Source organism: Jaculus jaculus, chromosome 18, assembly GCF_020740685.1.
Source record: "Jaculus jaculus isolate mJacJac1 chromosome 18, mJacJac1.mat.Y.cur, whole genome shotgun sequence".
In the NCBI taxonomy this organism is placed as follows: Eukaryota; Metazoa; Chordata; class Mammalia; order Rodentia; family Dipodidae; genus Jaculus; species Jaculus jaculus.
The window spans coordinates 57,567,476-57,792,018 of record NC_059119.1 but is presented as its reverse complement, the minus strand read 5'-3'; the positions used below and the strand labels follow the sequence as shown (position 1 = coordinate 57,792,018).

The following is a 224,543-nucleotide window of genomic DNA, read 5'->3' as shown; positions in this document are numbered from 1 at the left end:
ATATGCATCTGGAGTTCGTTTGCAGCACTACTTTTTAACAATAGAATAATTTACCTTTATTTATTTATGTATTTACTTATTTATTTATTTTTGAGGGAGGGTCTCACTAGCTCAGACTGACCTGGAATTCACTCTGTATTCTCAGACTGGCCTCGAACTCACGGCGATCCTCCTACCTCTGCCTCCCGAGTGCTGGGATTAAAGGTGTGCGTCACCGGCAAGCGGCACTACTCTTTCCTGCTCCCCTCTCCCTCTCCCCCACCCTCTCTCTCTCTCTCTCTCTCTCATAAATAAGAGATAAAATAAACCATCCACTTGCACTGGGAATGTTGGGAAGGAAAGAGGATTAGATGCATAGAAATCCAAAGCCACCTTTGTTATACACAGGTTTAAGGCCTGAGTGGATACGACCTTGAGTCCTCAGTAGGGTCTCATTCCTTTCCCCTGACATTATCTGGGACTCTCAAAAGTGACAGAAAAGACACCCTACCTTTCCTGTATCTTGTCATCTACGGCTTTACCAGATTAATTGTAATCGTGTCCTTTACCAGTCAGGAGCTGTCTTAGATAGGCCTCTTAGCAACTCTTTGAAGATTATAGCTTCAAATCCCATCAGAATACTATATAAGATTATTGTAAAGAAAATTGTTTTCTCAGGAAAGCCCTCACCCATATTTTGGGGTATGTCTTTTTTTTCTAAGCTCCTCTTTTCCTCTTAACCCTCATGCTTAACGTCTATATATTTTTTTTAATATGATTTACTTGTGTGTATGTGGGAGGGGTTTGCAGACACTTGTGCATGCACACACTAGGGTCTCTCATAGGCTTTGCAAGCAAGCACCTTTAAATACTGAGACATCTCTCCAGTCCCTTAAAGTTTGCATTAAACCATCTTTAATCTCAGGACTAGTTAGTATTAAACAGAGTTGAGGTTTTATTACAGTCTATATTAAAACAAAGCCAGATGCAGGAAAGTACTCCAAGCACCTGACGTTCCTTTATAGCATCAGTAGGCTCTAGCGGCTCATTCTCTCCCTCCCTCTGTCTCAAATAAATAAATTAATATTTTTATTTATTTATTTGATAGAGAATGGGTGCCTCAGGGCTTCCAGCCACTGTAGATGAACTCCAGACACGTGCACCCCCTTGTACATCTGACGTGGGTCCTGGAATTGAACCTGGGTCCTTTGGCTTTGCAGGCAAATGGCTGAACCGCAGAGCCATCCCTCCAGCCCTAAATAAAATATTTTTAGGGCTGGAGAGATGGTTTAGTGACTAAGGTACTTGTCTGCAAGCCAAAGGATCCAGGTTCAATTCCCCAGGACTCACATAAGCCAGACGCACATGGTGGCACATGCTTCTGGAGTTCATTTGCAGTGGCTGATGGCCTTGGCATGCCCATTCCTCATTACCCTCTGAAAAATAAAATATTTTTAAACAAACTTCAACTAGGCCAGGCATGGTGGCACACACCTTTAATCCCAGCACTTGGGAGGCAGAGGTAGGAGGATCGCCATGAGTTCGAGGCCATCCTGAGACTACATAACGAATTCCAAGTCAGCCTGGGATAGAGCGAGACCCTACCTTGAAAAAGCAAACCTCTCATGGAAAATGTTAATAAAAATTTAAACATTAAAAAGAAAAAAGCAGACCTCAACTATGCTTATAATACTGGCTAGTCCTGAAATTCATTCTTGCGTGGAAGCTGTGAATTCTGGGTTTGCCTGAGTTGCGATTCATAGAAAGACAAAGGGAGCCTCTGGGGCTGCTGAGGACGGCTGTGGGATTATGTGTCGGCACACCTTGCTGCTTTTCTCTGTGGTACTTGGGGTCAAATCTAGCACCTCTCATGCATGAGTGTTCAGTGCTCTACCATCGAGCTACATCCTGGCATTTGAATTTTTGTTGTTGCTGCCGCTGCTGTTTCCTTTTTAAAATTTATTTATTTATATGAGAGAGAGGACAGGGCCTCCGGCTACTGCAAACAAACTCCAGAGGGATGTGCCACCCTGAGCATCCAGCTTACATGGGTCCTGGGGTGCCGCGGACTGACTCTCGGGGAGATCAGGACCGAGGGAGAACAAGGGCGAAGGCTCAAGGAGAACTCGGGATTCGGAGAGGAAATGACAGACAGACACACTCTAAGTTGAATATGCTGCTGCAATTTACTGAAGGTTTCATGAAGGTTTTATACAGATTGAACAAGGAAACTTAGCAAGCCAACAAGTGATTTCAGGAATCATTAATCTAAACATTTTTAAGTATTGTTTTATTCTAAGCACCCATGTAATACTTATCAGGCAGGAACTGTACCCATTTTTTAAGAAGGACGCCTTGCACCATTGACCACAGCTTTACATGAATAGAAGCTTGGGGTAAGGGATGTAAGGTGAACGATAGGTTATTTATTTTTTATAAACCGAGCAGAGAGTCATCTCTTTCCACTTATTAGATTATTTATATAATCCTCATATTTATTATAAAAGTGTTTTTATCCAAAAGACCACCAATATTTTAAGGCTGGTTTAATGTTTTCCAGGAATTCTTTTCTTTCTTGTCTAGACTATAAGCACCAAGGCTTACGTGTCCTTGCTAAGCATTTCATAAATGGAAGAGAATGCCATAGCCTCCTTTTTCCTTCATAATTCATTCATTTATTACCGAATTCATCATATCCTCCCTCATAGGGGAGTGGATCTAGGTAGTTCCCAGCTCTGGGAGTCTACTAACAGCCCTTGATCAAGTACTGAACATACCCCCCAGGAAGTTTCCTGGTGGGAATGCCTAAGTTTTGTAACTGCTTTTCTGTAGAACTGTCATGCTTCTTATGAACATTACCGATTAACATTTCTACTTTCACTTTCTCAGGATCAGTATTGTTCTAAAACATCATAAGCTGTTTCTACTTTACACCATCTAACAACTGTTCTAGAGTTAATTTTTTATTCCTAGTAGAGTTATACATTTCCTCCATTGCCCTAATCATAGGAGGGGCACATTCAATACTCAAATTGTTTTTGTACTCTGATTGCGTGCATGATTAATAGTAAGCGTAGCGTAGAAACTAGCTGTTCTTTGACAAACAACTAGAAGAAAGCAGAAAAGAAACAGAACGCAGAAAACAGATCATTGGCGCCAGTAATCAGGTCGTCGTGACTTCATGGGCAGCAGGAACCTTTACAGTAACTGACTGCCAAGGGGTCACCGGGGGCATCCCTCCGAAGAGTGCTGGCCCTCTGTCCTCAGCTCTCTTCCAGTACAGAAGCATCTCTGCTTGCTACACAGGCGAGGTCGCCGTGGACGTAGCACTGGGGAATGGAACCTGGGTCCTTCAGCTTTGCAGGCAAGCACCTTAACCGCTAAGCCATCTCTCCAGCCCCCAAAATCAACACATTTAATTTCAGGTTATGGAAGCCAGGAGCAAAGCTCCGCTTGGCCAATAGGCGCACACGTGAGTCCAATGGGTACTGACGGACGCGGAAGGTGTGTTGCCACAAGCGGCCGCCTGAGGGCGCCGTAGGCTGAGTGCGTGCATGCGTGCGTGCGCGCGCGTGCGTGCGAGCGTCCCGGAAGCCCGCCCTCCGCGCGCGCGCACGCAAAAGGTCTCTCTAGCCCGGCGCGCCGCGGACAGCCCGCTACGTCACAGGCGCGCGCCGCGCCCCCAAGCAAGGACCCCTCCCCCTTCGTCCGCTTCCGCTTCCGTCGGCGCCGCACATTCTGGAACGTTCGCGGAGGCGGCGGCGGCAGCAGGCCGTTAGTGCGCCGCTAGCATCCGCGTCCATCCGTCCTCGCCGAGCCCGCGCAGGCTGAAGTCGGGTGTCATCATGCCGGAGAACGCGGCGGCCCGGGGCGGGGCGCCGGCCGGGGCCGCGGGCGGGCGCGCGAAGGGCGCCTACCAGGACCGCGACAAGCCGGCCCAGATCCGCTTCAGCAACATCTCGGCGGCCAAAGGTGTGGCGTCCCCTCCTTCTCCTCCTCCTCCTCCTCCTCGTACTCTCCCCCTCTCCTCACCCCCGGGCCGGCACGCCCGCCTTTGTGGTCCGGGCCGTCCCTGTCACGACGCAGGCCGACGCTCTTGTTAAAACCGCCGAGGCCATGGAGGGATGGCTTAACGGCCAAGGCCTTTGCCTGCAAAGCCAAAGGACCCAGGTTCGATTCCCCTGGACCCTTGTGAGCCAGCTGCACAAGGTGGCGCATGGGTCTGGAGTTCGTTTTCCCCAGGACCCTTATAAAGCCAGATGCACAGGGCGGCTCCTGCGTCTACCCAGTTTGCAGCGCCTGGAGACCCTGGCGCGCCCATTCTCTCTCTCTCGCTGTGCGCGCCTCTTTGTTTAAATAAAGTAGTTAATTAAAAATAAAATGTTTTTTCAAAATAGCGCCGGGAATTGCATGAAGTAAACCTCTGGGGTTTGACACTTAAAAAGCCAGCCTGTCTTGTTGGATCCAGCCGGGGTTTTTTTTTTTGGGGGGGGGGTCTTGCCTTATTCTTAGAAAAATGCAACTTTAAGTGACCTTCGGCGTAGTTATTGGGTACTAATTAGGATTGGGGAGGGACTCATCGTGGAGAGCTAGAACAGTGTGGCGCATGGTGGAAACCTGAGGGTTTTTTATTTTGGGTGGGGGTTCTCTTTAATTTCACGGCCCTGAGCCAAGGTTCCGGCACACGTTTGGGGAGGAGAAAGTCCTTGCTTGTTTTTTTTTTTTTTTCTTTTTTTTTTAAGAAATGTGTGGATTTAGAGAATTCGAACTGAAAGGGAAAGATACGGGAGGACAGAGACTTAGGGATCTTGCATGGGTGTGTCTCCAACTTCGTTTGGTTTGGAGAAGATGTATGAAGGCGTGAGACTGAAAAGATAGGTTGGGAGATGTGGGAAAGAATGGTACAATTGTGGGTCGAGGCCCTGTCTTCAAGGGCCTGGTGTCCTGGGGAACACTGGCTGTATTTCTTCAGGTGCCCTTGTTAACGAGTGAGGTAGAGCAAACTGCAGGGGTGCAGTGAGGAAGAATGAGAACGTGTGTCAAGACACAAAAAGTACACCTGTCACGCGTTCCTTCGGCAGGTCGAGCGCCTGGGAATGTAACGGTGCTGCAAGGCCAAAGACAGCTTCCAGTCTGGCCCTAAACAGTTGGACAAGCCAGATGGGTCGATTTAGGAGGTCATCTGGAAGCTCCTAAGATCATGCCTGGCGCGCGGAAAGTGAGATTGTTGGTGGGATAGCCATAATTGAAACCCCTATTCACTAGGTGGGCCCGTGCCCATACAAATGACAAGATTACAGGTAACTGGAAACAGGACGACGCGCGCATGCCTGTAGGAAAGAAAGGTGGCCGTGTATCCAGCCAGATCCTGAGCGAAAAGAGATCAGAGCAAAGGGGAAAACTAGTGTGGTTTTGTTTTTAGTTTTTATTTTAATCTATTTGAGAGAGAGAAAGAGGCAGGCCATGGCCTCCTACGCTTGTAGAGGAACTCTAGAAACGAACTTTGTGCATCTGGCTTTGCAAGGGTACAGGGGAATCGAACCCAGGCTGTCAGGCGTTACAAGCAAGTGCCTTTGAACCACTGAGCATTCTCTCTAGCCCTTATTTTTATTTCTGAAAACAAAATATTTTTATTAAGCAGAAAGAGGGAGAGAGAATGGGCACACCAAGACCTTTAGCCACTGCGTGAATGAGTTGTAGGTAAGTGCACGCTTTGTGCGTTTGGCTTTACGTGGCTCCTGGGGAATCAGATCTGGCCTGAAAACTGGTTTTTCTAAGCAAGACAAATGAAAAATGAGAAAAGTTCTTGCCAGGTATGTTTTTACATTAATTCTGAGAACCACTTTATTTTGATACTATTCCCATTTGTTAATAGTGAGGGGAACCCCCCCCACACACACACATCCACAAAGGTACTAAACAGCATAAGTAATTAAGAAAGTTGTTTTTTTTTGTTGTTTTTTCGAGGTATGGTTTCACTGTAGCCCAGGCTGACCTGGAATTCACTCTGTACTCTCAGGGTGGCCTCACACTCAACGGTGATCCTCCTACCTCTGCCTCTGGAGTGCTGGGATTACAGGCGTGCGCCACTACGCCTGGCTAACAAAGTATTTTTGTACCTACTCTGTGCATCATGGCAAAAAAAAAAAAATCCAAGATCCTGCCTCTTTAGCTAGTGGATACCATTATAGACTTCATTCATGAAGATGAGGTGGAGTGTTCTTGGAGTCCCTCTTAGAGAATTACCTGAAAATAATTAACAGGCAGTGGACCAAAGTCAAATATGTAAGGTGTATTATTTCTTTGACTATTCACAAATATTATACTTGTGGAATGTAGAGAAATGGTTAGGGCACAGTCCCAGTGTGTATGCAGTGCAATGAAATGTGAGAAAGAATTTAACATTTGCCCTGGGCTTGTGAAAGAAAATTGGATTGAGCACTGCTCATCCATTCCAGTTCCTGACAGATACAAGGAAGGTCTAAAAAGGGAATTGTTACAAGTGAATTGGAGGGATGGCTTAGCCTAATGTGCTCACCTGCAAAGCTGAAGGAGCCAGGTTCATTCCCCAGAACCCACATAGCCAGATGCGCAAGGTGCTCTAAGCGTCAGGAGTTTGTATACAGTGGCTGGAGGCTGTGCACATGTTCTCTCTCCTCCCGCTCCCTTCTTATATTTTTTTAAAGGCCTTTAAAATACGTGAATTAATATAACTAATAAGTAGAATTTAGAAGGGGAAAAGACCTTGTCCTCTCCAATACAAAATAATCAGTTAATATTTTTTTTCCCTTTTTTTTGTATTTATTTTTAAGGTAGGGTTTCACTCTAGCTCAGGATGACCTGGATTTCACTATGCAGTCTCAGGGTGGCCTCTAACTCACAGTGATCCTTCTACATCTGCCTCCCGAGTGCTGGGATTAAACGTGTGTGCCACCACGTCTGGCAGTTAATATTATTTTTGATAATTACTGAGAATATGACTTGGAATAAAAATCTATGACACTAGATATATTGCATAGTGAATTTCGGGTCAGCCTGGACTAGAGCAAGACCTTGCCTCAACCCCCCCCAAAAAAAAAAACTAGATTGGGGTGAGGGACAGTTATGACCTGAGTTTGGCTTTGTTAGTTTCATGACAGTGTATATTGTTATACACTATTTTCAGAGATTATAATTGGCTTGTTCTGTTGATAATGTTACTGTTAGTTTCTCCTGTGAGGAATCTACATACCACCTTAGTGTTATCGAACAGAGTTTGTTCTCAACAGGTTATATTCTTGTGCAGGAGAAGTACATTATCTAGTTTGTTAGAAAGATGTTAGAAGGTTTAGCTTGTCATGCTTGCTGTCCTGCCTCAGGAAGAAAGAAAACAGTGCAGTCCTTAATCAGAACTTACAACTAGGTTTTGCTTTTTTTTTTTTTTTTTTTCTTTCAATGCAGGGAATCTAGTCAAAGCTGACTTGGAATTGAGTCTATAGCCCTAGGCTGGTCTTGAACTCAGGGCAATCCTACCTCAGACTCCCAAGTTCTGGGACTAAATGCATGCTCCACCTTGCCTGGCTTTTATTTATTTGAGAGTGACAGGAAAGAGAGAGAATGGATGCCTCGGGCCTCTGGCCACTGCAAACGAACTCCAGATGCATGCACCCACTTGTGCATCTAGCTTACGTGGGTACTAGGAAATCGAGCCTCAAACCGAGGTCCTTAGGCTTCACAGGCAAGTGCTTAACCGCTAAGCCATCTCTCTAGCCCCCATTTTGATACTTAAAAGGAATCTGCCATAAGCGTCGCCCATGTGAAGCATTTTATGTTTAAAAGGAAAAAAAGTGTTGTAATTTGTGTTTGTGGTGTGTAATTATTAGACATGATTATTCATTAGTGGGCACGTAAATGCTCATATACAATGTACTAATAAAAATAAACTTGAGAGAAGAAATGCTTTTTTAAAAAGTCTTGGTTTATTTTTTTCCCCCGTTTCTTTTTAATAGCGGTTGCTGATGCCATTAGAACAAGCCTTGGACCAAAAGGAATGGATAAAATGGTAAAAAGTGTTCTTTACTTACTGAGTGCCCTGTTAAAATTTCAGTGGTGAGGCCTTGCTTTTCGCGGAGCTTACTGGGGTCCGGCTTCTACTCTGCTGTGGGGCCTCAAGTAGTACATTTGGTACTTGGCTGTAAGCCCAAATATCATCTCCAGCTCGAGGAGCCAGGATGAGCCCCTGGGTGCCTGGACTTCTGTGGCGAGGGGCTCCTGGGCTAGAGTGAAACCCTACCTCAAAAAGGGGGGGAGGCTGGAGAGATGGCTTAGCGGTTAAGTGCTTGCCTGTGAAGCCAAAGGACCCTGGTTCGAGGCTCGATTCCTCAGGACCCATGTTAGCCAGATGCACAAGGGGACGCATGCGTCTGGAGTTCGTTTGCAGTGGCTGGGGGCCCTGGCATACCCATTTTCTGTCTCTCTCTATCTGCCTCTTTCTCTGTCTGTTGCTCTCAAATAAATAAATGAAAATGAACAAAAAAAAATTTTTTTTTAAAAGGTGTAGAGTAGTCACAAAATAAACAGGGTTCCAGGAGCCACTGCTGAGATGCCACATTCCTCCAGCACAGGGCATGATGATCCCCATAAATATACTGGAAAAGCCTTTAAATGATAGACCATGGTTTTAGATATACAAGGGCTACCATGGAGTACACTGCTGGCCTAAAATAAAAATGTTCCCTGGATACTCTGCCCAGCTGAAGGGACAAAATTTAAAAAAACTGTCAGTCACTGGTTAGGATTAAACTATAAAAGTTTGATGTTTGTTGAGTTTACATTGTTCTAGTCTCTCCTTGCTATACCTTATACCAGTTAAAAATGTTTACTCTGTTTGATTTTACAGGACTCACAGCTATAAAAAAAAATCTTAAATCTCCAAAAAGACTTAAAACTTTAGAACTATCTTAAATTGGTCAAAACTGGAGACCTTTCAAATTGGGCTGAATACAATTTACAATATGTGATGGTCCTATATCTTCAGCTAAGTGCATGAGTTACAGATTGAACCTTGCTCAGACTCTGGGCCAGAACGCAGCCAGCCCTTATGCCAGTAGCCCCGTTCTAGCAGAGTCCTCTATAATCTTTTCTTTCCCTTTAGAAAGTTCATAAGCCAAGCTTCCAAAATCAATTTTCTCTGTACTTTGACACTTTTAAACTTTTGTCAGAAAATCCATAAACCTTGTCTTGCTGCTCCAGAAGGCATCTTCATTTGGATGAATTAAGTCAAGACAAAGTTCCAAAAGACCAAAATCTGTGATTGTACTTACCCCACTCCTGGCACCAATTTCTGTCATAGACAGCTTCAGGTTCACTGAGATGAACTTCTAGACCAGACACAGTTAGGGAGGATGGGATTTACTGAAGCCTGTAGACCTGGGAGTTTGTTTATTTTAATTCTATTGGTTTTTCAGGTAGGATCTCGCTGTAGCTCAGGCTGACCTGGAATTCACTATATAGTCTCAGAATGGCCTCAAAATCACAGTGATCCTCTTCCCTCTGCCTCCGGAGTGCTGGGATTAAAGGATTATGCCACCACGCCTGACTCAGAGAAGTTTTATAATGGCAGAAACAGCTGGCCTTCTTTCATAGGTCCAAGTAGAGAAAAATCCGAAAGCAAAACCGCACAGCACACGTAGGGGCTGCAGGTGGAACTAGGTACTTCGTGTATCTTTAGAGTATTAAGTTCATCACTGCACCTTAAGATCTGCCCAGTGGCGCTTCCTCCAGCCAGATGGCTGCAAACCCAAACTGCAAACTAACAAAACAATGAATATATTGGGGGCCATCAATTCAAACTACACACTGTGCCTGTTACTAGTGTGCTTATTCTCTAAGAGAATACTAAGAAACAAATTAACTGTTAATGGTAAGACTTGTTTTCATCATATTACCTGGGGCTGCCTTTGGGGGCATCTGTGGTAGAAGTGTGTTTCTCATTAGTTTGAACCAAAAACAGTAGTGATTCCTTTTTTTTTGTTTTTTGCTTTTCAAAGTAGAGTCTTGCTGTAGCCCAGACTGACCTAGAATTCACTATGTGGTCTCAGAGTGGCCTCAAACTCTCAGTGATCTTCCTCCCTCTACCTCTGAAATACTGGGAATGAAGGCGTGCGCCACCACACCCGGCAGTGATGATTGTGTATGGTATCATGTTTATCTTTTGTGTGTCTGTCAGTTTCATTTTAAATGTTTTTGTCTATTTGAGGCAGAGAGGAAGTGAAAGTATGGGTGCAGTAGAGCCTCATGCCACTGCAGGTGAACTTCAGAGGCGCTCTCCACTTTGTGTGTCTGGCTTTTCATGGGTATTAGGGAATTGAACCTGGGCTGTCAGGCTTTGTAAGCAAGCTCCTGTAACTGCTGAGCCATTTCTCCAGCTCCTGAATATTCTTGAATTATGATACTAATGTAGGGAAAAAATTTGGAACTAAACACTATGCATACATATACTTTATGATGCAGTAGAAAAATTGAGTAGAACTTTTAGAATGTTACTAAAAATTTAAAAAAAAATTATTTCAGATTCAAGATGGAAAAGGTGATGTGACCATTACAAATGATGGTGCCACCATTCTGAAGCAAATGCAAGTGTTACATCCAGCAGCAAGAATGGTGAGTATGATTTAAAAGGTTTTTTGTGGGGGTTAGGACAGAGGCTTGTTATGTACCCCTGGCTGGCCTTGAGCTTGGAACAACTACTTAATGCTGACTTAGAATTTGTTTACTTGTTTACCTGGAGTTGACTATGTTAACATTTAGTGTTTTTTTTAAATATTTGTTTATTTGAGAGAGAGGAAGAGAAAGAATGAGCACAGCAGGGCCTCCAGACGCATGCGCCCCTTGTGCATCTGGTTTATGTGGGTCCTGGGGAATCAAACCGGGGTCCTGAGGCTCTGCAGGCAAATGCCTTAACCACTAAGCCATTTCCCCAGCCCCAAATTTAGTATTTTTAAATGTTTTACTTTGAGGTTGGGTCTCACCCCAGCCCAGACTGCCTCAGACTCATGGTGCTCTACGTAAGCCTCCCAAGCGCTGCAGTTAGAGACATGCCTAACCCATAGAAGAGTTTTTGAGAACTTTTCTTTAAAATCTACAATCTGAACTAGAAATGTTATACATTGTAGAAATCTTGTAGGGAGAAGGTATATAAGTAGAATTTTGTGTGCCACAAACACATTAACTTTCATTTCAAGTGAATCCCGAAGTAGAAAATACACTGAATATATCTTCACATTCTGTGCTTGTTACAGTGAAGAGTAGACTGTGTTGTTTCTGTTCTCACATTCTAATGTGCATGTTCTCCTCACAAAGCTGGTGGAGCTGTCTAAGGCTCAGGATATAGAAGCAGGAGATGGCACTACGTCAGTGGTCATCATGGCCGGCTCTCTCTTAGATTCCTGTACCAAGCTTCTTCAGAAAGGTAAGTAGAACATGCATTTATTGCTAAAGAGAGGCAAAAATGTTTTTTTTTTACAGGGCAGTTATGAAAAATCATTATTTTCAAGTAATATGGGCTTTGATTTTTGAGGGGCCCAGAAAGATGGCTCAACAGTTAAGGTACTTGTTTGCACAGCCTTAAGTCGGCCAGACATACAAAGTGGTGCATGTATCTGGCATTTGCAGTGACAAGTAGCCTTGGCACACCCAATTCTATGAATTCATCTGTCTCAATTGTTTTTATTTATTTATTTATTTATTTATTTATTTGTCAGAGAGAGAGAGTGGGCACGCCAAGGCCTCCACCCGGTGCAAATGAACTCCAGATGCATGTGCCCCCTTGTGCATCTGGCTAATGTGGGTCCTGGGGAATTGAACCTGAGGCCCTTGGCTTTGCAGGCAAATGTCTTAACTGCTAAGCCATCCCTCCAGCCCCAAATAATTGTTTTTTGTTTGTTTGTTTTTGTTTTTTAAGATTTAATTTGAAGTAACCTTTTACCAAGAAATTTTCTGTTTGCTTCTGGGGTTTTGTTTTGTTTTGTTTGTAAAGCTTATTTATTTGTTTGCAAGCAGAGAGATAGAAGAGAGACAGAGGGAATGGGCGCATAGGGTCTCCAGCCACTGCAAATGAATCCCAGATGTTTGTGGCACTGTGCATCTGGCTTTACGTAGGTACTGGAGAATCAAACCTGGGTTGTTAGGCTTTGCAGGCCTAACACCTTCACCACTAAGCCATTTCTCCAGCCCTGCTTTTGATTTTTGATAGGCTACTCTTTATATAAGTACTCAATAGAATATTGCTCTCAAAAATGAAGGTGGTACTAATAATGTAAGACTTTTAAATTTTGCTTAATAATATAAAACTTTAAAAAAAATTTGTTTATATATTTATGAATTCAGAAAGCGTGCCAGGCCTCTTGCCCCAGAAAATGAACTCCAGACACTCCAGGCACATGTATGAGTTTGTGCATCTGGCTTTTCATGGCTACTAGGGAATCAAACTTGGCTGGCAGGCTTTGCAAGCAAGTATTTTTAACCACAGCCATCTCCTTGGCTCCTTAATGTAAAACTCGTGAGAGATGATTTGGGAGAGAAAATAAAGGTTCTTGGTTTAAGTAGTATATAATCCTAGTGACTCTCTGTAGTTACTCCCCAGTTGCTGTACTTAAAATATGGATGTGTGATGTTTTGAAATGTAGAAAGTTGTTTGAATTTTAAATGTTTCATCAATACATAATTAAGCAGCAGTAAATTGTTAGTCATAATTGTTAAAGGTTACTTAAGCCATTATATTTATGATAGAGTGTTTGTAGGCCAGGGATACAGTGGTGGTATAGTTGCACAGACCGTGCTCTCAGACATTTTAGTGAGTAAAACGTTTTTAAAATTGTGACAAATGTAGTTTATCATAATTATTTCATAAATGACAGGGATTCATCCAACTATCATTTCCGAGTCATTCCAGAAAGCTTTGGAAAAGGGTGTTGAAATTTTGACTGACATGTCTCGACCTGTGGAATTGAGTGACAGAGAAACGTTGTTAAATAGCGCAACCACATCACTGAATTCAAAGGTGAGACAAGCCTTAAGAGGGAGTTTACAGCTAAAGGTGTTTGGATGCTGCCATTCCTGGTGCTGCGAAATACTTAGATACTGTTAAAAATGACTGCCTGTCCACGATCCATCTTAATTAACACCTGTCACATTTCTTAATTATGAAACCCAAACAGTGATGATCAGTTATGTTTCTCTTAAACATAACTGATCAATTAAAAATCTAGTAAGTTCAAACAGTAAAATTAATGGTCATCTGGACAGTCCAGATGTTGTATTCATTAAAGCAAACATACATATTTTTATTTATACCTCTGGGGGAACTGAATGGAAAAATTAGATTTATCCCTATGAGGGTGTGGTTTCCTCTGCCCGCAGTATACAAAAATGCTGTAACAAGTTCTTGTGTAACTGTGTCATTTTATTAAAATAGCTTTTCTACTGTGAAGTTAACTTTCTGTTTTCAATCTCTAGGTTGTCTCTCAGTATTCAAGTCTGCTTTCTCCGATAAGTGTAAATGCAGTGATGAAAGTGATTGACCCAGCCACTGCTTCTGGTGTAGATCTTAGAGATATTAAAATAGTTAAGAAGCTTGGGTAAGCATCTCTTAATTACAACTGCAATAAAAACGGGTTACATTAAGGAGCCAGACATAGGAGCTTGATGCCTGAAATCCTAGCACTTGGGAAGCTGAGACAGAAGGATCATTGAGTTTACAGCCAACTTGGGCACCAGAATGAAGCTGGGCATGGTGTTGCACGCCTTTAATCCCAGCACTTGGGAGGCAGAGGTAGGAGGATCACTGTGAGTTCAAGGCCACCCTGAGACTCCATAGTGAATTCCAGGTCAGCCTGGGCTAGAGTGAGACCCTACCTCGAATAACAAAAAAAAAAAAAAATCCAAAAACAGAATAAATAGGCTGGTCACCTTCCTGAGTCCATAGAAGTAACTTAAGTGAAAAGAATTGTGAGGTCTGGGGAAATGGCTTAGTGGCTAAAGGTGCATGTGTCTGAAGTTAATAAAAGTTACTATGAAAACTATAAATTTCCCCTTTTATTGAGGGTCTTAATTAGTACCGGAACCTCGCGATTGTGTTTATATTCTGATGGCAGACTAGAAGGTCGCCCAGCAGGTCTAGGGACGGAGTAATGAAGAGTATGATATACGTAAGCACTTGCCATTGGATTGACGCTTTTCTTTTTAACTTAGTGGCACAATTGATGACTGTGAGTTGGTGGAAGGTCTGGTTCTCACCCAGAAGGTGGCAAATTCTGGCATAACCAGAGTTGAGAAGGCTAAGATTGGGCTTATTCAGTTTTGCTTATCTGCCCCCAAAACAGATGTAAGTAAATTTCAAATAAAACTGATTTTCTGTTTGTTTTTAGTTTTCTAATAATTGAGACATTTGTTCCTTGGGATGGGAAGGTGGTTCAGTGGTTAAAGGCACTTGCTGCAAAGACTGTCCAGCTTTGTTCCCAAGCCACCCACGTAAGCTGGCCACCAAACATGGCACAAGCATGGCATTTGTGTGCAGTGGCAAGAGGCCCTAGCACACCCATACACATGCAGATAAGTGGGACTTCTTAAAATGCAGCTCTCAAAGGGTTTATTAAAACTGAGACAAGTTGCTGCTGCTATGAATAACAAATCAGCCAAAGACACAATTTTAAGGGTGTGTATAAAAGTAATTCAAGCCGGGCATGGTGTTGCATGTCTTTAATCTTGGCACTTGGGAGACAGAGGTAGGAGGATCGCCGTGAGTTCAAGGCTATCCTGAGAATACACAGTGAGTTTCAGGTCAGCCTGGACTAGAGTGAGACCCTACCTCCAAAACAAAACAAATAAAAAATAGGCAATTCCAGTGCACAGAAAGCAGTATTATTGTGAATTCAAGGCCAGCCTGGGCTAAGTAGCCAGCAGGTGTCTTATTTTTTTAACTTTATTGACACCCTTTATACACCACACACAGACAATATAATCATCTTCCTGCCTCACCGTGCTCCTTTCCCCTCCTGAGTCCTTTTCTTGACCCTCTTCTCCCGGACTAGAGCAGCTATCTTAAAAAACACTGCAGCATATACAATTAAAAGTAAAAGACCCAAATGTGGTTTTTTTCTATGCACATCTATAAAATGTTTAATATGATTTTGGTTGAATTAATTCTGTGCCTAATTTCACATAAGTCTTTATACTTAAAAATTGCTTGATGTAAATTATTACTGTTCTTTTTCCAAACAGATGGATAATCAAATAGTAGTTTCTGACTATGCCCAGATGGATCGAGTGCTGCGAGAAGAGAGAGCATATATTTTAAATTTAGTGAAGCAAATTAAAAAAACAGGATGCAATGTGCTTCTCATACAGAAATCTATCCTAAGGTCTGAGAAAATTTGTTACATATTATAATTGAGTTATGGTGCCTCGCGAATTTTTATTTTTTTGAGTCAGTGTCTCACTCAAGTCCAGGCTAAGCAGGAACTCCCTTCATCCAAACTGTCCTCAGGTTTGCTGGGATTTTCCTCTCAGCCTCCCGAATGCTGGGGTTAAAGGCATGAGCCCCTATGCCCAGCTCCCCAGTAGTAATTTTTTTAATTAAGAACTTTGATATATGACCATACAGTAATCTGATTACGTTCCCATCTCGTCGTTTTTTGGCCCTCCCACCCATTCCCTGGGGAGCCTCTTTCCCAGTGGTGCTGCCTTGGTTGTGTTGTCTAGCTCTTCTGTCCCTCACACCCCATGTCAAAATGTTGACGGACTCGGAACCCCGCGGGTCTTGGGGGCATTGGCAGCCACTGTGGGATCATGAAAGCATCAGTTGGTTTGTTTAGGGAGGACTGTATATCACAGCATACCTACCCCTCTTGTGGCTCATAACATTCTTTGCGCTCCTTTCACAATCTTCCCTCAAACTTGGAAGGCATGAAGAAATCTTTAGCTTTCCCCATCCTCTTATTTTCTGCTTTGATAAATTTTGGGTCTTGATTTATTTGAGAGAGAGAATGAGTGTTCCAGGTCCTCTAGCCACTGCAAATGAAGTCGATACATACACATCACCTTGTGCATCTGGCTAATATGGGTCTTGGGGAATCGAAGCAATCAAGCGCCTTAACTGCTAAGCCATCTCTCTAGCTCATCTTGTCATTTTAATGAATCTCTCCAGTATTACCATCTGTAAAAAGATTTTCTAACTAAAATTGAGATTAGTATTACTCAGAGGGATTAAACATACACAGTGAAAACACTTTGATGGTTAGAACCTCTCCATTTAGCCAGAGTACAGTGTACGCTTCCCTCTGCAGTCTATGACCTTCCAAGCCACAGGCTTCTGACTGTTCTCAGTACCAGAGTAGTTGACCACCCCATAACTTAGTTGCCACTGTTGCACCTGTGGACACATCTTGCCTGCCCAGTTGACTCTTTTAGCTTACAAGCTTCACAGCTTATTTGCACGGTAGATGGCCTCCCCCTTCAGCCTGCATAGCACTTTCCAGCACGATAGCAACTAGCTGGCTTTCATCACAGTTTCAGCTTGATTTCTTGGTTTCCAGTGATCGTAGCAGTAACCACACGGGCCGAATTGCCTTTTGTGTTGCACAGTACTGGATTACGCTTTACTCTTGTGACTGCAGAAAGTTTTCCAGTGACATGGGATTGGTCAACATTTTGAGATTTTAAACTTCACATTTAAGGCATTTGCCTTCACAAACACTGTAAACGGATATTTGAAGTGCTGTAAAATTAAAATCATAACTAGGCAGCAAAATGGTTTTTTTTTTCACCTAGTGTAACACTTTATTTTAGAGATGCCCTTAGTGATCTTGCATTACATTTGCTTTACTTTTATTTTAGAGATGCTCTTAGTGATCTTGCATTACATTTTCTGAACAAGATGAAGATTATGGTGATTAAGGACATCGAAAGAGAAGACATTGAGTTCATTTGTAAGGTAAAATGTTAATTATGTAAAAATGTCCGTAAATCAAATATTTTTAATTTTTTGTGATTTACTTATTTGAGAGAAAGAGGCAGATAGGGAGACAGAATGGGCGCGCCAGGGCCTCCAGCCACTGCAAATGAACTCCAGATGCATGCGCTCCCTTGTGCATCTTGCTAACGTGGGTCCTTGGGGGTTCAAGCCTCAAACAGGGTCCTTGGGCTTCACAGGCAAGCTCTTTACCACTAAGCTATCTTTCCAGCCCTTTTTGGTTTTTCAAGGTAGCATCTTATTCTAGTTCAGGCTGACCTGGAATTTTCAGGGCGGCCTCAAACCCACAGCGAACCTCCTACCTCTGCCTCCCAAGTGCTGGGAATAAAGACGTGTACCACCACGTCCGGCTCTCAAATGCATTTTAAATGCCTTGCATGTGCCAGGAAATGCTTCTTCTGCCATTTACTTACATATCCAATCCCTAAATGTCTTAGTTTGTGGATTTGATTATTTTTTCTAGACCATTGGAACCAAACCAGTTGCTCATATTGACCAGTTTACTGCTGACATGCTGGGTTCTGCTGAGTCAGCTGAGGAAGTCAGCTTAAATGGTTCTGGGAAGATGGTCAAGGTAACAGCATTCTAATTAAGCTTTCACTGGCATGGTTTTCATTACATCACTGAAATAGCTAACAAATTTGAAAATTGTTCTCTAAAGATTACAGGCTGCGCAAGCCCTGGAAAGACAGTTACAATTGTGGTACGTGGATCTAACAAACTGGTGATTGAGGAGGCTGAGCGCTCCATCCATGATGCCCTCTGCGTTATTCGCTGCCTAGTGAAGAAGAGGTAACGGGAGCGTTGCATTGCCAACTAACAGCGTTTTGAGCATGGAAGTTTTGAGAGGCTGAATGTAGCTCTGTGGTGGAGTGCTTGCATAGCATGCGTGAGCGCCCCGGCTCGGCCTCCTCACTAGACGGGGAGTGTTGACAGACCCTGTGCTGTGATCACAGCGGCCGGAGTTGAAGGTGGTCATCAGCTACGTGGCAAGTTCCAAGCCCGCCAGGGATACATGAGACCCTGTCTCAAAAAAAAACAAACAAATTATCTGTATTTTAGCTTTTTAACTATAGGAATAAGTTATGAACAACAGCTTTCTATTGGATAAACTAAAACTAAAGATAACGTGTGCTTTTCAGAGCTCTCATTGCAGGAGGCGGTGCTCCAGAGATCGAGTTGGCTCTGCGGCTGACGGAGTACTCGCGCACGCGGAGCGGCATGGAGTCCTACTGCGTGCGCGCTTTCGCAGACGCCATGGAGGTCATTCCATCAACGTTGGCTGAAAACGCCGGCCTGAATCCCATTTCTACAGTGACCGAGCTGAGAAACCGGCACGCCCAAGGAGACAAAACTGCAGGCATCAATGTCCGAAAGGTAGTAACTTAAATATTGCAGAACATACTGCTTACATATTTTTAGAATAAATTTTGTATATGTTGATATAAAGGCTTTATAGTTACAAGTATAATGAGACAGTGTCTTTGAGAATGGTTATTATTGAATGAAGATGATCACTGTATTAACTGCCGTTTACTGACCAACTTTTAGCTGGATAATCTGCTGTTATTTTACAACTAAGGTCTTTTGTGAGGATTTAAATGCATTTCTAAGTAAACACTATGAAATTAGGAACCATTGCTCCTGTTGTGAACATGAGCTAGTGGGGTCATGTAGGAACACAGGAGAGCAATAACCCTACCATTTTTTAGTGTTTTATTGAGGGTGACACATGATGGGCAGCGGCGACTAACGATCAACCTAAATACTACTTCCTCTTAGAGTGGCACAGAACTCCAGATGGTGGCATTGCCTGGTTAAAGGAAGCATTCGTGAAGATACCAGCTTTGACTGAAAGTTGTTTTTTTATGTGTGGTGGGGGGGGGGCTTTCGAGGTAGGGTCTTACTCTAGCCGAGGCTGACCTGGAATTCACTATGTAGTCTCAAGGTAGCCTCGAAATCACAGCGATCCTCCCACCTCTGCCTCCTGAGTGCTGGGATTAAAGGTGTGCGCCACCATGCCCGGCTTTGAATGAAAGTTTCTTAAGGGATAGCAGTGGTTTATTAGTGAAAGGGACCAAAAGGTTATTCCACTGTGTAGAGAAGGTTATAATTTAGTGAAGTAGTAGGTTTGGTTTTAGGTTAGAGGGTTTAATAAAGGCGAGAACAAGAGATCGTAAACACAAGGCTGGAAGACAGGAGACAGATACATGTGCTGTGGCTGACAAAGGAGACTACAGTAATGAAGTAAGACTTGAATTAAAGGTGAGGAGTGTATGAGAGGCGTAAAGGGGAAATAGAACGGACCTGACCTAATTAGAATTAAGACTCAGAATTGATTTTAAGCATTGAAGATATTCTAACATTTTACTTCCATAACCACCTACTTGATTTTTGCCAGTATGTTTAAAAGTCAGTGGTACTTACAAATACTAAAAGCACCCAATACTGATTTTCAGGGTGGTATTTCCAACATTTTGGAAGAAATGGTCGTTCAGCCTCTGTTGGTTTCTGTCAGTGCTTTGACCCTAGCTACTGAGACTGTCAGGAGCATTCTGAAAATTGATGATGTGGTAAGTAAAATAGGTGACAAATTTCCCTGCAAGATCAAGTTTTTGCTTTTTGTTTAAATGTTTGCTATTCATCAAGATGATAACCCTGTTTTGTTCTGCTAGGTAAACACTCGATAATCTGGACAAGGCTGAGCAACAGTAGTGGACCACCAGTACTGTGCTTGAGTGGAAGATGATCGCCTTGGCGTCGTTCCTCCTTGTCTGGAAGAGATTTCCTCTGAAATCCCGGATGTTGTCTTCCAGTAAATTATACTAAAACATTGTAATGAAAAGCTTGAGTATTCGGTTACAAAAGGCAGATTAATTTATCACTCAGCACTCTTGGTTCTGATACTTTAGAATAGAGCCTGTATACAACCTCTTCCCACGACTGTGTATTCTGTTCAGGTGTTTGTCTAGCCCGCTCACGTACATTGATCTTGTTCCCTCAGACAGTCTTCGGTCTGCACTGGCCCGGAATTTCTGATCCTCCTGCCCCCATCTTCCAGGTGCTGAGGCTACAGTCCATGTTTTACTGTGCCCGATTTACTCTGCTGAACGTAGAGCCCAAGGCTTCCGGCGTGCCGGGCACGAGCGCTGCCAGTTAGGCCACGCCCCCAGCCAGGTAGACGCTGGGCGTGTTTACTCTTTCTTTGAGGCAGCGTCTTATGCCCACGCTGGCCTGTAGCTGTCACTGGCCAAGGACAACCTTCAACTCCTGGTTCTCCTGCCTCAGCCTCCAAGTTTAGAAGTTCCAGTTTGTTTATTATTGATAAATACCAGTTGCCAGATTTGGTGCGTGTCTTTAGTCCTAGCACTTGGGTGGCGGAGATTGGAGGATTGCTGTGATTTTGAGGCCAGTGGGGTCCAGATCAACTGAGGCTAAAATGTCACAATTAGATAGGAAGTCACGGAATACGTATAGTAGTGAGCAATTTCAGCACCCACTCAGTAGTTAGGTTATCCCAGGGAAAACCCAGCCTCTGGTTAAATGATGTCATAGAACAAGTGGACCTATAAACTATTAAATGAATAGTAAAGTAAATCAAGAAGGAAATCGAATTTCTAGAATTGGAATGAAAGCAGCATGCCAGGATTGATATGTACGATGACAGCTCTAAGTGCCTTTATTATGAAGCTAGAAACCCAAGTGTTTGTGACTTAAACACCTTTAATCCCAACACAGGAGTTGGAATTGCCATGAATGTGAGGCTAGTTTAGGCTACAGAGTGAAATTCCAGTTCAGCCTAAGCTGGCTTTTGCAAAAATTGTCACAAATGCTGCAGCACCTAAAGGTCTTGGGGAAAGTACCCAGATGAACATAGCTGCCAGAGAATGGAAGATACTGCAGAAATCAACCTTTAGTGAAACTAAATAACAGATAAAAAGGGCACCATTACTACAGATGACAGTGACATTCAAAACACTCCACTAAATTGGAAACAAATGGGTGATTGCTAGACATTTGACCACCGAAATTAAGATAATACAGACCAATAAAAACCAATTGATAAGGAACTGCCAAACACATATGAAACCAGTATTTCCCTAATACCAAGTCAGGTGACAAAAAAAAACAGACCATGATTAAGTGGATATGGAGATACAAAGATGGTTCAACATAGGCAAATCAATAAATGTAATGCATCATATAGAGTCAAGAACAAAAAGCACATCTCAAGAGATGGGGAAAAGGTACTTGAAAAAAATCCAACATCCTTTCATGAGAAAAGTCTTGCAGGAACATAGTCTATATGCAACAGACCTGTAGCCAATAATACTAAACACTAGAAGCGTTTCCACTAAAATCAGGAGCAAGACCAGTGTCCGCTCTCTTCGGTCTTACACAATAGAGTACTGGGAGTCTTAGCTACAGCAATGAGATGAAACAAAAGGGGATATAAATAGGAAAGGAAGTCACTGTTTGCAGATGATAGGATTCTATACACTAAAGACTAGCATAAAATTGTTAGAGCTGATAAATGCTCAGCAGTAGCAGGATACGAAGTTAACATCAAGTCAGCATGTCTGCACCAATAACGTGAGGGTGGCGTCAGGGAAACAATTGCCTCACAAGGATAAAAATACCTTGGAATGGACCCAAGAAGTGAAGGGTCTCCACAGTAAAAAAAAAAAAAACACCGGAGAGAGAAAGGAAATGCCAGGAAATGAAAAGTCCCAAAATTAATTTGACGGGGCAAAAAACTCAATCCTGTGCAACAAAAATAAGGCTGAAGTATCACTATATTTGCTTTTACAAGGAGCCAGGAGTGGTGGTGCACGCAGAGGTAGGAGGATTGTCAGGTGTTCAAGGCCACCCTGAGACTACATAGTGAATCCCAGGTCAGCCTGGACTAGAGTGAGAGACTACCTGGAAAAACTAAACAAAATAAAAAATATTACAGAGCCATAGTAGGAAAAACAGCATGGTATGGCAAAAAAAAGTTTGATAGAACAGATGACCCAGGCAGCTGCGGCCACGGATTTACTAGTGGGATTACGGTATTCACTGCGGGGCTAGTGTGTCAGGGGTTACTGTGCCCGAGGGTATTACTACCCATTCTGTGGCTCTTACAATTTTTCTGCCCCCTCTTCCTGAGCCTTGCAGGCAAGATAGGGACCTGATTTAGTGTTGCTTCCTCTTTATCCTCTGGATCTGTTTTGATGAGGTTTGACCGGCGTCTGTCACCACCAACTCCCTGGAGATGGCTTTCAGGCTAACCATGAGAGCAGTATTTGTGTCACATGAGGTGGAGGTGACCCATCTCTTGGTAGGCAGTCAGCTCTGGATTCTTGATGGATCCTGCTTGTCCCCAGCCGTCTCCACCATTTGTAAGGACAGAGTCTCCAACCAAAGGTGAGAGTGGTTTGAATCAAAGGAGAGAAACCTAGTTACTGGAGAGACTTACTGGTGTGTATGTCCACTCTTCTCAGTTCAAGGGCACTGGAGGTTCTCCCTGGAGCCTATTGTTTCCCTTCTAGGGAATCTGGCTTGGTTCCCGGAGCCAGATGTGAGTCCACCCCTCTGAGCCGGCCTCGGGTCCAATCCGTGAGCAGTTGGTACCTGCCTCCGCTGTGTGCCGCTGTTGCACGAGTGCGCTTCTTGCGCTGCTGGCTGATTGAGTACCTGGCAGGATGTCTGCTTACTCACTGTGCAACCAGTGATTTTTGACAAAAGTGCTAATAATACTCACTGGCGAAAAGACAGCCTCTTAACAAATGGTGCTGGGAAACCTGGATCTCTAGTTGCAGAAGACTGAATCTAGATCCTTATCTCACTCTGAACAAAACTTGACTCCAAATGGATGAAAAGACCTTACCATCAGATATGAAACTTAGAAACTCCTAGAGGAAAACAGGGGGAGACACTTCAATATACAGGCAAAGACTTTCTGAATAGACTCCCAGCCACTCAGAAAAAAAAAAAAAACAAAAACCACTAATCAAAGGGAGCTCATGAAATTAAAAAGCTTTGTAGTGCAAAGAACACAGTTAACTGAGCAAAGAGACAGCCTACAGGATGAGAGAAAGCCTATGTCAACTGTACATCTGACAGAGGATTAACATCTAGGACATACAAGGAACTCAGTGAACTAAATAAAAGTCAAATAAACCCAGTCAAAAAAAAAAAAAAAAAGGAACATACAACTGCATAGAGACTTCTCATGAGAAGAAATTTAAATGTTCAGTAAATATTTAAAGAACCACTCATGACAAGCTGGGTGTAGTGGCTCAGGCCTTTAATCCCAGCACTTGGGAGGCAGAGGTAGGAGGATCGCCATGAGTTGGAGGCCACTGAACTACATAGTGAATTCCAGGTTGGCTTGGGCTTGAGCGAGACCCTACTTTGAAAAACAACAACAAAAAAACAAGGAACCATTCGTGGGTGGAGGAGATGGCTCAGCGGTAAAGTCACCTGTCTGCAAAGCCTGCTAGTCTGTTCAATACTCCAGTAGCCACATAAAGCCAGATGCATAAAATGGTGCATCCCCTGGAGTTCATTTACAGAGGCACGAGACCCACATACCCATATTCATTTTCATTTTCTCTTTTTCTGTCTCTGTAATAAATAAATAACACAATAAGCTGGGCTTGGTGGCACATCCCAGCACTTGGGAGGCAGAGGTAGGAGGATTGCAGGAAGTTTGAGGCCACCCCGAGACTACTTAGTGAATTCCAGGTCAGCCTGGGCTAGAGCAAAACTCTACTTTGGAAGACCAAAACAAAACAAAGAGCCATAATGAAGCCAGGTGTGGTGGCACAAGCCATTAGTCCCAGCACTCGGGAGGCAAAGGTAGGAGGATCACCATGAGTTCAAGGCCACCTTGAGACTACATAGTGAATTCCAGGTCAGCCTGAGCTAGAGCGAGGGCCTACTTCAGAAAAGCCAAAAATCAACAACAAAACCTAGAATGCTATTTTTAAAATAAGAAATAAAAACTGTCCAATATCTATAGTCATCAGATAAAAGCAAATTAAAACTACTTTGATATTCCATTTTAACTGACCATGAATGTTGGGAGAGTGAGGGGAAAGGGGACATAAACTAGTACAGTCATTTTGGAAATCAGTGTGGAGGTTTCTGAGACAGCGAAAACTAGGTCTACTATATGACCCAGCTATACCACTTGGCTATACACCCTGAGGACCATACCCTTTCCTCAAGACATGCTCGCTCATCAATGCTTATTGCTGCTCTAGTCACAATAGCTAGGAAAAGGAACCAGCCTGAATACCCATCAATTCATGAATGGGTAACGAAGGTATGGTAAATATACACAATGGTGTCTTATTCAGCTGTAAAGAAAAATGAAAATTGCCAGAAAATGAATGGATCTGAAAAAGAGTGTCTTAAGTGAGGTGACAACACTTATGAGCATCACACAACCTGGATGGTGTTCTTCAGGGCCAAAGAGTGCACTTTAGAAAACCTAACATGAAGCCGGGCGTGGTGGCGCGCACCTTTAATCCTAGCACTCGGGAGGCAGAGGTAGGAGGATCCCTGTGAGTTCAAGGCCACCCTGAGACTCCATAGTGAATTCCAGGTCAGTCAGCCTGGGCAAGAGCAAGACCCTACCTGGGAAAACAAAACAAAACAAAACTTAAATGACATGCATGGTCCGGGTACCGAAAGCTTGTAATAGCAATTTCTTTTTTTCTTCAGTAAGTTGAAAGACTCTCTTACTTGTTTAACATTGGGGGTTCAGGCTTTTCTCTGCTTGCTTTGTTTCCATGCCTGGGCTGGGCAACCACTCCATCCAGGAACCCATGGTTATGAAAGCAAAGGGAAGACGTGTGACTTGGAAATAGGCAGTGGTGCAATTCAGGCCATACGGGTGTGACTCTGGAGTGGACCGGGGAGAACAGGGTTTGCGTATGTCGTCAAGACAATGAGCTAGGTTCTGCCAGTAAACTTGTCTGTAGTTATTGAGGACCACAAGAGCACCAAGTGACCCCTTTACCGAGGCAAGCATAATGTCATGCTCATGACAAGTTAGCCATATGCATTACTGAGCTTGAAGAAATGACATTTAGACATTTAAACCTGGAGACTTGACTATGGACTTTGTGCCATAGTTGCCTGAGAGTGTCACCACTGGATGGCAGTAAAAATCTTGGATTTCCCTCCATTTTTTGCTTTTTTTTTTTTTTTTTTCTCAAGCTCCTTAACTTGTTCTTTGTGTCCAGTGAAAAAGAGTGCCATGCCTTTAGAGTTAACTTTCATCAAAATACCCTTATGTGAAATGCAGATGATATATTAGGATCAAGTCCACAGCTTTAAGAAAACAAAAGGAGACATGGAGACAATTATGTGTAGTTTGCTCAACACAAAACGAAAGATATCTGGATAGGTTCCAGAGTCAGGCAGTCTCCCCATGAATTAAAAGGAATGGCCATTATGTCATTTCAATATAAAATTAAGTGCAAAGTGATGAGGTATTGATGACCTAACATTTCGTGGGGGCGATAAATTTCTAGTTCCTGGGTAGAATAATGCTCTCAAGGTCACAAAACACAGCCTTTTTTCACTGGTCACCATCAGCACTGAAAGGAAGGTGGGTGATTCAATGCCCAGAGCAGACGGGCACTCCAGACTCCCATCACCAAGAGTGAACTCATTATTTAACTTTCAAGTTCGCCCACTCATTCACTCATCCAGTGAAAGTTTATTGGAACCTTGACTCCGGGCTGCACGCTGGGAACGTGGCCCTGAAAGCTCCCACTGTGTGGAGCTCAGACGAGGATGTTCAACCCGAGTCTGCGAATCGCTCTGCCCCTTCCTCCCTCCCTGTCTTCTGCAGCCAGTATCTCTCAGCAGATCCACATCCTGAGCGCTCCTGGATTCCAGCCACGTCTCATCTCTCTCGTGTCTATCTTATCTCAGCTGGCCTTCCTGTCCAGTTCTTGCCTCTCTGGAATTCGTTTTCCCCTCAGCAGCCAGGGAGGTGTTGCAAACATAGAAACCTGATGAATTTCACCCCTGGGCTCCTGTAGTCTGCCAGATCAATTTCCGTGTCTCCAGCTTTTCGCCTGCACTCCAGGAATATGTCCCATGAATTCCACAGTGGTAGCTCACGCTTTCCTCCTTGGCACTTTCCTAGAACCTTCTACCTGCTTGGGGCATTCCCTTTGTTCTTCCCACCGAAGCTCCATGTGCAAGTGGTCCTTCAGGCGCCTCCCTGTCACTTTCCCAAGGACTTGTTCTTAACTAGGACCAGGCTGTCTTTATATGTTTTCCCTTAGTTCTGTCTACTTGTTTTCTCATAACACTCGTCACATTGCATTGAAATTACTAACTTGTTGAGCTTTCCATGGAACTAATTTTGGGTTTTTTGTTTTGTTTTGTTTTTGAGGTAGGGTCTCACTCTAGCCCAGGCTGATCTGGAATTCACTATGTAGTCTCAAGGTAGCCTCGAACTCAGGGTGATCCTTCTACCTCTGCCTCCCCAGTGCTGGGATGAAAGACATTGCACCACCATGCCCGGCTTCTGATTTTCTTTTATACTTAAAATTTATTTATTTGTTTATTTGAGAGGGAGAGAGAGGCAGATAGAAAGAGAGAAAGAATGGGCATATCAGTGCCTCCAGCCACTGCAAAGAAACCTCAGAGGCATTCGCCACCTTATGCACCTGGCTTACCTGGGTCCTGAGGAATTGAACCTGGGTCCATTGGCTTTGCAGGCAGGTGCCTTAACTGCTAAGCCATTTCTCCACCCCCCCCTTTTTTTAATCACTGGAGAGTTAGTAAGAACACTGGTGCTGGTCCTATACCACATTTTTCATTTTTGTTTGGTCATTTTCCTACTCTGATATAAATTAAAAAAGAAAATTTATAAGAAGGATATAAATGATTCTCCTCTTCCTTTGAGTCAGATTCATTTATTTATATTTTCCTAATTTTAATTTATTTCTCTAGTCCTTCACCTCTCCTGGTATAATTTTCCTGAACCAATAGAAATTCAATCATTTATATTTACTTCAATGTGTGCTTCCTAAGAAAAAGATACTCATTTACATAAAGTGATATAATGCTTAAACCAGGTGTGGTGGTTTAAATCAGATGTTCCCCATAAACTTGTGTTCTGAATTCTTGATCCCCCACTGATGGTAACTGGGAAGGTGGAGGCTTGCTGGATGAGGTATATTGCTGGGAGTGGACTTAGGGGTGTTATAGCCAGCTCCCCCTTGCCATAACTCTCCTGTTGTGTTCTCCATCTGCTATGGCAGAGGTGATGTCCAGCTTCCTCTTGAGACTGTCAGCCAAAATAAAACTTTTCCCCCCATCAGCTGCTTTTGGTCAGGTGCTTTGTCCCAGCAACAAGAAAGTAACTATAACACCGAGATATAATCCTATTATCTAATCAAGAGTTCATTTTCAATTTTTCTTTTTTTTTAATTACTTATTTGCAAATAGAGAGTGGGAGAGACTGAGGAGGAATGGGTACACCAGGGCATCTTGCTACTGCTAACAAACTCTAGATACATTTGCCACTTTGTACATTTTACATGGGTAATGGGGATTTGAACCTGGGCTGTCAGGCTTTTCAAGAAAGCACCTTTAACTACTGAGCCATCTCTCCAGGCTCCTCAGATTTTATTAGGTATCACAATAATGTATTTAAAATTTATTTATTTGAGAGAGAGAAAGAGGCAGAGAGAGAAAACGGGTGCACCAGGGCCTCTAGCCGCTGCAAACAAACTCTAGATTCCTTCCTTCCTTCGTTCCTTCTTTCCTTTTCCTTTTGCTTTCTTTCTTTCCTTTCTTTTTGTTTTCCTTTTGCTTTCTTTCTTTCCTTTCCTTTTATTTTCCTTTCTTTCTCCCTTCCTTCCTTCATTCCTTCCCTTCCTTTCCTTTTTTTTCATTTCACTTGCTTTCCTTTTCTTTTCCTTTCTTCCTCCCTCCCTCCTTTCTTTCTTTCTTTCTCTCCCTTTCCTTTTTTCCTTTCCTTTCCTTTCCTTTCCTTTTTTCCTTTCTTTCCCTTTCCTTTTCTTTCCTTTTTTTCCTTCCCTTCCCTTCCCTTTTCCTTTTTTTTCTCCCTTCCCTCCCCTCCCCTCCCCTCCCCTCCCCTCCCCTCCCCTCCCCTTCCCTTCCCTTCCCGAAGAGAACCAAGTGCCACCACACTGGCTTTGATGTGTGGGGCAGTGAGGCAGGAGTCAAGTTGGAAGCCACATAAGCAAGAAGGAGGACTCTCAGATATCAGAGGCAGCAGCTGTACAGGAAGTAAGTACCAGCCTCCACCCAAGGGAAGGAAGGAGAGAGCCTGGAACCATTACTCTTAGACTTAAGAGTAGGCGTCCTGGAGAGTTGAAAAGTCAAGGTCTGAGCCGGTGGCATTGGCTGATGGGAGCTGGTTTTCAGTACATTCAGCTGCTGTGGGGGGCACAGTGTCCTTGCTCAGGTGGAGAAGCTTCCTGAGGTGACCTCAGAGCATGGGAAATAACCATTTCTCTCTTCCTCTCCAGCCTTACCAGTCTCTAGACACCCCTTAGATAGGATTCAGCAAAGTAGACATGTCTGCAGAGCTTTGGCCCCAGCCGCCACAGCAGAGCGGAGGAGGGAGTTTCGTCTTGAAAGTCACCCACAGAAATGGACAGCCTCACTTACTTTGCCCCACTGTAACCCTGAGCACATGAACAGCGGACCCCTCTCACTGGGCACCAGCGCAGCGAGGCATTCAGATCACTTGCCATCACTGTTCCCAAAGGCTCTGGCTTTCCCCTGGCCTTTGGGAACAGATGGTCTCACTTTCTAAGGTTCTTTTCTTTTCTTTTCTCTCTCTCTCTCTCTCTCTCTCTCTCTCTCTCTCTCTCTCTCTCTTTCTTTCTTTCTTTCTTTCTCCCCGCCCCCCTCTCTTTTGGTTTCTCAAGGTAGGGTCTCACTCTAGCCCAGGCTGACCTGGAATTCACTGTGTCATCTCAGGGTGGCCTCAAACTCACAGCCACCCACCTACCTCTGCCTCCCAAATGCTGGGACTAAAGGCGAGTGCCACTATGCCTGGCTCTTATTTATTTATTTATTTTTGAGATAGGGTCTCACTCTAGTTCAAGCTGACCTGGAATTCACTGTGTAGTCTCAGGGTGGCCTCGAACTCAATAACCCTCCCACCTCTGCCTCCTAAGTGCTAGGATTAAAGGCATGTGCCACCATACCCAACACTTAAAAAAAATATTTCATTTATTTATTTGAGAGGGAGAGAGAGCGAGAGCGAGAGAGTGCACCAGGGCCTCTAGCCACTGCAAACAAACTCCAGATGGCTGCACCACCTTATGCATCTGGCTTACGTGTGTACTGGGGAATTGAACTTGTGTCCTTCGGCTTCTCACACAAGCACCTTAGCTGCTCAGCCATCTCTCCCGCTCTCCTTTTCTGCTTCAGATCCCCTGTGACAGATAAGTACATCGCAGGCTCTGGGACTCATTTCCCCATGGTAAGGAGGGGACAGGCCTTACAGAGATGTCACCTGCTTTAGTAGCGGCAGGGTCTTTTAACGTCCATCTTTTTTTTTCAGAGAGGCGATTTCAAGCCAGGGTCTCGTAGGTTTTCTTGAGCTTGCAATGAGCTCTCAGGAACTGGTCTGGTCGTTGAACGTCGCCCGGCAAACCACCCACAACAGAGGCATGGAGTAGCGAGCATGCATGGTGCCTCTCCTGCTATGAGCTGGCACGGGAGGCTACAGAAGGCGATGGCTAAGGTTACCCTGACCTCAGAAGCTTCTGGAATCTGGGCTTGCAACAGTCGAGATGCTGGGGACAGGAGCACCTGAGGCTTCAGAGCCGTCTCTCCATGTGGTGTCTCGACTGGTCACATGGCTGATGGCCGTTCCCAACATAGTCCTCCTCTGGGGAGCTTTGCCTTATCATCTTCATCGAGGCAGCACAAAGGCCCATTTGGGTTCAAGGGGTGAGGACATGACTCCACCATGAGGAGCGTGTCAAAGAAGCCGCAAACTTTTAGGAGCTGTGTGTGTGTGTGTGTGTGTGTGTGTGTGTGTGTGTGTGTGTGCAGCGTACCTTCCACCTCCCATTTGCAGCAGGCTTTCTCATTCTTCCCTGTTTGATCTGCCAGGCTCATTGACCTTTGAGCATCCAGGAAGCTTTCCCATCTCTGTCTCCCATCTTGAGGTAGGCATGCTGGGATCCAGAAACCTCCCAAATTGCTTCTTTACATTGACTATGCGACAAGTCTGCATTCTTCTGGTTTAGGCTGTCATTAGACCATGACTTGTGGAATTTGGCTTTGGAAGGTATGCTGCTTTGAGGGACGGGATGGACAGAAAGTTAGTTTTTTTTGTTGTTGTTCATTTTTATTTGTTTGAGAGAGAGAGAGAGAGAGAGAGAGAGAGAGAGAGAGAATGGGCATGCCAGGGCTTCCAGCCACTGCAAACGAACTCCAGATGCGTGAGCCTTCTTGTGCATCTCGTTTATGTGAGTCCTGGGAAATTGAGCCTCAAACTGGGGTCCTTAGGCTTCACAGGCAAGCGCTTAACTGCTAAGCCATCTCTCCACTCCTTGTTTTTGTTTTTTTGTGGTAGGGTCTCACTCTAGTCCAGGCTGACCTGGAATTCACTATGGAGTCTTAGAGTGGCCTCAAACTCACAGTGATCCTCCTACCTCTGCCTCCCAAGTGCTGAGATTAAAGGCGTGCGCCACCACACCCAGCTTTGTTAAATATTTGTTTGCTTGCTTTTTTTTCTCTTCCAGTTTAAGCTCAGAGCTTTCGCTTTACTAGAGACTTGCGTGTAGTTGAAAAAATAAGTTAAAAAGATGGTTCACTGGGCTTGCCCAGATAAAGTGCAATTTGTAGCACGCGTTGTTTTTCACTAGTTGTGTGTTGGCACTTGACATTTGGACTAGCTGTGTGAGGAGCTAGGATATGATGGTCCCAACCAAAGCTGTGACTTTAGCATCAGCGTTTTGAATTTTGGGGCCTTAGACGATCTGATCTCATGTAGTCCTGTGGGATGGTTGTACTTGCTTGTCACCTTGATGGGATTTAGAATCACCCAGGAGACCCACCTCTGGGCATGTCTGTGAGGGAGTTTTACATAGTCAAAGTTGGTTATACCAGGCTATGAGCTGGGGAAAGACAACGTCAGCTCTGCACCAGCGTCCTACATCTCTGCTTCCTGACGCGCTGCAAGGTGACCAGCCCTTTTTTTTTTTTAAATTTTTATTAACATTTTCCATGATTATAAAATATATCCCATGGTAATTCCCTCCCTCCCCACCCCCACACTTTCCCATTTGAAATTCCTTTCTCCATCATATTACCTCCCCATTACAATCATTGACCAGCCCTTTTTTAATGTTCCCACCACCGAGCTTTCCTGACAGTATCGACTGTGAGCCAAGATAAACCCTTCCTTCCTAAGTTACTCTCGTCAGATGCTTTGCCACAGCAATGACAAAAGTAATATACCCTACAAGGCATTTCCTTTTTGGACATTTTTAAAACTTTCTCTTTAGGTCCTGAGTGTACATGGAAGATAATCCTCATTTTAGCCTTGTTTCAACTTTTGTTTTAAACTTTGTTATTTTATTTGTTTGAGAGAGAGATGGGGGCAGGTAGAGAGAGAGGGAGGGAGGGAGAGAAGGAGAGAAGGAGAGAGAGAGAATGGGCATGCCAGGGCCTTCAGCCACTGTAAACAAACTCCAGATGCATGCGCCACCTGTGCATCTGGCTTACGTTGGTCCTGGGGAATTGAACCTGGGTCCTTTGGCTTTGTAGGTAAGTGCCTTAACCACTAAGCCATCTCTCTAGCCTTGTTTCAACTTTTTTTTTTTTGTTTTTTGGTTTTTTGAGGTAGGGTCTCGCTCTGGTCCAGGCTGACCTGGAATGTAGTCTCAGGGTGGCCTTGAACTCATGGCGATCCTCCTACCTCTGCCTCCTGAGTGCTGGGATTAAAGGCGTGCGCCACCACGCCCAGCTTCTTGTTTCAACTTTTAATATATTTATTTATTTATGACAGAGAGGAGAGAGAGAGAATGGGGCACCACAGGGCCTTCAGCCACTGCAAATGAACTCCAGATGCATGTGCCACCTTGTGCATGTGACTTACATGGGTTTTGTGTAATCAAACCTGGGTCATTAGGTTTCACAGGCAAGTGCCTTAACCACTAAGCCATCCTCCAGGCCCCCCTTTTTAAAAAAATACTTTTAAAATATTTATTTATCAGAGAAAGAAGGGGAGAGAGAGAGAGAGAGGGAGAGAATGGGTGCACCAGGGCTTCCAGCCACTGTAAACGAACTCCAGATGTTTGCGCTCCTTTAGGCATCTGGCTAACGTGGGTCCTGGGGAATCGAACCTATGTCCTTTGGCTTTGCAGGCAAATGCCTTAACCACTAAGCCACCCCTCCAGCCCCCTTTTTTCAACTTAAAAATATTTAATTTCTTTACTTGAGAGATAGATATGCAGAGAGAGAGAGAGAAAGAGCCAGAGCCTCCAGCGAGTGCAAATGAACTCCAGATATGCACTGGCTTGTGCATCTGGCTGATGCGGGTACTGGGGAATCAAACATGAGTCCTTGGGCTTTGCAGGCAAGCACCTTAACCGCTGAGCCATCTCTCTAGCCCATTGTTTCAAATTTAATCTGTGCACATATTATAGTAGAGACAATTTGCAATGTATTCCATAATGTAGTTTTTCCATGCAAGAATGATTGTGAATATGTGCTTTAAATTCCATATATTTTAGAATTTACATTTTTTTGCCTGAGGGAAAAGTTTATCTACTGAGTTAGCAATTTGGAGTTGCTACTTCTAGATTAAATTCTGAGTTTTATTTGCAAGAGTCACTTAGATTTATGATATCACAAAGATGGGCAGTGATAGCCTACCAGGCTTTATTTAGGAATTGATGAGCTGATTTATTCTTCACGTTCTGAAGGAAATTTGCCCATCAGGGGAGTGATTACCGAGATGAGTGAGACAGCCAGCCGGGTATGGTGGCACATGCCTTTAATCCCAATACTTGGAGGAGGCAGAGGTAGGAGGATCGCCGTGAGTTCGAGATCACCCTGAGACTACATAGTGAATTCCAGGTCAGCCTGATCTGCAGTGAAACCCTACCTCAAAAACAAAACAAAAACAAGAACAAACAAAGACCACGGATGACTGAGGAAGCCTTCACTTGCCCTGTGAGTTTGCACTTCCAGCATAATTTCTTGGTGCTGTCAATATAACTTGGATGTAGTGTAAAATATAATTCGGCCCTTGCAAGGAATAGTTTTTAGTCCAGAATTTGCCTGTGCAAAGTGAAGTAAGTTGCTTATGGCTTCATCTCCACATATTTAAAAGTGACATTCTGCTTGAGGAATACAAACATTCAAAGAGAGAATTAAAGAATTGGATCAGGTAGCTAACATCGCAACAGATTTGGCTTTTCATCTTTCTAAGGGACGAATGCATCACCTACGTAGTGTCTTCCCCGCATTGTTCTAACAGCGATTGTCAAAAATGCTTTGTTTGAACTATAGCCAGCATTCTTGGCATCCCACTGGCAGGCAGCTCCGACACCACAGACCCCCCACACAGAGGCTTTGATGTGAAGGACGTCCCAGTGCATCCCACTGAGGTGGCTGAGATGCCCAGGGGGCACAGTCCTGGATGTCTGACTTGATTCTCTACCAAGACCGTGTCTGCCCCGTGCATTTCAGGAGGAACCATGAAGCGGTTTTGTGTTTTGCCTTTGGGTGGTACTGGCCCCACGTGTCCGTTAGGAACACACCAGGTTTCATGAGTTCTTTTTCTTGTAGATTGTTTACTCAGATGATAGCGTGACAGCTCTTCCCCCCCCCCCTGCCAGTCTCCTTCTTGGTATCCACATCCTTTGACTGGTCACTCCCCTTGAATACCAAGGAACCCACGGCCTGCTTTCCACCCATCAAATAAAGCAGAGATGAAAACGTTCATATGGTGCTGGAGAGATGGCTTAGTGGTTAAACCGTTTGCCTGCAAAGCCAAAGGACCCAGGTTTGATTCCCCAGGACCCACGTAAGCCAGATCCATGAGGGGGGCGCATGCATCTGGAGTTCGTTTGCAGTGGCTAGAGGCCCTGGTGTGCCCATTCTCTCTCTGTCTGTCTCTCTTCTTTCCATATCTCTGTCTCTGCTTGCAAATAAATAAATAAAATAAAAATGTGCATATGATAGTATGTTCATGGTTGACTCACACGAGAACAAAAGCCATCTTTTTTTTAAAAAAAAGTATTGTGTCTATATATTTGCAAGGAGAGAGAAAGAGAAAAAGAGAGAGAGAGAGAGAGAGAAAGAATGGGTATGCAAGGATGTCTAACCACTGCAAGTGAACTCCAGATGCATGTACCACTTTGTGCATCTATCTTTATGTGGGAATACTGGGGGATTGAACTTGAGTCATTAGGCTTTGCAGGCAAGTGCCTTATCCACTGAGATCTCTCTCCAGGCCCCCAAAACCCATCTTAATAGGAGACCCTGCCCTGAACGTGCTTTGTCAGACGAGGATTAGCTGGGTCCTATGCCTCCCATTCTTCAAAGGCTGTGATCAAGGTGCTGTCTGGGGCTGTCGGATCTGCTTGCAAGCTTTGGTTGTCATGAGATCCAATCCCTTGTCAGATTCAGCCCCTCAGTTCCTTGTTGGCTGATGGGTAGAGACACCGTGTGGCCCTCTGCACAGGCAGCTCTCAGCAGGGCAGCTTGCTCCATCAAAGCCAGAAGACTCAGGTTCTTTAACTCACTTCAATGCCAGGGTAAGTTTGTTTCCTGTGACTTGTGCTGTTGCCAGAACTCCAGAGCTTATGGCTGTGTTCACCTTGTCATGCCCAGTACAAACTCAGGTTAAAGTTTTTATATGAACTGTGCAATTTTGGGGTTCAGGGAAATATGTACTATATTGACACTATTATAACTTCCAACAATCTAATGTTTATTTTATTTTATTTTATTTTATTTTATTTTATTTTATTTTATTTTATTTTATTTTATTTATTTATTTGCAAGGTGAGAGAGAAAGGAGACAGAAGGATAGAGAGAGAGGGAGGGAGGGAAATAGGCATGCCAGGGCCTCCAGCCACTGCAACCAAACTCTAGATACATGCGCCACCTTGTGCATCTGGCTTAGTGAATCTTGGGGAATCAAGCCTCAAATCCGGGTCCTTAGGCTTCACAGGCAAGCCCTTCACCGCTAAGTCATCTCTCCATTCCCTATTTATTGTATTTATTAGCAAGAAGAGAAGAGGAGACAGAAGGAAGAGAGAATGGGCATGCCAGGGCCTCCAGCCACTAACTCTAGACACATGGGCCACCTTGTGCCTCTGGCTTACATGGGCTCTTGGGAATCAAGCTTGGGCCCTTTGGCTTTGCAGGCAAGCGCCTTAACTGCTAAGCCATCTTCCCATCCCCAACACATTTCACGTTTAAAGACGAGACTTGTATAAACTATTAAATCAGGAGTCGACCTACCACATGGACACCTATTAGAAGAGACTGCCCAAACAAAGCATTTTGATTATTCAGGGGTTCGCTCGTACGTCCAAATGTGGTCAGAGAGAAGATTGTGCGGAGGCATGGGGTGACAGGGCCCTGGAGTGATTCTTCGCCTACAGACATGCAACCCCCAGGGTCCCTCCTGGGTCCGCCATGTCTCTGCAGGCTTCACTCCCAGTGGGGCTTTGCTGCGTCTTGTCACCTGGGATTACTTTCATAAGCAACCTTATGGCTGAGTCCACAGACTTTTTCCAAGGGAAAATGAAACCAACAGTGTTTCAATCAGGCTCGCATTGCCGGTAGAAATCACCCAACCAAAAGAAGGTCGTGGGAAAAAGGAGGTCTATTTTGGCTTACAGGCTCGAGGGGGAAGCTCCATGATGACAGGGAAAACAATGGAATGAGTGGAGGGTGGACATCACTCCATGGCCAACATAAGGTGGACAATAGCAACAGGAGAGTGTGCCAAACACTGGCATGGGGACACTGGCTATGACACCCATATGCCTGCCCTCAACAACATTCTGCCTCCAAGCGGCGTTAATTCCCAAATCTCCATCAGCTGGGAACCTAGCATTCAAAACACCTGAGTTTATGGGGGACACCTGAGTCAAACCCCCACATTCCACCCCTGGGCCCCCATAGACTGATAACCATCCATGATGTAAAATACGATGCCTTCAGTCCAACTTTAAAAGGTCCCATAGTTTTTATCAATTCTAATGATATTCATACATCCCCATAGCCCAAGGTCTTTTAACTGAGCCATAATTCCAAAAAATCCCCCCCAAACCCACAATGGCACAGAATAAACATTCACACTGCAAAACATGGCATTGGGCATAGCAAAGAAATATTCAGCCAATACAAGATTTAACAAACATCAAACTCTGTAGCTTCAAGTCCAATAACTCTAGTTAGTGACAAATCTCCAAGTCCGATAATTCTAACCAGCAACAAGTTTCTGGCATTCCAATTCCACCCCTCCAGCTAGGCTACTCACAGTCCTTGAAAACTTCATCGGGGCTGGCAGCTCTCCTTAGTAGCCATGTCTTGGTCCTGGCATCTCCACTGGGTCTCCACTGCAAGCCACAGTTCATCCTCATGGCCCCATGGGGTCTCCATGCAGGCACCCAGCAAACCTGCTTCACACTGCCCATGGCCATTTCCAAAACACAAGACCCTGTTGCAAACTCAATGACCCTCTCTTTCCTGCATTTTTTATACTCCACAATACCAGGTAGGGTGCCAGTTTGTTAATCCAGAGGGAATAAAGCAGACTTTGACGAACAGGACACTCCTTGAGCACTCAGGCCCCTTCAAAAGAGTCTACATTCTTCCTGTTGCCCCAGTGCAGGTCAGCTGACCCAATCCAGATGGTTGTAATCTCTCTTTCTATTTTTTTTTTTTTCGAGGTAGGGTCTCACTCTAGTCCAGGCTGACCTGGAATTCACTATGGAGTCTCAGGGTGGCCTTGAACTCACAGCAATCCTCCTACCTCTGCCTCCCGAGTGCTGGGATTAAAGGCGTGCGCCACCACACCTGGCTAAAGGTTGTAATCTCTTAATTGCAGCTGAATGGGCAGCAGTTCACCAAAGATTTTTCTTTCTGTGCCATATCTCTCTGCTCATACCATTTATTTCTATGCAAAGCGACCCTGCACAACTTCTCAGGACACGGGCATAACAGCAAGCTTCCAACAAAAACTGCTAGCCTAGTCCAGGCAAAGCTCTTTCTCACCCTCATAAGCCAAACCTCACAGTCCATAGTTCTTACTGCATTCAGCTCTTTCAACCCTGACCAGAATAGCTCATCAAGCTATACTTACAGCCCTGCAAGGCGTCTGTTAGGCCAAAGTTTCAAATCCTTCCACATTCCTCTTGAAAATCAGCTCCAAAAGGCCAAAGCCGGAGTCAGGTGTCTAGCAACAACCCCACTCCTGGTACCACTTTACTGTTGCAGTCCGGTTCACATTGCTGGTAGAAATCATCCAACCAAGAGCAGCTTGTGGGAAAAAGAGGTTTATTTTGGCTTACAGGCTCGAGGGGAAGCTCCATGGTGGCAGGGAAAACGATGACATGAGCAGAGGGTGGACATCAACCCCTGGCCAACATAAGGTAGATAATAGCAACAGGAGAATGTGGCAAACACTGGCAAAGGGAAACTGGCTATTACATCCCATAAGCCCGCCCCCAACAATACACTCCCTCCAGGAAGCGTTAATTCCCAAATTTCCATCAGCTGGGAACTTAGCATTCAGAACACCTAAGTTTATGGAGGACACCTGAATCAAACCACCACAAGCAGGAAAAGTTAAATGAGGGTTCATGTTTCAGAATTTATTGAAAATTTTTTTGTTGCAACACCAGCTAGAATTTCTTTTAGTTATGACATTAGTTTTTTTTTTTTTTTTTTTTTTTAGCCTGGGCCATCTGTTGAAAGTCTAGGAGTCCATCAGTAGACTCTCAAGATCTTTTTGTTGATCTGGTTGTTACATGAACAACAGTGTTGTTTAATTTTAACTGTGTGTGGCAAAGTGACAGGATATCAATAGAGGCCAAAGCCAAACTCAGAGGAAGCAGCCTGGTTCAGATTTGCCCACTGAAGCTTACCAACGCTGGGCTCCTTTTGGGAGATATTGTGAACTCCTGCAGTTGACCTGGAGTTTTGTAATCTGGTAATGTAACTTTAACTTTATATTTACTGAGAACCTGACTAAAGAAAAATCAACTACTAATGCATATAAATTAATTTTAATTAAGGAGAAAGATATTTCATCCCATCAAGTCTTCTACTGCTTTAAAAAGTTAGGATTTCTTTTTTTTTTTTTTTTTTTTTGAGGTAGGGTCTCACTCTAGCCCAGGATGGCCTGGAACTCACTATGTAGTCTCAGGCTGGCCTTGAACTCATGACAATCCTCCTACTTCTGCCTCCCGAGTGCTGGGATTAAAGGCGTGTGCCGCCACGCCTGGCTGAGTTTTTATATTTTATTCACCAACCATCTCTTCACATTTCTACTAAAATTTAAAGAGCCATCTTTAACCCACATCCTTCTGTACTCATTCCAGCAGTCCTTATTTATTTTCATTAGTATCATACAACAATCAAGTCAAAGGACACACAGTGCACGTCTCACAACTTAGAAACCACCCAGAGCTTCTGGTCTTTGTAGACAAAGACAGGCTACTGCTAAAAATACCTCCAGCTCAAATACATAAGTATTCAGCTCATTTAGCAATAATATGTGGACCTTTTCAGGTTTTTATTTTTATTTATTTATTTTTTAGGAGTGAGGTTTAAGTATCCTCTGTCTTGAATATATTGAAGTTATTTTTAGGTAGCTGTAAACTGTAATCAAAAAGTACTTGGTTCTTAGAAGAACTAAAATAATTGAAGACTGTTGCACATTAGTTTTCCTGACAAGGCTTTTGCCTTAAAAAAAATTTTTTTTTTTAATTTCTTTATTTGAGAGAGAGAGAGGCCAATAGACAGAATGGGTGCTCCAGGGCCTCCAGCCCCTGCAAGCGAACTCCAGACGCATGTGCCCCCTTGTGCATCTGGCCTATGTGGGTTCTGGGGAATTGAACCTGGGTCCTTAGGCTTCACAGGAAAACGCCTTAACCACTAAGCCATTTTCCCCAGCCCGCCCTTGTTTTTGAGGTAGGGTCTCGCTGTAGCCCAGGCTGACCCGGAATTCTCTCTGTATTCTAAGGGTGGCCTTGAACTCACGGTGATCCAACCACCTCTGTCTCCTGAGTGCTGGGATTAAAGGCGTGCGCCACCACGCCCGGTTCCCTTAAGTCATTTGAGAGTGCCTGTTGTTGATTTCAGATGAGGAAAGCGGGGTCTTCCTGTCCCTGTGGATGTTTCGTTTCTAGAGGTGGGCTCTCGAGGGGGCCCTGCGGCTGTTTTGGTTGAGAAGTAAAGCACTTGCTCTGGGGAAAGAAGAGGGATGTTCCCAGAGGACGAAGAAAACCTGGTCAGTGAACTCGGATTCTCCTGGAAGTGCTCAGTCTTCTCACAGGGGAGTTTGGTTTCTTTCTCCAAATAAAGTGCCAGTCACTTCTGTGCCTACTTCAACTCATGGACCTTTCATCTGCTTTAGCACACTGCCCTGTGACATCCGGATCTCCGTCACTTCCTTCTTCCTTTCCCTGTCACAAGCATCTCTCTCTCTTCCCTTTCCCCATCATCTTCCTGGCATGTGGATTCCATGACTTGACTGTCCCCTTACTGAGCTCATAGTTCAACCTACGGATTCTGTTATAAGGACCTTGTGTCAAGACCAAGAGCGGACAAGGAAGGGCTAGCTTAGACAACAATCATCCAAGTGGTTTTCAGTCAGACAGAAATGGAGGATTATTTTTTGTATATTTTTATGAGAGAGAGAGAGAAATAATTGGTGCACCAGGGCCTCCAGCCATTGTAACCAAACTCCAGACACGTGTGTCACCTTGTGCACATGTGACCTTGCACTTGCCTCACCTTTGTGCATCTGGCTTAAGTGGGACCTGGAGAGTCGAACATGGGTCCTTAGGCTTTACAGGCAAGCGCCTAAACCACTAAGTCATCTCTTCAGCCTGAGGATTATTTTTGTTCGCATGAGAAATGTTCGCTGTCTTCGCTGTGAGATTTTGTCTCACTTCAGACAACTCAGAGTTTCAAATATTGACACACTTCTCTTTGAATCCATCTATATTGATCCTAACTGTCCATGACACGCGAGCTCCTTTACCTCGCTTTTAAGTACATTTTGCTCTTTTTTCTCTTGTTTTGCTCTCAGTGACCTTCTTAAATATCTGGAAATCAGTGTGTCTTCTTAACATTATACACAAAAAACTCTTCTGATCTTTGAAACAGCAGTGACCAGTAAAAGAGTGCTCAACATTTTTTCTTGATTCTTTTGCTTATTTGTTTACTTGTGTGCACGTGCCCGAGTCTCTTGCCACCGCAAAAGAAGAATGCCAGGAGGTCTGGAGGGATGGCTTAGTGGTTAAGGCGCTTTCCTACAAAGCCTAAGAACCCAGGTTCAATTCCACAGGACCCACGTAAGCCAGATGCACAAAGTGGTGCATGCTTCTGGAGTTTGTTTGCAGTGGCTCTTGTCCCTGGTGTGCCCATTCTCTCTCTCGGTCTCTCTTCTCTCTCTCTGCCTGGAAAAAAAAAGAGGGAAGAGGAGGAACAGGTCAGATGTTTATGCCTCTTTGATGGCTTTACAATGGAGCTGGGAAATTGAACCCAGGCTGGCCGCTTTTCAAGCAGGTGCCTTTAATCACGGAGCCATCTCCCCAGACCTCTTTCTTGATTCTTCTTCTTTTTTTTTTTTTTTGGTTTTTCGAGGTAGGGTCTCACTCTGGCTCAAGCTGACCTGGAATTCACTATGGAGTCTCAGGGTGGCCTCGAACTCTCGGAGATCCTCCTACCTCTGCCTCCCAAGTGCTGGGATTAAAGGCGTGCGCCACCACGCCCGGTGATTCTTCTTTTTTTAAGATTTATTTTTATTTATTTATTTATTAGAGAGAGTGCATGAGAGAGAATGGGCATGCCAGGACCTCCAGCCACTGCAAATGAACTCCAGATGCTTGTGCCGCCTTGTGCATCTGGCTTATGTGGGACCTGGAGAATTGAACCTGGGTCCTTAGGCTTCGCAGGCAAGCGCCTTGACTGCTAAGCCATCTCTCCAGCCCTCTTTTTCTTGTTTCTTACATTGAAAATATATAAATTCTCTTAGAATCTGAGACAGTAGTAATCAAGCACACAAATTACGTTTATAGGCCAGTGTTTTCTCAATGCTTTGGAGTAGAAGAGTCCCTCCACTCCTGAGACCCATCCCCAGAGGTTCTGACGCAGGTGTTACTAATGCGACTGGTCCTCCACTGCTCTGTGGGTAGCCCTCCCCCGGGCTGCGTATGTCTGTATCACCCTCCGTGCGTTGCTACCATGGGAAGAGCCGCTTGTTAGGTAGGTAAATGGAGAATGATACAGAGATGCATAGAGAATAAGAGAGGATCATGACGACAGATACATGATAGATAATAAATAGGCATCGCAGGGCTGGAGAGATGGCTTAGTGGTTAAGCGCTTGCGTGTGAAGCCTAAGGACCCCGGTTCGAGGCTCGGTTCCCCAGGTCCCACGTTAGCCAGATGCACAAGGGGGCGCACACGTCTGGAGTTCGTCTGCAGTGGCTGGAGGCCCTGGCGCGCCCATTCTCTATCTATCTGTCTCTCTGTTTGTCGCTCTCAAATAAACAAATAAAAATTAAAAATTAAAAAAAAATAAATAGGCATCATGTAGAATTGTATGAAAGAACCTAAACAATACTTCTTTAAATTTCTATCTTTTTCTTTTCTTTTTTACTGTTATTTTTTTAAATTTATTTATTTATTTGAGAGCGACAGACACAGAGAGAAAGACAGATAGAGGGAGAGAGAGAGAATGGGCGCGCCAGGGCTTCCAGCCTCTGCAAACGAACTCCAGACGCGTGCGCCCCCTTGTGCATCTGGCTAACGTGGGACCTGGGGAACCGAGCCTCGAACCGGGGTCCTTAGGCTTCACAGGCAAGCGCTTAACTGCTAAGCCATCTCTCCAGCCCTCTGTTATTTTTTTTGAGGTAGGGTCTCACTCTAGATCAGGCTGACCTGGAATTCACTATGAAGTCTCATGGTGGCCTTGAATTCACGGCAATCCTCCTACCTCTGCCTCCCAAGTGCTGAGATTAAAGGCGTGCGCCACCATGCGGGGCTTTTTTTTTTTTTTAAGAGAGACAGAGAGAGAGAGAGAGAGAGAGAGAGACAGACAATGGGTGTGCCAGGGCCTCCAGCCACTGCAAACAAACTCCAGATGCCTCTTGTGCATCTGGCTTATGTAGGTCCTAGGAAACTGAACCCGGGGTCCTTTTGCTTTGCAGGCAAATGCCTTAGCCGCTAAGACATCTCTCCAGCCCCTCTTTCTTTTTTGCTCTATAAATTTTATTATTAATTCTTGTAACATTCAGTGGTTCATTTTCATCTTTTTTCTTACTAATGGAAAAAATGACACTGTGTCTTAAGTCAAAAGTATAGACAAGTGAGCAAGGAAGTATTGGCTAATGACTTATCATTAAATTTGTTGATGACAATAGCGAAGGAATTAACCCAAGTATAAAATTCTCTTTTCAATTTATTACTTTTTGCTTTTTTTAAAAAATATTTTTGTTCATTTTTTATTTATTTATTTGAGAGTGACAGACACAGGGAGAGAGACAGATAGAGGGAGAGAGAGAGAATGGGCGCGCCAGGGCTTCCAGCCTCTGCAAACGAACTCCAGACGCGTGCGCCCCCTTGTGCATCTGGCTAACGTGGGACCTGGGGAACCGAGCCTCGAATCGGGGTCCTTAGGCTTCACAGGCAAACGCTTAACCGCTAAGCCATCTCTCCAGCCCGACTTTTTGCTTTTTATACTTTTGCAGGGTCACAGATTGAACCCAGGGTCCTGGATGTGCCAGGCACATGCTGTGCCATTAAGATTCAACTCTGGTGCTAAACTTGAGAAAAATCACAAGTATGGCTCACAGTCGTAAGAACGTTCAAAGACTAATATATGTATGCCACAAACTAAACTGCCTTCTCCTCCCCAACCTACACCCCACTCTGAAGAATCAACCAGATTTAATTATCTTTTCAAAATTTTTATATTTATATTCATTGTATTTATTTACTTTTTATTTAAAGATTTTTGTTTATTTTTACTTATTTATTGGAGAGTGACAGAGAGACAGACAGAGAGAGAGAGAGAGAGAGAGAGAGAGAGAGAATGGGTGCACCAAGGTCTCCAGCCACTGCAAATGAACTCCAGATGCATGCATCACCTTGTGCATCTGGCTTACGTGGGTCCTGGGGAATTGAGCCTCAAACTGAGGTCCTTAGGCCTCATAGGCAAGCGCTTAACCAGTAAGCCATCTCTCCAGCCCAATTTTATTTTATTTATTTGAAAGAGAGAGAGATAGAGAGAGGGAGGGAGGGAGAGAATGGGCACGCTAGGGATCCAGCCACTGCAAAGGACGCATCCAGACGCATGTGCCACCTTGTGCATCTGGCTTACACGGGTCCTGGAGAATCAAACTGGGATCCTTTGGCTTTGTAGGCAAACGTCTTAACTGCTAAGCCATCTCTCCAGCCCAGGTTTTTCATTTTTTAAGGTAGGGTCTCACTCTAGCTCATTCTGACCTGGAATTCACTACGTAGTCTCATGGTGGCCTCGAACTCATGGAAATTCTCCTACCTCTGCCTCCCAACCCAAGTGTTGGGATTAAAGGCATGCGCCACCACGCCCGGCTTCTTCCACTCTTTTAAAAAAAATTTTTCTGTTTATTATTTATTTATTTGAGAGCGACAGACAGAGGAAGAGGCATATATACAGAGAGAATGGGTGCTCCAGGGCCTCCAGCCACTGCAAAGGAACTCCAGACGCGTCTTTTTGTGCATCTGGTTAACGTGGGTCCTGGGGAATCGAGCCTCGAACCAGGGTCCTTAGGCTTGACAGGCAAGCGCTTAACCGCTAAGCCATTTCTCCAGCCCTTCTTCCACTTTTTAAATGAAAAGAAACAATCAGCCTGACGTGGTTGGTGGCACACACCTGTAGTCCTGGCACTTGAGAGGCTGAAGCAAGGGGATCATGAGGTCGAGGCTAGCCTGGGCTACATATGGCCTATAAACTGTCCGTTCGAAAAGGAAACAACTCAAGTCTTCCTATAGGCGCAGGGTCACTTCCCCTGGGAATTCTTCCTTTGGGAAATAAAGGATGCAATGTAATGGTACTTGTCCAAACTCAAGCTTTGCTTGTGCTGGACGTGACAACTTCTGGTCCCACAGAGACAGGAGGAAATTACATTTCAACTATGCTGCTCATACCAAAGCTGAATTTTTTGAGGCTAAATTTTCTTTAGCTTGTTTACTGGTGTTCACTTGAAAGAAACACATGCATGCACCTCAGATTGTCCTTTGAAATCAAATCCATTTCCTGCCTCTTCTTCCCTCAGTGCTCTTACAGCCAGCTTATTTATAGCTCAGGGGAGGAAAACACTCCGCTGGAGGCCGGAAGACTAAGTTGGGAAAGAATAGGAGGAAGCGTGTCTGCCATTTAGCCAAACAACCTTTAATTCATTGAGCTCAAAGCTTAGCAGCTTCACAGAGTTGTCAGGAGTAAACAGCTTGCAAATTTCATCCCCCCCCCCCCACTTCACTTTTGAACTGAATTTGGGCAACAGAGATGAAGACCGCATGTAGAGAGAGCAGGAATCTCGGTGATTAGACGCATGGGAAGGAAACTTGCAAGAAGCTGGTGAGTTCGAGAAAGAAAGGCTCAGGAGGGGCGTGAACCCCGAATGACTGCGGGTCCCTAAAAGTAGGTAAGTGTCATTTCCATGTCTGCCTCTCTGTGTGTGTTTGTGCGTTTCACAGGCTTACGGGTCCTGACATAGGCAGCGTTTATGACGTGAGGGCGGATCTTCATGTAACTGTTTAGAGAACTTTGCTTGTATACCTCTGAAGAAATGTAGAAATCAGCCTTAGAATGACATCTTCAGTTTTTAACAGCCAAAACATTTTTAAAATACTTTATTTATGAGACAGAGAGAGAGAGAGAGAGAGAAGGAGAATATATGGGTGTGGCAGGGCCTCTAGCCACTGCAAAGGAACTACAGATGCATGTGCCACCTTTTGTATCTGGCTTTTTACATGGGTACTGGGGAATTGAACCTGGAATCTCTGGCTTGGCTGGCAAATGCCTTAACCACTAAGCCATTTCTCCAGCCCCAGTAAATACATTTTTTTTTTCTTTAAGGTAACTTTCTTTCCTTTCAATATTATTAAATATACTATAATTTTCATTGGTAATCACTTTTGTAAAATATTTTGTTGGCGTTGTGTATGTTGAAGTGCCGACCAATTGTCTGCCTGCTGTTTCTTTGATCAAGACTGGCTTAAATAAATTTAATCAGCATGTCTTCAAGCAAAGCCAAACGATTATAGAAATGTGATTTTGAATTGAAATTTAGTGTAAAATTGTGAAGGTAAAAACTTTTTTTTTTAAAGTACAAAGCTTCCTTTCCTGGCTATCACTTAGACAAAGAACACTTTAGAGGGAACAACCACAGAAACCCAGAGCTGAGCAGTTTCCTGTGATGGAAACTGATCACAGTAATCATTTACGTTTATACTGTGGTTTCTAAACATTCCTAAAGCATATATTTTCTGAGTGCCTGGGAGAATGTCACTGGGTCTGGAAAGTGGAAAGGTCAAAAGGAAATGGAGTAACTCTAAGAACAGTTGTTGCTGCCACAGAAGTTGGAACGCTCCTGTGGCATTCCTTGTCCTTCAGTGAGCAGGACCGAAATGATGCAGCCTGGGTGCGCACCCTTCCGCAGCAGATCGCATCACAGCTGTGTGCAGGAGAGGCTTCGGTGACTGGGGCACTACGAGGGCGCAGAGAACGCTGGCTCTGGCCGTATGCCGTGGCTGTTCTTTGAGGCAGATCCTCCCGGTTTCAGATGGTGGGTTTGTAATCTGCAGCAAGCAGATAGCAGGCTTGGGAAGCAGAGATGTGAGATTAGCATTGCATAGCAAAGAGGCCCGGACTCCGTGGCTCTCGTTGGCCCTTTCTCTTTCCTGGGAGAATTTAAGGACTTTTTTTTTTTTTTTTTTTTCCTGATTAGAACTTTGTAATTCATCTCATGGAAATGATTGGCAAGTACAGTATTTTTGAGTAGAAAGGTGTGATTTCTTGGTTGCGTTCAAATTGTAAGAAGACAGAGGAGAAGAAAATGAATCTAGATAAATGTGACAAGACCTGAGGAAACAACTCTTCACGTCTATTTTCAGAGTCTACCGGTGCTTCAGATTAAACTCCGTTCTGCATCTCTTGTATCCCTCTAACGGAGTGAAGCCTGAGTGGCTTGTCACTGCGCATGGCTCTAGGGATAGAGAGGTAGAGCTTACAATAGCCCTGATTTCCGCTGATGTTGAACTCCTTCCTCTACGCTAACGTAGCATTATGTTCACCTTATAAGAATACAATATTTTATTTTATCTACTTATTTTTGTTTTTTTGAGGTAGGATATCACTCTGGCCCAGGCTGACCTGGAACTCACCATGTGGTCTCGGGCTGGCCTTGTACTTACGGTGATCCTCCTACCTCTGCCTTCCGAGTACTGAGATTACAGGTGTGTGCCGCCACGCCCGGCTAGGAGTGAAATATATTTTTTATTTTTAAAGGTAGGCGCTCTCTGTAACCCAGACTGACTTGGAACTCACTCTGTAGTCTCAGGCTGTCCTTGTTCTCACAGTGACCCTCCTACCTCTGCCTCCCAAGTGCTGGGATTAAAGGTGTGCGCCACCACACCCAGCTGGAGAATAAAATATTTTAACAACATTTACATGTTAAATAGATAAATGTATAAACTGTATGTTTTATTCCAAGAGTAAATTTGTAAAAGGCATATATTGTTCTTCAGTGGTTTCTTAGGGCATATAGATGCTTATGAATGTGTTCGTGAAATATAAAATGCACATATTGGGAATTGCTTCATAGTTTCATAGGTCACTTGAGGTATTTTCCCACTCTGCAGAATATTCTAAGTTAGTCAATTTAGAAAAAAATTGTCATTTTAAAAATATTTTCTAGCTGGGCATGGTAGTGCACGCCTTAAATCCCATCACTCGGGAGGCAGAGGTAGGAGGATTGCCATGAGTTTGAGGCCACCCGGAGACTACATAGTTAATTCCAGGTCAGCTTGGGCCAGAGCGAGACCCTACCTCGAAAAACATATGTATATATATTTTCTATTAATGTATATTAATTAAATAATATTTTAATATTAATGTAATATGTATATATATTTTCTATTAATTAGAATGAAATGTTATCTCACCTCCAGAGTGGCTCTTATATCACTCTGTGTTTACTATTTACATAGCACAGCCGCCCCCGGCCCCCATGTTTAAATATAAGTGAAATCAGGTTACTTAAGAGAGTGTGGGGCTGGGGAGCTAAAGAACTCTGGTTTGACTCCCCAGGACCCATGTAAACCAGATGTACAAGGGGGCGCATGCATCTGGAGTTCGTTTGCAGTGGCTGGCAGACCTGGCGCGCCCATTCTCTCTCTCTCTCCCTTTCACTGTCAAATAAGCAAATAAATAAAAATAAAATATTTTTTAAAAGTTTATTTTGGGGACTGGAGAGATGGCTCAGCAGTTAAGGCGCTTGCCTGCAAAGCTTAATGAATGACATGGGTTCAATTCCTTAGTACCCTTGTAAAGACAGATGCACAAAGTAGCACATGCATCTGGAGTTCACTTGCAGTTGCTAGAGGCCCTGATGTGCCCATACTCACTCTCTCTTTTTCTCTCTCTGCAAAGGGGAAAGTGGGGGAGGGAGGGAATTACCATGAGATATTGTTTACATTTATGGAAGTTGTCAATAAAAAATTAAATTTTAAAAAAGTTTATTTTTTCAGAAATCTAAAGAATCAGATTCAGACAAAAATGTATGTAAATGTATCTGTTTGTAACAGGTGCATTTTTTTATTTGTATTTTATGAGGGAGGGAAGGAGAGAGAGAGAGAGAGAGGGAGGCAGGTATATCGAGACAGTGGGCATGCCAGGGCCTCCAGCCACTGCAAATGAACTCCAAAAACATGCGCCACCTTGTGCATCTGGCTAACGTGGGTCCTGGGGAATCAAACTTGGGTCCTTTGGCTTTGCAGGCAAGTGCCTTAACCACTAAGCCATCTCTTCAGCCCATAACAGGTGCATTTTATAACTGCTCAGAATATACAAAAATTAGGGAATTGTTAAGTATTATTACAGACTTTGGAATTTTATATAGCCATTGACTTACATTAAAATATTTAATGGCATTGGAAAATGGGCATTATGTGTATATATATAATATATGCGTATAGATAGATAGATAGATAGATAGATAGATAGATAGATAGATAGATAGATAGATAGATAGATAGACAGACAGGCAGGCAGGCAGGCAGATAGATAGATAAGGGGCTAAAACTTCATATGCTAAAATGTTAACAGTAGGAACTTCTGGTCTAGTTTGTCTCTAAGACAAATAAATATGTTCTACATTTATAATAAGGAACGAAGACTTGTGTGTGTGTGTGTGTATAACATATATAATATATATATGTTATATATATATATATATATATATATATATTTTTTTTTTTTTTTTTTGAGGTAGAGTCAGACTGACCTGGAATTCACTCTGTAGTCTCAGGGTGGCCTTGAACTCATGGCGATCCTCCTACCTCTGCCTCCCGAGTGCTGGGATTGAAGGTGTGCGTCCTATGCCAGGCTTTTTGTTTACATGAAGAGCAAGTCCCTGCTCCACTTTCTTGCTATCATGGCTGACCACGTATTTGTGCTAACTCAGCATCATGTGTAGCCTCCTCACCCAGTAAAGAGCCATATCCTGTTTATGACAGCATAATTTATTGTAATGGAAAAGGTTATGATGCACTGGCCTGTCTATGACTTCACTGTGTTCATTGGCAACAGGAAACAAAGACACGCACACTTTTTTTCATAATTGTTTTAGTAATAATTGACAATGGGAGGAAATGAATGGCAGAAAACAATGATGGGCAGACAAGATGGTCAGCAAACCCGACCGGGAAATGCACCGGAGCCAGCCTCAGCTTTATTCATATGATCATTCCAGAATATTACAGAGATATTATTGTTTTGTTCTCAGTCTACTCCTGAAGTCACTATTGTCTTTTTTGCCAGCAGTTACAAAGTTCTTTGCTGGAAGCAATGATTTCTAATATGTTTTAAATTCGGTAATCCAGTAATCCCACATTAGGGATTTCTGCTGAGTTTTTGTTTGTTTGTTTGTTTATTACCATTCAGGGTCAGTGTGAACTCATCTTTGCACACACATCCAATAGGGATGCTCACTAGTACTGCAGTGATTCTCTTGCCTCAGACAAGCTGTCTGTTCCCATGCCATTAGGTAGACGCAGTTCATAACTCCTTAGGTGCAAACAAGGAACTTACTATCAACTAAGAGTTAAGTTATTAGGTGTAGTGTTGCAGGGCCACTTATCTCTGAATGGCTTTGTGTCCACAGTCTTCTTGGTACAGTGTTGCTCTTCTCTGCATGGTGGAGCTAAACAGGCATGGACTAGTTAGCATAACCTTTGCTCAAAGTCAGCTGTACTTCTGACCAGCTCAACTGGAAGCTAAATTTGACAGCAGCTCTATTTATTGCAGGGGTTCTAGACCTAGTAGGTATATAAAGTGGGCCACACATGTGGGCTACATGGTCCCTTTTACACTGTCCAATGATCACATTAAGAAACAAAGATCTGGGCTGGAGAGATGGCTTAGCCGTTAAGCGTTTGCCTGTGAAGCCTAAGGACCCTGGTTCAAGGCTCGGTTCCCCAAGTCCCACGTTAGCCAGATGCACAAGGGGGCGCACACGTCTGGAGTTCGTTTGCAGAGGCTGGAAGCCCTGGTGCGCCCATTCTCTCTCTCTTCCTCTATCTGTCTTTCTCTCTGTGTCTGTCGCTCTCAAATAAATAAATAAAAATTAAAAAAAAAAAAAAGAAACAAAGATCAGGCTGGAGGGATGGCTTAGTGGTAAAAGTGTTTGCCTGCAAAGTCAAAGGACCCCGGTTCGATTCCCCAGGACCCATGTTAGCCAAATGCATAAGGGGGTGCACGCGTCCAGAGTTCATTTGCAGTGGCTGGAGAGCCTGGTGCACCCATTCTCTCTCTCTCCCTCTTTCTCTGTCAAATAAATAAATGAATAAAAATAAAATATTAAAGGCATGCACCACCATGCCAGGCTAAGAGACTTTTTTAAAAAAAGAACAAAAATCAATAGGTAAAATGCATTTTAATAATAGTATCTACACATAATATACCTATAGCATTATATGACATTATTTTAACATGTAATCAATATAAATACTATTAATATATATATTAATATAAGTCAATATGTACTATTAATACATATATACTATAAATACTATTATATTTCCTTTTCTTCTATCAAGTCTTTGGAATCCAGTGTATATTTTATGTTTCACACATTTCAATTCAGACTAGCTTCGTTTCAAGCACTCTATAGTCCCCGTGCATGGAGGCTACTGTACCTATGTGACATTTGATATTTGGGCTGTAAAATGGTATTTAGATTTCACCGTCTCCTCTATTCTGATGCAGGGTTACCACAATTCTTACAGGTCCCAACTGAAACTGAAAAGCAAGCAAAAGTTCGGCAGCTTTTGAGATGTGGTCTATTAGAACCCTCCAACTGTTCATTTAGACCAACTAATTGTGGATTTCTCAATTGCAAACAAGAATAAAAGAGGCTCAAAACAATCCCCACAGTTTGAAATGTGGAATATCAACATATTTGTAAGAGAATGATTTTTATCATTAACATGTTTTCAAGTGATGCTAGACAAAGGACTAGGTTCTGTTACGCAGTTAAAACTCAATTAGAGAGGGCTGGAGAGATGCCTTAGCGGTTAAGCACTTGCTTGTGCAGCCTAAGGACTCTAGTTCAAGTTTTGATCCCCCAGGACCCATGTGAGCCAGATGCACAAGGTGGCACACGCATCTGCAGTTCGTTTATAGTGGCTGGAGGCCCTGGCACGCCCATTCTCTCTCTTTGCCTCTTTCTCTCTCTGTTGCTGTCAAATAAATAAATTAATTAATAAAAATAAACAAAAATTAAAAAAAAAACAAGCCTCACTTATAGAGACCATTATATAGGTATGTACTGCATACGACTTAGTGCAAGGAAAAACAGTGTTCACGATGGAAACACACGTTCATTCTAAGGCATGGCTCCTGGCGGCGTTCTTCCTGCACGTCTGTTTCCCTGGAGGATCATCGTGTGCAGCTCCCGTGCCCCGTGGACCTTCGGGTCGGTCAGCTGGGGTGATAAAGATAGCTCAGCGTGCTAAATGTGGAGACACAAAAATAGAACTGGGGGTGGGGGAGAAGACTAGAAGACACCATGGGTCCTCAGGGCTCGGCCAGTGGTAGAATCCTGGAAACCTAAGGACCCCCCCCTACCTCCCCCCAAGTCCTGGTGAGAAGTTGCATCCTACTTGGATGGTCCCATTTGGGGCTTGCTTCTTATGCCATGAGGGTTTGATAATCAAGCTAGCTTTAAGCCAGGTGTAGTGGAGCACGCCTTTAATCCCAGCACTCGGGAGGCAGAGGTAGGAGGATCGCCGTGAGTTCGAGGCCACCCTGAGACTCCATAGTGAATTCCAGGTCAGCCTGAGTGAGAGTGAGACCCTACCTCGAAAAACCAAAAAAAAAATAAAAATAAAAAAAAAAATAAAATAAAATAAGTAAATAAATAAATGAAGATAGCTTTAAAGCAGTCAGAAAGATTCCAGACTCAGAATAAAAGTTAAAGACATTTGAAGTATTAGCAGTGACCATTCCTGGCATGGCTTACACATTGGGAATGGATGCTCCAAAATCTGGAGAATTTTCTCTGAATTCATTTTCCACGTTCTCCACAGACACAAAGCTACGAATAGGGAATAGGTGTGCGCACCCAGAATGCCATCTGTCTAACGTGGAATTATGGCGTGCGTTTGTAATGTATTCCTCCTACATTCGGTTCTTGTTTACTAAATCATAAGTCAGAAATATAAATTGTGGGGAGCTGGAGAGATGACTTAATGGTTAAGGCGTTTGCCTGCAAAGCCAAAGGAGCCAGGTTCAATTCCCCAGGACCCACGTAAGCCAGATGCACAAGGTGGCGCATGCGTCTGGAGTTCATTTGCAGTAGCTGGAGGCCCTGGTGTGCCCATTCTGTCTGCCTTTCTCTCAAATCAATCAATCAATCAATCAATCAATCAATCAATCAATCAATCAATCATAATAAAAGAAATATAAATGATAGGCATTTATTGCACTTACAATGAAATATAATAATGTGGTCATTAACATTAGCACATTAACAATATGAGCAGTACATTTATTACACCCTAATAAATTAAACAAAAGAAGAACATATTATAAATTGCAATCATTTTTTTATGCAAATGGAAGGGAATCCAACAAAGTTCAGGTACCAAACTAAGTTCCAGGACAAGCCTAAGAGATGAATCATACTTATTTTGTCCATTCTGGTTGGTAAGGAAGCATGAGGAAGTAGATGGAATTCTTTAAAAAGTCACTGGTTGGGCTGGAGAGGTGGCTTAGCAGTTAAGGCGCTTGCCTGCAAAGCCAAAGGACCCTGGTTCGATTCCCCAGGACCCATGTTAGCCGGATGCACAAGGGGGTCTGGAGTTGTTTGCAGTGGCTGGAGGCCCTGGTGTGCCCATTTCTCTCTCTCTCTCTCCCTCTTTGTCAAATAAATAAGAAAAATAAGATATTTCCAAAAAAAAAGTCGCTTGTCTATTTAGGGGCAAAGCCCTTTTAGTCTCTTAGGTCTAATTTCGCTCCTACACTTTGGTCTTGCTTTTTCTTTAAGGAAATACCTCTAACACTTAGGAACCCTTTTGATTTCCAAACAGGGCAAGATTTCTGAAGTTACACTTGGTTGAGGAAGAGAAGAGAGCCAAGTTGGGAGAGCAAGGTTAAAATTAAAAGGAGGGGGCTGGAGAGATGGCTTAGCGGTTAATCGCTTGCCTGTGAAGCCTAAGGACCGCGGTTCGAGGCTCGGTTCTCCAGGTCCCACGTTAGCCAGATGCACAAGGGGGCACACGCGTGTGGAGTTCGTTTGCAGAGGCTGGAAGCCCTGGCGCGCCCATTCTCTCTCTCTCCCTCTATCTGTCTTTCTCTCTGTGTCTGTCACTCTCAAATAAAAATAAATTAAAAAAAAATTAAAAGGAGGAAAGAAAAGTGTTCAAAATTGCTCAGGACTCCTGGGGGAGAGGGTGGGTGAGGCTAGGGGTCTGGCCTTTGAGAATGGTCCTCTGCAGCGTCTCGGGTGGGGTCACAGGAGGGAGGAGGTGCCCGCACTTGGCCTTCTGGCTTTATGCGCTGGTGAGTAGCGTCAAGCAGGGGCCCGCGGAGGCTGTCCTTGTGTGTTCTCAGCACTTCCAAGAGAGGACAGAGCGACAGGCATTAACTGGCCTTCAGTCAAGGCTGAGAAATCACGTTGAGTGACACGAGTGGCTGACATCACACAACATGAACATGTACAGACACTGCAAGTAGGTTGGGATTACGCATCCAGCCGCGAGGGAACGAGGACCACCTTCCTACGATTGCTTCTGCCTGTGACCTGGGGGTGTGTCTTCAGTGAGGGGAGCCCCACTGGCAAAGACAAAATGTTGGGTGCTGTGCCCCATGGAGTAGAGAGGCTGCCCCGCTCTGGAGTGGCCACATCTAGCTAAAGCCATCCTCATCCTCATCCCGCCCAAGCAGCGAACTGTGCGTTTCAGCCTTCCCTTGCCGCGTTGTTTCCTTGGCTTCTCTCTTTACCACGAAAATTCACACCCAATCTGCTCACCGGGCACTGTGTCACACCTCGACATCATTTCCCCTTTTCTCTTTCACATTTTAAAGGCCTTTAATCCCAGCACTTGGGAGGCCAGGGTAGAAGGATTGTCTTGAGTTTAAGGCCACCCTGAGACTCCATAGTGAATTCCAGGTCAGCCTGGGCTAGAGTGAGACCTTACCTCGAAAAACAAAAACAAACAAGCAAAAGACCTGTAATGTGGTCTCTATCCTCAGACCTAGTGAAACTATAATGTTAGAAGCTTTCTAAGGAATGGCGTGAGCAATGCCCTTGCAGCTTTTACACCACTTAAGAGCTGAGCCTTTGCTGGGATTGAGCTAGATACTGCAAGGTCCTCACATTCTTCTAAACTTTCTTTCCTTGGAGTTGGGGAGATTGCTCAGTGGGTAGCGCGCTTGTTGCGTAAGCCTGAGGACCCGAGTTTGGATCCTTCGAGCCCATGTAAGTATGGGCACAATGTTCAGAGACACTGACTCAAAGAATAAGCAAGTATCTGGGTACACTGGTGCACCCATACATACACACACATATACACACAATGAAACACTTTTTTCCTCTCTTCACAAAAGCTCTCCTCTCAAATATTGTTTTTCATTTCTAAATCGTTTCTCCCAAAGAACACTTGTTCGTAGTACCAATGTTGAAATAAACCCTGCATTTGCCTTAATCGTACCGAGAGAATTTGAACACACATTCTAGGACCACAGTTGTCCAGTCACTGGCAGCAGCCCTCTGTCTGACATTCCCCCGTCACGTGCGTCCGTGACAGGAGGCCCAAGGGGCTGGAGAGATGGCTCCGCGACTAATGCGCTTGTCTGCAAAGCCCGAGGACCTGGGTTCGATTCCCCAGTACCCATGTAAAGCCAGATGCATGTTAGGTCAGGACAAAATGGAGTCACTGGGGACAGCAGGAGGGCCGCAGATGCCAGGGAGTGGGTCGTCCACAGTCCTCAAGGGACCATCCAGCCATTATTCCTTCCTTGCCTAACAATGCCCCGGGTCTAGGTGTCCTGCCCCTTACCTTTCACGATGCCAGGGTACGGTCCTGGTGTCACACCCTGGCTGTCTTAGATCTCCCCTAAAGAAATCTTTCTTTTATCTCTCCCTTCCTTTCCTTCCCCCAACTGAAGAGCTCTATATAGCCCACTATCTGTAACCCCAAGTTGACTGCTCCGCTCTTGAGAGTCAGTCCTGGCAGGCAGCTCATGTTTTTCCCGAATAAAAGCTTCCATCTCTGCCTCAGAGTGGTCTCCGGGGTCTTGGTCACCCCCGAACCTTACAATGCACAAGGGGGCGCACGCAGCCGGAGTTCATTTGCAGTGGCTAGAGGCCCTGGCACACTCATTCTCTCTCTCTCTGCCTCTTTCTGTCTCTTAAATAAATAAAATATTGAAACAAATACCAGGTGTGGTAGTGCACAGCACTAATCCCAGGCGCAGGTAGGAGGACTGCCATGAGTTCAAAGGCCACCCTGAGACTCCATAGTGAATTCCAGGTCAGCCTGGGCTGAAGTGAGACCCTACCTCAACAAAACAAAACAAAACAAAACAAAAGCCCCGTTCATGCTCCTTTGGTGTCCACTGTGTTCCTGGTGGTCACCAACTCAGTATCACAATCTCACCCTGCTGGGGTCGTATTTCCTCCTTTGGGGTCTTCACTTTCTGCGGACCCTGTCGACCATTCTTCCTTTATCTGTTCCGCCACGGCTCTTTCTGTCCTGGTTCCTTCTTCGCTTGTTCCTGGATCCTCCCAGTAGCCGTCCGGCCCGTGTCCTCCTCCCGCCCCCAGGGACGCCCTCCTCACACAGTCAACTTGCTGCTGTCCCATCCCGAGGGAGCAGTGTGTCTGGCAAGGGCAGGGCGGCAAGCTGCCTGCATTCTCAGACAGATTGCTAGAAACAGAAACGTAGCCAAAGTGACTTTTCTCTGTTGAGCAAGAAAAAGTGGGCCTCATGGTAGTGACAGAAATGATGGGGAGACCTGAGTCCCCCTCCAGAAGCCAGCCAATCAGTGGCAGAGGCCATCTGGTGGGATCTAACGGTCTTTCCTCTCTTCTTCTTTCCTACTCCCCCACTTCTCTCCCACTTTCTTCCTTTTTATTTATTTATTTATTTTTTGGGAGACAATCTCATATAACAGACTAGACTCGAACTTACTGTGTCACCGAGGATGACCTTGAAGTTCATTTTTTAAAAATTCTTATTTATATAGTTATTTATTTGCAAGGGGGGGCGTGGAGGGAGAGTGTGTGTTTCAGGGCCTCCAGCTGCTGCAAAGAAACTCCAGATGCTTGTGCCACTGTATCTGGCTGTTGCGGTCAGGTTCACATTGCTGGCACAAATCACCCGACCAAGAGCAGCTTTTGAGAAAAAAAGGATTAATTTTGGCTTACAGATGTGACGGGAAGCCCCGTGACAGTAGGGGAAAACAATAGCATGAGCAGAGGGTGGACATCACCCCCTGGCCAGCATAAGGTGGACAACAGGAACAGGAAAGTGTGTCCTACGCTGGCAAGAGGAAACTGGCTATAACACCCATAAGCCGGCCCCAACAATACACTGCCTCCAGGAGGTGCTAATTCCCAAATCTCCATCAGCTGGGAACCTAGCATTCAGAACACCTAAGTGTATGGGGGACGCCTGCATCAAAGCACCACACTGGCTTTATGTGGGTACTGGGGAGCATTAGGCTTTGCAGGCCAACGCCTTAACTGCTAAGCCATCTCTCCAGCGTGTCCTTGAACTTGTTATCCTGCTGGAGAAAACTCTCCCTCACGTAGGGAATGGTCTCTGGGGGGAAAGAGGCTCCCACAACGTGATGAGAAGCAAAGTGGGGGGACACCCGGCGAGAAGAAAGCTCTCCGCTCCCATAGGGGCTAAGCCAGCAGGAGAGAGAGAGGGTTCAGGGGATCAGGAGTGCTCAGAAGAGCCAAGAGCTCACACTAGGGTCCAAGAGGCTTACACACGTGATTCAGGCATCCGACTGGAAAGACCCCCGTCACCAGACCCAGACAAGGGGTGCAGGGGAGGGACTGGGTTGGTGGGTATGCTCAAGAGGCCAACCCAGGAAGAGTTGAGGAAGAAACAAGAGGCTGTATTGTTTGTGGTGAAGACCAGGCATGGTTTTAAAAATCCTGCAAACCAGACATTACAAGATTCTTCTCTATCGGGGGCTCAGGGAAGCATCTGGACTCAAAACAAGTGCTGTGCATATGTGATCTGAGATCCTAAGGTCACCTGATCCTGTTTATCTCTTCTGGAGCCAGAGTACATGATACGATGCATGGCACATAGTAACTTTTTTTTTTTTTTTAATCTAATATTTGGTGCACACATGAGTAAAAGTCTTAACAAGGAGTTCTGGGGCTCCACTCTGCTTTCCCCCAGCCAACCTTCCATCACTGAGTTTTTTTTTTTTTTTTCTTTTCTTTTTGGTTTTTCGAGGTAGGGTCTTGTTCTAGCCCAGGCTGACCTGGATTTCACTACGTATTCTCAGGGTGGCCTCGAACTCACGGCGATCCTCCTACCTCTGCCTCTGGAGTGCTGGGATGAAAGGCATGTGCCACCACGCCTGGCTTGAGTTTTCTTTCTTTAGGTCTGGCAGCTCTCACAAGCTAGACTAGGCCACCCACTCTCTACGGGCCATTTAAATAGTCAAGTCATAATAAAAAGCAAACAAAACAACAAAATCCCAAGCACACCCACTGGCAAAATGAACAAAGGAGGACCAATGACCTGCCCCCCAAGTCGATGTTTGGGGCCCTGATGTGAAGCTGGGGTTTAAATACAGGGCCAGAGCTCTGTATCCCTAAGAGCTTCTGGTCAAGGCGTGGCCCCGCCCCCACGCCAACAGAGCCATCTCTCCTGCAAGGTGGTCAGACAAACAGCTGCAGGATCGTGTGAGATCTCCTTCCTGGAGACAAATTCCCCCTTTGGCTGGCACCAGGCTTCAGTCTCTTCCTGTCGCTGTGAGATTCCTGGGGAAACTCCAGTTCCTGGGGGAACCATTGTTTTGATAGCCTGATAACCAAAGGGAGGGACACAGGGTCTGTTGGGAATGTCCTCATTCCTGCCAGGGTGGTAACAGATCAAGTATTCATCCCGTACTTTCCCTTCACCCAGACCTCCCATTCCTCTGCCCACTCCCAGCCTCTGGCACCCACTGTGGAGGTACACACAATGCTTTTTATCTTTACATGCAGGACTTTTTATCTCTATGTGCAATGCTCTCTCTCTTTCTTTCTTTCTTTCTTTCTTTCTTTCTTTCTTTCTTTCTTTCTTTCTTTCTTTCTTTCCTTCCTTCCTTCCTTCCTTCCTTCCCTCCCTCCCTCCCTCCCTCCCTCCCTCCCTCCCTCCCTCCCTCCCTCCCTCCCTCCCTCCTTCCTTCCTTCCTTTCTTTCTTTCTTTTCAAGGTAGGGTCTCACTCTAGCCCAGGCTGACCTGGAATTCACTATGTAGTCTCAGGGTGGCCTCGAACTCACAGTGATCCTCCTACCTCTGCCTCCCAAGTGCTGGGATTAAAGGCGTGCGCCACCACGCTCGGCCTCCCTCTGTATTTTAAGGTACACTTGTCTACATACTGTGTTGTTCAAGTCTGTTATTCCCTTACTGGCTCTCTACCCACTGGTGAAAGTAGAATATCAAAGTTCCCTGTCATTAGATTGATGTCCACTTTCGCCCTCAGTCCTGATCACACTTATATTATCTATGTGCGTGTTTCAATGTTAACTGTTGTGTCATGTGTACTTGTAATTGTTATGAATTTACTCCTTTATTATATAACGACCTTCTGTGTCTTGCTTTACAGTTTGGACTTAACATATGTTTTATTTAATATAAATAAAACTACTTCTGTCCTCTTTTAGTTACCATATAGATGGGATGCTTTCTTGTATCCCTTAACTCTCACATTGTGTGTGTCCTTAAGGCTGGCATGCAGTTCTTTTTTTTTAAATTTTTGTTTATTTTTATTTATTTGAGAATGACCGAGAGAGAGAGAGAGAGAGAGAGAGAAAGAGAAAGAGAGGGAGAGAGGGAGGGAGGGAGGGAGAGAGGGAGGGAATGGGCATACCAGGGCCTCTTGCCACTGCAAACAAACTCAAGATGCATGTGCTACTTTGTTGTTGTTGTTTTTGGTTTTTCGAGGTAGGGTTTCACTCTAGCCCAGGCTGACCTGGAATTCGCTATGTAGTCTCAGGGTGGCCTCGAACTCAGTGATCCTCCTACCTCTGCCTCCCGAGTGCTGGGATTAAAGGCACGCGCCACCGCGCCCGGCTTCCATGTGCCACTTTGTACATCCGAGTTTACATGGGCGCTGGGGAATTGAAGCCTGGTGGGAAGGCTTTGCAAGTAAGTGCCTTTAATCACTGAGCTATCTCTCCAATCCTAGACCTTTTATTTTTATTCAACCATTTGCTTTATGTTTGTTGGTGGGAGAATTTAATTACTAAGTAGTGTAGTTGTTGGTCAGTAAGGATTTACTATTACCAGTTGCTAATTGCTTTTTACTGTTTTGTAATGTTTTTTTGTTGTTTGTTTTGTTTTTTGAGGCAGGGTTTCACTCTAGTTCAGGCTGTCTTAGAATTCACTTTGTAGTCTCAGGACGGCCTCGAACTCACAGTGATCCTCCTATTTCAGCTTCCCGAGTGCTGGGACTAAAGGTGTGTGCCATCATGCCCAGCTTTTATAATTTTTTTTGTTCCATTCTTATTCGCTTGCTTTCTTTTGATTTGACATACTTTTTTAAAAAAAAATTTTTTTTGTTCATTTTTTATTTATTTATTTGAGAGCGACAGACACAGGAAGAAAGACAGAGGGAGAGAGAGAATGGGTGCGCCAGGGCTTCCAGCCACTGCAAACAAACTCCAGACGCGTGTGCCCCCTTGTGCATCTGGCTAACATGGGACCTGGGGAACCGAGCCTTGAACCGGGGTCCTTATGCTTCACAGGCAAGCGCTTAACCTCTAAGCCATCTCTCCAGCCCTGATTTGGCATACTTTTTAGTGGCTTGCTTTGATTACATACCTTTTATCTTTTCTGTATGTACGACAAGTTTTGCTTTGCAGTTATCATGAGACTGTAATGAACACGTGGTATTTTCAACAGTCTTTTTTTTTGTTTTTGAAATTATTATTAACAACCTATTTTGTGTGGACACATCATATGTTGGTACTTTCTTTTCCTTCGTCCCTGCCCCCATTCCACTGGGGACCTTCCTCAGTGGGTTGCAGGTAATCCCTATGGAGTTGTGCATTAGGCATTGTGGGAGCAGCAGCCAGTTATTTTCTTTTTTTGAGGGGGTGGGAATGCCTCTGGCCATGATGTCTCAACCTGTGGCTCTTACAATCTTTCTGTTCCCTCTTACACACACACACACACACACACACACACACACACACGCAAAAATATGGATCACTTCACAAATTTGTGTTTCATCCTTGCACGGGGCCATGCTAATCTTTTCTGTGTCGTTCCGATTTTAGTATATGTGCTGCCAAAGCGAGCAGCAGCAGTCTGTTTTAAGCTGAAAACACTTGTTTACATATGAAATTCTACACTTTAACTGCTCCTTCCTTACATTTTGTTAGTGATATCATCACTTAGATTTTTTAAAAATTATTTTTATTTATTTATTTGAGAGCGACAGACAAAGAGAGAAAGAGGGAGACAGAGACAGAGAATGGGTGCGCCAGGGCTTCCAGCCACTGCAAACGAACTCCAGACGCGTGTGCCCCTTGTGCATCTGGCTAACATGGGTCCTGGAGAATCGAGCCTTGAACTGGGGTCCTCGGGCTTCACAGGCAAGCGCTTAACCATCTCTCCAGCCCACATTTTTTTTAAATGTTGTGTACCCACTAACAGATTAATGCAGTTATAGCTCTGTTATTGCTTTGTCATTTCATTTTTACCAGTTAGCAGTGATTTGTGCATGACCATTACAGTGTTAGTATTGGAATATAGATGGTCCTCTATTCACTGTGGTTCAACTAGTGAAGCTCGTGCTTTGTGATGGTGCAAAACTGACTCCATTCTGTTGGAGCCACACTCCACATTTTGAGGTTTTACTTTTTCCAGTCCAGTGTTGTGCGGAAGTTAGTCTGTGGTGATGATAGGCCGCGGAGGTGAATCACTGCTCTCTGCCGGTCACATGAATAATGAATACAGAATAACCAGCCCATACTCAGCACTTTGCCACTCTGCTAAGCTATGATGAGCGATGGGTTTGGTGAACTAAATGGACTTTTGACTTTCGTTTTTTTTTCACTTTTTTTGTTTTTGTTTTTTCGAGATAGGGTCTCACTCTAGCCCAGGCTGACCTGAAATTCACTATGCAGTCTCAGGGTGGTTTTGAAGTCACGGCAGTCCTCCTGACTCTGCCTCCCGAGTGCTGGGATTAAAGGTGTGCGCCACCATGCCCAGCTTGATGCTTTTCAAAATTCACGCTTTGCCTGACTTTCGAGAAGTTGAATGTATTGTGTGTCAGTGTGAAGCTATAGATTAATTACTTGAGGTTCTTTGGCCTTCATATATTTGGACATTCAATTTCCTGTCCAAATTTTGGAAGCTCTCTCTCCACCCAAATGTAGACTGTGGAATTCTCAGAACACACGGAGAAGGGAAACGGTGCTAAAGACATAGTGATAGATGCCGTATCTTCATGGCATGACATCTGAATTCTTTCAGGATGGGAGATTTGAGAAGCAGGACGAAAGCCACCATGCTTTCTACATGCTCCCTTTGGAAGTTAACATTGACACTTGTCACATACCCTGTGAGTTACACAGGATCAGCCCTGATTCGGTGTGGGCAAATGCCACAGAGTCATGATGATCATGGGAGGCTATCTGCAAGATGGCTCACAAATACATCAAAAAACTATTCAGAAAGTTGTGATTAACGTTTATCTTATATTTTGTCCTTAGGCTTTTCTATAACTAAAAAAAATTGTGGTGTAAATGTGTGATATTTAAGCCTGTGTTTGTTTCAATCAGATGTGCCCCCATAAACTCATATGTTCTGAATGTCTGGTTTCCAGTTGATGGAAATTTGGGCGGTGAAGACTTGATAGAGGAGGTGTTTTGTTGGGGAAGCGTTTGGGATATTATTATTATTTTTTTAAAATATTTTTTATTTATTTATTTGAGAGTAACAGACACAGAGAGAAAGACAGATAGAGGGAGAGAGAGAGAATGGGCGCGCCAGGGCTTCCAGCCTCTGCAAACGAACTCCAGACGCGTGCGCCCCCTTGTGCATCTGGCTAACGTGGGACCTGGGGAACCGAGCCTCGAACCGGGGTCCATAGGCTTCACAGGCAAGCGCTTAACCGCTAAGCCATCTCTCCAGCCCAACGTTTGGGATATTATAAGTCAGCTTCCCCTTGCCACAATTCAGCTCGCTGTCCTGCTGCTGTTTTCCACCCAATGTGGCACATATGTCCAGCCTCTGCTCGTGTGTTGTGTTTTCTCCTGCCATAATGAAGCCTCCCCCAAGACTGTAAGCCAAATTAAGAACCTTTCCTCCTATCCGATGCTTTTTGTTGGGTGTTTTGTCCCAGCCATGCAAAGGTAACTGCAGCAAAGCCAGTGAGAGTTAATTTAAAAAAACGAGACAAAACAAAATAAAACAACAACAACAACAAAACAACTATATTCAAAACCATAGTAACCCAATCCTGACACTTTGACACAAAGTTGCATGCCCCGTGCTGTTTCCTGTTTGTGACAAATCTGTACCCAAGGAAAAAGGAGTTTGTATGGGAAGATAGATAGCTCTAAATAAGAAACACATGGTGGGGAAGCATTAGTCAAGGTAGAAAATGTAGGGTAGGAATGGAAGTCTATGAGAACCAAGGGACAAAGAAGTCAAAATGAGTTGAGACTACTATAAAGGATAATGCTTATGTTATAACGACCTTGACCTTCTAGCTAAAGAAAGGTTAAGCACACAGATTTGCATACTTAAACTTCCTTCTAATATCCTATTAAAGTGAAGACAAAGAATCTTAGCATAAGTGGGAGATCACCTCTCCCATCCTAGAAGAAAGCTGGCTTATTCTCTCAAGAGGTTAATGAGTATTTAGCATAGGGATCCCTGGCTTCTGGGTGAGACTCACCCGAAGGCAGATCTTTCCAAAGCCGAGAAAATCAGAGCAATTTTCTCCATCTCAGCTCTGAGTGCTGGAGATGGGCAGAAGACTGAACTGTTCAGAGTTTGTAGGTTTAGCTTAGAACTAGGTGAGAGAAAAAAGATATTTTGGTACATGTCTGAAAAAGATGGGGAAGGGACTCCTTAGGTCAGGGAATCGTCCACCTGAATCCAGTGTTCACTCTTGGAGCACTCACATGTGGCCAAAGCAAGTGGGGGATCCTGACCGGCCCTTATTGGGTCACATGCCTGTGTCTGGGCCAAGGTATGATGGGCAGATGGGGCTATGGTTAAACAAGGTGATGGGGGAAGAGAGCAGCTCGTCAGGCAGACAGACAGTCACTGTCAACTGTACCTTCTCAGCCTCCTCTCTAGAAGACAACATTATATAAGCAAGGCGTCACAGTCGGGTTTGTATTACTGGTAAAAGTCACCCAACCAAGAGCAGCTTGTGGGGGGAAAAAGGGTTTATTTTGGCTCACAGGCTGAAGGGGAAGTTCCATGATGGCAGGGGCAAACAATGGCATGAGCAGAGGGTGGACATCACCCCCTGGCCCACATAAGGTGGACAACAGGAGCAGGAGAGTGTGCCAAACACTGGCATGGGGACACTGGCTATAACACTCATAAGCCCACCCCCAACAATACACTGCCTCAAGGAGGTGTTAATTCCCAAATCTCTATCAGCTGGGAACCTAGCATTCAGAACACCTAAATTTATGTGGGACACGTGAACCAAACCACCACATTCCGCCCTTGGCCCCCATAAACTAATATTCATAAATGATGTAAAATATGATGCCTTCAGTCCAACTTTAAAAGGCCCCATAGTTTTCATCAACCCCACTGATGTTCATACATCCCCATAGTCCAAGGTCTTTTAACTGAGCTATAATACCAAGAAATCGCCAAAAACCCATAATGGCACAGAATAAACATTCATACTGCAAAAGATGGCATTGGGCATAGCAACGAAATATTCAACCAATACAAGACTTAAAACAACCAGGGCAAACATCAAACTCTGTAGCTTCAAGTCCAACAACTCTAGTCAATGACAAAACTTCAAGTCTGATAATTCTAACCAGCAACAAGTCTCTGGAGTTCCAATTCTGCCCCTCCAGCTAGGCTACTCACAGTTCTGGAAAACTTCATCAGGGCCCGGCAGCTCTCCTCAGCAGCCATCTCATGGTCTCGGCATCTCCACTGGGTCTCCACTGCAATCCACGGTCCATCCTCAGGCATCCAGCAAACCTGCTTCACACTGCCCATGGCCATTTCCAAAACTTAAAACTGTTGCAAACTCAATGACCCTCTCTTTCCTGCATTTCTTATACTCCACAATACCAGGTAGGGTGCCAGTTTGTTAATCCAGGGGGTAAATAAATCAGACTTTGAAGAATAGGACACTCCTTGAGCACTCAGGCCCTTTCAAAAGAGTCTACATTCTTCCTGTTGCCCCAGTGCAGGCCAGCTGGCCCAATCTCAATGGTTGTAATTTCTCAAACAGTTTGCAGGTGAATGGGCAGCAGTTCACTGAAAGATTTCATTTTTTCTGTGCCATATCCCTCTGCTCACACCAGTCCATTTCTACACAAAGCAACCCTGCACAACTTCTCAGGACACGGGCATGACAACAAGCTTCCCGCACAAACTGTTAGCCCAGTCCAAGCAAAGCTTTCTTACCCTCATAGGCCAAACCTCACAGTCCATAGTTCTTACTGCATTCAGGTCTTTCAACTCTGACCAGAATAGTCCATCAAGCTGTACTTACAGCACTGCAAGGCATCTCTTAGGCCAAGGTTTCAAATCCTTCCACATTACTCTTGAAAATCAGCTCAAAAGGCCAAAGCACATAGTCAGGGGTCTAGTAGCAATCCTACTCCTCGGTACCACTTTACTGTTGCAGTCAGGATCACATTGCTGGTAGAAATCACCCAATTAAGAGCAGCTTGTGGGAAAAAGAGGTTTATTTTGGCTTACATGCTCTAAGGGAAGCTCCATGATTCCAGGGAAAACGATGGCATGAGCAGAGGGTGGACATCATCCCCTGGTCAACATCAGGTGGACAACAGCAACAGGAGAGTGTGCCAAACACTGGCAAGAGGACACTGGCTATCACACCCACAAGCCTGCTCCCAACAATACACTCCTCCAGGAAGCGCCAATTCCCAAATCTCCATCAGCTGGGAAGCTAGCATTCCGAACACCTGAGTTTATAGGAGACACCTGAATCAAACCACCACACAAAGGTACGAGGATCTAAAATTACCTTCCAAATACAATAAATGCACACACTTTACATATATACATAAGTGATCTTCTAAGTACTTTCTCTATCCTATTTCCTTTCTTTAAAAAAAAAAGTTCATTAGGGGCTGGAGGGATGGCTTAGCGTTTAAGGCATTTTCCTGCAAAGCCAAAGGACCTAGGTTTGATTCCCCAGGACCCACATTAGCCAGATGCACAAGGGGGCACACACGTCTAGAGTTTGTTTCCAGTGGCTGGAGGCCCTGTCGTGCCCATTCTCTCTCTCTCCCTCTTTGTCAAATAAATTAAAAAAAAAATTTTTTTAAAGTTCGTGAGACAGGGCTGGAGCGATGGCTTAGTGGTTAAGGTATTTGCCTGCAAAGCCAAACGACTCAGGTTTGACTCCCCAGGACCCACGTAAGCCAAATGCATAAGTTGGTACACGCATCTGGAGTTTATTTGCAGTGGCTGCAGGCCCTGGTGTGCCCGTTTTCTGTTAGTCTTTCTTTTCTCTGTCAAATAAATAAATAATAATAAATAATTTTGTTTTTTCAAGGTAGGGTCTCACTGTAGCCCAGGCTGACCTGGAATTCACTACGTAGTCTCAGGCTGGCCTCAATCAAACTCACGGTGATCCTCCTATCTCTGCCTCCCAATTGCTAGGATTAAAGGTGTGTACCATCACGCCCGGAAATATATATATATATATATTTTAATTCAAGAGACAAATATTGTCATTCTCATCCTCTTGACTTACAACTAAGGTGAACTCATAGCAATGATGCAGTAATATACTTGCTACCTGTTAAGTAGATTAAGGTGCAGCCATCTTTTTTGATTCTTAGTGCGGTGAAACCTTGTATCTCAGCGCCTCAGCTATCAGGACAGGATGGGGAATTCCCGGGTAAATGGGAGGAGGAAATTACATTTGCACAGACTCTGTGTTTATAGCATGAGCAGCAGTACTCTCCACGGTCTCACCCATAATCCCCTGCACATTAGCCCCAACATGAGCAAAAGCGGGCTGAGAGAATGCTGCCGATCACAGACAGCCTACGGGAGTCACATGGCCTCTTTTTTTGGAAGAAGACTAAAGAATTAACTTGTGGAAATAATTTTCCATCTGTTTTCCTGATAAGACTGATTAGAGCCATCTATCCAGTTTTGCAGGCTCCATGAGAGAGCAAATGGGTCATCTGGCCTGATTAATTTTTTTTTCTTTTTAGAGGGAGGGAGGGAGAGAGAGAGGGGGGAGGGGGGAGGGGGAGAGAGAGAGAGAGAGAGAGAGAGAGAGAGAGATTGGGTATGTCAGGGCCTCCAGCCACTGCAAATGATCTCCAGACACATGTCCCCCCTTATACATATGGCTAATGTGGGTCCTGGGGAATAGAACTGAGGTCCTTTGGCTTTGCAGGCAAACACCTTAACTGCTAAGCCATCCCTCCAGCCCAGCTGATTAAATTTAGTTCCGACTTGTTACAGGGATTCTAGTTCCAAGGGCAGTGGGGGACTGCACCTTCAGAGGTCCTGAGGAGACGAAGAGCTAGTCAGCCTTCCGTGCATCCGGAGTATTCTGTTACACAGGATGTGTTGGGTGATTTTTAGTTTACCAGCCGGGTACCTGTCAGATAATGCCCATGCCCTCCATCGACGGCCGAGCTGATGCCATGGAAACATTCTTTATCTTCCTTGCACTTCTCCCATCCCTTCCTCTCTCCCCACTGACTCAGTGGCTTTTGTTATTTTTGGCACCATGATTTTAGCTTCAATTTGTTTAAAGGCTTCAGAAAAGCAGTTGAAAGAGTTTGTAGTGAGGAGTGGTATCTCGTGCTTTTATCTTCGCCGATAATAGCCTTGCACCTGTGGGACTGAATGAATCTCAAATACATATTTTTTTTAATTTAATGATAATGCTTATATTTTGTTTTATTTTATTTTGGGGAGTGTGTGCATACATGTTCGTATGCGTGTGGCACATGTGTGTGAAGGTCAGAAGTCAACATTAGGTGTCTCTCCAGTTGCTTTCCACATAATTTCTTATTTTTTTGAAGCAGGGTCTCACTCTAGCCCAGGCTAACACTATGTAGTCTCAGTCTGGCCTCAAACTCACAGCGATCCTCCTACCTCTGCCTCCCAAGTGCTGGGTTTAAAGGTGTGCACCACCATGCCTGGCCCATTATTTCTTAAAACAGTATCTTGCTCACTGAACCCAGAGCTCACTGATTGTTTTTAGAATAGGTAGTCAACAAAATGCTGGTGGGATCCCCTGCTCCACCTCCATGGTGCTGGGATTACAGGAGTGTGCCACCATGCCCAGAACTTTTGTGGGTGCTGGGGATTTGAACTCAGGTCTTCCTGCTTGCTCAGCAAGCACTTAACCCAGTCATCATTTTCCATAGCAACTAGTTTTTTTTTTTTAGCAACTAGTTTTTATATCTTAGTGGTGCATTTAAACAGCCGACACCGTGATTATTAAAATATCACAGGACCTTAATTTTTCATTACCGCTTGTTTTCTTCATTTTTTTTGCTCATTCACCAGTTTATTTTGGATTCAGGTTTCTTGTAGTCACTTGTTTTTTTTTTTTTCCTCTCCATTTGTGGCTTGGAACTTATGTAATTTGTTTCATTCATTTTAGTGGTGATGGTAAAATACATACTTAATTTAACAAAGTTAAGTATTAATATAAATCTAAGCCATATGTGGTGGTGCAAACCTGTAATCCTAGCATTCAGGATGCTAAAGTAAGAGCCTGGAGAGTCTGGGGCCAGCCTCAGCTATAAAGTAAATTGACTTGAGGCTAGCCTGGGCTACCTACCAAGATCCTGTCTCAAAAACAGAAACAGAAGACCACTTAAATGTTGTAGTTACCTTCACATTGCTGGGACAAAACAGCTGCCCAGCAGCAGCTGATGGTAGGAAAGAGTTTATTTAGGCTTACGGTCTTAGGGGAGCCATCACCATGGCATGGAAAGGATGGCAGAGAGAGAGCTGGCATCACAGCAGGTAAAAAATAGCAACAAGAGGGCTGGAGAGATGGCTTAGCGGTTAAGCGCTTGCCTGTGAAGCCTAAGGACCCCGGTTCGAGGCTCGGTTCCCCAGGTCCCACGTTAGCCAGATGCACAAGGGGGCGCACGCGTCTGGAGTTCGTTTGCAGAGGCTGGAAGCCCTGGCGCGTCCATTCTCTCTCTCTCCCTCTACCTGTCTTTCTTTCTGTGTCTGTTACTCTCAAATAAATAAATAAAAAATTAAAAAAAAAATAGCAACAAGAGTAAGCTGAGCTAGTACTGGCAAAGGGAATTAATAACCTTAAAGTGTGCTTCTACTGACACACCTCCTCTCCAGCAAGCCTCCATCTCCCAAATTGCCACCATCTGGGGACCAAATATTCAAGAGATGGGCTTTGGGGGACATTTCACATTAAAACCAACACAAATGTTCTTGTGAATACCTTAGCCCTAGAAACCTTCAATCCTAATCTCATTCTCTTTTATTTCTTATCCTTTATTTTCGTTTTTTTGGGGGGGTCTTTTTGAGGTAGGGTCTCACTCTATGTAGTCTCAGGGTGGCCTTGAACTCACGGCGATCCTCCCACCTCTACCTCCCAAGTGCTGGGATTAAAGGCGTGCGCCACCATGCCCGACATTTTTTTTTCTTCAATCTTTTAGAGGTAGGGTCTCATTCTAATCCAGGCTGACCTGGAACTTCCTGTGTCGACCCAGGCTGGCCTGCAATTTACATTGATTCCCCTACGTCTGCCTTCTGAGTGCTGGGATTAAAGGCGTGTGTCAACATGTGCGGCTTTCCTTTTCCTTTCTTTAATGTTTTCACCATTGAGCATTTTAGTTCTACTTTTAAAAGAAAACATCTTTTCTAAAGTATCATTATCATCAAGTAAATTGCGCTATTTTTGTGCATTACTAAAGTGTATACTTCAATATCAATATAACCATATACCCATGAAACTACCTCCATAAAATTTAAAGTAATAAACATTCATACTTCTAAAACCTCGCTCATACACACAAATATGACTACTTACATGTTATCAAGGTCTGCTAGCTTCCTGAAAACTCTTTTATTTTATTTTTGAGGTAGGTTTCACTCTAGTACAGGCTGACCTGGAATTTACTATGTAGTCTCAGAGTGGCCTCAAACTCATAGTGATCCTCCTACCTCTGCTTCCCAAGTGCTGGGGCTAAAGACATGCGCCACCACCCGTGGCCCTCATTTTGTTTTAATATTTTTATTTACTTATTTGAAAGAGCGGAGAGAGAAGAGGGAGAGAGAAAAAGACAGAGAATGGGCATGCCAGGGCCTCCAGCCACTGCAAATGAACTCCAAATGCATGTACCACCTTGTGCATCTGGCTTACGTGGGTCCTGGGGTATCGAACTGTGGTCCTTTGGCTTTGCAGGCAAGTGCCTTAACCACTAAGCCATTTCACCAGCCCCGGCCCTTATTTAAAAAAAATTATTGACAACTTCTATAATTACAGACAATAAACCATGATATTTCCCTGCCCTCTCCCACTTTCCCCTTCACAGCTCTGCTCTCCATCATATCTCCTCCCTCTCTTCATTAGTCTCTTTTAATTTGATGTCATCATCTTTTTCTCTTATTATGAGGGTCTTGTGTAGGTATTGCGAGGTCTTGGATATCAAGGCCAATTTCTGTCTGGATGTCTGGACATTTGTATGTAAGCAGTGGTACCCTTCCTTTGGCTCTTACATTCTTTCTGCTACCTCTTCTGCTCAGGCATGTGAAGTCTTCAGCATAGGGTCTTACCATCTCTTTCTCACGGGAAACCAAGGCCCGGCCCTCATTTTATTTAAAGTGTTCTACAGAGCCTGGTGTGACAGGTCACATAGGTAGTCCCAGCCCTTGAGAGGCTGAAGCAGGAGAATTGCTGTGAGTTTGAGACTATTCTGGGCTACATAGTGGGACCTGTCTCAAATAATGACACGAAAGTGTTCTGTAGCTTATGTACAGAAGTAAGTCTGATAATCACTAGTCATCGAAGTCCATTCGGCAAGGGCTGTGTTAGCTAGTGCTCAGTTACTATGACAAGTGCCTGGGATCCATTCCATTGGGTATAAGAAGAGAAGAGGAAGGCTGAAAGTCCTACAGTATTAATATGTGGGTATGAACATTAAGTGTAGTGCCTTTAGGGCAGTTTGGTGAGAATAATATATGCAGTTATCCAGACAAGAGCAGCCTTTATACCCCTAAGGCTCATGACCTCCTCTGCCATAGGCTTATGATTAGGTTTTCAGTACCTGGCATGTATTCCCTCCCATAGAGTGGGCCTTCAGTCCAATTAGGGAGCAGTTGGTTTCCCCCAGAGCAGACGTGCCACTGTTGCACCCATTCATTCAGTCATTTGGCCTGTCTGAACAAACTTGAGGTTTCCACTGTCCACTGTCATCACCGCTGATGACTTCTTTCTCCTCTAAGACTGCATACAGTGTAGCTTTTTCCAGCTTTCAGTTGGCTGGTCCACAGGGAGAAGGTTTTCTGCTCACCAGCAGCTTGATTTCTCAGAGAGACTAAGACACAAGCCTTATCCTGGTGTTGGCTGGAGCTAGTAGAAAGATTTCCGATAGGTTTGGGTTCCTCAGGCAAGTACTCTGAGAAGGAGCTACAGTTATCTTGTAGATATGATTATCTTATAGATATCTTAGAGGCCTTGAGCTGCTAGAAAACTGTCTCAGAGTCTGTTTGAGTCTTGATAAGTCAACTTTGAGAAGAGAGCTGTGGATTCTGTCTAACATTTGGTCAATCCCAATGACCCACTTTTGTGAATATTATAAAAACAAACCAACAACTGAAGGTATATGTGCTAAGATGTTTAGTGAAATAGTGTTTGTAGAGGCAAAACTCATCAAGAGAGTGTGTAAGCTATATAACTATGCTGTAAATGATTAAAGATACTAAATTAAATGAGTTTTATTGATTCTGGAGCCAATATATATACATGATCACAATATATTATTAAATAAAAAATATTTGTAGAGTATTGAGTTTTTAAATAGTGAAAAAATGAACTACGTATATAGTATATCTCTGTATCTTTTTGTCTTATATTACATTTTTATATGGAATTCAAGTGATGTATGTTAACTCAGGGCAATAAATATGGGTAGGAAAAGGAACTTAAAAAGTTTTTGTGTATTTTTTACTTATTTGAGAGCGACAGGCAGAGAGAGAAAGAGGCAGAGACAGAGAGAGAACGGGCGTGACAGGGCCTCCAGCCACTGCAAACGAACTCCAGACTCATGTGCCCCCTTGTGCATCTGGCTAACATGGGTCCTGGGGAATCGAGCCTTGAACCGGGATCCTTAGGCTTCACAGGCAAGTGCTTAACTGCTAAGCCACCTCTCCAGCCCGGAATTTTTAACTCTGTGTATATCTCTGTTATTTAGTTTGCTGCGTTGAGCATGTAATGCCTTTAAAGTATTTCATGGAGTAAAGCACACAGGAGCACTGCTTCGTATGTGAATCAGGAGACAAGTTTGTTCTCTCATGCGTTGGCAACTTGTGTTCTGGTTACAGGAATGCAGGTCTAAAGGGAGTTCTGGAATTTAAATTCCTACAAAGCTTCATGGTGTAAGTTTTTTTTTTATTTCTTTTTTTTTTTTTTTTTTCAGCAGGCGTAGCCCAGGCTTTTCTGCATTGGTTTTTCACTACCAAGTACTCCTTCCTGCTAGCTGAGACGCTTTACTGAGCGAGTTTCATCCCATGGCCTATGAAGGAAACAAAACCTACCCCTCCCTTTGGTCCCTCAGTGTGAGAGGAGTCACCCCAGCTTGAGTGATCTACTTGTTTTTCATTAGCAAGAGCGGAAATCACAGAGACGCACCCTGAAATCACTCTTGCTTTAATTGGAACAGTTGGCAAAACTGATCATTTCCCCATCCCATTTCATGTGCTGCTTCAAGGAGTTTACATTCACTGCCGGCCACCATGATCTACAAGTAAGAAAATGTGGCTGTGATGATATCAGGAGTCCATTCCTCAGCAGGCCTCCACTCAGTGGTCGGCTTTGTGTTCTCCCAGGCAGTCCAGGGAGAAGCCTGCCTGATCAAAGGTGTTCTACGCACAGACAGCTGCCCAACTTAATTAATAAATGCTGAGCAAAGCATCTGCTCAAGGGAGTGAGTGAGACTCCAGGAAAGGGATACGGAAATGAGAGGAAATGCCCTGGCCTCACATTCTTACAGCCTGGAGACCTAGTGGCTGGACTAAAACCCCAGCAAACAGTTTGACATTAAGTCTGGAAGTGGCTCTCCTGGATGGCTTGCTGGGTTTAGGATAACGCGGTAATTGACGTGAAAGGCAAAGGCAATCAGCTGGTGCAATGACATTGTTTGGAATTTGTGCAATTTTGAGTCAGTATCAAATCAATATGGCTATTTTATAATCATGTCCATGGTGTAAAAATCCATCCGTCCGTCCGTCCCTCCCTCCCTCCCTCGCTCCCTCCTCCCCTCCCTCTCTCCCTCCACTCATTCACTCATTCACTCATTCATTCATTTCACACGTGTACAGTGAGCACTGTCTTCTAGCCAAGCCCAGGGTCTGTGGTGTGCATCCAGAGCAACTCGGTGTGATATGAAGATGGGAACAGTGAGACAGAGGAAGTTTATGGTTCACAGATCAGGGCACAAAAACAACAACAACAACAAAAATAAAAATAAAACCCTTGAGTTTCTAATTGCACACTAATTTTGAGTCCTTTGAAGCTCAGTCATATTCCCACCTCAGGGATTTAGCTACCATCACTTTGGGGAAAAAATTTACAAAGTTAAATGCTTAATTTGTCTCATTTGTCTCTGGACCAGATTTCTCTTTTCTGCTTTGAAATTCAGCTGTGTTGATGCTTGACTGGAAAGGAAATCATAAACCTGAAAAGTGTCCTTAGCGCAGTCTCTGCACATAAAGAATCTCGGAGCAGTGCACTGAGGCAGTTTGGGGATTTAAGGAAAACATAAGCAGTTCTTTTCAGGAACTAACCGAGTCCTGCAAACAGCAGTGAGGTCCCAAAGGCTGTAGGTTAAGAGCAACTTCACCACAAGTCTGTGGTGGTGTCGGTGAGATCCTGTGACATCAGTGAGAGATACTGTCAAATCGGAGCTCTGCGCCGTGGCGATGGCTCCTGCCTGACTCTTCTCAGACCCCGTGTGTGAAAAGCCAGAAGCTGGGGGTGGGGGGGGGGTGGCAAGATGAGAGCCTCGGCAGCGAACGACAGAGCGAGTTCTCAACAGCACGGGGAGATCCAGAGAGAAAAACCTTGCCTCAGATGAGGTGGGAAGGCAAAGACAGAATGGATCTTGTTCTCTGACCTGCACGCACATGCAGTGGCACATGCTTGTCCCCCCAAAAGAAAACAACTATCAAGAGAAAAGGAAATAAAAATAAAAAGTTTAAAAAAAAAGAGAAAAGGGTACTGTGTAAGCGGTGCTGTGTAGCTAGGTGGCACGCAGGCTCAGTTTCCCTTTTCTTGGAGTTTACTGGGTCCAGCTTCAGCTACAAAGTCAGCCCAGTGTAACTAGCTGACTAGATGGAGGGAACTTTTTAAGAGAAAAAGATTGTCTTAAACGAGTTAAATTTAACATGCAACTATCCTGAGGCAAATCTGTCTTATAGACGTAAATGACGTTTTACAAGGAGGGAGTAGAGATGAGCTAAAAGATAGGACAAAGAAAGAGAACTGAATGGAGAATGGAGAGATGGCTTTGCAATTAAGGCACTTGTCTGCGAAGCCTAAGGCCCCAGGTTCGATTCCTCATTATCCATTTAAGCCAGATGCTCAAGGGGGCGCATGTGTCTGGAGTTCATTAACAGTGGCTAGTGGCCCGGGGAACACACATTCTCTGTCTGTCTCATAAACACATAAATAAAATAGTTTTTAAAAAGAAAGAGAACTGAAAGAGGAAGTTTATTTGCTCAGGACAGGAGCAGTGAAGAAAGGGGGGCCTTGCAAGGCTGGGGTGCAGAGAACTTCTCTTGTCACTCTTGCTTCTATACAGCCTGATTCCTACCCATCGCCTGTGTTCTAAAGGCGCCCACGTAAACCGGCTATTTGGAACGCAAATGTTTCAGGCCCAGAGGATGCATTCATTCATAGGAAGGATGTTATATAAATGCCATTTATTCTACCAGGCCACCTAATCTACTCCACTGTTGTCCCTGGCTAACCACCACACGTTTGCACTTGATGATATTAGCAAGCTGTCGTTGTAACGGCAGTAACCAGACCCCCAGGTGAAATACAGTCGACTAGGCTGTTGCGCCCGGAGGTAAGCAGCTTTCACGGGAAGAGGGTGAACATGTCTGAAGAAAACTTCTGTGGCTCCTGCAACCCTGGGGTGGGGAGTGAACGTGCTGGGTTTGAAGTGGGAATGACAAGCTGACCTCACAGCCACACCCAGTGTCGTCTGCTCATCGTGGGCAGCTGTCGGGAGTAAGAATGACATCTCCTTGGAGTGTCGCCATAAATATTAAATGAGCATTTTTGCACAGGGTTATGGGTTACACATTTTTAATTTTTTTGTTCATTTTTATGATTTATTTTTTTATTTCAGAGAGAGAGAGAGAGAGAGAGAGAGAGAGAGAGAGGGAAAGAGGCAGATAGAGAAAGAGAGAGAATGGGCGCGCCAGGGCTTCCAGCCTCTGCAAACGAACTCCAGACGCGTGCGCCCCCTTGTGCTTCTGGCTAACGTGGGTCCTGGGGAACCGAGCCTCGAACCGGGGTCCTTAGGCTTCACAGGCAAGCGCTTAACTGCTAAGCCATCTCTCCAGCCCATGGGTTGCACATTTTTAATAATGCATTAGCATAACATAATCTATTAGTACGTTATTGTTGCCAGTATTATAACTATACTTATGTATGCCTTTCCATATGCTGCCCTCTCCTCCCAGAGAGATTATTAACTTGGGAGCAGAGATACTTGGATGAATCTTGAACTACAGTGAACATAGGCACTGTATATATATATTTCACTTATTGACATTGGTTTGGGGGCATTTGCATGTAAAAACTCTGCTCTGATTCTTTTAAAAACAATTCTATTTTTTCCTAATAGAATTCTAATACATGCCTTAGGATTAGCTGGCCATGACCGGGTACTTACTCTGTCTCCACACAGTGCAAAGGGAAGAAAAAAGGGGAAGAAAAGGGGGGGGGGGTAAGAGAGAATTCCCCAAGCTACTTAGACAAATGGTGAAAGTACAGAAAGAGCGAAGGTTCGTTCACGGAGCGCGTGGGGTGGGGGAGAGACTGCACGTGGGCGAAGCGTGCCGGCAGAAGGGGCGCTGGTGGTACGCCAAATCCGTGCAAGCGAAGGAAGGTGGCGATGGCCAGACAAGACGTCGGCTCGTGCCACACGCACGGCGCGTCATCTGCTTGGAGCAGCTTGTCCAAGGCAGCCAGGCCTGCCCTGTGTGGCACGTGTGCCCCATTTGGGAATTTCTACCGAAGAAATGCCTTCCATAGGCACAAGAGGCCAGCAGGATGTCTTTGAGAAGCCGAGTCCATGTTGCTCAGGTAAGACCACTGTGCCCTCCTCCTCCTGTATCTGTGGGACCCGCTGGTTCTGCCACCTCCGGAATTTGTCATCGGATGCCAGGTTCCCTTCGAGGATTAACAAGGGACAGAAGCAGATTTAGGACAAAGTGTCTAGCTCTGCTAACGAGCAGGGCTTTCTTTCCTCCCCGTCATTGTCAACACTTTGCTCCTCTGTGTAAATGAACCTACTTCAGCATTTCTTTCTTCCTTCCTTCCTTTCTTTCTTCCTTCCTTCCTTCCTTCCTTCCTTCCTTCCTTCCTTCCTTCCTTCCTTCTTTCCTTTCTTTCTTTCTTTCTTTCTTTCTTTCTTTCTTTCTTTCTTTCTTTCTTTCTTTCTTTCTTTCTTTCTTTCTTTCTTTCTTTCTTTCTTTCTTTTTCAAGGTAGAATCTCACTCTAGCTCAGGCTGACCTGCAATTCACTGTAGAGTTTCAGGCTGGCCTCGAACTCATGGTGATCCTCCTACCTCTGCCTCCCGAGTGCTGGGATTAAAGGCGTGTGCCACCATGCCTGGCTCTACCTCAGTGGTTTAAAAAAAAAACAACTTTATTTATTTATTTGAGAGAGACAGAGAAAGAGAGACAGAAAGATGCAGGCAGAGAGAGGGAGAAGATAGAGGAAAAGAGAATGGGTGGACCAGGGCCTCTAGCCACTGCAAATGAACTCCAGACGCATGCACCATCTTGTGCATCTGGCTCACGTGGGTCCTGGAGAATCAAACCGAGACCCTTTGGCTCTGCAGACAAGCACCTTAACTGCTAAGCCATCTATCCAGCCCTACTTCCAAATTTTGTATACATTGTTTACTCTCTCTTATTTTTTGTTCCTTTGTTTTAGTTTTGGCATAGGGTCTCATGTAGCACAGGCTGCCGTTAAACTCACTACACAGGCAAGGATGAACTTGAACTGGATCCTCCTGCCTCTACCTCCCGATTGCTGGGGTTGTACACCTACCATGCTTGATGTATGTAGCCCTGTGAATAGAACCTTGGCCTTTGCACATGCTAGGCAAGCTCTCTGTTAACTGAGGTACACCAGTAGCCCTAGTTTCTCCTTTCTTGCCCACCTTTAATCCCAGCACTCGGGAGGCAGAGGTAGGAGGATCGCTGTGAGTTCAAGGCCATCCTGAGACTACAGAGTAAATTTCAGGTCAGCCTGGATTAGAGTAAGACCCTACCTTGAAAAAACAAACAAATGAAAAACCAGCTGGGGAGATAGCTAAGTCAGTCAAGGCCTTGTAAGCCTCAGGACCCAAGTTCAATTCCCAGTACCCACACAAATGCTGGGCACGACAGCACACACCTGTATTGCAAGCTCTGGGGAGGTGATAGAGTGTCCTCCTCTGCCTTTGCATCCACACACACAAGGCACACACGTCTACACACGTGTATGTATGTCACTCATGCACGCACGCACACATAACACACATACCACGCCTACATAAAATGAGAAGAAGAAAAGAGGGCTGGGAGACGGCTTAGCTGTTACAGTGCTGGCCTGCAAAGCCAAAGAGCCCAGGTTTGATTCCTCAAGACCCACTTAAGCCAGACGCACAAGGTGGAGCACGCGTCTGGAGTTCATTTGTAGTGACTGGAGGCCCTGGAGCACCCATTCTCTCTCTTTGCCTCTTTCAAACGAACAAATAAATAATAAGAATAAAAAAGGGCTGGGCATGGTGGCGCACGTTTTTAATCCCAGCACTTGGGAGGCAGAGGTAGGAGGATTGCTGTGATTTCAAGGCCACCCTGAGACTACAGAGTTAATTCCAGGTCAGCCTGGACCAGAGTGAGACCCTACCTCGAAAACCCAAAAAAAAAAAAGAACAAAAAAGGAAAAATGGGATTATTTTGAAGGAACTCCCACAATTTGCTTTTCACTTGCTCAGCTCTGATGATTTCCATGTCAGTCACGCCCTGAGCAACATTACTGCACACGACCGCATTGTGTGGCATCCTGTGCGACTGTTATCTTCTGGTCACCTACTTTGGGCACCTAGACTGTTTATGCCTTCAATCAGTAAAAAAAAATGTGGAAGGAAACGTCCACATACTTCTGCGATCCATGTTCTTTTCTTGGCATATATTTTGAGAACAGGAATTGATGTTTGAAAGGGAGCACATGCTTTAAAAAGCTTTTGCTTCATACTGCAAAATTGTTTTCCTCATCTGTGTTCTCACCAGCAGACTGGTGAAGGTGCCATGTTCTTTTTATTATTTTTTAAACATTTTATTTATTATTTGAGAGAGAAAGGGAGAGAGAGGAAGAGGCAGAGAGAGAGAGAAATAGAATGGGCCCACCAGGGCCACTAGTTACTGTAAACAAACTCCAGGTGGAGGCACCACCTTCTGCATCTGGCTTACGTGGGTCCTGGGGAATTGAACCTGGGTCCTTTGGCTTTGCAGGCAAACGCCCTAACCGCTAAGCCATCTCTCCAGGCCCCATGTTCTCTCTCTCTCTCTCTTTTTTTTTTTTTAGTGCCATGTTCTTGATAGCATTGGAAATGATCATCCTTGTCATCTTTGTCAGGTTTACAGATAACTAATGACATTTCATTACATCATTTGTACTCTCTTTGTAGGGAATCTGAAATTTTTTCTCATGTGGATTATTTGCTAATATTCTTTTCCCAGTTATGACTTATAAATGCCATTTATATGTTAAGGCTACTTACCTTTACCCATATATTTTACTGCTAAATCTTATTTTGTTACTTGTGACTTAATTTTGTTTATGGCAGGGTTATTTTATAGACATACAAATTTTATATTATAATATTATTTAAATATTTCACTTCCCCTTATTTATGGCTTGTGATTTTGTGATCACTATTAAAATATTTTCATGATAAAATAATTTAATCATGACTAACATAATTTTAATATTATAGAACCAACCATTTTCTGTGTGGTTTTGTCTTTACACTTAATTCTCTTTATTCATTTTTCAAATTTTATTATTCTCAGATTTTTGTTCTCAAATTAACTTCAGGATTCCTTTTTTTTTTTTTCTTTTCTTTCTTTCTTTCTTTTTTTTTTCAAGGTAGTGTCTCATTCTAGCTCAGGCTGACCTGGAATTCACTATGTAGTCTCAGGGTGGCCTCGAACTCACGGTGATCCTCCTACCTCTGCCTCCTAAGTGCTGGGATTAAAGGTGTGTGCCACCACACCTGCCCAGGATTTCTTTTTTGACATGCTTTTAAAAGCTCTTTGAGATTTTATCCAAAATTTGAGCACCTATATGATATATATGTGATATGTGTCATGCCAGTATTGATTATATAAATTAGATAATGTATTCATACACATATGCATACATAATATATATTAACATACATACCCATGTAGACATATAAAATACATATTTGGGGAGAGTTGATGTCTTTACAACACCAAGTCTCTCAATCTAGAAAAATAATACATATTTTTTATAATTTTATTCTCCAATTCTATTTGTCTATTTATTTATTTATGAGAGAGATTGAAAGAGAACAGCAGCACTGGGGCCTCCAGCCACTTCGAATGAACTCCTGCTCAGGCGCCACCGTGTGCATCTGGCTCATGTGGGTGCTGGGGAATTGCACCTGGGTCCTGTGGCTTTGCAAGCAAGCGCCTTAACTGCTAAACCATCGCTCCAGCCCTAATAATCTATTTTTATTTTCTCAGTAAAGTTTAATTAACCAGTGTGTGTGTGTGTGTGTGTGTGTGTGTGTGTTTAGCTTCTCGCTATTGTAAGGGAATGCCAATCTAACTGGCCCCACAAGCTCTGGATTTTCCTGGCTCTGCCTCTGGGGTGGTTTGAATGGGAATGCATGTCTCCCATAGCCTCATGTATTTAAGCTCTCTGCTTAAGCCTCCAGCAGCCTGTTGGAAGGGGTGTGTCACCGGGGCTGGACCCGACTCCAGCTCGAGGGTGTGAGAGAGCAGCTCTGAGCTCAGGCAGGCTCTGTGCTGCCTGCTGGCTGGTGTTTGGCTTGCTGTGGGTGTTTCTCTGCTCAGAGGGAGGTACGGAAGCAGCCTCTTCCACCACCGATGGAACTCCCCCTGCCTCTGTGAGCTTGAAAGAGAGCCCATTCCTCCCCTGCACTGTGTCTGGTCGGATGTTGGTCCCAGCAGTGTGGAGCTGTCTACAACAACCTCCCGTTGTTGCAGGATCACAGAATGTGTTGCTTGGCATCTAGCTTTGCGTAGGTGCTGGGGAATCAAACTCAGGTGCGAAGAGTAGGCTTTCAAGAAAGTGATGTCTTGGCCGGGCGTGGTGGCGCACCCTTTAATCCCAGCACTTGGGAGGCAGGGATAGGAGGATCGCTTTGAGTTCGAGGCTACCCTGAGACTCCATAGTGAGTTCCAGGTCAGCCTGGGCTAGAGTGAGACCCTACCTCTTAAAAAAAAAGAGAGAGAGAGAGAGAGAGAGAGAGAGAGAGAGTGATGTCTTAACCACTGAGCCATCGCTCCAGCTCCGGGTAGTCCTTTCTTTGCAAGGTTGGAGAAAAGTGTCATTACAGACCCTTCAGTCACATTCCTGGTCCCAGGGAAGAGGGTGTTGATGCTTGCTTCATAAGCACATTCGCAGTCTGCCGTTGCTTGTGAACAGCATTGGTGACAAGTCTCCTTGCTGCTGACACTGTTAGTCATTAGTTTCCAGAAGTTTCTCTTCTCTCTGTCCTTAACTGCTGTGGCTCACAGGGCATTGTATTCATGTGTGTGAATGAGGCCATGCGCATGCCTCAGGACACGTGGACGTCAGAGGGCTGCCGCGGGTGCCCGCCTGCTTTCTACTTTATTGGGAACAGCGTCTCTTCATTGCTGAGCACTGCATGTGACAAGCTAGCTGGCCTGTGAGCAGCAAGATTCTCCGGGTCTCACCTCTCTTCTTGCTGAGGCAACGCCAGGATTCTAGCCACCCTACATGGGTTATAGGGACCCGAACGTAGGCAATTAGGCTTGCATAGCAAGTGTCTTACCTGCCGATTCATGTCCCCAGACCAGCAGTTAGTTTTAAATAAGGTGATGGATAGGGGCCATTAGATCATAGACGGTTCTGTTACTGTAAATACAATTTATACAGCTACATCGTCTTTGGACTGGTGAGCCAGCTTCCTTTTCTGTTTGTGAATGAAGATTGAGTCGCCAACCTGAGCAAGAGTCCCTTGTAACCCAGGAGGCATCACATTTTGCTATCTAGAATTTATTTCTATTACTGTTTCTGAATTCTTAGTGATAGATCTTGATAATTGCAAGGTTGTTTTTTTCCATTTAAACTTTGGGCTCTCACAAGTTAGCAACAAACCCAAAAATATGGCAAGATTAAAGTCCCTCCCTCCTCTGTTATTCTAGATAACATTATCTTAACCATGGAGGGAGAGTTCTGGTTTAATTATCACCACAAATAATCAGACAAAAACCTGGTACAAAAGACTGCCACACATGTCCTATACTGAGTCAGATTACACTTATTAAAAATCAAGGCTGACAGTTGAACAGGCTAATCATAATTCAGAAATCCCCTGGGGAGACTTTAATCTTTTTTTTTTTTTTTTTCCTTTGGTATGTTCACATTCTCAAATAAGCTAGCCCTGTCATATCGCTCCTCTTTCCAGAAGGATGTGCTCTGGCACTCTTTGGGGGAAGTGTCACCCATATTATGCGAAGAAGAGATCGGGTACTGAAGGTCAGGCACCCTCCAAAGTCAGATGCTGCAATGGCACAAAGAAAATCAGCTCAGATGAGAAGTGTGAACCCTGCACATCAAGGTGTGGGATAGCTCGCCCGCTGTGCAAGCCACACAGAAAACAGCAGGCTGTTCCCACTTCCTAGCACGACCAGGTGGGGTTTGGATAGTAAGACCTCTGCGGACTGTGATAACTTCTGTTTCCACTGCCCTCCTTGATAATCTCAGCTGCTCTGACACAATGCAAGAGATAACTTTACGGAAGTGTGTGCTGGAAGCCACCTCCAGTCACTTCCATGGGCTCCTTAGATAAGGCTGAATGCCCGTGGCTGTCTTCCCTCCCCCGTCTGGCCATTCTTAGATGGGGAGTGACCATTGGACCTCCTTTAAGACAGTCCCTGTAAGTTACGTGGCTCTTCCCGGAATCCTGGGAAAAATGAAACCAACCAGAGGGATGCGTTTCAGGGCCACCCAGGACACACAGAGCGGCTCCCACCCCGCGTGAGCTCCTTGTCCCTTTTCCTCGCTGGTGACGAGCCCCAGTGAAAACCTGAACCGGGAGGGCGAGGGACCGCCAGCCTCCAGCCCCCTACACAAACACCATTCACTTTCCACCGCGGCTGACCTGCCCTCCTGTGTGACTGATCAGTGGTTTGGCATCTGTCACTAAAAGAAAACAAACTGTGGAATGTTTCGCTCTGCGTGCCGACGAGGTGGCTGAGCCAACCCGGGGCTTAGGAGAAGGTTGGCGAGAAGAAGGATCTCTAGTGTCTGGCCGCCGGCTCCCCGCGCGGGGCTGGTCAGGAGGCCCATGTGACTGGTTAAGACGCAGAGCCGGCGCTTGAAGGAAACAGCTGCTGCTGGCATGCTCCAGCCCTTGGCAGCTGGGCAGACAGGGCGCTGGTGTGAGGAGTACGGAAAACCACTCAGTAAGTACCCAGAGACTCTGTGTGTGTGTGTATGTGTGTGTGTACGCTTGACAAGATACCAGCAACTTGTAATTTTGTCTTGATCTTGGTTTTCCTCCGACGCAAGACAGGGAAGATATTTTATTTGTCCTTCTCAATTTGTAGTCTTATTGCCCTCTTTAGAAAGTCTGTTATTTATTTTTAAGCAACACTGTCTTCTAACTTGGAGGATGAAAGACTTGATTCTTGTCTATGACAGAGATTTATTTCTAAGTCTCTAGGATCATTAGGGATCCATAAGACTTAGGTTCACAGCCAAGATTCAAATTACAAAGTAGTGAGTATATGGGAGTGAGCTGATGGCTAAGTTTGATTTTAATCCATTTTACCATTGCAATTTGAGAACAATAGCTGTTTAAAACAACCCGTGAGGGCTGGAGAGATGGCTTAGTGGTTAAGCGCTTGCCTGTGAAGCCTAAGGACCCCGGTTCGAGGCTCCATTCCCCAGGACCCACGTTAGCCAGATGCACAAGGGGGCGCACACGTCTGGAGTTCGTTTGCAGTGGCTGGAGGCCCTGGCACCCCCATTCTCTCAATCTTTCTGCCTCTCTTTCTCTCTGTCTGTCCCTCTCAAATAAGTAAATAAAAAAAAAGTAAAAACAAAAAAAAAATAACTCGTGATTTTATAGTATGGCTGACTTGGCCATTCCTAGTTAAGTTTGAAAACCAGAAGCCACGTGACCATGTGTAACAGTCGGCAATGTTGATAACTGTCAAAATAACAAGCGGATTAGGGCTCCTATTTGGGTTTCGTGCATGCTTCCCGGTTTTGTTCCACAAGCTAACTCGCCCTTATTTCTCCAGAGCAGGCCATCCTTTGTCCCCCCCCAGCCTTGCTTGGGTGTTTCGGGGGATGCTCAGGTCTCCTTTATGAGTTGGATTGTGGAAGTGCTTCCGGAAGCCAGATAACCAGCCGCGGGGAGGGGTGGGGGCCGGGATGCAAAGGGCGTGTGGGGGTCATTGTCACCCTTTCCTAAATTCGTCCAGCAAGAGTTTAGCTAGATCTGGAGAGAGCTCAGAAGTTGGCACCATACGGAGACTGAGCGGTCTTCCAGGGACCGTTGTCATTCTGTGGCCTTCCTGAGAAGGCTTAAGAGGAAAGAGAGAAAATGGGAAGCGGGAGCGGTTGATGATGTCACCTGTGGAAGTGGCTGGCCTCTGCCTCTGGGCCGCAGGGGACGATCAGACAGCTTCCTTTTCGGGATTGCACAGGCAGCGCCAATTCGCATTTGAAGTCTTAGGAGGCCATGTTTTGTGTGTGGCGGCGAGTCCAAGATTCTGGGAATCGCAGCTTCCCCAGGGGACAGACAGACGGCTTGTCCTAAAGGTTCCAGTGGTGCACTTTGCTTGCAACCTCTGCTCAAGGGCAGGCGCCCTGAGCTCTCTTCACTCGGCCCAGGCTTTCTGGAGAGGGAATGAACAGGATCCAGGCGGCTTTCCTCCTCGCCCTTGATCCTGAGCCGCTGGTCAGCCGAGGTGCCGGATGGAAGCAGCTTCAAGTGCTCTCTTCCAGGAAGAAAAGAAACCAGCTTGTGTTGCACCAGAAACTCTTCCCCTTTCACCCCCACTTAAAATACAGAAGAATCTGCGGTCACCCGAGGGGCCACAGGCCCCGTGGGCACCAGCTGACTTGAGGACCTCACTTCAGCGGCACAGGGAGGAACAGGAGGGGTGGAACTGTTCTTCCTCCATGCTCACTTTAGGCGCCGAGCTCTAGGGTTCGTTTCTGGCAGAGTTTCACATTTTCCACGCAAATGATCGTGGAAATGAACTGTCCAGAAAAAAATCATGGCTTTACAATAACAGAGGCTCCCACAATAAAATGCAATGTTTACCTTCAGGACTGTTCTCCGTTCAGAACAGTACACCTATGACAGTTTACAGGGAGGGGTGTAGCTCAGCAGCAGAGCACTTGCCCAGCAGGAACGAGGCCATGGGCTCCATTCCCTATACCCCTCACAAAGCCTATCTAGTGAATATATAAAGAGCAGTCGGTGTGGCCTTTACATTATCCAGTTGCTTTATTGTTTTTTATTGGGGGGGGGGGTTGAGGTAGGGTCTTTCTCTAGCCCAGGCTGCCCTGGAGAATTCACTGTGTAGTCTCAGGGTGACCTCAAACTCATGGTGCATCTCCTACCTGAGCCTCCTGAGTGCTGGGATTAAATTGCACCATCACGCCTGGCCACTTGCTGAAGTTTTTAAAGCCCACAGTCTTTTGAACAGTGCAGTAATAGTTTGGCTTTTAAAATGTTAATAGTAAAATAATACAAATAATTACTTTACATGCAAATAATACATCATATAATAAAATATTGGATAGGAATTACAGAATGTTCATTTTGAAGATGAGGAAATTATGGTACACACACACACACATATATGTATACCATAATAAATTCATCTCAATGCGGAGACAGGAAAGAGAGCTGTAGCTTACTGGGTAATATGAAGAATAATGAGGGCTGGCGGGATGGCTTAACCGTTAAGGTGTTTGCCTGCAAAGCCAAAGGACCCAGGTTCGATTCCCCAGGACTCACGTTAGCCAAATGCATAAGGGGGTGCACATGTCTGGAGTTCGTTTGCAGTGGCTAAAGGCCCTGGCATGCCCATTCTTTCTCTCTCTTTCCCTGTCAAATAAATAAATAAATCAAATATTTTAAAAAAAAACAAAAAAATTGACATTTGGGCTGGAGAGATGGCTTAGCAGTTAAGCACTTGCCTGTGAAGCCTAAGGACCCTGGTTCGAGGCTTGATTCCCCAGGACCCACGTTAGCCAGATGCACAAGGGGGCACATGCATCTGGAGTTTGTTTGCAGCAGCTGGAGGTCCTGGGGCATCCATTCTCTCTCTCCCTGCCCCCCTCTCTCTGCCTCATTCTCTCTCTCTGTCTGTCACTCTCAAATAAATATAACAAAAAAAGAAATTAAAAAAAGAATAATGACCTGCATTCTTGTGCACAGTGTGTGCACCTTTATGGTAACTCTGTGTGCTGTGTAGCCTCTGGCGCTCTAGCTTCGCACTTTTTCAACTTTACAGTGGCGTGAAAGTGTCAGGCAGTCTGTGGAAACTGTGCTCTGAACTTCGAACTTGGATCTTTGCCTCATCTGGTAACTTATCGCTCTATCTTTTCTTGCCACGCTGGGCTGCAGCAGAGGCAGCTCCTGGTCAGCTAGGCTACCAGAAGGGTAAACAGTAGGGATTCCACAGAAGGCTGTGCGGATGAGCTTTAGGTGTGGAATCAATTTTCCTTTATTTTATCTGTGTGTGGGAGTGTGGGTATGCGTGTGCCACGTTGTGCATGGGGAAGTCGGAGGAGAACTTCTGTGATTCAACCTGGAAACTTGGGTTGTCTGAGGAAGTTACTCATTTGTTCATGCATAGAAACAGTGCAACCCTTCACTTTGGATATTTTTATTTATTTATTTGAGACAGAGACATATGGAGAGAGGAGAGGAGACAGAGAGGGAGAAAAAGGGGGAGAGAGAGAGAGATAGAGAGAGAGAGAGAGAGAGAGAGAGAGAGAATGGGCATGCCAGAGCCTCTAGCCATCGCAACCAGATTCCAGACGCATGCGCCCCCTTGTGCATCTGATTTACTTGGGTCCTGGGGTATCGAACCTGGGTCCTTTGGCTTTGCACTCGAGTGCCTTAACCACTAAACCATCTCTCTAGTCCACAACCCTTTGCTTTGATCCTTCCAAAGTGTGTGTGTGTGCATGCGTGTGTGTGCAGTGTGGCAGAGGGTAAGCCTCTGAGCAGGGAACCGGCGGAGAGTGGGAAGGAGGAGGAGAGCTGCGCTTTGCTCTGCTGGCTGGGCTGCTGCTCCTGTCAATCACCCTGCGTCACTTCTCCTTCAGCCTGTTACATATCTAGACATCAGCTGTCTCACTTGTGGGGCTGGGAACCTGTGGTTTTTCTGGGTCATCAGACAGAGTCCTCACAGAAACTTACTTCCTGAACCCTTTCAAAAGCTTCTAGCAGCTCACTACATTCCTTCACTTGGTTAACACCAGGCATAATGAGTCAGATCCCCAGAAGTGGGGCCGAAGGAGTTCTTGGGTCAACCAGGGGGAAATTACGTGAGTCGACCTTTGAGAAAATTATCAGTGATTTTCAAGGTCATTGTAGTGTGGTTAGATAGTTTGGAGATCACACTATTTATGCAAAGGATTTTTTCTGGCGTGCGCGCACGTGTGTGTGTGTGTGTGTGTGTGTGTGTGTGTGTGTGTGTGTGTGGCGTGCTCCTGCTAGTGTGCATATGTGGAAACGAGAGAGTAACTCTGGGCGGTGGTCCTGCCTCCCTTCTTGTTTGGGGCCGGGTCCCTCATCTTCATTGTTCGCTGCTGCATTTGCCAGGCTAGCTGGTTCAGAGGCTTTCTAGAAAAACTCCTGATTCCACCTCCCATGTCACTCCAGGTACACTGGGATTTGCAGATGCCCAAACAGCGACCAACTTTTTCTTTTCTTTTTCTTTTTTTTCGAGGTAGGGTCTCACTCTAGCTCAGGCTGACCTGGAATTCACTATGGAGTCTCAGGGTGGCCTCGAACTCACGGCGATCCTCCTACCTCTGCCTCCCGAGTGCTGGGATTAAAGGCGTAGCCACTGCTCCCAGCCTTGTGACCAGCTTTTTGAGTGAGTTCTGGGGATCTGAATTCAATTATACTTGTGCACTGCGAACTTTATCCACTGAGAGTTTTTTTTTTTTAATATTCATTTATTTATTTAGAGAAGGAGAATGGGTGAACCAGGGCCTCCTGCCACTGCAAACAAACTCCAGACAAATGCACCAACTACCTTGTGTACCTGGCTTATGTGGGTACTGGGGAGTCAAACCCAGGCTGTCAGACTTTGCAATCCAGTCCCTTTAATTACTGAACCATCACTCCAGCCCCAAATGAGAAAAAAAAAAAAATTAATCTTTATTTTCACCTACCTAATGCATCTAAAATCAATTCTAGCTCACTAGTAATCATCAATGCCATCTTCTAACTTAACCACTGGGAATTACTTCTACTGAAAATTAGGGTTACCCCTTCATATCATTGCCTGATTGGTTTCAGATCTCCTGAACACCATATCCCTAACACTCAAAGTCCCTTATGTAAAATAGAGTTACATTTGTATTTAACCCACACATATCCTTCTTTGTACTTTAAAACATATGTAGTTTGTTGATAATGTATGACACAAATGCTATATTAACAGTTATGATTCTATATTTAGGGAATAATGATAAGGACAAAAAAAGGTCGTGTATGTTCCATACAGCTGCAGTTGTTTAGGTAGGGTCTCACTCTAGCTCAGGCTGACCTGGAATTCACTGTGTAGTCTCAGGGTGGCCTTGAACTCAAGCCAATCCTATTGCCTCTGTCTCCTGAGTGCTGGGACTAAAGGCATGAGCCTGGCTCTATTTTTATTTTATTTTCTTTATTGGCTTTTCAAGGTAGGGTCATACTCTAGCTCAGGCTGACCTGGAATTCACTATGGAGTCTCAGGGTGGCCTCGAACTCACGGCTATCCTACCTCTGCCTTTTGAGTGCTGGGATTAAAGGCGTGTGCCACCACGCCCGGCGCCGGACGCAATTGTTTGGAAAAGCGTTTTCAGTTCCTAGTTGGTTGAATCCACAGAGGTGGTGCTTGGCAGGGGGGGGGGGGCGGGGAGGACGCATGACACCTCCAATCCTTGCCGGAATTGCTCATGTCCACGGACACTGGCGTAGTCTGGTGAATGTTCTGTGGAGACACATGAACTGGACTTGGAATTTTTACAGAGCCTACATATCAAACTCCACAGATAATATGAAGCAAAATAAAATGCTTAATTAACTTCTGCAGCACCTTCATAATAGGGAACCAGGTCCGGTGCAGCAGACGTTACTTGTTTTGCTTGCTTGTTTTGCCAGATCGTTCCCATAGAGTCAGCTTCTTCTGCCCTCCACCCTTTGCCTTTGTATCACTTATAGCCCTTGAACTTGACTGTGGGAGTGTCATGTTCTTGTTGCTTTATGGGATTTGGAATTGTTGAGATTTATTTTTTTGCCAGTTCGCATGGCCATGTCTTTCCAGAGTCTGTGGTAGATAGCTTTTGATCTGTGAGCCCATCTTTGTTTTGGAGAAGACCAGCCCCGCCATTTGCATGGGAATTTACTGGCACTGGGCACTTTATTACACATTGTCATCATATCCTGAAGAGGAAGGACATCATTATCGTTGTGTACAGAGAGGAAACCTGACAGAGCTCAGCCCACTCTCTGAATCCAAGGCTTTTTCTCTTTGTTTATGCAATTATTCATAGGAAGACCAGTTTCAGCTATATCATAACCAAATGCTTACATAAGGGCCCTCTGTGGTAAAAGGCATCGTAACTTGTCTTAATTTCCGGTAGGCAGAAGAGAAGTGGAGGACGGAGGTGTGATCTGACATCTGTGGCTCGTTGTTGACGGTATTTCCAGAGCCTATGTCCGTTGACTTCAGAGCCGGCTTAGCCTCAGGCACAACTGTACTTGCTTAGAATGATGTTTTTAATGGAACTTGGTGACATTTTACTCTCTAATGTGGCTAAGTTGAACTAATATGAATATGTCATGATCAAACATCCAGATTTGAGGGGATCTGTTTGTTTCTGAGATACACACACACACACACAAATCAGTTTTCTTTTTCTCTGATGTAAACTCTCCTTACCCTACAAAAGCACGTGCATTCTTAGAAATCCCACTGGTTACAATGTCCTTATGTTCCTGGAGAAAGAGCGCACTCCATTGACACTGTCGTTGCAGCACAATTATCTGATCACAGTTGAGGATCTTAGCTTGCTAGAGCGATAAACTCTTTACTATTGGTCAGCTTTCTGCTATGACAAACCAGTCCCCTGAATAATGGCATCACCAGTCGGTAGGCAAGGTCGTAAAGGTGAGAGCACAAGCTGTGTGGTGACCTAAGTGCAGCGATACATTGCAGAGGCCAGGGAAAGCGTGAGTCAATTGCTCTGTGACAATAATAATTATTATAAGAATCTTCTAAAAAGATACTTTTATTTATTACTTACTTTAGGCAGAAGGTAAAGGAGAGAGAGAGAGTGGGGGGTGGGGAGAGAGAGAGAGAGAGAGAGAGAGAGAATGAGTGCATCAGGGCCTCTTGCCTAATGAACTCCAGATGCATGAGCCAGTTTGTGCATCTGGCTTCACATGGGTACCAAGGACTTAAACCTGGGGCATCGGGCTTTTCAAATAAGCGCCTTTAACCACTGAACCGTATCTCTAGCCCCAAGAGTAGTTTTTTTTTTTTTTTAAGCATAGATACTTAAGCTGACCATCTTCGAATTAGAAAAACATTTCTGAAATACATTTCAATTACAACCTGAGCTTCTTTTCTGTTCTGTAGTGACTATTATAACAATCAGAATGTCCTGCACCTTCCAAGAGGATCAAAGGGAAAGTTTTTTTTTTTTTAATTTTTTTTTTTTTTTTTTTTAAGAAAAGGACATGGTAATTTCATAGGCCTTCCTCCCTGGATTATAGCCTAAAAAATCCAAAGTACTGTAAATCGTGATATCCTCACTGCAAGTGACAGGTGTCTAAGTGTCTGTTTCATGAGGTTGGCATTTGATCTGAAGGGTTCTGTGACAAGTGCAGTCCTATCTTTTCACTTAATCAGATGGACCTGTCACTCCATCACACCGACACAAGATGCCATGAGACCTTTGTGCCCATAATTATGCCATTGATTTGGTTTAGTATCATAAATATACCCAGAGTTTCCAACTTCAACACGTTCCTGATGTGATCTGACAGAGAATGTATAACAGGAGGAAAATAACGTGCAGGAAGAATTATGTTCAGTGCACTGGGGCGACGGCTCAGCGGGAACTGGTGCTTGCCATACAAACCTAAGGGCCTGAAAAGACCCTACCTAGTTCAGTCCCCAGCACCCGTGACCAGCCTTCTCCAGGAAACAACAAACTGACCTGTACAAGTGCAGGAACACATGCATCTGCACACACACAGACACACACTCATATATGCACACCACAAACACATACACACACACATTTAAGTTCGTATCTATCCCCAGAACTCCATTTTAGTCATTGCTTTTCTAGTGTCTGTTTCAAAACTCATAGACAAGTAACTGCATTTGATTACTATTTTTATTTATTTATTTGAGAGTGGCAGAGAGAGGAAGAGGCAGATAGAGAGAGAGAATGGGCACGCCAGGGCTTCCAGCCTGTGCAAACGAACTCCAGATGCGTGCGCCCCCTTGTGCATCTGGCTAACGTTGGTCCTGGGGAATCAAGCCTCGAATCAGGGTCCTTAGGCTTCACAGGCAAGCGCTTAACCGCTAAGCCATCTCTGCAGCCCGAGTAACTGCATTTGAATACATGTGACTTCAATCACCTCTGTTTTTCCTGACTGGGGTTAGTTAACTGGCCACAGAAGAATAGTGGACTAGAAATGGACAAGTCATTAACCTATGATAAAAATCCAACCCCATGTTTAAAACGATGGCTTAATCGCTCCTGTATTTGTCTTTAGGAAAGTAAAAGTCATGTCCTTCCCCAACAATTCAAGATAGTTTGAGCCAGATTTCCTAGATATCTTCCACATGCATTAGTTTTGGAAGGCCCTGCAAGGATGTCATTCTTGAAAGTTTACACGTGCAGGTCCCACTCTCGGCCTGTAATCAAGGAGCTAAGAAGAAGTCGTGTTCTGTCCTGACTTTACTGTAACAACCTGCTCTGTGGTCGTCTGGAATGCATCTTCTCATATCTCATATCCTCTCATATTCACACAGATTTCTGGAGCTTACTAACTACTCAAGAATTTTAAACCATTTTCAGTTGCAGAATTGGGATTCAGCTGCATATTTGGTTCTGGGAAGCTCATACCATGAGTTCAGTTTGAATGAACACTGGAATCCGCTCCCCTTTCAGTTCTGGTGTGTGTGTATGTGTGTGTGAAGTGTTTCACTTATGTGTGGAATGTTTGCCATTCAAAATCACATGAGTTAATAGGGTGTCTTAGTTGTCATTATTTTTTACAGCAAGGACGGTGCCCTTCTTGAAGGGTGGTGTAAGATGTCTCTCTATCGTCTACTTCTCTCCCCAGTAATCTTTTTTTTTTTTAAATGTTTATTTGAAAGACAGAAAAAAGCAGAGAGGGGCTGCATGCCAGGACCTCCAGCCACTCCAGATGCATGAACCTCCTTGTGCATCTGGCTTACCTGGGTACTGGGGAACTGAACCTGGGTCCTTAAGCTTCCCAGGCAAGCGCCTTAACTGCTAAGCCATTAAAAATTTAATTTATTTATTTGGTACATGTGTTCGTGTATGTGTGTGTGTGTGTGTGTGTGTGTGTGTGTGTGTGTGTGTGTACCTGGGTACTGGGGAACTGAACCTGGGTCCTTAAGCTTCCCAGGCAAGCGCCTTAACTGCTAAGCCATTAAAAATTTAATTTATTTATTTGGTACATGTGTTCGTGTATGTGTGTGTGTGTGTGTGTGTGTGTGTGTGTACCTGGGTACTGGGGAACTGAACCTGGGTCCTTAAGCTTCCCAGGCAAGCGCCTTAACTGCTAAGCCATTAAAAATTTAATTTATTTATTTGGTACATGTGTTCGTGTATGTGTGTGTGTGTGTGTGTGTGTGTGTGTGTGTGTGTGTTGGCATGCATGTGCCATAGAACATGTGTGGAGATTAGAGTGCAGCTTTCAGGTTGATTTTGCTTTCTATTGTGTTTGAGGCAGTGGGTCTCTCTATTGTTCTTTGGTCCTTTCACAAGTTTCCAAGAAATCCTCCTCTCCCCTCCCCAGCCCTCCTCTCTTCCCCCTTCTTTCTCCTCTCCTCTCCTCTCCTCTCCTCTCCTCTCCTCTCCTCTCCTCTCCTCTCCTCTCCTCTCCTCTCCTCTCCTCTCCTCTCCTCTCCTCTCCTCTCCTCTCCTCTCCTCTCCTCTCCTCTCCTCTCCCTTCCCCTCCCCTCCCCTCCCCTCCCCTCCCCTCCCCTCCCCTCCCCTCCCCTCCCCTCCCCTCCCCTCCCCTCCCCGCCTCTTCTCTTCTTGGCAGGCTCACTTGGATTGCAGATGCCAGCAACAGCTTCTGGCTTACATGGAGCCCAGGGATCCAAATCTAGATACTGGAGTTGGGTGACATCCACTTTATCCACTACCCAGCCCCTCAGTACATATATTACTTTTGAAGCCATTATCTGATATTTAATTATCCCACCTGTAAATAGTTTATTACAAGGCTGAAGAGATGGCGCAGTGGTTAAGGCACTTCTCTGCAAAGCCTAAGGACCCATGTTCGACTCTCCAAATCCCACGGAAGACAGATGCACAAAGGGGAGGCAAGCTCAACGCTGCACATGCCCACTAGGTGGTGGAAGCGTCTGGAGTTCCATTTCTGTGGCTGAGGCCCTGGTGCACCAATTTTCTCTCTCTCTCTGTGTTTCATCAAAAAAAGAAAGTCACAGCATCTAAAGTGTGTAAGAGGACAGAGGACCCACTTGGACAGAGTGACTATTGAGACCTTCTCTATTTACATGTGATTAATATGCATATAATTAGTATTCATAAAATCATAGAGGTTAATGAACATGATGCATCCTCCAAACCTCAAACCATTAGAGATTTGAAAGAGGTGAACTTAGAATAATGAGTTTCTCACCCATGATGTGATGAAAATGATCAAACAAACAAAAAAGTTGAAAGTAGGGCTGGAGAGATGGCTTAGCGGTTAAGCGCTTGCCTGTGAAGCCTAAGGACCCCGGTTCGAGGCTCGGTTCCCCAGGTCCCACGTTAGCCAGATGCACAAGGGGGCGCACGCGTCTGGAGTTCGTTTGCAGAGGCTGGAAGCCCTGGTGCGCCCATTCTCTCTCTCTCCCTCTATCTGTCTTTCTCTCTGTGTCTGTCGCTCTCAAATTAAAAAAAAAAAAAAGTTGAAAGTACTGGACAGCCATCACCCAAGTATTACCAGTTTGGTTCTACATTTCATGTATATGTGTGTGCATATTTATATGTATGTGGGTGTCCGTGTGTGTGTGTGTGTGTGTGTGTGTAGGCCAGAGGACAATATCAGCTGTCTTCCTTAACTGCTCCTCAATTGTTTTCTTTTTTAAATTTACTTATTTACTTTTAATAACCTTTTTATTGACAACTTCCGTACTTATAAACAATATCCCATGATAATTCCCTCCCTCCCCCCACTTTTCCCTTTGAGACTCCACTCGCCATCATATCCCCTCCCCCTCTCAGTCAGTCTCTCTTTTATTTTGATGTCATCATCTGTTCCTCCTATTATGATGGTCTTATGTAGGTAGTGTGAGGCACTGTGAGGCCATGGATATCCAGGCCATTTTGTGTCTGGGGGAAGCATGTTGTAAGGAGTCCTGCCCTTCCTTTCGCCTTAGATTTTGATTAGCCCTCCCTCCACCTTTCCTGGTCATAGTCTCTTACTGAACCTGGAGCTCATCGATTGGTAGATTAGCTAGCCAGCAAGCCTCAGGGATCCTCCTGTCTCCACATCCCAGATGCTGGGATTACAGGCAAGGCCTCCATTGTCAGTTTTTAAGTCAGTTCTGGGGATTCGAACGCAGGTCCTCTTGCTTGCATAGCAAGCCCTGCATCAACTGAGCCATCTCCCCTGCCCCAGAATCTGTTTTACAACAGATTTATCCTTCTCTCTGTGTTGATTGTGTCCACTGCTTAATCTGTTTCCAAAATAAATTACAGACAGCAGCTTTCTTTACTCACAAGCAATTTATCAGGCATATAGTTAGCAAGAGTTCAACATTTGTTTATTTGGAATTCCTTCTTTTAAAAAACTTTTTATTTACTTATTTGCAAGGAGAGAGATAAATAGATGACAGACAGAGAAGGAGAATGCATGTGCCACCACGGCCTCCAACAGCTGTAAATGAACTCCGGATGTGTGCACCACGGTGCATTTGGCTTTTTGTGGGTGCTGGGGAATCAAACCCAGGTCACTGAGCTTTGTAGGCAAGTGTCTTAACCACTGAGCTATCTCTACAGCCAAAATGTGCTTCTATTTTTATTTATTTTGTTTTTCGAGGTAGGGTCTTGCTCTCGCCCAGAATGACCTGGAACACACTATGTACTCTCAGGTTGGCGTGTGCCACGATGCCCGGCTCAAGCGTATAGACATCTTAAAGACATTATACATGAAAGTAAACAGTAATTTGTTAGCCTGATGAGGCATGCTAAATGGTGTAGGAAATCCCAAAATGTGCTTTTGTGCTCAGACAAGTGACAACATTTACCTTGCAATTAGGACCTACCTTTTAAGTGGACTCGAGCCCTCTAGCTCCCTTGTCATCCTCTTATCTAATCCACAGATGCGAACATTCCTAGGGCCTCCTTTACCTTCTCATCTGTGATGTCAGAGGGCCACCCAACAAGTGTGATGCGGGGGGGGGGGGGGTCATGAATGAAACGCCCACAAGCCGAAGCAGATACCACAGAGTGCAGTGGGTTAGAGATTAGAAAGATCCCCCGTTTGGGGAGGTGACACTGAAGAAGATAAGACAGTACTTGACACTGATCTCAGTTTGGGGAGACAGCAGAGGGCATGGGAAGTTAGGGGGACTGGGAAGCACTTGTGCATTAGCTGCAAGCAAATGTTGCCTTGTGGCATGTCCTCTGAAGATCATGAGATCTGATTATCCTGTAAGAATCGAGAAAACTGGAATTTTAAAGTGGAAGATGGGTCTGTGCAATTTTGCAATGAATTAAAAATGTCTAACTCTGCGAAAGCCAGCAGCAACAAAGGAAAATATGGCCATGGCTGTCTCTGTCCAAGAGGCCCACCGTTTATAATCTGTGAGTGCTGAGGGGGGTAGAATATAGAGGCTCATCATCTTCAATTTAGAGAAAAACTAAGCTCCCCCCCTTTTTTTTTTGCATGAAATAAAGTAAGTTTTCTCAGATAAGGAAGGAATGTAAAAACAGAAAGACATTTGAGAACACAATTTACAACTTCGTAGCCAATGTCCTCAGCGTTTATTGCGTGTCATCAGAGCCAGAGCTGGGGGTTACCATGGCAAGCAGCCTGTGTTTGTGGGTCTCAAAGCACACCCGTGTCATGTATGTGGTATTTGCACAGAGGTCTTGCTGTGAATGTAGTACCCAATTGAAAACCCAGTAGATGGGCTGGAGAGATGGCTCAGCAGTTAAAGGCACTTGTTGGCAAAGCCTGATGGCCTGGGTTTGATTTCCCCAGTACCCACATAAAGCCAGATGCACAATGTGGCACATGCATCTGGAGTTTGCATTCAGTGGCAGGAGGCACTAATACACTCATTCTCTCTCTCTCTCTCTTTCTGCCTCTTTATCTCTGTCTCTCTCTTGCAAGTAAATAAATAAGTAAAACTCAGTAGAATGAAAGAGCTGTTGCTATGGCAATGCTAGAGAGCTTCCGATACACGTAGATGTCATGGGAGTTTCCAGATTAAAAAAATAGATGTTGGACCTTTGTAGATAGCATCTTGTTAAAGACTCCCTTATCCAAAAACAAAAGTTGAGTTTTGGTAAAGAAACTGTAACACTTGAAAACAACCCTGCCAGGCATAAGCCCAGCACTGGAGGCAGGAGGTTGAAACAAAATTAACTTTGTCAGTGGAGTTTTACAAAATCTAGACTTTGCTCTCCATTATTTACAATGCATAAAAGCGTTGTGTTGTTGACCATGAGCATTTCTTGACTTTAAATGTGTAGATACACCTCTAGATAATGCAGTATCTTTCTAGTCAGTGATAGTTGATGCTAGCTTTTGTCTATTTATCTAGGGGAAAAACAAAATAGTAACAAGAAAATGAGAGGTTTAAAAATTTTCATTTATATCCTTCTATTTTAAGTACATATATATATATATATATAAAAACTTCTCTTACAAGGAATAGTGAAGAAATCATTTTTTTTTTTTTTACCTGAAGTTTGGTGAATGCTTTTAGGGTCTCTGTGATTAGTAAGATTAAACACACGAGAGTAAGATAAATAAATACATTCTAGTTCCATGCTAGCAATTGAAGCAAATAATTGAAAAGAAACCATGAGCAATGAGATATTATGGTGGCATAAATGTTGGCGAGAATCAGAAATTGTGGGAACCTGAAAATGTGTAAAATCCCCACAAATTACCGCAGAAGCTAGTGAGCTTATTGTTCTAATTTTAGTGCCCAGCTTGGTTTCAATTACTATTTCAACTCAACATCCTTACTGTCAATCTACTAACAAGACTTTTAGAGAAAACTGACTTAGGGATTTTAATGGTGTGATATCATTATTTTCACCCCATAGAAGAATGAATGCAACGTCTAGACATAGATCCCATTTAAGACTTACTGGTGCATGAGTTGGTTTTTGTTATTTCTACAAGTGCCTACTGAAAACTTTTTTTTTTTAAATCTTCTTTTGGTTCAGATATATGTTCTCTGAGTACTTATGTGTTTGGTAAATGTTTCTTCACTAATTAGATTGTAGGGCTGGAGAGATGGCTTAGCCGTTAAGGTGTTTGCCTGAAAAGCCAAAGGACCCAGGTTCAACTCCCCAGGACCCACGTAAGCCAGATGCACAAGGGGTGCATGCATCTGGAGGTCGTTTGCAGTGGCTGGAGGCCCGGAGTGCCCATTCTCTGTCTGCCTCTTTCTCTCTCCCAAAGAAATAAACAAAAATAAAAAAGAATTATATTGTAAATCATCACTAAGTATATAATTGAATGTATTGAGTAATTGTGTTCAGAGATAGCTAGTTTTAGCCGACTACATACATGAATACTATTTAGAAAGAAGCAGGTTCTAGATTTTTATTTAAGAACATATTGAACGATAAAGTTACAGTAAAGTGGAATTAAGACCAGTTTTCAGTTCACAATCCAAATTTCCAGAATATGCTGCCTTTTCTTCCCCCTTTCCCTCCTCCTCCTTCTTTTTTTTTTTTTTTTTTCTGAGGTAGGGTCTCACTCTATCCCAGGCTGACCTGGAATTCACTATGGAGTCTCAGGGTGGCCTTGAACTCACAGTGATCCTCCTACCTCTGCCTCCCGAGTGCTGGGATTAAAGGCGTGCGCCACCATGCCCGGCTTCTCCCTCCTTTTCCTTCTCCCCTTCTTTCCTCCCTTCATTTGTAAAATTGGTCTAAGTAGCTTATATCTATCTGTCTGTCTATCTATCTGTCTATCTATCTATCTATCTATCTATCTATCTATCTATCTATCTATCTATCTATCTATCTATCTTGTAGTTTGAATGTAAACAACCCTCATAACCTCAACTGTTTGTTTTGCTTTTTAAAAAATATTTTTTATATATTTGAGAGAGAGAGAGAGAGAGAAGGAGAGAGAGGGAGAATGGATACACCAGGTCCTCCAGCCACTGTGAACGAACTCCAGATGCATGCTCCCCCTTGTGCATCTGACTTACATGGGTCCTGGAGACTTGAACCTGGATCCTTTGGCTTTGCAGGCAAATGTCTTAACCACTGAGCCATCTCTCCAGCCCTGTTTTGTTTTGTTTTGAGGTAGAGTTTCAGTCTAGCCCAGGCTGACCTGGAATTCACTATGGAGTCTCAGGGTGGCCTCGAACTCACGGTGATCCTCCTACCTCTGCCTCCCGAGTGCTGGGATTAAAGGCGTGCGCCACCATGCCCGGCTTCTCCCTCCTTTTCCTTCTCCCCTTCTTTCCTCCCTTCATTTGTAAAATTGGTCTAAGTAGCTTATATCTATCTGTCTGTCTATCTATCTATCTGTCTGTCTATCTATCTATCTATCTATCTATCTATCTATCTATCTATCTATCTATCTATCTTGTAGTTTGAATGTAAACAACCCTCATAACCTCAACTGTTTGTTTTGCTTTTTAAAAAATATTTTTTATATATTTGAGAGAGAGAGAGAGAGAGAGAGAAGGAAAGAGAGGGAGAATGGATACGCCAGGTCCTCCAGCCACTGTGAACGAACTCCAGATGCATGCTCCCCCTTGTGCATCTGACTTACATGGGTCCTGGAGACTTGAACCTGGATCCTTTGGCTTTGCAGGCAAATGTCTTAACCACTGAGCCATCTCTCCAGCCCTGTTTTGTTTTGTTTTGAGGTAGAGTTTCAGTCTAGCCCAGGCTGACCTGGACTTCACCATGTAGTCTCCAGGGTGGCCTCGAACTCACAGCGAGCCTCCTACTTCTCTCTCCCAAGTACTGGGATTAATGGTGTGCGCCACCACGCCCGGCTCCTCAACTATTTATGATTAAACCGCGTATTTGATCCCCAGCTGGTGAACTGTCAGAAGGTAGAGCCTTGCCGGAGGTGGTGTGCCACTGGGGATGGACCTTGGCATTTATTGTCCCAGCTTGGCAGTGCCAGCTGCCTTTCAGCTGCCAGGGCAACATGCGATGATTGGCCTCTGCCCTGCCCACCGTCACGCAGCTTCTCCTCAAGACTGAGAGGCGAAGCAAAACCTCTCCTCCGTCGTCTGCTTTGGGCTGGGTGTTTCGTCTTGCGGCTTATTAATTTGAAAGAAAGGAAATAAATGTGCAATATTTTAGTCCTTCAGTAGAAGCCTGAAGTCGTATAGGAAAACAGAGTTAGTGGCTAACTCTCTTTGAGCATTTTCTTTGTAAACCAGGCGTGGTGGCTCACGTGACTGAGGAAGGAGGATTATTACAAGTTTGAGTTTTCACTTAAATGGTAATATAGTACAGTTGCAGTTATTGAAGAGAAATAATTCATGTTCTATCCTTAGGTGGGCTATTACCTATGTATATGAAATTAGTGTCAAAATGATGAAAGAAATTTATCTTCTAAATCCGGCCACTGCCAATACCAAGATGATAATGAAATTAGCATTGATGGGCTGGAGAGATGGCTTAGTAGTTAAGGCACTTGCCTGCAAAGCTCAAGGACCTAGGTTAGATTCCCCAGGACCCATGTAAGCCAGATGCACAAGGTAGCACATGCATCTGAAGTTTGTTTGCCATGGCTGGAGCCCCTGGCATGCCCATTCTCTCTGCATCTGCCTCACTCTCTCAAATAAATAAATAAAAAAAAAATTTTTTTTTTTAAAGTATGAGGCCCTGACTTGGGTCTTCAGCACAGAGTGAGATGGGGGAAGGAAAGGAAAGAAGGGAGAAAGAAAAGAATGAAGGGAGAAAGGAAGGAAAGAAGGGAAGAAGGAAGGAAGGAGGGAGGGAGAAAGGAAGACAAGCTCCCAACTCATTTTGCAAGAACTCAGTGTAATTTGGGTAACAATTAAGTACCAAGGTTTTAGCTGCATTTGGCTTGTTGCTGGATGCTGGGGAGGGAGCAGCCTCAGTTGTGCAGTGGATGAAACGCTCAGCGCGGCGACTCTCCAGCGCTCCTCCTCCATCGCCAAACTCACTCTGAAATAAGCGGAACACGCAAGGGAGTGAGGAGAGATGGCGATTTCAGGCCATCTTAGCCCAGGCCCTTCTAGAGCATTAGGGCTGGCAACAGGATTATTTTGAATACAAGACTGGCAGAAGTTTAAAGTTTTCATTTCTTGGATAAAAAAATTCTTAGTTCCTGGTCTTCCTTTGGGATGTCACTGCACAGTCTGAAGGCTGGATTGTCACAGTTAAGTCATAACCCTACAGTGTGGCTGCGTGTGTCTGTCTGGAGACCATCTGCCCGCTTGTGTCTTAAGATGTACACATATTGCTCTTCTTCCAAGCTTACTTCCAGCCAAAGACCAGGAACGCAGCCCTTGGCTGGGCTATGAAATTTCATGGTTTATGACAAGAACTTCCTCAGGACTCTCTCATGCAGCATACGTTAGGTGAGCTTGATTGCTAATACTAAGTGCCAGCTACCAAGGCAAAAGTAAATAAAATGCCACTGAACCTTGTTATTAGATTAGTGCCAAAAAAAACTGCAGCGAGGTCTTGCGTTCTGATCCGTTTCTGTGTGGTACTTGGTACCACTGACTCTCGACTTGCTAAGCTGTCTGTAAGAATGAAGCTTATTCATTTCTGGACAATGGGCCAGTGACAGGCAGTGATGAGCTGAGTCCAGTGACTACTAAGCATGCGTTCTAGACAGGGCCTGGCAATTGATTTAATAGGCCAGCCTTTCTGGGATCAGACTTGACTTTGCAAGTTAGCTAGTAACATGATATTGGGCCTCCTTAGGCCTCAGTATTTTCATCTATGCAATGAAGATATTAATACTGAGCTTTCAGTATTTTAAATATTTATTTATTTATTTAAGACGGGGGCGGGGGTTGGAGAAGGGGTGCTCCAGGGCCTCCAGCCACTGCAAACGAACTCCAGATGCATGTGCCCCCTTGTGCATCTGGCTTACGTGGGTCCTGGAGAATAGAACCTGAACCTTTAGGCTTCGCAGGCAAGTGCCTTAACAACTAAGCCATCTCTCCACCCCGGCTTTCAGTATTTTAGAAGAATAAACATAATGCATGTAACTCCCCCAATACTGTCTTTCAAATTATACCGCCAGCAAAAATGGTATTTTACATGCTATTATTACTTTATCTTTTTAAAAGTGCTTTCTTTTTTTAAATGCTCTTTTTTTTTTTTTGGTTTTTCAAGGTAGGGTCTTAAACTAGTCCAGGCTGACCAGGAATTCAGTATGTGAGTCTCAGGGTGGCCTGAGCTTTAAATTCTCTTTTTAAAATTATTTTTATTTTTACTTCTTTATTTGACAGAGGGAGAGAGGTAGACAGAGAGAGAGAAAGAGAGAGAGAGAGCATTCCAGGGCCTCTAGCCCCTGCAAATGAAATCTAGATGCATGTGCCACCATGTACATCTGGCTTGTGTGGGATCTGGAGAATATAACCTGAGTTCTTAGGTTTTGCAGGCAAGTGCCCTAACCATTAAGCAATCTCTACAGCCCTGGTGTCATTTCTTTTACCAAACTTAAGACTTAAAGCATTTTAATAGCTACTTGCTTGTCTTAACAGAGGATTTAGGCATTCAGAGAAATTGTTTTGTCTTCATATAAAACACAGATATGTGTAAATACATAGTAGTCATTTATATATAAAGATAATATCTACTATAAGAAGAGAGGGTCTTCAAGGATTTTGTTTATTTTTTTCTAGAAATATAAATAATGATATGGACAAGACAATCTTTGGAAGCTCTAAAATGCCAACATAATTTCAAAGCCACTTGCTGGATATAATATTTCATCTTTTTAAAAAAATATTTTGTTTTTATTTATTTATTTGAGAGAGGGAAAGAGCGGGGAGAGCGAGAGAGCGAGAATGGGTGCATCAGGGCTTCCAGCCACTGCAAATGAGCTCCAGATGCATGTGCCACCTTGTGCATCTGGCTTGCATGGGCCCCGGGGAATCAAACCTGGGTCCTTTGGCTTTGCAGGCAAACGCCTTAACTGCTAAGCCATCCCTCCAGCCCAGTATTTCATCTTATAAACCCTGCAATTCTAGAGCCAGCAAACACGTTCGCTGTCATATTGACATGTTTCCTCGACACCATCTAGGTACTTTGTCTGCAACTTGATAGTCTTTACCCACTGTCTTGAGGACTTTGAGAAAATGAAGTTCATTGCTGATGAGAACATCTGCCCACCATGAAATGTTATAGCAAAATATTTTTCCCTTCAAGTGCAAGTCAAAAGACAAGGATGCACATTTACACCTTGTGTGTTTCTGCGCATGCCATGGGGCCATGTATGACGGCCGGGGGGCCACTTTGGGTGTTGGTCCTCATCTTCTACGTTGGTTAAGCCTGGGTCTCTCTATCAGCACTGGGTATGCTAGGCTGACTACCCTTGAGCTTCTGGGGAGTCTCCTGTTTCGACCTCGTGTCTTGACATAGGAACTCTGGGATTGCAGATGCTCGCATGGTGATGTCTGGCATAAGGATCTGAGCTCCGGGCTTCACTCTTGAGAAGCAAGTACTTTACCACCAAGACACCTCCCCATCCCCTAATATATGCCTTTTGTTTTGCTTTGTTTTTCAAGGTAGGGTTTCACTCCTAGTCCAGGCTGATCTGGAATTCACTATGTAGTCTCGGGGTGGTCTTGAACTCATGGCGGTCCTCCTACCTCTGCTTCCCAAGTGCTGGGATTAAAGGTATGCGCCACCATGTCCGACAATTTATGTCTTTTAATGACCACTTGTATGGAATTGCCCCCCTTTTACTGTTTCTGATTTGGGGACATGGTTCTGATGTTCTAAGAAAAAAAATTAATGATAGAGTCTTCACATATTAATGAAAGTCTTTCAGTTATGTGAACATACCATGCCTTTAAAACCATGCTGAACAAAACCCTTCTGTCCCTTTAAAATGAGAACTCTCTTAGAAATAATTTGAACTATGAACACTACAGTAAGTACTATGCCCTTATCATACCAAACAACCCAAGCTAAAATAACATTGACATTCATGCTGAGACAATCTGTACCAACTTAGGGTTAAAGTCTGATCATAACCACAAGAAGCTGCTTTAAGAATTGGCTAATATTCCAAAGTCAATGTTTGTACATTCTTAATTAATAATGACTGTGATACGTGTACTTAACCTGGGCTAGCATTTTATATGGTGTGTTTGAAAATGTAGTTTTAACATGCATGGGTTTTTAATTGGCAGAATTTAAAAAGCACTAGTTAATTAAAATCTTTTAATATGCTTAAATTTTAATTGATTTAATTAATATCTTTTCATTGATTATATATGTGTAAAGTTCAGGAAAAAAACTGAAACATCACATAGACCTCAAGGAATAAATATATTTGCAGATACCTCCACACAATATAGAATCTTTGAGGTTTCTGTTCATTAACTCTGTGGTTGCTTTTCTTCAGTTGTGTTTTTCAGGTTTTCCAAAGCACTTATCATTCAAGTTGAATAAACCAGTTCTACAGTCTACTTCCTCAGTGTACTTCCCAAGATGACCACTGCCCCGGAAATCCATTCAGACCTGGACATCCATCTATATGTGAAAACAGTATGTAAGTACTTAAAGAAGTTTTTATGTTTTTATCTGCAAGTGGAGAGAGGAAATGGGTGTTCCAGGACCTCCTGCCAGTACAAATGCACTCCAGATGCATGTGCCACTTTGCGCGTCTGGCTTTATGTGGGTACTGGGGATATGAACGTGGACTGCCAGGCTCCACAAGCAAGCACATTTAATTGCTGAACCACCTTCCAGCCCTACACTATGTAAGTACTAAAAAAAAAAAAAAACAAAAAAACAAACAAAAAAAACCATTATAGGGCTGGAGAAATGGCTTAGCAGTTAAGGCTGACCTGGAATTCACTATGTAGTGAAAAATAGAATTTTTGCTTACAGGGGAAATAATTTATGTGACAACCGAGGATGACATAACTTTTATCTGCATTTAAACTTTTTTCTATGTACAAGAAGACAAATTATGTTGGTAATATTCTGGAATGCCTTACTACTTAAGAATATGAGAAAAGCTGTCAAAAATTGTTTCAAGACATTTCAGCTGCAGAACGGGGTGGTATTTAACAGGGATCATCTCTGTGGCCCCAGAGCAGCATGTGTAGTGAAGGCAGCTCAGCTGGCATTTTGCTTCCATCACGGCTGGCATCGTTCCGGCTGGGTTGCTGCTCTCCTTATGGAAAAATACAGCCAACGGAAGTGGTTTTACTTTTGCAGGTAGGAAAGCAATACTTTGATGATGCCTGAATCTAGTCGACTAACTTTTTTCTTCTTGCTCATTTAGAGTTTTCTTGAAATACAGCCACGAAGGGAGGCTAGCACTTGGCAAGAAACCCACTGGCTCACTTGGTTATGGAGATGGTGTATTTGCTGCTGAAAATGTGTCCAGTTTTTTGACAACGGCTAACTCGCCATGGGGTCCAGCAGCCTCGGGAAAGCGGCTACGCTGGATGAGCTGCTGAGCACTTGTGTCGAGATGTTTGGTACGAGCCTTTCACACTCTTGTAGGTCTTGGTCCCCAGCCTCCCTCCGTTCAGACGCAGGTGGTCAGGGGACAGAGCTCAGTGTCCGGCTCTTCGTTCTTCCGCATCCCGCCCCAGGCTTTCCCTCCAGCATCACTAGCCTCTGAACTTATGTCTCTTCACTGCCCACAGCCCACTGTCCAGCCAGGGTGTCTACTGATTAATTAGGAAACATGGCTGGCAACTCTCCCCACTTCTGTGACACCATCATACAGCTTTTACTGAAATCCTGCAGGAATAAATTGCCATGTCAGCCATTCATAATATCATTCCAATAACTTACTGAAGGTGTTTGTTATTTCTCCTGCCCTCCTGCTTCCCAGCCTGGGTCCTTTCAGTGTGTAGCGTGTGCTTCTGTGATGGCCGCCTGGCCCTTAGATTCACACGGCTGCGCATCACACAATCTGCTCTGTCTTTTATTCACACACATAGTGCATCTCTTCCTGAAATGTGGCCTTTACAGCTATATGGTTTTGTTGTGGTTGTTGCTTATTTATCTAGAATTAAGAACTGGAGGCCCACAACAGTGCCGTGTTTAATTGATTACAGCTGTAGGAATCAAGGTTAGGCTAGGACAGGTAAAATACAAGACAATCAACGTGTTTAGAGTGTATCTTACATCATGACTGGCACATACTCATACTGAAGTGTTAAATCATTGTTTACTTTAAATTAGTGTGGGCCTCCTGAGTTTATATTTGCTAAGTGTGTGCGTTACAAACACAAGGAAGGGTGATAGCCATCCACCTTGATTGTAAGGAAATACCAGCAGAAGCAGGAGGTAAAAGATAAGTGGACTTATGGAGCTGGAGATATGGCTAAGGAGTTTGCCTGCAAAGCCAAAGGACCCAGGTTTGATTCCCCGGGACCCACGTTAGCACAAGGGGGCGCATGTGTCTGGAGTTCAATTGCAGTGGCTGGAGGCCCTGGTGCACCCATCCTGTCTCTCTATCTCCCTCACTCCCTCTTTCTCTGTCAAAAAAAAAAAAAATTTAAAAATTGATAATTGAATTTATGATAAGTTTTTGGCACTGTATTTTCGATAGTGATCTTCAAAGAGAAGGCTAACCCTGTTATGTCTTCACCCTTATTTTAACAGATGACAATGGAGAACTGAATAATAGTTATTTGCCAAGAATAGTCCTACTGATGCACCGGTGGTATTTATCATCCACTGAACTTGCAGAAAAACTTCTCTGCATATATCCTTTCAACTAGCATCTTTTTATCATTATAAATCTAGTTCTATATTTAGGTAGTATCTATCCAAAGTCAGTAAATTAAGATGAACAAACAGCCGCCAGTCAGTTATCTAGCTGTTTTGAGAATATACAAATGTCTACACAAAACTACTGGATAATGGACCAAATAGTTGACTACTCACTGGATGTTTTGGCTCTGCTTGAAAATAATCATTAAGATGTTAAAAGGAGACCGGAGCTGTAAGCCAGGGGTATCCAACTTGACTTGATTATTTTGACTGTTAGAGCAATGGAAGAATATTTAGCATTGAGCCGCTGCTTAATATTTTCCTCCTGTGATGACCAAACAGAGAACACAGTGGAGACATATGTCAGCCAAAATAACGTACTCTCTTTCAGGCATGAAAATTGACTTGGTTTTGGTACCCGACACATTGAACACTCTAGAAAGTTTAATTTGTTGGTTGGTGCTAATTTTTAGTTTTTTTCTTTTAATGACATAGCAACAACAAATCTACACAGGGATGGAAAGAAGTCCACATAGTTGGAAATCCCATCCTGTAATGAGAGCTTTCGGTAGCAGTCTCCCCCTTTTGTACATAATACAGTCTTGAAAAGTGAGTGAAACACCTTCCAAAGCTTAGGGTCCATTGAGGAAGAGGTAGAAGAAAGAATGTAAGAGCCAAAGGAAGGGTAGGACTCCTTACAACATGCTCCTCCAGACACAAAATGTCCTGGATATCCATGACCTCGCAGTGCCTGACACTACCTACACAAGACCATCATAATAGGAGGAAAAGATGATGACGTCAAAATAAAATAGAGACTGAGATGGGGAGGGGATATGATGGAGAGTGGAGTTTCAAAGGGGAAAGTGAGGGGAGGGAGGGTTTTATCATGGGATTTTTTTTTATAATCATGGAAGTTGTTAATAAAAAAATTTTGAAAAGAAAAAAAATGAGTGAAAGTAAATGATAATGCAAATTGTGTCATGTTTATAAGAAGAATTTATTCTGAAATTGAGGTTTATTATACAGTTTCTATTGTTGCTTCCTATACCTCCGCCTTTTCTTTTCCTTTTCTTTCTTTCTTTCTTTCTTTCTTTCTTTCTTTCTTTCTTTCTTTCTTTCTTTCTTTCTTTCTCTCTTTCTCTCTCTCTCTTTCTTTCTTTCTTTCTTTCTTTCTTTTTTTGAGGTAGGATCTTTCTATAGCCCAGGCTAACCTGGAATTCACTATGTAGTCTCAGGGTACCTCTGCCTTCTTCTATCCAATCCCTTTATGAGTAAGAACCTTACAGGGAAGGGGAGCCTGGAAGGAGAGGGCTCACCTGGTGTAGTCAACTTCACATTGCTAGGATGACCCTCCACACCACACACAGTGTATGAGAGAAAGGGGTTTATTTCAAGCTCACAGGTCCAGGGGGATGTTCCACCAATGGTGTAAGAAGCTGCTTCCATACATCTGAGCAGAGAGACACAGCCAAACAGTGGGCAGAACCCAAAAGCAGCAGTCACAAATAGGCAGGAGGTGGCAAAGGCCCCTCCAGATCTCAGACTGCTCTGCATACCTTTGGGCTAGAAATCAGATCCACCCTCAAACTACACCTTAGGGCTGGACCCCAAGATCCACCCCCAACCCAGTGACACATCCTTCAGTTAGGTGGCGGGAGATCTAAATTACAGGCTTTTATAAAGCACCTGAGTCTATGGGGGACATACATTTTAGCTACATATACTTGGAGATAAGTTTGTAACTATACTTGGTAACTATGGCTTGGCAATTACTAAAGAAAGTATAACTAATTTTATAAGTGATTTGTCCTTCAGACCAAAAAATACATCCCAGAGCATTAACAAATCAAGTTTGAGTACTTCATTTGGAAGTGGTCAAATTTCATTTCTTTCCCATTTGGATATCTATCTGTAGGCTGAGTTCTCTTGTCCACAATGATTTGAACCAGAATGTACATTATATCACGGACTGTTTTAAGTTTTAGAATGTTTGTACATGCATAGTGATCTCTAATAAGGATGGTACTCAAATATAACAATGAAATTTATTTATATTTTGTATGTACCATATGTGTGTTTCCTGGAGATAATTCTAGACAGTATTTTAAATAGATTTGCATCTTCACTGTACCATTACATTACATTAGATATGGAATCTCTTCCTTGCAGTACTCCAAAAGTTTCAGAATTTGGGGCCTTTTGGATTTGAAATGTTTGAATTAGAGGTGCTCAACCTATAACCCCAGAGTTTCCAGTAATAGCCGTCAAGTTAGGAATTCATATAAATTTTTGAAATAGCTGTAGATGTGCACAAAAGGAAGCCGGCACAGGACTTTTCCTTTAACCAGCCCACGTATCGAAATGCCAGTGGAGAAAATTGCAATGAGTTTCGACTAAAGATCTGTTACTTCATGAGGTAAATAAACACACTTACAAATTCAATTTCTTGTCATTGATCATTCTGAAAATGCAGGTAATTTCTTTTTCTCCAAGTAGAGAGTAGTAGAGATTTCCTTCTCACTGACTATTAAAATTGGTCCTCCTCTGCTCCTGGTATGTGGGAATGGGGTGTAATTTATCTTATGGGGTATAGATCAAGAACTACAAGACTATAATTCAGGAATAAAACCATCTCATAAAGAGGAAGAATGCATTTTTTTCTGTTCCCTCACCCCATACATTCCCACGGACTTGCTATGGATTTGGGGAGAATTACCTCTCAGCTGTGGTTCCATAGAGTCTTGAAGATGGTCAGAGTTGATGGACACTGGCCCTAGATCAAAGGACAGAGGGACACTTAGTGTGATGGTTGGGTAGGAGATATGGCTCCTGGGAGGTTTGAATCTGTATTTGGTGTTAAATATAGTTTGTAAAATTGTTCAGTAGTTTTCATAAAGTTCTGACTGGGAAGATTCCAGGTGTCAAAAGTAATTTTTGGGCTGGAGAGATGGCTTAGCTGTTAAGGCACTTGCCTGCAAAGTCTAAGGACCCAAGTTTGATTCTCCAGGACCCACATAGGCCAGATGCACAAGGTGGTGCATGCGTCTGGAGTTCATTTGCAGTGGCTAGAGGCCCTGGTGTACCCATTCTCTCTCTCTCTCCCTCTTTTTCTCTGTCTCTCAAATAAATAAAATGTTTCAAAAGCAACTTTCTGCCTTTCAGGTACTGGATCTTGAAGTTTCCTGCAGAGTTTAATTTGGATCTTGGTTTGATTCGTATGACGGAGGAATTCCGGGAGGTAGCTAGTCAGCTGGGGTATGACGGGCACATCAGCCTCATGGACATATCCAGCGTGTAAGAGCTGCTCCACTCTTTCCTACCTGGTGGGCCCATTGCTTTTGGGAGGGAGTGGTGATGTTCCCACGTGACCTGCATCTATCGTCTTCTGGAAGTGAGGTTGCTTCTCTGGAGACAGTTGTTTTTTTTTTTTTTTTTTGGTTTTTTTGAGGTAGGATCTCACTATAGCCCAGGCTGACCTGGAATTCACTGTGGAGTCTCAGGGTGGCCTCGAACTCACAGCAATCCTCCTACCTCTGCCTCCCGAGTGCTGGGATTAAAGGTGCGTGCCACCACGTCTGGCTCTGGAGATAGTTTTGCAGCAATTGAACACGGTTGTGTTGACCCAACCAGACTCTCCAAGCCACTGTTTATCTCTAGAGGGGAATGGTACCTTTCTCATGCGCTTGTTATAAGCATCTAAAAAGCGCATAAAAGAGCACGGGAAAGCATTTGGCACATTTCCTGGCACTTCACTTCCCGAATCCCAGGCTAGTTAATGTCTTCTGTGGTCTGGCTACTGAGATCAGTAACATGGGCATCTCCTGGGAGCTCATCTTATACAGCTTAGCTCCCTTGGCACAGAGAAAACCCTCTGATAACCTTAGCTGTGACTGTCTACCTTGCAAATATTTACCATATACATATACATATACATATACATATACATATATATATATATATATTTTTTTTTTTTTTTGAGATACCATATCTTAGGATGGCCCTGCAACTCACTATGTAGCACAGACCGTCCTTGAACCTGTGGTGATCCTCCTCCCTCAGGCTCCGGAGTACGAGTGCTGGGGTTACAAGTGTGTGCCAACCATATATCCTCTTACGTCTTAGGCTTTCTCTTTACCTGGAATTCCTCTTCAGGAATGACGAGTAGGAAATGGCTGCGAGAGTCATCAAGTTACAACCCAGGTTCATTTCCTAATAGACCAGGGTCTCCAGCAGGGAGATCTATGCCCCTGTTTTTGTAACAAGTTTTCCAGATAATACATATTATGGTAAGGTGTGAGAACAGTGATTATGGTAGCTTCCAAGTGCCTTACGTCACCATCCACGTGCTTGTAAACTCCTAACTTTGTATACCTAGTCGTGAACTCTCCTTTTTGACCCACACCTTGCTTGGTGACAAGGAAAACCAAGGGAGAGAGAAAGAGAGACTGTGGATGGCTCATAGCAAACCTGCTGGGTCTGGAAGAAGTCTGCAAGCCTGTGTTCTGCTGGCAGTGGGTCAGTGGCTGTCCTCTTCGTGGAGGGCAGGCCTTGTATTTTACACAAGCTCTTGACAGTAGCCACGAGGTGCAGAGTCAGGAGGTTAAGAGCTTCCACACCGCACACTGACCGGGCTCACCGTTCCTTCGCAGTCCTTCCTATGACTGGATGAGAAGAGTCACACAGAGGAAAAGAGTGTCCAAGAAAGGAAAGGCCTGCCTGCTGTTTGACCATCTGGAGCCCATCGAATTGGCCGAGCACCTCACTTTTCTGGAGCATAAGTCTTTTAGAAGGATCTCAGTAAGGAACTTGACATTTAGTCTTCCAACAATAACAACCCCCCCCCCCCCCCCCCCCGCCCCAGGCCACCCTTCCCCAGAACTGCTGCCTTTTCCTTCTGCGGAGCAGCCTGTGGCGCTGCGCGTTGCTGGAAAAGTGCCCTGACCTCGCAGGGACAGTCCCATTTAACCACCCATTAATATTATCTCGTCTCTATTTTATAGCTCAAGAGCTATGTTTCTGTTGCTATTTTTAATGTCTCCATTCATAGGATTGAAGTGTGATTTAAAAAAAAAATACTTAGCGGAGATTTAACCGTTCAATGTTTACTCAGTTCTGGTGACATCTCTCAAGTGAAACGTTTCTCTGGCCTCTTTATCTGTGGGAGAAATGTTTTTAATTTAGTTTGGGATATGTAGAAATGCCTTACTATGAATATTGGTTGAGAATGAAGAATCATGAGCTTTGAGGAGCTAGTTAACATCAGTGTGTCTTTCCCAGAAATGGACATTCTGAGATACTCTTTTCCTTCCAGCTTGTCTTATAAACCTTCTTCCTTCCCTACATCTCTTCTCTTCTGCATTGGTTCACAGCCAGCCAGAGGCTCTGCATTGTCTCTGTGGGAGTCACTCCTTTCCCAAGGTGCCTTAAGGGAATTACATCTCTGATGACAAATAAGATAATTTTGATTAAATGCATGGGATACTCTTCTCTTCCCTTATCTTCTTTTACTTTTTCAATCTTTTTTTTTTTTTTTTTGTGGTATCAAGGAGTGAACCCAGGGCCTCCTCACACATGCTGGGCAAGTGCTGTACCGCTGAACCACACCCACAGCCCAGGAGCAGGAATTAAAGCAGATTCTTTCATTAAGTAAGCGTGCTTAGAGAGAACCTTCATGATTTCTCACAGGCAGGCCAAAGGAGGCCATGTCCTGCACTTTATATAAGACACAAGGCTCAGACATATTTGATGACATCTACCTTACTTTCTGAGATATGCCTGTATTTTGTTTTGTTTTGTTTTTTTTTTTGGTTTTTTGAGGTAGGGTCTCACTCTGGTCCAGGCTGACCTGGAATTAACTCTGTCATCTCAGGGTGGCCTGGAACTCATGGCAATCCTCCTACCTCTGCCTCCCGAGTGCTGGGATTAAAGGCGTGCGCCACCATGCCTGGCTAGATATGCCTGTATTGATAAAAAGGCTACTTTACTTGAACTGGCATTTTCTTTCTTATCTCTCTCTCTCTTTTTTATTTTTTTTGAGGCAGAGTCTCACTCTAGCCCAGGCTGACCTGGAATTCACTGTGTACTCTCAGGGTGGCCTCGAACTCACGGTGACCCTCCTGCCTCTGCCTCCTGAGTGCTGGGATTAAAGGTGTGTGCCACCACACCTGGCTCTTATCTCATCTTAAAAATATATTTTATTTTTATTTATTTTATTTTTATTTATTTATTTGACAGAAAAGGAGGAGAGAGAGAGAGAGAGGGGGGGGGAGAGAGAGAATGGACGTGCCAGGGCCTCCAGCCACTGCAAACAAACTACAGATGCATGTACCCCTTGTACATCACCTTGTGCATCTGGCTAGCGTGAGATCTGGGGAGTTGAACTGGTCCTTAGGCTTTGCAGGCAAGCACCTTGGCCACTAAGCCATCTCTCCAGCCCCTCTTGTCTCATTTTTCCCTCTTGAGTTGACACTAGAAAATGATTCTAGTTTGAAGTTGTTATATTTCTGCTCAATTTTTGTTCTTTAATGCATGCCACTGAATCTTCAAACTTGCTCAATCTTGAATTTCTTTCTGTGGAGATACTGAACCTTTCTATCTTGGATTATCCTCTGTCAAATGCAACAAAGTAACCTGTTAAAGGCACAGATACACCAAAATTATAGGAAGCCATTATACATTCAAAATAAAGAAGTCACTATGCTGTTAGGAAAGATCTCTCACCTCTTAACATTCCATGCTTTTTAAAAAATATATATATATTATGTATTTATTTTTAAACAGAAAGATAGAGAGAATGGGTGCAGCAGGGCCTCCAGCCACTGCAAACAAACTCCAGATGCATGCACCACTTTTTGCATCTGGCTTTATGTGGGTACTGGGGAATCAAACCTGGGTTGTGAGGCCTTGCGGGTAAATGCCTTAACCACTGAGCCACCTCTCCGACCCCCATGTTTTGATTTTGAAAAGAAAACAAAACTCCGTCGTAATTCAGAATCTCTGGCCTTTTACCAGTTTACTGATTACCACAGCTACGTCATCCACGGCTGCCTGGAGAATAACCCGACCCTGGAGAGATCCATTGCTCTGTTCAACGGGATCTCTAAGTGGGTCCAGCTGATGGTGCTGAGCAAGCCGACGCCCCCGCAAAGAGCCGAGGTCATCACAAAGTTCATCAACGTTGCGCAGGTACCTCTGCTCCGGAGACCCTGGCTCTTGGCTTCTGGATTTTCATTTGGTCTGTTGAGAAAAGTCATTGAGGAGATTTGGTGTTGACAGTTATAATAAGAGCAACTGAGCCACTCATGAACAATCAGGATTGTTTTCAAAAGCAGCACGTAGAATATTGGATGTGGTTGTTTCCCGTAAAACGATTGATCGATTTTTCTAAGGGATTCAATTTTGTGCTTCATTTTAAACCAGTGTTATTTTTCCTAGGTTTTTGTTATTAGAAGTATGCATGCATTCACCAGTAATTCAGAATTAAAAAAAAATCCTCACAAGGGACTTGTGTTAACATTTTGATTGCAGAAACTCCTTCAGCTCAAAAATTTTAATACCTTGATGGCCGTGGTGGGAGGTCTTAGCCATAGCTCCATTTCACGCCTCAAAGAGACGCATTCTCACCTTTCTTCAGAAGTTACAAAGGTATGGTGATTTTTTAAAAAATTATTTATTTATTTGACAGAGAGGGAGTAGAAAAGAGGGAGTGAAGGAGGTGGGAGAGAATGGACAAGCTAGGGCCTCCAGCCACTGCAAATAAACTCCAGATGCATGCGCTATGCGTCACCTTGTGCATCTTGCTTATGTGGGTCCTGGGGAATTGAACCTGGGTCCTTAAGCTTTGCTGGCAAGTGCCTTAACCACTAAGCCATTTCTCCCACCCATACAGTGAATATTTTTTAAATATTTCATTTTCATTTATTTGACAGAGAAAGAGAATGAGAGTGAGAGAATGGGCGCGCCAAGGCCTCCAGCCTCTGCAAACTCCAGATGCGTGCGCCCCCTTGTGCATCTGGCTAACGTGGGTCCTGGGGAATCGAAATGAGGGCCTTTGGCTTTGCAAGCAAACGCCTTAACCGCTAAGCCATCCCTCCAGCCCCTACAGTGAATTTTGCTACTGATTCCAAGTAACTCTTTATCAATGCCTTAAATGTACTATGTTCTCAGTAAGTCTGGAGTTTGATTGCAGTAGCCGAGGCCCTGGCACACCAATTCTCTCTCTCTCTCTTGCTCTCTCTCTCTCTCTCTCTCTCTTGCTTTCTCTAAAAAAATAAAGAAGAAAAGGAAAAAAAAAGCAGTTGGCATGTATGTGTGCATTCGTGTGAATGTGGGTGTACACACGCCACAAGGCACATGTGGAGCTCAGAGGATGACCTTGGGTGCTGGTCCTGTCCACCTTGTTCTGAGACAGCGTTGTCCATTCTTCTCCATTGTGTATGCCAGGCTAGTTAGCCCACGAGCTGCCCAGGGATCTTCTGACCCCAGTGATTACAGGTGTTCACGACCACATCTGGCTTTACCTGGGCTCTGGGGATCCAGATGTGGTCCTCACACTTGCCCAGCAAGCAGTTTGTTCAAGTCCATCTTTCGAGTTAGTGCAGAGTTTAAAAACCACAACTTGGTGTGACTTTTCCTACATCCTGCTGTCTGTCCCCAATTAACCTTCAAGTGCTGTCAGAATGTAACTTTCTCGGAATAACTGGGACATTTTATTGTGTTTCAGACTTGAATTTGTGGATTTGTAATGTTTTCAGGAATCACAAAATACTAAGTATACAGGGTGCCATCTAATAGCCCAGTATTCCTAGCAGGCAGAGGGGCAAGCTATTTCTGTGTTCAAGCAGAAACAGACCGCCCAGCTCAGTGCATTTCTCTTTTCTTTATCTACTTAATATTTTCCTGTATCAACATTCTTTTAGCAGCTGAAGAACTTCCTACACACATAGTGTAGGACCTGGGAGTCGAACAGAAGAGAAGGATGTTGGAAAATTCCACTCAGGGGTTGGAGAGCTGGCTCAGAGGTGGAAAGTGCTTGCTTGTCAAGCCTGATGGCCTGGGTTTGATTCTCCAGTACCCATGTAAAGCCAGATGCATGCACAAAACCAGGCGTGGTGCATGTGTCTGGAGTTCATTTGCAGTGGCAGGAGGTCCTAGCACGCCCTTTCTCTCTCTCTCTCTGCTGCTGCTGCTTCCTTCTTTCCTTCTTTCTTTTCTTCCTTCCTTCCTTTCTCTCTCTCCCTTCCTTCTTTCCTTTCTTTCTCTCTCTCCCTTTCTTCTTTCCTTCCTTCCTTTTCTTTCGTTCTGTCTCTCAAGTAAAATAAATAATAGCTTAAAAAAAAAGAAAATTCTGCTTTCCCATCTGTTCCTAGGACTGGAATGAAATGACTGAGCTGGTCTCCTCCAGTGGCAATTACTGCAATTACCGCAAGGCCTTTGCCGACTGTGATGGCTTCAAAATCCCCATCCTTGGCGTACACTTGAAAGACTTGATAGCGGTCCATGTCATCTTCCCAGACTGGATGGAAGAGAACAAAGTGAACATTGTGAAGATGCACCAGCTCTCCGTTACCCTGAGCGAGCTGGTCTCTCTGCAGAATGCCTCCCACCACTTGGAACCCAACATGGATCTGATCAACCTGCTCACGGTGAGTCTTGTGGGGGCCAAGTGTGCACCTCACTTTCCAGGGGACATGGAAAGTTGCATGCCAGCAACTCACTTTGGAGGAAAACTGATTTGGAGGTCAGGACATGAGAAGAGAAGAAATCTCAAAGCATGAGAAAAAAAGGAGTCCTATACTCATAATCAGTACAACGTTGGGATAAATAAATTTCCCCTTTCTTATTTTTAAGATTTTCTTTTCTTTTTTGTTTATTTTTTATTTATTTATTTGAGAGAAACAGAGAGAGAAAGAGGCAGACAGAGGGAGAGAGAGAATGGGCACGTCAGGGCCTCCAGCTGCTGCAGATGAACTCCAGACACGTGCACCCCTTTGTGCATCAGGCTAACATAGATCCTGGGGAATCCAGCCTTGAACCGGGGTCCTTAGGCTTCACATGCAAGCACTTAACCGCTAAACCATCTCTCCAGCCCAAGATTTTATTTTTATTTATTCATTCATTAGAGACAGAGAGAGGATGGGAGAGAAGAGTGAGAATGGGCACACCAGGGCCTCTAGCCACTGCAAATGAACTCCAGATGCATGTGCCACCATGTGCATCTGGCTTACATGGGACCTGGAGAATCGAACCTGGGTCCCTAGGCTTCACAGGCATGTGCCTTAGCCGCTAAGCCATCTCTCCAGCCCTAAACTCCTCTTTCTTCACAGGGGTCCAGCATCTGCCCATATAGCACCACTCCTTGAGGTCTTAGAGAGGCCCCTGCAGAGCCTCCCAGTTCCCTGGAGCCTGCTCGCCTGTCTGGGTGTGCTCTGTTCAAGCCCTCTGCTGCCCTTTATCCTCACCACACCTTTTCAGTTCAAACCTGGGGTGGGGAGCAGAAGGACCTCCTGTGTGATCTCATGCCCCATCCCCTCCTTCCCAGACCACCAGTGTCTCTCAGTTTCCAGCCGAGCCTTAGAGGCCATTCAGGACGATACTCTGAGCATCATTCCGACCTGGGTAGTTCTCCCCCCTTCCCAAATGACCCCATCTTTATTTTATTCCTTTTCTTTGGTGGTGTGTGCATGTGTGTGCATGCCCTGACACAACAGCCCATTCACTCACCTGCAGTAATCCGCGAGCCCACCTGCAATGGCCATAGAAGGACATTGGGCGCCCTCTCCATCTCTCTCTCTCTCTTTTTGGTTTTATGAGGTAGGGTCTCGCTCTATCCCAGGCTGACCTGGAATTCACTCTGTTGTCTCAGGGTGGCCTCGAACTCATGGCGATCCTCCTACTGGGATTAAAGGCGTACGCCACCACGCCTGCTTCCCTCCCCATCACTCACCCACCCGATTTCTTCTTGAAACAGAGTTTCTTGCTGATTCTGGACTTTGCTTTTCATGAGCCCAGTGATTCCCCTGTCTCTGCTCCCCATAAGATTGGGGTTACAGGCGTGTGTGTGGACATGCCCAGGAGTGTAAGTGGATTATGAAGATTTAAACCTGGGTGGTCCAAAGCCCCCTCATTGCCTTCATGCTTGTGCAGGCATTGCTGCAGCCACCCCGTTCCCTTTTTGGGGGGACAGGATCTTGTGATCCTCCTGCCTCAGCCTCAGTTTCTTAAGTACTGGGATTGCAGTAAGTACCACCATGCCCAACTTTAAAAGTCTCTATTTTTTAAAAAATTATTTGAGGGAAAGAGAGAGAGAGAGAGAATGGGCACGCTAGGGCCCTCAGCAACTGCAAACAAACTCCACATGTGTGTGCCCCCTCGTGCGACGTTGCACACTTGCGTCACTGTGCATCTGCCTACGTTGGACATCTGGAGATTCGAACATGAGTTCTTAGGCTTCGCAGGCAAGCGCCTTAACCGCTAAGCCATCTCTCCAGCCTTAAAGGGTCCAGTTTTCTAGAGCGCTGTTGTTCCCTCCAGAGCAGTCGTGACCCTGCTAGGATCATGTGTCACCATTGTGCATCACGCTTTCCCTCGCCGTGGTGGGGATCGCTCTGCGGCAGAAGGTTTGGTTTGCATGCTGCGTGGACCCCCAAGCGCAGCGACCTTCCTAATGCCCAGCGCATCTAGGAGCTCAGCTTGTGAAGTGGATGCAGTGCTTAGGAGCCATGGGAGTCAGACAAGAGAAGTGCGTTCGCCCTCATATTTTGGGGCATTGGTGACATGTTTGTTGAGCTGATCTGCTGGTCCTTGAACTTTCAGACCCAGCAGGTATATAAAAGAAAAAAAAAAAAATTCTCCAGGGGTCTTCTTTGGTTGGAGGAAGAAGCGTAAGCAAATTCTCTGGAAAAACTTCCCCATTTGGGTTTGAAACAGTGAACAGAGCTCCCTCTGAGACTTGGCCCAGGAGCTGAACGGGGATCGTCTTCTTTTTGGGGCTGTGGACCATGAAAGCATTATCTATCTCCTCCAAGCTCTGATAGCCCCAAATCTCCTAAGACTGCTGCGCTGGAATCGGAGGCTGGTTCCCAGATTTGATTGCTCTTCCTAGATCTAGCATGCAGTTGTTTGCGAGAACCCCTGCTGTGTGCCCCCCCCCTCCAATGCCAGCTGTCGCAGTACAGAGCAGAAATGAGCAGCGCCCCAGAAACACAGACCTCCTGGGGCTGAGGGGCAAAGAGTAAACACACAGAAATTCCCTGCTGCAGGGAGAAAAGCCAACTCGCAATAATTCTAGCACCTGGCTCATCAGCCATTTGCCATGTAAATCTGTTTCTATGAATAAGTGACCAGAGTCACACCCTCAGTCAGACGACAAAACCACAGGCCCAGGTGATGTCTGAGGAGTTGTCGCGAGATGGGCCCTCAGCCTCAAGTGTCCGCGTCCGGGCTGTGCTCTAGACTTTAAGCAGGTGCCTACGTTGGGACAGTGTTTTATGCACACGAAGAACAATCGCAGAGAAGGGAAATCGAGCTTGGGTTGTGCCACATCAAGCAGGGTCTCTCGGAGAAAGCGCCTAGCATCACGCAGCACCCTGGGGTGTGATCCTGAAACCGGCAAGAACCAAACCCAACCCGAATGCACTGGGCATTGTGTAGGAGTGATATTTAGAGAAATTTAGAGGACTTTTGAATGAAATGTCAGTGGTCCAAACAGAAAGCCTGAATTCTAAAAATAATAGGTAAAAATATTTCCTTTGGGGCTGGAGAGATGGCTTAGCGGTTAAGCGCTTGCCTGTGAAGCCTAAGGACCCCGGTTCGAGGCTCGGTTCCCCAGGTCCCACGTTAGCCAGATGCACAAGGGGGCGCACACGTCTGGAGTTCGTCTGCAGTGGCTGGAAGCCCTGGCGCGCCCGTTCTCTCTCTCTCTCTCTCTCTCTGTGTGTGTCTCTTTCTCTCTCTGTCACGCTCAAATAAATAAATAAATATTTCCTTTTATTTCCAAAAAAAAGAGAAAAGAAAATGCCAGAATGCCCCTTCTCTTCTCTTAGAGACATTGAGGCAACTTGGAAGCCAGCAAAATACCCTACGTGTTGGTACAGTATTGCATAGCCTGGCATGATGGCAGAATCCTGGACGGGAAGGGCTCGTCCCACGCCTGCTTCTGCACCAACTCTTTCTGACCTGGGCTTTTTCACGACGCTTTTGTGGTCCTTTGTAAGGTCTCTCCCAGCCCTAACGTACTAGCATTCTAGATACATGGAATGATGGGGCCATGAAAACAAAGATCTACTTCTGTGGTCCTGGCCCAGTGGCTCCCCAGGACATCTTGGTCCTGCAAGGGAGTCAAGTCCTAAGACGTCAAGCCAGGTTCTATCCCATGCCTTTCTCCTCTCCCCACAGCCAAGGGCAGAGTTCAGCACGGGGGAACACACGCTCTTTCTGAGGTCTGCGGGGTTAGTGCTCTTGATAGGAGCACAAAGGAACTTCTGCTATGTTTTGAATCACAGGCGTGTTTGGAAAAGAACCAGACAGTCCTGTAAACCGACGCTTCTGTTTCAGGATATACGAAAGAGTCTAATTCTCATAGTATTTTTAGCTCCATCAGTTACTTTTACCGTTCTGAGTGCATGCAAATAATTGGAAAGCCCCTGTGTTTTCACAGCCTTGTTTCAAAAAGAAAAAAAAAAAAAAAAGAGTTGAAAAGTGACTAGTGGAGGGAGTTTGATGTCCAAGTGTTTTACAATAAACATTAAAGCCCCTGGAGACCCTCACATGAGACTCACTATACAGACAATGTGCTGGAGGGATTGGCTGGTGGATACAACGACCCAAGACGGTGGTTCAGGACAGCTGTAGGAATGGACCAGAGGCAAAAAATGTATTAGACAAAAGCAGATATTCTCTCTCTCTCTCTTTTTTTAATAGTTAGGTACTTTTGAACAAATCATGTGATGCTCATATTCCCCTCGGGTTATCCTCCTACATGCCCTCTCACCAAGTCCAGTTCTACTGAGGGCCCTCCTTGGTGGTGGTGTTGGTATTTGAGGGGTCATGAATGCACCTTCCTGGGGTAATGAATGCATCAATCAGTTTCCCAAGGTGGGGACACGGTGCCTCAGGAGACTCTTTCCCACCCTGTGGCTCTAACAATCTTTCTGTCCCTTCTTCCACAATGTTCTAAGTCTCCTTTAGTGTTGAGCTTTCTGCATCTTCTGATTTTCCACTTTGATGAGGTTTTGTTTTTTTTTGTGTGTGAGTTTTTTTAATTAATTAATTTATTTATTTGAGAGTGACAGACACAGAGAGAAAGACAGATAGAGGGAGAGAGAGAGAGAATGGGAGCGCCAGGGCTTCCAGCCTCTGCAGACGAACTCCAGACGTTTGCACCCCCCTTGTGCATCTGGCTAACGTGGGACCTGGGGAAACGAGCCTCGAACTGGGGTCCTCAGGCTTCACAGGCGAGCGCTTAACCGCTAAGCCATCTCTCCAGCCCTGTTTTTGTGAGTTTTGACTATGTATCACTGTCTCCCTGGAGCAGGTTGTCAGGTTAGTAGTGAGAGCAGCACTCACGTTTAAATCGCTACTTCCTCTGTGATGTTTTCTGGTGCCTGTCATGTGATAGAGATGTCTTGTCTAGTGCTAGGCAGTCGGCTATCTTTTCTTGTCCTATTGATGCCCCTCGATCCTCCCGGTTTTCACTGCTGTTTGTGCTTGAATGCCCAGTGCTAATCATTGCCTGTGGAATCTGTCTAGGACTCTCCTGAGGGCTGTGTCCAGGCCTTGGACTTGGAGCTGAGCTCTGTTCTTGGGTCTCTCCTGGAGTCTAGAACTGGGTGGCCGTTGCTTTCTGCATCTACCCTTCTTCATTTTCGTTGTTCTTTTTAATTCGTGATTTTGCAAGGCCAGTGTGTGTGGAAGAATCCCTTCCCAGGGATCTGCTGTAGCTAGCTAGGGCGGGGCCAGGCCGGGCAGGGGGAAATCACGTTCTGAGCAAGGCCCTGTGAGTAGGAGCAGTTCCCGGTGGCCGCGGGCTGGAGCAAAATCCTTGCGGAATGTGTGAGGTTGCCGGAAGCTCTTGCTCTTTCCTGCTTCTGTGTCAGGTTCTCCCGAGGTTAATAATGCCTCACGCACCTTCACTTCCCTTTTTGGTAGAAGACCACGTTGTGTGTTATCCTGTTTTCTTTCTCTCCCGATTGGTCGCTTTGGTATGGCTCCTAATCTGCCACCTTAGCTGGAAAAGGAAAGGCGAGTATTCTTGAACCTCTATGTGTAAGCTGGCTGTGACAGTTAAAAGGTGTGTAAGAAACACGTGGATTATTCTTTGGGCGAGTCCTCATGGCCTCAAGGAGAGAGAACTGTGGCTGGTGGAACGGAGAGGGCAGGGGTGGCCTCGAGGGCAGCTTTCCATTCATGGATAAGAACCACCACGGGGCACGTGGTTGTCGCATTGTCTAGAAGCCAAACCCGCGTCTGCGATCTTCCAAGCAAAGCCAGTCGGGTGCACATTAGCTGTTTTAATCTTCACCAAGCTCCTGGAAGGGAACTATTATTGCTGATCCCCACACTACAGGTCATTGCCTGCCTGGACAGTGCTGTGAATGACCTCTGGCACACATTGGATGAATGATAAGTATTTTTCAAATGAATTTTATGATGTCAACTTCCTTTTTAGAAATGAGACACAACTAAAATATCCCTGAAAAAACATCCATTGCCTCTAATTTTCTCTTGGTTCCTTCTTTTCCTTCTTCCTCATTCCATACTCATGAACAATAAACCTCCATTTTAATTTAATTTTTATTTATTTATTTATTTTTGGTTTTTCGAGGTAGGGTCTCACTCTGATCCAATTAACTATCTAGTCTCAGGGTGGCCTCGAACTCAAGGCGATCCTCCATCTGTGCCTCCCAAGTGCTGGGATTAAAGGCATGTGCCACCACGCCCAGGTTATTTTATTTTTTAATTTTTTATAATTAACAACTTCCATGATTGTAAACAATATCCCATGGTAATTCCCTCCCTTCCCCACTTTCCCCTTTGAAACTCCACTCTCCATCATATTTCCTCCCCATCTCAATCAGTCTCTCTTTTATTTTGATGTCATGATCTTTTCTTCCTATTATGATGGTCGTGTGTAGGTAGTATCAGGCACTGTGAGGTCATGGATATCCAGGCCATTTTGTGTCTGGAGGAGCACATTGTAAGGAGTCCTACCCTTCCTTTGGCTCTTACATTCTTTAAGCCACCTCTTCTGCAATGGACCCTGAGCCTAGAAAGATGTGATAGAGATATTGCAGTGCTGAGCATTCCTCTGTCACTTCTTCCCAGCACCATGATGCTTTCTGAATCATCCTAAGGCTATTGCCATCTGAAAAGAGAAAGTTGCCTAACGCGAAAGTGAGAGTAGCATTAACATATGGGTATGGACATTGAGAGAAGTGCACACTGGGCAGTTTGAATAAACCTTTATTTTTAGTGAAAAAAGAAGGTACAGAAACTTTGTCAAGGCTGAGAAAGGGGAGCCAGCACGTGGTGGTAATCTTCATTGCAGATGGTGTGGTGTGATCCCCAGCCTTGAAGGGCATGCGAGTGCATTGTCCAGGCTCCCTGGACATGACTTCCGTCGCGGGCGAGTGTGAGCATGCGTTTCAAAGCAGGTCCCACGGCCTCCAGTCAGGGTCTAAGCCATCGTTGTCCTTGTCCGCCTGGTCCTCCTTTCCCTCTTTCTCTAATCCCTCCCACTTCACAGAGAGCTCCTGGACTCTTGCTGGTCATGTCTGTGGACCGTCATCAGTAACAGAGTAATAACATGTGAATATGTGAAGCACGTTACGCGCACTCTTTCATTTTATCCTGATCAAAAATCGAGCTCACTGGAGACGTTTATGATTATTCACGTTTTACGGAGGCAGAAACTGCCAACTCTCAGATAACTTATTCACGATCCTAGAGTTCACCAGCGGTGAGGTGAGGGTTGAGTTAGGCAGCCTCTGCCCTTCTGGGTTTACTGTGCTGCCTCATGGAATGTTTCTGGTTGCGTCTAGAGTGTGTGTCGTGTGCTTTGAGGTGAGCACAGCTTTCTTCGCTGTTCATTTGAGTTGTGGTTATCGAAATGAACTGCCAGTCCCTTGCAGGCAGGAAACAATTTTATAACCCTCCTCATCACCAGAACTTGGACATGTGTTCTAACATAATAGGTAATGAACTAACCCCTTCTTAATTTAATAAAACCTGCAAGGTGGCATTTCTTGCACACACAGATCTTGTTCCAGTGTGTTTGTTGAGCTTTGGGCCTTTAACTATCTGGAAGTCCTCATCTCTCGCCAATGACTGAGCACATCAGAACTGCCCAATGACTGCGGCTTGAGGAATCATGTTCCTGGGTCTGATGGGCTGCAATGCCTCACCAGGATGAACCCCCCCCCACTTCTCCAAGCCATATCTTCATTGTTTTGTATTCATTTAAACAGAAAACACCCGATGTAGAAAGCAGTTCTCTGGCTGGAGAGATGGCTTAGCGGTTAAGGCATTGGCCTGCAAAGCCACAGGATCCCAGTTCGATTCTCCATGACTCACGCAAGCCAGATGCACAAGGTGGGGGGCGCATATGTCTGAGGTTCGTTTTCAGTGGCTGGAGGCCCCACATGCCATTCTCTCTCTCTCTCTCTACCTCTTTCTCTCTCTCAAATAAATAAATAAATAAATAAAATTTAAAATATATATCTCCACTGTACATAAAGAAACACAACTCAACCTAATTATGCATTCTTTCTTATTTTGTTGTAGCTCTCTCTGGACCTCTACCACACAGAAGACGACATTTACAAACTGTCATTGGTTCTGGAGCCCAGAAACTCTAAATCGGTGAAGTATTGTCTTTCTTCCATGCTCAGCTCTACCGTTTGTCATTTGCTGTAACCTACCGTCACAACAGTGGTTTGTGTTGTAACTATTGGCGAATTTGGGGCTGGGATGATGGTTCAGTTAGTAAAATGCTTGCCTACAAGCTAGAAAATGGTTTCCAGACAGGAGTTTATTACTGGAAGCTTTAATGTGCTCACAGTTGGTGCTGGCTGAGCTAACCAAAATAGTTAGGTTTTCATCTTTTTATGCTCATAGTGTTTCCAGTTCTTTTTGTCTCTGGTGCTTTCTTATGGTATCCCATGTTGAAAGAAATATTTACGAGGTCCACCTATGGGATAGTTACATACAAACAATAAATGTTTGTGTCTTACAGAAATTTTGTACCAACTTGAAAAGAAATTCATTGAAAGATAACTAACATTTTCATTTCATTCTTTTTAATTTTTTTACAACTTCCATAATTATAGACAATAAACCATGGTAATTCCCTCTCCCCTCATTTCCCCTTTGCAACTCTATTCTCTATTACATGCTTCATTCTTTTGTTTGTTTGTTTGTTTGTTTGAGGTGGGGTCTCACTGTAGTCCAGGCTGACCTGGAACTCACTGTGTAGTCCCAGGGTGACCTCGAATTCACGGCAATCCACCTACGTCTGCCTCCCAAATGCTGGGATTAAAGGCGTGCGCCGCCATGCCCGGCTCTACTTCATTCTTTTTTAATGTTTATTTTGATTTTCCTTATGAGAGAGAGAGAGACAAGGAGAGAGTGGGCTCACCAGGGCCTCTCGCCACTACAGATGAACTCCAGGCAGGTGCACTACCTTGTGCCTTTGACTCATGTGGGTCTTGGGGAATCAAATCTGGCTCCTTTGGCTTTGCAGGCAAACACCTTGATGGCTAAGCCATCTGCCCAGCTCTTAATTTCATTCTCGTATTACCAGCTTTTCTTAATGTTGTGAGCAAATACCTAACAAGAAGCAATTTAAGGAAGAGAAGCTTTCTTTAGGCTCACAGTGGGAGGGGGTACCGTTCCTCATGGTGGGGTAGCATGGATGTAGGAATTTGAGGTAGCTGGTCACAGTCAGGAAACAGGGCCAGAAGAATGCTGGCGCTCAGCTCCCGTCTTTTCACTCGGTCTGGGATCCCAGCCCATGGACTGGTGCTGTGCAGAGCTAAGGTATGTGGTGGCTTCGCTCAGACAGCTCTCGTGAGTTCATAGTTTTGTATACTTGATGGTCAGCTGGTGGCAGTGTGGAAGGGGAACCTCGCTGGAGAAGGTGTCTTGCTGGGGTGGACCTTGAGGCTCAGCAGCCCCTGGCTGGCCAGCGTTAGTCTGGCTCACTCTCCTGCTGCTGTCTTCCACCTGCCGTGCCAGAGGTGACGTCCAGCCTCTGCTTGTGTCACGATGTCCCTTGCCATCATGAAGCTCCCCCTCAGATATATATATATCCTTGTCTCCCATCAGCTGCTTTTGGGTTGGGTGCTGTCTCCCAACAATGAGGAGACTCCAACGAAGTGGGTCTTCCCAACTCAATTAACCTAACCTAGAAGCACTCTTAGACACATACCCAGAGACTTGTGGAGGTGATGATACATCTTTTTTTTTAAGGTTTTTATTTATTTATTTTTATTGTTTTTTGGTTTTTCAAGGTAGGGTCTCACTCTCACCCAGGTTGACCTGGAATTCACTATGGAGTCTCAGGGTGGCCTTGAACTCACAGTGACCCTCCTACCTCTGCCTCTTGAGTGCTGGGATTAAAGGTGTGTGCCACCACACCCAGCTTACTTATTTATTTTTTAAAATAGTTTTTTGCTCATCTTTATTTATTTATTTGAGAGTGACAGAGAGAGAGAGGGAGAGAGGGAGAGAGAATGGGCACGCCAGGGCCTCCAGCCACTGCAAACTATCTCCAGACGCGTGCGCCCCCTTGTGCATCTGGCTAACCTGGGTCCTGGGGAATTGAGCCTTGAACCAGGGTCTTTAGGCTTCACAGGCAAGTGCTTAACTGCTAAGGCATCTCTCCTCCAGCCCATGATGATACATCTTAGTAAAGTTGACAATCAATATTAACCATCACAATTCTTCTTCTTCTTCTTTTTCAAGGTAGGGTCTTACTCTAGTCCAGGCTGTCCTGGAATTCACTATGTATTCTCAGGGTGGCCTTAAACTCATGGCGATCCTCCTACCTCTGCCCGAGTGCTGGGATTAAACGTGTGTGCCACCGTGCCTGGCCATAATTTTTTTTTTGGCAGAAGGATTCACATGTATTGGTTCGAATACAGTACCTAACATTTGCTAAACATGCATTTCACACTAATTGATCACATTTCCACAGATAGTCAACTCATAGAACAAGGTCCACCTCTTGCCAGCAGGCAAGTGTGGGGGGCAGCAGAGGGCCTGAGCGGGCGGCAGAGCCTGCCAGCTATCATTTGGTCATGCAGGGCTGGTGGAGCCAGGCTGGCAGGCAGCCCTTGCTGCTTAACTCACCACAATTACTTACTAGTGGATGTGTGTGCCCGTCGGACCATTCATAGTTTCTGAAATCATAGAATTAGATTAGGTGATACTAACACTTCTTCCTTGTTCTACATTGATTTTTTTTCTTCACAAAAATATATCATTATTGAAATGCAATGTGATCTAACATGTTAGGTATGGACTACTTCAAAATGTAACTCAGTCTTCGAACTTATGATCCTATTGGCTCTGGCTGTGAATGCTAAGATTATAGGTGTGCACCACCACACCTGGCTAAAAGAACACTTTGGATAGTGTTCAGGAAATCCTGCATTCTATTTGGTAAATGGGCGAAAAGTGATGTACTATCTACCAGTCCATCCAGTCCATTCAGATATCCTACCTACGGTCTCTAAATATAAACCTCACTAAATCAATCTTAAACATATGTAATTCTTCAAAGGTTTTCATATAATGTAAGATATGTCAAGCCAGGTGTGGTAACACTCCTCTGTCATCCCGGTACTCTGGAGGCAGAGGCAAGAGGATCAAGAGTTCATGGACAGCTTGGCATACGTAGTGAGTTTGAAGACAACCTGAGCTATGTAGCAAGACCTTGTCTCAAAAACAACATAACATCTAATTTTTAATACTTCGCACTAGCATTTCAATACTTTGTAGTAAAATCTGCATACACAGGTTCATGTATTAAATGGAGACCAATGTATGGGCCCGGTTCATAGGCTGCGGCCTGTCCCTTGCCGAGTTGCTCAACCACTTCTGGCTATTCTGTAAATTAAGAGGTCTGTCTGCTCTTCGTGGGTACACCTGCTTTCTCCACTGGGTTTTCTGCGTTTCTAGGGGTGTGTGTGTGTTATGTGTGTGTGTGTGTTATGTATATGTGTGTCTGAGTGTGTTATGTGTATGTGTTTGAGTATGTGTTGTGTGTGCATGTGTGGGTGTGTGTGAGTGTGAATTTGTGTGTGTACCTGCACCATAGCACACGTGTGGAGCTCAGAGGAGGGCCTTTCATGTCAGTGCTCACCTTCTGCCTTGTTTGAGGCAGGGTCTCGTGTTCAGAGCTGTGTTCGTTGACCAGGCTCGCTGGCGCATGGGCTTCTTGGGGAGATCCATCTCTGTAGCACTCTGGGATTACAGAGTTTTGTGCCACTGCATCTTGTTTTTACATGGGGTTCTGGGGACCTAAACTCAGCTCCTTGCTCAGCAGGCATTTTATCCGCTGAGCCATTTCCATAGCCCCCAAACAAAACTTTTCATTTTATTTTATTTTGGGGGGTTTCAAGGTAGGGTCTCACTCTGGTCCAGGCTGACCTGGAATTCACTGTGTAGTCTCAGGGTGGCCTCGAACTCATGGCGATCCTCCTACCCCTGCCTCCTGAGTGCTGGGATGAAAGATGTGCGCCACCACACCCGGCCCCCAAATATAATTTTAGTTACAGATTAGATTCTATTAACAAAAGATGCTTGTTTTTTGAAACATTTGCAGCCAGGTGTGGTGGTGTACCCACGTTTATAATCTCATACTACAAGGGCAGTGGTAGGAGACTCACCGTAAGCTCGAGGCCGGTCTGGTCTACACAGCAAATTCCAGACCAACCTGGGTTACATAGCGAGACCTTGCCTCAAGTAAATCAGATAAATCTGGATTTGAGTGCTACATGAACTTGAGCTTTCATTGCTGTTATTCATACACTAAATTGTCTTTCTAGGTGTTCCTGACCCTACTGGCTCAAGGTTCAGTTAAAGAGAAATAAATATATATATATATATGTTTTATTTCAGCAGCCTACCTCACCCACAACACCCACCAAGCCCGTGGTGCCCATGGAATGGACTTCAGGGGTGATGCTCAAGCCAGACCCCACAGTCATCAACAAGCACATCAGGAAGCTGGTTGAGGTAAGAAGTTGAGCTCTAGAAGGCCTGTTTACCTTTCCTGAATATGCTGACATCAGATCGACTCCCCAAAACAGTTCTCCGACAAGTAGGAACAATCTGACCTGTGCTTGTTCTACCGCGTGCGCCCCCTTGTGCATCTGGCTAATGTGGGTCCTGGGGAGTTGAGCCTCGAACCAAGGTCCTCAGGCTTCACAGGCAAGCATTTAACTGCTAAGCCATCTCTCCAGCCACCACCCCCTTTATTTTGTCTTTTGTGGTACCGTTTCACTCTAGTTCAGGCTGACCTGGAATTCACTATGAAGTCTTGAACTCATGGTGATCCTCCTACCTCTGCCTCCCGAGTTCTGGGATTAAAGGCGTGCACCACCACTCCGGTGGCATTACCCATTGTTTGAGCTTGTTTAAATTCCTAAACTTCCTCAAACCACTTGGACTGTAATATGACTAGATAGGCTTTGAGTTCAGCTGCCACCTACTAGGTTCTAGGTTCCTTCATGGGAAGGGAGATGCACCATCATCGCTCTCACAGAATCATAAACTCTGTTCGTTCAGTAAATACTTGTCTGTCCTTTGCAGTCTGTGTTTAGAAACTACGATCATGACCATGACGGGCACATCTCCCAGGAGGACTTTGAGAGTATAGCGGCCAATTTCCCCTTCCTGGATTCCTTCTGTGTACTGGACAAAGATCAGTAAGTTCTAGTTTTGTTCTTCTTATTATTATTTGGTTTTTCGAGGTAGGGTCTCACTCTAGCTCAGGCTAACCTGGAATTCACTATGTAGTCTCAGGGTGGCCTTGAACTCATGCGATTCTCCCACTTCTGTCTCCTGGGTGCTGGAATTAAAGGTGTGCGCCACCATGCCCGGCTTCTTAAAAAAATATTTTTAAATTTATTTGAGATAGGGAGAGACAGAGAGAGAGAGGGAGATCACTCCAGGGCCTCTAGCCACTGCAAACAAGCTCCAGACTGCATGCGCCCCCTTGTGCATCTGGCTTACGTGGGTCCTGGGGAATTGAACCTGGGTCCTTTGGCTTTGCAGTCCGGCGCCTTGACTGCTAAGGCATCTCTCCAGCCCCAGTTATGTCTAGTTTGAAAGATGTCCGTGGCATCAGTGGTACTGAGGGCAGCCTTAAAGCTCATTGCAAGAGTGAAAATGTTTCTGAGATTACTTAATTTTCATGAAAGCGGGCAGTAGCTGCCAAGAGCCAAAAAGCACTCACTCTTTCTTTGACTGATTAAAGGTTGTCTTGACATACAAACAAAAATGATGCTGTTCTTAGGCTTCAGGGCATTCTTGGAAAATTGACTAGCTTTAAAGACTAACACTCAGCTGGGGGTGGAGGTACACGCCCCAGAATTTCAGCACTTGAGGAGCCCTTGGCAGGAAGACTGGCCGTTCAAGATCATCCTGGCTACACATTGAGTTTAGGCCAGCCTGGATCACATGAGAACCTGTCTCAAAAAACTATAAATAAGTAAATAGTGCTCGCTTCGGCAGCACATATACTAAAATTGGAACAATACAGAGAAGATTAGCATGGCCCCTGCACAGGGATGACACGCAAATTCGTGAAGCGTTCCATATTTTTTACATGTTGGGTCATGATTTGCAGAGACATTTATCATACTAATAACTGGGGGCTAACTCCACAATGCACAACCCATTTTCATTAACAAGGAGGGTCTAATGGGAGGGGTAGATCACAGATGAGCCTAAATAATGGTAACAAACTGCCTGTATTCACTGAAATGAAAACTAATAAATTAAATTTAAAAAAAATAAGTAAATAAAGCTAAACCTGAACTCAAAATAATTAATAATAATAACAACATTTAAAATAATTGCTGAGAAAGCCTGGCATTAATAATTTGATTAAATTTTTTGAGGCAAAGTCTTACCTTGTAGTTCAGACTAGCCTCAAACTTGTGAAGTAGCTCAGAGTGGTCTTGAACTTATGGCCTCTTAACCTCTGTGATCTCAGGCTGATTACTTTCTAACTGTGTGAGGTTGGCTCCCAAGTTAAAAATCGTCTATAACAAAATACAGGATTCTCCTCTAATATTTTTGTTAGTATGAAAAAAAATTTTAAAGATAAAGTTAGTAAGCCATTCAATGCACCTTGAAATGTAAATATAAACACTTAAAATTCTTAACATCATCTTCATTATATACCCCAAATAAAGAAAACTTTAAATGAAATTATTAGAAAAAACTTTGTTGGCAAGGTAAATTTTAAGTTATTGCTAACTGCCCATTTCATCCCTCAGCATGTTACTAGCAGTGACACGTAAATAGGTCATGAATCTAAAATTGCTTTCCAGCCGGGCGTGGTGGCGCACGCCTTTAATCCCAGCACTCGGGAGGCAGAGGTAGGAGGATCGCCATGAGTTCGAGGCCACTCTGAGATTACATAGTGAATTCCAGGCCAGCCTGGGCTAGAGTGAGACCCTACTTTGAAAAACAACAAAATAAGTAAAAATAAAAATAAGTAAATAAAATAAAGTAAAATAAAATTGCTTTCCAGTGTTTTATTTTCTTTGCTGGTTTTTGTTCTATAAAGCATTTCTCTTTCTCTCCCTCCCTCTCTATCTCAATGTATATGATCTCCACACACATATTCATCTAATTTATCAAAGACGCTTCCTACAGCCCATAGTAGCATCTCAAAGCTGTAGTTTTTCCACAAAAGCATCTTTGGGAAGAGTTATTTTAGGTGATACTTAACTTTGTATCTGCCACCCATGGAAGATACCCATGGACGAGAAAGTCCAAAGTTCAGGCTGTTTGGAAGGTTTCAGTGACCAAATCAGATGCCTTCATTCATCAGATAGTCTCTTCAACTCTTGGATCTTGATGTATGACATATCACATCTCATACATCATATTTGATGGCTGGTAGTCACCTGACCACCCGTTAGATTGAAGAAGGGCTGGAAAATTTAGCTCCTGGCTCAGCGGCTACATTTTAGCAATATATCTGTCAGTTCAAAGGTGGGCTGAGAGCTAGGCAGCAATCGATGCTCCTCCTCTATTAAGTTATGGAAGAGCCTATACCCAGTTATCTTCGCAGGCCAGAAAGTGGTGCCCTAGGGGTTGTGTGACCCAGTGATTCTCTATCTTCCCCTCTAATCACCCTGCCTATACATCTTCCTCCATGAACGTACCACCAACAAGAAACCAAGCTCCTTGTTTGTGTCTGTGATTAATGCACATGTTTTCAGATATCACAGGATACATTTTCTTGGGATGGGCAAAATGCAAGATGTTTCCCTTTTATAAATTTTAAGCATGATTCAAGCTATTTTGCAGGTGAGATGAAGAAAGCATCTTGAATCTGGGGGAAATTGTGGCGCTGTTAATGGCAGCAGGGAAGGCTGTGGTAAGGGGTGCAGGGAAGAATAACAGGGGTTGGGGCTTGGGGACCTTGACTTCGAGAGTCGGTGGGTCATGCAAGTTGTTGAAGATAAGGTACAAACTTCACGAGAACAGTAGGGGCTGGAAATGCAGACTTCCGCTCGGTGGTACGGGCTGGAATCTGGAGTGTGCCTGAAGTGCTCCTATCTAGTAAAAGTCTGTGGGGAGCTGAGCTCAGAGCCTGACTTTCCTCCCACACATAGATGCTGAAAGCGATCAGGGGAGGGGCAGAACAGCCAGAGAAGGGGAGCAGGGGAGGAGTAAGAAAACCGGGCAGCAGGAAACAGAGGGTCTAGAGACGAGGGGACATCAGAAAGTAAACAATGTCCCCTGCTGTCGCAAGGTCAGTGATTTCAAAGAAGGAGCAAATGGCCACTGAGGATTGTCCTTGGAGACAGTGTCAGTGGAATGGCGGGGTTTGAGAGCTGACTGTCCAGGGCAAAGAGTAGCAGAAGAAAATGAGAGGAGAGTCTGGGGAATACTGTGAGAGCTTCGGGAGTTAGAGAAGGAAGAGACAAGACCAGTGTTGCGGATGACAGCAGGATCAAGGGAAGCGATTTTAGAGGGGAAAAGCCCTAGGTATATTCGCAAACAAATGAAGAAATGGTAAAAGAGATTGGGCAGGTCCTGGATAACACAGAGTTCTGGGGAGTCGGGGATGGGAGCAGCTCTTCCGATGTCATGGGAAGACAGAGAACGTCTGGGGCTGCAGAGATGGCTTAGCAGTTAAGGTGCTTGCCTGAGAATCCAAAGGACCCTGGTTCGATTCCCCAGGACCCATGTAAGCCAGATGCACAAGGTGGTGCACGCGTCTGGAGTTCGTTTGCAGTGGCTGGAGGCTCTGGCGCGCCCATTCTCTCCCTGTCTTCTGCTCTCTGCCTCTTTCTCGCTGTCTCTCAAATAAATAAATATTTTAAAAAAGAAGGTAGAGAACTTCTGAAATAGCAAGGGAAGACATGAGCTCCTCAGCCTGCCTAAGTGAGGAGAAAACAGTGTGGAGCTTGCCTATGTCGAGTGGTTTTTATTCTTTTTTTCCTCTGATAAGCAAGAAAGCAGGATGTGTGCACAGGTCGGGAGGTGGGAGGAAGTGGGGGTCTGTTCCGTGGACAGAGGATCTGGAAGAGCTGCCCTGGAGAATGGGACACGGGCCACTAAGATGTGAATGAGACCTCAGAGGGAGCAGTGTGAACGGACTCAGGCCGGTCAAGTGGAGAACAGCAGGCTCATTTAGTCTACTCCCTTCCTCTCTCCAGCTGCCAAATTCTTCTAACCTCACTGCTAAGTAAGGACTGCAAAGTTCTCCTGCTCAGTGATGAAAGTCTGAGCCTGAGTGTGTGTATTCACACGTGCAAACAGCTTTGCACAAGTGGGCACACACACACACACATACGCACATGCACAATCTTCGGTTAACGAAAAACAAGCTTTGAACACCGAATATTGTTCCTTCAGGGAGTCCCCTCCTTTCAGATGTTACGGAGAAGTGAACGTTTCTCATCAGCTTTTGGTCAAGGCTTTGGGAAGTGTCTCTGCTTAAAGTGTGGCAACTACTCAACAGCAATATGGTATTCAGAGACGCCTCCCTTCTTTGACTCTCCAAACAGGGATGGCTTGATTACTAAAGAGGAAATGATGGCTTACTTCCTAAGAGCCAAGTCGCAGCTGCATTGTAAAATGGGACCAGGATTTGTTCACAACTTCCAGGAAATGACCTACCTCAAGCCAACCTTCTGCGAACACTGTGCGGGTTTTGTAAGTTTGATTTCCTTTTTTTAAATTTTTTTTTTTACTCTTGCCTGTAGTTATTTTGTAGCATTCTGAAAGGGTGGCAAAAGTAAGCCCTGTGAGTTCACGTGTGCTCTGGGAGCGCACGCCTTCTGTCGATGATAGGGAAGTCTGCTGGAGCCTGTGAGCCCTGGTGTGCCCTGGTGTGCCAGGGACGGGTGTGCATCCAAAGAGGCCTGTATTCACTAGTATTCCTTAGTGGCTACAGTTGAGAGGACTGGTTATCTTAGCAAGTTCCTTCTAGCAAAATAGCACTTGTTGACCCTGGAGAAAACTTCTGCAGACGCTGATGTACGTAGGCAGTCCTCACTCAAGCCCCTGGGGTAGGCGTTTTACTGCCCCCGTGTTGCCTGTGGAGATGGTACCGGTGACCTTCTTCTTGCTGGGACGAAATGATAGTCCGTCATAGGGGGAAAGGCATAGCAGCAGGGACTTGAGGCGCTGGTCACATGCAGTTCACAGCAGAGAGCCGAGAATGCCTCTGCCCAGCCCAGCTCCCCCTCTTTCTTGCAGCCCAGAACCTCTGCCCCGGGCACAGTGCAAACCCCGGTCAAGGCTCAGTTAGCCTAAGCAAAATAATCCCCTGCACACACACACAGTCTCATCTCACCTAGACAATCCCTCCCGGGAGAGTCTCTGTCCTGTCAAGTGGACCATCAGTATCAACCGTCATGGGGAGGGAGAGGTGCGGGGAGACCCACCCCAGTGCCCCCAGGATTGTCCAGTGATGACCAGAGCTTGGGCTCAAATACAGGTCCCATGAGTCTGAGCCCCGTGCCCGACGCATTCCACTGCACCGTGAAGCCTGCATGTCTTGTTCCCCACACTGGATAGCTCTTTTGGAAGTGAGGTCAGTTTTTTGGCCCTGTTTTTATTTTTATTTTATTTTATTTTATTATTATTTTTTTTTGAGGCAAGCCCAACAAGCTGGCCTTCTTTATTTTAATTTTTTATTTATTTATTTTAATTTTTTTGTTTAGTTATTTATTTGAGAGCAACAGAGAGAAGGAAGCAGAGAGAGAGATAGAGAGAGAGACAGAGAGAGAGAGAGAGAGAGAGAGAATGGGCGCGCCAGGGCTTCCAGCCTCTGTAAATGAACTCCAGATGCGTGCACCCCCTTGTGCATCTGGCTAACATGGGTCCTGGGGAATTGAGCCTTGAACCGGGATCCTTAGGCTTCTCAGGCAAGCGCTTAACCGCTAAGCCATCTCTCCAGCCCCTTCTTTTTTTTATTTCAATTTTTAAAAAAAATTTTATTTATTTATTTGAGAGCGACAGACACAGAGAGAAGGACAGAGAGAGGGAGAGAGAGAGAATGGGCACGCCAGGGCTTCCAGCCTCTGCAAACGAACTCCAGACGCGTGCGCCCCCTTATGCATCTGGCTAACGTGGGACCTGAGGAACCGAGCCTCGAACCGGGGTCATTAGGCTTCACAGGCAAGCGCTTAACCGCTAAGCCATCTCTCCAGCCCTATTTCAATTTTTTATTAACAACTTCCATGATTATAAAAAATATCCCATGGTAATCCCCTCCCTCCCCTCACTTTCCCCTTTGAAACTCCACTCTCCATCATATCCCCTCCCCCTCTCAATCAATCTCTCTTTTATTTTGATGTCATCATCTTTTCCTCCTCTTATGATGGTCTTGTGTAGGTAGTGTCAGGCACTATGAGGTCATGGATATCCAGGCCATTTTATATCTGGAGGGAGCATGTTGTAAGGAGTCCTACCCTTCCTTTGGCTCTTACATTCTTTCTGCCACCTTTTCTGCATTAGACCCTGAGCCTTGGAAGGTGTGATATAGATGTTACAGTACTGAGCACTCCAGTCACTTCTTTCCAGCACCATGATGCCTTCTGAGTCGTCCCAAGGTCACTGCCATCTGAAAAGAGAAGATTCTCTACCCAAAGTGAGAGTAGCATTAATATAAGGGCATGAACATTAAGAGAAGTGCTTACTGGGCAGTTTGATAAGCATAGTATATATATTTAGCCAGATAGCAGCAGACGTTACACCCCTACGGCTCATGATTACCCCTGTTTTAAGTTTTCAGTATCAGGGATGTATTCCCTCCCATGGAGTGGGCCTCCAGTCCAATTAGAGGGCAGTTGGTTTCCACATTGACAGACATGCTACTATTGCACCTGTTGGCTCATGTGGCCTAGCTGGCCAAATATAAGGCTTGCAGTGTCCACTGTTGAGTATCTTCACTGGTGATTTCGGTCTCTCCCATTGAATGCCTTCTTTTTATGTGTGTGTGTGTGTGTGTGTGTGTGTGTGAGAGAGAGAGAGAGAGAGAGAGAGAGAGAGAGAGAGAGAGAGAGAGAGAGAGAGAGAATTGGCACTCCAGGGCCTCCAGCCACTTGTGCGTGCCACCACCAAATTACACTTCTCCCTTCTGGCTTTGTGGAGGCCAGTCCCTGTGAAGCAGCTGTCACCTCCAGCATGAGCACCTAGGCCGCCTAACCAGCTCTCCTGACTTGCCCCCCAGGGGAAGAAAAGTGCTTCAGTTGGCATCTCCATGGGGACCATATTCCCAGACAAAAAGGCATTTCCTTTTCTGTGTATTCTGTATTCTGATAAGAGGCATTGCATCTCTCCCAATAACCGACTGCTGTTCCCACAACGCATAACCCACAACCCCATGGGGACGAGCAGCAGCTGCACTGAAGAGGGCCCCGAATAGAATGGGGGCAGGAAGGAGAGAAAAGATGGTATCACATGATGTCTCCATACAAAGTATGTTCCCTCTCTCTCTCTCTTTATTTTTTGGTTTTTCAAGGTAGGGTCTCACTCTAGCCCAGGCTGACCTGGAATTCACTATGGAGTCTCACGGTGGCCTCAAACTCACATTGATCCTCTTACCTCTGCCTCCCAAATGCTGGTATTAAAGGCATGCGCCACCACGCCTGGCTCATGTTCTCTTTTTTTTTAAAGTGATTTTTTTAACTTTATTTTTATTTATTTATTTATCAGAGAGAAAGAGAGAGAGAGAGAGAGAGAATGGGTATGCCAGGGCCTCTAACCACTGCTAATGAACTCCAAATGTATGCACCTTGTGCATCTGGCTTACGTGGAACCTGGAGAATCAAACCTCCTGGGTCCTTAGGCGTTGCAAGCAAGCGCATTAACCACTAAGCCATCTCTCCAGCACCAAAGTATGTTCTTAATAAAATAAAATTAAAATTAAATAAAGAAGGTATGGATGTAGATAAGCCTGAAAATGGTGGGGCGGGGGGGAAAGGAGCCACGTGCGACGCTGCCCTGCCAAGTTTGGTCCTTCAAACAAAAGGTCAGGCTGTGATGTGGCTCAGGCTAAGGACAGGGTGGTTCACATGGCCTCGGGAGGGTGTGAGGCTCTGAAGGCCCGTATGAAATCTCAAGGCGTCAAGGGTCGCTCGGGAGCTCCACGCTCCTCTCCGCGGTCTCGGCTGTTGGGCACACGATGAAGTAGCCGGCTCTTGACTTGTAGTCTACAACCCTGGCTTTGAGTCTCAGTCTTGACCACTTTAGCTGTTTGTCCTTGACCAAGTTAAGAACTGTTTCCAGGGTTTGTGCTCCTGACTGTGGAAGGAGTTTAATATCCTACCAACCTGCTAATCTGGTGGCAGGGTAGTATCCGACACACCACAACTCTGAAAGTATTGGGAGGGGATTCTACAACAAGGAAACAGGATAAATAATTCTTTTTTTTTTTTATCTTGGGCTGGAGGGATGGCTTAAGGGACTTGCCTGCAAAGCCAAAAGACCCAGGTTCGATTTCCCAGGACCCACATAATCCAGGTGCACAAGGTGATGGATGCATCTGGAGTTCGTTTGCAGTGGCTGGAGGCCCTAGTGTGCCCATTTTCTCTCTCTCCCTCCCTTTGTCTCCCTCTTTCTCTCTGTCAAATAAATAAAAACAAAATATTTTTAAAAATCTTATCTTTACCCTGGGCTAGTGCAAGACCCTACCTTTAAAAAACAAAACAACAAGAACAAACAAATAAATAAAGAATATTTCCTTGACACTTTTAGAGGTTAACTGACATTAATTCATTTAAAATTTTTATAGTCCTTTTATTTTTTTTTAAGTATACTAACTCCATTGGCACAATTTGATTTGATCTTTACTCACCTATATAAGAGCCCATGGATTTTGAAAGGAATTTATAGCCATAACTCTATAAAGATATGACCTTGACAGGAATTGTCTGGAAATTCAAAGAACCATTTTCCGGGGCTTGGGCCGTCTGCTTTTAAAACTCTATTTTAGGGCTGGAGAGATGACTAGGCAGTTTAGGCTCTTGCCTGCAAAGCTTAAAGGCCAGGGATTCGATTCCTAGTGCCCACGGAAATCTGGATGCCCAGAGGGGCCCATGCATCTGGAGTTCGTTTGCAGCAGCAGGAGGCCCTGATGCTCTTTTTCTCTCTCTCACTCTTCTTTCAATCTCTTGCTCTCCTGCAAATAAATAAAACTATTTAAAAAAACGATTTTCAGGATAAGGAAGGCAGTACATTTATTTCAAAATTAGGATTCCAGAACTGAAAGAGTTTTGGTAAGCCCCATATTTTGTAGAAGAAGAAACTGAGAGCTGGCTAAGTTAAGTGACTTCCCCAAGCTCACACCAGCCATCAGTAGCAGGCCAGGTCTACCAAGTCTCCCCCCGCCCCCCGCCACACACAATTTCCCCAAGTATCATAGCCGCCCGCGCTCTCGTGCCAATGCACTCTAGGAAGTGCCCCTGACAGCCGCCCATATGAGGTTGCCTTCTGCTGTGCCTGGCTGGCATGCTTACCCGGTGCCTTTTTCTGGGTGTGCTCTCTCCTGGATGTCAAGTGAGCACCAGCAAGCCATGCCTCGGCTCTCCCTTCCTGGTAGGAGTCTTGCTTGATTATGTCTCTCTCAGTGGCTCCTACAGCTATGTGATTCATGCACCACATCTGGGTAGGAGGGTGACCTTTCTTGGGGTGGGGGACAGAGCGCGTGGCCTCACTATATAGTCTAGGAACGCACTGACCTTGAGACCCTTCTCCCACAGCTTCCTGATTAGAGGCATGTGTCACCATACCAGGCAAAGATGTCCCCTCTTAAGCCTTCTCCTCTCTGGTCCTACCTTAGTGGCTCTGCTCACATAGAGAAGGCCCAGGAGCAGTTGCCTCCTCTGTTTCCAGCGGGTGTCACATTTCCCTTTCCTTACTCATTAGCTATGGGACCGTGCCAGGTGATTTCACCTCTCAGTAGGTAGTATCCTTGTCTGAAAAAAAAAAAAATGAGGGAAACGTAATTTATTCCAGAATGAGAGCATCCAGTGAGGTAATGCATACAGAAAGCTTAAAATTGTCTTTCAGGGCTGGAGAGATGCCTTAGTGGTTAAGGTGCTTGCCTGCAAAGCCTAAGAATGCATGTTTGAATCTCCAGGTCCAACGTAAGCCAGACACAAAGTGATGCAAGCATGCAATGTCGCACATGTACCCAAGGGGGTGCACGCATCTGACATTTGTTCACAGAGGCTGAAAGGCCCGGCATACCCATTCTCTCTCTCTCTCTCTCTCACTGTCTCTCTCTCAAAAGTAAAATAATTTTAAAAATTGTCTTCCAAGTAGCAGGAGCTCAGTAATTGTTACCTATCACCATAATCGTTGTTTGCTGTTACGATCACAGGGCACCTCATGGGGAAGACTGTCTTATCACGTCGACGTTCTCCAGACTGGGTACTTGCGAATTGTTTATTTCCTGGATGATCATCCTCACCTTTTATAAACAAAAGTCAGCTAGAGAGCAGGAGGGATAGCTTAGTGGTTCAGGCACTTGCTTGCAAAGCCAAAGGACCCAGGTTTGATTCCCTAGGACCCATGTAAGCCAGATACACAAGGTGGCACATGTATCTGGAGTTCGTTTGCTGTGGCTAGAGGCCCTGGCGTGCCCATTTTCTCTCTCTCCCTTTTTCTCTCTGTCAAATAAATGAAAACAAAAATACTTTTAAAAAGTCAGCTAGAGGATCTTAAAGCTCCCAATAGAGATGGAGGCGGTGGAAGCATCCGACCATTCACTTCCCTTTTCCGTCCTCAGGCATCGAGGCTCCTGCGCCTGCTGACGGTTAGCTGCCAACCTTCCTGTGTTTGCTCAGACTTCTTGCTCTGCTCTGGGAGGCAGTTGGGCATTTGTGTCTCAATAATGCGTTCTGAAAGTCCAAAGGACTTTGGAGAAAGATCAGAGGAATCTTTAAGTTTTCCACTGGTGGTGGGGGTGGGGGTGGATTTCTTTGCCAGCAGGAGGGTAAGGGCAGGCTTGTTGATGCCCTTGAGTCACTCTTTGGCTACTTTTCATGCCAGGGTCTGGAGCCTGCACTCAGGGACATTGTTTACTGTGGTTCATTGTGAACAGCGTTCCCATTGGCCCCAGGAGTCCCTGGCCAACATTGTTTTATTAAGGGAACAGTAAATATCTAAACCTAACCACTAACAGGGCTGGGGGAGCTCTTCCGCCTTGAGCTAAGTCCAGTGTGGCACGTTAGTGTCCCTACTGCCCTGGTTCAAGGGCTGGGAGGAGGCCAGGGAAGGACACGGCAAGGACATCTGCTTCGAGTTGTCTAGAAGCAGTCTATCCGGAGGACCAAAGGCTCCATTACCACGCCAGTGCCTTGGAGCAGCCTGGGGAGGCGCTCAGTGAACTCTGGGCCCTGTGACACTTGTCCGGTCAAAGGACAGTTCCACTACCGTAAAGATCGCACTTTTACCTTTCGTTTTTTGCTTCTAGAGCCCGGCAACAAACACATCAGTCCACAGAGCAGAGTGAGACAGGGGCGCAGAACCGCACGTGTGCCCGATATGGCGGCTAACGCACTTGGGGAACGGAAGCCGGAGGAGCGGGAGTTCAGAGACAGGCTGGGGTAGATAGTAAAACCCTTCTCGGAAACTGAGAAAGTTAAAAGGAAAAGAACTGAATAGCTGGTCACTTTCAGCTTCCTTCATTGTTTAAGGGTTAAGGCAGAGGGGGACGTCTTGTGGTTTCAATGGCAACTGGCCTGTTTGGAGAGTTTGGCTATTTCCCACTTCTCTGCCTTTCTGGGAAGCTCAGGTAGAAGCTTTACTTTGTGATGAGGAACATTAGCATGAGTGACTCCATTTTGATTTTTTTCCCCCTCTGGTCTGCTGGGACCTAGCGCAGCAACTCAGAAGCAAACAACAGCCTGTGGTAGTTTTTATTTAGGCATCACTTCCTCCTCCAGTAACCACTAGCAAGTCACCATGTCTTTGGCTGGCAGAGCCCGAGCCTCTTCCGCAGCTCCCCCAGCCCTGGTGGATGGTGATATAAATAAGATCATTTCCTCCTCCGTGTCCTTCAGGGCACAGATACTGCTCAGAAAATAACCTGGCAAAACACGGATTGGTAAGTGCCTTTCTTAGGCCATTTTCTTTCCTGCAGCTGGTATCATGAGGGCAACAGATACCCAGTGGTCATCTCGCCTTTCAGGTTTGCTTGAGAGTAAATAAAAAAAAAAAAAATCTAACAGATATACCAACTTTAATTTCCCTGCCCAGCTGCCGTTTGGCAAAGGGAAGCAAAAACTTCGACCGGGGCAGCTGGGGTGGGCTGGCAGAGGGCTCCTGTCCGGCAGGAAGGGTGTCAAGAGCGGCTCCATCCTGTTTGTGCGCCGCCCGTCACCAAGCTCCCCCGGGACTGCCTTCCCCGCAGCCAGCCGAGCTTTCCTCCCAGCCTTCTCTCCATGCTCCCTGACCCTGCCTCGTCTTTGTTGTTGCAGCTCTGGGGCATCATCAAGCAAGGATACAGATGCAAAGGTAAAAAAAAGTGTTAGTCTTGTGAAACATGTTCGAAAATCGACATTGTGCTTAGGAATCAAAAGCCTGTCCGGTTATATCACCAAAAGCTCTTGAGCGTCCAGGGACCGTGGCAGCGGAAGAGTTAACATGTCCCAGGAAAGAGGCTCCTGGGCACGAGAGAGGCAGAAATGTGAACCTTATGGCTTGCTACCAGAGGACACACAGCTCATCTTATTAATTGCAGACTCCGCCTCTGGCTTACCACTGTATTGTTACGTAGGGAATTGGGGGCTTCAGAAGAGACAAAAACCTAATTGAAATGTGCTGGAGAACATTTTCCTTCAAGGAATCAAAAAGCCAAACGAAACCAAACAAAAAGAAACACCCACATACCCATTTCTGTGATGCATAGACATTTCTTTCCACTCTCACATAGCTAGTTCCTTCCGTACCAAATCACAGACCTTGATGAAAAAGAGGAGAAACTTACAAGCTATTTTTATTCTCAGTGAACTCATTATTATTATAGTTCTCTTGCTTCATTGAAATGTGTAAACTGAGTAAAGATGTATTTGTCAAAATGCAACATACATGGGTATGAAGCGTTTAAAAATGCGTTGCCTTTTTTTTTTGTGTGTGTGTGTTTTTTGAGATAGGATCTCACTCTGGCCCAGGCTGACCTGGAATTCACTATGTAGTCTCAGGGTGGCCTCGAACTCACAGAGATCCTCCTACCTCTGCCTACAGAGTGCTGGGATTAAAGGTGTGCATCACCACACCTGGCTTCACGTTGCTATTTTTATGCATGCTTATTACATATTACTGGTGCTTAAGAAAATTAAAAAATTAAACAAAAAGGAATTGCTGAAGCTAGACTTGTCACACAGAAGCTAAGCTAAGCTACACTGAGGTCGGAGAGGTGCCATGAGTTAGAGGCAGCCTGGCCTCGAGTGAGACCCTGTCTCCCAACAAGGAAAAAATAAAAGGAAGAAAACCAAAGGAAGATGAGAAAAGGACTTCGAACACTTTAAGTAGTTTATACTGGCTCTTTTAGGAATCTGATAATTCTCTTAAAAACATATAACTGGGGCTGAGGAAATGAGCTGGCTCACTGGCAAAGTGCTTGCTGTAAGAGCACAAAGACCTGAGTTCAGGTTTCCAGCACTTGTGTAAAAACCAGCACATGCATGTGCCTGTAAACCCAGTGCCGAGGCAGAGCCGGCCTTCTAAGCTAGCGGAATCAGAGAGTGCCAGGGTTAGTTAGTGACCCTGTCTCAGGAAAACCAGGTGTTGATTGATTGAGGAAAACACCCAGTGCAAGCCTGGCACAAACTTTTAATCCCAGCATTCGGGAGGCAGAGGTAGGAGGATCGCCATGAGTTCGAGACCACCCTGAGACTACATAGTGAATTTCAGGTCAGCCTGGGCTAGAGCGAGACCCTACCTTGGAAACAAAAAAATGACACGCCCCGTGTCAACCTCTGGCCTCTACACAGACAGGTACACAGATACACTATGCACATAAACACACGGTGAAAAACCAGTAAAACTAAAGGAAATGTCTCAACCACAGGTGAACGTTTGCTTCAGATGAATGCGGTCACCCATGATGTTTTTTTGATCTCCAGCCAGCGTTCAGTATTTGGTCCTTGCTGTGTGCAAATAGAAAACTTCCCTGAGCCTCACGGGAGCCGCTCTTTTGTGCTTAGGAGAGCTGTCCCTGGAATGTTTCCCTGTCACTTCTCTTGGGCTAACTTGGATTTCCCTTAAGCCACAAAGATACTGTAGCATTTTATTGCTCTACAGTTAGACATTACTTTTAATCTGGTTTATATCCTCCATCCCCCCCCCAAAGGCTTACACATGCACACATACAACATGTGCACGCGCACACACACACACACACACACACACACACACACTGTGTAATGAAGCCAAAAGTCAATGAAACCCTTGAATTATCTTTGTGCATATCTTATGATTTATCTTAATGGCACAGAGAATAAATGAAGTAGTTAAAACAGATTGAATGTGACATTAAGACAGAAACAAGACCACTGAAGGTGATGCAGGATTTTGGGGTTATGAAGGGGGTCCTCCCCAAGCTTATGAACCCCATCTTTGGGTCTTGTTCTATTATTAACAAAGAATTGATAACAAAAAGAATGAACTTGAGCCAGCCGTGGTGGTGCACACCTTTAATCCCAGCACTGGGGAGGCAGAGGTAGGAGGATCACATGAGTTTGAGGCCACCCTGACACTACATAGTGAATTCCAGGTCAGCCTAGACCAGAGCTAGAGTGAGACCCTATCTTGAAAACCGAAAAAAAAAAAAAAAAAAAAAAAAAGAATTTGAGGATAAATAATTAAGTTTATTTAGGAAGGTGTGAAAATTTATGGGGTTTACTTAAGGGAAGTTGGGATTCAGGAAGAAGGCTAGAGTACAGTTATAAGCATGGGGGAAGCAGGAGACATGTACTCCTGTGAACTCTTTGAAATGACACGTTTCCCATGAGTCAATGCAGGGTTAGCGCCTCATCATAATAGTTGTGAACTCTCACACAGTGGCCAAATGCAGCATACTCCATGAGATTCGTTTAAGGGAAATTGAGTCTTTTAGGGAATATATGCATGGGAGAGGCAATGTAAGCGCTTGTGTAGGGAGGAGTAGAAGGAACATCCCTAGCATCGACCCTGAGCCTCCCCACGGAAGAAAGTTAAGAAGGCAAAGGATGATGGCTTAAGGAAGAACAGTAGAGATTAAATATTCAGATGAGAAATGAGAAGTAAAGAATGTTATATTTATGGTTGCCCAGAGTTTAATTACACGGGTAACAGGCGCAGGGTTTCAGGACGCACCCACGTGGTAGATCTGGAAGGCAGAGGTAGGGGGATCACATGAGTAGTGTGTTCGGAGAACCCACATGTGGTAGATTCAGAGACAAGAGGAAAGTCATACAAGTGATCCAAGTGGGAAATTATTCCACACTGCAAAACAGAGGCAAGCAGAAAAGTTCAGACCAAGAAACAGTTACTATGTTCTCCCCCGGGTGGGGTTCAGGCCAGACTCACGGGTGTCTGCGCAGAGATGAGAGGGTATCCAGAGAGACCCCTTCCACACCCTGCACACGCGCTAGAGGGTCACCCCGAGAGAGAGGGGGGGACCAGAAAGCCGCAGCCTTTGAAGCGTCAGATGCAGGTATGCCAGGGCAAGACCTGGCTGGTTTGTAGATTTGGAGGGCAGACCCCAGGGCCAGCGCACGTGGGCTGTTTTATTTAGGTAGCGGAGCTAGACCGTGGGCAGCAGCGGCGCTGGAGATCAGTCTCGATCAGCCGGAGGTCCCATTTCTACCAGGAGTTCCGTTCTTGTGTCAGGGCGAGGTGGCATGTGGGGTGGCATCCCCTGGTTCTCCCTGGCCTCAATCTCTTAACTGAAACTCCCTAAAGAAAAGCTTTCTTTCTCCTATCCCCCTTCAAGGGGAGAACGGGTAGTAGGAATAGTGAGGTAGCTCCTGATGGATGGTAGCAGACAAGTGAACTCTTTGAAATGAGATTTTCCCCGTGAGTCAATGCAGGGTTCGCGCCTCTTCATGACAGTTGTGAACTCTCTCGCACAGTGGCCAGATTTTCAACTCAAGCAGTAACCAACACTCCATGTCACTTCCTTATGGGAAATCTCCCAGAGTTTGCTACATGCCTCTTCGAAGCACTGCCAGAGTGTATGCCCGCCTTGTTTTCTTTCCTTACGATGCCAGGAAGCAGAAGATACAGGTCCTTGCCCTGGGAAAGGCTGCGGGTGGGAGGCCTGGAGAGATGGATCAGGGGTTACATATGTTTTCCTGGGCAAGCGTGCAGGCCTGAAATGGTCTGAGTTCGAATCTCCAGATCCCACTTAAACAGCTGGTTATGGCCACATTGCACCTAGAACCCCAACCCTCCAAGGGGGAACAGAGAGCAGGGAATTTACCCAGGCTCACGAGAGCACAGCAAGCTCTAGCATCGGTAAGAGACTCCAGTTCAGAACGTGAGGAAGAGCAGTGGAGCTGGACCCCCCGATGTGATGCTCTGGCCACCCCAGGGGCAGGCGAGCGTGTGTGAGCACGTGGCATTGCAAGGGCACACACGCATGCATCACACACACACACACACACACACAACCAAAAACATAAATATCAGTATGAAATGGAAGGACATGTCACCATGGATGACCAGAGGTAACTCAGGCCACAGCAAGCGTTTCCAGAAGCGAAGACTTGCCAGTTCCTTCCGGACAGGATCTTTGTATTGATCCCATCTGGGCGGAGCAGAGAAGCCAGCCCCATGGTTTGCGTCCAGTTTTGGTTTGGGCCGGCACAATGCACCTTCTGGGCTGGACTTGGCTCCTGTGCTCCAGTGACTGTGCAGGGACAAGCCGGGCAGAAGTGTGACTTCGGCAGCCGCAGGAAGTGAGAGAGGCCCGCGGGGCGGAGGAGGGGAGGGCCAGACACACAGGCTTCACAGCTCATCTTCTGCGGGTCTTTGGATGTTTCAGACTGCGGAGCAAATTGTCACAAGCAATGCAAAGACCTCCTGGTTCTGGCTTGCAGGAGATTTGCCCGGGCAGCCTCACTGGGCAGTAGTCATGGGTCACTCCCTGGAAGTCCGGCATTACCCGCAGGTAATGCCCTCTGCTTTTTTTTTTTCACTGCCACCACATCCCTCTGGCCACCTCCCCACACCGGGCCCTGGTGTGGGCTCTGGGTCTGCATGGGGTAAGAATAGAAACAGCAGTGGGGGGTCGGTGCTCAGCCCTCGGCTTCTCCCCCTCTCGGCCTTTCAGCCCGGCTAACACGTCGCTCACCGCAGCCCATCGAATTCTGTTCTGCTCACTCCTTGGGCGTTAGACTCCAGCTTGTCTCACTAACGTGGAGGGTCTGCAGTGAGGCGTGCTGATGTCCAATAACCGTCGTGGTCTCTTTCCCTTCCAGCGCAGGACCAGGTGTTCGAGTTTCCTGGGGTCACTGCGGAACCCCGAGACCTGGACAGCAGAGCCATCACACTGGTCACAGGCTCTTCTCGCAAGATCTCCGTGAGGCTGCAGCGAGCCACCACCAGCCAGGCCACCCAGACGGAGCCTGTGTGGTCAGAGGCCGGCTGGGGCGACTCAGGGTCCCACACCTTCCCCAAAATGAAATCCAAGTTCCATGACCAAGCGTCAAAGGACAAAGGCTTTGCCAAGTGGGAAAATGAGAAGCCCAGGGTGCAGGCCGCTGTGGATGTTGTCGACCGAGGCACCACGTTCAAACCTGACCAGGACGAGGAGAGTAGACAGGATGGTGAGGTCAGTGCTGGGCAAACCGCAACTAAGCGAGAGGGAGGCTGAAGGTGTGGAGGTGGGGGTGACGGTGGCCCTGGAAAAGCCAGCCGGATGGTTTTGAAAACAGTATGGCTGAGAATTATACCAGTTACTTCCTCATGTCTGGGATAAAACACCCAACTACAAGGAGCTTAAGGAAGAAAAGGGTTTATGTCAGCTTACGGTTTTGAAGAGGAGTTTCATCATTGTGGGGAAAGTATGGTAGGAGCAGGAAATGGGTGTCACATCTTCACATCAACATGAAGGAAGGAATGAGGGAAGGAGGAAAGGAAGGAAGGCTAGGGTGTGACACTCAAGGCCCCTCCCCAGTGACACACTTCCTTCAACAAGGTTCCACCTCATAAAGGCTCTACAACCTTCCCAAACAGCACATCCAACAGGGGATTCAGTATACAAGCACATGGATCTTTGGAAGACATCGTACATTCAAACCACCACAGGACTCAAGATGCCCATAACTTTTAGTCTTGCTCTTGGCCACCGATGTGAACCTGGGAAGATGGTTTCTTCTCTTTGGACCCTCATTTTGTCATGTATAAAACTGAATTGAATTCTAAAACGTAGTGCGGTCACTATGCCTGTGTTACTGAAAGGCTGCACCAGGGACCCACTACTATTTCGTGTACCCAAAGACCGGCTCTCTTCAGAGCTACTTTGCTTTCTGAGCCAGAACCTAGGGCTTGACTCAGGGAAGACAGTGGAAGCAAAGGTCTTGCTCATCGAGACGGAGAATTAGAAATATTTCCTACTGCTATGAGATGTTGGACGTTATCATGGGCCGGGAGGAAGGCAGTGGGAATCAGCAGGACAGGCCTGCAAGGTTCTATAAACCAGGCTGTGCCTGTACACAAGAACTACGTTTAGACCATCCAAAGAAAAGCGGGATGTGCACGGCATAAAGCCAGCTGCAGTAAGTGGTGCATGTGTCTGGAGTTCGCGTGCAGAGGCTAGTGGGCCTGGCGAGTTGCACCCATTCTCATTCCCTTTCTCTCCTTGCAAATAAATAATAAATAAGCATTAAAAAGGAAAAAGAAAAGGCTTGTAATTTGATGCCAGAGAAAGATATCCAGAGGCGAGGGCTTCTCACCTGAAGTCTCAAAATGGCTTCTGGAGGCTCGTGAAGATTACTGATTTTATATGCAATTATTTATGGACACCTGCTCGTGCATCCGGCTTACGTGGGGACTGTGGAATCGAACTTGGGTCTTCAGGCTTCGCAGGCAAATGCCTTAACCGCTAAGCTACTTCTGTGAGCATCGTGGCTGCTGTGGAAGGAGCAGCCCAGGATGCACACAGACAAGACTGCAGACGGGCTCCAGCTACTGGATGCCTCTGAGTTCAAGAGGGTGTGTGCTTCTCTTTAACAACCTGTGGGCTGGTTGCAGAAATTCTGTGGAAAGATCACTCCAATGCCAGTATGGGTGAGAGTAGAGGAATCAGCCGGGCGTGACGGCACATGCCTCTAATCCTAGCACTCGGGAGGCAGAGGTGGGAGGATTGCCCTGAGTTCGAGGCCACCCTGCTTTTTGTGAGGTGAGGTTTCACTGCGTTGCCCCAGGGCGGCCTCCAGCTCCTGGGCCAGGGGATCCTCCTGTCTGTTTCCCGAGCAGTTGGGACTAAAGGTGCGTGTCACCAGTCCGTGCTACGTGACCCTCTCTCTGTATCTTGAGACTACAAGGTTTTGGTCAGCGGTGTCTTCCCTCACATTCACTTTTTCACATTCAGGGGGAAAAAAAAACCAAGCAAACGACACTTCCTAGGAGCACTCTTTTGTTTAATGTAGCCTAGCGGTATTAGCTGCAGGAACTGAGTGCCCGGCAAGAGGCAACGCTTAAGGAAGGGTTTGGTTTTGCGCACGGCGTGAGGCTTTGTGGTCCCTCCTGGCTGGGCGGGAGCTTGAGGCAGCTGGTCACATGGAGTCCACCTCGGAGAGTGACCAGGCCTGGTGCCCAGCCAGCTCCGCAGGATGCCCAGACCGTGGGGGTGACACGCCCACATTTAGGATGGGTCTTCTCACCTCCGATGACCTGATCTAGAAAAGGGCCTCACAGACATGCCCAGAGATGTGCTTCCAGGTGACTGTGAATCCTGTCAAGTTGACCGCCCAGATCACCTTTCACACCAGACTCGTAACGCGTTCTGGTTTTTAATCACAGGATGGCTGACTCCAGGCCGAGGCGGCTGAAGGCAATCGTGCTGGCTTCGGGAAGGAGCGAGAGGAGAACCTCCAGCGCACCCCTTGCTCAGGAGGTGCTCTGGAAAGAGAGCCGTAGGCTCACTGCCGTATGCTGTGTGGACTCTGCACGGACTGTACCGCAGGGGAATGACTCTGAACATCAACTATTTATTTCCTCCTCCCCTGCCCCGCACTAGGCGTCACAAAGGCCATTACGTAGTCAGTAGTTTCTCACGTAACCTTCTGTGCAGACATTGATGTATGAGTGTTACAAAAGCTTCTGTTCATGTACTTGAGGCCCGTTCTTCTAAACTTGGACATGGATATATATATATATTTTTTTGGTGAGAATACTATTTTAGCATTTTTATAAATTCTTGTGTTATACGTAGTTGATTGCATACTCTTTTTGTGTGCTTTTTAGATGGGACCAGGACTCTGAGGTTCTCGGCGGGGTCCAGGAAGCTCTTCAGATCCTGAAAAGCTGAGAATCTTATCGTGATGATCAGCTGCGGGAGAAGCTTGCTATCACACAGTTGTTGTATGAGTCCCACGTGTATAGATCACCTAATCTTATGGATTCTGGATCTCTAAGGGGCTGTGGATTAGCCATAAAAGCTCTCTTAATATTCATAATAGCCTTGGCTGGGGAGATGGTTCAGTGGTTAGAGGCTCTTGCTTGCAAAGCCTGATGGCCTGGGTTTGATTTCCCAGTACCCATGTAAAGCCAGATGCACAAAGAGGCAATGCATCTGGAGTTCAGACACAATGGCAGCAGCCCCTGGTACACCCTACTCACTCTCTCTGCCTCTTTCTCTCCCTCGCTCCCTCCTTATCTCCCAAATCAATACATAAAATAGTTTTTAAAATTAGCAGAAAGACCATTGAGCCACTGGGTGAGATGTAAAACAACCACTTTTTAAAAGCCTAAGGTAATCTTAATAATTTTGTTTAAGATTGCTTTTTCTAGAATATGGCTCTTGTGGTCTTTGTGATAATAAACTGTTGTACATAACTAAAGAATATTCAGAGAGAAAACCATCAAAAATCACCTTTGATTCACAGTACATTTAAATTTTTAAAAATATTAATAATTTAAATATCTTCCTTTGGCCCCAAATAACTAGATGTGGGTTTATGTCTTAAAATGATGAAAGGAAAGAGAAGTAGAGTCAAGATGTGCAAAACTAGAGCTGGGGCCAGGCTTTTGCTAAATGCCTGGTCATGCCTAATTGGGAGGTAGATAGGAGGAGCAAGTGTGAGGCTGGCCTTGACCACGTAGCGAGGTCCTGTCTCAAGAAATCCAGCACATATTAAGCTGGACATAGTGGTACACACTTTTAATCCCAACACTTGGGAGGCGTAGGTGGCTCATCCCACCAAAAGCTATGAGGAAAGATAGACAAAACATGCAAATATTTACAAGTTGTATTAATAACACAGAGCTGATTCATTTAATAAAGAGCTACAAATACATATGAAATTCAACATCATCTGAAAACCTAATCAAAATCCTATGGCTGGGGAGGTCATAACCCACAGGGGGAAAGTACTACTGTTCTCTGGCTAAATGCATATATTATGCCCCACCCCAAAGTGCCTTCTAAATGCTTATGTTTATGTCTATATGTTAATGCTATGCTCACTTTTGGTTAGAGAAACGTCTCTTTTTCAGATGGCTGTGCCAAACTCAGGAAACTCAAAATTTCACCAAAGTGCTGAAAAGGAATGACAGTAACGTGCTCAGCACTGAGACACTATTATCACACCCTCCAAGGCTCAGGGACCATTGTCGAAGAGGTGGCCAAAAGAATGTAAGAGCCAAAGGAAAGGGAAGATGGCTTACAGTACTGTCTTCCAGACACAAAGTGGCCTGAATGTTCATGCTCTCACCATACCTGATGCTACCTACGTCAGACCTATACAATAAGAGGGGAAAAAATGAGGACCACCAAATAGAAGAGAGACTAACTGGAAAGAACGGATTCAGTGGAAGGGAGATATGGGAGGGAGAAGCTGGGCTGGTGGAAGGGACTTATGGTCATGGCATATTGTCTGTATTTATGGAAGTTGTCAATAAAATGTTTTTAAGAAAGAAATTTAAGCTGGATGGATGGATTAGTGGTTAAGATGCCTGCCTGAGAAGCCTAAGGACCTAGGTTCGATTCCCCAGTACCCATGTAAACCAGATGTACAAAGTGGCACATGCATCTGGAGTTTGTTTGCAGTGGCTAGAGGCCCTGGCATACCCATTCTCTCTCTCAAATAAATAAATAAAATATTTTTTTAAAAAAGAAATTTGATGGGCATAGTGATGCACGCCTTTAATTCCAGCACGTGGGAGGCAGAGGTAGAAAGATCACCATGAGTTTGAGGCTACATAGTGAATTCCATATCCAAGAGTACATAGTGAGTCCCAGGTCAGCCTGGGCTAGAGTGGGACCCTACCTCGAAAAATCAGAGGAAAAAAAAAATACGTGGAGAAAGAAAGTTGGGCATAAGCACCCTGTGAAGGTAGATAATGCCCAGAAGACATAGATTGTTATAGAAAAATTTCAATGCAAGGGGTAGGATACCTCCCAATAACTTTTTGGTCAGGGAGGTCCCTGATGCCCCTCAAATAATACAGGTTATTGTGAAAGATCTTAGTTGCCCATCATAACTTACAGTGGTTTGATTCACGTGTTCCCTTTAAACTCAGGTGTTTTGAATGCTAGGTTCCCAGCTGATGGAGATTTGGGAATTAACGCCTCCTGGAGGCAGTGTGTTGCTGGGGGCGGGCTTATGCGAGTTACAGCCAGTGTCCCCTTGCCGGTGTTTGGCACACTCTTCTGTTGCTATTGTCCACCTGATGTTGGCCAGGGGGTGATGTCCACCCTCTGCTCATGCCATCATTTCCCCTGCCATCGTGGAGCTTTGAGCCTGTAAGCCAAAATAAACCTCTTCTTTTCCCACAAGCTGCTCTTAGTTGGGTGATTCCTACCAGGAATGCAGGCCTGACTGCAACAGTAAAGTGGTACCGAGGAGTGGGATTGCTGCTAGACCCCTGACTATGTGGCTTTGGCCTTTTGGAGCTGGTTTTCAAGAGGAAAGTGGAGGGATTTGAAACCTTGGCCTAAAGATGCTTTGCAGTGCTGTAAGTACAGCTTGATGGACTATTCTGGTCAGAGTTGAAAGACCTGAAAGCAGTAAGAACTATGGACTGTGAGGTTTGGCTTATGAGGGTGAGAAAGGGCTTTGCCTGGACAGGGCCAGCAGTTTGTGTGAGAAGCTTGCTGTTACGCCCATGTCCTGAGCAGTTGTGCAGGGTGAGCAGAGGGATATGGCACAGAAAAAATGAAATCTTTGGGTGAACTGCTGCCTATTCAGCTGCAATTGAGAGATTACAACCTTTGAGATTGGGCCAGCTGGCCTGCGCTGGGGCAACAAGAAGAATGTAGACTCTTTTGAAGGGGCCTGAGTGCTCAAGGAGTGTCCTGTTCGTCAAAGTCTGCTTTATTCCCTCTGGATTAACAAACTGGCACCCTACCTGGTATTGTGGAGTATAAGAAATGCAGGAAAGAGAGGGTCATTAAGTTTACAACATGGTCTTGTGTTTTGGAAATGGCCATGGGCAGTGTGAAGCAGGTTTGCTGAATGCCTGCATGGAGACCTGATGGAGCCATGAGGATGGACCGTGGATTGCAGTGGAGACCCAGTGGAGATGCCGGGACCACGAGATGGCTGCTAAGGAAAGCTGACGGCCCCAGATGAAGTTTTCCAGGACTGTGAGTAGCCTAGCTGGAGGGGTGGAATTGGAATGCCAGAGGCTTGTTGCTGGTTAGAATTATCAGACTTGGAGATTTGTCATTGACTAGAGTTGTTGGACTTGAAGCTACAGAGTTTGATGTTTGCCCTGGTGGTTTTAAGTCTTGTGCTGGTTGAATATTTCTTTGCTATGCCCAATGCCATCTTTTGCAGTGTGAATATTTATTCTGTGCCATTATGGGTTTTTGGGGATTTTTTGGTATTATGGCTCAGTTAAAAGATCTTGGACTATGGGGATGTATGAGCATCATTGGAATTGATAAAAACTATGGGAGTTTTAAAGTTGGATGAATGCATTGCATTTTACACCATGGATGGTTATCAGTTTATGGGGGCCAGGGGCAGAATGTGGTGGTTCGGTTCAGGTGTCCCCCATAAACTTAGGTGTTCTGCATGCAAGGTTCCCAGCTGATGGAGATTAGGGAATTAACGCCTCCTGGAGGCAGTGTATTGTTGGGGATGGGCTTACGCGTGTTATAACCAGTGTCTCCTTGCCAGTGTTTGGCACACTCTCCTGTTGCTATGGTCCACCTTATGTTGCCCTGGGGTCGCTGCTCACCCTCTGCTCATGCCATCGTTTTCCCTGCCATCATGGAGTTTCCCCTCCAGCCCGTAAGTCAAAATAAACCTGTTTTTTTTTTTTTTCCCCCACAACTTGCTCTTGGTTGCGTGCAGAGCTGATTGCAGCATGCAGTCTAAATGGTAAGACCCTATTGCTGAAGACACCACATGCTTTGGCTGCAAGACACTGACAAATCAAGCTGAGGCTGAGCTGGAGGCCTCCTCCTTGTGACTGGCTGTCACAGGGATGGAGACCTAGGCAGCCTGTTAGGAGGAAATGTCTTCAGCAGGCCTGACCAGCAGTGGACCCTGCAAGCTCCATGGCTCTGCAGCCAGACAGGTTGTATCAACTGGTGCGATGGTGGCCTGAATGTTACGGGGGGAAAAGCAACTGCTGGCTGATTGGATTTGAGGTCTGCTGGATGGGAGGGAATTCCTGCTTACTACTAAAAACCTAGTCAAAAGGTTATGTATGGCTAGGGAGGTTGCAAGCCCTGGGGTATGTGTGTGTGTGTGGGGGGGGTGACACTATTGTTCCCACGAAGTTGCCCTGTGTTTGCCCATCACTTAATGCTACTCTCACATTTGGTTAGAGAAACGTGTCATTTCCGATGGCAATGCCTACTGGGGAAATTCAGAACTCACCAAAGTGCTGAGAAGAAGTGGCAGTGGAATGCTCAGACTAAGTGAGACATTTCTTTTTTTTTATTTTTATTTTTTACTTTTTTTGGTTTATTTTTATTTATTTGAGAACGACAGACAGAGAAAGAGGCAGAGAGAGAGAGAATGGGCGCGCCAGGGCTTCCAGCCACTGAAGACGAATTCCAGATGTGTGCGCCCCCTTGTGCATCTGGCTAATGTGGGTCCTGGGGCTTCACAGGCAAGCGCTTAACTGCTAAGCCATCTCTCCAGCCCCCAAGTGAGACATTTCTATTAGACCCTCCAAAGCTCAGGGACTATTTATGGAAGAGGTGGCAGAAAGGATGCAATACTGCCTTCCAGACACAACGTGGCCAGTTACATTCATGACCTCACAGTGGCTGGCACTGCCTACACAAGACCTACATAATACGTGGGCCAAAAAAACACAAAAAGAAATGATCATATCAAAATAGATGAGGGCTACAGAAGGGCGGCAAAGGAGGGTGGTGGGAAGCAATTCTGATTAGGGCACACTGTGTATATTTATAGAGGTTGTCAATGAAGCCAAAAACCAGAAGCGGGTAGTTGTCCTTCGTTCTAAGCATGCACGCGTGCGTACACACACACACACACACACACACACACCCCAGCATGCACATGCACACATGCATGAAATACCACAGAACTGTTTATTAGCAGAAGTGAAACGAAACCCTGAGTTTTATGTGTCTATGTGTACACAGGTACATGCCACAAGACAATATTATGTCATTTTTTAGGTGTCATCTGTCTTTTATGTGACAGAGTCCCTCTAGCCCAAAATGTTAAATTAGCCTACACTGGCTGGATCACAAACTCCAGGCACCCTCCCATTTTTACCTCTGATGCAAGTGTGTACAACCATGGGTCCTCAGGACTAAATTCACGTGCTCACGCATGCAAACAAGTAGTTTGCTGACTGAATTATCTTCCCAGCTTTAAAGACCACTTAAAATACTTTAATTATTTATTATTTGCAAGAGAGAGAGAGAGAGAGAGAGAGAGAGAATGCACACCAGAGCCTTCAGCCACTGCACACAAACAGGCACCTCTCTGCACCTGGCTTTACGTAGGTCCTGGGGAATTGAACTCAGGTTGTTTGGCTTCACAGGCAAGTGCCTCAACTGCTGAGCCATCTCTTCAGCCCTGAACCCCACTTAAAAAAAACTCTCATTAATTGCTAATACCTGCTGGAGCCTGCTGGCTGAAAGGGCTTAAGCCTGATGGGGAGTGAGGATTAAAGAAAGACAGAGAGAGAATGAAAGCAAGGACTCCAGTCCAGGACTGAAGCAAGGACTGAAGCCATGTTTATTTCCCAGCAGTACTTTTTATATCTTCTAGTAAACAGTTTGCCCATGGACAAAAATTCCATGACTTATACACAGAAGTTTCTATCAAGACAGCTCCTTTCTGTTACAGAGTTTTGCACTTCAATCACTTCTCAGTACAAAAGATTATTCCAAGGTTGGGAAACAAACAAACCCTTTGATACCAGCAATACAAACATAAATCTTAAGGAATGGCCAGCTCTTATTAGTAACACTGAATATTCATAATCTTGCTTACATGTAGGTGCTAAAGTCTTGCTGCCAAACAGCAAGGCCAGCAAATGGCTCCCAACAAATACCTCAAACCATTATTCTTACTTTCCCGTGTGTGGTGGTTTGACTCAGGTGTCCCCCATGAATTTAGATGTTCTGAATGCTACTTCCTGGAGGCAGTGTATTGTTGGGGGCAGGCTTATGGGTATCATAGCCAGTGTCCTCTTGCCAGTGCTTGGCATACTCTCCTGTTGCTGTTGTCCACCTGATGTTGGCCAGGAGGTGATGTCCACCCTTTGCTTATGCCATCGTTTTCCCTGTCATCATGGAGCTTCCCCTCGAGTCCGTAAGCCAAAATAAATAAATATATATATATTCCCCCCACCCCACAAGCTGCTCTTGGTTGGGTGATTTTGGCCAGCCTTGTGGACCTGACTGAGACACCATGTCTAACGTGCAGCTGAAGGAGGATTTTTCTCCCACAGGCAGTCTAGGTTCCACTTGCCAGAGGGGCTGCATGGGCAACTCTGAGCCCATGCTCGTGCAGAGCCGGGCAAGCACAGCAGAGCAGCCCCGACACACTATGTCTGTGCCCGTGCGCTCTGAAGTTCACGGATCATGCTTGAACAAACCCTCAAAGAACCTCACTGCTTGCCATCAAATGAAACAAGCATCGGCTGTGGTTGGAATGAATATTTCTTGATGTCACTTGACATTCTTATTGCACAAGAACCCGTGAATGTGGAGAAAGTTCTTTCACAGTTTGTGTTATTCAATATAATTTGACATTTTCAGTGTTCATAAAACATCGCGGTGATGTGTAAGATAACCCATACAGCTAATCTGTACAATTCTGCTAAGAACTCAGAACATCACAGGCTGATCAATCTGATTCTTTTTGTTGTTGTTTTTTGAGGTAGGGTCTCACTCTGGCTCAGGCTGACCTGGAATTAACTATGTATTCTCAGGGTGGCCTTGAACTCACGGCGATCCTCCTACCTCTGTCTCCCGAGTGCTGGGATTAAAGGCGTGCACCACCATGCCCAGCTTCAATCTGATTCTTATGGAATAAAGTATAACAGAATTTAAAGACATAAAATGTTTTGCTTGATATAAAGAAGCTACCAGAATCCAAAAAATTATAAGTATTTATTAATTTATTTGCTTGGGTGGGGGAGGGAGGGAGAGAGAATGAATAATGAATGAGAATAGGTGCATCAGGGTCTCTTGCCTGAGCAAATGAACACTGGATGCATGTGCCACTTTGTGCATCTAGATTTACATGCAGGCTTTGCAAGCGAGCACCTTTAACCCCTGAGCCAGCTCTTTAGCCCAGAATGGAATTTTAAAAAAAAATTTTTTTTTTTTTTGAGGTAGGGTCTCACTCTAACCCAAGCTGATTTGGAATTCACTACGTGGTTCCTGGCTGGCCTCGAACTCCCAGAGATCCTCCTATCTCTGCCTCCTGAGTGCTGGGATTAATGGTATGAGCCACCATGCCAGGCAGAAGGGGAATTTTGATTGTCTCCTTGGTACTTTGTTCTTTTTATAATTTGGCACAACCGACAAAGGAAGCGGTAGGGGACATCTTGGGCCTCTTGTAACATGTGTTTTGGGGAACAGGAGGACCTGGAAACAGACACCCTTATACTCTATCACTTCTCTTTCCCCAGACTGAGCACCTAGACAACTTGGTAAAGAGCTGACTTTCAGAGAACAGCACCACTCAGTTTATTTCTTAATCTCAAATGAGCTCATCAAATAGTCCCTGCTCGTCTGTTTTAAAAGAAAGTGATTTGGTTTGGAGAGGTGGCTTAGCAGTTAAGGCTCTTGCCTGCAAAGCCTAAGAACCCATGTTTGACTCTCCAGATCCTATGTAAGCCTGGCACATGTGCAACCTTGCACAAGGTGGCACATACATCTAAAGTTCGATTGCTGTGTCTGGAAGTCCTGGTGTGCCAATTCTCTCTCTAATAAAAATATTACAAAAAAAGGAATGGGTTATTTCTTTTTCACTAGTTTCTGATAGTTGAGTATCAATATAATGCAGTTGGCTTGTGACGGGTTATTTTCTATACATTGTAAACTGGTTTCTCTCAAGAGTGCAGCTGTTACGTTCTTTATTTTCTTTTTATTTATTTATTTGAAAGAGGGAAGGGGGAGGAGAGAGAGAGAGAATGAGAATGGGTAGGCCGGGGCTTCCAGCCACTGCAAACAAACTCCAGATGCATGCGCCACCTTGTGCATCTGGCTTACATGGGTCCTGGATAATCAAACTGAAGTCCTTTGGCTTTGCAGGCAAGCACCTTAACTGCTAAGCCATCTCTCCAGCCTGTAGTTACCTTCTTGTTGCGTGTTGCGGGGACAAAAACACCTGACCAGAAGTGGGTCAGAAAGGGTTTATTTCAGACTTAAAGTTGTTTTTTTTTTAAAAAAAATTTTTTATTTATTTATTTGAGAGCGACAGACACAGAGAGAAAGACAGATAGAGGGAGAGAGAGAGAATGGGCGCGCCAGGGCTTCCAGCCTCTGCAAACGAACTCCAGACGCGTGCGCCCCCTTGTGCATCTGGCTAACGTGGGACCTGGGGAACCGAGCCTTGAACCGGGGTCCTTAGGCTTCACAGGCAAGTGCTTAACCACTAAGCCATCTCTCCAGCCCAGACTTAGAGTTTTGAGGGAATGTTTCATCATGGTGGCTTGAGCATGGCTGCCAGCTCGCGTCTCCTCCATCAGCACTAGAGAGAGCAGCGAGAGTGAGCTCACAGCACCCAACGGGCTGCGCTGATAACCGGCCAAGCTGGTTCCCAGAGACGCACCTCCTTCCGTCACGCTCCACTTCCCAAAGGCTCCACCTGAGCAAGTTTGAGACACCATCACAAACACTTGGGCTGTGGGGGATGTTTTGGTAAGCCTTAAGATCACAGAGTTGCTATTGAGGTTGAGGGACATAACTCAATGGTAGAGTATTTTTCTAGCAAGCAGAAGGTCCTGGCTTCAATCCCCAGTAGGGGGATAAAAGGTATTAGGTAAGGCCTTGGCAAGTGCTGAAAGGAAGACATGCCTTAACTGGGAGTAAACTCATGTTTTGAGGACTTGGTAATACTTTTCATATACTTCCCCAAGAAAATCTGATCATCGCAACTTTTTTTTTTTTTGGTAAATGCTTCATAGAGAATAGCAGTAGGGCTGGAGAGATGGCTTAACGGTTAAGGCGTTTGCCTGCGAAGCCTAAGGACCTAGGTTCGATTCCCCAGGTCCCACGTAAGTCAGATGCACAAGGTGGCACACGTGTCTGGAGTTTGTTTGCGGTGGCTGGAGGCCCTGGTGCACCCATTTTTACTCCTCTCTCTCCCTTTCTCTCTGTCTCAAATAAGAGTAGCAGTAAGGGCCAGGCACGGTGGCACACGCCTGAACCCCAGCACTTAGGAAGCTAAAGAAGAGGATTTTGGGGCTACACAGTTAGACACAATGAGTGCTAGGTGTCAAGTGCTTGCCTTGAACTCCTTAGTGCTGTGATGGGTGCTTGTGTTTTTGATGTGTACATGTATGTGTGGGCACATGTGTGTGCAGACCAAAGTTGAGTATTTCTCTCATTTTCCAATTTATTATTTTTTTGGGGGGGGGGATAGTTTCTCACTGAACTTAAGAATGCGCCAATTCAACTAGCCTAGCTCCCAGCCCTGGGATTGTAGGCAAACATTGCCTATGCCTGGTTTTCATTCGGGTGCTGAGGATCCAAACTCAGGTGCACACGTTCACGTGGCGAGTGCATTATCAACTGAGCCAACTCTCTACCCACCCATTGTTGGGTTTGTAAAGATCTTCAGCTGCTACACTTTCATGAAAATTCCCGTGGCTTTTTGTGATCTACCGGGTATATCGTTTTATCTCATTAAAAAGTGTCGTGATTTTGCTCTTTCCTACCTCAGTGGCACTCCGGAGCTAGTTGAGTTTACTTTCCCGTTTCATCTTTTGTTTTGTTTTGTTTTTCGAGGTAGGGTCTCATTCTAGCCCAGGATGACCTGGAATTCACTATGGAGCCTCAGGGTGGCCTTGAACTCACGGCGATCCTCCTGCCTCTGCCTCCCAAGTGCTGGGATTTTATGCGTGCGCCACCACGCCCAGCTTCTCCCATTTCATCTTAAACTCCAGGACACGGGCCTATCTTCCATTTGGAAACCACTCCTGAAAAGACCACAAAATGTAATTGTTTCTTCTAGTTTGTTGATCTCTGTAGCATTCAAAAACTACCGATTACTGAGCTCTGAAGCCAGGGCCTTAGATTTGATTCCAGCTCTGGTCTAGACAGGTCTACTCATTTTCCCTCATACGTAAGAGAAGTGCCGCAACAGCACTGCTCTGGTAGCTCTCGTTAAAAGGAGAAAAATAGTTGCGTTTTGTTAACATTTATTTTATTTAGCAACTTTACTTGAGCCAGTAAAAAGGTTTTACAACAGTAAAATTCCAGGCACCATGGCTTAGAATGCTCCCCTCACCCCTCGAAAAGGAAGTGACATAAATCGATTTGGCCAGAGGGCACTGGCTTTATATAGACGTGGTCTGATCGGATGGGAGCCTGTGACGTCAAGTCATTGCTTGGCTACAAGAATATCCTCAGGTCGTGACTTTGCGCAGCACACTATGGGAGGGTTTGCTGCGTAAGGAGGCTGGTTGGTGTGAAATGCCTCACTCCAGTGTTGGTTTAAGTGACTTAGCACTAAGTCAACCTACACCTTCCACACTCCCGTTACTCTGGCTCTTCTCTTACCTCGACTCTCCTCTGCGTGTCCCACGATTATTCCTAAGCATTCTACATCGGATCCAGTTTTCTCCTCCAGGGTCCAATATGGAATCATGATTCTGACTCAACGTTCCAATGCAAAAGCCTTGGATATGTGGCCAGGCTAATCCCAAATGTCCGTTTCTTGGGGGAGGGAGGGGTCCATGTTGAAATCACCTTCTCCCCCCAGCAAAACTTTCTCCCTTTCACTTTCATTCTAATAAATATTGAGATAGAAGAGGGGACCCACCTTGCCCTGGTTCAGTGGGCAGGTGGTAAGCAGCGTTAAGCAGCACTGGTCAGATCCGTCACTGTCACTGTTTGGTGTGAGAGCGCATGCACGTGTGTGCACGTGAGCGTGTGTGGCATGAAGGCCTGATGTGACGTCTTCCTTGACTTTTCCCAGAGTTGACTCACTTATCCCTGGAAAGCTCACTCCCTACCTCCCAAGCACTGGGGTCCATGCTCTCTCTGCTTTTACATGTGTGTGCCGGACCCGAACTCATCCTCACCCTACAGCAAGCACTGTATTTAATGAGCCACCACCTCAACTCCGTGTCTCCTGTTATTGTGAGCACCCCTGACGTCCCCTTTCCTGTCAATAAGCGAAGGCCTAGCTAGGGGGCTGGGGAAACGTGACTCCTGCGCTGGCTGCCTGGAGCGGAAGGACTGTCCGCTAAGCTAGCAGGCAGGACGCCTCTTCACCAGCCCTGGCTCTTCTCAGACTCCAGGGTTGTCTCGAGGTGGCCACGTGGCGTCGGCGAGGGTTTCCTCGGGCTCTAGAAGGTGCGTCGCCAGTCAGGTCTCCTGCAGATGACTGCTACGAGACTACAGTCTGTCTGCCATCACAAGCCTCCACCTCTCAGACCCGGCTGTCATTCCCACCTAGGCCGGGGAGAACACCTTCCCCGGGGGCTGAGCAGGACTGCTGTGACTGGCGGGAAAGCCACAACGCTACAATTGGCGCAACACCCGAGCCTTTGCAGGGGGTGTTTGGGATAACTGGGAGAAATGCCCCTTTTCCTGCCGTGTAAGCAAGCTGTCAGGATCACCACAAGCAAGCTGGGAGAAAGCCCCTAGTGCTAAACGTGAGGCCCAGTGAAAAGATTCTCACATGATCTTTTTTTTGCCTTTTAGTGGGGGAAGCTGAGGTGGCACCCAATTTGCAGATCAGGGTTATAAGCCCAAAAGGAATATATACAGACGTTTTGTCTATTTTGACAGAGCCAATGCACAGAGATGTTATAAATCATGTTACTAATGGTTAAGTCCAGAGAATGGAGTCTGGTGCTGAAATCCAGAGCGCCAATCCCGACTCTGCACCGCCATCCTTTTCTGATCTGATTTCTTCTTTCTCCTTCATGTAACTTCTTAGACCTACACAAGAGTGACTAGCTAAGAGCTCTGACACTAGAGGGCGCCTCCTGCTCCTACTACCCCTGCTGGCTGCAGAAGCTCCTTGCTGCTGTTAAAAAAAAGGGGGGGGGGGTGGCTGGAGAAATGGCTTAGTGATTAAGGCGGTTGTCTGCAAAACAAAAGGATCCAGGTTCTACTCTCCAGGACCCACATAAACCAGATGCAGAAGGGGGTGCATGCATCTGGAGTTTGTTTGCAGTGGCTGCAGGCTCTGGTGTGCCCATTTCTCTTTCTCTCAATAAGTAAATAAAATTACAAAACAAAACTCTGATACAAAGCCACCCACCTCCTGAAAGCCAACAGGAGGCATACTAAATTAGTTCTCACTTGAAAATGGCACATACTGGTATCTAATTGTTTCCCAAATCTGTGCTTTCTCAATCACTACAAAAATTTCATTTAGGGCTGGAGAGATGGCTTAGCAGTTAAGTGCTTGCCTGTGAAGCCAAAGGACCCCAGTTGGAGGCTTGATTTCCCCAGGACCCACGTTAGCCAGATGCACAAGGGGGTGCATGCGTCTGGAATTTGTGTGGAAGACCTGGCATGCCCATTCTCTCTCTCTGACTCTCTCTCTCTGCCTGTAGCTCTCAAATAAATAAACAAAAAAATCATTTAGATTTATTGCTTCTTTTAAATTTCAATCTCTGCCCCCACATCTGCCATTAAATCCATTCTGTCCTCTAGTTAACCAATTATACAGGTCCAAATCTGAACACGTTGTTCGTTTTTATCGGTATATGCTACTGAACAATAAAATGAAATTCTTTTTAAAAAATATTTGTTTGCACAGAGACAGAGGAGAGAGACGAGAGAACGCATGAGCACCACAGCCTCCAGCTGCTGCAAACAAACTCGATGTGCATGCCACTTTGTGCATCCGGCCTTATATGGGTATTGGGATATCAAACCCTGGTTGTGAGGCTCTGCAGGCAAGTGCTTTAATGGCTGAGCCATTTCTGCAGCCACCAAAAGAACATTACCAATTAGGATCATCGCAAGGAATGAAATATAAGTCATGTAACATTGGGTATTTGGTGATGAGTATAATTTTCTTAGATAAATCCAATGTGGGTGGTAGTGATGCAAGCCTGTAATTCAAACACTTGGGAGGTGGAGGCAGGAGGATCAGATGTTCAAGGTCATCCTTTTACATAGCAAAAAAAAAAAAAAAAAAAAAAAATCCAAGCTCTCCCCCCACTCAAAAAAATGACTCCAATACCAAAGTTACTACTAGGAGGGGAGGGGGCTGGTTAATATGCATATGTTAACACCTATCTTTAGAAGGATATAAAGAGACAACATATGCAAAAGTACAATGGGTACAGGGCAAGCATTTTATGGGTGATTTGGCCACTAGATTAGTTAAGCACATATAGAAAGGATTTCGATTTTTACTCTCAGCTAGAACTTATTCTACGGGATGACAACAGCCTGTTGGGATCTTATGACACAAAGTGACAATGACAGGAAGCACATAAGCTGTTTTATTCCTGGTAGTGGGTAAAATCAGAGCATTAGCAAGACGTGCTGGTGCACTGCAGGGATGGCTTAGCGGTTAAGGCTCTTGCCTGCAAAGCCAAGGGACCCTGGTTTGAATCCCCAGGAATCATGTAAGCCAGATGCACAAGGGGCACATGCTTCTGGAGGCCCTGGCACGCCTATTCTCTATCTGCCTCTTTCTATTTCTCTCAAATAAGTAAATAAGACAAAGACATTATATAAAAACTAAATCTTGATACAATAAAACTAAAAGGACAGTTTTAAATCTTGTATTTCTAGAGATGTTGATCTATGTTAAGAAGGACAAGCCATAAATTTTTAGTTTCATAATGTAGAGAATACTGTCTACTTTTAAGCAGCAATGAAGGTACATGATCATATTAGAGAAAGCAATCTACTACTTGTTAAAAAAAAGTGAATGAAAATTCTACTTGTCAAAAGAGCGAGTCCCACAAATGGATGATAAAACCCATTGAAGCAGACAGGTACAGCAGCTTGGCCTGTAACCCCAACACCAAAGCCGAGACAGGCAGACAGACATGAATTCAAGGCCAGCCTGGTCTACACAGTAAGTTCAGATAACCTGGGTTAGAGTGAGACCCTGCCTCAAAAGGGAAAACCAAACAAAATACCATAAACAAAACCCTTGCTAAAAGAATGTTAATCTAAATGTGAACAGGTTCTAAGGTGTTTGATCAGCAAATGTGAGCTTTATTTTTTATAGGAATACTTCTATATAAACACACATACTTAATAACTCTTTATAAAGTTTCCTTAAAATTTATTTGAGAGAATGGGTGTGCCAGATACATGTGCCACCTTGCGAATCTGGCCTACATGGGTCCTGGGGAATTGAACCTAGGTCCTTTGCCTTTGCAGGTAAGCGCCTTAGCCACTAAGTCATTCCTCCAGCCCCATATTTAATAACTTAATACTACTGAAGACAGCCCCTTACAGTGAGGAAGAATGGAGGAACTAACACTAAAGTATCCTAACTTCTTGGCCCACCATGTGTAGCAACAGCTACACCCAGTGGAAAGAGTTAGGTAGTGAAGTTGTCAAGCCTTATGGTTATGAGAGTCAACGCAGCCGCTTTTTAGTTTGCGCTTTTAGGAACAGGGTTCCTTCAGTGCCTACATTAGGATTTATGGAGGTATTACTATGGGATCCTTAGGAACAAAAGGCTTAGACCATGAGCTTAATGCAAGTACCCAGGGCAATCAAAGCAAGGAGGTACTGTACAGACACAACTTAGTTTTAAAACACAACGCGAAGCAAGGAGACACTGTACGGGTACTTTATTGCTCACCATCCACACAAGCACATCTCCAGCCACTTCCTTTCACAGCTTGACAGTGTTTACATGTACAAAAGCCCAGCAGAAAGCGTCCCGTCGTGTCGGCATCAGTAACGGAGAACGTCGAGCATCACTCACCAGGCTTTGTGTCTGCAGCAATGGTACAGGGCCTCCTGCACCGAGACTCCCCTCACTCCATAGTGCGGCTCCTCCTGACATCAGTCTCCCGCCTCAAGCAAACGGACTCCTCTTTGCTGAGCCAGTGGTACTAACTCGTGCATAAAACTAATGTCTGTTTGCTCTTTCTTCTAGCAAATTTTAAGTGAAAATAAGGTTGGAGGGGAATTTATTTTGAATGGATGCAGGTCAGTTTAAGTTGCTGTACTTAACAATACCTACATGAACTATAGGTTCACAACGTAGTTTGCTTTTATAGTCTTCATGGATTCTGGCCATGTCCAGGGCTGTCAGATTTGAGCGTGTGGTATAGTATTCCACCAAGAATAAGGCTACTGAATGTGCTACTTTGGAAGAGCTCAGCTAATAGGAACTGACCCACTGCACCTATCATAAAGCAAATGTGGCTCAACTTTTCTGAAGAAAAGGTCCATCAGGGGCAGAACTGTGCTTGGAAAATAGACACTTGAATATTTTATGCAAAACACAGAAGTGGGTTGTTAATATGAGGAACGTTTCCTAGCAGCACATCTAAAAAAGTCTAGGCAAATCCTCGTTTTCCAAACTGTATATTGAAAACCGTCTCATTCAAGTAATGTCTTCAAAAAAGTATGCATGTTCTAAGTGTGGAATTAGTCTGTTGGTCAACTGAAAACAACTTTAATTACCTGATTGTTTTCGTAGAAGGTGTTTCTTAAGTGAACAGTGTCACTGTTTAGAGAGAGGAGCTAAGTGAAGACTCACACCCACACTCAGGCCGGACAGAGCCGCCCGCCGCCTGTGCTCTCAGTTCAAGAGATGTGGGATTTAGGGTTCTGAAACTGAGTTTCTATTACTTGAGCTCTAGCAAAACGTCAGGCTCTGCAGCCTCAACTGGTGTAGTGTCTTCCCTGTCCAAATCCAGAGTGGTTATACTGATAGCCCCCATGCTGGAAGTGCTGTTCAAACTGGCCCCCTTGGTGGTAGGTCTGGGCCCCTCTTCCTCCCCAGCCTCCGCCCTGGCCTCCACGACCGCCCCGGCCCCCGCGACCGCCTCTGCCCCCACGACCACCACCTCGATCCCCATGGTGTCCACCCCCTGCATCTTGGTATCTATTGTCCTGCTGGTATCCACCGCTCTGGTATCCACTTCCCGTATATGAAGTTGCCTGGAAACCACCATAGCCAGCGCCTTGATAGCCACTGCTGTGGCCACCATGGTAGCCACCCGGCTGGAAACCTGAATCTCGGTAGCCGCCGTCATGGTAGCCGCCGCCACCGCCGCCGCCGCCACCTCCGCCGCCTCCATCTGTCCAGCCTCCCTGGTGCTTGTTTCCTCTTCCTCCCCCTCGGCCTCCGTGATCGAAGCCACCACGTCCACCTCTCCCTCCTTGTTCGGGACCGCCTCGTCCTCCATGGGAGGAATGCTCATAGCCTCCTCTGCCCCCGCCTCGGCCTCCTGCTTGCTGCTGGGGGCCATCTTGCCTTTTCTGCCACGGCGGCATCTCTGGGGGTGGAGGTTCGATTTCGTTGGGCCTTCCACCTCTGTCAGGCACCCGGCCCATCAACACCTGCGGGCGGGAAAGGCGCGTTAAGCCATCTCACCTTACCAGCAAACACGGAAGCAATGGAAAGAAAACCAAAGATTCGCTCATCACCTTGTTGATGGCACAGGCGGTCTTTTCTCTTATGGAACCACTGCTTGTTCTTAGAATCTTTGATAAGTCTTGTCTTGCAGCCAAAAGATGGGCAACAGAAATAGTACTTTTGGGAAATAAGACTGACCGCCTTGGCTGATAAACCTTAGCTAATTTTTCCGTCTGACTCTGTCGAAAGAAGTGTTCAGAGACAAATGTTATTTTTCAGAATGACACATGACACACACACATAAAGAAGCTAACGGTCTGACAGCGGAGCACTAGGTTCCGGGCGGCAGGGCAAGCTTACAGCTCAGCAGGGCTCTTATGTAGCTCAGAACCACTTTGCATCTATCAGCACAAGTGCCAGAGCTGGTGACACAGCAAGACACCAAGGTGGGGCTGGGGGAGGGGAGGGGGAGGGGTCCCTTTGGTCTGTCTGCAAGTAATGTTTTTCTGTGTACCTTAGCTCTGTCAGACCAGCCAAAGGACTGCACAGTGACATCCAAACGTTTTATTAGCAGCTTTCTCCGCACTTCATACTCATTGGCTATGGCTTGGTTAATTGCTTCTATTTTTTCCTGAAGCAAAATTAAAAAGATTCATTAGAAGTTAAATATAAGTAAGGAAATCCCCAGTACTTAACACATGTCAACTTTTCTGCTAGACAATGTGAACAGTGGGAGAAATGATAAGGAAAAAATGTTAAGTCTCAAAACATAATAAAACATGTAGAGTACAAAATTCTTGTTTAGCTTTCCCATAGGTCACTGTGTGAATTTCTGCCCAATTAGTTTTTTTTTTTTAAAGCCTGAATCCTTCTGGCAATTAGAAACATGTTTCATATGAAACCTCAATTTATTTTAATACGCTTGTGAAATAGTTACAAACTTATGAGGTAAGTGCTACTAATTAAATAAAACTATTCCTTGTGAACGTGGAGAGTCCTGAAAATGACTCCCAAGAATGCCCATGCAGAGGCTACATCTTAGGACATATCATTCAAGCCTCACTTTAGCTGAGGCAGGCCTGACACAAGTTCAAGGCTAGCCTGGGCTATGCGAATAGACAAACGTTCTTGCAATAAGGGTTAGCTTCTTAGAAGTTCACTCCAGATCATTACTCACCCAGTGGGCGGGTCCCATTGGCTTCTTCAATAACGGCTTTCCCACATGATTAGGTGGAACTTTTGCTAAGGTTTCCTTTAACTGACACAAAAACATAAATGAATGAATACACAATTCTGAATTATATACATCTCCCTCATCTTCCCAATTCCTATCAAAAGAAGACTCCTGACAGAGGCAGAAGAGGAGGGTGTTTTGAATGTAAACACAGAGACCCGTGAGACAGAGCCTCGCTGTCCCAGTGCGCACGTGACAGAGGATGGCTCCCTCATGGTCATCAAAGCGCTGGCTCGGTGGACGGGCTTGAGCAGAGACTGCGGACTGCCGCACGCTGCAGCGCCCCCCAGCGCTCAGCTGCGCCTGGGCCTTCTGGTGCCACGCTACCCACTGTGCCAAGGTGCCAATTCTGAGTCTTTCCACAACAAAGACCACGTCCTTTTACACACTTTTTTGTTAAAATCACTTGTTCCTAGCCATTTATACAAAAATATTGTAATTGACAGGAACATGCTATAAAAATTCCACTTTCACACACTAAGTTCACATTAGCAGTTAGCAAATCTATATGTTGCCAATTGGAACATATAGACCCAAAGAAACTGGATTAGAAAACAGAACTATTAATGTCCTTTTCTGTCCAGTCCATGCGGGGAGGAGAAGTTACATCTAACAATAAAGTATAAGAATTGCACTGAAGTTTAATGGCAAGTAACTTTTTAAAGGACTTCATAACGTTCAATCTTTTTACATTGTGTCCACCTCTTACACCAAAGTGTAGTTTCCTCTCTGAAAAACAAACATGCCAATGCTTTTTTCCATAAAACACTAATTTCTCTCAAAAGACATCTAGGACTTAATACCCCAAACTTATTTAGTAACATTTTTTATTAAAACACACATTAGGTTCCCATTAAGAGAAATAAACTCAATTTTCATTTCAAACGAATGTAGGACTATGCCTTTAATACTCTACAATCTGGTACTAAAGGTCTTACTTTTTTCTCAATCCCGCTGAAGAATTGGAACATAGTTATATTGGCTGGAGGTTTGGACATTCCTAGAGCAATACATATGCCTTTCAACTCTTGAAAGACCTCACTACCGCCTCCTTCTTGAGCTTTTTTTGGAGGAGCATTCACACAGAGCATTCTGGCAGCTTCTAGTTCTGAGATGAGGTATGCTGAAGTAAACAAAATAAGATTTCAAAATAAGATACAGCTATAGTTAATAGTCATAAGCCTGGAGTCACAACTCTATAGAGCTAAGGATATGTATGTAACTTAAAGCTGCAAGAATGGATTAAAAACAAAAAGGAAAACCATTTTTACCTATAAATGAAATAACATATAAACTGGTTATGTAATTCAAGTACTTAGCCAATGTGAAATGTTTAAAAAATAATTTAGAATTAAGCAATTCTTTGAAACCAAAGGATTACGGCCGATCACGTCTAAAAGCTGTGGACTCTTGCACTCTACTATTCCTACTCTGCCTCCAGAACAGGGGTTGGCATCGTCTAAAAAAAATGTAAAAAGTGACACGTGACTGATTTTTCTCACCTTGCAAGTAAGCACCAAAGATAGAATTACCTCACTGACTATCCAATAATGAGTCTACTCAGAACTGGTATTTGGAAGCACTCAAAGTGAAACTAAAATTCTAAACTCTCAAAGTTTCCTTCTCTCATTTCTCTAGTAGACTTACATCTATCTCCCTTTGCATATTCACAGAAAGCCTTCATCTTTGGCCTGTTCCACCTGCCTTTCCCCCTTTTTACCCTAAACCAACAGAACTTCCAAATCACTTCTGGGCAGTGCTCCGTGTTTCAAGAGGCCCCTTGTGAGTTGGTTTCAGCCAGGTACAGCTGCAGGTGATTAGCCAGGTAGAATGAGGGCCACACTCTCTAGGGGTAATTCAGTTAGTGGACAAAGCATTCACTCTTACTCCTTCAATTTTTCCCAAGGACACTTCATTGTTAAAAAGACAATAATCATTTGGCTCTTAGGGTATCAGGTTACTCAGCAAAGCTGCATCCTCCTCATGGCATCAGGAGGACTGCTGGAAATGGCGGTTTGCAGGCCCACGGGTCCCATCAGAGGTACAGAAGTGACCAGCTTGACCACCTCATTTCTTGCCCTTGGCATTAAAGGCTAGAAGACCTGTGATTTCAGCATGTCACTCGTGTAAAGCTGCCAACTCCTGCTCTGCATAATTATAATAATTAATAATAGTAATAATAGAATACTGTAGGGGTCATTCTAAGTGGGTTCAATAAAACCCTGGTGTGCTCCCCATAGCAAGGTGGACTTAGGCGCTGCGCTATCGAGGAGAAGGCCCGCTATGAAAACAGCCGCTGCTCTTGGCCAGGCTTCGCCGGTAAGCACCCGCTGGGGTCGCTTAGAGTTGTCTGGGGGTGTCTGGGGGTGCTCGTTTGCAACAGCAGCAGAGTTTGTCATTGAGACCTTGTGGCTTACTCAGCGAGGAGTATTTACTGTCTGACCCTTTAAGAAAGTTTGCCAACCCTTGTTCTAGAAACTGTATGCTGTATGATTTAATAAATGGTTCTCTAAGTTTGGGACAATTCACACTTTTACAAAATTAGTTGAGCAACATAAACACCATGAAAAAACTTTAACAGAAATTGATGTGTTCAAAGTGTTAAGAAAGGCCTACAGATACTTAAAAAAAACAAAACAAACAAAACCCCCACAATTCCCTCTACTGATAGACAGTCTAGTTAAGAAGAGAAATATGTTTTCCCTCCAAAAAAGATGACAAGCTTTTTATCTACTGGGAGTTCAAACAGAGATAACTTATCAGTGGGAAGTAAAGGCCAATGAATGGCTCAGAGTCCTTAACCTGATAGAAATTTTCTACCACTCACTCAAACCCTGTTCTGTTTTTACTGACAGTTCAACTGAAGTTCATTTATTTTCCCCCAAAATATATTGTCAAGCCAAGGTGCTGGGCAGAAATAAGATCACAGCATCAAGATGTGACGTAACTGAAATTAGGAAAGACGAGAATTGACACAGAGCAGCACTGAGTACACGATGACACAGCAGAATCAGGTGACCATGGGGAGAGGGTGAGGCAGCGATAAAGAGGGGCCCAGCATGCATGGGTGGGGAATTTATAAAGCAGTCATCTTTAGCTGCTTCAGTCTGAGGAGCAAGTGGCTGTACACTTGTGACAGGCTTCTGAGGTGCTAGCCTGTTAAGAATTAATCTGTAACTGTGACCCTGACCCTACAATGCTTTCAGTGTAGTCTGTTAAGAAACAGAAAAGAGAGGAGAGCACTTTTCCAAGATTTACATTCTAAGTGCTTTTCATGTACCAGGACTAAAATGGCTCAACTTGGCGCTTCTGGAAGAATTCGCAGTTCAGCCATTGAAGTGCTCCCCGTAGCTGCTGTCTTCCCGTGCGGGTCGCAGCCTGGGCACCCAGCACTACTGGAAAGCATAAGCAGCGCGGCAGAGGAAGAACTAGCTAACGCAGTGCCGGAGAGCGCGCTACACAAACTGTTCAGTGCACAGGACATTGAATGCACGCCTAAGAACTGTATGTCAGGTATCCCCGTGTGAGGCAGTCCTTGATCGTATGTGCCTGTCTGGCCTGGAGGTGAAGTGCTGTGAAATGATTTTTAGTGTCTAAGCATAATGTCTTTAACACAGTTTTTAAAAACCTAACCTTCAAAACTAGTTTATTAGTTTTCTGAGACCATAGGGAGGTGTGTTTGGAATGAGAACCCAATATTCAGTTAACCAAAGCTTAATCTGAATGTTACACAAATTCTGAGTTAGGATTATTGGTTTGTTAATTTGAAAGTTTATAGAAGGCAATAAAATTTGTGAGTCTACTAACTGCTTTTCAGGGTGAAGAGACAAATGGTTGTTAATATATAAGCAAGAAAGAACTTTCCATAAAAATTCATTTCCCAGAATGATCATTAAGTTCAGGAGCCATCCAAGTTCTATTCCAGGATATTTATAAACAAAACTACCAAACATCAGTAAGACAATTACATCAACATTAGCTCTCATGAAACCTTCTCTCTTAAAAATATTCGTTTCTACATTCGATTTCCCATCTATTTACATTGTTCCCAGCGCAGAAGGCACACGCTTGCTCATCACATGCTTGCAGAGCACCGCGGCACACGCTTGCTCATCATATGCTTGCAGAGCACCGTGGCACACCACGGCCAAGCAGGGAAGTTGCGGCAGCATGAAGGCCGCCAAGGCCAATTCGATGAACAGCAAGAATGACAAAAACCAAAGTGCCATCAGCACATGCTCCCACCATCAACTACTAGATTGGAAATTTAGTAAGCTTTCACTTTAACCAACATTTGAATGAAATTAATGTTGAAACAAAATGATGGAAGAGTGACTAGTTTATTCATCAGTAATCATGAAAAGCAAGCAGAAGCTCGTTCCAGTGGTCACGGACTTACTGAGCAGAAGGAGGCAGTTCTTCTGAACGAGAAGGCGCTTGGTCACATCCCCAGATGTCAGTGAAGGATACGGGCAGTTCATTTCCCCCAGCAGCCCACTCACCTCAAGCTGGAATTCTTCAGCTTCACTTGGACCTTTGAAGAATTCAAAGAACTTATTTAAGTCTTAGAGAAATGGTTTAGTGGTTAAGGCCCTTGCCTGCAAAGCCAAAGGACCCAGGTTTGATTCACCAGGACCCATTGTAAGCTAGATACACAAAGTGGCTCATGCATCTGTGGTTTGTTTGCAGTGGCTGAAGGCCCTGACAAGCCCATTCTCTACCTGCCAGTTTCTTTCCTCTCAAATAAATAAAATAAAATAAATTTAAAAAATCTTATTTACTATACTGCCTGCTTTCCAACTGTCGTAATTATTACATATAAATTGAATCTTTTGCCGATCGTGGTGGCGCGCACCTTTAATCCCAGCACTCGGGAGGCAGAGGTAGGAAGATCACTGTGAGTTCTAGGCCACCCTGAGACTTTACAGTGAATTCCAGATCAGTCTGAGCTAGAGTGAGACCCTACCTTGAAAAACCAAAAATAAGTAAATAAATAAAATAAATAAATTGAATCTTTTAACAGGCCCTTCCTAACTTCAGTTCTTTTCCTTCTAACTCATCCTTTCTCACCACCGTGAAATTTCTTTCTTATGGTTCATTAATTATTCTACTTGATAATCTTTAATAGCTCCCAATTCATACCCAACCCATTTTTCTGTCTTTAGGATTCTTCACAGCAGCTCATTTGCCTTTCCCAGCACTTTCAACTATAATCACCCACACAGGTGACCTCCACTGCCAAAGACCCCTCTGCAGTGCTGAGCCCGTTCCCTCACCATCCCAGTGGAAGCCTGGCTCAGTTCTACTCCTGAGCTCTTGTTTAAGTCGCTGCCAGCAACTGACAGGATGATACTCGCTCCTCCACTACCAAGTCCCTCCCGTCCATCAAAGCCCAGCAGTCCTGCTCCGTGTGAAGTCGTCCCGAAGAACTCCTGCTTGCACTGATTTCTTCTTCTGTGAACTACGAAGGCAAGTACTTAATTGCCATACCAATCTCCAGTTGTTAAATTTGCACCTAATATTCCCAGGTGGACTAAATCTGAAGGCAGCAAACACGGCTTACAGCATTATATTCCCACAACATGTAAAACAGTACGAGGTTCAATGAGTAAGCCAATGTGGGGGACATGTTATCTCCTGTACTAGTATACATTTGTCTTTTATTCAGTGTCACAGAGGGGTCAACCTTAACAATCTGTGAGACAGTCATTTTCAAGCTGCAAGTCCATCCTATCCTCTGTAAAAGGAGAGCTATGTTAGGTTTTGCAAACTCCTTTGTGAACCCTAGGGTTCTACAGTTTGTTTACAAGCTGAAGAGATGAGGTAAAACGTGAAGCCAACATAATTAGTGTTTTGTCAACTGTGATCAGATCAGCTTAGAGCCCCACAGCTGAACTGCAGGACAGTGTTGTGCTGAAGGCACCTTCTACTTAAGTAGCACAGCTGTTTTCCTACCTGCGTACGGGCTGGCTTTGATAATGCTCTACTTGAACTGGCTGCAAGCTAAAGTCACCCTATTAGGTTTCAATAATCTCTGGCATGCTAAGTCAAGAGACAGCACAAACACAGTGTTTAAAAGCAGTGGATCCTGAACTTGATTCCTGGGCTTGAGAGCTTTTTGTACCTCTTTACAGGTTGTGAGACCTACGGGAAAATCCTTAACCTGCAAGTGTGAGGCCCTAAGTTTCCTCTTCAGCACACACACAAGCTAGGATTGCATGCAAGTAGCCTGTACACACGACATATACTAACAAGGCAGTTGTGGTGCATGCAGACGGCTGATGTAGGGAGAAGAGTTAGCATAGTGAGACCATGTCTCAAAAACACCAAAAAATTAAGTGAATCTATCAACAAGAAAGAGTGTGTTTCAAAATGTGCTTATGGGTGGGGTGGGGGGTAGATTATGTCCTTTGCCCAAAGGGAAGGTCAACAGGTGGGCAGTTTTGTTCTCTCCTATTAGAGGCTTACCATAGCAGAAGGGAAGCAGAAGGTGGAGTATCAGGTTCCAAGCACTTCTCTCTTGCAGAGCCACCAAACTAGTGGCAAAGCATTAATGAAACCGGCAAACAAAAAACTGCTCTCCACCCTAAACAACCCGATGGTGCTGTATCTGGTATCCAATGATACTGCAAAGGGAATGAATGCCAGGGTTCCTTGCCAACACACCCACAAGTCACCATGCCAAAAAACTTAAGAGTCCCCTGGATCCTTGCCTTTGAACTTAAAGAATTGAATCCACAGAGCAGAGGGTAAGACTTAGAGAGGCTTTATTAGATAGAGAGAAGGAAAGAGGAGGATGTGCAGAGAGCTCCTGCCATGTGGCGGGCCCCTGTGGGGAGCAGCGCCCCCATCTACCAGAGCAGGGACTGGATGTTCAGGAGAGGAGAAAAGCCAAGGTGAGCCTGCGAGACAGCGGACGGGCCTGGGCGCAGGAAGAGGCCAGCACACCTGCATGGGGGAAGGAGGAGCTGACTACAGAGGTTGGATCTGATGCTGAGCTCTGGTTCTGCTAGAGCAGGCAGCGCTCTCCCTCCTGACTGGCTACCTAATAACAAATCTGTCGACTGGTTTCCTTCTGCTACATCCCCACGACAGAGAGAGCCCGGGCTCAGCTCTGGAGGAGTCACCTCCACCAACCACACTTGCCAAGGCTCAGGGCACGCAGCAGAAGTGCTTCTGAAAGACTACGAGGGCTGACTTGCTGCTACCAGAGTCACCTCTGCAGAGATGGTGGAAGACATGGAGGGACTCAAAGCGCAGCAGAGCAGAAAACAAGAGGATGTTTGGTGTTTGCATGAAAAGCCCGACACCAGCGGTCGATTTTGTAGTGCCCACATAAAGCCAGATGCACAATGTGGTGCATGCATCTGGACTTCAGCTACAGTGGCCAGAGGCCCTGGTGCACCCATACTCCTTCTTCCCTCTCTCTGCTTGCAAATAAATAAATAACAACTTTTAAAAGAAAGTGACTGTCAAGAGCTCAACTGAAGTAGATTTCTACTGCGCCCTCCAGGCTTAAGGACAATGGAAGAGGGGTGGACAGAGTGTGAGAGATGCGGGTGCACAGGCATGCTTTGGAGCAATGACATGAACTGACCGAGGTATTCCCGACCCTGCAATGATTACCAATACTCCCACAAGAACAGTACAGTTCCAAGGCCAGCAACACTTTCTCATGGAGGGTGGAGTAGGTCAAAAGGAAAGAGAGGGCTTAGTAGTTAAGGCAGTTGCCTGTGAAGCCTAAGGACCCATGTTCAACTCCCCAGATACCATGTAAGCCAGACACATAAGGTGATGCATGCACAAGGTCACACATGTGCACAAGGTGGCACATGTGTCTGGAGACCCTGGTAAGCCACTTCTCTCTGTCCCATAAAAAAGGGGGGGGCAGACACTGGGCTTGTTTTCAAAATAAATAAATAAAGGGAAGGAGACAACAAAACAAGATAGGGGGCCAGGCAAAGGGAACAGAAAAAGTACAGAGGGATGGAAACACAAATTACTGTATGTTCATACGTTGAAGTTCTCAATTAAAAAATAAATTTTGGAGGAGGGGAAGGGGAGAGATGGTTTGGCAGTTAAAGGTGCTTGCTTACAAAGTCTCCTGGCCCAAGTCTATAGTACCCACATAAAGCTGGATGCACAAGGTGGTGCGTGTGTCTAGAGCTTGTTTGCAGAAGCCAGAGGCCTTAGCATGCCCACACTCTTTTTCTCATATAAATAAATAAAAACATTTTAAACCTTGTTAACAAAACGTTCTTGTTCTTCCCAAGCACAGTGGAACCGTATGCATGTGTGCACACGCTACATATGCATCTGGAATGTAGCAGTCCTAAAGATACACATTCCAATATCAGTCCAGATCTCCCAATTCATGTTTTACAAAATACGGAAAGTGTGGCCAGGCAGGGTGGCACAGGCCTATGATCTCAGCACTCAGGAGGATGAGGCAAGCAGGTCAGGAGTTTGAAGCCAACCTGTTACACAGTGAGAGTCTGTCTCAACAAAGCAAAACACGGACAGCTCACATACTTTCTACTTGCACTCTATTCTGCTGTAATTCAGTAACAGGGTCTTCTCAGCCTTCACAAATTGTTTTATAGTTACATGTTTACATTTCAGAAAGCTCAACTGTAGAAACATCTCCCCCCTCCAAAGACATTCAGCATCTGGGGTTGTTCATAATTTTTTTTTTTTTCTCTCTGTACTGGTATGGATTGAACCCATGGCCTTTCCACATGCTAGGCACTTTACCACTGAGCTACATCCTCAGTCCATACAACTTCTCTTCATGATTTTAAGTACTTGGCAGTTGAGCTTTAGTACTAAAATAACATCCTGTTGAAAATACCACAGTGTTATTTAAAAAATACAAATAAAGGTGACTATTTACTTACTGTTAGTTGCTTGCACATTTTCCTCTAGTTTACAGAGTACTCTTAATTCTGATACCAGCCAAGCACAGAGTTTGGTAAACTCGGGGGAACTGGCTCCAGCAGACACTGCCTGAGACAGTGCACCATCATCCAACAATGGGCCCTTGTAGCTGGCAAAATGAGAAAAGTACATCTCAGAAGAATACAAAACCACACCTAACATATGTTTGTATTAGTTACCTAAGCAATAATTTAATAAAGTATGATGGCCCACTTCTTTTTGGTTTTTCGAGGTAGGGTCTCACTCTGGCCCAGGCTGACCTGGAATTCACTCTGTAGTCTCAGGGTGGCCTCAAACTCCGACATCTTCCCCCAAGTGCTGGGATTAAAGGCGTGTGCCTCCACGCCTGGCTAGATGTCCCATTTCTAAACTTGCAAATATAAATACGAGTGGACTGAACCATTAGAAAAGTAAGTCAAGCTGGGTGAGGTCCTGCACACCTGTAACCCTAATCCAAGAGAGGCTGAGGCAGGAGGCTCTCCAGGTGGAAGTCAGACTGGGCTGCGAAGTGAGGCCATGTCTCAAAAACCAACCAACCCAAACCCAATCCAAAGCATTTCAAAAGGTAACTGCATTTCAACGTATCTTGTAATATATTGTATTATATAGATAGATAAGTAGATAGAGGGGGAGAGAAAGAGGATGAGTTTGTGGGTTTTGACACAGGTTCTCACATGGCTCAGGCTGGCCTTGAACTCATTACATAGACAAGGATGACCTTGAACATCCGACCCTGCAGTCTACCTCAAAAATTCTGGGATTACAAGTGTGAGCCTCTCTTGACATGACAGCTAAGACTAGTTAGACTATTAGTACCAGAGAAATGTCAAGATTGATTTAATAATTACTGGTAATTTGATGAACTGGTACATTGAATCCTTTGAGTAATTTTAATATAATTTTCCGTAATGTTTACACATTCACCACCGTAATAACGAACTCCAGTTCCTCACATTCAGGAATTCAAGATTTTGTTACTTAAAGTAGTATTTAGGGACTGGGTGTTGTAGCACATGACTGCAGTATCAACTACTTGGGAAGTTAAGGCAGGAAGAGCAAGTGTTTGTGGCCAGCGTGGACGACTCAGCAAGAATTCTGCCTTAAAAAGTATTAAAATAGGGTTGGAGAGATGGCTCAGCAGTTAAGGCACTTGCTGGAAGCTTAATGACCTGGGTTCGATTCTCCTGTAGCCACATAAAGCCAGATGCACAGAGTGGTGCACACATCTGGAGTTCCTTTTGCAGCAGCTAGAGACCCTGGCACATCCATTTTTTTTCCTCTTTCCCTCTCTCTCTGCTTGCAAATAAATAAATAAATACATAAAATTTTTAAAGAATTAAAATAAAAAGGGCTGGGAGTGTAGCTGTTTCCTAGCATGCACGAGGCTCCTGGGTTCAACTTGCAGCACTACGCAATCCAGCCCACAACCCAGGCATTTCGGAGGTGGAGGCAAGATAAGGTTGTCCCCAGCTACACAGTCCAGTCAGTCTGGCCTACATGAGATACAGCCTCAAAACAAAGGTAATGTTGAAACATTCACTGTTATAATTTTATTCTTTCAAATAAAACATTGACTTTGAAACACTTCTTAGAGCTGGGAGATGACTCAGCAGGCACAGCAGTTGCTACCCAAGCACGAGGGCCCCAGTGTGGCTCCCTAGCACCCGTAAGGCAGGGCGGGGCGACACATGCTTGCCACGCCTGAAGCGGAGGCAGGAGGATCCCCGGTACTTGCTGGCGAGGTAGTCCAGCGTACCTGGTCTAACCAATCAGTGAACTTGGTGTTCAGTGACAGCCAGACCCTGTCTCAAAACATAAGGTAAAGAGAGAGGTACTGAGAAAGACATCTAATGTCAACCTCTGGCCCACCTGCACACATGGACGCCCATACACACACATGTGCACAGCACAAACATACATACACAAACAACACCCACTGTTATTAAAGAAATGCCTAAATACGCACAAGGCAATGTGATGCTTAGCAGTATGGGTGTGTTAGATATGTTAGAACAATTTTGGTGCCCTTAAAATATGCTAATATGTTCACATATGAAATAAGGCTAGAAAATATACAGACAATGAGATTAAAATGAGATATGTTACAGCGACAATTTTGGTGCCCTTAAAATATGCTAATGTGCTCACATATGAAATAGACTAGAAAATACAGACAATGAGATTAAAATGAGATATGTTACAGCGACAATTTGGGTGCCCTTAAAATATGCTAATATGCTCACATATGAAATAGACTAGAAAATACACAATGAGACTACACATAGATGGGTATCTAGATTTAAAAACGTATTATTAGACACAGATAAAAAGACCAGGCCTAGGAATTTCTCTCAGACTTTCATTTAGACTATTAACTTACTCTAGGTTACTGGATTTCTACTGTGTGCAGGTTGGAGATAAAAAGATAGCATTCAACTGCAGTATTTTCCAGTGAATCCTTTGAAAGTAGATGCTCATCAACTAAGATAGACTTAATATCTGAATGCCACCAAAGGGCTGGGAAGTTAGCTCAGTGGTTAAAGTCACTTGCTTGAATACCTCCAAACTACATTAAAATCTATGTGTTCAAAAAATCCCGGGTTTACCCAACAAACCAACTCAACTATTTATCTGATGACAGTAATAATTACTTGTACAGTCCCAAAGAGAGGAAAGACATAGTTAAAAGAAGGGAAAAAACCGATAGCGGGTAGCAGATGCGCCCATACCCATAGTTAACTGCCCTTGTCTAATGACTGCATCCCACTCTTCTTGTTCCATTCCTTCAACACTAAATGTCACCGCCTCAAAGAAGCTTCTAGAACTTCCTTTCCTTTCTCAGAAAAGGGACCCTCCTCAGTGCTCCTCACAACATATTCTTAATTATGTGAACCTTTCTTCCACAGACCTTGTACCCTGAAAGCCCAACCCAACAGCACCACAAGGCAAGCGCCCCTCAAATGGCTACTTTTAAAAAGAGGTCATTTCGCAGAATGTGAGTTCTACCTATGACCTAACAAAAGAAATGAAAGTCTGAAGTATTCACACACATTTAGCGTGAGTTTCACAGCAATGACACTGGTAACTCACTTTAACAAGGACAGACAGTAGGCACCTTCCTTCTCTGAAAACGTCCAGCTGAATTTGGGCAGACTATGGGAAGCCTCGAGGTGCCCTTTCATACAGGAAGGCTTTTCCTCACCATTTCCACGTCATGGAAAAGCTTAAAGCAAAGTTTTGATACAACTAGCCAAATCGAATCCCCCTCCTCCCCCCCCCACATAGTTGTCTGTAGGCAAATACTTAAAATCATACAATCTGTTTCTTGAACCACAATTTAGCCCCAAAGAAGTTCCAAGTTCTCAAGTTTAACTGAGTACAGCGATCTGGGTTGACCCAATGAGATAAGGAGCCCTCATTTCCAAGCTTCTAGACGCCGATGCACTGTTCTGAGTGGGTTCACCGTCAGGAGAGAGAAAATGCAAAATGAATATACTAGCTCTTGCTGGGATGAGCGAAGAGCCTGAACTAACAACTAGCCAAGCAGTGGTGGGTGGGGGTGGGGTGCGGTGGCCCGCTGCTTGGGGGCCGGCTGGGGGGTGGGAGCTGACTGGGGGGTGGTTGTTGTGGGTTCTGGGGGGGTGCTGATGGGGTGCGGGGGTTGGTGGTACAGGGGGGTGCTGGCGGGGGCTAGCTGGGGGGCTTGGCGGTAGTGGGTCTGGGGGGGGGTTTGGTGGTGGCTGGCTGGGGGGGGGTTGTTGTTGGTGGTGGGTCTGGAGGGTTTGGAGGTGGCTGGCTGGGGTGTCGGTTCTGGGGGTGCTGGTGTTGGGGGGCCGGCGGCGAGCGGGCTCGGGGCCCGTCGGGGCGGTGCGGAGGAGCGCGGCGCGGGGCATGTGGCCGGCAGAGATGACTGGGCAGGGGCGGGCGGCGGTGGGCGCGAGGGGCTGGGGCTGGGGCCGGAGCGGGACTCGGGGGCACAGGTGGCAGCGCTCACGTGAGACGCGGCCAGCTGGAGGAGCCGGGGCCGCGGAGCCGGGGCGCGGTGCGCAGACAACGCCCGACCGCGGGGACTGCGGGCGACCCCGCCGCGTCGGGACGGGACGGGACGGGCCGCGGGGCTCCCGAGCGGGACCGAGGACGGGCGGGCGGGCGGGCGGCGCCGGGTCGGGGGGCCCAGGCACGGCGTGCGGGCAGCAGGCCCAGCGCCCCGGCGTCTCACCCTAGATCTTCCAGCGCCTCCAAGATGTCAGTCTCCACGAGGTCACCCTCCATGCTACGGGCTGCCGTTCACACTCGGCCGGCGTCAGCCTTGACCCCCGGCCCCTCTCCTCGCCGGCAACGCGGACGCCCGGCACGCATGCGCTCCTCGTCCGGCCCGGCCCGGCCCGGAACTTCCAAGTCGACAGCTGGCGCCTCAGCCTCCGCACTGCGCATGCCCCGAGCGTGCGCACGCGGCAGACGCGCGCGCTCCGCACATGCGCGCTGGCCGCACGCTGAAGCCGGCCGCCCGGAGAAGGGCAGGAGGAGCGGCGGCGGCGTGGCAGCTGGGCGCCGCGGAGCGAGACCCCAGTGCGCATGTGCCCAGCTCTGGGTGAGGTGGCCGAGGGGGGCGGGGCGTGGGGGTGGCGGGGCGTGGCCTGGGGGAGCCCCGCGGGTGACGGGCACCGTGCGTGCGTGCGTGCGTGCGTGCGTGTGCGTGTGCGTGTACGCGCTCCCAGAGGGCCGCGGGCCGCTGCATTTCCTTGTGACTGGGGCCATGCGTGCGAGTCACCGAGTTGTTTCCCACCGGAGTCTTCTTATTCTTATGACTATTATCAATATCATTTATCGTTATCACTATTATTGTGATTAATTATTTGAGGTAGGGGCACATTCTAGCCCAAGCTGAGCTGGAATTCACTATGTACTCTCAGGCTGGCCTCTCCAATGCTGCGATTAAAGGTGTGCACCACCACGCCCAGCTTAATAGTACTTTTTAAAAATATATATTTTTTCTGTTTTTGGTTTTTCAAGGTAGGCTTTCACTCTAGCCAAGTGTGACTTGGAATTCGCTCTGTAGTCTTAGGCTGGTCTCAAACTCATGGCACTCCTCCCACCTCTGCCTCCCAAGTGCTGGGCGTGGGCCACCACGACCAGCCTGAGCATCTTATTTTAATGGGAAGAGGGCCTAACTCTGTGTCCAGTATACTAGGTTGTATTTTTGAGTGCGCACGGTTCAGTGAGTCGACTTTTTGGCTGAGTGTCACTGTGTAAGGAAAGTGTAAGAGAAAAGCAGAAGAGAACACCAGACTTGATCTCTACAGAAAAGACTGTCTTTTGAGAGAAACAAGGAGGGGCAGCAGCCTTCCTGCGGGATGAAGGCTGAAGCCCTGGGCCAGGCTGGGTGCCTATAAGGAGGATCCTAAGAAAAACAAGACTGTACCAGCTGCAGGTCCAAGGAAGTAGATAAGGAACTACAATTATTTGTGTCTTTACTCAGATTTTTTTTTTTCTAGCAAAAAATTGTCTAGGGAGGATATCCTACCAAATGGTTTCTGTTCCCTCAAGGTTTTCTGAGCTAAGGGAAGTTTATCAATTGGGAGTAGCCTGTCAAAGCCACATGTTTCTGAGGTTTCTTTATTGCCTGCTGGTTTTAGGGACAGTTATTAACTCTTTAGTTCCCTCTAGTTTTCAGGGATGGTTATTAACCCTTCACACTGGTTTTGACAAAATTTGACATAAATCGGGTGCAACATTCAATTCACCATAGGTTGTGTTTTATTGGTGATATGAATTAAGAATTAATGAAAGAAAATGAGAAAAGGATTCTTGTATCAAAGTGATGGCATATTTAGAAAAAATATATTTAGCCATAAGTTGGCATGCTATCATATTGTGTGGGCATTTAATTATGAGTTTAAATCTTGCGGCCAGGTTTTATTTTGTAGTTCTCACTTTCAAGTCTAAGGGATAAATGTTCCCTCTCATCAGTAATATATATTTTTTTATTTTTTGGTTTTTCGAGGTAGAGTCTCACACAAGCCCAGGCTGACCTGGAATTCACTATGTAGCCTCAGGGTGGCCTTGAACTCATGGCAAGCCTCCTACCTCTGCTTCCTGAGTGCTGTGATTTAAGGCATGCACCACCACACCCGGCCCCATGTTTTTAGTTTCTTATCATGTAAAATGGGAGAAAGTTATACACTTACTTACTGTACATTCGTAATTCTCTTGACCCACTTGTGAACTGATGTTTCCCCTCATGAAAGCCACACCTATGCTAACGATTCTACAAGGCTAATTGGATAGAACTCCACCATTGTGGAAATTTGGAATATTGCAAATATACAACCAAAATTATACAGGGCTCTCTTTAGTCCCGTCATAGTCACTTATTAGTCACCTCTGTGTCTGAGGTAACATTTTGAGTATCAGGTAAAACTTTTGCAGTGCATTAACTTAGCAAACCATTAGCTTCCACCAATCCAAAAGCTAACAATGTCATGAAGTAACATCAAAAAGCTATACATAGCAGCTCTTTCTTCCTTTTGTGGGAACCCCACCAACCTGCTGTATTTGGGAAAGGCCTTGGTTTATGACTTTCTTTTGGTCTATAATTATAAAAATTTCATAAAACCATTTCTGTATTGGAACATGTTATTTGGGGCAGCTTGAAATTGTGTTCCTGGGCCACAGTCACCCGTATTTGGCTAAAAAACAAATTATTTTTCCCTTTGAGGTGCAAGCTGTGTTTTGCATTAACACAAATTTTGGCGCTGGGCTCATCAGGTTTTGTGAATGTTACCTACATTTTATAGATGAGGACACTAAACCTCAATGACTTAGTGGTACTTAAGACCCATGATAGCAGCTGGATTTTGAGTCTGAAACATATTTGCATCCATGTTTCTTATTTGACTGTTCAGAAGAGGACTTATAAAGTGGGATGTGAAAAGGGAGGAAAATTTGGCCAGCTGAATTTCTTACACTTCGTTAGTTAATTTTCTTTCAGTGACAAAAATAACTGAAAAGAAGCAACTTAAGGGAGCCAGGCTTATTTCAGACACAGTCCATCATACTGGAGACGGACGGCATGATGACAGAAATATGAAGCAACTGGTCACATTACATCTGCTCAGTTTCCCTTTTCTATTCAACATTTTCCTACATATCCAATGCTTTGAAATAAAATAAATACAACTTTAAAATTTTTTTTAAATATAATTTCCACAGGATCTGCTAGGAATCATTGTATTTTATTTAGAAATTATTTTGTTTACATGGTGTTTTGAATTAGGTGGCCCCATAAACTCATATGTTTAGAATGCTGGGTCCCCAGCTGATGGAAATTTGGGAATTGGAGCCCCCTGGAGGAGGTGTGTTACTGGGGGCAGACTTATGAGTGTTATAGCCAGCTTCCTCTTGCCAGTGTTTGGCACAGTGTCCTGTTGTTATTGGCTGCCTGATGTTGGCCAGGAGGCAATACCCAACCTTTGCTCATGCCACATTTCCCCTGGCCATTATGGAGTTTCCACTTGAGTCTATAAGTTAAAATAACCCTTTCCTCCCATAAGCTGCTTTTGGTTGGGTGTTTGTCCCAACAAGGAGAAGCTAACTGCAACAGTTTGTATTTGTTGTGTGAAACTTTTTCTTTAAGGGAACAGAAACAACATGTCTATTCATGGAGATAGGGCACACGTGACAGACCAAAGTAATGATTGCATCCAAATTCTATTTTGGTGAACCAGTGTATTTACTGGGGTTAGTTACAGAGCACAAATTGGGAGTTACTTACATAGCATGGGTGAGGGGTTGCTTACGGGAACATGGTAACTCAAAGGCAGTTGCACCCCTGCAAATTCCACTCCATCTTGGATGGTGCCCTTTTGGAAAGTGTATCATAGAGTATCTCCTTCCAGTTGACCTTTGACTTACTGTGCAATGTAAATCTCCCAAGATCACTTGCAGCTGGGAGGAGGGCAGAAGGGAACAGTAGCTGGAATACCAGGAGAGGCTCTTGTGACCCTCCTGTCCTTTTACTAGGGAACATTAGTGGCTCTACTGCTATGGCCATGAACCTGGCTACCACCATGTTGTTCTGCACCGAAGTTGTCACAGCTACCATGCCAAGTATTCTCTACTCCAAGATGGCATCATGTTATGCCTTGTGATGGTGCGAAGGGGAAATGTCCCCCATAGCCTCATGCACTTTGAATACTTGGTCTCCAGCTGGTTGCAATTTGAGAGCACCATGAAGCTTCTGGGAGGTGGAGCCTTGCTGGAGGACTATGAGGGCTTACATCAAATTTAAGCTGGGTAGCCAGGCGTGGTGGAGCGCACCTTTAATCCCAGCACTCGGGAGGCAGAGGTAGGATCACTGTGAGTTCGAGGCCACCCTGAGACTACAGAGTGAATTCCAGGTCAGCCTGAGCTAGAGTGAGACCCTACCTTGAAAAAACAAAACTGATTGGTAGGCTTACCGTAGGTCACACTTTGATCAGGAGCTGGGCGTTTGGAGTCCTCCTGGAGCATATGAGCACCAATTATGATGTAGCCTTGCACGGCCATATATCTCAGTCTGCGTACTTCACTGGGCAAGGTGGTGATACTGCCAAGCAGGAGACCCACAAATAGCGTATTACCTATACTTCTCCCTCCACAGCTCCCAGATCGACGTGCACAGACTCATGTAGCATACATGGTACGCATGCGCATGGATGCATATGGTGCACCTGTGCTTGTGGAATTTATACTTACTAAACAATGGAGGAATTTAATGTCTATGTAAAGGCGTGCCTACAAAAACTGTGGGCTCCACAAGAGCTGGGGAGATTCCTCAGTAGGTAAGGTACTTGCCACAGAAATATGAGGACCTAAGGCCGGATCCCCAGGGCCATGTAAAATCTGGGCGTAGCAGTGTGCACCTACCCCAGTGCTGGAAAGGTAGAGGGACGGGGGTTCCTGGAGCGTTCCAGCTAGCTAGCCTAGACACACTGGTGAGCTCCCCTTCCAGTGAGCGGCCCTGTCTAAACGCTAAGATGCAGAACAATTGAGGAAGATGCCCAGAGTCAACCACTGGCCTTCTCATGCTCCTGCCCATGAGTGTGTACACGCACAAACATGCCATACATATATGCAAACACACACCACACAAACATACGTGTGCCAAAACCCGTGACTACAGATTGTTTCATGACTGCTTTGTCTAATGATGGAAGTTGAAGTGAATAATAGTTAAAGACTGTGATGGCTCCTCTCCTCTCTGCTCCTCTCCTCCCCTTCCCTCTGCTCCCCTCCTCTCCCCTCCCTCTTCTCTCTTCTCCTGTCCATTCCTCTCCTCCTCTCCACTCCCCTCCCCCTTCCTTCCTCTTCTTCCTCTCTCTCTCCCTCTCTCTCTCTCTTTCTCTCTCTCTCATAATGCTGGTAAACGATCCACCTAGGGCCTCAGGCTAGGCAAATGCTCTATCACTGAACCCTGTTCCCAACATAGTGGTGCATTTTGCTTCTTGAATTACCTGATGGCTTCTACCAAAAACCTCTCTGCTTTTGTACAAGTTGCTTCCTCTGACTAGAATCCTCTTCCCTACACTCCCTGCTTGGCATAGTTTTCTTGTTCAATCTTCAAGACTCAGTTTGGCGGAAACTTTCTCTCATCACCTTTGCCCTCATGCCTCGCTTCCCCAAGTTTCCACAGCCCTGTGGCCCAGTGTCCTGCCCTCTGTCCTCCCTGCAGCTCTGGTAATCTTCTGGCCCAAGGACCAGCTCACTTTCGCTGTCCCACACAGGAGGTGTTCCCTGTCTGCACAGCTGAAGATTAAGTTTCCTCTCTTCTGGATCTCCAAGACAGTGGGACCTGACTCAACAGATTCTCATGACCATCTCCAGAGCTTAAAAGCAGATTCCCAAGGCCATAACCCCCACGAGACTAGGTCAGCATTTCCAGACTTGGCGTTAGGAATCTGTATTTGTTTTCCAACCCTTCATGTTATTTCATAGTTCAACCTTCAGAATCTGTCACGTATTAGTGTTCCATTTTTACGTTGCTCCCGTCAGGCTCTGGCCTGTTCTTTTGGTTGCTAGTACTATACACATTCTACATGTCGCTGGCTACGCGGATTTCTCTACAGAAGGCATCAATAACATTGATTAGTTGATTGGCAAGAAAATGTTTCCCTTTCTTGTAGCCAGGGTTTGCTTTGTTCTGAAAGAACGTAGTGACTCTCTGCAGAGGATAAATAAGTATACAGTCATGAATTATGCTCTGGGCTCTTGGATCATTGTGGAACTCAGGGTTTAAAACTTAGCTAGTCTGATGGGATGATTTATTCTTTGCTTACTTAGGCTGTAATCAGCAACTTTCCCTTTTACACCAGCCCCAGTGGTTGTTTATAGCATGTATGTGGGGAGTTAGCGTCCCCAAGGAAACTTTCCCAGCTCTGCAACCAGATCCCATGAAAATCACAATGTTGCAATGGAGACATGACAGACCAGGGTTGTGCTGGGAACCAAAGGGAGGACAAGTAGAGCAAAGTTTATGAATCCTGTCCCAGGGAGAGACTTCACATTATGTGATTAGATATATGGACTGGCCACACACACACACTTCGAAACTGTTACATGTAGCAACATAGATCCCCCTTACTAAGTGCTATACACTGTGACTTTTTTCTGTTCTATTGAACTTATTAAAATTTTTGGTTGCAGGGATGGAGAGATGGCTTAGTGGTCAAGGTGTTTGCCTGCAGAGCCAAAGGATCATGGTTCAATTCTCCGGGACCCACGTAAGCCAGATGCACAAGGGGGTGCATGCATCTGGAGTTCATTTACAGCGGCTAGATGCCCTGGTATGCCCATTCTCTCTCTCTGCTTCTTTCTCATTCTCAAAAAAATAAATAAAATATAGACAGAGAGAAAGAGGCCGGGGGGGGGGGGGGAGGAGGGGCGTGCCAGCCACTGCAGATGAACTCCAGATGCGTGCGCCCCCTTGTGCATCTGGATAACATGGGTCGTGGGAAATCGAGCCTCAAACTAGGGTCCTTAGGCTTCACAGGCAAGCACTTAGTCTCTAAGCCATCTCTCCAGCCCTTAATTTTTTTTTAAAAAAAGATTTTTATTTTTATTTATTTATTTATTTATTAGAGACACAGAGAGAGGGAGAGAATGAGAATGGGCACACCAGGGCCTCTAGCCATTACAAACAAACTCCAGATGCATGTGCCACCATGTGCATCTGGCTTACATGGGACCTGGAGAATTGAGCCTGGGTCCTTAGGTTTCACAGGCATGCGCCTTAACTGCTAAGCCATCTCTCCAGCCCTTGAGTTTTTTTTGATTGGTTGCTTAGCACGTGTAAGACCTTGAGTTTGATTCTCAGCACCACAAGAAAAAAAAATGGTGGCTTTTACCCATGAAATTAGTTCCCATGTGGCTAATATATTATGAGAGGCAGTATGTAAAATAGCGCAAGAGGCAGGCAGTCTCACAGTCTTTTGAGCTTAAGCATTTTTACCCTGTGACCTAAACACCTTCCCTTCTCTCTCTCTGAGTGTATGTGTGCACGTGCCCCATGTGCATATATGCAAGGGCCAGAGGACACTGGGTGTCCTTCTCTATCACTCTTTATCCTTGTTTCTTTGAGACAACGTCTCTCACTAAGCCTGGAGCTGGTGCCAAGTTCAGGTTATATCATTGGCTCATCATTGAGCTCCACTGATCATCCTGTCTTCAACCCACTCAGTGTCTGCCTGGGCACAAGCAGCTTCTTTAAATGACTTTTTTCTTTTTCTTTATTTATTTGAGAGTGACAGACAGAGAAAGAGGCAGAGAGAGAGAGAGCGAGAGAGAGGGGAGGGGGGAGAATGGGTGTGCCAGGGTTTCCAGCTGCTGCAAGCGAACTCCAGACGCGTGCACCCCCTTGTGCATCTGGCTAATGTGGGTCCTGGGGAATCGAGCCTCAAACTGGGGACCTTAGGCTTCACAGGCAAGCGCTAACTGCTAAGCCATCTCTGCAGCCCACATGCAGCTTCTTAAGTGGGTGCTGGGAGCTTGAACTCAGGTCCACCATGCCCAGCTGCAGGATTTTTTTTAATGTGGGTCCTAGGGATTGAGCCCAGGGCCTCATGCTTACAGGAGTAAGCTTTTATTGAGTTATTACCCAGTTCTGGAATTCACTATGTAGTCTCAGGCTGGTCTTGAACTCACAACAATCTTCCTACCTCAACCTCCTGAGTACTGGGATTAAAAGTGTGTGCCACCATACCTGGCCTCCAGCTGATGTAAATGAGCCCCAGATGCATGTACCACTTTGTGTATCTGGCTTTACATGGACACTGGGGAATTAAGCTTGGGTCATTAGGCCTTCAAGGCAAGCTCCTTAACTGCTGAGCCATCTCTCCAGCCCCATGATTTTTATCTTGCTGCTTTCATTTCTTTGTGGCTTGAGAAGTATTTCATTCCTATAGCTTAGGTTGGCTCAAACTCATTATGCTGTCCACGCTGACCTTGAACTTGGAATCCTCTTTCCTCAGCCTCCTGAGTGCTGAGTTTACAGGTGTGCACTGCCATGATTGGTTTCCTGATGGTCTTAATTTCTACTTTCTTGATAGTTAATGATACCACACACCTGTTCACCATAATAAATGTTTAGAATAAGGTTAAGTACAATGTCAGTTGTTAATAATACTTGTTTAATGAAAAACTAATTGCATATGAGAATGTTCAACATCATGCCTTCCATTAAGCATGTATCAAGCTCTAAGCCACATTATTAACACTATTCAAATACGGCTTTTCTTTGTTCCTATACACGAGGTTCCTAATGACAGAGTAGTATAAACTGCTCTGCTCTGTCTATGACAATATCTAGCTTTTTTTTTTTTTTTTTTTTTTTTAGTAGCAGACTATCTGATTCTGTGGCCTTTCTTTTGTGACAGTATCTCATGTATCCATGCTAGCCTCACTGTGTAACCAAAGATGACTGTGACCTTTGATTTTCTTTCTTAAACCTCACAAGTTCTAGGACTGAGCATGCGCCACCATGTCCAGCCTCTCTTACCTCTTCTCTGTGAGGTTTTGGGGAAGTGAGCAGATTATTTTGTGCCTCAGCAACTCATGTGCATAACGATTATTATAATGGAGTCTGCGTCATAGTGTTACTTTGAGGATAAAATGAGGCAGTTCATGCACTGTGCTTTGAACTGTGGGTGCTTGGCAAGCTCCCAGGGAATGTTAATTTTAATTAGTTTTTTAGATATATAAAAAAGTGTATTGAGTCATTCTTGTGATCATTGATTTTTTTTTTTTTGTTTGTTTTTTTGAGGTAGGGTTTCACTCTAGAATTCACTATGTAGTCTCAGGGTGGCCTCGCAATCACAGTGATCTTTCTACCTCTGCCTCCTGAGTGCTGGGATTAAAGGCGTGCACCTCCACGCCCAGCATGATCATTGATCTTTATTGTCAACTTGATAATATTTTCAGTTACCATGGAAACAAAACTCTGGTCCTTCCTGTGGTGGAGTTTCTAGATTATGTTAACTCTAATGGTGAGTGACACTATTTTATGGGCTGCGGTCCTGGACTGAATAAAAAGGAGAAAGCAGGGCTGGAGAGATGGTTCAGTGGTTAAGGCTGTTGTCTGCAAAGCCTAATGATGTGGGTTGGATACCCCAGGACCCACATAAAGCCAGATGTATGAAGTGGCACATGCATCTGGAGTTTGTTTACAGTGGCTAGAGGCCCTAGTGTGCCCATTTGGTCTGTCTGGTTCTCTTCTCTCCATTTCTCTGCTTGCAAATAAATAAATAAGTAGACAAACAAACAAATAAATAAAAATAAAAAAGAAGAAAGTGAGCTCAGCACAAGCATTCACCTCTCTCTGCTTCCTAGCTGTTGATGCAATGTGACCGGCTGCTTCATGCTCCTGCCTCCACGCCTTCCTTGCCATGGTGGGCTGTGCCCTCAAGCTGTGAGCCAACATAAGCCCTTCCTTCCTTAAGTTGCTTTTGTCAGGTACTTTGTGATAGCAGTAACCCAGTAACCAATGCCGTTCTTTTTTTGTAAACTATGCACTTAAATTAAAAGAAACATAAGAAAAAAAAAAAAAAAGAAACATAAGGAGCCCAAAGCAGGAGCTTGAGGTCAGCCTGGACTATAGTGAGATCCTGTCTTCAAACACACAGAAAGAGAGAGAGAGAGAGAGAGAGAGAGAGAGAGAGAGAGAGAGAGAGAATAGGAAAGGAAGGAAGGAAGGGCAGGAGAGAGGAAAGAGGAAGGATTTAAGAAAAACAAGTCCATCTATCGATAAACCAGAGATCAGAGAGAAACTATATTTACACAGGATGTCACAGAGCTTTCCTAGCATAGGGATTTATAAGAGTTACTCCTTTTGAATAGCATGAAGGAGTCGCCTGACTAACTTGTTTCTAGGGAAGTTTGCTAATAGGGTTCCTTGAGCAGGTTTATGGGTTGTCTGTCAACTAGACAATAATTATAAGAGGGTGAGGCAGGGCTTTCTTTGTCATTGAATATGTTTATGTAATCTCATCTGATAGAGCACTGGAAACATGCATGACTTCCAAGCACCCTGTGTTGTGCCATAAAGCAGCTTATGTGAGTCTTTGTAACTGTTACTAACATATTTCTTCCTAATATAAATCTGACCTTGGAAGCAAAATTTAAACAAAGACAGCTTGTAAGATTTCAAAACCTGGCTGGAGGGATTGCTTATTAGTTAAGGCATTTGCCTGCAAAACTAAAGGACCCTAGTTCAATTCCCCAGGTCCCATGTTAGGCAGATGCACAAGATGGCACAAGCATCTGGAGTTCATTTTCAGTGGCTGGAGGCCCTGGCACACCCATTCTGTCTCTCTTTCTCACCCTCTTTTGCTATAAAAAAATTTATATATATATATGTATGTGTATATATATATATATATTTAAAAAAACAAAGAAGGATTTTGAAAACATAGAAAATGGGATCATTTCATTCTGATTCTTTTCTTTTTCTTTTTTTTTTTTTTGAGGTAGGGTCTCGCTCTGGCCCAGGCTGACCTGGAATTCACTATATTCATGAATTCACTATATTCATGAATGAAAGGATGGGGGACTACTACTTGCCATCAGCTAACGTCATCTAAGAATAATTAATCAGTCTTATTTAACTGAACACTTGTTATGCATTCGTTAGCTCAAATAATACAAATATTTTATCTTTGATCAATTTGACCTGTTTCATCATCTTAGGGGAAAAATCACTACATATTCTTGATCTATGCATGGCTTATGAAGAAGCACGAAATCAGGAGTCTCCTACTTTGCTTATTTGTTTATTTATTTTAGTTTTTTGAGGCAGGGTCTCACTCTATCTCAGGCTGACCTGGAATTCACTCTGTAGTCCCAGGGTGGCTTCGAACTCACAGTGATCCTCTTACCTCTGCCTCCCGAGTGCTGGGATTAAAGATGTGCGCCACCACGCCCGGATGCTTTTGTTTCTTTTCTTTTCCCACGTGTCCAAGAACCCTCGGCACCTAGGCCCAGTGCCTCCAGACACCGGGCAGAGAGCAGAGTGGCATGTCCTTCCAGACTGTCAGCCGATGGTTGCTTCAGAAGCTTCAGCCACGCTGTCTGCTGTATCAGACTGTTTGATGGCTTCCCAAGCGTTGTTTTTGGTGACGCCATTCCTCTCATAGCTACCCCCTGGGCTTGGGTTACAAAATTATCCACATGCTGTATGTTACAGCTTCTTTGATAGTGGTTCTGCAGACTGCTGTGGACCAGGGGCGGCCTTCACACCGCCTTTGCCTCAGCCTGACCTACCAGCTCTGACTCCCTGTGCCTGTGGCTTTCCACCTTGGGCCTCGCTCCCTTACCTCCCTGGCCTTCTCCCTCTTTCTTTTCTTTTTTTTTTTTCAAATTATTTATTTATTTATTTGAGAGCGACAGACACAGAGAGAAAGACAGAGAGAGGGAGAGAGAGAGAATGGGCGCGCCAGGGCTTCCAGCCACTGCAGACGAACTCCAGACGCGTGCGCTCCCTTGTGCATCTGGCTAACGTGGGACCTGGGGAACCGAGCCTCGAACCGGGGTCCTTAGGCTTCACAGGCAAGCGCTTAACCGCTAAGCCATCTCTCCAGCCCGTCCCTCTTTCTTTATGGTCTTACTATGGGGACCGGGTTGGCCTGAAACTAGTGATCCTCTTGATGCAGCTTGCCCAAATGCTGGGCTTATAGACACATGCCACCCCGGCACAAGCTTATTTTCTCTGTCCTTTTAACTTTATAATGGGAAGAGGCTTGTGAGTTCGCAGCTTCGAAAACAGGCTGAAAGTCCGAGATTAGGAGGGCGCGTTGGTTTGGCTTCTGGTGAAAGTTTAACAGGCAGGTGTCACAATAGCAGGAACATGTATGGGAGGAAGAGATCACATAGCTAAACATGAGGCCAGAGAGCTATTGACAGCTTTTCCAGTCAGCACACCACAGGTGTGCGTCACCTTGGTCTATCCAGGTCAGGTAGCACCTCCCACCCTGCCCCAGCCTTGGGATCTTAGGCCATGTGGTTCCCTTTCCTCCTGGGTGCTGCATACAAAGGGACCTTGCTTGGGGAGTCAATTACCAAGCCGAAACACATTTTGTTGCACCTTGAAGGAGGCTACTCTGCTCCTAGGTACATGGGGCCTCCACTTGGGTCCCTGCAGGACTAGAATCATGTTTACTTTTTCCTATCAGAGGCTCTGAATACCTATGGCAGGCCATGTGTTGCCAACCACAGGGCCATCAGAAGGAAGTATTTGAAGCCTGGATATATTAAGACATGGGCTTTAAAAATCCGTGTGATTTTTATATTGTGGAGTAGAAATCTCAGTGTGTACCCCAGAATAAATTAGACTTATCTCCACTCAGGTTCAGGAACTGGAGGGTTGCAAATTCAACTGACAAAAGACAGATTAGCCAGAGTAAAGACAGTGTACTGTGTTTGCCCAGAACTCAGAGTCAAGGAACTCAGGGGGTGGGCAGAACGTGGGCTTCTTGTAAATTGTCTTAGGAGATGAGCGGAGAGGAGAACAGGCATTAAGGGGAAAGCACACTCTTCAGAAAGTGAAGAGGGGGGGTCTCTGCAATGGGTTTGTGACAATGCTTGTTCAGCTGTGGTCCCAACTCACTCATAGGTTCTGAGCAGACTGAAATTGCTCACAGAGAGGGAATTTGCGGCAATTAAGTTCTATCAGAAGGCTCTGTTTATAGGCAGGAAAAGGATTCCAAAATCTCCAAATGCTTTCATCTGGAACAATTTCTTTTTTTTTTCTTTTTAAAGGTTTTTTCTTTTAATTTGGCACTTGAATAAATGAATATAAAGTAGTTTGATTGGGCTCCCATTCTAGTCTCCTCCTACGGCCCCTCTCCTCCATCCTCATCCTCGAGAACACTTGTCCTTCACGATAGTCCTTCCTCGGTGTTGTCTCATTCCTTTTGTCTTCCTCCGTCCTTCATGGCAACATGTTGACGGGCTCAGGACAGGTCTTGTGGGGCTGGAAGTACCACTGAGGGGCCATGAACGTACCAACCGGTTTACGTCAGAACACTGCCCCAAAGAGCGCCTACCTACTTACCGACTTCTGGGGTATAGAGACGTATCTTGTGGTGACATACCCTGATCCTTTTCAAAAAGGGCTGAATTGGGCTGAAGAGTCGGCTTAGCAGTTAAGGGGCTTGCCTGTGAAGACTAAGGCCATGTTTGACTCTCCAGATCCCACATAAGCCAGATGCACAAGGTGACCCAGGTGCACAAGGTCGCACATGCACACAAGGTGACGCACGCATCTGGAGTTCGACTGCAGTGGCTGGAGGCTCTGGTGTACCAATTCTCTCCCTCAAGAAAACAAAATACAGAAGAACTGAATTATTTGAGCCATATAAAAATATGACTAATTGAAAATAGATAATGTCTCTCTTTTCTTCCTGGAGATTAAAAAAATCATTAAAAATTAACACTAAGGGGTACAGATGTAGCTAAATTGTGTAAGCATCTGCCTAGCATGAAAGAGGTCATGGACTGTGATCCCTAGAACTAGCCAAATAAACTAACGAATTGCCCCCCACACCTCAAATCTCCCTAGATAGCCACACACACAAAAATTTAATATCTGTGGTAGTTTAAATGTCTGGCCCCATAGATTATGTCATTTAAAATTTTTATTTATTATTATTCATTTATTAGAGACAGAGAGAGAAGGGGAGAGAGAGGGAGAGAGAGAGAGAGAGAGAAAATGGGCACACCAGGGCCTCTAGCCACTGCAAACGAATTCCAGATGCATGTGTCACCTTGTGCATCTGGCTTATGTGGGTCCTGGGGAATTGAACCTGGGTCCTTTGGCTTTGCAGGATTAATGCCTTTACCGCTGAGCCATCCCTCCAGCCCTCAGTCACTTTTTTAAAATTAACCTTCCTACTTGAGCCCCTAGCAGGCAGTTTCCTTCTAGAGTGGGTGTGTCACTGGGTGTGTATGTGGGTCCAGCCCTAAGGGGTGTTTGGGGGCTGATCTTCAGTCTAGCCCAAGAGTGTGTGGAGAGCAGTTTGTGCCCTGGTGGTTCCTGCTTGCTGGTAATGCTGGCTGGTGGTGGTGTCTCTCTACCACTTTCTATGAAAGGAAGCCAGCTTCTTCCACCATTGTCAGTGTTCCCTTGCACTCTGTAGGCCTGAAATAAAACCCTTCCTCGCATAAACTGCGTCTGGTTGGATGTTCATCCCAGCAAGAAGAGCTGACTACAACTATATTCAAGCAAGTACCTTTAACTGCTGAGCCATCACTCCAGACCTACAACTACATTCAACCACCACATCCTATCCTTAATTCCCATAGGCTCCAAGGTTATCTCTTGATGGGAAATGCTTTCAGTTCAACTGAACGGTCCGCATAGAACTTACCAGTCCCAACAACACACAAAAGCCTGAGTCTCACCTGGGGCTCAAGGTAATCTCTGAACCATGAGCCCTGCAAAAAAAATCACGAGTCACACATTCCAACAAATAGAAGCACAGAATAAGCACCTGAATTCAAAAGAGAGGGATGGATCATAGTAGGAAAGACTGGATCCAAGCAAAACCAAAGCCAGCTTGACAAACCCCACATTTTGCAGCTCCAAGTCTGGTATCTGGGACTCATGATAGAACCATCTGGGCTTCAGAAGGCTTGGAGAGCTCCACCATCCGCCCATGCTGTCTGTAACCTCTCTTGTGGGGTGGATTTTTCCCTGAGCTCAAAGCTTTCCTCTGCAGATGCCCTATGGTCTTGGCATCTCTTAACATCCCATGGTTTCTGTTGCAACTTAGAGTTCACCTTCCCAGTTTCACACAGTGGCCTCACAGGGCCTCCTTGTAGGGACTCGAACTCCACTTCCCATTGCTCAGTGGCTTGCTGGAATCATAGAGAAATATTCCACAAGCCCTACGTCTTACATTTGTCTGAAATCAGTACAACGTGGGCGATGCTGCCAGGTTCTGGAGTCAGTCTGGGGTGAAGCCTGGCACCCAGGGGACACAGTTTGTAGCAACTTCTGTGTGCTCACCTCAGAGCACAGAGAAAACCTCCTTCATTTAGATCTTTTCCTCAAAGCATGTCATATTCTCCCTGTGTTGCCTTGGGTTGGGTCTTGCCCTCAGGGAATCTTTCCTATTGTCCAAGTGCAGACGAGTAGGTGTCCTTTTGATGGGGGGGGGGTGATGTCGTTAGCAATTAGAGACAAAATCGCTGCAGTCCTTGGGTCTGGGAGTTAAAATTTTCTTGCATTTCTTCCCAAGCCAGACTTTATATATATATTGGTTTTTTGAGGTAGGGTCTCCCTCTAGCCCAGGCTGACCTTGGAATTCACTATGGAGTCTCAGAGTGACCTCAAACTCACGGCGATCCTCCTACCTCTGCCTCCCAAGTGCTGGGGTTAAAGGCGTGCGCCACCACGCCTGGCTCCAGACTTTATATTTTTTATATCTTTCTGTTGCACATTTTCCTTCTTCATTGTAGATCTGTATTAGGGCAGCAAAGAAAAAAAAATCATGCCATATACCCAATACTCTTTGGCCTTAACATTTCCTTTACCAAACACCTTAATCCAACACTTCTGAATTCAATTTCACTCAAGTTTTTAGCTGGGTGTGGTGGCGCATTCCTTTAATCCCAGCACTTGGGAGGCAGAGGTAGGAGAATCGCAGTGAGTTCAAGGCTACCCTGGGACTCCATAGTAAATTCCAGGTAAGCCTGGGCTAGAGTGAGACCCTCTGTTGGAAAAATAAATGACTTTCTACATTTAATTAATATAATCAAGATAATCCTCTGCAGACCTGCCCAGAGGCTAAGGTAATTTACCGAATCCTCACAGGTGCTTCTGGTCCTCCTCAGGTTGACAATATAAACCATCACATCTCCCCATTCCTCCTCTCCTATTTCCTTCCTCCTTTGTCCTCCTTGTCTTTTTTCTTTCAGTGTGTCATAATTTGAATTTAAGACATTCTACATAGACTCACGGGTTTAACGACTTGGTCCCCAGCTGATGTTACAGTCTTAGGAGATTGCTTGGGAAAGTAACGTGGCTTACCCAGGAGTGGGTTGCCGGACATGGGCTTTGAAGGTTACCATTGCCTTTGGTTGTAGATCAAGCTCTCTACTTTGTTTTATTTTAATTTTAATTAATTTATTTGATGGAGAAAGAGGGAGAGAGAGAGATAGAGAGATAGATAGAGAGAGAGAGAGAGAGAGAGAGAGAGAGAGAGAACAAAAGAAAGAGAATGGGCATGCCAGGGCCTCCAGCCATTGCAAACGAACTCCAGACACGGGCGCCCCCTTGTGCATCTGGCTAACATGGGTGCTAGGGAATTGAACCTGGGTCCTTTGGCTTTGTAGACAAACGCCTTCACCGCTAAGCCATTCCTCCAGCCCCAAGCTCTCTACTTCTTGATCTGCCGAGATGTCAGGAGCTTCTATCCTGCCACCGTGAACTTCTCCATACCTTTTCGGCCAGAATGGACCAAAATCTCCTAAAGCTGTGAGCCCAAATAAACTTCTCCCTTCACTGGCCCCCGTCAGTCACCTGGTCACAGCTGGGGGAACAGTAACTCATACGCAGGTTTTCTTCCTTACAGCGGCAGGGATTCAGCGATGGCCTTGAAGTTGTGTCTTCTTTCTATGGCCGATGAACTTTTGCTGCTAATGGCAGAGGCAATGAAATTTTAAACTGTCCCGGGAAGGGCTGTTTCTTTTCTTAGCTTTGGTGCTGATTCCGAGGAGGCCAGCCCCCAAAGAGTGTTAATGCTGGCAGGTGAGATTTCTCATGGAATCTTAATTGGAAGAATGAGGAATAATGACTGCAAGTTTTCCAACAAATAATTCCCACCTGGGAGAGATCTGCATGGAGTTGTAAGCGGTATTAAGGGCTGCAGCTCCTTCTTCAGCTTATGGCCATCATAAATCTAGACTTCTCTCTGGTGCCTTGTCTTGGTACAGTGCTGTGTAGACCCACTCTCCCCCCCCCCCAGTCCCTCAGGATCCCTAAACGGTCATGGGTAACTGCTATTTTATATTTATGTGTCCTCTAGGACTCTCTTGAGCCAATAACAGCATCTGCTTCCACAGTTTGCAGGGCATTAAAGCAAGAGCTTTCCTCAGCACTGCATGATCTATGGCAGATCCATCTCATCGACTGCATCTTAATCAGTCTGTCTCTCTAAGGTGAAATGTTTTCTGCATTGTGGCATTGACAGATAGAAGCTCTGATCAGCTGTGTTCATAAATTCAAGAGAAAATTACTTTACAGTTATGGAATGGTGTGTTCCATTCTCCTTATCCAGGTTTATTTCTATCAAAAGAGGAAGGTTTGCTGTTTGGCTGGAAGGGCAGGCAGTTTGTTCGGCTCTTCACTAGAACATGAGATGAAACTTTGTCAGTTCCTCTGTGTGTCTATTCACTTTCAGAGGAGAAGACATCTGTCATGTAGCTCAGGCCACACAAAAGCATTTTAGTTAAAGTAGTTTGGGAGATATAAACTGTGCTTTGAAACACTCATTTGCTTTATGAGGACTCTACTTCTGAAATGACATTAATAACCTCACATGTAGAAAACTGATAAATTCTACTTGTTAATAAAGTCATGGTTTATTTTATTTTTGTGTTTTTATGTGTGTGGTGTGTATGTATTCTTATGTGAATGGGTGCTTGTGTGTGTGTGTGGGGGGCAGATGTGCGGAGGGCAGAGGTTGAGGTTGAGCTGCCCGCCTTATTCTTGAAGACAAGATCTCTTGCGGAACCTAGAGCTCACAGATTCATCTACACTAACTAGCCACCCAGCTCTAGGCATCTTTTTGTTTCTGCCTCACCAGTACTGGGATTATAGGATGAGGCACCAGGCCTTACTAGGATGTGGGGAGTAAGGATTTGAACTTAGATCCTTCTGCTTTTATAAGCAAACTTTACCCACTGAGTTGTCTACCAGTTCACATTGTGACTCTCAAGAAATTATTTCACTATAGTAAATGAAATCAAAGTGGGGCTGGAGAGATGGCTTAGTGGTTGAAGGCTCTTGCTTGCAAAGGCTGACAGCCTAGGTTCAATTCCCCAATACTCAGGTAAAGCACAAAGTGGCACATGTGTCTGGAGTTCGTTTGCAGCAGCAAGAATACCTCATGCACCCATACTCGCTCTCTCTGTGCCTGATAGTCTGTCTTATCTCTTTGTCTCAAATAAATAAAAAAGATTACAAAAATAAATCATGAAGGGCTGGAGTTATGGCTTAGTGGTTAAGCGCTCGCCTGTGAAACCTAAGGATCCTGGTTAGAGGCTCAACTCTGTAGGACCCACATAAGCCAGATGCATAAGGGGGCGCATGCGCCTGGAGTTTGTTGGCAGTGGCTGGAGGCCCTGATGAGCTTGCTCTCTCTGCCTCTTTCTCTCTCTGTCTGTTGCTCTCAAATAAATAAATAACAAAAAGAAATCATGAAAACAATGGCTTAAGTACATGTATCTTTCATATCTATTACTGTTTGATCCAAGGACCATTAAATAGCAGAGCTCAGGACATTTCCCTCCTGATAAGGAGATTCCCATCGCCGTGATTCTGTTTAGAACCTTCAAGAGATGCTGGCATCTGAACTCCAGATGTGGGCAATTAATATACCATGAAAAAAAGAGTCTGGAAAGACAAGAGAGGCTTGCTGATAAATATTTGGTTCACCTTTCCGAGAGACATATTTTTAAACTATAAAACTGTAAGGTAAGTTTTATGGGCTTTGTCTTCCTTCATAGCTCTATAAAACCTTGGTTTTATTGGTGTGATCTCTCTGTGTGAAGTAAATGATGGATAAACAGATGATCATTTTATTTCCCAGTGGAGACAAGCTGCTCTGTCCTTTATTACGTGCCTAGTACTCCTCTGAAAGGAGTGTTTAAGAGAGCGTGGTAGTTCATTCTCCTTGGAAGACAGGTGCTATAAATATGTTTTCATTTGTTATCATCTTACTAAACTTGAAATTTTTAGTGATTATAGATTTCTTTTTACTTCTCTTGGGCAGAAATTGCACATGATATTTTTAAAATCCATTTTTTTCCCATTTCTTGGGCATGATTGCAATGTGACCAGGAATACAGTGTTAATCAGTTTTAGTATATTGCTACTATTTGGTCTAAGTGGCGTTTGAGCTGAGCATTCCCACATCAGCCATCAGCACCCTGGTCAAAAGAGAGCTTTGCATCTTGCTACTCCGGGGCCACATCTTGTTTGCACATCATAAGTAAGCTTCCCTCTGACTGGAAGACTTGTCCGGCAGGTGATGGCCGGCTTCTTCGTCCCTTCTGTCCTTATAGCTGAGAGGGATTCCTGGACATTGACCAGCACAGGAAAGGAAATTCATTTTCTCTTTCATGCCACGTCTGGTAAATAATTTTTTGGCCTTGTAGAGCATGGAGCATAGACAACAATGAAGTACTATCAGTACTGCACTTTAAGCCACGCTGCCTCTGGCTGGGGGGCGATGGGGGATACCCCAGGACACTTGCTCATGCCAGCCGCAGTCTCTCCATATGGGTCCAGATTCAGGAATCACACAACTTCCTTCCAATTAATGTATGAACTACTGCCAGAAAGCATATCTTAGTGAGCGAGTTAGTTTGAGAGAGAGAGAGAGAGAGAGAGAGGGAGAGAAAGAGGCGGTAATTTGGCATTACAATTGCAGGTTCAATTATTACATTGAATAAATTGGAGAGGGGATGAGAGTTGGAGAATACTCCTGAGTACATGAATCTGGAAGCAGCAGGCAAGAATTCATAAAGGCACCATTAGCCCAAAGGGTGCTGTAGGTGACCCCCATTGACTCAGGTGTGAAAATCAAACTTGTAATTTGGGTCTCCAGTGGCCTGGCTGGAGGAGGTGTGTGGTGGTTTGATTCAGGTGTTCCCCATAAACTTAGGTGTTCTAAATTCTAGGTTCCCACCTGGTGGAGATTTGGGAATTAACACCTCCTGGAGGCGGTGTACTGTTGGGGGCGGGCTTATGGGTGTTATAGCCAGTGTCCCCTTGCCAGTGTTTGGCACACTCTCCTGTTCCTGTTGTCCACCTTCTGTGGGCCAGGGGGTGATGTCCACCCTCTGCTCATGTTGTCATTTTCCCTGCCATCATGGAGCTTTCCCTTGAGTCTGTAAGACAAAAAAAAAAAAAACAACCCTTTTTTTCCCCTGAAAAGCTGCTCTTGGTTGGGTGATTTCTACCAGCAATGAGAACCTGACTGCAACAAGGTATCATCGGTGGTGGATCCTGGAGTCCAGCTCTGAGATGTCACTAGGGTGGCTCTGAATTCCAGCCCAAAGGTGCCCAGAGGTTTGAGCCCTGCTGGGATTGGGGCTGTCTGCTCATGCTGGTGCTGCTGCTTTTGGTATTGGCTGGCTGCTTGGTTGTTTCTCCCTGCTTGGATGTATGGAAGCAGATTCTTCCTTCATTGATGGAACTCCCCTGCCTCTGTGAGCCTGAAATAAATCCCTTCCTCTGGTTAGCACTGCCTGGTTGGGTATTCATCCCAGCGTCTTGGACCTGTCTACTAGAGGTGACCATTGGGAATTGGTCTCACATGTACTGTCAGGTGACCTTACGTTTCCCTTCATGATTTCTTACAAGTGTAGAGATGTCCTAAATCTCCACTTTATCCTAAATGACTTTGTGAAGAGGACAGTACAGTGTACCCAGCTTGCCACAAGACCTGGCTTCTGTCTAAAGGAAGGAGGATGGGGAAGAGCAGTTCATAATTTGATGACATTATTGGGACGTGTTGCAGTCAGGTCCTCATTGCTGGCAGAAATCACCTGACCAACAGCAGCTTTTGGGGGAAAAAAGGTTTATTTTGTCTTACAGACTCAAGGGGAAACGATAGCATGAGAGGAGGGTGGACATCACCCCCAGACCAACATAAGGTGGACAACAGGAACAGGAGAGTGTGCCAAACACTGGCATGGGGAAACTGGCCGTAACCACCGTAAGCCTTCCCCCAACAATACACAGCCTCCAGGAGGTATTAATTTCCAATTGCCATCAGCTGGGGAGAGTAGCATTCAGAATACCTAAGTTTATGGGGGACACCTGAATCAAACCACCACAGGCGGCATGAAACTTGGAAGGTATGTCTTGACCTCAGTCTTCTTTCTCTCTCTGTCTCTTGGCCGCATGACATAAGCTGCTGTGGTTCACTCTGCATCCTCCCCCGCCATATTTGGCTCAAAGAAATGGGGCCAAACACCCGTGGACTGTAACCATGAATTGTACCAATCTGTCTTTTATGTCAGGCATTTTGCCGTAGACATGTAAAACTAACTAACACACCGTGCACCAAGGGTAACACAATTACCCTTGCTGGCGACTGGCCTAGACATAATCACGTGTGAGGAAAGTCTGCTGAGGACTTCCTGTCGTTGTGGTTCTTTTGTTTCTTGAGACACAGTCTCACCACTTAGCCTGGGCTAGCCTGGAACTCATGATCTTCCTGCCTCAGCCTCCTCTGCGCTGGGATTACAGAAGTGAACCACCATTCAGAGGACTGTATCTCACGCATCTAGTTTGTGGAAGTGACCCACCCATGAAGCTGTGGTAGCCACCTTGTAATCATGAAGCGCGAAGGCCAAAGGGCAGGGAATGGAAGAATAGAAAGATGGGGACAATTGCAACCTTGAACATGACGGTGACAGGCAGATTTAACCACCTTCTTCCCTTACTCTCGATGTTTATTTTCTTATTGCTGAAAGCCAGCTTACACTGGACTTTCCGTTACCTGTACCTAAAACTCTATCATCTCGTCATTTGTTAATGGCTTTCTTTAAAAAATATTTTTTTGTTTATTTTTACTTATTTGAGAGTGACAGAGAGAGAAAGAGGCAGAGAGAGAGAGAGAGAGAGAGAGAGAGAGAGAGAGAGAGAGAGAGAGAGAGAGAGGGGAAGACAGAATGGGTGCGCCAGGGCCTCCAGCCACTGCAAACCAAACTCCAGATGCATGCGCCCCCTTGGGCATCTGGCCAATGTGGGTCCTGGAGAATTGAGCCTCGAACCGGGGTCCTCAGGCTTCACAGGCAAGCACTTAACCGCTAAGCCATCTCTCCAGCCCTGTTAATGGCTTTTTTGAGGCATAGTTAATATACAATGAAATCCACCATTCAAAGCGTGCAATTCAGCGTATTCCCCGAGCTGCGGAGCGATGGCAACACTTTCATTTTAGAACATTTCATCATCCTGTGCTCAGTCGTTGCTCTCACTCCTTCTCCACTTTTCTGAGACAACCTTTTACTCTCTGCCTCTACGGATTTCCCTCTTTTGGATATTTCATACAAACGGAGTCCTATGCCACAGTGTGTCCCGCGTGACTCTCCTCTGACTCCGCCTCAAGTTCCTGCACTTCATTCACTGTGGCTTGTTTTCTTACTTCACTGCACTTTACTCATGCCCCCACCAGCCGGACTTAAATTGTTTTCACTTTGGTTGGCTGCTGTGAATAATTCTTCTAAGCGCAGTTGTGAATAAGTGCTTTTTAATCAAAATATATTTTATTCTGGGTCTCTTTCAGAGCTGATTCAAATTATAGTTATCAAAGTAATACAGTGCAGGGCTGGAGAGATGGCTTAGTAGTTAAGGCATTTGCCTGCAAAGCCAAAGGACCCAGGTTCGATTCCCCAGGACCCATGTAAGCCAGATGCACAAGGGGGTGCATGCATCTGGAGTTTGTTTGCAGTAGCTGGAAGCCCTGGCACACCCATTCTCTCTCTCTCTCTCTCTCCTTCTTTCTCTGTCGAATAAATAAATAAATAAAAATTTTAAAAAAAAGGTAATTCAATGCAAAGGGAAACCACAACAGCAGAAGCTGTGCCTGGAAGGATTGAAGGTCACGGGGACAAATCATTGTGATGGAAACCAAAATGCATCGTGTCATTAACATGGTCCAGGACAGCACAGAGCAGCTCTATTCGTGTTCCTCACGTAAGAATCATAAAAATAGAACAGTAAGGTTCTTAACATGTACAGAAAACTGTCATGGGCTGGTTTATACTTTTACAAAAGTTTTAAAGTTAACTGGGTAACTAACGAAATGATGCAGACAATTTATTTTATTTTATTTTCAATTTTTAAATTTTTATTAACATTTTCCATGATTATAAAAAAATATCCCATGGTAATTCTCTCCCTCCCCACCCCCACCCCCACACTTTCCCCTTTGAAATTCCATTCTCCATCATATTACCTCCCCATTACAAACATTGTACTTACATATATACAATATCAACCTATTAGGTATACTCCTCCCTTCCTTTCTCTTCCCTTTATGCCTCCTTTTTAACTTACTGGCCTCTGCTACCAAGGATTTTCCTTCTCAGGCAGAAGCCCAATAATCTGTAGCTAGGATCCACATATGAGAGAGAACATGTGGCGCTTGGCTTTCTGGGCCTGGGTTACCTGACTTAGTATAATCCTTTCCAGGTGATGCAGACATTTTTTTTTGTTTATTATTTATTTATTTATTTGAGAGTGACAGAGAGGGAGAAAGAGACAGAGAGAGAGAGAGAGAGAGAGAGAGAGAGATTGAGAACGGGCGTGCCAGGGCTTCCAGCCACTGCAAATGAATTCCAGATGCGTGCGGCCCCCTTGTGCATCTGGCTAACATGGGTCCTGGGGAACCAAGTCTCAAACCGGGGTCCTTAGGCTTCACAGGCAAGCACTTAACCGCTAAGCCATCTCTCCAGCCCGATGCAGACATTTTAATCCAATGTTATAGGTAGGCTCACAGAATTAGAACTCAAGGGTTTGTAAAAATCAAAATGAAAACATTAGACAGCTACAATGTCCAAGTCAGGAGAGAAGAAAATTACTCCTGTATTTAAGATTCACACAGCCACAAAATACAGTCTACCTGTTTTTGTTTGTAATGAGATAGATAAGTACACATCAGACTAGATAACACATGCAAAATAGTTCCTTGAACTTATCCAGAAACTTCAAAGAAAAGATGAAACAGCTCACTAGAGAACAAAATATGCTCTAGTTATTCACCCTGCTCCAACTGTCAGCATAAAGGCAGGAATAAAGAAAGCTATTGATGCCTCACAACTACTGATAAGACGACCTTTGAAATTAGCTTATTAAAAAAATGAACACTTCATCTTTTTACCCTCCTACATTTAAGTAGAATCATATCTTAAAAAATTAATATTAGGGTTGGAGGGATGGCTTAGCGATTAAGGTGTTTGCCTGCAGAGCCAAATGACCCAGGTTCGATTCCCCAGGACCCACATTAGCCAGATACACAAGGGGGTACATGCATCTGGAGTTCATTTGCAGTGGCTGGAGTCCCTGACATGCCCATTCTCTCTTTGTCTGTCAAATAAATAAGCATAAAACATTTAAAAAATTGATATCAAATGTGATGCTTCAAAGCTATGACTGGAAGGAATGAGTCCTTCCTTCCTATTTTCCTTTCATCCCTACTGATTGAGAAAGAGAGGGGAACAAAAACTTAATCAACCAAACACACACACACACACACACACACACACACACACACTATTCACATTTGTGAATAAGTTTTGTGTGAACATGTGATTTTATTTTTCCTGCATATGTAACAAGGAGTGGAATGGCTGGGTCATATGTCACTCTAGAGTTGACATAGTTAGAGACTGTTCTGTTCTCCAAAGCAGCTGTACTGTTTATAAGCTCTCTAGCAATGTATGAGGATTCTAATGTCCCCATATCTTTTTCATTACTTTCTGGGTTTAGACCCCTCAATGGTAGAGCACTGAGGCGTTGTGGTCAGCGTGCGCACACACACACACCCCACTACTTTCCTTATAAAGCAGTATAGCAGAAGGTTTCAGTTGCTGGAATGAACCTCCAGAACAGACAGAGTTTATGGGAGGAAGAAGGGATTTATTGGAGCTTAAGGATCCAGAGGAAGTTCCATAATGGCAGAAGTTGGCCCCCTTTCACAGGACCAAGGGGAGGGGGGAGAGTGAGAGTGAGAGTGAGAGTGAGAGAGAGAGAGAGAGAGAGAGAGAGAGAGAGAGAGAGAGAGTCTGTAACCACACCAGCACAGCAAACACACTTCAGGAACCCCAGTCAAAGGTCAAGCACTTTGTATATCTTTACCCTGGAATTCCAAATCCACCCCACACCTTTGGGCTGGACCCTAGGATCTGGCCAGTCACAAGTGGCTGGAGATCTAAATTACAAGCTTTGGCTAAAACTCCTGAATCGACTGGGGGACATCTACTGAAACTACCACAAGCAGTGACCAGAATAGAGAACAAGAGCAAAAGCTAAATAATCAGCATCGGTTTCCTTCATGTGACCTTTCTCATGTTAGGATTTAGATGTGTGTGTGCGTGAGCACGCATGTGTGTGCACATGTGTGTGTGTCTGTGTGTCTGTGTATGTGCGTGACTAAATTTTAGGACAGTTTTGTATATCTTACTCTCTCAGGTCAGCTTAGCTTTGACTTAACTTGTAATTTTAGCATGCCTGACTTTTTTTGATTTTCAGCCCTATCTACTTGGGTTTACTAATAGGAGCCTGGTTAAAAATAATGGCTTCCAGTAATTTTCATTTAGCAATTCTCACCCACTACATTTTTTTTTTTTTTTTCTCCTCAGCACATTGTCACTTTTCTTGGTGAACCAATAAGTTGATGGGGGACACGTAAGGAGTATAGGTGATCAAAGGCGGTTACGTCAGTGAAAGTCCCACCCTGGCATGAGCGATGATGCATCACAGTTGCATCCTTGGAGCTCTTGGGCTCCAGCCACAGGCAGCTCTACCAAAGAGAAGCCCTCCCCGAGAAAGTTCTTTCAACAAATCTCATGCACCCGATCTCGGCCTCTGCCTCTCAGAAGACTGTCTCGCAAGTGCCCTCTGCCCAGCTGGCCCACAATGACCCGCTTTGAAAATCTTTTCTTGCCACATTACACCTTCACCCACCTTCTACTGCGGAGAAGGGGAAGGGTCAGTTGGAAAGTTAAATCCCCCGTGAAGGAAGTTTCTAGCATCATGTCATGACTTGTGCCTACTTCTGGAGTGTTTTGTGAATTCAGGGACTTCTTAGGTACTTCAAACTGAGGGAGGTGAAAATCACAGAGCATCTAGAACTATGAAGAGAAGTTGTGAAAAACTTGAAGTGCAAGGGAGAGAGAAATGTGGCCATGTGTGGAGGGAGTGTGGACAAAATCAATTCAACAGCACCAGTTACAAACTCTGTTCCGAGAGGAGGATGGGCCAGCTGGTTGTTCTGAAAGTGAGGCACTGAGGAGCAGCAAATCTTCTGCACAGAGGAAGACGAGGGTATCTGAGTTGCGGGAGTGTCTGCAAGTGGGGTGGGGCAAAAGATGTGCTTGGCTGACGGGGTTAAAGCACAGATCTTTATAGATGAATTTTGGGGATGAGTGGTTTAAGACAGGACTTCACGCTATAGCCTGGCTTGATCTGGAACTCACTGTGCAGCCTAGGCTTCCCTCAAAGTCATGTCAGCCACCGCACCTGAACCTCACAAGTGCTGGGATAACAGGCAGGAGCCAACATATACCTGGTTCTTCAAAGGTCATTTTTATTTTAATGTTTTGTTACCACATACCACTTAAGTAAACCTACCTTCCTACACCCTCCCCAAGAAGCATCCACCCCTCCCCAATGCCTTAGGGGGGGTTGATTTATCTATGGAACAATAAGTTCTGATTCAGGAGCAGATGTAGATGGAAAAGAGGGACTGCCTCCAGGTGGGGTCCTGCTTAGAGAGGAAAATTCTGGAAAAAAAGAAACAACCAACTATGGGTTATGCCTATCAAGTTTTTTTGTTTATTTTTATTTATTTATTTATTTATTTGAGTGCGACAGAGAGAGAAAGAAGCAGAGAGAGAGAGAGAGAGAGAGAGAGAGAGAGAGAGAGAATGGGCACACCGAAGCCTCCAGCCACTGCAAACGAACTCTAGACAAGTGCGCCCCCTTGTGCATCTGGTTAATGTGGGTTCTGGGGAATCGAGCCTTGAACCCGGGTCCTTAGGCTTCATGGGCAAGTGCTTAACTGCTAAGCCATCTCTCCAGCCTCACATATCAAGTTTTAAAAAAATGTTTTCTATTATCTATGTATCATCTGTCTATCTATCTATCTATCTATCTATCTATCTATCTATCCATCTATCTATCATCTATCATCTGTCTGTCTATCTATCTATTATCTATCTATCTACCTATCATCATCTGAGAAACAGAGACAAAGGCAGACTAGAGTAAATATGAATGTTCCAGGGATTCCTGCCACTGCAAATGAACCCCAGATACATTGGCCACTTACTGCATCTGGCTTTATGTGGGTACTGGGGAATCAATCTCAGGCCATCAGGCTTTGCAAATAAATCTCTTTAACTGCTGAGCCCTCTCTCCAGCCCTCCATTTGTTTAAAAAAAAAAAAAAAGATATATGTGTCATTAAGAGGAGGATGACCATGACTGAGGGGCAAGGAGCAAAAATCCCCCAAACAGTGAAGCCTAAGGACCCTGGTTTGAGACTTGATTCCCCAGGTCCCACATAAGCCAGATGCACAAGGTGGCACGTGCATCTGGAGTTCGTTTGCAGTGGCTGGAGGCCCTGGTGCGCCTATTCTCTCTCTCTCTCTCTCTCTCTCTTTCTCTCTCTCTCTCTCTCTTTATGGTAGTTTGAATATATGGCTCCCAATATATTCAGTGTTTTATTAGTTGTAGTTTGCATCTGCAGCCACCTGGCTAGAGGAGGTCTCACTGTATGGATCTTAAAGTGTGGTGATGGGTTTGAGATTTCAATCTAAAGATATGCAAAGTAAAAAAAAAATCCCCCAAACAAATCCTTGCATAGGACATTTTCAAGTCTTGTTAAGGAAGCTTCCAGCATTGTTCCGTGACTTCTGTCCATTTCTGGGGTATCTGGTGGTCTGAGGGACTTCTGTGGCATTACACGTTTTTTAATTTTCACAGTCACTATTCTCAGACTGAGCCTTCAAGGCTCCCAGCGTTCTGGCCTGGGGCATTTGTCTTCATCACCCTGGTGAGGGATGTGGCTCCAGGAAGGAGGAGATGCCCTGGGCACACTAGATAGGCACAGGGAAAGCCACGAGGCAGTCGTAGGGTGGATAAAGGCTGGTGCAATCACCGCTGTGTTCTTACATGGCCACTCAAAGCTAGCTGGAACCAACATGGCCTACGGGGATGACTTTAATGAAGTCAGTGTAATGGCATTTTATATCATTAGCCTTGCAAAATTGCACGCTCCATTGTACATCTGATGATGCCATTACGGGCATTCCTATGCGGGATATTGAAAAAGATATTAATTCAGTTTGCTTTACTCATTGCAGATATATTTAGCTTTTTTTTTTTGTTTCCTTCAGTCAGTTTTGGTATCTTGTATCTTCAAATATATTGTCCATTTCTTTATGTTATCTTTTAAAACATATTGTTATTTATTGCAGTCACTTACAGGACTTACAAGGTGGTAGTAATGCCTTTTATTTTGAATTTTTTGCCCTCTTATTTTATTTACTTATTTATTTTATTTTTTTGAAATGGGTCTCATTGTTTTTATAGGATTGAAAGCTAGCAAGCTCCCCTGGGCTCTAGATGCACTTCAAACTCCTAAAGCCAGTGTTTCTCTAGTCCTTGTCTTTTTAAAAAAAATGTATTTTATTTATTTGTTTATTTAAGAGAGAGAGAGATAGACATACAGAGAGAGAGAGAGAGAGAGGATACACCAGGGCCTCCAGCTGCTACAAGCGAACTCCAGGTGCATGCTCCACCTTATTATTAGGGCTTATTATATTATTATATGCATTGTAATTTGGCAGAATATACTTTAGATTTATTGTAAATTAATTCCAGTGAGATTCTGACACATTGCTCCTATATTTCTCTGTGTCTTTCTCTCTTTTTGGTATTATTGTTACATATATCATATCTACATGCAATAAGCATTGAAATAAAATTTTATAATTGTTATATATAATTTTATGTCTTTTAAAATATTTTATTTTAATTTATTAGAGAGAGAGAGAGAGAGAGAGAGAGAGAGAGAGAGAGAGAGAGTGGGGAAGAAAATGGGCACACCGGAGCTCTAGCCCCTGGAAGTATACTCCATCCAGATGCGTGTGGCACTCATGTGGATTACAGGGAATTGAACCTGGGTCCTTAGGCTTTGCAGGCAAGTGCCTTAACCACTAAGTGATCTCTCCAGATCTAATTTTATATCTCTTTTTTTTTTGCATTTTTTTTTTATGGACAACTTCTATACTTACAGACAATAAGCCATAATATTTCCCTCCCCTCCCCCACTTTCCCCTTCACAACTCTGCTCTCTATCACGTCCCCTCCCCCTCTCCATACGTCTCTCTTTTAATTTGCTGTCATCACCTTTTTCTCCTATTATGAGGGTCTTGCATAGGTATTGCTAGGCACCACGAGGTCTTGGATATTGAGGCTAATATTATGTCTTTAAAGAAGCTGTTAGACGAAAGGAGAGTAAGCATATGCTTATAGATTTTGTTATGCTTTCTTATTTACTTATTGTTCTCTTCCTTCACCCACATGGACGTAAGCTGCGCCTGATATCATTTTCTTATTCCAACCCAGCATCTGACTCCGCTTCCTTATTCCAGTGAGCTTTCCCTTGAGCCCCTCCTTCGTTCTGCTATTTGAAACCGTATCGCATCTTCATATGCTGTGTACATATTGTCTTTGGAGATGTTTTCTGAATAAATAAAGAACTAAAAGGAGGGCTGGGGACATGGCTCCGAGGGTAAGAACACTTGCTGTGCAATCACGAGAGCGGAAGTTGATCCCAAGCACCCACCTCAAGAGGTAGGTGTACGCAGGCTGCCATCCCAGGACATTGGAACACCATGCCGGAACTGAAAAGAAAACTATCTCCCCTCCTGGCTGGCCCTCATACAGCGGGAGAGTCCAGCGGGGTAAGACACTAGCCACCAACAGCGTGAATAAGCAGGGGACCCTGCGGACTATGAAATCAACCGGCCAGACAAGAAGTCCACACTTGGGCAATCGCGGCACACAGCCTCTGCCGGTAGCCAGCTGTTCTCTGACTGGACAGGAGACCCACTCAGTGGGAGAGAACTCATACCTGTTATTGGAAAACAAGTCAGAATCCTACAGCCAGGAAATTCAGACTTCAGAGAGAAGATCCCCGTGCTCTCTGGATGAGAGTGGGCTTGCACAACAAGAATCTCTCAAGTTAGTTTACATACCCTCTTTAACCCAAGCTGTTCCTTGGTTGGAGAATCTGTTTTATTTTACAGATGGCAGAAGAAATGGAGGAGAAACAAGATCCCTCAATAAGACAAGAAGATAGCTGACAGCCCACCACGAGATGTGCTGCTCCTACCACATCTGCCAGGGCCCGGGAGAAACTGCAGAGGAAGCTGCGACATGAACGCTGCTCTCACTGCTAACCTGACAACCAGCTCCAGGGCGATGGTGACAGACATGGTGATCGATCGAAACGTATCTGAGCAGAAATCAAGAGGCTACAGAGAACTCAGCACTAAGTCAGACTGCCAACAGGCCTGCTGTGGCTCAGGGAACATTGCGGAAGAGGGGGGAGAAAGATCGTAGGAGCCACAGAGTGGATAGGAGTGCCCTGACATATGGTCCCCTCCTCCCCACAGGGACTGACTGAGGCCTTCATGACCCCATGAATACCATTATTGGATACCATTACCCCACTTAGGAGGGCCCCCAGGGTGAGGGGAGCAGGACTAGGGGATGAAAGAGTATAACCTGTTGTAAGATATATAAAATTTAAGAAAACCTTGAAAAGGTGGGTGTAGCCACAGAAGTCTGAAACCCCTGCATTAAGGGAAGGCAAAGGGTTCCCATTGCCTTGCTGGTCAGCCGATCTGACCAAAAGCTAGTGAGCTCTAGGTTCGGTGGTGACGAGACCTTGCGTGAGGGAAAGAAGTTGGAAGAATGACAGAGGAGGACGCCCAGCACCCTTCTACGGCCTCTGTGCGTATGTGTAGGGGCCACACATGTGCACACACTAAGATAAACACACGTGCATATCCCACAGGTCGCCCCACACCACACACAGAAAGCGAGAGGGAGAGACAGGAGTCCCAGTATCTCTTTCTAACAGTGCCACACGCTGTCCACCGCCTTGTGGCCACCTGTGCCGTGGGGCACACTTTAGATCCAAATCATAACGCGTGGTTTTACTTTAGTTCTTTGAACATATTACAGTCACTGGGTGTGAAGTTTTTCTCTGTTACGTCTGAATTCTGGACTTGTCACTGACTGAACATGAAATAGTCCCCGCCAGGCTCTTGTGTTGAGGTTTTGGTCTCAAGCTGCTTTTTGGGGAGGGGGTAGAAACTTAGGAAGGATGTCATGGATGGAATGCCTTTTGTTACATCATGCCTCTTTCCCCTTCCTCCTGTCTCTCTGCTCTCTGCCACTACGAGGCAAGAAGCTCTACTGTGCAATGTAGTCTCTGCCACAGTGCCTTGGCTCACAATGATGGGCTAGCTAACCCTGCGGACCAGAACCTACGAAACCGTGAGCTGAAGACAATCCGTTTTCCTTCTGAACTGCTTCTCTGAGATGTTTGGAATTAAAACTAGTAACCTACTTCCCTTTCCTGTTCTGGAATTTGCCCCGGCCAGTGGGGAGTTGAACAAAGACCCAAGGAGAAGCTAACCTGAGTGGAAAAAGGCAAACAGACACAAGAAGGAGACCATGCTAGGTGTTTGTCAAGGCCTCGAGATTTTATTTTTTCCCACGTAGGTTTATATAGGGTTGTAGGGGGAAGGGGATGTGGTCAGGGCAAGGAGTTGTAGGGGGAAGGGGACGTGGTCAGGGCAAAGATCACAGAGTTACTGGTTAAACCGCAATGCCTTTGTTTCTTCATCAGCTACCGGCAGGATGGGGGAGTGTTCAGCCAGGTGTACGATCCCATTGTTTCTGGTAGTTGAATATTAGGTGAGGAAGTAGAAACTTGACTTGCAATATGGCGGTTTCTGTTAACATGGCCGAGGGTTGGTTCATAGCTCCCAACAGAAATTCATGACATTTGCTCTGGTAGCAGTTCCCGATGCAGCTGTCTCCCCACTGCCATTCTCCCCCTGGCCTTTCTCCCAGGTCTCCTTCGTTCTCATTCGCTTGGTTGCTTGCTAGAGACTTGCACGGTTAGGGAAGCTTCCCTCTCCTCTGCTGTGGGAGCTCAGCCTTGCCTGTGCCCAGGCCTCATCCACCACGGAGCCTCGTGCGTGGGGTCCCTCAGCATCTCTTCGCTGGAGTCCCTTCTCAAACCATCACTGGTGCCTTTAGGCTGCACTCCCTGCTGGATGGCTTCTTGCTCCGTTGTTTACAGAAATGCTTTGGTGGGGGGGGGGCAAAAAGTGATCCACAATTAGATCTCATTAAATTTTAATCTCTTTGCATGAGTAGGTTTTGAAGGCAGTTTATTCTTATTTATTTATTTTATTTGGTTTTTTTTGAGGTAGGGTCTCACTCTAGCCCAGGCTGACCTGGAATTCGCTCTGTAGTCTCAGGGTGGCCTTGAACTCACAGCAATCCTCCTAACTCTGCCTCCCAAGTGCTGGGATTAAGGGCGTGCGCCACCACACCCGGGTTCAGTTTATTTTTTTTCTTAAGGCTTGGTCTAACTCTAGGAAAGCTTTTTGTAGCCATCTTTTCCCATTCTCTCTGATGAACGTGCTGACCTGCGGCATAGCTTGTTTCTCTAGTGGAGCCACCAGCCTCCTTTTTAGGTGCTTGCCACTAAAATCTCCAATATTTTTGCACATACCCTTAGGGGTGTACTTCACCACACTCTGGTCCAAGTGAAGTCCATTCCATTAGAGGCTTTTAATTTTTGTTACTTTTAGCTCCCGGCAAAAATCTATGAGTCATGGCTACAGAGCTGGGCATAGACCTCTGCTTGCTTTTCTTGGAGTGATGCCCTTGCTTTGTGAGCTGTGCTTTCCAGGAAGAAGCTCTCTCTGGTTTCCTCGGGTTGATCTCCTGACAAGGAATCTCTGGGAGTGGTTTAAGGTGACCAGGACTGCAGCACGTTTAGCTTTGTATGCCAGGGTTGGTCCCCGCCCCGCCGTGAGTGAGTTTAGCCTGTGCTTGGAGATAGCGGGTAAGTGCCAGAGCTTGCCCTCCTGGGGGGCGTCCACAGCCTCCACCGGGAACTGGGGCAGCAGGGCCCTCGGATGACGAGTCGCACCCACCCAGCTTGAACTGTTCCTCATGCTGAGCTGGGCCAGGGTCGAAGTCGCAGCTCAGAGCTATCGACCCTGGTCTGCTGTATATGTTTACTTGCCTTCAGGGAAATTTTTAACAAGCACTAAACGGCGGCATCTGGAGAATTTTCACCAGTTACGTGTGCCTGTGGCAGGAGTGTATGTGCCAAGCTTCACGCACTGCCTTTTGGGGAGTCATCTTGCAGTTTGACTTTTGGTAGGAATGTCGGAGGAACCTCCGTGGCTGCTTTAAGATCCACGGCACTGTGCATTCTGCACCCTCGTGGTGGAGGCCGTCTACTTTCATGAAAGATGACATTCTGACCCCGAGTTCTTTGGCTGACCTCCAGACTCAGAACGTAGTACGAAGACAGTGGGACTGAGTCAGCATTCAGTTGTGTACCCCGAAAAGTGAATGTGGTAGTCAGCGTTCAGTTGTGTACCACGTAAGTGAATGTGGTAGTCAGCGTTCAGTTGTGTACCCTGAAAAGTGAATGTGGTAGTCAGCGTTCAGTTGTGTACCATGTAAGTGAATGTGGTAGTCAGCGTTCAGTTGTGTACCACGTAAGTGAATGTGGTGGTCAGCGTTCAGTTGTGTACCCCGAAAAGTGAATGTGGTGGTCAGCATTCAGTTGTGTACCACATAATCAGCATTCAGTTGTGTACCACGAAAAGTGAATGTGGTGGTCAGCGTTCAGTTGCGTACCACGAAAAGTGAATGTGGTAGTCAGCGTTCAGTTGTGTACCACGTAAGTGAATGTGGTAGTCAGCGTTCAGTTGTGTACCACGTAAAGTGAATGTGGTGGTCAGTGTTCAGTTGTGTACCACGTAAAGTGAATGTGGTAGTCAGCATGCAGTTGTGTACCACGTAAAGTGAATGTGGTAGTCAGCATGCAGTTGTGTACCACGTAAAGTGAATGTGGGGGTCAGCATTCAGTTGTGTACCACATAATCAGCATTCAGTTGTGTACCACGAAAAGTGAATGTGGTGGTCAGCGTTCAGTTGCGTACCACGAAAAGTGAATGTGGCAGTCAGCGTTCAGTTGCGTACCACAAAAAGTGAATGTGATAGTCAGCATTCAGTTGTATACCACGTAATCAGCATTCAGTTGTGTACCACAAAAAGTGAATGTGGTGGTCACCATTCAGTTGTGTACCACGTCAAGTGAATGTGGTGGTCAGCGTTCAGTTGTGTTCCACGAAAAGTGAATGTGGTGGTCAGCGTTCAGTTGCATACCACGTCAAGTGAATGTGGTGGACGGCGTTCAGTTGCATACCACGTCAAGTGAATGTGGTGGCAAAAAGAGTTGTCCATCAAGAGTGCTCCCATTCTGTTTTTTTTAAAATTTTTATTTATTTATTTGAGAGTGACAGACACAGAGAGAAAGACAGATAGAGGGAGAGAGAGAGAATGGGCGCGCCAGGGCTTCCAGCCTCTGTAAACGAACTCCAGACGCGTGCGCCCCCTTGTGCATCTGGCTAACGTGGGACCTGGGGAACCGAGCCTTGAACCGGGGTCCTTAGGCTTCACAGGTAAGCGCTTAACTGCTAAGCCATCTCTCCAGCCCCCATTCTGTTTTTTTTAAAGATGTATTTTTATTTATTTATTTGACTCAGAGAGTGGGTGAAAGAAAGAGAGAGAATGGCCGTGCCAGGGCCTCCAGCCACTGCAAATGAACTCCAGACAGATGCATCACCGTGTGCATCTGGCTTATGTGAGACCTGGAGAATCTAACCTGGGTCCTTAGGCTTCACAGGCATGCACCTTAACTGCTCAGCCATCTCTCCAGCCCAGTTTTCTCATTCTTTTACTAATTAGAGATAATTTTGTATTTGCTCACATGGGTTCTCCCCTCCTTCAGTACTGAAGAATTCTGTCTTGACAAGCCAGGTACCAGTCATTTAAAATGATCTTGCGCTGGGAAATGTAGTTAATATGTAGAAATATTGGGAGCTTATGTCTTAGAACACATGGTCCCCAGCTGGTAGGAGGTGTGGAGCCTAGCTAGTGGAAGTGGGGGGGGGGTCACTGGAGATAAACCCTTGAGGATTCTAGCCCTGTCCTGCTTATGGTGCCCCCCCCATTTTTGAAATTTTATTTATTTGCAAGCAGACAGAGATAGAAGAGAACCGACACAGAGAGAATGGGCACACCAGTGCCTCCAGCCACTGCAAATGAGCTCCAGACACATGTGCCCCTTGTGCATCTGGCTTATGTGGGTCCTGGGGAACTGAGCCTGGGTCTTCTGGCTTTGCAGGTAAATGCCTTACCCACTAAGCCATCTCTCCAGCCCTGGTCCCCTTTCTTTCTGCTGGTCACAGTGAAAACCAAGATGCCATATGCTTCTGCTGTCAAGGAGCAACCTCCCTTGCCAAGATGGATCATGCTTTCTGAAACGAAGAGCCAAAGTAAACCCTTCCATCCTTAGGCAGTTTTTGGAGGAGGAAAAGAGGGTAGTGGAAAATGAGGGATTATGATCATGGTATATTGACTATGCCTATAGAAGTTGTCAGTAAAATGTTTCAAATAAAGATGAGTTCAATGGCTGGGCGTGCTGGTGCACGCCTTTAATCCCAGCACTCGGGAGGCAGAGGTAGGAGAATCACAGTGAGTTCGAGGCCACCCTGAGACTACATAGTGAATTCCAGGTCAGCCTGAGCCAGAGTGAGACCCTGCCTCAAATCTCCCCCCCAAAAAAAGAAATAAAGATGAGTTCATATGAATGTGTGTTGGGGTGGGTGTGGGGTAGTATCTACTTAGATATGTGGAAAGATGGAGAGAGAATGGGCACTCCAGGGCCTCCAGCCACTGTACATGAACTCTAGACATGTGCGCCACATTGTACATGTAGCTTACATAGGTCCTGGGGAATTGAACCTAGGTCCTTTGGCTTTGCAGGCAAGCGCCCTTACCACTAAGCAATCTCTCTAGCCCAAGAGACCATTTTTATTTGAATGGGAAGAATGAGAGAATTGGGAACAATCAGAAAATTAAAGAAGTCATAGAAGTTTTACTTTGATATGTGCATAAATTTCCTGTCATTTTCCTTGAGAGTGCCAAGGACATTTTATAATACTGTTCTAATTCCTTTTGGCTGAGAAGCCATACTTCTTCATATGGAAATTAATTCAGAGGCTGGCCTATATTAGATTTCAATCTTATTATTTCTTAATAAAGGCATACTAAATACACCTTAGCCCAATTTTATAGGTTTCTCCCAGGAATATTTACTATAAAAGGTAATAGTCTTTGTATCAGACTCAGGAAAGCATCAAATTTTATCTTAAAAGTACATTTAAGCTGGGCGTGGTGGTGCATGCCTTTAATCCCAGCACTTGGGAGGCAGAGGTAGGGGATTGCCCTGAGTTCAAGGCCAGTGTGGGAGTACAGAGTGAGCGAGACCCTGCCTTGAAATACCAAAACACCCGTACAACCATTTAAGTGACCTGATAATGTGTTCCGCATATCTGCCAAGAAGCAATGGTACTGGCTAACGTGGGGTCTGATGGGGAAGGTACGGTGGCTGGAAGGACGGCTATTTCCCAAGCTAGATCACTGAAGAGGAGTGGTTGTGCTTTGTTCTTCAACGAAATATGAGTCTGGGAGAGAGCAGGTGATGGGGGCAGAGGGGTGTTTGGAGCTGTTAGGCTCCTGGAGACTGGGATACCTGGTGCATGTTTGTTTAACAGGTGAATGCATGGATTCGGTTCTTGGGGGTGCCTGAGCAGAGCGCATTGATTTTTTTTTAAGCCACTGAGTTTACAACAGTGGTAATATATGAGGAAGTGAATTTGTGGAAAAGGGGTCATCTGGGTAGTAGGTGGCAGAACAGCAGTGTGCCGAAAAGAGACCTGCGAGAAGGGATCGCAGTGTTATTCTCTTTAGAGTGTGGAGATCTTTTGTGTTTTATTGAATACTTCTGTGACAAGAATGGGACTGTCAGTACTGACTAGAAGAAAGACTCAGGAGCTGAAAGGGAAGAATTTTGTAGAGGGAAAGAAAATATTTATTTCTGAAGATAGGACACACATACACATACAGAGAGAGACAGAGAAAGAGGGAAAACAGGCAAGGTCTTTGGCCACCCAAACCTTCACTGAGAATCGAATGAGTTGACTTGGTGGTGGGGAGGTTATTGGTGAACTCACAAGTCTTCGAGCAGTAGAAGGGATGAGGGATTGCTGTAGGCCGAGGAGTGAATTGGAGGAAGGGAAGCTGACATGAAGTGTAGCCTGCTTTGAAAAAAAGAGGAAATAAAAGCTAGATCATCAACTATCTACAGGAATTCAAGCCTCAAAATATATTTACATTTCTCTAATTAAAATTTTCTTTTTGTTGTTTGACACCTAAAAATCAGATATGTACATTATAGAAACCAAACAGGAAAAATATGAAATTCAGGCTCAATTCCCCAGGACCCATGTTAGCCAGATGCACAAGGTGGCACACGCGTCTGGAATTCATTTGTAGGGACTGGAGTCCCTGGCACACCTATTCTCTCTCTCTCTCTCTCACTCTGCCTCTTTCTTTCTCTGTTGCTCTCAAATAAATAAATAAAAATAAATGAAAAATTTAAAAAATAACAATGGAAGAATATGTAATGGGTTAGAGCCATTTAAATTTTATTCTTCATTTCATTTAAGCTAGACTTAGCCTTATAAACATTTTTTTGTTCTTTTTTTATTTATTTACTTGAGAGCAGCAGAGAGAGAGAGAGAGAGAATGGGCGCCCCAGGGCCTCCAGCCATTGCAAACGAGCTCCAGACGTGTGTGCCCCTTTGTGCATCTGGCTAACGGGGGTCCTGGGGAATCGAGTCTCGAACCAGGATCCTTAGGCTTCACAGGCAAGTGCTTAACCACTAAGCCATCTTTCCAGCCCCCCTTGTTATTTTTTATAATGCACTAAACTATAAGTATCATACACTATATTTTATATATGAGATTCCAAGTGATTGATCTTTTTTTTTACTGTAAATATTTACTTTCAAGGGCTGGAGAGATTGCTTAGTGGTTAAGCACTTGCCGGTGAAGCCTAAGGACCCTGGTTCAAGGCTCAATTCCCCAGGACCCCCGTTAGCCAGATGCACAAGAGGGCACACGTGTCTGGAGTTCATTTGCAGTGGCTGGGGGCCCTGGCACGCTTGTTCTCTCCCTCTGCCCCCCTCTCTCTGCCTCTTTCTCTATCTGTTGCTCTCAAATAAATAAAAAAATAAACAAATTAAAACAAATTTACTTTCAAGATGGCTGTTATGTGAGCATCCCGTGTTGCAGATGCCTTCTCATTACCAAGAGAAAAAAAAAAAAAAACACAAAAACTGACATCAGCTTATGGAGGAAAGTGTATACAGTTTCATAAATCCCTTCTTCATTTCCTCCCTTCCTCATGTTAACGAAAAGGATTATGCATGACACTGGTTAAAGACCTTAGTCATGAGCCGGGTGTGGTGGCCCATGCCTTTTTAATCCCAGCACTTGGGAGGCAGAGGTGGGAGGATTGCTGAGAGTTTGAGGCCACCCTGAAACTTCATAGTGAATTCCAGGTCAGCCTGAGCCAGAGTGAGACCCTACCTCGAAAAACCAAAAAAGACCTTAGTCAGTATTGCTTCTCGTTGCTAAGGTAATGCACCCAACCAGGAAGCAGCCTGGGGGAGGAAAGGGCTCATTTTGGCTTACAGACCCGAGGGGAAGCACCATGATGGCAGGGGAAAGATGACGTGAGCAGAGGCTGGCCATCTCCTCTTGACCAACATCAGGTGGGCAATAGCTGCAGCAGGGTGTGCCAAACACTGGCAGGGGCAGCTGGCTATAACACCCATAAGCCCTTCTCCATAGCACACCTCCAAACTGCTGCCAGCTGGGAACCAAACAGTCAGAACGCATGAGTTAATGGGGGCCACCTAATTCAAGTCACCATGCTCAGGACCCTCTTGGCAGATGTGGGGGCCGTGGCAGTAGAGAATTTGGGCTCAACTCCAAATATGACACAAAATTTGGCATGTCTGCTCAAGCCGCGGGAGGCGGTCAGTGGATAGGAATGCACAGTAAGGGCCAGGGAGAATCTGTGTAGCCGGAGCTCCGCAAGGTGGGTGGTCAGACATCATCTGAGGGGTGGTGGAGAGTGAGGCATGTGATAGCTATGAGACCCCAAGAGCTATGAGAGAACGAGAGTTATGAGATAGCAAGAGTAGGATTTCCTGGGGCTGGAGAGGTGGCTTAGCGGTTAAGCGCTTGCCCGTGAAGCCTAAGGACCCCGGTTCGAGGCTCGACTCCCCAGGACCCACGTTAGCCAGATGCACAAGGGGACGCACATGCATCTGGAGTTAGTTTGCAGTGGCTGGAGGCCCTGGTGCGCCCATTCTCAATCTCTGTATATCTGCCTCTTTCTCTCTCTGTGTCACTCTCAAATAAACAAATAAAAAAGAACAAAAAAAAGAGTAGGATTTCCTGGATGTGCGACTTAACATTATTCTTGCTAGAACTGGGCTCTGAAAGGCAGCACCTAGGTGCCCAAAGGTTAGCCGAGGAAGCCGAGATTTCAGGAGAGCCTGGTTCGAGTTTGGTCAAGGAGACTGTCATTCTCACACTCAACTTGAGCACCCACGCCTGCACAGAACCGACACACACCAGGCCCGTCGATGTTCTGCATGGGTGATGGACGAGGACATGACACCCTCAGTGCTCCCAGGGGGGGTTACTGACAGGTAATGGTTGCTGGGGGAACGGGAAACATTTTTGTTTGTTTTTGTTTTTCGAGGTAGGGTTTCACTGTAGCCCAGGCTGACCTGGAATTCACTATGTAATCTCAGGATGGCCCCGAACTCACAGCAATCGGCCTACCTGGAAAACATTTATTTATTTTAATTTTTTTGTTTGTTTTATTTATTTATTTGAGAGCAACAGACAGAGAGAGAAAGAGGCAGAGACAGAGAGAATGGGCGCACCAGGGCCTACAGCCACTGCGAATGAACTCCATATGCATGTGCCACCTTGTGCATCTGGCTTACATGGGTCCTGGGGAATCCGGGCTCAAACCAGGGTCCTTAGGCTTCACATGCAAGCACTTAACCACTAAGCCATCTCTCTAGTCCCGTGGAAAACATTTTTTACAATGGTGTTGGACCCATCACCCAGGCTCATGGAGGAAACCTTAATTAAAGTCAGTGGTTCATACAAATACATAAGGGAAAAAAAGGTGCTGAAGTAGTAGAAGGACTATTTGGGAAGGAGAAGGGGTACAGTGGAAAGGGCATGGGGAGAAAGGACAAGAGATGGGATCAAAGTACCCTATACACACATACAAAAATTAGCAACAAAAATTCCTAGTGAGAAAAATATCCACATTAATTTCATTAAAGCACCACTTTCCTCAAATCAAATTAAAACTTGAGTATCTGCTACATGAGACACGAATGGCTCCCCACTTCAACGTCGACGGGAATATCCGTCACAATTACCTGTAAAGTATGTCACGAGAAATTGATTTCCACTATTAAATTATTGAAGCTTGCAAGTGACTTGCTTCAAAACGAGCGTTGAAGTAGGGCGGCGTCAATGCTGTACCTCTGTCATGGTCACTTCTCTTGTCCGCCATGCCCCTCTGAGTGGAAGAAATGTGTGGGTTATTAGCCAAGGTGTCTGAGATTAATTATAATCTATATCATGTCAAATAAGCCCACGATGCAGAGGGCGACTCATACTGACCTTTCACAGAAAAGTGTGAAAATCGTAAAGGATCCCATCCAAATGTGCTGCCTCTCAGCATCATTCTTTTTTTAAAATTATTTATTTATTTATTTATTTGAGAGCGACAGGCACAGAGAGAAAGACAGATAGAGGGAGAGAGAGGGAATGGGCGCGCCAGGGCTTCCAGCCTCTGCAAACGAACTCCAGACGCGTGCGCCCCCTTGTGCATCTGGCTAACGTGGGACCTGGGGAACCGAGCCTCGAACCGGGGTCCTTAGGCTTCACAGGCAAGCGCTTAACCGCTAAGCCATCTCTCCAGCCCTCAGCATCATTCTTTAATCTCTCCTTTTCTCTCTGTATTTATCTAGCTTGGAATTCTTGAGAGTCCTGCAGGAAAGTGTCCTGCACATACGTGGATGCCACTTGCACTAGGTGACACTTTGAACAAGGGCTGCTGGGTTCCTGCTCGCCAGCCTGGAGAGGAACCGTGGTGGGATGGACACAGCTCCATGGAGGTGCCTCGCCTCTGCCACGGTCTGTGACGCCCCTGCAGAGCACCCGACTTTCTTCCATCTAGCTTCCTGCTGGAAAAAGGCTCCAATGCAGATTGTTAAGTGCTTTTTTTTTTTTTTAAAGACATAGACATTATGGTAGCTTCTATGCTTCGTTTTTAAAATAAAATTTACTTTTTAGCTGACAGTAGTACCTGGCCGTATTTGTGGTGCACGGTGTGGCATTCCTGTACATGGGTCGATCTTTAATGATCAGTCAGATCAGAGTCATTGGCCTGCCACCGCAGAGACCGTCACCACAGTCCTCTCTAGGGCCTATTTTGAAAGATGGCTGTCAAACTTCTGTTGTGCTACAGAACGCTAGAAATCATACTTCCCATCCAACTGCACCCACTGTTTCTGACTTTTTTTTTTTTTCACTCAACATAATATCTACTAGGTTTTTTTTTTTTTTTTTTTTTTTTTTTTTGTTTTTTGAGGTAGAGTCTCAGTCTGGCCCAGGCTGATCTGGAATTCACTATGTAGCCTCAGGGTGGCCTTGAACTCATGGCAATCCTCTTACCTCTGCCTCCCTAGTGTTGGGATTAAAGTCATGCACCACCACGCCCGGCTTATTTTTGAGCCATTTTATGAGGAAATATTGTTAACTGCTTAAGTTATTTTTGTAAGTTAGTTTATTTTCTTGCTATTTGAACAGTAGATAAAGCTATCGAGACATTATCAGGATAACATAGAGCTACATAAAACATTCTTTTATTATTTATTTGAGAGGAGGGAGAGAGAGATTGAGAACATATGGTGGGCCAGGTCTTCTAGCCACTGCAAACAATCTCTAGATGCATGTGTCCCCTTGTGCATCTGGCTTTCCTGGGTCCTGGGGAATTGAACCTGGACCCTTTGGCTTTGCAGGCAAGCACCTTAATGGCTAAGCCATCCCTCCAGTCTGAAAACATTCTTTTGATCTCTCCCTTACATATTATTTTAAATCCTTGGCCTATATGCTGACTAATGGCTGGAAATACTGGCCATGGTTGGCGAGACTCTCAAACCAGTGGCTTCGGAAAAATCTGACTACTTTTGTGTGTACTGCTGTTACATGCTTCCGACATGAGCAGGTCTCAGCAGACCATCGCTGGAGGGAAACGTTCACGTCCAGTCTGCTGCCACTCTGGACTACACCCATTCCTGTATGCTGTGTTGGAAACCATAGCATGAAGATTGCCTGAGTGAGGTTCAGGTAGATCCCAGGTTCCAAGGACACCCTTTGACAAATTCTACATTTCTACAGCTGGAAAGTAATCATACACTTAGTTGCTACTTAGAGAGCAAGCTAATGTTTTAATAGGGAAAGAGGTATTTTTTGAACTCCAGTAAAAATTAGTTGAGAACCAAGGGGCTGATCTGAGGATTGCAAAGTTATTCTATTACTAAACGACTTTAGAACTCACTGAGCAGATGGCCTGGTCAGGACTTAAAATTATCTATCTATCTATCTTTCTTTCGTTCTTTCTATCTATCTATCTATCTATCTATCTATCTATCTATCTATCTATCTATCTATCATCTACCTATTTGTCTATTACCTATCTATCTATAATCTATCATTATCTATCTATCATTTTTCTTTTTTTTAAAAAATATTTATTTTTATTTATTTATTTACTTGACAGAGAAAGTGGGAGAGAGAGACAGAATGGGCATGCCAGGGCCTCCAGCCATTGCAAACGAACTCCAGACACATGTGCCCCCTTATGTATGTGGCTAATGTGGGTTCTGGGGAATCAAGCCTCGAACCAGGGTCCTTAGGCTTTACAGGCAAGTACTTAATCACTAAGCCATGTCTCCAGCCCTATCTATCATTTTTCTATCTATTTATTTATCTATGTAATCATCTATCATCTATCTATCTATCTATCTATCTATCTATCTATCTATCTATCTATCATCTATCTATCTATCATCTATCTCCATAATCTTCCAGCAGCTGTCATTATCTACTTAACTGATATCACTTTTCCTGTCAGTATCATCTGATTAATTCAACCTACATGGCAGGGTATTATTTGCTCTGATATTCTGTTTAAAAGAAGATTTATTCAGGACTAGCTCATAATGGTAATGTAATATTAGAAATCAAATTTAAGTCCTTTTTCTTGCCTGTTAATTCATATTAAAAATCATCCATTGGGTTGGGAGTGTCTCTCAGTGGTAGAGAGCTTGCTGATTCAATCCCCAGAACCACAAATAAAATTCATTCGTTAAGCGGAATTTGGAGGCTATTTTATGCAAGGGTCCTAAGTGAAAACTCATCCTCTGGGGCTAGAGAGGTGGCTTAGTGGTTAAGGCGCTTGCCTGTGAAGCCTAAGGACCCATGTTCGACTCCCTAGATCCCAATGTAAGCCAGATGCACAAGGTGATGCATGTGCAAGGTTGCTCATACACACAAGATGGCCCACACGTCTGGAGTTCGATTCCCGTGGCTGGAGGCTCTCATAAAAAATATATATATATCAGTTCAACTCTGAACTGGGTAGAAAAATATGCATTAAAAAAAGTCATCCTCTGATGATAAAAGTAAGCATTCACAGAGAACATCTCTGCCTGCATTTCTGG

General features: G+C 45.1%; 3 protein-coding genes and 2 non-coding genes across 10 annotated transcripts; 3 read left to right on the top strand and 2 right to left on the bottom strand.

Annotated features, from left to right (window-relative positions):
• Window positions 1-3,755: 3,755 nt before the first annotated feature.
• Cct4 (chaperonin containing TCP1 subunit 4) lies at window positions 3,756-19,921 on the top strand. Its single transcript, XM_045137551.1, has 14 exons — window positions 3,756-3,951; window positions 7,968-8,020; window positions 10,531-10,620; window positions 11,320-11,428; window positions 12,876-13,018; window positions 13,474-13,595; window positions 14,209-14,341; window positions 15,238-15,377; window positions 16,852-16,948; window positions 17,451-17,561; window positions 17,649-17,779; window positions 18,130-18,364; window positions 19,447-19,560; window positions 19,663-19,921. The coding sequence occupies exons 1-14, from the start codon at window positions 3,825-3,827 to the stop codon at window positions 19,675-19,677; spliced, it is 1,620 nt and encodes a 539-aa protein (XP_044993486.1). The 5' UTR covers window positions 3,756-3,824; the 3' UTR covers window positions 19,678-19,921.
• A 24,682-nt stretch (window positions 19,922-44,603) lies between these two features.
• Rasgrp3 (RAS guanyl releasing protein 3) lies at window positions 44,604-150,621 on the top strand. 6 transcript variants are annotated; one of them, XM_045137591.1, is made up of 18 exons: window positions 44,604-44,889; window positions 103,409-103,555; window positions 104,297-104,495; window positions 105,634-105,736; window positions 108,101-108,163; window positions 108,910-109,041; window positions 110,397-110,544; window positions 112,759-112,932; window positions 113,275-113,391; window positions 115,116-115,391; window positions 123,529-123,606; window positions 127,873-127,986; window positions 128,563-128,678; window positions 133,008-133,155; window positions 140,934-140,970; window positions 145,484-145,609; window positions 145,920-146,272; window positions 148,909-150,621. In XM_045137591.1, the coding sequence occupies exons 3-18, from the start codon at window positions 104,426-104,428 to the stop codon at window positions 148,924-148,926; spliced, it is 2,073 nt and encodes a 690-aa protein (XP_044993526.1). In that variant the 5' UTR covers window positions 44,604-44,889; window positions 103,409-103,555; window positions 104,297-104,425; the 3' UTR covers window positions 148,927-150,621. The 6 variants fall into 6 exon arrangements, with proteins under 6 accessions (XP_044993526.1, XP_044993525.1, XP_044993523.1 ...); XM_045137590.1 differs by having other exon boundaries at window positions 44,604-44,885; window positions 127,870-127,986; window positions 148,909-150,620; XM_045137588.1 differs by having other exon boundaries at window positions 127,870-127,986; window positions 148,909-150,620.
• LOC123455851 lies at window positions 60,405-60,510 on the bottom strand. Its single transcript, XR_006634166.1, has one exon. It is a non-coding gene; the product is annotated as a U6 spliceosomal RNA (small nuclear RNA).
• Window positions 129,471-129,577, top strand: LOC123455921. Its single transcript, XR_006634218.1, has one exon. It is a non-coding gene; the product is annotated as a U6 spliceosomal RNA (small nuclear RNA).
• A 13,432-nt stretch (window positions 150,622-164,053) lies between the features above and the next one.
• Fam98a (family with sequence similarity 98 member A) lies at window positions 164,054-180,349 on the bottom strand. Its single transcript, XM_045137626.1, has 8 exons — window positions 180,203-180,349; window positions 175,944-176,092; window positions 171,446-171,580; window positions 167,985-168,169; window positions 166,990-167,070; window positions 166,327-166,443; window positions 165,884-166,051; window positions 164,054-165,796 (listed from the first exon to the last, which is right to left on the bottom strand). Exons 1-8 carry the CDS (start codon window positions 180,253-180,255, stop codon window positions 165,116-165,118), a joined length of 1,569 nt encoding a protein of 522 aa, XP_044993561.1. The 5' UTR covers window positions 180,256-180,349; the 3' UTR covers window positions 164,054-165,115.
• Window positions 180,350-224,543: the final 44,194 nt, after the last annotated feature.

What these genes read in the sequence shown, in the direction of transcription:
- Cct4 (XM_045137551.1), top strand. Translation starts at nt 3,825, where the DNA reads ATGCCGGAGAACGCGGCGGCCCGGGGCGGGGCGCCGGCCGGGGCCGCG. An exon ending in CCACATCACTGAATTCAAAG is followed by an intron (nt 13,019 to 13,473) that starts GTGAGACAAGCC and finishes TTCAATCTCTAG; the next exon opens with GTTGTCTCTCAGTATTCAAG. An exon ending in CAGGCATCAATGTCCGAAAG is followed by an intron (nt 18,365 to 19,446) that starts GTAGTAACTTAA and finishes ACTGATTTTCAG; the next exon opens with GGTGGTATTTCCAACATTTT.
- Rasgrp3 (XM_045137590.1), top strand. Translation starts at nt 104,426, where the DNA reads ATGGGGTCCAGCAGCCTCGGGAAAGCGGCTACGCTGGATGAGCTGCTG. An exon ending in CTCATGGACATATCCAGCGT is followed by an intron (nt 109,042 to 110,396) that starts GTAAGAGCTGCT and finishes GTTCCTTCGCAG; the next exon opens with TCCTTCCTATGACTGGATGA. An exon ending in AGTCTTTTAGAAGGATCTCA is followed by an intron (nt 110,545 to 112,758) that starts GTAAGGAACTTG and finishes GCCTTTTACCAG; the next exon opens with TTTACTGATTACCACAGCTA.
- Fam98a (XM_045137626.1), bottom strand. Translation starts at nt 180,255, where the DNA reads ATGGAGGGTGACCTCGTGGAGACTGACATCTTGGAGGCGCTGGAAGAT. An exon ending in GAGGCGCTGGAAGATCTAGG is followed by an intron (nt 176,093 to 180,202) that starts GTGAGACGCCGG and finishes TCATTTTGCCAG; the next exon opens with CTACAAGGGCCCATTGTTGG. An exon ending in TCAGCGGGATTGAGAAAAAA is followed by an intron (nt 167,071 to 167,984) that starts GTAAGACCTTTA and finishes TTTTTGTGTCAG; the next exon opens with TTAAAGGAAACCTTAGCAAA.